We start from the raw sequence: 287,666 nt of genomic DNA, 5'->3' as shown, positions 1-287,666 counted from the left end.
AGGAAGGGAGAGAGAGATAGAAAGCTAGAAACGTCGATGAGAGAGAAACATCAACCAACTGCCTCTGGCACACCCCTTACTGGGGATGTGTCCGCAACCAACGTACATGCCCTTGACCGAAATCGAACCTGGGACCTTTCAGTCCGCAGACCGACGCTCTACCACTGAGCCAAACTGGTTTCAGCATGATAATACAAGTGTCTTGGTCGCTGCCTCCTCGCTATCATGTCAGCTCTTTCTGAACTAGGATTTTTTTCCCTGCATCATTTCTTTCTGTATCCTCATTTCTAGAGTAGTGTCCAGCACGTAGTAAATTCTAAGAAACACATGAATGAATCAATTTTAAAATACAGAAAGCTTAATGTAGGTAATGCAGTTGTCCTCCGAATTTAGAAATAAGTGAAAAATAATAATAAACTTTGCATCTAAAGTCATATGAGGTCTCAGAACCCTGTGCCTACGTTTTCCAAAAGTGATCTTTCCACCTCCAAAGCCTGGCTGTGATTCCTACCCGGAAAGATAACTTGTTATGTAAATGGCAAGAGTACCTTTGTATGTCATTATTACAGCGGCAGCACAGAACTGGGTGCGTTGACCCTCAGGTATTTGCAGACCTGTTTTTTTGGTTCTTTCTGATGGCATCCTGAGTGCCGAGTGCCTGTGTGAGCGCTGTGGCCTTTTTATTCAGCGGGCCCCTTCAGCGCTGTATTTTATGCAGTCACTTTGCGTGTCCCGGTAATTCACCGAGCTGGCAATTTGTTGGTGTGATTAGGGCAGTGCAGCAAATCTCAGATGCATTTAATAGGCAATCTCATGCTTTTTATGTTCACAGAAAAGGTGGTGCTCAAACCTAATGATGTTTCAGTATTTACGACGCTCACCATTAATGGACGCCTGTTTGCTTGCCCGCGAGAGCAATTCGATTCACTGGTAGGTGTGGGGGGGCCCCTCCGAGCAGCGTCTGCAATCAGGAAAGCTTGTCTGCGGCTTCCCTCGGCAGCCATGCTGAACCTAGTTGCTAAAAAAAATCTCGACTGCTACTTGGTTTCTTTCCTTTTCTGCGGCTTAGTGGGTAAGCCCTGGGTGTTCGTTTGAGATGCTCCGAGCTTTAGGTTTTCCTTTGTGGAATAAACCAAGTAGTGCCTCTGTGGGGGCGTAATTCGGCTTTCAGAACTCTGTAGTAATTAACCTCCTTGAAATATCCCCAAGTTAATTATTAATATTAAGATATGAATAGTTAGAACAGGATAAAAGTAATTTTAAAACAATTTTATTCTGATTTATCACGCTTTGGCAAAGCCCTCTCCGGTCTATGAAAATTACTTTTCCCCAAAGTGTCTGTCCTTTTGGGGAAAGGACACACCAGGGGCCAACGGTCTTCCCTACGTCTCTGAGACACTGGTTCCCAGCCACACAGAACTCTCGGTGAATACGGGATTGATTGGTCCGTAAAATAATTGAGGAGCCTACTCTCTTTTATGTAGGTGGTAGGGTACATTTCTATTTATCCTATAAAAATTTATCCTATAAAAATTAGGCACGGAGGCGAGTAGCGATTAAAGTACCTTGTGTGTGTGTGTGTGTGTGTGTGTGCGCTTGTTTGTGTGCATGCAGGGGGTTGGGCGAGGGATGGGGGATATCTTAGAAAGCCTGGTACAGTTCAGAGGATAGAGGACTTGTTTTTCCAACTTCGAACATTCAGGGCTAGGGCTGAACTGCATTGCCTTTTGGAGGAGCATTTAACTACATCACTACATGAATGCCTTCAAGTTTCCAACTAGATATTAGAGGGAAGTCAAGATTTCCCTCCTTGGACTTTTAGAGGTTGTTTTCCTACTCATAATTCTGGCATTCTGGAGAGCCATTTTGCACACTCCAGCACACCTCAGCGGGTTTTGCAGTGTCTTGAATTCACCTGGAGAGGAACTTAGCCACGCAGCCTTAGTCCTCTTGCTGCTTCCTCCTGGGTCATGGCCCACGAGCCCCCTTGCCTGTCCTCCACCACCAGCACTGTAGGATCTGAGTATTTCCCACTGAGGGAGTAGGCAGCAATAATGTAGTAAATGAGTCACGCTGCCCTTGCCTGGAAATGAAAGCCGTCGGAAGCCCGCGCCGTGCCCCGCTGGGGGCGCTGCGGGACGAGTTGGCCACAGGATGCTCAGGCCCCTCCTGCCAGCTGGCTCCCGGCCACAGTGCAGGGGCCGCGGTGTCCAGACGGATCTCGTGGACGCTCTCCAGCTCCCCGTGGGGCAGACGCTAACTTGTAAGCCTCTGTTTATTTGCACATCATCCCACAGCCTTACAAGTTTGTAGTCCTTGCTCGTCTTCCATTTTAAGGCCTGAGCAATTGAAAGGAATTTACTTTGCAACAAGCACCCGGGACGTGAACTTGTTTAACTTTCTCTGCAAGTTACGCCGTCAGGCTAACTGACCGGCCTCACCAAACTGCAGATGTGCAGCTCCTTCTCCGGCTTTCTAGCGATTTCTTTACGGACAGTCCTTCTATACACCGAGGTGTACAGGGGCCCCTCTGCAGTCCTGAATGCCGGCCAAAGCCTGGGCGCTGGGGGCATACACTTGGGGAGTGTCTGTTTAGCGCTCGATGCTGTGCTAGCTCCTGCGTGGCCCTGGACTGGCATTCCCAGGACAGTGCCTGTGACACTAACACAAGCAGCCAAACACAGAGCAAATCCTGGTGCTAAATTGTATTGTCTGGAATTAGTAGTAGAGTGCCAGCGATTTATTCTACCGTGTTTCCCCGAAAATAAGACATCCTCCAAAAATAAGACCTAGCACATGGAAAGATAAGACATCCCCTGAAAATAAGACCTAGCGCAACTTTGGGAGAAAAAAATTAATATAAGACGCTGTCTTATTTTCGGGGAAACAGGGTAGTTGGTTAGGGGAATGGATCCTGGAGCTGTCAATGCTCTTGACGTTTTGTGGAAGCATCGCTATTAGTAAGATCCCACCGTGCTGTGGTTTGGTTCTGCTTGGACCCATTCACTGGCTCCTTCCATGTTTATTTAGTGCCCGCTATGTCACTCCGGGTATTGTAGACGGCTGTGGCTCTGGGAACTCACCGGGGAATGAAGGTCACCAGCGTGGAATGAGAACTTAGTGCAGCCGGTGAGAACCCAGAGTGAGTCATGCACTGTGAGGGAGGCAAGGAGAAAGGGAAGCTGGGATGGCAGCTGACTTTCACCACGTCTTTGTCACTGACAATCAGCACATCCTCTTTATGTCTGCATTTCCTCATTTGGAAAGTGGGAGGGGAACAGTGCTCTCCTCTCCATCTCCACCACCCAGGCCCAACAAAGAAGCCAGCTCTCAGCAAAGAGCAGGGCCGGAGTCTGGGCATGCCGTGCCTCCGGGCAGGCGGTTTCCGGGTCTGTGTGTGCAGCCCGGACCCTGCAGAAGCCCCGCCGAGCCTCCCCTGCGGGAAGTTTCCACAGGGATGTCCACGTGGCAATGGCCCAAGGAGATGCTCTTCTGGGCCCAGGGTCAGCCAGTCCACCCCCCACTTATCCAGAGGAGCCTGTGGCTGCTCACATCGGAGTTTCATGGAGGGGAGGGGTCAGCCTGTCCTTGGCCAAAAAGGGAGGAGGCTTGCTCCGTGAGCCCTGCCCACTGAAAAAAGGCAAAGATTCAACAGGGCTTTCTGTTATTCTCGCCAAAGGGAAGCAGGAATGATAGACCCGTATCCACAAGTAAAAGAACTTTGCCTACTTCTTTATGTTGGCATCTTCCCTGCAGGTATTGTGCCCTCTGTGGGAAGCCCTGAAGCCTCAAGGGCAAGAGACAGGGATGTGGGCCCACTGAGGAGAGCGGACCGTGGTATAGAGTCCATGGGAGGCCAGCTCCACAGAGGAGCAGAGGGGCTGTGGACACAGTTGCAACTGTGAGTGGAAGGGAGAAAGTGCAGGGCCAGTCTGAGCCTGAGAGGCGTCCTCAGACGGAGCCTCTAAAGTAGGGGTGTCGAACTCAATCAGAGAAGGGGCCAAAATCTAAAATCCAGCCTAAATCGCGGGCCGAATGGTTTACTGAACAGTCATAAACTGTCATTGTGATGGAAACGCAGCGGAGTGCAGTGATGACAGCGCGGTGCGGGCCACATTGCAAGGCCTGGCGGGACGGATTTGGCCCGCGGGCCTTGTGTTTGACACATGTGCTCTAAAGCTTCCCCAGCTTTTCTACCTCACAAAGACCTGCCGGAAGCCACCCTCCCTACCTATGCCCATAAGCTAATTGCCTGTCAGCTTCAGGCTGGCTCCCTAAGTTTCAGAACTTCGACATCATTGTCTGTCTTCCCTGCCCTCTGTGCCTGCATAGAGCAAATCAGGAACAACAGTATTCGCCTCTTCCATCCAGGTGCACTGATCACCTGGTCCTGCACCTTTGCATTGCTCCACACATGTAGGAAGGAGACTAATGGGGGACAGAGGGGAGCGGAATAAGGGGCCTCCCCTGTGCCAGGCACCATGCTTATGAGCCACACTTCAGTTACTCCCATCCAGTCCTCTCAGCATGCCTAGGTCCTAGGCTCTGTGACCTCAACTTGCCAGAGCTGGAGCCAACATTCAGGAGGTTAGGGCAGTGGTCAGCAAACTCATTAAGTCAACAGAGCCAAATATCAATAGTATAATGATTGAAATTTCTTTTGAGAGCCAAATTTTTTAAACTTCTTCTAACACCACTTCTTCAAAACAGACTCACCCAGGCTGTGGTATTTTGCGGAAGAGCTGCACTCAAGGGGCCAAAGAGCCGCATGTGGCTCTCAAGCCGCTGTTTGCCAACCACTGGGTTAGGGAATCAGTTCAAGTCTGTAGTGAGAGTGGGGTTTAGGTTTAGAATCTGTTACTCTGTGACGCCGACACTCACCTGGCTTACCACAAAACCCCAGTGCCTCATCCTGTACTCAGAGGCTCCTAAAAGCTGGCCCTGAGCCCCATGCTCCTGCCAAGCAAGACTGATGGCAGCGTCCCCACCTCCGTGCCTCTCTGGCCACCTTTGAGCCATAGCAGACCATCCCGGGTGCTCAGGGGAGTCCTCGCTGTTCTAACCCACCCTACGTTTGTCTGCTTCGTCTTCCAAAGCCCGGCTTCTTTCCCCCAGAACCTCTCCAGCCCATCCTTCATTCCAAATGCCCGTTCACCTCTCCCACCTGTTCATCTGTGTATCCGGGAGTCAGGTGTGTGTCCATGCCTCTGATGCCCCGTACACGTGTAAATGAACAGCAGTTGACCGTTGATGCGCAGAACGGTACTTGCTGGTCAGGGCACAGTCCTCTCTTAGCTGCCAACTTACAAATGCCGGGACCGCCCACATCCTGAATATGTCATTTCTTTAGTGCCCGGAATGCAGTGGGCACTTATAGAGTGTAACGGTTATGGGTGATGATACTAATGATGATGGTACAACCTGAACAGTGCTAGTACTTCCGGTCTAAATACTGAATATCCATGTGTGGCATACATGATATGAAGGAAATGCTTGTTCACTTCCTGTGACTTTCATAACTTTGTACTTATTATACATTATAGAGGGATAGGTGTTAATATTTTATACATGTTTCCAATGTATATGAATCATTTATTTTGCTAAAGAAAGGACTATAAATCACTTCTCAAACAGTAAAATGACCTAAGTAAGTTGGTTGAAAAGTTCTGACTGAGGGACTTCCAGAGAGTAGGGAGTTTGGTTTTCTGGTACTTTGGCCCAAACCCCCAGGCCTGTGTGAGAATCGTCCTTTGCACAGCACCTCGCGGAGAGGGCATGAATCGCAGCACACAGAGCCCCGTCCGCTGTAACCCTAGGTGACGCGCTGTAAGAGATGGAGCTGTGGCAACTCAACCACAGTCACCGGCCGGCCCCGGCCCGGTAGGCAGTAATCAGCCCTGTGGCTACACAGCCGTGCCCATTTCCAACAACTTCATGGGGAGCTAGGAGGGGAAAGCCCCCAGGAACCTCTCACATCTTTACCGGAGAAAAGGCATTGTTTCCAGGGACCTCTCAGGCTCAGGCACACGCTGCTCTGAGTCTGACTTGTGACGTCCACATACATGTCCCAGCCAGTGAAACTGAGCAGAGTGTCAGTGGTGACTGGAGAGAGGGCACTGGAGTGAGTGAGTGTTGGGAGTGAAGGCGCCCTTGCTCTTTGGGTAAAAGCAAAGTTCCAAGATGTTCCCGAAAGCCTCACCCCAGTCCTCTCCCCTCCCGAGAGCAGTCAGCAGTAAGTGCTCGGCTGCTTTGAGATGCTGATATATTTTCGTATGATTATTCATAGACTCCCTTGCCAGAACAGGAAGGCCCAACTGTCGGAACAGTGGGAACTTTTGAACTGATGAGCTCGAAAGATTTAGCATACCAGATGACAGTTTATGATTGGGAACTCTTCAACTGCGTGCATGAGGTAAGCCGCTTGATTGAGAGCGTTAGCAGGTACACAGCCCTTCCCGCGGCCGCTGCTGGCATCGCTCAGCTGCAAATGCTAATGCGGGCTGCAATGTGGAAACCACATGATCGTGTTTTTTTTTTTTTTAATACTCGGTTTATTAATAAAGCCTGTCAGAAAGCCTTTGAGTGTTAAAGAAAGATCTGCATGATTTACAGTAAGCTCTGTGTCCCTGAGTGCATGGAGCCAACAGCACCTAGTTGGTCATTAACATATTTCACAGGCAGAGTCCTGGCCCCTGATTACGTCCACGTTCGCTGACCTGCGCTGATTTGTCTTGACGAAAGAGAGAAGCCTCGCTGGTGTTTTGATTGAAAAGCAAAGAAGTGACATTGTTTTCCTTTCTCTTCTAGCTGGAGCTAATCTACCACACATTTGGAAGGCATAATTTTAAAAAGACCACAGCAAACTTGGATTTGTTTCTGAGGAGATTTAATGAAATTCAGTTTTGGGTTGTCACCGAGATCTGCCTTTGTTCCCAGCCCAGCAAGCGTGTTCAGCTCTTAAAGAAATTTATTAAAATAGCAGCCCAGTAAGTATTGTGAGCGTGGGAAGAGAAAAGTGTTCGAGCCGCATCTTCATGTTGTTCTCTCTCGGTCTAAAAAGAAAAGCAAGATACAGGGTCTCCTTGTGCACCAGGACCAACCACGGGGTCTTACACATAACCGCACTCTTGTAAAAGATGAATTCTACCCTGTTTTTGTCATGTTTGGCATCATTATATAAATTAAGATCTCACAGCACTGATGCCGGGGGGCCGAAATCGTGACCCCTTTTTGCTCTGAACCGCTCAGACTTCGTGCCTCCTTTGGTATCCGCCAAGTTCTGTTGTGGAAAGTTCTGTCTCAGGAGGCCCTTGAAGTCTGTGTCCAACATGACGCATTCTCGCCAGTAGAGGGCAGTAGGCACACACACTTCCAACTCGGCCCGACCCGAATAAAATTGATAAAATGCCTAATGGGGAGTTAGCTAACCTGGTACATGAAAATCATCTCCACACACATCAGAAAAAGTGAGCAGCTTATAATATTCTATATAAGAGCACTTCGTGGGGAACAATTTATTTACTGCGGGGGCCAGTTAGATTTCTCCATGACCTGAATTTAATCTTCTGTTACTTAGACAGGCCTGACAACCTCCTGTTTACGTCCATGTTTTTGGTATCACCACAGTGCTAAAAATAAAATGCTAAATGTGGCCTGTGGCTGGGAGACGTCTTCCCTTTCTGAGTGCAGGGAGCTGGGGGCGCAGGAAGGTGGGGTGCACAGCGATCCCAGCCAGGCAGTTTTCTTGAGCCAAACAGTTTAGATCCCATCCAGAGGCTGATTTCCGGGGCTAAACAAAGAAGTCAGTGCTGCTTGACATTCTGTAGGAATCGGTTTGCCAAATGCTTAGAATTTGTTTTGTTTTGGTCTTTTTTTTTGCCAAAATTTTGAAGGTTCCCCAGGATATCCAAGTCCCCTGGATATTCAAATGCTGATATCTCTTCATTTGGAAAAGCTTCCCTTTTGGAGAAAGATTTGGTAAAAGGTTGCTTTGTGAATGTGTGGTTCAGAGGGTAGCCACTCTCCCTCGGAGCCTGAATAGCCTTGTCGCAAAGGACAAATGCCTTCACATGTTTGGAAGGAGACGATTATGGAAACTGTGACAATGTATGCCTTCCCGGGACAAGGAGCACATTCCTCCCCCCCTCAGCCTGGCGGCGCTGAGGGCGGCCAGGGGACGAGAGAGGCAGTCTGCACACAAACGCGGGAGACCAGGAGATCATGGGGGCCCGGCCCTGTGATTTTTCCAGGGCGACACAGCAGAGTGTCCCAGAGCTCAGGGCTTCTTAAAAAAATATATCGTTGCCTTTCTTTTCTCTCCTCTTTCTGATTATGTAAATGAGTAGTGCATTTGGCCTTGGGTTTTGATTGGTTAATCTTACTTAACCGTTCTGAATCCGTGCTGTCCTGCAATGGCACTGTTCACACAGCCCTGAGGAGAAGATTGCACACATTTATAAACCAAGAGCCATAGGCTGAGGTCTAAGCCCCGTGGCACGGAGAGGTTGTCTGGTATTTTTAGAGAATCTCAGCATATCCTGTTGAAGCTCTTTGACCTGCCCGGAACTGTGGGGACTTGGGAGTCCAAATGTCATCATCCCCTTTGGGAGGTGAAGAGACGGAGGCATACAGAAGTGCCATGGCTTACTTAGGGGGGGCAGTCTCTTGCCAACAGTGACCAGAGCAGCAACCAGAAAAGCAAGTGTGCGTCCTGCCTGCTTTCTTTTAAGACCACATGGACAGGACAAAGGCAAGCGTGTGCACATGACCGTGCTCACTGCCTTCAGCCCTGGCCTGCTCGCTGTTCCACTGATGGGATCAGACACACCGGAGCATCTCCAAAATGTCCTCCCATGTCCACACAGACCGTTGAAGAACCACTCTTTGCCATCTCTGCAGGAACAGGGGCAGCAAGTGCCACAAGTGAACTAGCCTTTTACAAAAGTGTTATCCAAACAGGGTTAGTGATGACGCAGTCCACTTAGATAGCCACGTTGATTTGGGGGGAGGGCTTGCACTTGCTGCAAAATGAGTTCTTCCTTCCCTTTTCAAGGAGCCGGTATGAAGTTGGGCTATTAATCCAAGGACCTGGGCTAAATATTGCCATTCTAATAAGTGTCTTTGGTCTTGCCCCACAAGATTCTTATTCCCAAATACATATTTAGAAAAGGTAATGATGGCATAAGTGTAGATTCCGAATATATATTTTAGAAAAGCTAATGGTGGCATAAATATAGATTCAAAAATGATCAGCTTCATTAACATCAATAAAACACAGAGAAAACAGGTTATTTCTCTTCTGGTCCATTGCTTGGGTGTTTTTTTTTCTCTCAGCTTTAAAACTCCTTGAGTCAATAGGAATCATGGCAGGTACCTTTTTGGATAGATTAGAAGCGTTTGCAGGGCAGCTGGAAGTCTGATGGCTGCAGCACTGCAGCTTCCTTGTTCTCTCTCCAGAGGAGGTGCCCAGCTTCAGGCTACAAGTCCGGACTTCATCAAGGACACATGCTTTCTCTGTTTCCATCTCACGAGATGTTTCCCTCAGGTCTCATGAGGCTTTCAGCAAGTTTTGGGGTATTAATGACCATCCCTAGGGCAGGTGTCTTTAAATTCCTTCTCAACACCTGGACTTAGCCCAGCCGGAATGGCTCAGTGGTTGAACGTCAGCCTATGAACCAGGAGGTCACAGTTGGATTCCCGGTCAGGGCACATGCCCAGGCTGTTTCTCTCTCTCTCTCCCTCCCTCCCTCCCTCCCTCCCTCTCTCTCTCTCTCTCTCTCTCTCTCTCTCTCTCTCTCTCTCTCTCTCTCTCTCTCTCTCTCTCTCTCTCCCTATACCTCTGAAATCAATAAAAGTATATTAAAAACAAAAGCAAGACCTACACTTAGCCCAAACCATCACCTTTCTAAAATTACAGTGAGAAACCAAACAGCAGAGCATGGTCACCCACATGGAACTTACACAGTGCGTTCCGTCTATGGTTGCCCGGTCTCAGAAAGGAGACTTGACGAATATTAATGGCTATCAGCAAATAGAACGCTAACGTTGCTCTCTCCCTCAAAAGTGGCATTCTACTCCAGCATGTGCTTCTTTTGTTTCAGCTGCAAGGAGTACAAAAATCTGAATTCCTTTTTTGCCATCGTCATGGGGCTAAGTAATGTTGCTGTGAGCCGCCTGGCACTCACGTGGGAGGTAAGCTTCAGCTGAGATCCAGCTGTGACTTTTGCCTCAAGAAGAAACACACAGGCTCACCAGTGAGCTTTCTGTATAGAAATATCACTCACGCTCGCGTAACAATGGGGAAGGTGGGACACTTTGAGGGAGGTGACCTGGCTCCTTTTTCTAGTTGCCGCAGAGTGTGAGCTGAAAGAGGTTCCGTCCTTTCGTGTGCGGAGGGGTTCTCAACGTCTCGGTCTGTATCATGTGTAAATAATCATAAGTCTGGTTCCTGGGTGTGTAATGGGAATCAACAACAAAGGTTTTGCTCATAGATTTCATTGTTCTCTGGGGTGTCTGCTTATTACCTTTGCAATAAACCTTATTTATAATTAAAAGAAGACAGAAGATCCTTTTTTTTGTTTGTTTGTTTGTTTTTCCCCTCTAAGTAGTCATTTTGCTTCTGGGAGAATTAGCCAGAAAGCCAACTGTTTGACCCCGTCGAATACCACCTGCCTGGCAGACCTCTCTGTGGATGGAGGAACAGCAGTTGGCTAGTAGTCAGTTTGGGGCAAAAGTTATGCCAGTGTATTATGAACTTTCGTAGCAAATATGATTAGAGGTTTATTGATAGTTGATCATTTATGCTAGAGGACATTAGCTAAGTACTCAAAATGTGCCTCGGAGTGTGAATTGGAAAAGGTATTGTGCACGGAGTAGGTATATAGTCAAAGGAAGACTCAGCTCTAAGAGGACATGCACACAAAAATAGACTCTTACTAAAAATAAAAAGCCTGTGCAAGTGGGACACGGAAAGAGGGCGAGAAGGAGATAACAGAGACTGGTTTGCGTTGGTGCTCCGGGCAGCTGATTGCATCGCTGAGTGTTTCTGTGAGAGGTTTCCGTCCCCACGTCCCTCTTGACAGTGTTTTCTTCAAGGGAAACGTTTGGAGGGCAGGTCCTCACACGTCTTTCTGTCTTGGTTTTCTCTTAAAATTCCAGGCAGATGCAGCACACAGCAGCTCATCCCCTGAATATAGGAATGAGGGCATTGGCTGGGCCCATGTGCCCCGCAGCTGTGTCACCTTCCTCCCAGAAGGACAGACTGAGAGCTGCCAGGGAGCTGAGCGATGAAGCCACTGCGCAGGCTCCCCTGTCCCGAGCCCACAGCTCTGGGACTCTCTGGAGACCTAGGAGTCCCCCTCAGCTTTCCCCAACCTGTTTCCAGCATCTGATCAGCCCTGGTCCTAGAGTCCAAAAGGCCTGGTTGGGATGATCAAAGAAGTATAAAGCCCCCTAGGGGTCCAGAAGGCCCCTTGTAGGCACTGCATGACAGCAGCCAGACATGAAGGCTGGAACATGTGGGAAACACTGACACAGTCCCCTTTCCTCCTAAAGAGAGAAATGGAGGTTCATTGTGTGTATGTGTGTGTGTGTGGGGGGGGGGGGGGGGGAGATGCAGTCAGCAAAGGCAGAGAGCTGTCTGGCCAGTCTTCCTGTCTCATGGGGAACAGGAAAGCATCCCTCATTCTGTGAGCTTCTGTTCTCTTGCACGTTGCTGGAAAGAGAAGATTAACCTTTCATCCTTTATAAGCCTTTATTTTTTTTTTAAGACAAATATAATTATATCACTCAGCAGAAAGATCTTTGATTTCGATTTATCTACCTGGACTTGCCAGGCACTCCCGAGGGCTTTCCTGCAACTGCAGTGAGAACAGGATGGTGCACGAGCAATGTGGGCTCCAGCGCCTGACCACCAACCGCATGAAACTGTCCACGGGCAGACCGGAAAATCAAGTTAAACCGCATGGCAAAGGCAGTGGGTCAGCATGGGAGGGCAAGGCCGATCTGAGATAAAGCACAGGGCAGTGGTAACCCGGAGCAGGTCCTTGGCCCGGCAGTACTGTCATCTGGGGCAGGGTCGCTCTCTGTGTGGGCGGTCCTGTGCATTGTAGGTCACTTTGCAGCACCCCTGGCCTCTGCCTACTGAATACCAACACCTCACCACCTACTGAATACCAACAGCACCTGCCACCTCACCCCACCCCTATGACAACAAAAGATGTCTGCAGACATGATCCAATACCCAATATTCCCTGGGTTATGCAAAAGTGCCCCCCGTTGAGCACCCCTGCTCTGGGGTGTAGATAGATAATGGTATTAAGACCCACAACATTGTTTTATTACCATATACCTTCCTGCTTTTGACACAAAAGCCAGCTAAGTTGAGAAAGAGAACTAGTGTGAGAGGTCTAGCCAAAACGAATTCACTCCTAATTTATAAAATTAATTTATAAATTAATTTATATAATTTATAAAATGATGTTTGTGGAACATCATCTCCTAGTACAGTGATCGGCAAACTGCTGCTTGCGAGCCACATGCGGCTCTTTGGCCCCCTGAGTGTGGCTCTTTCACGAAAATACCACGTGTGAGCATGCACATACAGTGCGATTGAAGCTTCATGGCCGATGTGCAGAAGTCGGTTTTTGGGTCTCAAAAGAAATTTCAGTCATTGTACTGTTGATATTTGGCTCTGTTGACTAATGAGTTTGTCGACCACTGACCTAGTATGAGGATCTGGATACTTCCTGTGGGATGAGATCCTTGTGCCTCTTGATGCCCACCTGCTTTCTTCCCTTTGAACATCCCCTCTAGGCAAGGATATCAAGTTTCCCCGAAGCCTAAGTTGAAAATAGGTGCCAGGAAAATGAATTTGGATTCCTAAAAACAAAATAATATACTTTACAATGACTAATGGGACTCTTTAAACTGACTTGGATATGAGGGGGGATTGGTTGATGACGTCACTGTGGATTGGTTGATGATGTCACTGTGCAGAGCAGAGCTGAGCTGGGAATCTGAGGTCCAGGGCAGTCTGTGCTCCCAGAGCTGTAGGATGGCAAGCAGGTCACACTGCTCTCTTGGGGTGGCCCACTGGGAAGGGAAAAGCCTAGCTTTACTAAAAGCTTGGAACTTAAGCAGAGCCAGACCCATAGATGGAAGATGTTTCAGTATCGACCTACTGCGGTAGATACGCAGGGACAGTCAGTGGTGTCAAATCATGTGCCGGAGTATAAGCATAAGGTATTGCTAAGTTGGTGGAGCTGTCCGTGTTTGTAGGACGGCAGAGCGGGGAGATTTTGTGGGAGAAATGCCTGGGTAGGAAGCGAGGTGTGTACTAGAGAGGGAACAGGAAAGGAAGCAGGTGATGCACGTTCCAGAGGCTGTGACCACAGCCAGCTGTGTGGCGTGGGGCATTTCATTTAAACGGTGGGACTTAATGTCTGTAAAACACAGGTTTAATCTAGCCAAGTACATATTTATGGAGCACCCTCTGTGTTCCTGACACTTGTTGGTACCAAGGATGCAGCAGAAAACAAAGCTGGTGAAAATCTCAGGTACTTCACATCATAAGGGAGAAGGCTTGAAAAGGAACATTTCTACAACTTTTCATCCTAATATCCTCTGTCTGAACTCCTAATTGTATTAATAGGAATCAGAGAGTTCGATTCCAAAGCATCTGTAACCAGCTCTCTTTATGAATAATGCATTCCAGAAAACATTATAAACGCATAAAGGCCAAAACATCCATAGTTACTCTGGGTTCAATGAGGTTAAGACTTTTAAAAGAGGAGCTCTCTGTATTCCAGAAGATTATCCTCAAGGGACGAGACAGGTCTGGGTCTGGCCTGTCCTATAGCTGTCTGGTTAAGAGCCCAAAGAAATACATTTCCCCCCAGAAATGGTAGCACGTGATGCACATCTAGATACCAAACCTGACATGTGAATGCGGCATTTTCATTTCATTAACAGAAGCTGCCAAGCAAGTTCAAGAAGTTCTACACGGAGTTTGAAAGTTTAATGGTAAGTGACAGTGGCTCCTTCATTCTGTTCGCTGTCTGCATTAATCCAACGTCTGATTAGCTGAATTGAAGTTCTCATTTCAGAAATTTTATCTGTCCTTGTATGACTTTAAGAAGTTTATGATCCCGTTTTAGTGCTGCTAAAACAAGCATGTCTGACTAATGAATGGCGCCCTCGGGAACTAACTTAAAGAGGACTTATGTCCCACATAAGGTCAATTTGTGTAACTAAGAAAAGCAGTGTAATAGGATCCTCTCCACCGAGCACAGGTTGGCTCTGGGCTGGAAGTTGCATTTTTCTTGGCTTGCCAAAATTATTTTTCCTCACTGGCTGGGAGGTGTTAACAGACGGGAAAGGAGTGGGACCTGGCAGGAGTGATGGGATGGTTTCACAAAGGGCAAGTCGGGACTGGCTCTGCCAGGCAGAGAGGAGGGCGATTCGAACGCAGGGAAGGAGCAGCGCTTGGGGAGAAGGGATGCTCCTGGTTGGGGTTTGTTTTTCGGGTTTTATATTTGCAATCAAAGGGATCTCTCCCCTCGATTACTCTACGCAAATCTCCCTTCAATCATGAAAGGAAATAAAAAGCAAATTGTTCTCATGCCACATAAAGTTGTTTTAAAACACAGATCAGCCTAAACTGATTTGGCTCAGTGGATAGAGCATCGGCCTGCGGGCTGAAAGGTCCCAGGTTCGATTCCAGTCACGGGCATGTGCATTGGTTGCAGGCACATCCCCCGTATCGGGTGTGCAGGAGGTAGCTGATTGATGTTTCTCTCTCATAGATGTTTCTAGCCTCTTATCCCTCTCCATTCCCCACCCCTTTCTCTCTCTCAAAAAATTTTTTTTTAAAAATCAATAAAATATATTTTAAACAATTAAAATAAAACACAGATGAGTTTGTTTACCTTTCTTTTGTAGCTTCACTTGATCCCAAACTCCCTGATTGTGGGATGACAAGGCGGGTGTGTTGGGAGGTGAAGGGAGTGGTGCATGTGTCATTAATTGCTCATCGGCCTCTCTGTTTCCCCGAAGGATCCTTCCAGAAACCACAGGGCCTACCGGCTGACAGTGGCTAAGCTGGAGCCTCCTCTCATCCCCTTCATGCCTTTGCTCATCAAAGGTAATTCCGAGAGCATGCCCGCCACACCAGCGATGAGTAGAGGGGATAGGAAATGAACGAGAGCCTCATCAGATGGCTCTTTGGGGAAGCATGACCGCATCTTTCCACCTTCTGCCTCTCCTCTCCATCTGGATTTTCCCGAAAGGGCTGGGAAGGTGATTGGAGGAGGAGGAATCCACCATTTGGAAGCCTTGATAGTAAAACAGAGGGTTAGTGGGGAAATTTTACTAACCCCAGGTAAAGTGCTTTTAGAAAGTTAACCACCTAACATAAAAAGGAACTATTGTCAGCTTTTTTTTTTTTTTTTCAACTGCAGTGTTATGCAAATCCTCCGGCATAACCTAATGGTGCTATTGTGGTTTCTGGGTGTGACGAATTTCTGTGAGTGACCAGAATGTGACTTTTCTTTCTTTGCAGATATGACATTTACTCATGAGGGGAACAAGACGTTCATTGACAATCTAGTCAACTTTGAAAAAATGGTACGTGCACGGTGGTTTTGTTTTTTTTCCAAATGAAATTTGCATCCGTTCTAATAACAGAAACAATTTTCCTGTATGCTGCCACATTAAAAGGGGAGTTACACATAAAGGAGTTTTGAAATCCTCGGTTCAAATTGGCTGCTAGTTTACCCTGTCAGTCTCTTTTGTGAGGTTGAATGGTATTTGTACCGCGGCTCTTTGCAGCAGCAGCTTTTACGCCTGTGCTTGGTCCTGGGCTGCCTGCTGCTAAAATGCAGAACGCTCCAGAGTGGCTCCCGCGGTGTTGTTTTGCTGTGAGGGTTGTGGCACTTGCCTGCCCCAGGACGCCTTTGAAATGTTTACCTGCCGAACCTGACTTTAGTGCATGTAGGTAAAAGGCAACTCTATAGCCGATCTTTATTAGGTGACTATTCATCTGAATGTGCTTTGTTTGTTCCAATAAAGTTCACTGAAGTTCAGAGAGGGAACTTGAAAATCTTCATATCCAAACCCAAGATTTTTATAAAGAACACATGTGGGACTGGCACATATTCAGTATTTTTCAATCTTATTCCCCCCCCCGCCCCCCCCCCGCCCCCCCCAGATAGGCTGTGTTTTCTGGCATTAGTTACTTTGCAGTTTGTGTTCTTATCATGAAGCAGGTCATGCCAAAACTCTTGTTTAGCTGCATCGTGCTTATTAATGGAATGCTCCATTGTCTTCTGATCCCTTTGGCTGCAGCCTGGATGGATGAGGTGTCAGTGTGGCATCTGTGGATGAGCATCCGCCTGGGGCCGGGGTTTGCAGTGATGAACGTGGTTCTTGCAGGAGAAGCTAAGGACTTGGAGTTTGGGACACATGAGGTTCAATTCTGAGCCTCATCACTTTGCAAGTACCCCTTCTCTGCTGGTCAGTTTCCCCAGTAGAGAATGGAGATCATGCCTCTTCCATCTATTCCTGGAGAGAGTGGGTGGGTCCAGAGTATATAAGTATTCCTGCAAGCAATACAGTGTGATAGAAATCCTATCAGAAAACTGTTCTTCTATTTGCTTTTTGAAACCCAGCTTGCCCAAAGGTTCCAGGAGAATTGGAAACACCCTGCAGTAATCCTGTAAGGCTCACATCATTTGACTTTGGGAATGAGCTTATTGCAATGCCCAGTTTGAAAAAGAAGTGCAGCAATTGTTGGGCACTAGGTTCCCATGTCTTAAGCTTCTTAAGAAATAGCACATGTGTTCACACTCTTCAAAGATACTCTATCCTAGAGAGCAAATATTTTCTCAGCAGTCATCCCCTTACTCTTCGCTCCAAGGGCAGGGTATGGACATCTCTGTTACTGTGTCTGTTTAATAATTCTTTGGTCAAACTTTAAAAAAAAAATCTTTGCTTACTTATTAGTATGAAGAATTAAGTGTATTTCCCCAAAGAAAACCTGTTTTCCAGCAATGAGAGATTTAGCAAATAGTTAAAGAACCTTCTGGGTGACTTATGCAGAAATGCAGATGGAGCGATGGCTGAGCCAACATTTGACTATAAAATATACATGTGCAAAGAGGCATAGAAGTCAGGGTTTCCTAAAAGAGATGGTTGAACTTTTTAGAACTTTTGATCATTAAAGTTAACTAACAAACAAGAACATCAAAAATATCCATAAGGAGGAGGAAAGTTGTTTCATCTGGGTTTTTAGGTGCACCCATAACCTGCAAAGGCAAGGTCAAGATTGCACTCAGTGGACATTAAGGGAGTTCCCCTTTCTCATTTCTGCACTTCGTGCTCATAGCAGTGGATTACACACACACACACACACACACACACACACACACACACACACACGGGGACCAGTGCAAGAATTCGTGCACCTTGAAAGAAACTATGGGCCACAAGGCTGCAGTGGGCACAGGAGAGAGTCTCAGCCCATTCTCCATGCCCCTGCTCAGCCCCTCCCACCAAGGCCCCTGATCCCCTGTCTGCCAGCAGCCCTGCTCCTGCCACCACCACTCCCACACACTGAAGGCACAGCCTCCCCCTCCCCGCCAGCCACACACACACACTGACTGCACAGAGTGATTAGAGCTGACGCCAGCAGTGGGTCCAAGCAGGTCCAGAGCCATCAGCAGGTGCAAGTGGTGGCTGCTGCCCCGATCACCCCTCAGGAGCAGGAGGAGGTAGAGAAACCTTCAGGGGTGATCAGGGCAGCAGCCACCACTTGCACCCCCTGATGGTGCTGAGCTATTGGGACTGGCACTGAGCACCAGCAGTGGGTGCAAGCAGTGGCTCTGGCGCTGGCAGTGGATGTGAGTGAGGCCATCGCCAGCAGCAGGTGTGAGAGGCAGCTGCCAGCTCCAATTAACCTTCAGGAGCAGGGGAGATGGAGAAGCCCTGATGGGTAATCAGGGCCAGCAGCCACTGCTTGCACCCACTGATGCAGCAGGTGCGAGTGGGGCAGGCAGGTGCAAGTGCCAGACAGGAGCATAGAATTTTCAGTAATCACCAGAAGCTCACCCCAATGACAGCGACCAGCACTCCACCTTGGTCTGGCACCCCTGCTCACCAGCTTCACCATCCTGCCTCAGCCAATGCCCACCATGTTTCATGTGTGCCCCCTGGTGGTCAGCGCACGTCATAGCAATCGGTTGTTTGGTCTATTTGCATGTTAGCCTTTTATTATATAGGATTATTGATTTCAGAGAGGAAGGGAGAGGGAAAGAGAATCATCAATGGTGAGAGAGAATCACTCATCGGCTGCCTCCTGCACACCCCCCACTGGGAATTGAGCCCTATAACCTGGGCATGTGCCCTGACCAAGAATTGATGCTCAACCACTGAGCCATGCCAGTCATGCAGGAAGAGCCCACTTTTGCTTAAAAGCTACTGAATGGCTAAAATAACAGTTCAGCTGCAATAACAGAAACCCAAATTAACAATGGCTTAAGCCAGCTATGTGTATTTCTGTCTTGCATTAAAGTCCATGCCAGTATGGTAGCTCTACGCCAGGAGGTGGCCAAGTTCCAGAATTCTCTTCATTTCACCCTCTACATGGTCCAAGGGGGCAACTGCCAGGACCCCATTCCAGTGGGAGGGAAAGGGAAGGGAAAAGGCAGGTGCACGCTTCTTCCCCGCAAGGCTAAGACCTGGAGTTGTACTCACCACTCAGCTCACATTTTACTGTCAGAAATGTAGTCCTATGCAAGGGAAAGTAGGAAATGTAGCCCTTATTTGGGGGTATCCATGTGCCCCACTAAAAATTAGGGGTTTTTATTACTGTGAGAGCGATGGGGAGGAAGGATACAGAAAGAGTACTGTTGGTTCTCCTGCAACTATAATGTTTATTTCATTTGATACATCATGACTGTTTAATTTTACAGTTGCCTTTCCATGAGTTAGATGTTCCTGGAAAATGAAATAGAATTTGAAAAGGGTTGATTATGGTTTTTAAACCTGGCTTTGACCAGCCTGGCACTTGTCAACTATCCAACTCCTTCTCTCCATACCCTCTCCCCGCTCTCTGCCCGAGCCCCCATGCCACAGCCACAGCCACAGCCACAGCCACATACAACTCCCACGAGTGGCGCTGTTATTCCTGTGTGTCTTAGGGAAGGAGGCAGCTCCTTTTTCCGGTTGGTGTGCATGCTGCTTCCCAGCCAACCACCAGCAAGGCCAAGGTGCCATGCAGAGCTGGCAGCCTTTGTGGGCTGCTCGGCTACGTCCCCAGAAAGAGCCCCTGCCAGGGGTCGAAGTCACCAGGGGAGCCAGGGACACAGATGCCTTCCCGGGGCGGCAGCATGGCAGTCACAGCAAACGGCCGTGCCAACCTTAAGTATTTTTATTTTGAACCTCTTCACCCGTGAGGTACGAAGTGAGGATTAGAGAATTTGTTGCATATTGGTTTTCAGGATTTGTGACTAGGAACAAAAGAGAATTCACACTCTGATCCTTATGCAAAAGTAAAAATAAAGAAAGGCAGACATTCTTTCATTTGGGGGGAACATAAAGGAGTATTCAAAAAAAATGTTTGAATAAAGCCCTTTGTAGCTTTCTGTGGCATGCATGAATATTTATAGCATCGAGGAGGTAGACGAGCAATGGATTAGAGGATAATATGCTGGCCGGCTGCCACTATCCCAGGCTGCAGAAAGCAGGCTGATAGCCACAGTTGCTACTGTATTAGGAGGTTGGTTCTATTTCAGACGTACCCATATTTAGGTGTATTTATTTATGAATGTTATTTTAAGGTAGGCATTTTATTTGGAATGAGAGGCATGAGGCAAACTTCTGTACTTCTGGAAACATGGACAGAGGCTAATTCATGAAGGAAGAGAAATGTTTTGGATCCTTTTATTTTTGTATTGTGGGAGAAGGGAAAATTACCCCTTCCCATCTTGATGCTTATGGCTGGTGGAATAATTAAAAATGACATAAGGCAGAATAGCAAGAGAAAATCAAATTTAATATATATGTATGGGGAATTCATATAAGCATGAAGAATTCCAAAGACAGTAAAGCAAAATGAGGCATATATCATCCTGGACTAAGGAGCAGAAGGTAAGGATCTGGGATTTCAAAGGGAAATAAGCAGTTCACAGGGAGGTGAAAGGAGTTAATGTCTAGTGAACACATGTTTGCTGGGACATCTAGATACAGTGGGACAGAGAGGACTTGGATCAAACAGACCTTGTGAGGTTGCTCCCTGTATATCACACCTCGTTCAGATTCATCTGTACAGTTGATGCTTGAACAACATGCGCTTTATCTGCGCTGATCCACTTATATGTAGATGTTCTGTCCACAAACATACAGTCTGCTCTTCATATCCTCAGGTTTCCATCAACGGATTCAACAAACCATGGGTTAAAAAAATGTTTCTGATCCGCAGTTGGGAGTCTGTGGATGGAGAGGGCCAACTGCATGCTTTGTCATACATCATTTTATATAAGGGGCTTGAGCATCCTCGGATTTTGGTATCAGTGGGGTCTTGGAACCAAACCCTGTGGATACTGCCGGATGACTTTAGTTTTGGGGGAGTCAAAAGTTATACCCATATTTTCAATTGCACGGGAGTCAGCATTGCTAACCCCCATGTGTTCAAGGGTCAACTATTGTTAACTCTGGTCTTAGCTTCTTCCTGGAGCAGGCTTTCCAGTCAGGGGTCTTCCCTGACCACCCTTCTGGTATTCTACCCTCCACACCTTGAACTTTCAGGCAATGACCTTATCTTTGTGGCTGGTTTCACAACTTGAGATTATCTTTACTTACCTCTTCATTACTTGTCTCCCCACTAGAATGTGAATGTCCTAGACCAGGTATCGTATCTTCTTTGTCCACTAATATTTCTCAGCACCCCCAAAAAAGGTGTTTTCACATCATAAGTATGCAACAAATATTTGTTGAGTAAAAGAATAACATAATCATATTCCAATGTTGGATTTAAGACAGTACACTAAAACATTTTTAAAGGATTTATGTCACAAAGATTCAATCCTAAAGTCTTTTCTATTTTATTAGGAAATTTGAGCAGAATGCACCAAGCATTTTTGCATTACTGGTACTTCAGGCAAGAGGATCCCCTTAGCCATCTGTTCCTAACTGGACCTTATTCTGTCTGCCCTTTTCCCTGTGGTGTTAGGGCAGCGGTCAGCAAACTGCGGCTTGTGAGCCACATGCGACTCATGAGCCGCGGTTTGCTGCTCTGTTGACTGAGTTTGCCGACCACTGCTTAGGGGAAAACACTTAAAAAAACATTTTAATAATGTACTAATGTCTTTGGCCTGAAGTCAAAACTTCTGGATCAGGGTAATGACTTTCGCAGTGGTCGGCAAACTCATTAGTCAACAGAGCGGCAAACGGCAGCTCGAAAGCCGCATGTGGCTCGAGAGCTGCAGTTTTCCGACCACTGTGCTAGGACGTCTGTCCTTCAGGGTCCTTCCCTGAGTGCAGACATTCACAGCCCTCTGCATGTGCCTGCACGGCCATGACCCATGGCCATCATATGAACAACACACCATCTGTACACATGTGTATCTGTATGCCACACACCTCTTGGACATTAAAGACCCACAGCTAGGGGACAGGGCGCAGGGCTCTTCCTCAATGATGCGTGTAGTGAAGGCTGGCTCAGCACCAGCCCTCATTATCTTTTATCTCTGGTCCTTATAGGGCACTTCATTCTATTGAGTGGCTATCATGGACACAATCTTTGAAGCTGAGAGACTATATATTTCTAGATCGTGTTGGGGGGGGAGGAATTATTGCCCTCAATATATGAGGGTCCGATTAAAATAATCAGATAGTGTAAGTGTAGAATCATTGACAGAGATTCTATTTTTGATAGGCCTACAGACAGGGGCAAATCAGGAGGGGCAGAAATAAGAAAAGAGGGGATCTGGCAGGCATTAAGAACAAGGATGGTGAAGAACTCAACAGGAAGAAGGAAAGACAAACTGTGGAGGACAGAATGCAGAGAGGTCTGAGGTCCAAGGCAACTCCCTGGGGGACTGGGCAGCTGAGGGCGGCTATGCTGGTGGCCGCCTGGGGGTGGGAGGTGGGGAGAGTCACCATGCAGGTGCCATTGCCTGGAGGGCCTGCCGGTCTGAACTTGAAAAGACTGTGGACTGTTTTCTTGGGGAGAGTCCCCAGGGCAGGGTGATGAGCAGACTCTCGGGTGCTGATTCTAAGCGGGAGGAGGGGACATATCAGAATCGGTTCAGGCGTGGAGAGGCGGTCTCCACGGTCCACCTGCACTGACTCAGAGCCTGCCTGTTCTCCCATTTAGCCCTGAATTACAGATCGCTAGTTCTAATAAGCCAGGTGCTGATGAGAGTGCGTCAGAGAGGAAAGCCAGGCCTGCCTTGGAGTAGTCAGGTACTTTCCCACTGCCCTACAGGAAAGGCACCAGCCTGTTCCCGCAGGACCGGTAAGCCAGGGTCTGACTTTTGGCTCCATCCCTGCTGTGTCATTTGGATAATGAAGCCTCGGTCTCCTCAACTCCAGTTTCTGCCAAGCTGAACCGAGAGCACCAGTGAATTGCTCAAGGCTTCAGTCTGCAGGACAGAAAGACTAACTGCTGGCTTTTACTGGAGGTAAATGCAAGATCCTTCACTTTGGCCCGGGACGTAAACTGCACATCTCCAGAGAAGGAAGCTTGGTCCAAACAGCAGCTCAATGCGCTAGGAGGAGAGATTTGAGTCACTGTTAGTTCAACAGGTGTCAGCAATGAGACTTCTTAAAAATTGTGGACTTCGATGTGTAGCTTCATCTAGACTCGCAGGTGTCCTCAAACTTTTAAAGTGGGGGCCAGATCATGGTCCCTCAGAGAGCTGGAGGGCCGGACTATATGAACTACTAATTCCTACTGTAACACCTTGGCTGCGCTCACTGCCCCAAAAACCTGGCGGGCCGGATCAGACTCCTCTGCGGGCCGCATGTGGCCCGCGGGCCGTAGTTTGAAGACGCCTGGCTAGAGCAAGGGTGGGGAACCTTTTTTCTGGCAAGGGGCATTTGGGCATTTACAACGTCATGTGAGGGTCATACAAAAATTATCAGCTTAAAAATCAGCCCGCTATCTATGATCAAACATTTAATTAACTCACCCCTAATGCCTTGGCAGAGCCAGACCAAATGATTTCAAGGGCTTTCTATGGCATGTGGGCCGGATGTTCCCTGCCTCTGGTCTAGATCAAGGAAGGAAATTATTCTTCTGCACCCTGTGATTTGCTTCGTCTGAGGAGCCACGCTGACACTGTCCAGGAGAGACCGGAAACCTCCTTCTGAGAAGTTGTGGAAGACACTGAGCACGTTTAGTCTAACCAGAAAAGAGGTGGGGGTGAGGAGAGGGCCGTGATAGCCGCCTTCGGGTATTTGAACGAGCATCCTGCTGAAAAGGAGCTACACCTGTTGCTTGTTGTGGCTTCGGAGCTCAGAACCAGGATCAGTGGGTGAAAAGCAAGGGGAGAAAAACTTGGACTCAGAACAGAAGTTTCTAATAGAAATGTGTAAAACGTGAGAGGGACTTTCCTCGGAGGGTAATGAGTTCCTCGTTGCTGATTGCGTTTAAATAGTGGGAAGCCCCTGGTTGTGGGCAAGTTACAAACCTCATTGCAACACCAGATTTAGATTTCCCAACTAAACTGAAGTTACCTTGGAGTGCAATTATAAAGGATATGTCAAAATTAAGACCATTGTTAAAATTAATCAAAGATCTAGGGAGGCAGAATGAACTCCAGAGCTGGAAATTACTGATTTAAACAATTGTTCTCACATTTTAAACTACATAATGAGCTAAAAAAAAAAAAAAATTATGAAGCTTCGGAGTATAGCTATAAAGAGTCGTCTCCAACTAAAGTCAGAATGAGATGTTTTAGCTTTCAGAACGAAAAAGCAGAACAATTACTCCCTACAGTGCGGCATAGGAAGAGGTTTCTGACCCTGGCTAATTGTTTTATTTTTCTTCAGAGGGGCCCCCTGGCAGCATGTCCCAGGGTTTGCAGTAATTACACTCCATTCACTATCTGAAGAATTACAATAATTCTACATGGGATATACTGGTGCCCTTCCGATGCAAAGTCTTTAGAGAAGCGAAAAAACAACTTAAAGTAAATTAGCAGGAAAATTATCCTAGTTCCTGTTTATTTCAGGGCTCCATATATCAGAGGCTAATTATACATTGTATGCTACAGTTTCTTGGAGGTATCTGTCATGCTTTTCTCATGCCGATCAACAGACGTGCCGGTTTTTAGGATCCTTCAGGAAAGCGATGTCTGAACTTGCCCGATCGCCTCTTTCTTCAATGCAGATACATGGCACTGAATGCTCGCCAGTCCTTGAAGCTGGAGTGGTCGGCGAAGTACAATGAGGGCTCACATATGTGTTTCCAAAGCTTTGACTCTGCCCTAGCCAGATCTGCTCAGTGGGTAGAGCAGCAGCCCGTATGTTACTGAGCCCTCTTTACGTTGAGGAACTTGACAAGCTACACCTTCTCCAAATCTGGGACGGTTACAAATTCTACAAATTCAGAGTGGCCTCCAGAAGGTGGGAGGAAGAGTCTCAGGAACCGCAGGTTGGTTTCTGTGTCCCGAGGAGCAGGCACGCGGTGGCGGGGAATCACACCACTGGTGTTCCTCACGTGAAAAAAGTGCCTCGTGCGCATGAGTGTGGGTGCTCTTGCAGGTAAGTGAGCAGGCTCTCCATCCGCCGGCCGCCATGGTCAGCCTCTCAGCACAGGCTGTTTCTCAGGGCCCAGGGTTTGCTGAAATAAATAATGGCTTGTTTTTCTTTCTGGATTAGACACTAAGCTTACTTGCATTTCAGTCTTTTTTTTTTCTTTTCTTTTTTTCTTTTTCTTTTTAGCGCATGATTGCAAATACTGCCCGGACAGTGAGATACTGCAGAAGCCAACCTTTCAGTAAGTTCAATGTTGCAATATGGATCTCTGGTGGTGGAGTCCTTTTTTTTTTTTTTTTTTTTTTTTTTTTTTTCTCGTGAGCTTACAGAGACATCCGAGAAGTCTGGACAATATCTGATTGTCAGAGTCACTTTGGAGCATGAAATCCATGAGATAGGAGCCTGAGTTGAAGGATGTGCTAGTTGTTAAACCAGAAAATAACCCCAGGAATATTATTTTGTGAATGAACTTAAAGAGCATTAACTTGCTCCTTCTAGTGCAGCTAGAGACAAAGAAGGCCTGATTGCCCGTGATTCCTGCCTCACACGAACTCTCCTAATGACTCCCTGCTTGATGGTGAGAAGCTCCCATCAGGTCCTGATGACTCAGTCCTGTCGTTTCGAAGCTGGGAGAGAGAATGTTTGTTCCTTGCGGTGTTGCAAGAATGCATTAATGTGCACAGCACATTCGTAAAAGGTTCCATAGCAGGAATGGATGTTATATTTCCAGCATTCCCAGGGGAACGTAGGGTGCTCTTCTTAAATCTGAAGCCATAGCACAATAACTAGTATAACACAATGCTTTCCTGTGAAGCTATCCGTAACAACAAATAGCCATTTGAAACTGGAGTTAAGTTGCATCATAGCACAGGCTCAGCCTGCCAGACCAGTGCTACTGTTTCCTCTGGGCTGGGGCTTTGGGTGGGTGGGTGGGGGAGGGCTTTGGCTCCCTCAAAATGGGCTGGGAGTGAGAAGGTGGCCCCTGTCAAGGTTTCTGCTTAGCGTCATCTATGAGTCACTTGAAGTCACTTGGCTCATTAAGTCAGCATGATAACTTGACATAAGCATGACTGTGAGGCTACCAGTGCTACCAGTTCCTTCCCCTCCAATTAGCCTATTGCTAAGATCCTAAAAAGTCCTTGTTTCATCCCTCAGCCCTGTCTTTGCTCTTAGCACAAGACTGGCCAAAGGAAGGGTTTGCTAACATGGGATGCCAGAATTGCTAAAAATTGACTTTTCCAATGTACAGCAGAAGTAATCTAGGCAAAATAACCTCAGCTTGGAGAGCAAGTAGGCCTTTAAAAAATCAATTCAAAAGGCGGTGCCTCTCGTCCTTCCTAAGTGAGAATAGCCTTGCACTTCAGCCACTCCTATGTGGGTTCTGCGAGTTCGTGTCCCAGCTCTTCATCTGGTAACTTGCTCTGTGTTTGAAGACATGGCCACAAAGCAGTTACTCAGTGAATATGAGGATACGTAATAAGGGTTTACAATCTAGAATCCGTGGTCCTTCTGGGGTCCAGGAAATCCCTGAAATTGCAAATATTTGTAAAAATTTTGTGTGGCTGAGAAGGTTCATAGCCTTGAGAAAGTTCTCAATGAGGTCTAAGAACCAAAGGACCATGATAAAATATGTTTTGTTCCATAAGCCACTTGGGAAGTAAATCCTCATCTGCCTACATTTTCTCCTAGAGCTCTGCGGGGAAATTACACACACACACACACACACACACACACACACACACACACATCTCTCCAGTGCATTTGTTAAAGTTATCAGTAACTGATGGTAAACAACAGCTGCTCAGCTCTGAAGTCAACAATCTATAGATAAAGTATAGGAATAGATTCATAAACATTATGGGAATATGTACAATGTAATTACAGTATATTGTACGTGTGGCGTACACTGCCAATGAGAAGCGAGAAAGCGAAGCACTGTGGTATTATTTATATGTGATAATTACACTGATGAGTTTCTTTTTAGAGTGCATAGGGGCCTTTATATCTTCTCTCGGCTTTTCTGTGTTCAGACCTGCAGCACTCCCCTGCACCCCTCTGGCAGATGGCCTTCTAACTGTCTTTGGGAGTGGCATGAGCATCTGAGAAGAGGGCATGAGCATCTGAGAAGAGGGCATGAGCATCTGAGAAGAGGGCATGAACTGCTGAAGGCAGATGCTGTGGCAGAGAGTACACTAGTCTGGAGTCCAGACTCTGACTTGGCCACGCCTGGTGTCTCACTACTAGATAGGAGCCCCATACTAGTGATCTATGGGGCAGAGGTAGCCCAAGGACCACAGCATTTTTTTTAACCTTTTATTTTAAAACTAGAGGCCCAGTGCACAAAATTTGTGCACTGGGGCGGGGGTGAGGGGGTCCCACAACCCAGCCTGTGCCCTCTTGCAGTCCAGGACCCCTCACTCCTTACCACCTGCTTGCAGCAGAGTCGGAAAGGCTCCTGTGCTTGCCAGCTGTGATTCCAGCTTCTGACTGAGCGGTGTTCCCCCTGTGGGAGCACACTAACCACCAGGGGGCAGCTCCTGCATTGAGCGTTTTGCCATTCGGTCGATTTGCATATTAGGGTTTTATTTTATAGGATAATGTCACTGTTTAATAAGTGAGAAATTCCCAGGGAAGACATTCAGATGTCTCATGTCTCTAGAAAAATTGGGAGATCTGGCAACTCTGTGCAGAAGCAGAAGACGGGTCTGGAGGGGCCGGTGTCTCTCATTCACCACTGTCCAAGTCAGCCTTCCTCACTCACGTCTATGCCCTGCATGCGGCGGGGAGCATTTGATCCTTCTTTCAGCGGGGTGTAGGGAAACCAGTCAATCACATAGCTCGGTTGCTCACATGTTTGGGGGAGTGAATGAGAATAGAATGGTAAATGAGATTTCAGAAGTTGCATCAGAGGATCAAAGGTCTAGCAGAAGTCATGACTTCACCCATGAGTTGCTTTTTTCTGGCTATGAAGACCTCTAAGAACAGACAACCTGAGTAGTTATGTTGTGTATCGTATGCAAGTAACAAAGGGAGCTGGTGATTGTAATTTCACTTGGCTTGCTTCAGGTCAGCCAGCCCGAGTTCTAAGTGCTTTTCTTAGAAGCTAACAAAAACTGTCCATCATTAGTCGGCATCTGATTCAGAGGGGACAGAGATCAGAGTCTGAAACAAAGGCAGGATGGTTTGGGGCAATAATTTTAATGTATAACCAGGGACTCTCGGGTGTTGCTTTCACTTCTTTTTTTAGTGCCTTTTTTTTTTTTTTTTTTTTTTTTTAACAACATGAGATGCAAAGGAAAATTATCGAAATAGGTGATTCCAGGGGAAAAAAGGGTGAGAGGGAGGAGATGGACCATCCAAGTGGAAACATTTCAATGAATACGGCATTGTTGAAAGGTCTTGATGGAACCCAGCAATGTAAGATGAATATAATAAGTAGCTGGGGAAAATAAAGTGTATTTTACATGCATATGTTGTGCAATTCCAATTCTCTTTCCAACAGATCTTGACGCAGCTCAAGCTAACAAGAACCATCAGGATGTCCAGAGTTACGTACGGCAATTAAATGTGATTGACAACCAGAGAACTTTATCACAGATGTCACACCGGCTAGAGCCTCGTCGGCCATAAACATTTAAAGTGCCCAGAACAATGGTTTGCCTCCGGTCCACAGTCTTTCAAAAATGGCATTGATGCTACCGCTGACTGTATTGTCGCTAGAGAATGCTGCAAAGCAAGCAAAAACACTCCCTGAGACCGCTCAGGGCTGCATTCAGCTTACCAGCCTCATGACAAGAGAAGAAGTTATTTGCATCAAGCTTGCACTCTTTCTAGCATAGGAATCCCCAGTTTGTAGACACCCGGTTTCATTTACAATCATGCCACCTTCTTTGCTGAAGCATAAAATAAGACCTACATGAAGAGTTTGGTAGAAATACCATTGTCAAGAGAAATACCAAGTCTGATCTTTTTTCCTAAGAATAGTTTGCAAGGTAAGATGTGCTACACATGGGATTTATTTGGATACATCAGTGGTCGTATAGTTTCATATTTTCAACTCAACTTCTTGATTTGGAGCATGAGAATTTTGGGAGGTGTTGAGGAATTAATATAAATCCAAATTATAGGTTGTATTCTGCCATCTTTATAGTCTTACCTCTGAAGGAATTGAACTTGACCCTATTTCTGTAAAACATTATGACTCTTTATATAATTTAGGGAGGACCAGTTTGTAATTTCTGAATGATATAGAATAATATTTATGTTTACAATGTAACTTTTTTAAACTTTCAAATCAGGATTACATAATAAAAATTCCACTAAGAAACTCCAAGGTTCTTAAAATTGCCAGTGTTTAGGTTAAAAAATAATAATAATACCATTTCAGAAGAGCACAATATGCACAAAAAATTTTTCAAAATTAAAATATTTTCCTGGGCATTAAAAATCTTTACTATTGGCTAATTATTGTTACTGATTAAAAAAAACATATTTTCTGGACTTAATGTTATTACAAATCCTTAATTTTCCGCAATTGTTTTGCACTTTCAAGTAGATTGTATATAGTTCATTCAATCGATGGAATAGTTATTTATTTGCTACATGATAGATATTGTGCCAAATAATTACTTTTTATTTATTTTATTTAGTATGTAATTTTGGGTACATTTCTTCCTGTTTTCACAATTACGCTACATTTTATGTGTAGGAATTGTATGTATGTATATCTTCTGTAAATAACAGCTAGTAGCTTCATTAAATACAATTGTTGATGAGAAATGGTTCTGTTCTCATTTCCTCTAGTATGAGAGGGGTGATTATTTGGTAGAGTGGGATCCCAAATTTTAAAATTCAAATAAAACTCACATACTATAAAAGTCACTCTTTTAATGGATACTATTTAGTGGGTTTTGGTATATTCACAGGATTGATCAATCATCATCACATCATAACTCCAAACGTTCTCTTCATTCCTGAAAGAAACACAACCCATTAGTGGTCACTCCTCATTCTCTTCTCTTTCCAGTCTCTGGAAACCACTAATTTACTCTTTGTCTATGCAGATGGTCCTATAGTTTCATATTTTTTAACTCAACTTTATTTACCTATTTTGGGTATCTTTTAATAAATGGAATCATAAGTGTAGCCTTTTGTGTCTGATTTCTTTTACTACGCACAATGTTTTCAAGTTCACACATGTTATTGCATATATAAGTACTTTGCTATTTTTTATGGCTGAATAATATTCCATGGTACCAATATACCACATGCTATTTGTCCATTAGTCAGTGGACACTTGGGCTGTTCCCACTTTGGGGATATTAGGAAAGCTGCTGATATTTTCAAAATACCTATTGAGGAGCCTCCTACCATTTCTCAATGGTTTAAGCACTTAGTAAATATTTGATTAAAAAATTTTTCAAAATCCTCTAAACTTCAGATGTCTCTATTTTTTAATATCAACGTTTGCCAGAGTGATGTTCCAAGCTACACTAATTTCCCAAGTTCACATGCTTTTTTAAAATCCAAAAACAGATACACAACTGCAAAACAAAAAAATATAACCAAATAATATCTTCACATCAATCTGGGAACCACTGTGTAATATACCCCATTCTTAAAAATTATTCTTAATATTCATTACCATATTAAAGGCTCTGAGAAGCCCTGCTGTAATCCTTTTGACCATCCCACAGTCAAGCCCACTTTGAAAAATGCTAAAACAGGCAAATGCCTTTCTGTATCAATCACATAGCAGTTCGAGGGAGGTCCTTTGGGGAGGGATGTTGTTGCAGGCAGTGCTATGCCTCTCACCGGAGTAGTACACAATGCTTGGAATTTACTAGAGAGAGAAAAACGAAAGTCACGAGTAAATTTTCTTGAAGTCATTATTGTTCAGCATGCCACTGTCTCACAGGCCTCAAAACCAACTGTAGATATTTTTTTCATTTTTGGGATTATTTTTATAGATGACAAATAATGCCAAAAGCCAATCCCTTGGACATCCTTACTCCTGTATTGTTCTTAGTTACACCTTCCATACTCAAGACTGATATCCAATGTCTGACAACTCCTTTCCTCCAATTCCATGGTGACTGGCCCCTTATGATCTTATTTTAATTCAGTTTCCACATTGTTCAAAATTAACACATATTCTTCCATGTATATTGCCCCTGGGTCTTACAAATGAGAATAACTATTGCTGTACTTAATTTAAAAAAAAAAAAAATAGGAGACTTTTAATTATGTCCCACTTCTTTGAAAATGTACCCAACGCTATTATTCAAGGTAGTGATGGCCAAATAAAAGCACTCACATTCTAAAAAGATGGAGAGCGGTAGCCAAGCAACCCTTCCGGAAGCAGGAGCTGCAGTTAATATTTTCAACCTTGCAAACAAGCCGAAAGAAAATAAGATGCCCGCAGGGTCACAGGAGGATAATGAGGTTTGCAGAAGACGTGAAAAAGAAAGAATGTTTCTACCAAAAGCGCCTGTAGGAAATTATACATTTAAGTGTTTAACACACCTGCTTAGCAAGGTCTCTGTACAGAGCACAGGAGCTAAGCTGTCCCAGGAATGTTTGAATACCGTGCAGGTTAAATAGACGTCGTCTGAAATCAGTGGCATTTCCTCTGAAATGTGAATGCAGATCAATGATGAACAGTGTGAGAAAATTCAAAGGAGTGTCATTCTGGTTTCCAATTGTGCTTATAATTTTCTAAAGTCAGCATAGAATATGCAGTAAGGTAAAAATGAACCCTTTCAATAGCTTCTTATTTTTTTACTATTAATCTAAAAACGTTTTTTTTTTTCTTTTCAGAATAATCTTAATTTTCTCTATTTGTCCTACATGGAGAAGAGTGTAAGGTTAGATGAGCCTGTCACAGCATCTTTTGCCTTACAAAGGAGAAGAACCTTTAACTTAATTATTGTTTGTTATCTTTCTGTTTATTCATTCATTCATTCATTCATTCATTCATTTGCAAATACTGGTTAAGGAGCATACTGACTGCCAGACCTTCTCTGAGTTCATGATTCAAAGGTGAGAAAAACTAGAGAGTCCCTGTTCTTCTGGAGCTTATCATCCTACGGAAGAGACAGAAGATGAGTCAAATAATCAAATGAAAAATAAAAATAAAAACATTTCCAAGGAAGGATATGGTGTTGCAAGGATATGGAGATTTAAGCTGATCTGAGGTGAGGAAATGTCTCCTGTGGAAGTGACATTTGACGTGAACTCTGAAGGATGAAAATGCTAACTCAGCAGAGGGCGGAGGAGAATACCTTCTAAGAGGAAATAACCTTTGCAGTGTGAAGGACAGAAAGTTCACGGAGGCAGAGCAGAGTGAGCTGGGTGAGCATGCTCCTAGCTGTGCTGGAGACCGAAGACTGGCTCAGAGCAGGCAGGCAACATCTCGCAGACCTTTTTAAGGAGCTTCCTCTTTTCCCCTAGACCCGTGCTGAGGGTAGGGTTGCATTCATAATGGTGGCCTTTGGAGGGCAAGGTCATGGCTTTATTTTTGTTTTGTTTTCTGATTTTTTTTTTTTAAATAGGGCATTTAAAAATGTTTGCTTTTCATTATAGTTGCCGTACGATATTGTATTAGTTTCAGGGCTACACCATAGTGATTCAGTACTTTTATATGCCTTACAAAGTGATCATCATCATAAGTCTAGTAGCCCTTCGTCACCGCCCATAGTAACACCATACAACTGAATCTGTTCCCCATGCCGCACCCCCATCCCTACGACGGCCCCTGCTTTATGACACCACCCAGCCGATGACTCATGGTGTCATCCCTAATTCCCTAATTCCTTTATTGTGCAGGCTGGAAGGTGGGACAGAGAAAATTGTGGATAGTGGCAACCATTAAAAAACATATTAGCCGAAACCGGTTTGGCTCATTGGATAGAGTGTTGGCCTGCGGACTGAAAGGTCCCGGGTTCAATTCCGGTCAAGGGCATGTGCCTTGGTTGCAGGCACGTCCCCAGTAGGGGGTGTGCAGGAGGCAGCTGATCGATGATTCTCTCTCATTGATGTTTCTGACTCTCTGTCCCTCTCTCTTCCTCTCTGTAAAAAATCAATAAAATATATTTTTAAAAATATATATTAAAATATTAAAAGTGGTGGATCAAGATTCTCACAAAAAATCAAACACCATCTCTCCTCCTGACTTAGTCCATGCTGTGCCACTTTAAACTTTTGTTATAGTAAAATATGCTTAACTTAATATTGACCATTTTAGCCATTCTTTGAGTGTATAACGCAGTGGCATAAAGTGTAATCACACCGTTGTGCAACCATCACCACTCTCCCTTTCCACAGTTTTTCACCTTTAACTCCCTGTTACACAATGTCTCCCCACTTCCGCTTCCCCCAGCCACTGGGAAGCACAATTCTACTTTCTATCTCTAGGATTTAGAGGTTACTTTATATAAGTGGTATCTTACAATATGTGTCCCTTTGTTTCACTTTGTTTGGTGTGTGTTTTTTAATCCTCACCTGAAGATTATTTTTCTATTGATTTCTAGAGAGAGTGGAAGGGAGGGAGGAAGGGGGGTAGAGAGAGAAACATCAGCATGAGAGAAACACATCACTGGTTGCCTCCTGCACACGCCCTGGCTGGGGCTGAGACACGTTCAGTGGAGACAGGTGCACATGAATGGGAAATGAATCTGTGACCCTTTGGTCCCCAGGCTGATGCTCTGACCACTGAGCACACTGACCAGGGCTATATAATGTTTTTAAGGTTTATCCACATTGTAGCATGTATCAGAATTTTCTTCCCCTTTAAGCTGAAAATACATTGCTTTCATGCATATACCACATATTGTTTATCTGTGCATCCATTACTTAACTTGTTTCTGCCTTTGGCGTTGTGAATGATGGTGCTATGAACATGGGTGTACAGATACCTATTCAAGTACCAGCTTTCAATTCTTTGGATACTGTACCTAGGAGTGGAATTGTCAAGTGTTATGGTAATTCTATGTCTGACTTTTGGAGGAACTGCCATACTGACTTTCCCAGTTGCTGCAGCATTTTATGGGCTACATATGACATAGACCATGCTTACCTGTCTCCCTGGAGACAGGGTGCCAAGGTATGGCATGGCTGCTGGGGAAAGCGGCAAGGAGGGGCCCAGGCTCAGTGTGTAGAAGTTCAAGCACGGAGCAGGAAGTTTCCCTTTGTCACTGTGCCCTCTTACAAGTCACGAGAGCTCACCAGGCAGTCACAGCCCAGAATCTCCGTCTGTCCTCGCTGCGCTGCGGGTATCACAGTACTGCTGCCTGCTGCCGGAGGCGTGCAGCTCCACCATCCCGATGGGAGAACTGGAGGAAATGTTACTAATCCCAGGAGAACAGTGGCGTGGGAATGGGAAAGCGCCTGCCTTACCGTGCTTCTGCTCCTTTGCCTGTGCTTACCCGGCAGTGAGGGAAGGTCAAGGATGATGCAACAGGAAGCCAGGATCTTTTGTTCTTGAGCAATTTAAATTTGGAAAGATTGGGGCCAAAGCTGTGCTATAAAGGGAAGTGAGCGCAGGCTCGTGGCTGCTGACACGGGAGCACAGACAGACCTGAGGAATAAGGAGAGACTGGGGCTAGGATACGTGGTGGGAGCCGCCCAATTCGCAAGAATCTTCCCCGCCCCCCCCACAGCGACACCCCCCTCCCACACACACACCGGGCACCTGCAGGAAGCTTTGGGCTCACACTCTCCCTGGGCAGGGAGAGTCAAAAGGAGTTGGATTCTACAATAGGAGGATCAGCACAAGAGAATAATTGGGGCAAAAGTTGGCATAAAAGTCTTTAAAACGGGTTTTTGCGGCACCTGAGAATAAAAGTGGATTGATTGGAAGATCCTCAGGAGGTGTCCATCCACTTACCTGGAGGCACGTGGCAAGTCTCCGGTGCGATGACAACATGGCCCTGGCAGGGATGGAGGAGAAGTGATGGTTCCAGCGGGAATCCTAAAATTCGAGGGCAGAGGGGCAGATTCTAATGGTTCAGCCTCCCCAGTAAGGAGAAGGGCTCAAGGCAAGTAGACACAGCAGCACTGGGGAGAGACAGGTTCTGCACCTGCCAAGCAGCAGCCGCTTGAGAAGGATGCAGAAAGAGAAGGTTGGATAAACCATACCAGCAAGTGTGTCAGTGGCTGTGCGTGTTAGACAAACAGCCCTATAGAGTGTACACTGAGTGGCCAGATTTTTATGATCTCTGAATGCATAATAATCTGGCCACTCAGTGTATATCCTGTATAATAAAAGGCTACTATGCAAATTGTCCCCTTGACCAGGAGTTCAACCAGCAGGCAGGCCGGCCAACCACCTATGTCTCTTCCCCCTGGCCAGGCTGGCTGGACCCCACCCATGCACGAATTCATTCACCAGACTTCTAATATATATATAAAATTTATAGAGGCTATGTATATGCATTACTTATAGAGGCTAAAAAGCCCCAAATATGCAGCAGAGGCCAGCAGGTTGGAGACACAAAAAAGTGGATGGTGCAGATGAAGTCTAAATACGTGTGCTGGAGAATCCCCTTCTGCTGTAGGAAGTCTGTCTTTTGTTCTATTCATGATCTCAACTGATTTGATGAGGCCCCCCCAATTACATAGGGCAATCTGCTCACTCAAATGTCACCAATTTAAATGTGAATCCCATCCAAAACCACCCTCCCAGGTAGCACAGACAATGATGCTGCCAATCGAGGCCAGCCTTGGTGGGTCAGGGCCGGGCTCAGCCAACAGGAAGAGGGTGGAATGGTTCATCTCTGCTCCACATGCCTTCCATCTCCCAGCAGCTAGCTTGGGCTTCCTCACGTGTGGACTGTGCAGGTTCCACCAGGGAGCGAGCGGATAAACAAGAGCTCACAAGGCCCAGGCTCAGAGCACGTGTGCCCTCGCTCGGCAGCACTTTGTTAGCCAAAGCGGGTCAAGAGGCCAGCCAAGATGCAAAGGCTGGAGCAATCATTCCGTCTTTGGATGTGCAGAGCTTCAGGGTCACATGACCAAGACTATGGATTCAGGGAAAGGAAAAGTACTGCCACATTTGCAAACAGTCTAAGAGTGACAGTAGCACAAAATTTGAGTGCCTGTAAGGTACACTGCTCTTGTTTGGGGGTTCCTGGTGTTTGAAATGCTTCTCCAGGTGAATCGAGGAGCACTTGAGAAAGTAATGTGGATTAGCAGAAAGATAATGAGCTTTAATATCAGACGGATCTAGGTAGGACTTGATCAGGGACACCTCAGTCTATATAGCACCTTCATGTGTGTTAGGAAAAAGAGAACCCTTCTCTCCAGATGGCACTGCCCCTGCTGGAGAGCTTCCACTCAACCAGGCTTCCTTGTGTGTATGCAAAGTGGTACACAGCCTGCACCAATGTGTGTGGTAGCCCTCAGCTGTAAACAGATTACTTCTGGTCAGAGGCCAGTATACTTCACCTCTGAGCTTCACATCTGCTGATGGGAATCACAATACCTCCGTCCCAAAGGCTGTGTGGGGATTCAATGAGTTAAGGTGCCAAGCATACCGAGTGCTTGGTGAGCCAGAGACATCAATATCTTCTAGGAGAGGCCACAGTGAAGAGTACATTGGAACATTCAAGGATGGCTGAGAGTCTCTGGCCAAACCAGTTGTGAAAGGATGGAAAAGGAAAAGAACGAATATGGTGGATGTGAATCACTGAAATGTATTTGGGGTGAAGGAGCAGTTCAAGAGGCCTGTCCTTTGCCCTCATCCTTTCCACCCCACACTTACACCAATTTTGCAAAGTTTTTGCTGCAGTAACTGAAACGGGATACCATTATCTTGTTGAGACCGAATTTAAAAGTTATTTACAGTGAAATAGAAAACATTTCAAATGTTTGAAAGAGAGAAGTAAAGATAGAATAAAAGACTCATGCTTCTTACCAACAAATAAAATGTTCATATATGAAAGAGTAGGTCAGAAGTTAAACCAAAGTGTAGCACAAGTCATACATCCACAGGTCTCACTAGCAGTTAGGTTTTCACTTACCCTGGTGTTCATTTACATGAGCAGTAGGTAGAGCCTAGAAACAAGTAAGCACTGTTATGAGATTCCTCTTCATTGTTAGCTCTAATCTCCTCTCGCCTGTTGCTCACAGGCCATTATAAAATCCATTTATACTTCTGGCTTCAGAAATTAAAACGAAGGTATGAGTCAGAGTTTGTATTAAATTAGGGATTATTGCCTGTGGCACTCTAAGTGAACCAGGTGACGCTGGGCCATTTTAATTAAGAATGCGTTTTCAATAACAGCACAAGCAAATGAATAACACTAAGTCAACAGTGAAACAGTTGCGAGTGGGGGGATTATGGGAATAAGTGAGATATGCAATTGTACTACAGGCTTAATGTGCAGAGTTCACTTATGCATTAGAAAAAAAAATTTTTGAAGCAACTGAATAAAGATGTCAACACAGGGCATGGAAATCTTTTGCGCATAAAGAGAAGAGGACTGCTGGGAGGTGGAAAGAGAAAATGTTGTACTTCTATTTAAACTTGGAAGAAAAGCAAAGTCACTAGGAAATACAGTGTTTTAAATACAAAGTTTTCTGAATGTTGACTTAGGAAGAGAATTTTCTGGGATATTTTGGTTTAATCATCAATGCTTTTCACCTGCCATGTTACCTACCATTTATTGAACACCTACTATGTGCCAATACAAATACACAGTATTTATTCTAAATATCTAATAGATGAATAGTCTCACTATTTGCTGATGAGGAAACAACTAGAGAAATTACGTTGCTCAAGGTCACATGCTTAGATTGTAGCAGAGTTGGTGTTTCAACCTAAATACATCTAATTCTAAAACATGTTGTTAATTATGAGGCTACGCTTATCTGCCTCTCTTTCTGTCCCCAAGAGCACTGATTATTCAAGCTTTTAATGCCACAACTAAACATAACAGAATAAAAGTTCAGGAACCAAAGTTTTAGATTAATTTCACTAAAATACTCTAAGTGACGTTTAGGTAAGAGATTTGGGTGTATTTTCAAAGTTTTGTTTTTAAAATACAAGTGGGGTGTGTGTGTATCCCTTCATAAATATTCTATATATCCTGCATATGCCATGGGAAGTCTTCATTATTACAGGATATAACGTTGTTCTGCATTCATCACAAAGAACCCACTCATATTCAGGAGGGGTTCCCATTGTATTTGAAATGCTTTGTCTCTTGAGTGGTTGCTTTCATATTATTTTTTTTTAATTTCTTTATTGATCAAGGTATTATATATGTGTCCTTATTCACCCATTCCCCTCACCCTCCACTTATGCCCCACCCCCCTGTTGTCTGTGTCCATTCGTTAGGCTTATACGCATGCATATAAGTCCTTTGGTTGATCTCTTCTCCTTACCCCCACCATCCCCTACTTTCCCCTACCTTCCCTGAGGTTTGACGTTCTGATTGATGTTTCTTTGTCTCTGGATCTGTTTTTGTTCATCAGTTTATGTTGTTCATGATATTCCACAAATGAGTGAGATCATGTGATATTTATCTTTCTCTGCCTGTCTTATTTCACTTAGCATAATGCTCTTCATCTCCTTTCATTTAAAATTGACTCCACTAAAATCAGAGAATTATTGAATTATGTAGATGTACTCAACATTTTGTAGACATGATGAATAAGGGGGCTACGCTATGGAACCTCACGCACTCCCTTAGAAAACCCTCATTGGACATACCTTGTCTTCCAAATCTCTCTTCCTTGCTGCCAATCATAAAGTCTCCTCTTTCTATTCCCAATTCTCCCCTTCTCTCCACTTTACAGACCACCCTTGAGGTTTTCTTATTTTCTTGTTTATCCAAATCAGATTAATTTTTCGTAGCTCTACCTCTCAACTTGAAAGTCTCCAGTCTGCCTGTGGCTAAAGATATTGTTTGTCCTGAGCAAACAGAAGACCATCCTGTTACCAGGATCATTCTTTTTAGAAGGGAAATATAAATGACAAAACAAAAGTAAAAATTGTTATGACAGAATGTAGGAAACATAGTCTTATTTGAAACCACATCTGGCTACAGCTCCCTCTGCCTCCTCTGGGTAAGGTGGGTACATAAGTCACATCAGGGAAAGTTAGTCTCTCTCTTGCTTCAGAGACCAGTGAGGAAAGAAAGAAGGGAAGACAGATGCATCAATTCTGCTGTGGCTGAGCACACTTTCACCATGGGGGTGCATTTATGGAAATAGGAGCCTAACCCACTCATCGCCTTTCTATGTGCAGATGAATTCCCAGAACACACACTGCCATCACTCTCCCTTTCTCTTAAATCCCCGAAGTCATAGAAAATTTAGGGGAGAGTTTCCCCTCTGCTATTATTGACAAATTCTCAGAGGCTATAGTGATATTTTTAATGTCCTTCATAATGTCAAAGGACTTCTACCAATTCCTAATTAATTCCTGATCTTCACCTTATTTGATAACTGGTTTCTCAATTTGTAGCAAACTTTACCTATACAGTGGGCTACTCTTCCTGGGCACATTTTGGGTCATCTCCTGCATTATTTCTCATATTTCATTAGCCATCCAAGGTTATAACTTCCAAAAAAGAAAAAGTCCAAAGCATGAGAGTACTAATTCTACTGTGATGGCCAAGTCAACCACAAAACATGTATGTAAGCTAACTGCATCATAGAGCAAACCTGCCAGTCAGCTTACCTCCCCATGTACTCAAGGTTCCCATTGGGTCTTCCTATTCAGGGAAGTGTCCTATGGGAGAAAGATCTACTTCCCAAAGCAGAGAAAGTCCATGCCAGCCAATCAAAACAGTCAGCATAATTTTTCATTCTTAAATCTAAACAATAACTATTGTTCAGCAGAGATATCTGAGAAAATTAGTACCATGAGGAAAATAAGGTGAAAAACTGACTCCAGAAGAAACAGAACTAATTCAGTTAACTAAAGAAAAAGAAGAATAGCCAATATTTAGCATATGAAATGTGACCAATAGTAACAATAATAATATGTAGTATTACTAAACACTAACTCTGAGCCAGGTCCTGAGATATACATTAACTTATTTAATATAAACAAAGATTCTACTATGATCTCCATTTTACAGATGAAGAAACAGGCTCAGAGAAGCTGAGTAAAATACCCAAGGTCACACAGCTCATAAGCACCAAGTCTATCTATGCCCAAAGCTCATGTTCTTAGTCCCTATGCTATATTGCATTGAAAACTTTAATCTTTGAGTTTTAGACATTTTAAACTCCTCATTAACATTTGACCTTAGAGATCCATCAACTTATTAAGTGACTTGCCTACACCTCTGAAAAAGGATGAGAGCTTGAATTGGTTGCCATCTACATACATATGGGGAGACAAGACTGGTAAATCAGTCCTAGAACTTCAAGAATACTTACAGGCTTCATTCTATAACAGGATAGGAACACTAAAACTTGTTGCATCCAGATCTTTCAACACCAGAAAAATCTGGAAGACATCTATTTAGAGAAATATCAAATGCAGCTTCCTCAGAGGTTGGGGATGTTGGTTGTAGATATCAAGCTGTGTAATCTAACCCACTGAAACTTGTTAGAGAGGTTTATGCAATTAACTTGCACGGCAAAATGATCCAGATAAACTGGTTGTCTAGACAGGCCAAGGTTGACTAAATAAGGTCGAATTTTTATTATTCAACTGAAATAATTCAGTAGGATTTTGCAAATCTGACTTACAATTATTTTGAAATATCTACCTTATACATTTGGTAAGGTTTGCTTTATATTAATGAATTGAAACACTAAGACCATTATCTAGCTATTTCAACTCTTTTACTTTTTCCTGATATCTGGTAGTAAAGATAATTTTGATAAAGACATTTAAGTAATTGAGCAAAAATGAGTTTGTATGCTATGTGTTTAGGCAGAGGGGATTATAGTGATGTAAACACGCTAGATGATTGTCTCTATTCTCCTCTTCACTCTGATAGACCGTTTCTTCCTTTAAAGCACTCCTGCATTTGTCAGTTCAGGCTGCCATAGCAAAGTAGTGTAGACCAAGTGGTTTAACAACATAAATGTATTTTCTTACAGTTCTGGAAGTCTGAGAGAAGGACCAGTGCTATAAGAGAAGAACCCCACCCTTATGACCTAATTTGATCTTAATTACCTCCTCAAACCCCTACTTCCACATACAGTCACATTGGCGTATAGAGCCAATGAACTTTAGGGGGCCATGACTCAGTTCATAGCAACTTTCTACCATGTACTATGTGTATATCACTACAATAGTACACTCCTCTCATTGAAATATCGGGTCTAGTAAAAATTAATGTCGTTTTTAAAATTCGTTTAAAATCTTGCTTGGCGTTGACTTATATTGACATAACCTTCAAACACGTGGTATCTACAGAACGTGTGAAGTGCAATTAACAAGTTTTACTTGAAAAAGTTTGTGTTTGGTTTGGTTTTTGTTGCAAAACTAGGGCTAAGAAGATGGCGGATGAAGAGCATATCTGGCACTGCATGCTTTACGAGTTCCAATTAGGAAGAAAAGCAAGTAAGGCTGCAAAAAACATCTGTAGTGCTCTTGGTCAAGATGCAGTTAGCGCCAGAAAATGCCAGCGTTGGTTTGAGAAATTTCGCGAGGGAAATTTTTCGTTAGATGACAAGAGTGGTCGAGGCTGTGTGTCCAATTTTGATCAAGAAGCTCTTCAAGCTCTTTTGGTGCAAAATCCTCAAATTACCCAACAAGAGCTTGCGACAACTTTAAATTGTTCACAAAAAAACAATTTCCAATCAATTGCGTGCACTTGGCAAAGTCCAAAAGTTTGGAAAATGGGTTCCTCATGAGTTGACCGACAACAACCGTAATCAAAGAGTCACAATTTGCAGTTCGCTCCTCTCTCGTCAAAACCGTTTGCCGTTTTTAGAGCAAATTGTTACCGGAGATGAAGAATGGATGCTGTATGTTAATTTGAAAAGGCGGCCTCAATGGTTGGACAAAAATGAGGCTCCACAGCCCACGCCAAAACCTGACTTGCATGCGAAAAAAGTGATGTTGTGTGTTTGGTGGAATTTTAAAGGAATTCTTCATTATGAACTTTTACCATCTAATCAAACCATTACAAGTGCAGTGTATAGTGCCCAATTGGAAAGGTTAGCCCAAGCTTTAAGAGAAAAAGAACCCGCGCTGATTAATCGGAAGGGCGTAATTCTTCACCACGATAACGCACGACCGCATACTGCAAGAATCACTGCTGAAAAACTGCACCAGTTGGAATGGGAAGTTCTCCCTCAACCTGCATATTCTCCTGATATTGCCCCTTCCGATTACCATTTGTTTCGTTCTTTGCAAAACTTTCTTCTTGAAAAAAAATTTAATAATGAAGAATGCCTCAAAAATGTATTTACCGAATTTTTTGCATCAAAATCACAAGAATTTTACAACAGAGGGATTAAAATGCTTCCTGAGCGTTGGGCACAAGTAGTAGAAAACAACGGCAACTATATTGTTGATTAAATTTTGTTGTATTGTTTAAATAAATTCGATTTTAAAAAAAAGGTATTAGAAAACGACATTAATTATTACTAGACCTAATACTTCCTCTCATGCACCTGGGAGTGTTTGATTTTTCAGTCCCCAAGGGGAGAAAAAAAAACCCACTACATCATTTTTAGAAATTAAGACCATTTCTAAAGAACAAGTTCAAAGTAGGGGAATGATATAGAAATGTATCATTAAGCATGGCTGGTAATGAAAAAAAGGAATATGTTAGGAGGTTAAATGAGTGAGAAGAGGAAACAGTAAAGGGTCCTTCTCAAGAATCAGCTCTCATAGAATTTCCAAGGATTTACATAAGATCAGTTGCCCTGGATGAAAAAAGCAAATTAATAAATAACCTAATTGATGTTTTTGGACAAAGTTCAGCTCTTTAAAACTTCAAAAGTAAGAAAAAAAGAATGAAAAAGAGTTTTCCATAAGGAAATGAATATTATTTGTTTGGTGTGGGGTTTTTTCTTATCTTTTTTTAACTCAGAGGTCTACTGTGGTGTTATTTATGAATATAGAATATGAAATTGTTGTTTAGTTAGAGAAATTCTAAGATGCAGATATTTTCAGATCTTAGATATAGCACTCAATTGCATTGAAAGCCAATTCTGAAAGGATACCATATCTTTTGCCATAAAAATGGACATTTACTGAAAGTTCAACATAGAAAAATCTTCTGGAAATACAGATTTTATTTCTCAATGAAAATAATATTCTGTATTTGCCTTTACTATGTTTCAATAAAGACAATACCTGTTGTTTGCTTTTATATTACTTATAAAACACTTTTATACAAATTATCTCACTTGAAGTTGACCACAAACCTCTGAGATGGATAGGTAAGTTATGAGGGACAGTTCACAGATTAGGAAACTGAGATTTAGAAGTTGAATACACTTTTCAATGTGCAAAAGAAAAGGTTACCATGGGCTTATCTTCAGTTAACAATTTAGAGGGGAAAGAAGAGAGAGGTATTATTGGTGAGGGGAAAGAAAATAGTTCCTGGAAATATTATGTAGAAACATGAAGACTCACCTCATGCACAATGATTTAAAATTGCAATATGGGAACATAAGCCCTGATATACGTGGCATGTAGGGAGCCTCATTTCACTAAAACTAAAAACTGGCTCTATAGAGGTCCAATAAGGAGGAGGATGTGTGACATCAAGTGAAGCAAAGGCTTAATGAGCCTCGTTCTCTGACTAGAGGGTGGCATGTACAAGTCTATTATTAAAAACAAAGTCACATCAGATTCTCTAGGAGTCAGGGAGTTCGTGAGCAGATTTATTAGAAAAGAAAATACATACACACCCCTAACATATATGTAATTTATTTAACATAAATATTAAAAAGATCTAGTTCTATTTAAAACATTAAGACCATGCATAGAAAAATAAATTATTTTATTATAAAATAGTTTTTAATGTAGAATATTTTTTATGTCAGTGCAAGAATATCCACTGAGGGGGAAAAAATACTTAATTTCATTTTATAAATAGCTATGGATTAGAATATAACAATAGTTCTAACTCTGCTATTGCTGTGCATTTAAAGCCAAGATGATGACTGTATTGAAAAAGAGGAAAAAGAAAATCAATAGATTATTGCTTCAATGAAGCTCACAACAGTGCTGATTAGAGAACACAAATAAATGGCATGATAGGAAAATAACTATAAACTGGGTATGGATTTAAGCCTATGTTAAGACCATTCTTAACTGCATTGTATCTTTAGAAAACATGCATTGAAATCACAACAGCAAATCTATTCTATCACAAAATTTCATACGTAAGAAATAGTATTTATTAGTGATTTGGAAGAGGGAGTAAATAGCATGTTAATGAAATTTGCAAATGATACTAAATTGGAAGGCGTGACAAACAACAACAAAGACAGGGGCTTAATACAAAAGAAACTAAAAGTTAGGGGAAAGCCAATGGTGGCCAAAAAAACAAAAAAGCGAATAAAAACTTATTAAAATATTCGTTGAAATAAGTTCAACTTGAGAAAAATATAATACAAAAGAAGTATGGCTGTAAAAGTGACTAGAATTTGATCAGGATTATATATATATATATATATATATATATATATATATATATATATGCCTAAGTGACCATTATGACCAGTTGACCGAACTACCAGTTGACCAGTCGCTATGACATGCACTACCTCCAGGGGTAGATGCTCAGTGCAGGAGCTGCCCCCTGGTGGTCAGTGTGCTCCCACAGCCAACCTCCTGTGGCTGGCCAGCCTCCGCGGTCCCTCTCCCCAGCCGGCCAATCTCCTGCAGGGAGGGACGACTGGGCGAGATGGCCCTGATCGGCCTGATGCTGGCCAGGCCAAGGGACACCCTTCCATGAATTCATGCACTGGCCTCTAGTTCTGATTATATAATAACAGACTAGTTAATTCACTCTTGAGAGGGCCTGGGCCCGCTGCTGGGAAGTAGTTATTGCTTTGCTCTGCTCTCCTCTCTCTAGGCAGACCAGAGGAACTAGATTGCTTAGTTGTAGACATTTTGGAGGCAAGCAAAATTAAGAAAACATAGAGACTAGGAATATCAGTTAACAGAACAAAACAAAACAAACAAAAAACCTACACTGAAGCAAAAAGAATGACTAGTGAAGACACAGTATATTTGGTGTTTTCTAATGGAGTGTTTATAACGAAGAGCAGCTACGAGTGTAAAACTCGTAGCTCAGTGCGTGGCATATGAGAAGTTAGTGACATTAGCCATCACAATTACTATTCTTATTATTATCATTATTATTATTGCTACTGCTACTAATATTAGTACAACCGTGAGACAATTCCCTCCTGGCAGTGTCTTTACTCAGATATTGAAGGGATTTATTCCTTGAACTTGGGCCTTTGTACTTGTTGTTCTTGTTATAGTACTTTTCCCTCCTTTTTGTCCAGCAAATTTTCTTCATTCTTCTTGTAGGGAATTAGCAATTCTTTATCTTGGAAGCCTTCTTTGACCCCCCCAAAACGGTCAGGTGCCCTGGTGTGAGGCCCCATCGTTATCTCTTTAAGAGCACGTCACAGCATAATGGCTTGTGTCTTTTCTGGCTTTTCCATTGCACTCTGAAAACTCTGTGATAGTAAGGACCACGCCTGAGTCACTGTTATAATCACAAACTCAGCCAGCATGCCTGCCATTCAATAAATGTCTGTTGAATGAATTTTGCCAATATCTCTTCTTGCTCTACTGCTCCTTTCATGCCCTAGATCATATTCTTGTGCATTCTGGAGTTCTCAGGTTAGATGTGAAAACTAAGCTCAAACAATGGCCTGATCTCCATTTGTGATTTTAAGGAAATGGCTACATATCATAAAAGATGTTTGAGTGTGTGCCTTAATTTCCCAGGGATTCATATAATGCCACACTTTATATGAAGGGTAGTTAATGCTTAGCTATGATGCAGACACAGACTACCCATAATCTAAGATGGAGAACTGAGATGGCTAGGGAGAATGCTCCTGGGTACCAGCTCTCATCACAGCTCTTATCACTGTAAGGGGAGGACAGGCTACACAGGATACTTTCCTTTAAGTTACCTTCCCTTCTTTCCTTAATAGAATTTATGTCTGCACGTTTCTGATCTACTGAGAGCTGGTGGCACTTCCAGAGTTTCTATTTAAGAGGAACTCGTGAATGAGAGGAGGCTAGGAGACTTTTTCTTTAAGCTAAATCTGCAAAGCAAATACACTGTTTTTAGTGTCATTGCATGTTTATTTTGGAGGCTGTTCTTGGGTACAAGTGGGTGCTAAGGACTCCCAATCCACCCCACTCCTGAGAGTACATCTATTTTTAGTATAGAGACTAAAATAAAGGAAAAGGAAGGCTCGAGAAGAGACTATTTTGCGATCCATGTTTATAAACCTATATGGGTGAAAATTAACCATTATGCTTCCAAAAAGATTTGAAAGTGTGAAAAAGTCAGCCACAGGAATGAGCACGAGACTACAGTTACTAGGCCTGGCGCCTAAAGAGATCAGTACAATCATACGGAAACAGGCAACTTGACCAAAGAAGAGTCATACTAGAGGCAATCAGTTTATCACAGTTATCCATATACTTCAGCTATGGACCCAAATAATAAAATATAAGTTATGACCTCACGGTGCTGGCAACGTAATTGGGAATACAAGAGAATGTCTACCAGATGATCATTTAGGGATGTCCGTGAGTCTTCTCTTTAGTGTTCACTGTTCCTGCTGGTTCTTCTCTTAGCCAGTTATAAGGGGGGAAATAGAATGAAGAAAAAGTGAATGGGAAGGAAGGGTCATGTGGCTAAACATATTGACTCCTAAGGCATGTGCTCCAAATTTAAAGGAATAAATTCGTAGTTTTAAAGCTGGAACCTGTAGCTAACACCTAACCGGGCCTTCTTGTTTATAGAGGAGAAAACTGAGGCCTGCCTAACAAGGTGCCCAGCTGGTAAGGGCCAGGATTAAGTCCGGGAGCCAGGTTCTCTGGTCCCCAATCGAATGTCCTCTCCACCACAGGGTAGTTAGTGCCTCTGAAGATCAGGTAAAACGACTGGGCTTGCTTTATGCCTAGGCCTGTGCTAAAGAGCCTTAGTTTTCTCTTAACAGTTTAGATGGTTTTTAGAATTATTTGATTGGGATTTATTTTTTCTTTTTAGAATGACAATTTTCATCAATCCTAATTTCTCACTTAATGAAGTAGAATCCATCCTAGCTAAAAGTTCTCCTCAAAGGGGAAATTCAATGAATCTGCCCGACAGACTAGAAAGCTGTTTTTTGATCTGTATGCACCCATCCCTCCGCTTTCATATCTAACTAAATGAATGATTTACAGTATTTCCCTCCTGACCTCTTTTCTGCACCTCAGCTTCATATTTCAACGGCTGCATCCCTACCTGTCTTTCGTCCCATGGCCTCAGCTCCACAGGAAGCCGGCTTCTCCCCCACACATCCCTATTTCTCTCAGTGACACCATGGTTGTGCCCATCACCCAGGCCTAAAATCTTGGCATCATCTCTGACTCTTTGCTTCCTCTCTTTACATCACCCATTTCTGGGGCCTCTTCCTGAAGCATGTCTCTCAATCCCATTGCTTCTTTTCTAATTCCTCTTTGCACACTCCGACTCAAGTCCTCACAGCCCCATTCCGGGGAGTGACAACTCTGACCACTCATGCTGCTTCCCATTTTGCCCTGACAACTCATCCTACAGTAACCCCGTGGACTGCTCTCTCTCTCCAAATCACCATTAAAATAAAAAGACAAAGACCTATTGGACCCCTTTGACTCTACCTTTCCACATTCCTCAGTGTCCATCGGTGACAAACTCCAAACTCAGCCCCAGGTTCATGTTGCCATTCTTTTGCAACACGGTCTCCGTTTCCCTGCACAGAACCATCCCTCCCAATCCACTGTCACTTTTCCTCCCCGATATCCATTTCCACCTCTCTGACACCTGGCACGAACTCTCCTATCCTCATCTGAACCCAGCTTTGTCCAAGTCACCAGCCCGGGCGGGCCCAGAGCCATGACCCCTCCTCAACATTCGGTCGGGTTATCTACTGAGGGTTCCACTGAGGCAGCCTCCAGCCCTAATGCCACAGAAATACATTTCCAGGCCAGTCCCCTTCCTGACTAGATCGTGAAGACCTGCAGGGATGGAAGCCACCTCCCACCTTTGTACTGTTTGTGGATAGGACCGCCTGGATAGGACAGATGGTGGTTAACTTCTTTGAAAAGATGGGAAGAGGATGCACAGGTCCGGGCGATGGGGCAGGTGGCAGGTGCCCCGCTGAGCGCCCACCCCCCCTCACCGGGTTGCAGGGCGCTGGGCGGGGGCGCCCCTCGGGTGCGGGGATGCGGCGGGAGCCCCACGCCCGGTACCAGCGGAGTCGGAGCTGCCGGCTGGCCGGCTGGCGGCGGGCGGGCGGCCGTTCCGCGCCCGGAGGTAGGTGGTGCTGTTGCGGTGACTGTGGGTCTCATTGGCGCGGGGCGCAGAGGCGGAATGTTCAACTCCTGACTCCGGCGGAAGCGTGGGAGCCGCACGGCCGCCGTCCTCTCCGCCCCCGGTGGCCGCCCTGCCCTCGGCTCGCGGGGCCCGGCGCCCCGGCTGCTGCTCCGTCCGTCCGGAGCCAGGTGAGGACCGCGGGGCCGGGCGGGAGGAGGGAGGGAGGGAGGGATAGGGTGCGAGGGCGGCCCGCGCGCTCGCCAGTCCTCGGGGCGCTCCGGGCCGCGGCCCAGCCGGGTGTGCGGGTCCCCCCTGGGCCTCCCTCCCCGACCCGGAGCCCTCCCGGGCGGGGACCCGGGCTCCCGGGGACTCGGCGCCGGACCTCGGCCGCGGCCCGGGCGGAGCGGCGGGGAAGTTGGGGCCGAAGTTGGCGCGGGGACAGCGGGGCGCAGCCCGGGGCGCCCCCGGCTTCTGGGCCCGGGGCACGGGCATGGGGCGCCTCCGGGCCGTCGGCTCCCGCACCGATCTGATCGGGCGGCGCCGGAGCGCAGGCCTCGCGGGGGAAGGGGGAGGGAGACCCGGGCACCCCTCCTCCCCCGGGAAGCGAAACTCGAGTCTCCCCAAATCAGGGCCGGGCGCCGGCCGCTCCCCCGCAGAGTGGGAGACCGCTGCCCAACCGGGGCTTCTCCGCGGGCGGGGCGCGCGGTCCCCGCTCCGGGCGGCCGCTCCCTGCCCCGCGGGGACTGCGCCCACCGCACCCGCCAGGGCCCCCCTTTTCCTGCCACGGAGCTGAGGGTCACCCTGCGGCTGCCGGGCTCGTGGGCACCAGGCCCCTGGGGAAGGCTGAGGCCGCCACGCCTGGCGCCCCTGACAGCTTCTGCAGAAAAACTTTCATGCAGAACCGGCCAGGGGACACCGACCTGGCCCGAGAAACGTGGGGCAATCCTTGTTAGAGTGCTGGAAACGGGTGTTTCTCATGCGCCTCGAGATCTTGCGTAAGCACTATTTATGGAGAACTTAATTACTATTTTTGTTAGTTCCTTTAATAACGAAAGCAACAGCAATCTAGTGGCGTATTCCCAATGATACTACAAGAAGCAGCTCTCAGCGATAATGGGGTATTCAAGTCAATTTACAGGGTTAATTCGAAGATACTGGAGCTAAGGTGACTGTGAAGTATGTTCTTAGGTTACCCCTAAAGCTTTTTTTTATTTTTATTGTTGAACGTCCAGGATTCAGTAGATCCAAACCTACCAACACATTTAAAGACAAAAATTATAAAGTGATTCAAGACAGTTAACGTCTTCTTTGTAGTAGGACCATCTCCACAGTGAAATTTCATGGTTTTGATTTTCAAAAAAAATATGTGACGGCTGCATTTTGATTATGGTTTTTGGTTATGTGTAGAGCCTTTGTTTTCAGTTCCTACTACAATAGGGAGAGATTTGGGAGATTGTAAATGAATATGAATTTGTTTTGTTTGGAAAGAGGGAATTAAGATATAAGAAAAATAGTCTTTTGAGCAATGTGCACTGTTTATTTTAATCTTAAACAATTTAGTTCTTATGATAACTTGTTTTGAAATTGTTTTGAGAGGTGTTTTCTTTTTTTTTTTTTACTGGAAGATATTATTGTTTAAATCAAAAGTTTTAGTGCTAATAATTCCAGAGTAAATGACCATAATCTGACACTTATCCTTTTAGGGAACACATAAAATAAGAACATATTGGAGAAGAGATGGATAGAGTAAGAGAGGGAGAGACTATGAGAGAGAGAGAGAGAGCGAGAGAGCGAGCGCGCCAAATATTAAACATGATGATTTGGATCTAAAAATGGATGGTCAAAGATCTTGGGAACTGAGGGACCTTCTTGCCAAATAAGGACACTTGGCAGGCTGCACTGTGGGTTTTAAGTTAGCACAAGAGTGAGTACTATTGGCAATATATTGGCTGAGTGCCTATCTGGATTGAGTAGTGAAACTGACTCTGATAGGGCTACATAATTATAAACAGAGTTATGAGGGGTGTGGAGTGAATAATCTAGTCATCAGAGAAAACACTGACCAAATCGCAGTGATGCTCCCTGAAAAGAGGTTAGATGTAGCTGTTAGTGTGGAGTGAAAGAGAGAATATTTTAGAAATATTCTAAATTTAGAGTTGATTTTAGAAATTGTTAGATTTGGAGAAAAGAGAGGAGAAACTCAATAATTAAAAAAAAAAAAAAACAGAAAAAAAGGTGTTTGTGGTAATATAGTACTTCTTAGAATAAGACAGCCTTATGTCTGTATCCAGAGATGTTGGCAATAAAAATCAGTTTGGCCCTAGACGGTTTGGCTCAGTAGACAGAGCATCAGCCTGTGGACTGCAGGGTCTCGGGTTTGATTCTGGTCAAGGACACATACCTGAGTTGCCAGCTTGATCTTCAGGGGGGGAAGGGGGGGGAGGCAGCCAATCAATGATCCTCTTTCATCATTGATGGTTTTTTTTTCTCTTTCTCTCCTTCCCCACCCCCTTCCTTTGAAATCAATAAAAATATCTTTTTAAAAATATATTTTATTGATTTTTTTACAGAGAGGAAGGGAGAGAGAGAGAGTCAGAAACATCGATGAGAGAGAAACATTGATCAGCTGCCTCCTGCACACCCCCTACTGGGGATGTGCCTGCAACCAAGGTACATGCCCTTGACCGGAATCAAACCTGGGACCTTTCAGTCCACAGGCCAACGCTCTATCCACTGAGCCAAACCGGTTTTGGCAATAAAAATATCTTTAAAAAAAATCAGTTTGGATCATGTGTTTTCCATTTTATTTTACCCAGGACAGATTGATAGGGAGGGTGTCGTATGCTACTGCAGGGAAGATTCAGGCTCCATCTTTGGTGGCTGTTAGCCTTGCCCTGCTCCACACAAATAAACAGAGTTCCAGCTGTGAACAGAGGCGTGCACCTGTTAAGGAAGGAGAGCTCTAAGCACTGAGCTTAGATTGGTTTGACTGATACAGTGTGCTTTTGTGTCAGGCCCTCCCACAGACAGCTCAAGCATCGATTATGCCCTAATAGCAGTTAAATAATCCCAGCACAGGAAACAATTCTGTGAGAACAAAGCAGCCACACGTTTGACACCCTAACCCCAGCATCACGATTGCTAATAGGAAATGAAAGCCTCAGATTGAACTGTACGTGGATGGTAAGCAATCCAGTAATTACTGTAATAAGAAAAGGATTTGTTTAAAGTGTGTGTGGGGGGAAAATTAGAAGGAGGAAGAAGAATATAGTGGGGGGAAAATATGGTGTGGTGGGGGAAATGGTATTACTTTGGAGTCAGACTTGAGTTTGAATCCCAGTTGTGTCAGCTTTACGTTAGGTAGTTGGCGGGGCATCTTTCACACCCTTGACCATCAACTTCCCACATGTCGGTTGGGGACAGTGATTCCTCGCTTTATGAGACAGCGCTTGGAAATGCTTGGGCCGGTGCCTGAAACTTCAGCTGCCATAACTGAATAATAGAGAAGGGTGCCTTTTCACATTCTCAAGTTATACACGGAGAAAGCTGCCTGTCTCACCTAGCCCCACCTGAGGCTTGCCTAGGTAGCCTGCCCTGTCCCCACATCACGGTTACTTGTGTCTATGAGACTAGAAGGTTTTCATAGCTACTCTCCTGCCTTTGGTATAAGGATTTCTAAAGCGGCCCTGTGCGCCTCTGTGTTGACTAGTATATACAGTTTTGTAATGCTTTCAGGGGAGAATCTGAAAATTCACACATTTAAATATCTGTAGGAGACATTTGAAGAATTTGGGAGTTGCATGAAGCGGGGAAGGTTATGTATGACCTAGAGACCAGACCCAAAATCATTTCACTGCTGATTTTGAGCACAGTTTATCTCCAGGGACCAACATCCTTCTTTCTGGACCTATCTCTGGACTTTCATATAGGAAAACCAAAGAAAGAAGGCAAGAATTGCTGTCTAGAGATCGTGGAGTAATATTTGCTCATGAAATTCTGCGTCCCTTCAGGATTTTTGCTTCCCAATGGAAGCAAGCACTACTTTAAAATCTTGTACTTAATCATGAAAATGCATGTGACTTTTATATTCTCGTCTGTATTGTTTGACTTTACTGTATAAGACAACACAAACAGAGACTAAGCATGTTTATTTTCCCCCGATCTTAAAGTAAAGTCGATGCTGTCGGGGGTGTGTTTATTCATACCCCGTCTGCACAGTGCTGGGTGCCCACATTTGAAGCGTGCGGGCCTGGCTCTGGTCATCGGTGCTGCGCCATCAGCCCAGTGCATGGGGTAATGCAGATCCATTTTGCTAAAAAGAGACTAGGGGTGGATCATCGTCCGAAGAGTTTTGGGTGACTTTCAAGGGGAAAAGAGCTCTTTGCCTTAAGAGAGAGTGGAGGGGAGCGGGGAGAGGACAGTTGTAGGATAGAAATCTGGCTGGAGGCTTTCACCTTCCCGGCCAGTTGGGAGGAGACATTTAGAGGGTAAGCCAGGTGTCTCCATTGTTTCCGTAGTAACCACGATGCTCTTCGAGTCAGGCTCATGACTGTCCCAGAGAAGAGAAGGGAGACCGTTCATACTTTATCGTAGGTTAATTAGCCATTGCTTACTCAAAGGGCTGGAGTAGGCCTTACAAAACCACTCATTCTCCAAGCTGATGTGGGAGTCTCCTACTATCCATGCCCACCTCCCATTGCACACTGTCAGTGATGGGGAACTCCCTACTAAACGGGGGGTGGGGGGGGAGACATAGTTTCCTCTTAGGCAACTCTAATAACCAGCAATTCTTTCTGTAACTTTTGTCAACAGATAACTTTTCCTCTGGATCAGTGATGCATAATTTAGGGTCTTTCTTTTGTCTTCTCTAATTTTAATGTCCCCATTTTCTTTCATTTTATATCAAGGTCCCTGGGTTTTAACCTCATATTGACCCTTCTCAGGGAACACTCATTCTGGGCAGTTTAGTCCAAAAATTGTAACTGTCTGTTAGCAGTAGCCAGATGCATTCTATCTGACAGAAAACCAGGTTCAAGGACAGAAGCAAAAGCTGAGTGGCAGCGGGATTTAGAGAAGCGTAGGCCTGCTGCCTGTGGAGCAGCTGCTTTCTCTCCCCCCCCCCCCCCCCCCCGCCCCATCCCCAAACACCCAGGGATTCCTCTTCTAGCCAACCCATAGGAAAATGCCCTGCTGGCGCTCCTGCATTTTACTCAGATTCCGAATTTCTGTTCCTCCCGCCTCCAGCCTTGAGCACAGGAAGCCCTGCAGTGCCCGAGTCGTGCATGTGCCCATTTCTCTGTCCTTGCTGGGCCTCTGAGCACAGACACGGTTCCACGCAGCATTTCTGTGGCACAAGTGCACTTATCCCTCACCTTCTTGTCCCTCCTGTGCTCTGCCTCTGGTCAACATTTAAGGAAGTGTGTCATGGAAGCTTGTTTTTTATTCATTGAAACAGTAAAGTGTAAATAAGACTGTTTCTTTTAACTAGCTCATTTTCATTATATCCTTTGCTCTAACTAGATCAGTGGTTCTCAACCTTTCTAATGCTGCGACCCTTTAGTACAGTTCCCCATGTTGTGGTGACCCCCAACCATAAAATTATTTTCGTTGCTACTTCATAACTGAAATTTTGTTACTGTTAATGAATCATAATGTAAATATCTGTTTTCCGATGGTCTTAGGCTCTACAGCAGCGGTTCTCAATCGCAACCCACAGGTTGAGAACCGCTAGCAGGGTCACCTAAGACCATCAGAAAACACAGACATTTGCTTTACGTTACACATATAGTAAAACATAGAAGAAAGAAAAGAAACAATAGCTGTTGTATTTTTAAGATTCTGAACGTGGAATTCCCTGAGATATCTGTGACTGAAGATCCTATTCATTACCTGGCTGGTGCGGCTCAGTGGTTGAGTGTCAGCCTATGAACCAGGAGGTCAGGCTTCGATTTCCAGTCAGGGCACATGCCTGGGGTGCACGCTCAATCCTCAGTGTGGAATGTGCAGGAGGCAGCCCATCAATGATTCTCTCTCATCATTGATGTTTCTAGCTCTATCTTCCTCTCTGACATCAATAAAAATATATTTTTTTAAAAAAGAGATCCTATTCACTGAACCTGACCTTTTTTCTGTAAGATAGTACTGCTTGTCTCCTGTGGCAGCCGGGAAGGAAAGAGTGTCTGTGGTAGGCATAGTCCTAGTTAGTGTTAGTCACATACCTAGTCTCCTCTTGCTAGTAGAGATCTTAACTTTTTCTAGTGACTAAAAAGCAGGAACATCGTGGAACAGCAGTCCTGTTCAGGAACAGGATACCTGCATCTTCACCTGTGGTGTTATGAGCCCCAGACCAGAGCTTTCCCCATTTGTTGGAAGCAAAGACTCGTAGGAAAAAGCAACAAACACTGCAGAACCATTATCCCAGTGGTGGTGTTTTTATACACATGATGATAAAGCACAGTTTTACTAGCTTATTCATTAATCTATGTTTAAGAGGCTGAAATAATTCTAAGTATTAGGGCAGCATAAATGGCAAAAGAATTTGTCGAGGGCTGTTTTCCAAAGCCTTTCTTGTCATATTCAGGATATAATAAAATTAGTTTTTCTATATTGCTTTAAAAATAAACTTGTAACTTTTGTGAAGAAGAGAAAACGGAAAGTATAAAATCAGGGATGGAAGAATACCAAGAATTTGAATTCAGAAACAGGCCCTAACCCTAAAAGATAGAAAATTTCAGGAAAAAAAAGTCCAAAGGCCTATTTTCTAGTAAAGTTAATCCTTTTATGAAGTAGATTTAATTTTTTGACATTAGCTTTGTAGGTGCTTCCTGAAGCTGGTTGCAGTTTCCCGAGTCCCTCTGATACACAGCAGATAAGATCTGAAAGAAAGCAGTGGCCACTACTGAAAGCAGGTGCCTTCTGGATCCCTACCAAAGCCAGTGCTATCATTGAATGAATAGGCACTAGAAACTCTAGTATTATATTTGAAAAAAAAAAAGTATTGACTTTTAATAACTTAAATATTCTCCTTACAAAAAAATTTTTTTAAAGGAAATTATAATTACTTACTAATAAGATAGATGTGGCAAAAATGACCAAAAGTCAGAATGCTACACAATTAGGACTGGGAATTATTGCATGGGGAAAAAATTGCCTTTTGGGTGTAAAAGCAATTATTTTAACTTGGTGGAATAAAAACATTGTAGGACTGGGTATACTGTATAAATGTATATGTTTATATAGATGGCACTTATTAAATTCTGGTGTATTCCCTGGAGAATATGTTGGAAAAATAAGAACACAGTTTGATCAGGTAGAATCTTTCCCAAGATGCTGTAAGTACATTTAATCAGCAGCTCAGATTTTTCATTCTTCTGGTCATAAGTTGATCCTCTTAGAATAATGATTTTAAAATTAAAGGAAAGAAAGTTCAAAGGGAAAAACAAATATATATGATCTGACACTCATAAAGATGGCAGTGGGAATCTCAATTGGACTTTACAGATAAGTCCATGATGCTTTGCCCAGCTCATGGGAGTGAAAACCTGTGCCCGCCCCTCCAGAATTGGTAGTCTCTCTGTTAATCAGATGGGACTTAATTTCGTATGGTCTCAATAAAGCATTCACATAATACATAGCTGGTTTCCAAATGGCAGGATGGATCACAAAGGGAGTAACAGTGATTCCGGGAAGAACATGGTTAATTGCCTCATCTCAGGGGGTAAAGACTGAGGAGATCTGTGCTTCTCAAAGGCCTGCCTTCTCTGACACCCTCAGGCCAGTTTCCAATGTGCCTGATCTAGCACAGTGCATCCATCTCCCCTGGACCTGCTTGCTCTGCACCGGAGGGTTTAGCTTTAATCACACTGCTCTCACCTCTGGTTGAGATCGCTGTTTATTTTATAAAAAGGATTTCCCTTCCTCTTTCCCTCTTTTCTTACTTCTCCTTTGGACTCAGAGACATCGGGTTCTGAAGGTCCCAAACACACACCCTTCAGTTTCCTAAGAGGCCTAGGCAGCTCTTTCCAAATCAGAATTTGCTTCAGAATCCTCCAGGATGGATGGAAGAAGAACTTGTGAGAACGTATAGGTTTTAGATTGTACTTAATCGGTTGGAATCTTTTCAGTTGCAAAAGGCATAATCGAAGAATAGCCAGAAACTGTTTAGTCATGTGTTTGTTCATTCAACAAATATTTTTGAATGGAAAAGTTACAGTGTGCCTGGCTGTGTACTTGGTGCTGAAGATCCAGCAGTAAATAGAAATGGCTTTTGTCTTTAAAGAACTTACAGCCTGGTGGGAACTAAGGGGGAAAGATGAATGGGCAAAGAAAGGAGTTATGACGCAGAAGGAAAATTTAACTTTTTGTGAGGCTCAAAGGAGGTGGTTGTGGACAGGAGTTTGTTTTAGAAAAATAGAGGTTTTTCTAAGCAGAGACACAAGCCTGTGCAAAGGTATGGAGACAGGAGGGAGCAGCCTGATCTGAACTGCTGTGGTTCCCCGTGTGTATGTGGAGAATGAGAAGACAAGCAGTAACAGTGGCTATTGGTGGTAAAGGAAGAACACAAGAAAATGTCCCCAGAGTTAAATTCATGAAGTACAGACAGAGTTCACTCAGCGCCCTATGAATGACTGAAAAAGACTCAGTCCTAAGTGTATGCTATTTAATTTCAGGGTCCCAAGGATGAATACAATATCCTAAAAGCTTTCAGAAAGGAAAAGCTATATAAAAACGATTAGTAATCAGAGCAGCATCAGACTGCACTATATGCTCATTAGAAACTAGACTATGAAGTAATGCTTCCGAAATTATTTCCTACCTAGAATTACATACCCAACTGGGCTCCCAATCAAGACATTTTGAGACACACTGATTCTCAAAAAAATGACGTAGGGCACTCTATTCAGGTAGCTAACGGGAGCTGTGCACTGTCAAAGCGAGAAAGTGAAGCGAGAAAGAGAAGCCAGGAGAAACAAGGACAGGCATTCACAGAGGGAAATGTGAAGGAAATTCTTAGGGTGATGGGACAGGGAAGGGAAGTCCCAGTTCAAGTCAGGCCTCCAGAGCAACCCTTCCAGCCAGACTGAACCAGGGTGAAGGGAGAAGGAGGAATGTCTCCAAAAAAAGGGTAGAATAAAAAAATTACCTGATGTTTTTCTTCATTGAGAGTACTTTTGCAGTTCTTGGGAGAATTTGATGAGGTTAACAAGTATTAGGTGTGTAAGAAGCTAAGCAAACAACAACAAAGCAACTAGGAGAAACAAAAAGTTATCCAAGAAAGGAAAAGTTACTGAATTCTACATAGCACTCCTGGGAATAATATTTACTTTGTCAGTAAACCCTGGATATTGACTAGACTAAATGTTACCGTGAAGTTGGAAGCTGGAAGGATTAGGCAAGTGTGGCCTATTGTGTGCAAAGAGGTAAAGGGTAGTATATGAGGACTAAAGCCTTATCGTCCACTGACAAAAATTAATATCTAAAATTAAACCAGGAAATTGCAATACAAACACATTTTTTAGAAATAGAGATAAATACCAGAAGAAAATGCTACAGGGGTTGAAATTAGTTCCCTGTGGAGAGAGAACCCAGTGAGGAGAGGGGTGGGCACAGGAGTTCTAATTTTACTATAAGCTTTGTAGTTCTATTTTCATTTTTGTACTTTTATAAAAATAAAAAATGATTAATAAAAATATAGGACTTGCCGAAACCGGTTTGGCTTAGTGGTAGAGCATCGGCCTGCAGACTGGGGTCCCAGGTTCGATTCCGGTCAAGGGCATGTACATTGGTTGCGGGCACATCCCCATAGGGGGTGTGCAGGAGGCAGCTGGTCGATGTTTCTCTCTCATCGATGTTTCTAGCTCTCTATCCCTCTCCCTTCCTCTCTGTAAAAAATCAATATTAATATATATAACTAGCGTCCGTAACACTGAGGGGAGTTTTCATCAGTGTTTTACATTCTGTTGAGCAAACTATTTAACTTGCATATTCCGTGTACCTAGCTTTGCCTCATTTCTTAATTTTACCTACATTTTTTTCCTTTTATCTGATTAACTAAAGATGAATTGAAGCTAAAGTTAGTAAGGTAAATTATTGGCTCAAATATGTGTATGCCCCTGGATGCTATGGCATGTTCTGCCTGCATTTTCACATAGATGCTAAGTTATCTTTTCAAAGTTAGAGATTAAAAAAACAGACTCCCCTTTTACCTTCTCCCCAGTGTAGAGCAGAGCTTGCACTCACATAAGAAATCTTCATTCTTCAGTGACCTGCGTTCCTAAAACGGGATTGCTAGTCAGCTGCACAGAAAGATCTCTGAGCCGCCTGCTTCCATCACTCAGCCAGGCTGCACGTGTTGTTTATAAAGAAATGCTGTCAATTTGAATAGATAAAAACTGCCTCCTCCACCTTTTTATTTTGAAAATAATCAACTCCCACAGAAAAATGACCAGAGTAGTAGAATGCCATGAACTTCCTTCTGGATTTGCTAGTTCTTAACATTTTGCCACGTTTGCTTCATCTCTATACCCATTTTATTTTGAGGGAGGAGAGTTGAATAATTTTAAATTAAGCTGTAGATAGCATACTTTACCATGTCTATCAGCATATCTTCCAAGAACAAGGACATCTTCAAACAAAAACAAAATAATGTTATTTGCCATAGATAATTTAATATTATCTAGTATATAGTATATATTCAGATTTTCTTAAAACCCCAGTGATACTTTCCTAGATTTGTTTTGATCCGATATCCTTATTCTAGAAGTTTCCCTGCTTAAAAAAAAAAAAAAAGAAAGCCTTTCGTGACATTGACAGGAGGAGGCCAGCAGGCCAGTTGTTTTATAGAGTGTCCTGCCCATGTGTTGTCTCTTTGCTCCCCATGAGGTTCTGGTTTACAATGTTGGCAAGCATATGTACACAAACTTTCGTATCCACCTGCTTTGTATGCGCGTTCAGAATCACAGCGTTCTGTTTCCTTGTTTGTGTGTTTTTGTTTTGTGTTTCCTGCTGAGCCGTGGTTTGGCCTGGGGTGCGGAGGGCGAACGCTTACCTGGTGTGCGGAGAAACACCTGAGACTGCAGAAAATATCACTCTAATAATCTCGGGGAGGGGACATCCGTTCCTCTGGAAACAAGCATAATATTTTCGTTCGGCATTCTTGGCAGAGGCCGTTGGATGACTTAATATACTGTAATCAGGGCAAGTTTTCTACTCTTTAATTAAGTTTCTCCTGCAGCACACAGGCCAGGGAGCCACTTTGGAAAACACTTGGCCGGCTTTCCCATCGTCCCTAAGCCGAACGGTGTTTGCCTTTGGACCCTAAACGCTGGCTGCATTCGGCTTGCAGCATGTTGGCTCTCCTCGGGCCGGGATGCCCCGCTGCTTAGGTTATGTGTATTTTGCGTGAAGTGAGCACAACGTGGAGCGATGGCATGCCTCGCATGCCAGGAGAGCTATGCAAGCCCGCTGCGGAAGGCACGCTTCCCGGCCGCCCCGGCTTCCCGATAGGAGACCTGGTGACACAGTAGCCTTTCGGCAGAGCTCCTGGGGATGTGCAGGAAGCGCGGCTACAGGTCTTGTCCGGGGGGAAATCTGAGCCATTTCTCCGTGGACAGCTGTGTGGCAGCGTCAGGGCAAGTTGCTGCTGAGTTTTGCACGGGCTGCCAGGGTACGTGGTTTCCTTCTGATTTGTTTATAGTCCTGGTTTTCCTTCTCCTGAGTCATCAGGGCTCTTTCTGGGAGTTTCACAGGACTTTTAATACGTGACCTGAAGTGGGACTCAGGGGGTTCGTTCCAATGTATAATACTTGTAACCCGACTTTTCTCTTTCTCTCCGCAGAGTGTGTGGAAGTATAATCCTTTGTCATTATGCGATGTCGTCTCTCGGTGCCTCCTTTGTGCAAATTAAGTTTGATGACTTGCAGTTTTTCGAGAACTGCGGCGGAGGAAGCTTTGGGAGTGTTTATCGAGCCAAATGGATATCACAGGACAAGGAGGTGGCTGTGAAGAAGCTGCTCAAAATAGAGAAAGAGGTAAGGTCCTTTCCCGCTCTCAGCAGTGGTCGCCCTGGCGCTTACGTAAGTTTTTCAAGCTCCAGTCAGAGGTCACAGGCTGCCAGAAGCCTCGGAAGGCCTTTGGGGCCGATCCGCGAGGCCGTTCGGGGAGCCCCATAAATAGAAATGGTCGCCGCGTGTGCTTTAGGGCGGATTTCTGCCAGGCTCATCGGAACTGAGAGGGCTTCTTTCCATGGCATGAAATAGACCGAATGTTCTCTGAACTCTCCTGGAGAGGAGGTATGATTTCAGACCTTTCCTTTTTCCACATCAGCCAAGAGGGGTCAGTAAAGAGTAACGTGTCAAGTTTTCAATCCCCCTTCCATTTTCTGTCCCTCCGTGAATTTGTGCTCCAGAGTTGTCTTTTAAGAAACAAAAAGCACTTCCTACTGAAGAATAAGCAATGCCAGTTTTTTTGGATTTCACCTCTGCTTGAGGCAAAAGCAATGGACTTTGTCTCATAAAGAATTAACAGGTGCCCGACAGAGCTGCCCTCCTTATAGAACCAGAAACGGCCAAGACCAGTTTGGCTCAGTGGATAGAGCATCGGCCTGTGGACTGAAAGGTCCCAGGTTCGATTCCGGTCAAGGGCATGTACATTGGTTGCGGGCACATCCCAGGTGGGGGCTGTGCAGGAGGCAGTGGTCAATGATTCTCCCTCATCGATGTTTCTGGCTCTCTGTCCTTCTCCCTTCCTCTCTGTAAAAAAATCAATAAAATATATTTTTTTTAAAAAGAAGAAGAAGAAAAAAAGAACCAGAAATGGCTGTCAGAGTCTGGGATACGTCGTCAAAGTTCATGGGCCTGTCATCTTTCTCAGGAATGAAGTGCTGTGCCACCCAAATTCAGCGCGGTGCCTTGAAGAGTAGGGCCGATGTGGAGCTGACCTGCATTGATAATTTTTAATAGCTACCCTCTGGAGCTTGTGTTGGTCATTTCTATTTTCCTATTTATATTTCTACTAGTCCTGTTTTGGCTAGCTATTGTTCTCTTCAGTATCTTTAAAAGTGAACTTTTCCATAAATATCCTTTAATCTCTCTGAATATTGTTGTGTTTTTCTTCATTAATTGCTGTCAGTGAATTGTAGCAACTGGTGAGGGAAGGAGACCCAGAAGGCAGCGCTGGGTGACTGTGGTCCCCAGCAGCGTTTCCAGTGGCTGGGCCAGGCCAGAGGGCTAAGCTCTGCCGTGGGGTGTCTCCCGCTGTGGAAAGCTTACTGGTAGATGTGAAAGCTTTTAGAGCCAAGTGCACTCGAAGCAGGAGGGTACTATGCAGAGTAAGTTTCCTCCTCTTCGTCTCTTGACCAGCACAGTTTTAAATAGTAGCCAGGTAACAAGACCATTCCTTACTCCGGACTGAACCTAGCTTTTCTCTCTGGTGAACTCTTTATAGGAAGCAGTGTCATGCTCCCTTTTTATCATGGGAAATGGAGCTTTGAGAAACGTGTGAGGCCTCCCCAGGGGAACAAGTGAGACCCAGGAGATCAGATCCCCTGTTTTTGTTGTTGTTCTTTTCAACTCTAAAACCTCTAGCTGACCAGGTTAAGGATAGAAAATAAACCAATTCCATCACATTTTAGTCAAAGAAGTATGGAAGTGTGCTAATATTTTTATATGTTAGGTCATGCAACTTTAGTACAATGAACATATTTATGTGATTGTTGGGTGTGAGACTTCATGAGACATGAAACAGATATTGATAGGAAAATAATAATTCCCTCCACACACACACACACACACCCCCACCTATGCTTAATACCTTTTTTGCTACCTTTGAGAGAGCCAGAGAAATGACACAGGAAAGCACAGGGGGTGTAGCAGGAGCTGGAAACTTCCAGGTCCTACTCTGGTATAAGCTTTTAACCTGCATGGGTGTCATTCGGAAATTGAGTTGGTTACAGTGAACTACAGGAGCATCCTATATAATTAAAGGGTAATATGCAAATTGACTGAACTGAGGAACAACCGGTCACTGTGATGCGCACTGACCACCAGGGGGTAGATGTTCAATGCAGGAGCTGCCCCCTGGTGGTCAGTGCACTCTCACAAGAAGCCGGGCTCATGGCTGGCGAGTGCAGCAGCAGTGGCAGGAGCTTTTCCAGCCTCTGAGGCAGTGCTAAGGATGTCCGACTGACAGCTTAGGCCTGCTCCCCGGGGGAAGCGGATCTAAGCTGTCAATCAGACATCCCCCAAGGGCTTCTGTACTATGAGAGGGCACAGGCCAGCTGAGGGACACCCCTCTGATCCCCCCTCTCCCTGCTCCCAGTGCATGAATTTTGTGCACTGGGCTTCTAACTCATACCTTATAAGTAGAGAACACAAATTCTATTTCAGCTTTGGGGCTTGGTTTAGGCAGTAATTATCAATGATAAAGAGATATGGTACATTATTGCAGAGCATTATTGCATCCCACACCTACTGAATCAACAAGAGTATAAGATACAAAACATATTTGCTTAGGGGATGGAAGTTATTGGGAAGGAAATATGCATTTCTTAAGCAAATATTTGTTATACTTTATGAGGTAGGTATTGGCTTGCTGGCTAGGTGTTTTCTAAGAGGTAAGATAAAGGTAATTTGCTCTGGATTTTATTGTACAGATTCAGTTTCATGTCACTTGGTCATTTTTGCCAATGAGTTTTAGAAGCAGTGGAATATTTAATAATATGTACGTGGCTCACACATTTAATTATTTAATTAAATATATGCCATGCACTTAGTAAAAGATAAATAAAATACAGACCCAACTCTTCAATGTTGCTTATGTGAGAGGATAGAGGGAGACTATTGATTGTCACTTTATTTGTAGACTCTAGTTTAGTGAGTTTGTATTGCTCTCCTCTGCTTTAGTGCATACATCTGGATCGCTGTGATCAGAGATAAGCTCCTGTTAGGAATGTAATTTGGTAAACTTTTTAGAGAAAAGTTTAGCAAAATGTATTTTTTTAAAAATCTTAAAATATTTCCTTTGAGACAAAAATTTTACTTCTGGGACTTTATCCTAGGAAATAGGAAATAATCAGCTATCTGCGGAAAGATAGCTATAGCAGGCTGTTGTTCATCCTACATGTAGAATAGTGAGGAAAGTGCATATGATACACTGCTAACTGGTAAAAGCAAGTTATAAAACATTTTAATGAGATCCCAGCTGTCCACTCGGTGTCTGTTTTTATTTTTCTGATACTTTCTTTTGTTTTCCATATTTTTCTATGATGATCTCATATTCCTCCCCTCCCCCAACATTTTATTATGAAAAATTTCAAAAATAAAGAAAAGTTGAAAAAGTTTCATAGTGAACACCTATGTATCTACCATCCAGGGTCTATTATTAACATCAATATTTGCTTTATCTCATATATACCCAGCTATGTATCCTATATCCATCAATCCGCTTTGATGGCATTTCAAAATAAGTTACAGGCATCAATACATTTCCCCTTAAATTCCTTTAAAGCATGCCTATTATTACCTGAGTTCAGTATGTGTTTGCAGTTCTGTTTTCTTTTTTTTGGGGGGGGGGGATTATATACAATGAAATGCATGTATCACTCAGGTTTGACAAATGTGAGCCCATGTGATCCACATATTTACTTTTATAATCAGAAAAACACAATTTTAGAAAAAATGTAGCTCTGCAATCTATGGCACTTTCTAAGGTTGTTCCAGGAAATCGAGTTTTATAAACCTCGTCACAAATTACTAATTTTTCAGTCTCAGTATGCTCCTTTAAAATGCTTCATCTGTACTTTCCCGTAGCCGTGCCATAGGATCCGCAGTGGTGACTTAGCTCATTCATGTTAGTTACTGGTTTACCTACAGTGCTCTATTTCTTTTTGTTTTTAAAAAGTTTACAACAGGAAACAATGATCTGAAGAATATATACCAAAGGTAAGACAGGAAGCCATTATTGTATCTTTTGGGGAGATTTTAGTTGAGCTGACATCAAACCAAATTGCTGAGGCTGAAATTGAAGCAAGGAGCGGAGAGGGCAAAGAAGGCCCTTGTGGACCAAGGTCCCCTCCCAATGGCTGCAGCCCAGAGAACAGCCCCACAAAGTGTTCATCAGCCTCACAGCGGGGGCTTCAGAACGGGCCCATCAGAACAGCTCATTTTACCCTGGCTGTACATTTGATGACATGTAGAACCAGCCCTGTCTGTACATGGTATTTTTTTTTCCCATCTGAGAGATAGAAACCTGCAAGCATTTGCATTAACTTGGAATTTGATATTCAACTGATAGTAGAAAACCAGATTTAAGTATGAGATGTGAAAGAGACACGATTGCTTTTCATTTTCCCAAAAGAATTGAAAGGAAGTTCAATCCTCAAGAGATAAAATATGAGGCTTTTTCTGCATTTGCCTTGCTTTATGCAAGGCATCACTCCCTTTATTTAAAAAAAACATTTTTTCTTCCATATCTGACTCTTGTGGAAAAGTTGAAAGCCATATAAATTTAAATTTCAAAACTGTCCCACATTGTAAATATTTATACAGAGAGCTCAAAAATGTCAGGACTGATAATAAGAATAGGAGCTACCAGTAACTTTTTATATAAAAGGAGAATATCCATGTGAAATGGAAAACACAATCTTAATATTGACACAAAACTAGGAAAGAATGAGAAATAAAAGCTATTGTTATACAAACTCTATCAACATGACAGCATTTAGTGCTTCATAGAAACCTACTTAATGTTGTTACCTTTGTTAGTTCATAAGAGAGAGACCCTTTTTTCCTCCTCTTTGTAGTTCTGTCGCTGGCTTTTTATTAATAAATTATTTGCACTTGCTTTAGTTGTAGAAGTGCTGTTGTAATGTTTTCTTCTGTCCCTGAAAACAATAAAGAGAATTGCACATTTACCTTCTTTGTCGATCCTCATCTGCCTTGCCTGCCTCACAGGAATGTGCTTGTTCCTTGCTGCTTGATATCATGTCACTGTAGACTCTCCTTTCATTCTCAGTCAGGAAATGAAAATTTCATACAGAAAGCTGTCCTGTATTTCAGTACCTACGTTTTCTCCATTTACTCTGTTAAGCCGTGAAAAGGCCAAAACATGACTGTCCTCACTCTATCACTGGCGGTGACTGGCGTGCAGCTGTGTAGTCACAGAGCATCTTGCTTTACCTGATGTTTGATTTTTATAAACCCCCTTGCTTTTGTACCCCTTAGACTGGCATGCCATTTCCACATAAGGGATTTTAAACATTTCCCTGTGCCATGTTTTGACTCTGTGCTATATATATAAACCACCACTTGAACTAGAGAATAAGAAAGCTAATGAGTTATTTTATTTGCAATTAATGTAGTCATCATCCAGAAGTCTATATTGAACAGCTGTCTGTCACTCAGCTCTTTTTTTATGAGATATTTCTGTTCCTGGGAGCTTATAATCTATGACACTCCCATGTGAACGGCTGTACTGTAAGGAGATACAGAAAATTGGTGGTTACACAATAGTCACAGGGATGTAATATATGGCATAGGGTATATAGTCAGTGATATTCTAGTAACTATGCATGGTGCCAGGTGGGTATTGGAATCATCAGGGGAATCACTCTGTAAATTATATAATTGTCCAATCACTATACCTGAAACTAATATAAAGTAATATTGAATGTCAACTGTAATTGAAAAAATATAAAAACAATAATAAAATAAAAAAAAGTAAAGAGCTGAAACCCGTTTGGCTCAGTGGATAGAGTGTTGGTCTCTGGACTGGGGGGTCCCAGGTTCGATTCTGGTCAAGGGCATGTACCTTGGTTGTGGGCACATCCCCAGCAGGGGGTGTGCAGGAGGCAGCTGGTTGATGTTTCTCTCTCATCGACATTTCTAGCTCTCTGTCCCTTTCCTTCCTCTCTGTGAAAAATCAATAATATATATATATATATATATATATATATATATATATATATATATATATATTTTTTTTTTTTAAAAGTAAAGAGACATGGAAAATTGAACACACGTAAATTAAATCGAACAAATATGTAAATTAAATGAGTAAGCATGTGTTACTGATGCTTCTGAAGGTAACACAAACCTTTTGGGAGAGGTCACTTGACAGTGAGGAAAAGCCACAGGAATGGTTTCTTCGGGGCCAAGGAGAGTTCAGAAAACTACCTGAATTGTAACTCAAGTTCTTACCATGTTATGTGGAGTGCAGTTACATTAAGACAGACATCACTCTATGCTATTTTTCAGATTGTTGATATCATCATTAAAAAATGTTCTATTTGCAAGAGAAAGCCCCTGTACTTATTTTTGCTCCTTAGTCACTTAACATTTTTTACATCCTTTCCAAGCTTTGTTAGATTGCTTGTTTACTTGCATGTGGAGGTTATTTTGGGCTTGTCATATGAGGAACTTGATTGCAACTGTTATTTCAGCACTCATTAAAAAAAAGTATTAATCTTGGTTTATTAAGCAATAAACATTTCGATACTTAATATTTGTTCTCCAGCCATACGCTAAATACTGTGCTGAGTTCAAACCCATGCACGTATTTCAGTGTTATATCCTGATGAACCAGTGTCATACAAAGCCAGGCTCTTGCTGCTGCAAGAAAAATAGCATGAAGCACGAGTTGCATTTCTGAGCTACTCAAAGCCTGGACAATTGAAAGAGTGGAGGAGAGGAAGAGCCACCTATGAATACTCCCGATAGTAAAACAGATATGATTTGCTCTCAGTCTTCAGAATAGAATGACCTCACTTGTGTATTAAAAAGGTGCCAAGAATTTTCTTATCTGCTTTCTGGTGTAGACAGGAAATCACTGACATGAAATTACCTAAGATAGAGACCTGCTTATCAACTTGTTCTCATTCACGCCTGAGCCCTTCTCCTGGTTAGGACACCCAGTTTCTGTTTGAACACCGCCATGGATAACACGTGAGGTGCAGGCTGTTCAATTTTGGAGCAGTTTCACTCCAAGGAAGTTCTCTACCATGTAACTGTCAGCCATTGACACTGGTGACCTCTTCAGGACCATCCCAGAACAAACCTTAAGCAATAGTAAACACAGGAATCACCTTAACGTTCCCTTCTTTTGTAAGATTTGCGTAAGGTTTCTGCTCCTGAATTACAGAAAACAGTTTGCCGTTCCTAGGAGAAGCCTTTTCTTCTCCATGTGTGGCTGATTTTTTTTTTTTTTTTTTTTTAGGTCTTAATAAATTAGTTTGTCTTTGAATGAAAGGATCTGTTTCATAGCAGCTGGGAAGGATTTTCCTGGCCATGTTTCTCCATCTGGTTTTTTCAGACCTGTTTCCAAAAAAGGAATCTAAGATGCTTTTCCTTCGCTCTGTGACTGTCAGATGTTCACTGATTCATGACCTGAGAAAAATTAAGGTGCTCTAAATGAAATGAGACTGCCGGAATTTTAATGACTTGACAATATAACTCCTACCCCTGATACTGTTCTTTAGGAAAACAGCGCGCAGTAAAATTAGCTGCATTAGAGCAGCTACGCTGATAAGGATGGAAATGTCTGGGCAGTGTTTATGCGAACTCTGTTGAAGAAGGAGGGGACTATACAGCTGCTCTGCTTTTGAAGAGAGATTATATTAAGCAGTCAACGTGCAGAATCAGTTTAACTCACTGAAGTTTAAAAACAAGCAGAGCAGTACTTTGTCTAGTGGGAAACAATTTGTTATTGGAACTAGGGATGTAGTCTACCGTTGGAGGGGTGGTCAGTCTGGGGAAACAGACATGTGTAAAGCTTTAGACAAGGAAAAAAAGTACTCAGAAGAAATAAAAAAGAAATATGTATACATTTTTAGTTTAATCATGGGGTGGGGGTTTTAAAATACAATGCATCGTTTTCTTAGCACCTTAAACTAACTGCTCCAAAAGGACTTAGCTGCTGAGCAAATTTTTAGAGTTGTGTAAGTGGAGAACATTTTCTCCTTAAAATTTCAGAATAGTTTTTTTAACCACAAAGTTTGTCTTCCTTGGGACAAACTTTATACTCAGAGGTATTAAGTGATTCTAGTAAGAGATCAAGACATTAACATGAACCAAATTTGAGGTATGGAGTGTTAAAATTTTTATATTCTGCCTGGTTTTAAAAGCAATTTCAGATTGTTAATAGGTAGGATGAGCATATTTTTGAGGTTCCCGGTAAAATCCTCTGTACCTCCCCCAAATCTCTGACCTGAATGTAGAGTAAGGATATAAAGGAAATGAACATTTCTTGAGTTCCTGTTATTTATAGCCACTACTCTGAGCACTTTCCATGTATTCTCTATGTAATCCTATCGCTAATGCCTCAGCTTTTAGCACTGTAATTTCAGTCGTTAAGATTGTTTCCCCTAATAAAAACAGCAGCTCCCACTGAGAAAGGTAACTCCGCATGTTAGTACTATCACCGAGTGAATGACATATGTGTCTTTTTCCCTGAGCACGTACTTTCCTAAATGGGGAGCTGTGTAGTTGATGCTGCAGGATTCTATGGCCTACACAGAATACAAGGCAACCTTTTTTCCTGTGTTCTGCCGTCCAACAAATATTGAGTATTTATTCCATGCTCAGCACTATTTTAGATATTGGAGCCATATCAGTAACTAAAATAAACAAATATCCATGTCCTTTTAGAGCTTACCTACAAATGTGAAAAACACAGTATGTGGAAACAGTATAAAAAAGACCCTTACCTCTCTTCACTATGGGCTGAGATTAGAGTACAGAAAAGGAGGAATCAGCAATGTTACCATGGACAAAACTGGTAGCCACCACCTTAACCAGGTGAGCAGGGTGAACATCACAAGTGATCATTTATGTCCATGGCATATACCCCAATACGATGTGATGAGAAAAGTACTTCATCTTGGTGGTCTTCTTCCCCAAACCTATAACCCCAGCGTAGTCATGAGGATGATGTCAGATATCCCAAACCGATGGACATTTTTTACAAAGGACCAGGCCAGTAGCCCCCCGACTATTAAGGTCTTGAGAAATAAAGACTGAGAAACTGTCATAGTCCAGAAGAGTTTAAGGAGGCATGGCAACCAAACACAATGCAGGATCCTGAATTCGATTCTAGAACAGAAATAAAGGACATTGGTGGGAAATGGTGAATCCAAACGAAGTCTGGAGATTAGTTAATAGTAATGTAGCAAATGAGGGTTTCTTAGTTTTGATAAATCTATCCTGGTGGTGCAACATGTTAAGATGAGGGGAAATAGGATGAGAGTAACCATCTGCATGATCTCCTCAGCTTTTCTGTAAATCTAAAGTTATTCCAAAATAAAAGGTTTATATATATAAAAATGTAAGGAAAAACATAGAACAGTATAAAGGAGATAAGGTATGACAGAATGGGGCCGAAGTTGCAAATTTAAATAGGATAGTCAATTATAGAGAAGGTGATATTTGAATAAAAAGTTGAAGGAAGGCTCTAGGCAGTTTGGTTCAGTGGATAGACCATTGGCCTGTAGACCAAAGAGTCTCAGGTTTGATTCGAATCAAGGGCATGTACCTTGGTTGCAGGCTCCTCCCCAGCTCAGGCCCTGGTCAGGGCTCATGCAGGAGGCAACTAATTGATGTTTCTTTCACATCGATGGTTCTCTCTGTCTTTCCTTCTCTCTTCCACTTTCCCTAAAAGTCAATGGAAAAATATAAAAAAGAGATACAAGATAAAGGTGAAGGAAAAAAGAGAGGGAGCCACAAGCATATATCTAAGTAAAGCATTCCAGGCAGAGGCAGGTGCCAGCTGGGAGCATGTCTGATGTGTTGGAGAAACAGCAAGGGAGCCACTGTCTGGAGTGAGTGCCTGAGGGGAGGAGAAACAGAAAATGGGACCAGAGGGTAACAAGACCAAAAGGTAGAGGGCCATGTAGGAAACTGTAGGAGTTTCTGATTTAAATTGGGAGGAAATGGTGAACAGTCACATATGTTGGAGTAGAGAAGTGAAATAATTTGACTTATGTTTTAATATGACCACTCTAGGTACTCTGTTGAGAAAAGACGATGTGGGGCAGAAGTACGGGCAGAAAGCACCAGCTAGGAATATAACCCAGATGAGAGATGTTTGTGGCCGGAGCCAGGAATGCAGAAGGCAGTGATTGAATTTAGGGTGTATTTTAAAGGTAGAGCTAACTAGATTTGCTCACTGATTGGACATGGTTTGTGAAAATAATCAAGGAAGTTTCACAAGGTTTGCCCCAAGGAGATGGAAGGACATTATTTGCCATCATGTGAGATGGAGAGAACATGGGTGGAACAGGTTTTTAAGACCAATCAAGAGTCCACTTTTTTAAAATATAAACAATGAACAATTGGAATTAACCATTTAAAAAATACCATTGACAATGTAACAAAAATATGAAATAGTTGGAAACAACTCAAAAATCCATCAGCAGATGATTGGATAGACAAAAATAAGATATATGCTTATAATGGAATAACATTCATTCCTTTAAAAAGAATGAATTTCTGATACATGCTACAGCATGAACAGATCTTGAAAACAGTATGCTAAGTGACAGAAGCAAAACACAAAAGGATAAACATGGTATGATGTTACCTATATGAGATACCTAGAGTAGGCAAATTCAAATACAGTGGTTGCCAGGGATTAGGGGGAATGGGCAGTCATTGTTTAATAGGCACAGAGTTTCCGTTTGCAATGATGAACAAATCCTAGAAATAGTGGTGATGGTTGCACAACAGTCTGAATGTACTAAACCCATTACTCTTACAATGGTTAAAATGGCACATTTTATATGTACTACAAGCAAAACACAAAGTTTTATTTTAAAAAGAGGAATACTAAGAGTTAAATTTAACAACTGAACTGTGCAAAACCTTCGCACTGGCATTGCTGAGAGAAATTGAAGAGGGCATTAATAACTGGAGGGTTACACTGTGTTCCTGGGTCAGACTACATGCTATTAAGATGCCAGTTCTCCTGAGTTTGATTTGTTTATTCAATTCAATCCCAATCAAAGCGCCAGCCAATTTTGGTGGAGAGATTTACAAGGAGATTTGTAAAAGAGAAGACATGGAGTTACAACAAACCTGGGGCAGCTAAAATAACTTTGAAAAAGAAGAGCGATGTTGGAGGATTTATACTGCTGCTTTATTTCATTACTTACTGTAGAGTTATCAAGATTGTGTGGTATTCATGTACAGATAGATGGGTTGTCCTGAGTACAGTGAAGTAAAAGCAGAACCAAAGAGTTGAGGATGGATGCAAGGCGAGGCTTCTGTTGGTTGCTATGGAATTTAAGCTAGCTGTAGAGGGAAGGGAAGACATCAGAGAAGGGAGTGGCACTGAAAAGATATAGAAACTGTTGATTGTGGGTCGAGGAATTGTTTGAATTAGGTACTAGAAGAAGGGAGCTAGAAACATAGTAATCGGCGGCTAGCAAGTGGGGTACATGGACTGGTATTATTGAGGGGTGCAGTTGTTGGTCATGTAAGGTCTAGGATGTGACCAAAGGAATGTGCAACCAAGGTATGGTGAAGGCTTAGGTCCTTACAGGGGAGTTCAAGGACGTTAGAGGACAGGTGTCAGGCTCATTTATGTGCATGTAAGCATTCCTACACTCTGATATAGGAATAGTAATTGGAGGAAATGACAGCTAGGAGCTGAAATAATAAATGAGGGGAGGGGGACTGTCTGGAATTGGTATATGTTGGCAGTCATGAAGGTTAATGGATGATGCAGTCTAATGGCGTAAGATTTAGGGAGGACCTGGGAAGAGCTCTCTGAAATGACAGTGAGGCCACCGTGCTCCCTTTGTGCCCTGCCCGATTGGAGCAAGTGGGGAAAGAGAGAGGCTGGTTGCCATTGGCATGTGTGCGGAGGAGAGCATGGCTTCTGTCAGAGAAAATGAGCAAAAGTTTAGAGAAGAGGTTCAGGGTGGTGTGGTCCAGCTGATGAGGGAATGTGAGGGCACTGGAAGGGTCTCAGGAGTTGGGGGAAGTGGGAAGCAGGGTCTAACTGGAATATGTACAGTCATATTGGGATCAGTACATGAGGGGTGAGGGAGGGGCAGCCTGGGGCATGGTCTGTCTTGTGGTGATGACATCAGCAGGGACAGTGGGCACAGAGAGGTTGGCTCCGGAGTTCTCCAGGCAGATAGCTGCAGCCAGGCTGTGGGGTGGGAAGGGGTGGGTGTTGGCCCCCCTGGCCTCAGGAGTTGGACAGAAGAGACACGTGGGGAGGAACACATGGACTAGGAAAATCTGTTTAACAAGAGAAGAGATTTTCCTTGACTTCAGGTTGTGTGATTTGTGTGGTCTGGAATTTGTCAGAGACGCAGAGCAGAGAACTGGCTGAGAACAAGGCCATTGTAGAGAAACTAGGAAACCGAAATGAGGAGAACCTTCTTGCCAGCATGTCCTTAAAGGGGAATCAATCTACTGGCAAAGATAGCAGTCAAAATATTTATGATGAATTTCATTTGGCGGTTTTACACAACGTCTTCTGTCTGGTGTTGGAAATGGAGGCGTTCATCCCTAGGAAGCAGCGTGGCTCAGGGTTGGAGAGCTGGCGCTCCATAGTCAGACAGTGCAGGCTGAAGTCCTGGCTCCACGACTCAGCCGCTGTATGGGCCAGTACTTCACCAGGTCTTAGTTTCCTCTTCCATAAAATGGAGATAATAACAGGGCCTGCTTCCTCAGGATGTGTGAGGACCGAACGAGGCTGTCCATGTAAGGGCAGTTAACATGCTTCCTGGCACCTAGTCAGCTGTCAGTATTGGTGACCGTTGTTATTACTGTTATTTCAGCAACTTATAATCAGAACACACCCAATATTTATACTCTCCTCTGTGGCTTGTTAGCACGTATTTCAGCATAGCTTTCTCTTTTTAAGACTTGTAGACTTTGTTTTGTTGAGCTGAACACTTGAAACCTGTATGGTTTTATGAACCAGTGTCACCCCGATACACTCAATAAAAAATAAAAATTTTTAAAGAGGCTTGTAGATAACTAGCTACTTATATACAATAATTCATATAGGATAATGTTTCCCGGTCTTCTAAAACCATGTTTTCTGTGATGTCTTTTTTCTTTTTTAATATTTTTATTTAATATTTTATTTTATTTTAATTTTAATATTTTAATCTTTTATAGAGAGGAAGGAAGATGGGGAGAAAGATAGAAACATCAATGATGAGAGAGAATCATTAACTAGCTTCCTCTTGCACGCCCCACACTGGGGATCGAGCCTGCAACCAGGCCATGTGTCCTACCAGGAATTGAACGATGACCTAGACACTCAACCACTGAACCACGCCGGCCGGGCTGTGATGTTTTCTCATTATATATTTTATTTCCTTACCATCAACAATATTTGGTCATGGATTTACTGTATTTTGTGTTATGAAGAAGAATATTTTAACCTTTCTTTAACTATACATGTTCCTTCCCCTTTCCCTGTCCTCTGGAAATGTTATCTTCTCCTTATTGGAGAATCACTGGCCTGTAGGGTCCTTATGATTGCATACTGGAACAGTATAGAGACATTCCTTCACAGATGAGAGTGGTGGAGTGAAAAGGAGTGGTGTGTTAGTGCTGGTGAGGAGATGGTACCATGGGCTCGCGGTCTTTCGGTATATGCTGGCAACGGAGAAGGATAATGAATAGGGCAATGGTGAAGGATAATGAATAGGGCAACCTAATGACATGTGACTCAGTGGTTGAGGAGGAGCATGAAGAGCTGTGTGGAAGCCGAAATGAGAAACAAGGAGGACAGTGTGCTCACCTCCAGGCCTAGAGGGGCAAGTGCTGAAAAGGATCCACCCATTGCCATTGAGAGGCCTGCGGAGCAGAAGGAAACATCAGGGAAGTTTAGATTTTCATTGAAAGTCTAAGATGGCATAGCCTTCTGGCCTGTAGATTAAAACGAAATGCCATTTGCCTGGCCAGTGTGGGTCAGTGGTTGAGCATCAACCTATGAAACAGGAGGTCACTGTTTGATTTCCTGTCAGGACACATGCCCAGTTGCAGGCTTGATCCCCAGTGTGGGGTGTTCAGGAGGCAGCCGATCAGTGATTCTCTCTCATCATTCATGTTTCTATCTTTCCCTCTCCCTTCCTCTCTGAAATAAATTTAAAAAATATTTAAAAATAATAATAAAATGAAATGCTATTTGACCCATCATCCTCACTTTTTAAGAACTTTTTTTCTAAGAAAATAATTAGAAAAAATGAACATCCATATGTATTAAGAGTGTGTATGGCCATGAAAATTGGAAACAGTGAGCAAGTGCTATCTTTATGATCAGAAAAAAAAAACAAAAAACCTCAAAGCTAACCAAATGCATGGAATCTTACTTATAGCAGGTAGTTGGGAAAAACATCTTTACAGCCTGTCTGTTTTATATACAGAGGCAATTTATCCTCTGTTTTGGTTTGAATCATGCAAAGTTGTTTGAAAGTATATTCATATACTTTTGATATTTTTTGCTTCAACTCTCCCAGAATATCACTGATGGCTTATAATTTTAACCTTATTGATAAAAATCTTATTTCACTCCAATTTCTTTGCTGTCATGAAGCTCTGCATACATGTGGTCTAAGGTAAACACATATTCTACTTAACAGCTTTTCCAGGTCTTAGTTGTTTGCTAAAGAAACATTGCAGGCATTTTAAGTCAAATGTAATTTGCATTTATCTGGGCCTGGGCACCTTCTTTTAGTATTCTTTAGGAATATAAATAACTCATTTGGTTACTAACCAATAAGGCTTTAGAATTTTGCCTTTGTTTCTAGCTTGCTCCAGATCTGGTAATTATAAGGGAGATGAATCTGCATTTGCTCTGTATGTGATAAACCTATAAAGAAACATCTAACCCAGTACTCAGGAGGTAATTGAAATTATGTATTTTCCTTAATTTTCTTCGATTGTTTTTTTCTTTTTGTTTTAGCAAACCCATAAAGGCTCTGGAATGCTTGCCCACAGCCACTTGTCAGGATGAGTTAGGTATTTTCCTTTTAAGATCTGTATATAAACAGAGGAAAACATTTCACACCTGTTTATCTTAGCAGAGCCTGCAGCGGGGGAGGTAGATTCTCCATGAACTCTTCCCTCTAGAGAGGCGTTTAGAAAAGAGCATCTGTGACTGTGTCAGCTCTGGGAAAGAGCGCTCAGAGCAGACGGAGGGCCCACAGTTCAGACAAAATGAAATGCCACTGTCTACACCTCCCATTTCTCCATTTGAGTCCATCTCTGCAGGTCTTCCAGCTCACCCAGCTGAATGGTCTGTGCTCACAGGACACTCCTATGACACATTTTCAGAAACACACTTTAGGGTTTAGAATTTTTTCTTTAATGAAAACTACCTTCAGTTTTGGTTCCCATCTGAGATAGTAAATGTCTCTCTCACCCTAGCATATTGGGAAATCTAGTCAGGGTGGGGCATCATAGATGTGTTTCCAAAAATTTCCAAAGGAATATTTGACGACCTACCTTTTTAAAAAAAAATATATTTTTTTATTGAGCCAAACCAGCTAGGGCTAATGACCTACCTTTAAGATATTATTAAGTCAGATCAGTACTAAGTTAGATGACATGAGTAAAAATAACTTCTAAATCAAAATAAGTGATGTCCCTTTTGGCTGAATCAGCTCCTAAGTTATATAAGAAACGTGGTCTGTTTTTTGTTTGCCACCATCCCTCATCACCGACTTTCTTCCCACTTTACCATGGGCTGCAGCCTCATGTCTTCACCTTCCCGCCTTCCCTGGCTTCAGTACCTGCCTCAGTTGTGGTCGCCAGCCATCCTGAATTTGACCATCATCCTGAGTGAATGTGGTGTCCACATGAAAGACCTCTGAGCTGACTGCAGACTCCAGTCACTGCCGCTTCTAGGACTGTCAGCTCCACTTCCCTTCAGCCCCTTCTGGGTAAAACCTTCAACATCTCATAGCTTAGGGCTGTTCTGCCTTCGGAGGAGCACCCCTCCTCTGCCCACATATCTTCCCCAGTCTTCCAACAGCTCTGTCGTTCTTCAACCAGGGCATCCAGGTTTTATTCTCCAAACTTGGCACTCACATTTGGATTCCCTTGTCTCCAAGCCTAGAGATTTCCCACCATGCACTCATTTCAGGGCTCTCCTCTTAATGTTGTTAAATTCCTTTCTGTCTTAAAAAATTATATCTTTATTGTTGAAAGAATTACCCATGTCCCCGTTTTCCTTCTATTGATGCCTTCTAGCCCTCCTTACCCCCCAAGGCTAAGGTGACCAAAAATTGGGACTTTTTTAAAACGTCGAGGGACGCGGGACAAATTGATAAAAAAAATTGAGACTGTCCCGCCAAAAGCGGAACGTCTGGTCACCTTACCCAAGCCCTTCACCACCCTATTGGCTGTGTCCATGGGTTATGCACATTATATGCATACCAGTTCTTTGGCTGATCACTTCCCACCCACCTTTCCTCCCCCTTTCTTGTCTCCTTGATCTTCTCGTCCTTGAAGACAAAACATCTGTGCATCACCTGGCTCAGGGTTCTTGTCTTCTTAATGGGCAACTGATGTCAGCATATCTATTTATAGGTTTCGTTTTAATAATTTTTCGCAGTGTCAAAAATGGACTCTACCATCAGAGGACAAATGTTGACAGCACAGATGAACCCGACTAATGGAATTACAGGGCCTGCAGTTTTTAACTCTGGGCTACAAACGTCAGAGTCTGCATACAGCAAGTCATCTGAGGAAGTAGAGTCAGCCTGGTGTCGCCCAGTGGGGAGTGGTAGAAGCTGTGGGGAGTGGAGAGGGCAGCCTGCACTGGGCATAGCTGTGTGCCGGCTGCCCTCTCCACTAGACCCAGACTGGCAGCTCATGCATACATCTGTTCTGCAGATATGTTCTTTTTGGCCCACACAGTATCTTGATCTTTAAAAATGTATCATCGACATTTAAAACTTAGATGATTTTGCACGAAAATCCAGACTTCTAGTTTCTGTGAAAAAGAAACACACTGGATCCCTGTTGTTGAGTGGTAACACTGGTGACTTCATTGATGAGGACAAGGCGCACTGGAAATATCAGTTTTAAAAGATTTAGTAAATGCCCGGCCGGCACGGCTCAGTGGTTGAGTCGACCTATGAACGGATGTCATGGCTCGACTCCTCATTAGGGCATGGTTGCTGGCTTGATCCCCAGTGTGGGGTGCACAGGAGGCAGCCAATCAATGATTCTCTGTCATCATCGATGTTTCTGTCTCTCTCTTCCTCTCCCTTCCTCTCTGAAATCTATAAAATATATGTTTTTTAAAAAGAAAAGAAAGTAAATTTAATACATAGTAGAGTGTTTTATTAGCAGACATTTCTATTCCATTGAAAGGCTTCCCCCACACCCACCTCTTTTGGAGGTTTTCCCCAAATTATAGGGAGTATTAAGTGCATTGGCATATTTAATTTATTTTATTTTATTTTTTGTCTATTGAAAACAGAATTTTTTAAAATGACATTTGTAACAATACAAAGATAAGATTTTATATGAGTTATCTCATATAAATCCTCAATGATTTATTCATAAATGAAAATAATAACACGGCTCTTACATACCTCATCTATTTTGCTATTTATTTTCTTACTAAAATTCCACTTTTTAGATTGTAGCCTAAATATCCTTAATTGCACAAGAAGAACTGGATCATAATTTCCAAGATTGCACAACGCAGACTAGAACAAATGTTAAGATTCTGTAGAGGAGTGCTCATCTAGAAAACGCGTCTGAATGAGTCAAAGAGACTCTGTAACTTCTAGCTACAGAAAATTTTGTTACTCTCTTCTGGCACCTAATACCACAGACGCTTTCCTCCTAAGGTGTATTAGAAAAATGCTTAAGTTAGATAAAGGCCTTCTCTGTTCAGTTAGAGCGATGTACCTGCCATTTGTCAAGGTAGGGAGGGTAGGAAGAGGTGGTGGGTACTCCAGGTAATGGTAAGCTGAGAGATGTGACAAGAACAACAGTTTCTAAGTCTCTGGGATGGCAGGAGACTTAGCCCATGGAGTTTTCTGTTCTTTCCACGATTATAACCACAACAATTTGGACCTGAGAACATTTTATCTCAGGTCAGCTATTTTTGCTTCTATTGTTTTTTTTCAAATGGAGCAGTCTAGCCATTTAGAAGACCTTAAGATTTTGTTTCATCTCTTTTTCTATTTGTAATTCCATTTTCCTCCAATCAGAATATTTCTTAGTTTATTGTGTTGTTTACATTGAAGGAGATAAGATAATTCTTTAAATCGGCCTGAAAGAATGAGGTGTGAAGTTAGTAAAATTAATGAGTCTAGTTGCGGGAGCGAGAACTAACCACAGAGTTGTATGGACCTGTTAATTTTTAAAAATTATTCCCACATTCTTATTTCTGTGTTACTGGTTTGTGATGGAGGAGCAATTTAGGAAAGCAGCAGGCAAAAAATGTAGCATGCGACTATTTTATGTGCTTGTTACTTAGATTTACTGGGGAGTCTAGTTTTGATTCTTTTGGACATGAACACTCGGGAGCCACAAGCATACACACATATAGATGACACACCCACACACTACCCCCCTTGGGTTTTCTCTGGACTTCCCCCCCTGGGTTCCTGGAAGCTGGAAGAGTCCTAAACGGCAAGTTTGCCTTAGAAGTGAGTAGTACTTATGTCATTTCACCATTATTTTTTGCATCTGCATCATCATGGTATATTGGACTTGATTTCAAACTGACATTTCATTCAAGGAATCACAACTTTTTCCTATTATTTACTTAAAATACTATCATGATAATGATTTTAGAGGTAGCTGTCACTATGTTTGAAAAGTATACAGTTTGTCCAGATAGTAAATCCTGTCCAGTGGGTAGTTATTCGGGTCATTGTATCAGCCAGGTTCCACTCAGGAGACAGAAACCATGCCAGTAATTTGAAAGGAGAAAATTCAATATAAAATTTATTAACTGGAAAAAGGTCAACTACCATTAGCTAGTAAGCACACCAAAGAATATAGGAATAGTAAATGTGGGGGCAGCTCCCACCTCTAGAGCTTAGGGAGGAACAGACTTGCAACCACCCCACCCGCAGGCGGAAATGTAGACCTCACTGGAGAGCATGTGGCTGCAGCCTTCTGGACGGTGGCTTTGCTGAGGTGTCAGACTGGCCCACAAGAAGCCCACAGGTTCCAGGGGAGATCTCAGGGTTGCCATGGGCTGGGGCTGGTGTGCAGGAAGCCACCTGCTGGGCGATGGCAGACTGAAACTGGCTCACCAGAATCTTCCCATGGAGGTCCCAGTAGAACACATGAGGGTGAGTGACCCTGGGTCTCACTCATGCTCCGGCAGCCAGAGCCACGGGGGAATCACACAGGAAACCGAAAGAGAAGTCTCTTCTCTGCTGGGCCTTGCAATGTCCCTCCCAGGCCCTGTGTTGACATAGCCTAGCGCTGAGCCAGCTGGCAAAGGAAAACTGTTTATAATGTCTAGCTCCAGTTCACAAGGCAGGGCAAACACAATAGATGGGGTGCTAGGAGGCAACAACTTGTTAACGGGCACAGTTCACCCCTCTGGCTCCTCGGCATCGGTATACACCCTCTACAGTCTGAACTTCCATGTAAGAATGAAACAGCTCGGTGCTTTCACCAGTCGACACCAGTGTCCCTTGTACATGTGAAGAAGTTCTCTTCCCCTAAAGTGAGGAGACACACAATCCCAGCAGTCACTGTGTCCATTGCTGGCGTTGGTAATTCCCCTTCACATTCTGTCACAGCCCCATTGAACGTTCCGTTACCTAATGACTAAATTATAATGTTAACGCCTAACAACTTGTATATAAAACATGGGGGAAATAGCCATTTGTTCCCAAAGGAGATATGCAAATGGCCTCATCGTTGGTTTATATTTTGTTTGAGATGTGTATGTTCAATCTGCCTTTAAATGTATCTCTTGTAGAATCTCGTGCACATTACCGCCAGAAAGAAAGCGTGTTCTCAGTGCAATAAATCCTTGTCCATGCAATTCTGGCTTCAGGTCATTAATATGCCTGTGTGTCCTGGGATGGCAGCTAAAGAACATATATTGTTTCATGGCTTTTGTCGTGGTGGGAGCCCTCTCACAGCAAAGCAAGAGGCTCACATTGCCTTTAGAGAAACCTCACTCACTCGTGTTTCTCAGCTTAGAGCCTCTACCTCATAGTTTGGAAAAGAAAAGGTTAAATTTTTGATATGACCATTGAAAACAGAATCTTACGTTATTGAATGTCATAGTAGAATTGCTTTGTCTAAGGCTGCAAAGGTCAATAGACTGGGGAGTGGAAAAGAAGGTGCATTTCATGCCAGAGAGTTTTCTCAAAAAAATGTTTTACCCTTTACTTCCTTTTAATTTCCTAAATCGAGGGATGTATACTTTTCCAATTCTGTTTTCCAGTGATCTGAACATTGTACGTGAACAGAAAATTGTATCACTAGAATTATTAAAAACAAATGCTCTGCAGCAATGTAATTCAATTTCTTTATGAGACTTCAAAAGATTTAATCCAAAGAGTGAGGTATTGTCTCTCTGTGTATATATGGATGGATGGATGGATGGATGGATATCGATATAAATATTTACATATAGACTAGAGTGGGTATAGAACTTGGGGTTCTACTGTGTAGTTGAGGCAGAGAAAAGAATGACCTGCATAGGACAAAGAGATAATGCTACAGTTTTGCAGTGCTGAGACAGGGAGAGGGTGGTGTCTAAAGTAATAAAGCATGCTTCTTTACAGTAAAAGAGAACATTCACTTCTTGTTTTTATTGTCAGTCCATAGAGAAGGGGAGTGAGAGCTGCTCGAATTGCAGAATGCCCTCTCAGACCATCCTGGGCAGTAAGGTTGTCTTAGAAAGGCAGGGTCAGCCTTCAGCTGGGCAGCATCCAGATGTTTAACTGTGAGGCTGGCCACTGCACCCAGTACACTGCGTGTGTTTTCTGGATTATAGGAAATGAAAAGGAGCCTGTGAGTATTGTTACCTGTGTGACAGCCACGTGGTTTTAGAATGGACACTGAGTTTCTCGCCAAACCACAGTCCTGTTGGGGTTGGTTTTGTGGTTTTCTTTGAGCATGCAGCAGGAAGTAGGGGCTAGCATGGGGACTACTCAGTGCACATCAGGATTTTGATTACAAATGAAGAAAACAAGGAAGAAAAAAACCAACATCCTTTTGGTGTACAGTAAGATGCTCCAATCAGCCAGAGCCAATAACCTGTTTTTCCTCCCATTGTCAAAAAAATATTTTATTAGCTTCTTTTATTATAGTTATTGTATCATTACTTCCCGTGTATCTATATGTGTAGGTGTATGTGTCCAAATTTTATAAAAGAAAAAAAAAGGAGCAGTTGCCATTTAGTTTTTCAGCTATTCAAAAGGTGGCACAGTTCACCCAGAAGTTCCTAGTTTGGCTTTGTGGGGAGGGGTGCTTTCTTCATGTCTACACCTCTCTCTTGGTTCTTAGAATCGTTTCAGCAGACCGCAAAGCATTTCCACTGGACACTGGGTGCGTGGGCTTGTCCGGAGCTTGCCTGGAGAGAGGGTCTTTTTTCATCACTTTCTTTATTTTTCTTACTTGCTCTGCCTGTGAGCCCAAGGGCTTTGCATTTCTGTTCCAGGCAGACTATCTGATAAATGAAATGAGATTAGCAGTGAGAGAGAAGGAAAGTCAGGATGGTGGTTTGTTATTGCTACTAGAGTATCATCATGTCTGCATCAAACAAAAACTTTAATTGCACCAGGATTGAAAGTTTGACAGGATTTTAGAACCTACCGAAGTTCTACTGAAACACGTGGCTATGACTAAAGCATGAAGCATTCCAAAACAGATTTCCACCTCTCTAGGAGAACCTTTGATCACAATGTGCATGTGAGTTCTTAGGTATTAAGCTACCTTACATAGCAGTGCCATTTGTTATCCTGTGTGCCATATAGGATATAAGGTAGCTTGTAATACATATACATATAAAGTTACATGTATAGTAATTGACATGAGGTGCTCCATTAAACAATGCAATGCCACAGTGTACCAGTTCTTTAGGATATGTTGCCATGGATACCCAGTGTGATAGAGAAGGGGAAAGAGTTGCTTAGGAACTCAGCAATTACATTGTGAGGTACAGTGGAAAATACCGTGTCCAGAAATAGCTACCATTAAACCAGTCATGTATACAAATAGTTGTTTTCAAAATTGTCAATTAAAAGGAAAACATTTCAAAATGAGTATGAATTAATGAAAGTTAGTTTATATTGTCTGTTGTTTTGTAAGCCAAAAAGCTGGGCAGAATTAATTTTAGCAGGGAAATCATGCTAAATATCATACAAATATCCTAAGAGAAAAATATTTTTATAATTTTTTTAATATATTTTATTGATTTTTTACAGAGAGGAAGAGAGAGGGATAGAGAGTTAGAAACATCGATGAGAGAGAATCATCAATCAGCTGCCTCTTGCACAACCCCTACTGGGGATGTGCCTGCAACCAAGGTACATGCCCTTGACCAGAATCGAACCCGGGACCTTTCAGTCCGCAGACCAACACTCTATCCACTGAGCCAAACCAGTTTTGGTGATTTTTTAAATTTTTATTAAATTATTATCTCTGTACATATACCATTGCCCCCCCCCCCCATACTTGCCCTCTCTCTCCAGAGTTTTGTGTCCATTGCTTGTACTTATATGCATGTATATAAGTCCTTCGGTTGATCTCTTATCTTCCTCAGATCTCCCTAACCTCCCCACTGTAATTTGACAGTCTGCTTGTTGCTTTACTGTCTCTATATCCATCTTTTGGTTCATCAGTTTATAATGTTCTTTATTATCCATAAATGAGTGAGGTCTTGTGGTGTTTCTCTTTCATTGACTGGCTTACTTCACTCAGCATGATGTTCTCCAATTCCATCCAGGTTGCTGCAAATGATGAGAATTCCTTCTTTTTTTATGGCAGCATAATATTTTAATCAAAGATGAGTAAAACGCAACATCAAGTACAGAAATGCAGGAGGATGGCGATAGAACAGTAGGAGGCGAGTTCTCTGGGGTCTGCTCATAGGCCCTCGGAGTTGGGAACACTAAGCAGCCTTTGGATCGATCTCAAGGCAAAGATTTTGGAAAGGAGCGAGTTTTAAGAGATTATAAGATGAGATAGAAGCAATAGTAAGGACGGCAGTTAGTTTGATGTGATTTCACATTTTCCCCTGTGACTAGGAGTAGTTTGCAAACAGGACTAATTCTGATTCTTTGATTTCCTGGAGATATTCCCTGACTTCATCCGCAACTGTCCCCATTGAAATTCTCGTTTCTAATCAAATGGATTCCAAAACGTGGTCCCTGAAATGGAAAGTTAGGACTGCTGAGGAAATGGGTATTCATCGTGCTGGATTCTCATTGGATCAATTTGGTTGGCAGTAGAAAGATGTTTCAGAATTGGTTCTCCCTTATCACCATCTCTGCTTCTTGTCATTCAGGTCATTATTATCTCTCCTTCCAGCACCTGGCTATTTCCCCTTTCTGATCCACCAAATGGACACCAATTGGAAAAGAAAAGAAAAGAAAAGCAGATCAGATCATGTTGTTTCTACACTAGTACTTTTGATGGTTTCCCATTACCATTAGAATGATTTCTAACCTCTAATAATATATTAGACCCTTTAAACAAATTTAGTTCAACAGTGCTTTCAACCGCTTCTCCTGCTACCTTTTCCTCATGAAAGGGCAGAACTTTCTCCAAATGGGCAGTGCACTTCCCTGCCTCCAGCTGGAATGCATCTCTACTAGCTCCCACAGGTCAGAGGGCTGTTGTCCTTAAAATTTCCCTCCTTAGCCCTGGCTGCTATGGCTCAGTTGGTTGGGCATCATCCTGTGCAATGGAAGGTCTTGGGTTCGATTCCAGACAGGGTACCTTCCCAAGTTGCATTCAATTCCCCAGTTGGAATACATACAGCTACCGATCAATGTTTCTCTCTTTCTCTTTCTCTCCCTTCTTCCCTCTCTAATATCAATATTAATTTAATTTAATTTAATTGTAAAATGCCCCTCCTTAAAAGCTCTTCCAGCCCTATGTCCCTCCCCCCTGTCAGAGTTACAGTCTTTCATTCTGTGTTTTCTGCTTATACCTCTACCCAGAGTTTAGGCATCCAGGTTTTGTGTGTTTGGAGTGTGGTGGTTAGAAGTACATACACATACAATGTGTAGTGTGGTGGTTAGAAGTACATGCTCAGCATAGTGTAGCCCAGTGCCTAGCACACTGTAAGCATTAAATTAATGTTAGAAATATATAGAATATATCCTATGATCTCTTCCACTTCCCAGCTCCCAACAGTGCTTTACACATAGTATGTACTCAAAATATATATTGATTAAAAACTGGCTTATTTCCATAGAATCCTCAATAAGTATTTCTCTACTAAAACAGGTAATGGAGGTAAATATCAATAAAATGTAGGGAGAAATATTTTAATACATTTTTATTGGGGGTTTTTTTGTTGTTGTTTGTTTTTTTGTTTTTAGGGAGAGAGAGAGAAAGGAACACAGAGAAACATTAATGAGAAACATCAATCAATCAATCAGCTGCCTCCTGTTTGCCCCCTACTGGGGATCGAGCCCACAACCTGGGTATGTGCCCTGACCAGGAATTGAATTAGAGACCTTTTGGTTCATGGGCTGACATTCAACTCTGAGCCATACCAACAGGGCTAGGGAGGCAATATTTTTAAATGATTTATCTAAAATTTTGTGTATTTTATGAGGGGCAGTATGGTGAATAAACATTTTATATGAAACTCCTGAATTTTAGAAGAAAGTAGCAAAGCAGGGTACACTTGGAAGAGTTCTTTACCCATAGAGCTGATGTTATTGTTTTTAACCATGGTAATAAAAGTGGATGTTATCTGAAAACAGATTGGGTAACATGGAGAGAAATGACGCACAATTTAGAAAGGAATTTCCTGGAAGAAGCTCTTTCACAAGAGCTAACAGAAAGGACATAGGCCAGAGTTTGATGTAGGGAGTGAGAGCCATTCAGGGACTAGAGCATCTATAGTACTTTAGAATTTTAAACACAGACATAAAATGAAGGGACAAGTGAGAACATACTTTCATAAAACTATGGAAACAGAAAGCTGAAAAGGACCCCCTTCACAAGTCTAGTTTTTCTAATTTTTTAAAAATATATATATTTTATTGATTTTTTTACAGAGAGGAGGAGAGAGGGATATAGAGCTAGAAACGTCAATGAGAGAGAAACATCGACCAGCTGCCTCTTGCACACCCCCTACTGGGGATGCGCCCGCAACCAATGTACATGCCCTTGACCGGAATCTAACCTGGGGCCTTTCAGTCCGTAGACCAATGCTCTACCATTGAGCTAAACCGGTTTTGGCTAGTTTTTCTAATTTTGGCTGCATAACTTGGTTTGTTAAAATATGCATAGTTGGCCTTCTAAAGTTTCTAACTTAATAGGTCCAGATAGAGTCTAGCACATGTGTGTGCATGGGCATGTGTGAATATTGTCTTTATAACATCCCTGATATAGCAAATCAGTGGACTGGCATGTAGGTACCCAACCAAGGGTTCTTATATGGGATTATTTCCTATTATGATATAGGATTATCTGGACCCTTTAATACCTCTGGCAATAGGAGCCTTATATTAACACACACACACACACACACACACACACACACATACATCCTACCCCCCCCCCCTTTTTTTTTTTGGATTGCCTTCTTTTAAAGACCTTAATTTGCTTTAGAATTTGCTACTCATTGGTTCTAGAATGGTCCATTGGCACCACATAAATTGGATCTGATACTTCCTCCATCTGGCAGCCTTCAGCTATTTGGAGATAGCTATGATGCCCTCTAAACCTTCTTTTATTTCGGCTGCAGAGTCTTCCCGCCTTATCGTGCTGTCATTTCTTAATCCAGAAGCCATTGATGAAGTACTTACTATGCGCCAGAACTGTGCTGGATGGAACTTGGAGGACACACAGGACCTAAGAGTCCAACTGAGAGAAACAAACGTGCACACACACACCTTCAGTGCAGAGGCAGTGCAACAGGGTGGTGGTGGGCTCAGGCCCGTGTTGGAATCCCTTCCTAGGCCACATGACTAGCTTAGTCTTCAGGCAAGCTCTTTGTGCCCTCACTTCCTCATTTCTGAGGTAAGGATATTGATACGTCCTGCCTTATATTTGTCTTACTGTGCGTTAAAATATGATCCCCTGCCAGAAAAGCTAATGTGAAATCCAAATGTGATAAGAGAAACTGAGGGTCCTGGATGAGCGAGCTCCTGTCCTCTTCACCTGTTTAAAGTTCTCAGTCTGCTCCTACTTTGCTTGTTACTCAGTGGGCTGTTAGACAAACAGTTAACCTCTCTGGAACTTGGTTTCTTCCCCTATGAGATGGAGATAATTCCTGCCTTGCTTTGTTTCCCTTTGGAAATGTAAAGAGCAAATGTAATGAATGCAAATGATATTGTCACTTTAGAAAATTCTGTCATATTTTATGCATGTGGTTCAAAACCCTTTTTCCTTGATATGACTGACATTACTAGTTTTTAAGTATACAGAATTTTAATGAACTAAAATTTAAATGTACTAAAATCTTAGAGGCTGAAGCATATTCATTATTCTTTCGCTTGCCTTATATTCAGAAAAACGTGGCCATCAAAGTGGTTGGCAAATGGTAAAAGACTTTTGTTTGCACATTCATTTTCGGTTTTCATATATTCACTGACAAGTCTGTGGTGCTAAACTGACCAAGGTATTTTAGAAAAAGTTTTACTGAATACCCTAACAGCATCAGTGCTAGACTAGCAGTAACAGAAGCAGCATGGACCACCTCCTTCAGTGAGCCTGCTCCCACTTTTAGGGGGAAGAGATGCTCCAGGAATACAGCGAAGGAACAGAGTGGTAGTTTTTTGGACACCATAAGCTGTGGCCTGTGCTTTTCTGGGAGAAGGGAGAAGTCTTTTCCCAGGCCTGTTTGTCTCTGTCTGTCTCTTGTGTATTCAACTGTTCAAATATTCAATAACAAACATGCTAACGTGGAGATCAACATCCTGCCGATTACAGTTCTTTCTAAATATGTTTTAAGCCCAAACATGAAAATTAGAATCCTTTCCACACAGTATGACAGTTTTCTGTCACCCTTGAATTGGCATTTTGGATTGTCTTCTCTGTAGTCACCGAAGAGGCTCCATAGAGAAGGAAAGAGACAGAGGGCGAGAAAGAAAGGGAGATTCTAAGACAGTCTCTGATATGGTGTAAGTTCAATCCCTAAAACAAAAAGCGAAATCGCTTTTTCCCCTAAATAATGTGCTCTCCAGCCTCACCTCTCATCCTGAGAAACATGAAAGGGAAAGTAAAAGAGGTGACCCAAATCACAGAGTGCCTTTGATAGGAGAAATTCAGCTGTTTTGAACACTTACAATCAAAGGAAGTGGTTTCCCTAATTACATGAACTATGTGAAATCTCTCAGAATAGCTCTTCCACCCCAGGATTCCTTGCACTTTAGAAGTTTGCATAAAAGCTCACACGGAGAATCAGATGCAAAGTGTTTGATTCAGATTGTGTTAGGCGGAAGAGTGCCCACATCCATCCTGCAGTCTGCCAGTTGCTTAGGCTAGGACCACCGTACCTGGTTTTGATGTGGGTATCTTACAGACCTGCAACATTAAGATCTTTGTTCTATCCCTTTCTTGCAGCGGCTGTGAAAATATTCAGATTAGTCTCCCCGGTTTCCCTCTCAATCAAAAAGGATCCCTGGCTGTGTTTGTGGACTTTGCAAGGAAAAACACGACTTCCTGTGTTTGTGTTAGATTTTTATTTATTAAGCTTTTCATTATATATTTTTTATATTTTATTTTATTTTATTAATATATTTTATTGATTTTGTACAGAGAGGAAGAGAGAGGGATAGAGAGTTAGAAACATCGATGAGAGTCATCGATCAGCTGCCTCTTGCGCACCCCCTACTGGGGATATGCCCGCAACCAAGGTATATGCCCTTGACCGGAATCAAACCCGGGACCCTTCAGTCCCTAAGCTGACGCTCTATCCATTGAGCCAAACGGGTTTTGGCTATTTTTTAATATTTTAAATATAATAATGATTTACCATAAAATTGACTTAGGGAGCTCCCCATTTACTATCAGAATCTAGATTGGGAATCTGCCAAAACACTTGGCTTAAAGAATAATAGTGATTATGGCTGCATTAAGTCTTTTGTGCTTTGATAGTCATCTTGTTGCTGAGGCATATAGTGCAGTGCAGGTGTGTGTAAAGAGAATTATAAATACTTAAGTTCTCTGGGGAGACAGGCGTCAGGATGAAGGCACAAGAGAAGCCGGAGCATCAATTTTAATTAAAATGTCATCTTGAAAAGATTTTTTCAGGACAAGTAATTGTACGTGTAAGAAGAGTTGTCTAGTAATCATATATAACAGTAAAAAAGAAAGTGTCTGTGTGTGTGTGTGTGTGTGTTTGTTTGTTTGTTTTGTTTTTGTCTCTTCTCCCCCTTTTTTTCAGTGTGTAAGTATCTTGTTACTAATTTATATGCTGTAGAGCAGCGGTCACCACCAATGTCTGCAGACCACCCGTGGTCCATGAGATCTGAAAGGTTGGCAACCGCTGCTATAGAGGCCCGGTGCATGGATTTGTGCACCGGTGAGGTCCCTTGACATAGCCTACAGGAATCGGGTCAAAACAAGCACTCTGACACCACTTGCCACTTCTGCCTGTGGCTCCTGTTCTTCCCAGCCCAGCTGCACCTGCTGCTGTAGCTCAGTAGGCTTGCTGCCGCTCCACTGTGGTCTCCTGACTGCAGCGGCCAGCCGTGAGCCCTGCATTTGGCACTTGTCGGTCAGCTGAGCAGCACTCACGCTGTGGGAGCACACTGACCACCAGGGGGAAGCTCCTGTGTTGAGTGTCTGCCCCCTCATGGTCTGTGAGTGTCATAGTGACCAGTTGATTGGTCATTCAGTGGCTCGCTCGCTTAGACTTTTATACATATAGGTAGAAAATTTGGGGTCCTAAGAAAGAAATGGGAATCCAGGAGCAGAAGGAGATTTTAATTTGTCTAGTGTTTATAAAGTACTGACCTAAATTGTAACCCACATAAAATGTCCTAATACCAGGTCTGTTGGCTTTTCGACAGGTAGATTTAAGAAAAAGAAAATAATAGTGCTTTTCCACCAACCAACCTACAAAAATCTATTTAAACAATTATGTAGCCATTTTTTTTATACTTTAGCAATCCTTATTTATTCTTGATAAATAGTTTATTGGAAAAGATAGTTTAATAAATACATGTGCCCTGGCCAGTGTGGCTGAGTTGGTTGGAGCACCATCCTGTACCCCAAAAGGTTGAGGCTTTGATCCCCAGTCGAGGTGCATATCAGAGGCAACAGATCAATGTTCCTTTCTCTTCCTCTCACTTCCTCTCTCTCTCTCTCTAAAAATCAATAATAATATATCTTAGCATGAAAATTTTTAAAAAATACTCGTAATTTTAGAAAGAACATTTAAAATATGTAAGTGTTCATGGTTATGAACTATGAGACCATGTTGTGAACTTCTAATTATCTATGGGTCAGGATTTGGTTATTTTATACTTAGTCAAATCAGTATAATAAGATAAAGGAGCTTTGAAAGGTGATAAAGAATTGATACTGTGGCAGGTGATTTGCTTAATGGATAGGTTTGCACATAATTATAAAAGGTCTGTTATCTTGGAAATCTCATACGATACTCAAACTGCAATTTTAATAGCTATTTTAATCTAATAATTCTACCCCCATCCCATTAATAAAAATCAGTAATTTGAAATTCAGACCAGCTATATTGGGTAACAATAAACTGCAGTGCATGGCCCAGATATTTGGTTCACCAGTCTCGAGTTCTTGTCAGGAGCACACTGTTAAGATCCTACTGTGTATGTTATTTTTAAATAACATTCACTGCCTACCCTATGCTTGTTTCAAGAGAGAAGGTTTAATATGCTCGAATGATGGGCATCTGGTAACATTACAATAAACGGTCCTTTTGCTTTTCTTCTTCATAGCATTTCTAGCAACTAGTGAATAAAGTATCACATAATTCACTATTCAGCTTCTTGATCTAGATCAACATCATATCTGAATCATCACTGAGAATTACTTATTTCTGGTCCAGATTCCACAACCTCTTAGAAAAACAGTCACTCTAATCCTTACCATTCAGAACTCTGCTTTATAAATAAATAGGCTTACATAAATCCTGTTAAGGTTTTAACCCGGTATCCTTTGCATTATCCTCAAATTACAATAAATAATATTCAGATAATGTATTTACCACTTATAAAGTACTGTTACTTGCATTATCTTCTTTACAAATGAAACAAGTTCAGTATGATTCACAGAATAGAATCCTCAAGGAGCAGAGCTTCATCATAGGTTTTCTGGCTCTGGATCCAGTGCTTTTTACCCTTAATAAGCTCAGCTCTGGAAAAGACTCCAAGGGACCACATTTGTGCTGCCTGAATCTTCTTTGTATCATTCCTGCCACAAAAGGGCAGTTAACTTTTGTTCAAATTCTGATTATGATTGATGTCTGTTGAAGCACAAACATTTTTAATTTTGATACCACTCAATTTATCTATTTTTCTTCCATTACCTATACTTTTTGTGTCATATCTGAGAAGGCTTTGCTATCCTGAGGTCTATAAAATTTACTTCTATATTTTCTTCTCAGAGTTTTATAGTTTCAGCTCATTGATGCCCGACCCATTTTCAGTTCGTTTTTGTGTATGGTGTGAGGAAGGGGTCAAACATGAGTGTGTGTTATTTTTTTGTATGTGGATAATAACTTCTTTTATCTTAATAGCCAGAATTGCATCATATGGCCACAAGTTAGCACAAGAGGGGTAGAAAATGGAAGTTTGGTTGGGGTCAGTGCTACCCTAAACAACTGCCAGAACACATACAGTTTTTGCTTTTGACTCAAAACAGTGTATCATAGAACTTCATGAAGAATTATACTAACTGCTTGGAACTATGAATTTGATCAAGAAGCATTCTATAACTGGCTTCAAAAGAAAATTTATAAATTTTTATTTGTTAGTATGGTTTTTCTAAAGATAATGCTAAAAGTTGAAAGGGCTTGCCATTTATTACAATTAAAGAAATTATTTCATTCTTTCTTATGCCTTCACTAAGCTATTTGCTCCTCATCTCTCTCTCTCTCTCTCTCTCTCTCTCTCTCTCTCTCTCTCACACACACACACACACACACACACACACACACACACTCTGTACTTTTTATCAGCTAATGTTACACTATATTTAATGGGTTTGAAAACCATACCCTTAAGTGGACATGTTGGCTTCTCTCTGAAAAAACAACTCAGTATTCTCCCTGGTTCTTGGGCCATAAAACCTTGTGAACATGTAGTAAATTATTATGCTATTATCAGCACAATGTTTAGTGACTTTCAGAACAGGTTCAGCTCCAGAACATTTCCTCCATTTTTTTTCTTCTAAAGCAACTTGGAATGTATGCACTATTTCCTGCCTCTGTAGGATGCGTTGTGTGAGTATACGGATCCTGGTTGAGCTTTCTCCAGGGCAAGTTAACAAGCTCAGTGACCTGAGAGATAAAGAAAAGCATCACTTTGCTGCCTGCCCTCACCATAAGCTGTGTGAAGATCACTTAACAGGAAATGTGTAGATACTGGTTACTTTCTGATGTCTATGGAATATTCCCTCTTGAATGTCATGGCATCTTTGTCTGTGTAGCTCTGAGACACATTGTTTGATGATGAAGTGAAACGTTGGTGGCTTCTGAGGTTCCATTAACGCCTTTATCTTCTTGTCTTTCTTGCTCTCCTAGATAGAGCTGCTTTGCTAACTCAGTTGGTTAAAGCAAGGTGTTTTTTCAAGATTTTTCAAGATAAAGGGCTATCCTATATAATAAAGAGGTAATATGAAAATTGACCATCACTCCAACACACAAGATGCCCTCCCCCCCCATGTTCAAAGATGGCCTCTCCTATGTGGACACAAGTAGGCTGCCACAAAATGGCCAAAAGGGGAGGGCAGTTGTGACCGATCAGGCCTGCAAGGGAGGACAGTTATGGGGAATCCAGGCCTGCAGGGGAGGGCAGTTGAGGGGACCAGACCTACAGGAGAGGGTAGTTGGAGGGGATCAGGCCTGCAGGAGAGGGCAGTTGGGGGTGACCAGGCCTTCAGGGGAGGGCAGTTAGGGGCGATCAGGCTGGCAAGGGAGGGCAGTTAGGAGCAATTGGGCCAGCAGGGAAGCAGTTAGAGGTCAATCAAGCTGGCAGGGGAGTGGTTGGGGGTGATCATGCTGGCAGGCAGAAGTGGTTAGGGGTAAGCAGGCAGGCAGGCAAGTGGTTGGGAGCCAGCAGTCCTGGGTTGTGAGAGGATATCTGCCTGCCCTCAAGGGTTCCCATATTGGAGAAGGAGAAGGTGCAGGCTGGGCTGAGCGACACCCCCACCCCCCAGTGCACGATTTTCATGCACCAGGCCTCTAGTAACTCTTTAAAGCTAACTACAGAGAAAATAAAGTCCATAGTCATATAAAGGAATTCTGAACCCCAAGCAACAGTTGAAGACTCAGGATTAGTCAGAATGTAGGATAGTTATAAGTACTTATAATGATAATGTGAATAACCAACATTTGAGTTTAATGCATTCCAGGCAGTTTTGGGGGTGCTTTACATGCATGGACTCCTTTAATGAATAACAGTAGTACATTATATTGTAATATTCCTATTTATTTTATAAAAGTGTTTTCACATTTATTTGATTCTTATCAAAATCCTAAGGCCAAAGACACTCGGGAAGCATGACAACTAAATGCGATGTGGTATTTGGAGTAGATGTTAGAACACAAAGAGGACATTACGAAGAAATTAGTGAAAGGTGCAAACAGTCTGGCATTAGTGAATAGTGATGCACTATAGAAGCATAATAAACTGTTAACTGGGTGAGGGCTAAAAGGACTATTATCTTTTACTTTGAATCTAAATGTAGTCTAAAACACAAGTTTTCTCAGAGTCTAAAAATTACTCCAAAATAAACATTTTACTTTTTAAGTTTATTTAATAGTTTTTATTGCTCCAAATTCCACCAGTTTTTAAAAAATATATTTTTATTGATTTCAGAGAGGAAGGCAAAGGGAGAGAGAAATAGAAACATCAATGATGAGAGAAAATCATTGATAGATTGCCTCCTGCATGCCCCCCACTGGTGGTCAAGCCCACAACCCGGGCATGTGCCCTTGACTGGCATCAAACCTGGGACCCTCCAGTCCACAGCTTAACACTCCATCTATTGAGCCAGACCAGCTAGGACCCACCAGTTTTTAAGTTCTTGGCAGGCTAAGAACTTGCTGCATGGCCTACAGGAGAGCTGGTGAAAACCCACAACCAAAACCCTAGTCTTTGCTCCTAGTTCAGTGCTGCTTACTAAGCATGCATTGCTCTCTGCACCATCCTCCAATAGCCTTTTGAGATTTGGGAGAAAATAGCCTTCATCCATTTTACAGATAATAGATCATTGTGTTTCATGTTCACTACTAAAAAATATTTTCCCCTTGACTTTGGATCTGTTATCTTTTTGTATTTGAATCAGCTCATACTTGGAGGCTCATTTGATGTAACCAATACAACAATACAGCAGAAACTTCATTATGATAAATGACAGCCAAAGCCAAAGAGAGTTGTTTTGAAAATCAGTGATAGTGTAGTATGGTCTTCTGTGACCTCTGACACAAAAATAGAAGAATGGGTAGAAAATAGAAACACAAATTCAGATTCCCCATCCAGGGCAGTAATGGTGATGCCAGCTTCCTTACCCTGTAAGTGGAAAAGCCAAGTGAGGGTCACTTTTTTTTCAGCGTGGCATTTGATTTTTAAAATACTGAGACACCTAATAGGGGTGTCGAACTCAGTCAGAGAAGGGACCAAAATCTAAAATCCAGCCTAAATCGCGGGCCGAATGGTTTACTGAACAGTCATAAACTGTCATTGTGATGGAAACGCAGCGGAGTGCAGTGATGACAGCGCGGTGCGGGCCACATTGCAAGGCCTGGCGGGACGGATTTGGCCCGCGGGCCTTGTGTTTGACACATGTGCCTTAAGAGGTTCATTGAGAAGCTGAAGAATCGAGCTTAACAACTTGTGGTCATCTTGGTATACTTTGGTCTTTGAATTTAAGGATTTCCCCCTGCCTGTACCCCTATTTATTTTATAAAAGTGAGTATGCAGGATGGCATGATGCCTCGCTCTGGTCTGCGGTCAGTGTCCTGTCCAGACTTGTGTTTTGGCCTCTTCTCATCTTTTTGAGTTTCCCTGAGCTCTTGCTATCAGCCTGTGGATACGTTTTCCAGCGATTCATAGTTCTAGCTCATGTTCTATAATATTTATCTGAGTTCAGTTCTTTGTATTTTTTAAAAAACATTTTCTGTGCTCACTCTAGGTACAACTACTAGCAGCTAACATTTATTGAGGAAAACCCTGTGCCTAGCATGTACTTTCCATGTAAACCTGGTCTTGACAGCTGTTTTAAATAGATACTGGTTTTCTTATTTTGTATCGATACTATAGATGAAGAGTAAGCAAGCTCAAGGACATTGATACTTGCAAGGGCCACCCGGCTCATACATGATAGAGTCCAAACAGCCCCAGGGTTTTATGACTGCAGAGTAAGTAGGCTACAGTGTAGCTTGCCAATCGTCACCCTAGGCCAGTGAAGCTGAATCCTGGCTGCACATTATATTCACCTGGAAGCTTCTAAGATGTACCCATGCCTGGGCCCCACCCCAAACCGATTAAATCAGATTTAAGTCAGAATGTTAGGATTGAAGAGACTTTTTAGATCATCCATTCTTTCTCTTTTACCTACACATTTTGAAATTTTATCACTACGTAAGCTGAGGCCCCAAATCACATAGCCATCCACTGTTAGAACCAAGACTAGAATGTAGATCTCTTGATTGTGATTCTAGAGTTCTTTGCATACTGAGATCAAATAAGTGTTAGAATATTTACTGTGTATAAAGTCTTAGGCATCTGTATAGTCATATGTGAGTTTATCTGTATGGAGTATGTAGAAATGTGTGTGCATGTACATCTGTGTATATGTATAGACATGTATGCCTATGTGATTTTAAAAATAGATACTCATTTGTGAGGCAGTATTGCGTCATGATTGAAATCATAGGCTTTTAGGCCAGATTTCCTTGTTTGAATCTTCTCTACCTTTTAGTTGTCTGATCATGGGCAAGTTACTTCATCTTTCTGTTCTTTAGTTTCTTAGAGATAAATTGGGGGTGATAATAATAGTGCTGACTTCATGGATTAAATGAGTGAATATGTGTAGTGATGAGACAGTGTTGATACACAGGAAGTTCTCATGAGTGAGGTTATACTCAGCTCAAAAGGTCTGAAACTCAAAAGAATGATAATAGTGATATTTTATGATCTGGTTCATCTGTATCAAATCCCTTTTTCCCAGCCTTAAAGAAATGTGTTTGCCTTTCTGTAGGCCCTTAATAGGGTCTATATGCTTAGGCTTCATAGCCCACAATTTATCCTTCTCCTCAAAAACACGCTGATGTCCTAATTTACTTTCTTCTTTATCTCTGAGCTCACTATTGGACCTCATTATTTAGCGAGAACCTTATTTCTGGGCTCACTGTTACCGTTCAACATTATTCAGCAATGACTTTCTGTGTGCTTTGTTAATAAATGTGTAGGATGTCAGAAGTGTTACTGTGACACAGGTTGGTAGGTGGCATCAGTCACTGCCAGGTTTGTGTGTGTGTGTGTGTGTATGTGTGTATATATATATATATATATATATATAGAGAGAGAGAGAGAGAGAGAGAGAGAGAGAGAGAGAGAGAGAGAGAGAGAGAGAGGCCCAGTACACAAAATTCGTGCATGGGTAGGGGTCCCTAAACCTGGCTGATGATCAGGGCTCATCAGGTTCCCTGACTCCTCCTTCCTTCACTCCCTCAGTGCCCCACTACTGCAACTGGTCACCCACCATGTTCTGTGTTACCCCCTGGTGGTCAGTGCACATCATAGCAAGCAATCAACCTCCTGGTCTCCTGGTGGAACTCCCAAGAAGACACTTTGCATATTAGCCTTTTATATATATAGGTATATTTTACATGCAAAATGATTCTTGTCTGTTGGGGGTCCTAGGGAATTGATAAAAGCAGTATTATAGAGAAAACCTAGAATCATTTTCTCTGGGACTTTTAGTAAGGATGAGAGTTTGTTGTGTGAGAAGAGTTCCATCTAGAAAACTCAAAATAGAAACTGAATTCCATCTCTGATCTCTCCAGGGTTCTAAGCATTGTTTCATGACATAGAAGAAATCTGCCACACAAACACTAATCCAGTCACCAGCCAGGAAGAACGGGGCTAATAACAGTATTGTTAAGTACCATTTATCAAGTGCCTTTAAAGGAGCTTTTTAAAAAATTCTTTCTGTTTATAAGTATTAAGGTATTAAGAAGAGTTACAGTCAAATTAAGGACACCCCCTGACCTTCAAGCAAAGAGAAAAATCAGAATTTGGGGTAAGACAGTTTGTGGAAACGAAATAAAAAATCTGAGCTGAACTGGATAGAGCCAGAAGAGGAATCAGGATCACAGGACATTACATAGGCCACCTCTGTAACTTGAGACAGTGGAATAAGATGTCTTGAAAAATAGTTTGCCACCGTAGGAGACCTAAGACTCCCAAGGATATAGTGAAGCCACCTCCTAGGAAAAGCTACTGGCTGCTCGAATAGGTCCCTGGTATGGTAGCCTCTGCTTTCTATGTTCAGAAGTTTTATCTTTAGAAAAAAAAATTATATATATTTATAATTTTATATAAATAAAATTATAAAAATATAAAAATAAAAAAATATATATATATTGATTTATTTATTTATTTTTATATATTTTTTCTTTTACAGAGAGGAAGGGAGAGGGATAGAGAGTTAGAAACATTGATGGGAGAGAAACATCAATCAGTTGCCTCTTGCACACTTCCTACTGGGGATGTGCCCGCAACTAAGGTACATGCCCTTGACCGGAATCGAACTTGGGACTTTTCAGTCTGCAGGCCGGCATTCTATCCACTGAGCCAAACCAATTAAGGCTAGAAGTTTTATCTTAAGAGCTCAGAGTTGAGTGAACTCAGGATGCTACGTCATACTAGCATATTTGACTTGAGACTGAAGAATAAAATCAATTTGCTAGTTATTAAATTTTCGATTTGTAGGTGAGTTATGTGGAAAAGAAACTTAGAGATTGCTTCATCAGTGTGGATTCAGAACAAACGGTGTTAGTGATGGGATTTTAATATGTTCTTGTACTATATTCTGCTGACAATCTGGTTAATCTACCCTTCACCAGGAGGACCTCACTGGGAGTTTATGACGCCTTACAACACCCACCCCACCTCTTCTCCCTGTCAGTCCTTATCATCTTCTTAATTTTTATTCTTGGCCATTATGCCTGACCATCCCTAACTGCCACTAAACATACACATGCATGTGCACAAATATACACACTCAAAGCTTTATTAAATATGTTCATACTTTTGATCAAGTTATCTCCCATCCCCCAGTTTATTCTTACTGTGTATTTGTTAAGATTTGCTTCTTCTTTTTAAGTAAATAGTCTGGCAGGTGTCACACACATGCCTTTGTCGTTAGTTGTTGTCTGAGTATGCTGGCAGAACCCAGAAATAGTAAAATCATTAATTCAGCTGAAGAATCCAGGTATTCAAGATACTGTCTAATTGGAGTCTAGAAGATGTTAGAGGACTTCTCAGACTATTTGGAAATTAAATTTGCCTGAATTCTTCTAAATGAATTTACAGATTTCCATAATCAATGTGGCAAACATTTCTCTTTTGGGATGTAAATAATCAAACTCTGTTGCACTGTAGAGTAATATTATAAAGCACTTAGCTAATCAGATTGTGAGAGTCGCTCTAAATTTCTAACCATGTAATTTTTGCATAGAGAGAGGGTGCCTCATGCTGTGCAATTACCTGGTTTTATTAGCTATAAATTTGGTTGCTGCAAGCTGGCCTGATGGCCCAGCGCCTACGGAGAGTGAGATGATGGTGCTTAACGTGATCCTGTGCAGTTGAGTGCTCGGAAGGCATGGCAACCTCACCCGAACCACGGAGCCAGTGCTGGGGCCCTACGAGGGAGCTGATGAGGAACTGTTTCTGATGCTTCTGTGACTGACTAAAGAGAGCTCGGAATTTCCTAGGCATGCTGTAATTTTAGGATGTTCTACAAACTAGCCTTCCATTTTGTATTCAAATTAGGTTTGTAAAGGAGAGTGGGGTGGTTTAGTGATGATAAGCAGGGCTTAGAAATCACATACGTGTGCTGAAATCCTGACTTTGCCATTTACTATGCTCTTGGGCAGGTTTTTAAGTTTCTCTGTGCCTAGGTAATAGTAGGCCCAAGTTCGTGAGGGTTTGCTGTGAGGGTTTAAAGGTTTAATCTTCACAAAAGTTCTTGGCCTACCTCATAGTAGGCACTCAGTAAATATCAGGTGTTATTATAGAGGAGTCTGTGAATTGGGATCTCTTTGAGAAAGGGCAGCTTTTACTTAAAAAAATGCAGACGAAAGGACTTATATTTTTATTGGACTTTTCCTTTAAAGAGAGAGGGGAGAATATATATAAAAAGAATCAGAGGTAGGAAACTTAGATACATATTTTATTACTGACATTTACTAAGCTCCTGGAAAGTGAGCTTGAACAAATCCAATCAAAGGCCTAGCTTTTTAAAATATTAAATATGATAAAAATAACTTCTTTATGAGAGTCAACTAAGATAAGTGCTTTGGCATGCTGAAGTGATGTATTGAGGGTAAAAACATGGGTAAACACGGAAGGTTGAATATAACAACTACACAAAGCTAATGAAAATGAAGGTGGAATCCACTGTTGGGAGAGATCTGGATCTGCCCATAAGCTTGACCTCGCTGGAAATGATATGCTGACTCTAAAGGAAGCGTCAGCTGGCAGAGAAAGGGATTAGCATGAGTGGAGCACCTGGCATTTGCTGGACACTGGGCTAGGGTTGCTGTCCCCATTTTACAAATGAAGAGCCGGAGGCCCTGAGAGGTTCAGTAACTTCCTCAAAGTCCGCTCGCTTGTGTAATGACAGAGCCAGCCTCACGTTCCAGCCTGTTTGACTCCAGAGAATGTCCTGATACATCATGATTAATTACCTCAGTTCAGCTTACCAAATATTTATTGGGTACCCACTCTGTGAAAAGAACTGTTAATAATACTTTTTAGTTTATTTTACAGAAATGCATAGAAATTTAAAAGCATAAAAGAGTCTCGAAAATAATTTGTCCAACCAAGTCATTTACCTGGAAAACAAGGTCCAGGTGACCAGGTGGCTTCAGGGCCATCTATTTTGGAACGAGAATTTAAATTTCCACTCATGTAGTCAGTATTTAATGAAATTATATTGTTATTCAGTTTTTCAGAAGCTTATTCCTTCATTAGTTCATACTGTGGGACTGATTTATAGGCTCCCTTTAGGGGGATTTTTCCATGTAATTTTGGCACCTAGTTACTTCTTTAACCAAATGACCTAAGTTGTTTAGTGGAAATCTGGAGTTTGGTATATGCTTCTGTCACCCAAAACTAAATACAAGTTGTTTACAACCTATTTGACTTTTTCCTACAATCACAGTGACATTTCGTTGTGGGCTGTAAAATCTCTTAGTCTTTTGATGAATTGGAAATAGCTCTCCAATCCCTGTTCTGAAATCTTTGCTATTTGTTTCATTTCCGTTTGAGCCACCCTCCCATCCTGCCAGGTTAGCCTGCCCTGAATTGGGTGTGCACTTAACTAGGCAGGAGCCCGGTTCCTGGGGGGGGAGCCCAGGCTGCCCTCCGAGTGGCCACATGCGGCGAGTCTGCGGCAGCCCGCCAGGAAAACCACTGAGCAATAGGCCTCCCAGCAGTGGGGATGTTCCTAATAAATCCCACAGGGCTCCGCTCAGCTGGTCCCCGGGAGTGCACAGAATGACGGGCTTATATTTTTCTCGGTATTTCTAGCCATTTTCCTTCCAGAGGAAAGTTTTCGTGACATGAAACATCATTAGGAATATAGGCTGTTTCAAATTATAGAACCTGAATTCGCTTCATTTGTCCTTCTTTATTTCCCTGAATACCTACAGGGCAGCTTTTGAAAGAGAACCTACAGAACTGTGAGGTTTGCTGCTTGTCATGTGACTGTGTGAGTGAATGGGTCTCATTAAGCCTAAAGCGCCTCAAAGAGCATGACCTGTGCATGACACTCTGATGATTAAATACAGGATTGAAAGTCAAGCCTACTTTTTAAGTTGTGCCTGGATGCTGCATTTTTAGGAGAGGGCCTGGTTTTCCATCTTGCCATGCGTATAAGAATCAAGTTTTTCTTTTAGGAAAATGCCCTTTCCATGATACGCTTGGGGTGAAAATGCAATTAATTAAACAGCATTGTGTTGTTGTTTTTTATCCTGATGCATATAAATATTTTAATTCCTCAGACTGAGCATTCAGCCTCAGTTATCTTTATAATCAGAGCCTAAAACAGAAAGGAGGGGAAGTTCTACCCGCGTCCTGCCTGTAAGAAGAGCTAGGTGTTTTGGTCTTATAGACTTGAAACACTGTTTTAGGAGTCCTTAAATCAAGAAGTTCCCTTGTCCCTGATATCCCGCTATGTGCAATAGCTCTGGGCTCTGTGGTGACGAAGATAAGGGGTATGCTGTCCTGAGAAGTACAGTGGCATTGTCTTTTTAACCCGTTCTGTTCATGAGAGGCCTAGTTCAGTAGCTGTGGACTTTTATGCCAGCCTCATCCTCTGAAGAAGACTGTCTTAGTTCATTTGGACTACTCTAACAGAAGACTGAAGACGGAGGCATATAGACAACAAACATTACTCCCCACAGTTCTGGAGGCTGGGAAGTCTGAGATCAAGGCATTAGCAGATTTGGTTTCTGATTAGAACCTGCTTCCTGGTCCAGAGATAGCTGTCTCCTTGCTGTTTCCTCGTGTGGTGGAAGGGGTGAGAGAACAATCCTAGGGTTTTTTTATAAGGGCACTAATCCATTCATAGGGGCTCCACCCACATGACGCTCACCTCCCAAAGACCTGATCACATTGGGGTTAGGTTTCAACATACCAATTTCAGAGGAACACATTCACTCTGCAGCAGGGAACCTGCTTGAAATGTAGCCCCGCTCCTGAGAATTAGGGCTCCCTTCTCAGTGCGTGGTAGAGGAGCAATTGCCACTGTGGGTGGGAAACTGTGTACTTGGCAAAAGGCTGGCTTACCTGCAGAGGTGGTTTTGGAAATAAATGTGCAAATGTATTGGGTAGAAAACTGGAAATGGAAGGATTAAGCCTGAGCAATCCTCTGTATTCCGACTCTGAAAAAGCACAATGTTAAGGCAAGGGCATGCTTGGAGTATAACCAAAACAGGGAAAGGCTGTCAAGAAACTGCTCATTTAATTGCCATGGGCTGCAGACCCTGCAACAGGCAAGGTCTTCATTCTGAAAGTTTAAATCAGCAGTGAGCTGGTAAATGCAAATTTCAAATGTAGCTTCTACTGTGGTTATCTAATTGATCGACTGTCATACTTATGAGATCATAGCCTTAGTAATAGAAGAACAGAATAAATGCTGGCGCAGATCTATGCCCACCAGCATTTCATTCTTCTCACTGTACTGTTCAGAGTAAACATTTGCTCATATGGGTGCCTTATAGCAATTATTTAAACACACTAAATATCATTATCATCAAATATGATTTGTTCATTTATCCTTAAATAGTATTGTATGTTTTGGGTAAAGAAATCCCCTGACCTTTCTCTCTCTTGTGGTATTACACTAGACATTCTGCAAGATCAGCAAAGTAAGAAATGCTTCCATAAAGGGAACAGGCATAGAAGCAAATGTAAGGAGGGAGAGGAACATTATTTACTAAAACACTGATCCAGACACTGAGCAAGCTGAGCTTAATCCAGAGTATACTCAGTTTCCAGCGCCTGCATCTTTGATCTCAGGCCCCCTGAGAACTTTCCCGAGAATAACCCAGCTCTTGTTTCAGAGCCATGTCAGGAGAAACTCACAGCTCAGAGACTCACTAAACTAGTTTTTATATGCCTAGAAGAGTCCTGTGAATGTAAGGCAAGAGTTTCTATTCTTCCTAATTCTCTCCTAGGAAAATCAGAATTTCCTTGCAAATAAATATTTTTATATTTATACTAGAGGCCTGATGCACAAAATTGGTGCATGAGTAGGGTGTGTAGGCCTGGCCGGAGATCAGGGCCTTCTGGCTGTTAGCTGAGGCCTTCCTTCTGGTTGCTAGCTGGGGCCTTAGTTTGTTCCGTGCCGCCCCCTTGTGGTCATCACACATCATAGCAAGTGATTGAACTCCTGGTCTCCCTGTTGAACTTCCAAGGGGACAACTTGCTTGTTAGCCTTTTATATATATTGATGTTCTAGTCATACATAGTACCTATAACAATCATGTGTTACTTGTTCTAATAATTTTAAAATTATTTAGGCTTATTATAAAGAATTTGAAAATATACAAACCTTTAAAATCACTTAGGATCTTTCTGCTACCTAGTGATATCCACAATTAATATTTTGTTTAATTTCTTCCCGGTCTCTCTTCCATATGTATAATTTTTATTTTTGCAAAATATGGGATCATATTGACATTTTAGAGACCTTGCTGTCTTTGGAGAGAGCTTTTGATCTTGAATACAGTGCAGTATTCAGAGGCTGCTTCCTCTGAATGACTGGATGAGCCGCTTTTCTGTCTTTTGCTCTCATATTCTCATGGAAGCATTGAACCTTGGTGTCAGTGAGGACATCAGAGATCAGGGAATGGTGTTTTAAGTACCACACACACCAGATATAAATGTACTATCTCTTTTTTTTTTCACTTCAGAAATTAAGCTTAATAAATGTAATTTATTTTTTACCACATCATTCCACAGTAGTTTTCTAGTATTTAATACATTTTAAAGTGTAAAGTATGGCTTCCCTATCAAGTAAGAGCTATAAGTCAATAATCCACCTTTCTAGCCTTTATAGTGCCTTTTGCATACAGTAGGAGAGAAACAATATTTTTAAGACTTTTTATTGATTTTAGCGAGAATGGAAGGGACATACACACACACACATCAATTTGTTGTTCCACTTGTTTTTATGCATTCATTGGTTGATGCAAACCCGCAACCTTGGCATATGAAGACAACTCTCTATCCAACTGAGCTACCCAACCAGGGCCAGAAATAAGACTTTTAATGAATGATTAGATAAATAATATAAATAGATATTACTTGTATCTGTTCCATTAATAGTTAAAAACCTCTACCTTAATGTTATCATGGCCTCTCATACAACTGGTAGAAGTTCAATCTTGCTGCAGCCTCTGAGAAGAGACATTATGCAGAAGAGATATATTTAACTATTAGAAAGAGGACTTCCAAGTTCAAATAAATATGGTACCTCCCTCTTTGGTCATCCTCCTTCACAGTCAGTTATGCTGGCTTGCGAGTTGGCTTCTCTTTTGTTGCCACTTCAACCCCATTTCAGCTTTAAATTTTCATAAAGTTTCAATAGAAATTCTTAAACTTTCAAGAATGCTGCTAACAGCAAGAGTTTTATCAGCAATATTCACTTATTGAGTATATATATATATATATATATATATATATATATATATATATAAACTTGTTAATGTATGTAAAAGAAAATTAAATAGGGAACCTATTTCCTTAGACTTTTGTAAATGTGAAATTTTATTTTTTATTTTTATACAGGCAGAAATACTCAGTGTCCTCAGTCACAGAAACATCATCCAGTTTTATGGAGTAGTTCTTGAACCTCCCAACTATGGAATCGTCACAGGTAGGAACTCATTATTTGATTTTCCTTCCCCAATTATCTAGCTTTAGATACCTTAATATGCTAAAATGTTTAATATTAGGTTCAGTCATGAATTGTGTGCTACTATCAGATGTCACCTTTGTTGCTATAAAGCATTAATAAAACTGATTATATCAATATAATTAAGAATGGTGTTTCCACTTCTACCCATGTTTAATTGTGCTAATTATATCTGTGTAAATGCTATTTAAATGCACTTGCAGCTGCAATACCAATATTTAAAGGTGCCGTTTAACTAAAATTTCATTTAATTAGTTGAAATGAGCGATGTTTTTTGTAACTGTGACCTTTTACAAATTAAGATTTCTTGAGCTATTCATGTTATAATTCCTTGCAAGACGTTTTAATCCCATTAGAGCATTCTTTCTTCAAGGTCTCTGACATGAGAACAATATTTTTCAGGTTTGGTCATCTGGGTTGGTAATGACCTTGATCTAAATTATCACATAATTTGGAACAGCAGTTTATAACTGATGGAAATGTCCTTTCCAAAAAGGAGCACACAGAAAATTTTGCCATAAAAAAACACACAGACATATGTTTTAGATACTTTATATTCATGCTTGTACAATCCAGTCAGCAGCTTTAGGTATATAATAAGTATAATGTTCGATTTTACAGTAAATAACTTTGATCAGGCAGTTCATCATGGCAGTCCTTTGCCTTGAAAGATTAGCTCTATCTTCTTCTACTCTATTGATAAGAACTTGGATTGTCTTTATAGAAAATAACAACTAATCACACTCAATAGAATGGATTGGAATAGGTACGTTCTTATACATTATTTCATCTGATACTTAAAATAACCTTATGAGATGGGTAAAATAATTTTGTTTTTCAAATAAGAGCCTAAAATTCTAACTTTAGTAACTTTCCCAAGGTCACCATTAGTGGTAGAATCAGAGTAGTAGAAATTTCTCAGATTGATCTTGTACAGGAATTCCTCTTCTTGTGAGCAAGCTGTGGTTACACTGGTTCTTAAACTGCTGTTATTTCCATCTTTGATAGCAGGCATTTTAACATGCTTTTACTCTGATAAGTGGTATTTTTACCTGAAATAGTGGGTATTTTTTCCCCAATTAGGTATCTTTAGATCTGTGCCTAAAATGAGGTATGTGGCAGTTTTTATCTTGAGTTTATTTTTTTTCCTATTAACTTGAATACCCAATAAAGGGTTATACTGATAGTGTCTTAGCCATGTTTAACCTTGTAGATCAGACTTCTAATTTAAAACTAAACCCTGTGTCTGACCCAGTTCTCATATTGCTCTTTGTTTCCTAGTCTATTGTATTTACTTTTTACAGGTTATGTTTACCTTGTAAATCTGAACCCAGTTTTCTAATCCTCAGATGTAGCTTAAATTATTCTTATCTAATAGATGATAGTATGATACTCCAAAGAGGTTAGAAACTCTGCTTTTGTCTTGTGCCCCATGCTTAGTGCTTTTAAGGATAAGATTTTTAACTCAGTGGACTACTCAGGAAGTTTTATAGTTTCTTTTGAGATGAGGATGAAAAGTAGAAAGGGAAAAAAGACTTGGGTCATGATGTGAATTTATACCTATTCCTACCCAAAATCTTTGGTTATCAGTGACTAGTTCTTTTTAGATCTATACTTGTTTACCTGTAAGGCTAGTAAGTAACATTAAATATTAACATTAATCATTTCTTTAAAACAACACAAGTTTCAAAATTGTGAGGTAATTGTAAGTTGTGTGTTTATAGCTCTTTTATTGACCTATAAGGTTGATTATTAAAGATACCTCTTAGCCAAATTTTGATGTATTTAAATGTACTAATTTATCTTTGTTTTTAAAGATGCTAATTTAAATTGTTTGTTCACAAGTATCTACCAAAACAATATGTGAACTTTTCAACCAACCTTCTGCAGCATTAGGATCTAGCCATACTGAGTGCATGGGTAGAAGTTAACTGAGCCAAGTTTGAGAAAATAGATGGGTTGGGAGATGATAGCACCAACCTTGCCTCTTTAAATTAACACATTGAATTCAACATACAAAAATGTCAAAGCATCAATTTTCAGAGATCTAGAAGAGACTTTAAAGAATTAAAGGAAAGTGTGAAAACAATGAACCACCCAATAGGGAATCTCATCAAATAGATAGAAATGTTTTTAAAAGGACCCAGTGAAAATTTTGGAGTTTAAAAAGACAATAATTGAAATTTAAAATTCTCTAGAATTGACTTAGCATAATCGAGATAGGAGAAAAAAATCAGCGAACTTTAAACTACGTCAATGGAAATTATTTAATCTGAAAAATAAAAATTTTGAAGACAAACTAACAGAACCTTAAAGACCTATGGGACAACATCAGGTATACCAATTAATGTATAAAGCAAAGAAAGAAGAGAAGAATGGTATAAAAGTAAAAAAACAGATGACTACTTGATGAAATAATGGCCAAAAAAAATCCCGAATTTGATAAAATGCATTCCTCTACATACTTGAATGAACTCTAAGTAGGATAAAGGCAAAAGAACATCATAGTCAAACTGTTGATAGAATCCAAGTGAAAATTCTTGAAAGCAGCAAGAAAAAATGTCTCATGTACAAGGGAATGACAATATGATTAATGACTAACTTCTCATCTACAACAATAGAGGCAAAAAAGCAGAAAACATTTAAAGTGCTAAAAGAAAAAACTATCCATAAAAATTATGTTTTAAACATGAAATAAAAATAAATACATTCTTGGATAAAGAAAGAATGAAAGAATCTGTTGCTAGCAATCCTGCCTTACAAGAAAAGTTAAACTTACTATATGACCCAGAATTCCATTCCTAGGAATCTACCCAAGAGAAATGAAAATATATTTCCACACAAAGACATTTATGAAAATTTTCTTAGCAGCATTATTCATAATAGCCAAAAGCTGGGAACAGTACAAATACCTATTGAGTAAACCAAATGTAAATCCATACAATGGAATATTACTCAGCAATAAAAAAGAATGAAGTGCTGATACGTGCTACAGTATGAATGAACCTTATGAACATTATGTGTTTATAATGTTTATAAACACAGAGAAAGACACAAAGCCCTTATATTGTAGACTCCATTATATGAAATATCTAGAAAAAGGCACAGAGAAAGCAGATAATGAGAGTGGTAAATACTATAAATGGGCACAGGGAACTGTTTAGGATGATGGAAAGGTTATAAAAATTGGATGTAGTTGTGATTGTTCAACTATATAAATTTACTGAAAATTATCAAATTGTACACTTAGAGGGAGTGAACTTTATGGTATGTAATTTATACCTCAGAGGCATTTTTAAAGGTGTCTCACTTTCTTGGCCATTTGTGCTAAATTTTAAGGGCTGGTCTAAATTCTGGCACAGCAAGGTTGATTTATTTACATTGTCATATAAACTCTGACTTGTGTTTAGTCTTATCTATCTTATAAGAATAGCCATTTTAAAAGAAATACCTATTTACATGTCTGCCTTTGCTTCCAGTACATCCTTTCAATATACTTTTGTGTTTCTGAGTTCTATTTAAATGACTTGATTTTATCCTTGGCTGATGACTGACTATTTATTCTGCTAGTGCTTGTCTTGGACAGTTTTCTTTCCAGGATAAGACTAACTTTTAGAAACCACTTTTAGAAAAGTATATTTTTATACTTTTAGAAAACACTTTTAGAAAAGTATATTTTTATGTACTTTTGATATCTTTTGTTAACTTCTTTAATACATCTTCCCAATGAAAATATAAATGTTTATGATATGCCCCTTATTTTTACTTACATACTTATCTTTCCATTAAAAACAGAATATGCTTCTCTGGGATCACTGTATGATTACATTAACAGTAACAGAAGTGAAGAGATGGACATGGAACATATTATGACCTGGGCCACTGATGTAGCCAAAGGTAATCCTAATCCTTCATGAATTCTTGCAGACCAAAGTAGCAAGAATTCTGCAACTTACTGTATAGGTAATATTTTAGGTCATTGCCTTTTCACTCATGCATTCCTTTTCTCTCTTTTCACTTTTTACTTTACTTCTTTCCCTAAAACCAAGTCCCCACAAAATCAGTGTCTCCAGAACAGCCATTTTTACCACAGTTTTTACCAATGTAATCGATGAGCTTGCTTGACAAATTAAGTGGAAAGATCATAATCCTGTTATTGTTCTGCAAGTCTCTACTTAGATTCAGTATGCAGAAAACATGATTTATTGTAGGATTAGTTCTACTCATTTTGTATACATAGTAATATACTAAAAATAGTAACCACTTTCAAAAAATTGTGATTTGTGCTGCCATGTACAAGCAATTCAGATTTTATTTCATATTTAATGTAAACTTGGAAATCACCCTTGGAAATTATATATTTTTAATGCACAAGATCCCTAAACAAGGTGCCCAGTTCTTTTTCCCTCATAAATTCTTACATAGACTAATGCTTTCTGAAGCAATTTAAATTCCATTTATTTTTATCTTTTTTTTCCATTTTCCCAACTGAACAGTTCTGAGTTTTATTTATAACTGTCAAAGTTGCTTTGGAAACAACATAATCTAAATAATGAACACTGATAGTTATATTTGTATTCTAACAACCTCTAGAAAACCTATTACTGGGACAATTAACTCCTTTGAGTTTTGCTACTCCAGATTCTATAAGCTCGGAAGTCCTACAGTGACTTCCAAAAGTAACAATAGCCTTTCCTTTGGGGAATTATCTTGTTTGTTTTAAGTTTCATCACCACCTGCCAAATTCTTCAAATTAAGAAAGTGGGGGGGAAATTTTTTTTTAAGTGTCATGCTAAATGCTGCTGCTAAATGATATTTCATTAAGTTATAAAAACAATAAGCTTTATGTTTAGGATTGTGTACTTAAGGCTTTGACTGTGTTAATTAATTTAATTGTGTATTCATGCATCAGGCACCTCAGATCAGCCTTAAAATTTCACATTCTTCAAGACATTTTCACGTAGCATCACAGTCACTTCTCTGCATGTCAGTAGTATCCAGGGACCACCTGTTTATAAGCAGGGTTATTATTACTGGGAATTGCCTGAAGCACTGTGAGAATACACTGACATGAATGTAAGTACATATATAGGCAGTCCTTGACTTAAAGCACTTCACCTTACAGACATTTGTATTTAGGGGTAAGCTCAGCCTATATCATTACTAACTAGAGGCCCAGTGCACAAAATCGTGCATGGGTAGAGTCTCTAGGCCTCACCTGCAATCAGGGCCATCTTCTGCCTGCTCACCAGTTCCCAGTCCTGCCCCCGCTGCCTCCACACACTTCGTTCCTATTGGCCTGGCAATTGATCAGAGCCTGGGGGCCAGTGCGGGGGGGACCAAGAGGTTGGTGTTCTGCCCACTTGACAGTCCCCAGTCCCACCCTACCACCACCTACTCAGGTTCCCCATGGTTCCTGTTGGCCATCCAGCGATCAGAGCCTGTGGGCTGGGGGAGAGGGACCGAGAGGTGGTCAATGCATCTCATAGCGACTGGTTAATCCATCATTCTGGTCGTTATGCTGTTACTGTCGCTGGCCTTTTATTATATAGGATGGCACTTAGAGTGGACAGACAGCCTATAAGCTAGCTGACATCAGTCACTCTGGTTCCTGCTGTGCACACTCTACTTAAGCTTGGTTGGCTCCCATCCTGTAAACCTCGTCTCTCCTGACCCCTTCCCCTGCATAGTCCCTGTCTGAGGGGTAGTCCCTTGGCTCCAGATCACCTGTCATTCCTGGGTTTTCTCAGGACTCCTGGCACTCTATATCAGGGGACAAAGAGGAGAAGAAACAGGACTTAGTAGCAAATTGGAACTAGAGCAAAGAAAAGGGATGGAGAGAATTGGAGTGGATCATGAGACAGTGTCCAAAACTACAAAGTAATAAGATCACGTTTTCGTGGCTGGTGAATCCTGAGTTCTAATGTGCTTGGCCAACGCTCAGTAGAATGAGGCAGAGAAGACAGTTGTTTGTTTACAGTTACAAGTCATACTTCCTATTTAAGATGGTCTATAAAAGGAAGAAGAAGTCAGTGCTATTGGAATGACTTCAGATCTCTCCGATAAAGCTATATGTAGAAGTTGGAGATTAAATAGGAAGGCTTGATTTGCACTTATTCCATTACAAATTCAGCTATGTACCTTTCAGTCTGACCAAGATTGAAGGCACTATAGTAACAAGATGCTGAAAAATCAAAGAATGAATAATTCATTTTAAGCAAGAGTTGATTCATGCATTTTAACATAGGCACCATACCATTACTGCAGAGAGAATGCCTCCAAAACCAAAAAGGTTCTCTTCTTTTGGGGTGGAGAGAGGAATGGAGGAGGGCAAGCCAGCAAGTATATCTGAAATTTTTGCAATTCAATGAGCATTGTGTAAGAGGAACAATTAAAGCAGATAAATCTGCATCCAGTTTCAAAATGGTCATCATTGATTCCAAATCTCTTCCAAATGACACCAGTCACATCTTTTTTAGGAAACCCTGAGTCTTAAACAGATGAAGGTATTTTCAGCCTTCTTAATTGTTTACAATAAAAATAAGGCAGAATTACAGATGGCACTATAAAAACAAATTAAATAGAATTTTTTATATGATTATGATTACTACCATGTTTGTGAACACTAAATGTTCTGTGTGTGCGAGTATTATACACAATAATTTATACAACTTCTTTTCATAGTATCTGCCATGAGGAGAAAAGTGCCAATATTTAAAGCTTTTGTACTTGAGTGCTGTTGTTTTTGAAATCCTTACTTGTCACAAGTGTAGGAACTGTCTACTTGTACCTCTAATAATACTTAAACCAGTTCTACCTGAAAACAGAAATTCAGGAATTTGATTCTTAAAGCAAGAGAGAGAGAAAACTATGAAATACAGTCATAAAAATTGTTAAAAGTTACCCAAGTTGTAGCTATTGAATTTTCATAGTTTGTAGTATGCAGAACTTCATGTTAGATTTCCTTTATTCCAATTACATTGTGTTTAGGATCATTTAAATCAGTAATACTTTTTTGTTAAGTTGACTCTTTTCAGGAATATCTTTATATGGCAGGAATTTAAATTCTCTTATATTCTTTGTTCTTTCATGATTCTTCAATATGTAATAATCAGATTAGTAGAAACATGATAGATTATTTTTACAATTAACATTTATAAAATTGAACTTCTCTGTGTATTTAAAAAAGAACCAAAGCCTATTATGTTTAATGGATAATTTATTTCAAAAAGGAGCCTGTCTGGTTTGGAAAGGGGAGGAGCTATTACTTCTATTACTTAGAAAAGACAAAGTGAGAAATAAAAGGAGGGGAAATTTTCCATAGAAAATGTTCTTTATCTTTATTCTAATGGGGTAGACAATACATAAATACAAAAAAAGAAAAGAAAAGAAAAAGAGTCGAACACTACTAAAGGGGTGAGTGTGAAATATGTGTCTTTCAAAGTATAATTTTTTATTCAAAATAATAAAACTTTAATTTCTGTGGATCCAATTTACTAAAGTAATGTGATTTATATTCTAAACATGTTGAAGAATTTGGAGTGCCTATAAATATAGATTATCTCAAAGATTTATTCTTGTAAGAAGGATAAAATATTTTGTAGCTACTATATATTTTTTTCTATCTGAGGATCATAAAATCATTCAGCAACCAGAGCTGCGGAATCTAGCCAGTTCCCCCACCCCTACTACCACCCTCACCCCCACCCCACACACAGCCACACCTCCACTCCCAGGGTCTCACTGGAATGAGCACTGGGAAAATAAGCCAAGGTGCAACTAACTGGGTGACCGGAGACATCCAAACGAAAACAGAACACCTCGGTCAGAACTTACCGATTTAGAAGGCAGTGGAATACCTTAGTCATTGGAACAATTCTTCCAGTTGTAACTGTGCTATTTTCGTGCAGACTCCAGAAAATAAGGTGCCCTTATTAGGTATTGTAAGAAGCTAACTTTACCCACAATCAAATTCCAACTTCCAAGAGATCAAAGACATATGTCTTCCTTCCGTAGACACATCTTGTCTCTATTTTATCAGGCCTAATGTAGATTTGTCTTCCCTCTATTTTATTGAATCCTTTGCAAAATGTGAATGTTACTGCTGATGTTTAAAATAGAAAGATAATATTGATACAGTTGTTGAAAAACAGTATTAATGAACCTTTCTTCCCTCTGTATAAAAAGGAATGCACTATTTACATATGGAAGCTCCTGTCAAGGTGATTCACAGAGATCTCAAATCAAGAAACGGTAAATGTTTTTATTTTACCTATTGTATTTCAAAATACATGCACCTGTGTATAGAAATAAGAATCATACTTTTCATATCTTTTGCAACCTGCTGTTTTGACTAACCACTGATACCATGAAAATCTTTCCATTCTTAATAAATATCAAACTTCTCCATATTATTTGAAGAGGTTACATATTTCACTGTATGAATAGTGCATGGTGGATATGTGGGTTGTTTACATTTTTTTCTGTGACAAAAAACATGTTGAGCTTAATACTTTTCAGCAAAATTTTTCAACACATCCTTAATTATTTTTTTAGAATCGTGTTCTGAAAAGAGCTATTGCTGGATCAAAGCACCAAGACGTGTATTTCTAGTCTCCTATTTTTAGATGGTTCTCTGTACTAGTGGTTCTGAGTTTTGTCCTTGTTATATTCTGAATTATTTGGTGTAAATCTTATATGGCAGTCATGTTACCTGGAGTAGTGCCCAAAAGTGATCAGCACATGTAGGAGTTTAGAAATTAAAGCCTTACTCTTTCTTTCTTCTCTCCTTCAGAACTTTCTAAAGTTTATTTATGATCCAGTAATATGGAGAGAGAGTGTTTTAAAATGACTTGCAGGGTCAGGCGTAAGTTACCTTCAAGTAGGAGTGGAACAGAATGGTTCTTCCATCACGTCACTTGAAAGTTAATGGAAAAAGGCAGCGGGATTATATCGCGAGCCAGCACTAGCTGAAGTAGACATCAGCGTTTGCTACTTGCAGAAAGCACCTTGCTATCCATTCAATTACATGTTTTAGTTGAGTTTTTTTTTTTTTACATGCTTTCTACATGATTCTTCTAAGTAAGCGGGAAGAGAACTCTTTATTTTTAGGAACACTTTAGATCACTGCCATTAAAATGGGTGTATACTAATAGTGCCATCCTTAGAATGGGCAGTTATGGTAAGTGGAGGGAGAGGAACAGGGAATTGAACTTCTACCCTTGCTCCTACCCCAGCCTGGGAGGTTTCCGGGGGTGGAGAAAGGGGTGTTGTTGGCAGCTGCCACTCATCCGGCTGGACCACCAGGTTGGCCCTGCCAGTGGGCTGTGGCTCATGGTCCTGTGCTTCTTCTAGGTTATCACTTATCCTCTGGCTCTCCTGAGACCTCAAGTTCAGGCGCAAAACACTTTTGACATATATAGCCGGCTAGCAGGAAGTCATTAAAAATAATCTAGAATCTTGTAGGAACTACGAGAGTTTTATGGCTTTAAAATTTTTAGTTCTACTCAGAATTTCTCTCTAAGCAAGTTATTTGATTTCTCTCCTTTCAATCAGCTTTGTCTCTATATCATGAACATCTCATGAGAAGAGAATGATTAAATTATGAGTGTGTTTTTTTCATGCTGTCACCATGAAAACTAAATAACAATGGAGAATGTCCCTATTTCTTAAAACTACAATTTGTAGTTATTTGATGGGAAAACACATACACATTGAAACAATATAGACCTATTTTAACTTCTTTTTTCCTGAAAGAGGGAATAACAAAACTTTTATATTCTGTATTATAAGTTTTTATAATCTTATTATAGATATTTAAAAATGAGTACTTTCAATATTATAATAAGAAAAAAGTAATAGAGAGATTTTAAAATAACTGAATATAGTATTATCAATATTTACATTTTTATCTGAAGTAGTTTATACCCTTAGCCTATTTATATATATTAGATCATGCAAAGATTACCCCAACCTACCCCCCAGTTATCAAGGTCATTAGGAACAGCCAATAAGTACTGATCATCTACCATGTTCAAGACACTGCATGGCTTACAAAAAAAAAAAAAAATGCCAAAAACATTTCATTCTTCAGGGTCCTTGTCCTCTCCCTCTTTAAAAAAATTTTTTTTTTTTTTATTGATTTCAGAGAAGAAGGGAGAAAGAGAGATAGCAACATCAATGATGGGAGAAAATTGATTGACTCTCTCCTGCTTGACTGGGGATTGAGCCCACAACCTGGGCATGTGCCCTAACTGGGAATTGAACTATGACCTCCTGGTTGATGCTCAAACACTGAGCCACACTAGCCAGACTCCTCTCCCTCTTTATGTTTTTACACTCTCTCTCTCTCTCTCTCTCTCTCTTTCTCTCTCTCTCTTATAAAAGCCCCATATGCATATTAACATTCCCAAACAGATCCCAACTTCAAAACTATATATCTCTCTGCTTATTGGATGTGACCATGATTGATGTGACCCTAAAATGTATTTGGTCCACAGTATAGATCTTTTCATCTTCTCTCTATCCCATAAAAAATTATTCCTGCCTTCCCTTTCTCAGGAAGTGGCAATGCCAGCTGCCTAAACCAGGAATTAGATGAAAAGGAATTACAGCTTGATTCCAGCGCTCCTGTTCAACCGTTATGCTCTATTGCCTCCTTATTTGATTGCTTCCTTGAGTCCTTCTCCCCCATATCCAGTTGTGCAGGCCCAGTTGGTTCTGCCTCCTCCATGTTTGTGGACTTTGGTCCACATAGCCCTGTCCCCCAGCCGCCTACAGGCATCCTCATCCCTCTCTTGGACTAGATGGACCTGGCTCACACAGGTCTCACTGCCTCCAGTTCCGTTTTTCTCCAGCATACTCTCCCCTCTGCACATCTGACCACTCATTCCTCCGCTAAAAGTCATTCACTGGCTTTCCATGATTCTCAGAGGGTCTTCTGGAACTGGCCCTTGTCTTCCAAAACCGCATGCCTATTTCCCTGCTGCCCTTTTTTGTAAGGTTCTTTCTTTTGCCTAGAAAACGACTTTTTCTCCCCCAGCTCTCTAGTCTCTGGTTAATCCCAATTTGTCCTTTTAATCTTAGTCTAAGCACCATTTCTTCCAGGATGCTTCCTCTGACCTGCTTACAGTTAGCTGCCCCCGCTTGTTAGTGACATGGCACTCTCTCCTCTCAGCGCGGAATTTCTCCCACTTTATCGTAGATGCGTCTTTTCTCGGCTCGCCCATTAGGATGTAAGCTCCATAGAGTAGAGACAAGGATAGTGTTGTTTACCTTTGTCTTCCAGAATGGAGCATGTGGCTTTGCTCAGCAAACATTTGTTAAGTAAATGAATGTATGAATAACTGAATGAATGAATGAATGAATGAATATTGTCCTTGCCTTCAAGAAAATTACTCTTCACTTGTAAGGAAAAAAACATATGTACTATGAAGTAAAATACTACTGACTTCCTCAGTACCTTGTTGATGGCCTAGCGGCAGAACTCAAGTAAAATTTTGGTTATCTTTACTACTGACCTATGTTTCTTTGCCGGGCAGTACTACATTTGGTTTAACTTAATGTCTTAGAAGCCTTCTTAAGTACCTCATGGAATTCTTGTTTTGATTCTGTTTTCATGTCAGCTCCTTCTTTCAGAATCTTTCAAAGTACAGTCACTGCTTTAATTTTACCCATCATGATGCTATATGGACGATAAAAGTAGAACTTTATGATATTTCAGTATAAGATAAACAAAGTAGATGATTCTCATAATTTATCTTTTTTCTTTCTTCTAGTTGTTATTGCTGCTGATGGGGTATTGAAGGTAAGACTATTTTTTTTTTAATTTTAAAAAATTGTGAATTTCAGAGGTAGGTGTTTATGACGGTGTTTTTTATTAGTCATGAAATAGAAAGTCGATACTTATTTCTCTTTTCTCAGATCTGCGATTTTGGTGCCTCTCGGTTCCATAACCATACAACACACATGTCCTTGGTCGGAACTTTCCCGTGGATGGCTCCAGAAGTTATCCAAAGTCTTCCTGTGTCTGAAACATGTGACACCTATTCCTATGGTGTGGTGAGTTCATTTCTCACTTCTTGTTGCTAAAGGAAGTACAAAAGGCAAACAAACCACAGAAGTGGGATGCAACAATTTAGCACAGTTTTAAGACAGTGATGTTTCTTGTGGAATGCCGGGCACAGTGTAATTACTAGAATGTTTACTTTGACCACTTTTATGCATCTGAGCTATTTTGTCCTTTGATGAGGGGAAGCCAGTGCCGCTTCTAAGAGGCAACCTAAGCTGGCGCTGGGCCTGAGGCACCTTGTGGCGAGAGCTTTCCTGGGCCGACATGACTGTAGAGTATCTAAGTCAGTGGTAAAGCGGATTATTTGGAACAGGACTTCATTGTAGGGGAGCAGGAGCCAGCAAACATTGTCTATAAAAGACAAGATAGTAAATAGTTTAGACTTCGAGGGCCATTCATAGTCTTTATTGCATTTTGCATGTGTGTTGGGTGTTTGTATTTTTGTTTTTGTTTGTTTGTTTGTTTGTTTTAAAAAACTCTTTAAAATGTTAGCGCTGGTCTGCGTTCCTCAGCAGGCCACCCTTTGCAGACCCCTCTGTGGAACAACAGGGATGGAAAATGAGCAACACGGCTGCAGAACAGTTCAGCGTGACTCAGAAAAGACCACACTTCTCACTGCTTTCACTTGCCCATGCACATAAATATACACCAGCATAGTTGGGGGATTATAGTTTTTAAATGATTTTGCACATTTACATGCATTAAGACTTGAGGCTCATTTTAGCGCCCTACAGTCTTCATACAGGACTTTCATTTTTACAATGCTCCTCACCTCGTGCAATTTCCTGACCTCAGAAGTTTTACGCCTGAAAGACACGACTATGAGTTATGCATAGGGTGAGCTTTTGGTTTTAGTATTATTTCATTTACGAAGGCAAACTGCACCCATTGCCTTCTTCTAACTGCTTACCGTGGCAGGGACGTTAGTGTGAAATGGGCCCGCCTGCTTTCCTTCAGCTGAAGGAGAATCTTAGTTGCCGCAGCCAAGAACACAAATCCCTCTTCACACGTAAACCATAAAGGATGCTGAGCGGTGACTCCTGTTTGCAGAGCTCGGGATTTCTTCCTGTTCCACTTAAAACCTCTGTCACTCTCACCCATAGACCCCCTCATGCAAAACAGTCTGCACCACCTTTGTGGAGCCGCAGACGCTCAGTCTGGCTTATTTTAGAGCTTTCCTTCCAGTGACTGAGCAGTGCCTTCAGATCGTCAGGCCTGGGCATTTCTCTTTGGGAATTAGGTTTCCTGCTTGGTTACTGCCCCTGCCTTGGTTTTGTTTTGAGGGATTTAACAAATTTTAATAAATGGTTCTGTCAAGTAATGTAACTAATTTCAGCACCTGCTTCTGAATATCAGTTTTATATTCATGGCAGGGCGAAAATAGAAATGCCTTTTCAGTGAGTCTGTTTTAAAACAGCTTCTGTTTTACTGTATTGAAGAGAGTTCTCAATAGAGCTTACTTCGTAGCTCTATAGGCTGAATTCCTTTCAGAAAAGTGCGTATATCCTAATTTAATAATAAATGGAAATTGGCCTTTTATTTAATTGTGACCCCTTCCCACATTCTGTTCTAGATAAACTACCATTGCTGAAAGAAAAAGTACCAGGCCTGCTTTCCAGAGCCTTTGTTTGTTTGTTTTTTAAATATACTTTATTGATTTTTTTACAGAAAGGAAGGGAGAGGAATAGAGAGTTAGAAACATCAATGAGAGAAACATCTATCAGCTGCCTCCTGCACACCTCCTACTGGGGATGTGCCCGCAACCAAGGTACATGCCCTTGTTTGGAATCAAACCTGGGACCCTCCAGTCCACAGGCCGATGCTCTATCCACTGAGCCAAACTGGTTAGGGCCAGAGCCTTTGTGTTTAAACAATCAATAATAATAATAAATAAATAACCCAAGAAGGTATTCTATGTTCAATGTAGGTGTTGCCCAAAAGCAGGAGAGGACAGTGGTTAGGGAGGGGCCAGGTTGGTTTCAGAAGTTGGCAATGTATAAATTTTGAGAAGGATACCAAGCTAGGGAAGCAATGTGGTTATTTGGAATTTTTGATGTCCTTTCAAAACTAGGTGAGTAGCCAGGACTCATTTCTCAGAAGGAGCATCTCTTTGCATCTCAGTGTAAATGGCAGGGTGCCATAATGTATTAAAACTCCGTTCTGTTCTTTGAGCTACTCCCTCCCACCCCACCCCCCCACACACACATACACATACACATACACACAACAGTCACAGATAGATGAATAAGATCATTTTAAAAAGTTGTGCTTTTTGGAAACCTTCCTCCAAATTTCCAATATATTTCTTCTTTTTCTTTTTTTTTCTTTTTTAGACTTGCTGTAGGAATGTAGCTGCTAATATTATCAAAGTCCCTAACCCTCCCCAGCTTGCTAATCCTGTTGCTTCTGAACACATGGCAAGACTAGCCGGCCCTAAAATAAATGGGCTGCGCATGCCAGGAATGGGTCTTGTGATCCTTCCTTCCAAGCTGGTACACTCTGCTAGGCCGGCGGTTGTTTCTCTCTCCCTTTTAGAAGAGGTTTTTCTACCCCTTTCCAACCACGGCTCTCGAAGGGCCAAACCAGGAGTAGTCAGTAGGTTACCCACACACTCAAGGAAAGCAATCATCACTGCAGAAGCAGCCTCTGAACACAGGCCAGGCGCTCTCTGAAAACAAAGCTTCCCTGATGACAGCGCAGGAAGCATTACCTTTTGAGAAGCTGCTCAGCCAAACCGGGTTCGAGGATAAGAGAGAGGCTGAGAGCGCACGTGTCTCCGCCGGTCTGGCCTGTGAGCCCCGCTCCAGAGCGGGCAGCCCAGGTAACGGCTCCCCGTTATTAGTAAAAGCCACGGCGGGAACAGCGCACCGCCTGGTCCAAGGTCTCTCTTCTGTAAACTGAAAATAGAACATTTCCTTGTGAGCAGTGTAAACGGGAGGGCGCCTCCATATAAAACAAGCTGGAAAATAGGCTCAGGGTGAAAGGTCACAGGGTTTGGCCTGCATCCCCATCACTGATATTTTCGGGCAGCGTCGGGTATATTTTTAGACCTCCAGATGACTTCCTCAACAAAGTTGCCTTTTTGTGTGCCAAATGTCACGGCGTTTAGTGGAGGAAAAGCTCTTGTCCTGTCTCGGACCTCCGTCTCTCTGATGCATTCCAGGATCCGGTGAGTTAATTATAGGAAGTCAGGGGATGTGCTGATCCTGGAATCAGACTGCGGACCCCCTTTGGGCTTCAGAGCTGAGTGGTTCATGACGCCATCCCCGACAGGTTTACCTCCACCGAGTGGCTCCCTCAGCTGGAGTAGCTCTTTAGAGACACGGAGGGGGGGGGGGGGGGGGGGGGGAGTGAAATACTTATTTTCCCAGAGTTAGAACTCTCAGAGAAGCATTCACTACGATCTTACTAGATGTTGGACATTTTCCAGCTGCATACTTTGGAATCAAGAAAGACATAAATCTCCTTCTGCTGCTATTCCCCAAGCTCTTGGCTTTGCATTTTCCCTCACAAAACGCGGCCCGTCTTCCTGTCTGGACGTGCACAGTATATTGTGCATGCGGGCCGGCCTCCGACAGGGGGCCGCGAGGCTGCTCATCTGAGCGTTTGGACCTGGTGCATTTGATTTATCTGAGCCCGATTCCCATTCTCCTCGGGAATGTCAAGTCCATTAATTTGCTTGCACTTCATATCCTTCCCCTCCCCAAGCCCAACATCAAGGGAGCGGTAAATACAACGAAGTGAGGAGCTTCATTTCCTGCTCAGCCCTCTCCAAGCCGCTGCCCCTGCCCCTGCCCTGTGCCTGCCGATCGTCAGGTGTGATTGCATACCTGCCTCGTCCTTCCTTTACTTACAGTCTTCCCTAGAATCATCTCCTCTGGGATGCCCCTTACCTTTTCCTAATCTCTTCTGTTCCTCAAATAGAATTATTCAGTAGCTCCTCCAGAGAAGTACCTCACACATTTGATTAAAAGCCCAAAGAGGCTTCAGCGAATATTTTTTTCTCCTGTGTGAGCAGCATCTGCCAATTTCCCTGATTTTCCTGCTAATTATCTGCATATCAGCCAGAATTCATTGAAAATGTTATGGCTCGAATAACATGTATGGCTCACATAGCATCGAGCTAGGAAATGGAGGATATAGAGCGAAAGGCTTATAGGAGTTGCTGGAGTACAGCATATATCTTCAGTCTATATTCTTACTTAGACATTTTGTTTGTTTTTGGAACCAGATAAATTTAAATCAGAACTGCTCAGTTTGTTTCTGCCATGGCCCCACCCCTGAAATATGGCGTGTCCCCTCCCTGTGCTTCGGCTTTTCCTGTGTGGGTTACACTGGGCTGAGAGTTTGACGTTCAGGGTGAGACAGCAGGTTCCTGTTCGAGCTCTGCCACCTGATAACTGAGTGTCCGGGGCAAGTCTGTTTAACTTCTTTAAGCCTCAGTTTCCTCATCTGTAAAATGAGGATTCTCTCCCTCCAGTGGGTCAGTATTAATCTTGATAACATATCTAAAAGGTTTAACAGTGCCTGGAACATGATCAGTCGATCAGTGATAGTGGTTGTTAGGATTATTATTGATAAAATCATAATTATGTTTCTTTTTGCATTTCACAAAGTATTGGTAAACTCAAATTTTGATGCTCAAGTGTATAAATAGAGAAAATAACTGGGTGTGAAAATCTTCAATACTTAATGTTTAAAATAAAATCAAAATTATTGGCTGATCTCAGCCTTCCCAGAATCAATTTGCTTTCTTTGGGCATGCCAGTGCCAATTTATTAATCATGCTGATCTCAAGATGGACACACACATTGATTTTCTCTTTCTTTCTCTCTCTCTCTCTCTCTCTCTCTCACTCACACACACACACACACTCTCAGTCTATAATGTACATAAAGTATTTATTATATTTTAGAATATAGTATTAACAAATTATGGATAAAAATTAATCCCTTAGACTAACACATTTTGAGATTTTCTTCAAAACACAAAATCTAAATGTTACATTTTTGCAAGTACCTATTATGGAATAAGTGGTTTAGCCAATGATTTAGATTTTTTTATGATGAGACCATATTGGACCTTTAAAAATGTTTTAATTCCTAATTATTATTTATTTTATAGAGAAACATATCAGAGATTAAAGATGGGAAGAGTTTTAACTAACAAGATATAAAATCCAATTTATGGGTATTTGTGAGAATTCTAATAACTTACAAGATAAAGTTACATCACTTAAGTCCATTGTTCTCATAAAAATTGAAGTCTGGCTCTAGATGTTCTAATTTCTAAACCTGAATTTTTTATTTAAAAAAATGTATATAATATATGGAAGGAGTCCTATCCATAAATATATACATTTTGCCAAAGTTCCTATAGATGGGATTGGTTGTGTCTGGTAATTGGATACAGTTAAGTGTTACATAAAGTTTCAGTAATATGCCAAAATATAAAGTACAAGAATAAAAATTCCATTTTCTTTTTGTTCCAGGTTCTCTGGGAGATGCTAACAAGGGAGGTCCCCTTTAAAGGTTTGGAAGGATTACAAGTAGCTTGGCTTGTAGTGGAAAAAAACGAGGTAAGACTACGATTCTCCATTCAGGTACATAGATCAGAAAACAGTATTGGGGTTTTGCAAAAGACTTTTTCATCTTCTTCAAATTGAAAGTAAGTTCACGCTTATGGAAAGATTAGCAGTAGGAGCTAACACAAAGGGTCAAAGTGATGTTATTCCTCATGAATGGACCCTTTACATCTAATTGTTGCAGCTTCACGTCGTGATGCTGTAGATCAAAAATTGTACAAGTACTGTACTAGTTTCTCAGTCTCAATTGTAAAACCTAGGGGTTTGTTCTTAGTGATGAAAGAAGCCATTGCGTCCAAGGTAGGGGAACAGTTTAACTCCATCTCCTGCGTTTAGGACATCTTTTTTACTGGCTGGGAGTTGATATATCTGTAAGAGACCTTCAGCTACTTCAACTTACCTCTCCCAGCAGGAGTCACTATAGTACAAGAAACCGTCGCTTAGATGAGAATTTCAAAAATAAAAGAAGAAAAAATAGTTTCAAAAAAGGGGAAAATTACAGTTTTGCCACCTACGTTGAGCACTACATTGAAGATGAGCTCCTCGCTGGAATTGCCGAGGCAGTGGCATAACTGTGCGCCTCTTCATGCAGAGCCTTTCCATTTCAAAAGGACTTCAGTGGCGTAAACACCGTTTGTGCTGTGTCCCCAGCCTCGCTTTTCTTCTTCCCACAAATTGAGGCTTTCAGTTAGTTGGACCTATGAGCCTACATCAGAGGACATGGTACATTCATATCAAAGAGAGCAACTCCGTTTTGAAAGGTTTAAAATTGTGACTGAAACGCACAGCCATGGAAATTTTCAGCATACGGATGAAGCATCCAGTTACCAGGGCATTAGGAGAACTTAGATCAGGTCATGGAAGCACGCGGTGGCCTTTGCAATGCAAAACCACTTCATTGCACAGAACTTGTTCATTTCCAGGCCTGGTGTGTGCCCCCTACAAAGGGTACGAGGGTAACCTGAGGATAAAATAATTTGCAAAAAGATGAATATCTATAGAGAGAGAGAGTCCCTTGTTAATGCTTTAAAGGAATTAGATAGATCTACTCCCCCTGTGAGTGCAGGAACTAACCAGATTAATCAAACAGCTGCTATTGACGAAGAGAAAGCAGGTTTCCGTATTTTAGATCACATAACCCAGAGTGATTAATTTGTCCTCCTGAGCCATTGGGAATGGATGAAATGTTCGTGATAACTGAACTTGATAGGATTGTGTTGCCAATTTAAGAAAAATTAAAAGGAGTTACGTTCAAGAATGTGTCTTACGCATTGTTTCACGGGAACTGCTCTGTTTTAATTAAATGTGGGAGTAATTCCTGTTGTGTTATGAAATCAGGCCTCACATACAAGAGAACTGATATTTTCATGATATGAAAACCCACTTGTTCTATTCTGTGTCTTTTTCCAGCAAGATGATTAGATATTTGGTTCTGGGTTTACAAATGAGAGTGAAGAAAATTATTGACCTTCTGTTGACTTTGGAGCAGAGCACTCAATATCATTTTTTCCTCTCTACCTTGTTTAAAGCTAAACTGGACCCTCCAAATATGTATAGAATACTTAATCATTTAAGTAACATTTCATCTAAAGGAAGGCAGAATAGGTATAAATCTGAAGCATTTTCAAAACATTGGAGTGTCTATCAAGGAATTTTAATGCTGGAGAGAAAAATGAATTTAGAAGGTGCCTTTGAATAGTTGACTGGGAATCATCCATAACCTTCAGAACTTCCTCAACATGTATACAAGGAGGCCATCTCCCTCTTACCTTCAGAGACCCCCTAAATAGACTACTGTTTTAGCCATGGTGTGATCTTATGATCAGCTAATAACTGATGGAGACTGCTCAAATACTTCCCACATTGTAGTTATCACATATACTAGTAAGTTGAAAAAACCCATAAGGTGAAATAAGTTTTCTCAATTTTCTAATGAACTTCAGGAAAACTGGTCATAACAAATATATTTATTTATTTGTCCTTACTATGCACAATATTTGTCACAAATATAAAAATTAAGCATAAATGTAGTTTCCATTGCCATGGAAGAAGGTGTCTTGGGTTATTGAGTTGAAAAGACAAAGCTGTGTTTGTTTTTTGTTTGTTTTTAAAGAAGCCTCATTAAACAAAGGATGGTATATTTAAATTTCCAGGGAAATATTTAAAATGGGAACTAGTCACCCTACAGTATACCAACATCTAAATATTAGGGTTATCTTTTATTATTAACATGTTATTCTAAAGAAATGACAGAGTCACAGGAAGTTGAAAAATATCAAGAATTTCTGTGTATTCTCCCCCAACTTCCCCCACCAGTGACACATAGGCATAGTATAGCAAAATCTGGAAATGGACATTGAAACATCACTCTTAATAAGACTGTAGACCTTATTTGGTTTCACCATTTAAGGTTACTTTTTGCATCTATAGGAAGATCAGTACTGTCTAAAAATTATATCTGAAGGTCTTTTCTAAACGCTACATAATGAAATAAAATCTTTAAACAATAGTTTTTCCTAATATTAAATCCTATTAGTGCCAGATACACAAAGCATTGTTAAACTTTACAAAGCAAACAATGAATCCTTATAGAAGGCATGTAATTAAGATAGCATTAATAATAAATATCTTAAATGTGACAGATATGGCCTAGCCAGCTTGGCTCAGTGGTTGAGTGTTGACCTTTGAACCAGGAGGTCATCATTCAATTCATAGTCAGGGCACATGCCCAGGCTCAGTCCCCAGTAGGGGGCGTGCAGTAGGCAGCCCATCAATGATCCTCTCTCATTGATGTTTCTATCTTGCTTCCTCTCTCTTCTTCTCTGAAATAAATAAAAACATATATTTTTTAAAAGCCTGAGTCTAAATTCAACTGACCTTGTCAGATCATTTAACATAATTATGTCTCCTTGTACAATGTCCCAGATAGGGTATCTAAAAAGTTTGTCAGTAAGAAAAGACAATAGAAATGATCAGTATCCATATTCATTCTGTTCACATTTAAGTTCTTAAGGGAAAAAAAAGTTGAGGTAAAGTTGTATGCAAATGTTATTCTTTGTGAAAAATTATTTTTCATTACACATGAGGCACATTCAGTTGCATAATTGCAATTACTGTCTGTTTTATTTGTTGCCACCCAAACCATCTTATTTTTAAGAAAAGTAAACACCTGATTTTTTTTTTTTTTTGACCTTCATCAAAAGGTCCCAGTTCACATTACAGTTTATTACCAGTACCTTGTATTCTATTCTATGAAACCACTGGCTGGAAGTTAAAAGATGTTTAGCATAGCCTCCAACCTGGAGAGAGTTTTTAATTTAATTTATTTTATTTTATTTGGATTTTAAGGTTATCTATAATTCCAAATATAGATTGTCTGTTTTCTTGCCAAGGCAACAATTTTTCTACTTTTACACATAGCAACCCCCAATCCAACCAACTCAGTTCAGTTTTGTTTTCTTTGTCAAACAATACTGTGGAATAAATGTTTCCAGTACTTCTTAGTACAGCAGTTCTCAACTCCAGCACCCCCAGTGCTTCTTATAACCATGTGTTAATGCCCATCTCTATTTCCATGAAGTGAAATTCAGAGGTAATACAACCTACCTGCACACGTTAGATTTTAAGGCAATATAGTGCCCTAGTGGAATATAAAGAAGAAATGAATGGAATGTGTATTGCACTTGCAGTGTGTGAATGTGCAGGTATGACCACGGTGAGGTCATGGAGCAGCTTTAGGCGCTGGCACTGTGGATAAATAGACTTCAACAGCTACACACGCAGATAGAGTTGGGTTAATGACTCCAGTACCATGTGTGAGCAACACTGTTGTCTGTGACGTTTTCCAAAACGTTATTTAATGCAAAACTCAGCCCTTGACTTATTTCATTTGGTAAGTGTGTTCTTAGAACATTCAGTGCACTTAAAAGCTATTCAAAAACATGCTTTGTGTTTGTTTGTAAGTCAGTGTTAGATTCTGGGCTCAGATAATTGTAAACCTCATTGTTCCCTTGTTTTACTGACATGAATGCACCTGGGGCACTTGAAGTTCGATGGGATATAAGCAAGTTATTAATCAAGTAGGACTTCCCTGCATATTGAAGGATGGCTTGCATTCTTGACCTGCTCCAGGGGCAACCCAGCAGTTTTTAAAACAAACGGAAATGCTCCCAACAGCCTCCAGGGGCATTGTGTGTTCTGTGAGAACCACTGCTGTGGAGCGTCAGGACAGCACCGACCCTCACACCGTCATCTTTGTTGTACCGGGTCCTTACCGTTTATGAGTTTGACGAAAACGAAGCCATAATGAACCATGCCTTCAGAACGTCCTATTTCCCAATGGCAGAGTGTGCACTTCATTAAAACTGTCTCTGTGGCTGTCTGCAGGGAAGATGTTTTCACAGGGGTCCATGTACTGCCAAAACCGAACTGGTTTCCGAGTTGCCCGGCCTGTTTGCGTATTTCATGGTTGCTTATAAAAGTACAGTCATAGATTTGTGGTTTTAGATTTTGGATGTAAGTTCAGACTTGCCCCTCTCCTTCTGTAGTTTCTTTTAGACTTGATTTTTTTTTGTTTGTTTGTTAAGCATTTGTTGTGCTGAACCTGATTCTCTATCCACTGTGATTATGTTTTCGGAAAAGTACAAGTGTCTTCAGGGATTAGAGATTATGACTCTAACCATAAACTCTCACTTGTCCTATATTAATCAGTGGAAGATTTAAATGCAATGCCTAGTTCATGCTCTTAATTCTTTTATGACCCTCCAATTAGTACTTTCTTTCCTTAATGAGCGAAGCCTTATGTTTTATTTTGCTTTTCCTCTCTATGGTAGAGATTAACCATTCCAAGCAGCTGCCCCAGAAGTTTTGCTGAATTGTTACATCAGTGTTGGGAAGCTGATGCCAAGGTACGTCTATGTGTGTTTGTTGCTGTTCCGAACTCTGGAATTTCACTTGTTTGGCTTTGAATTTGGGGCTGGGGGGAGGGGTTATAAAATCTATTACAAAGCAAAGCTGGGCTGCTGTTCCCCAGATTGACTGTGAAGGCTTTTTGTTCACATCTGCTTATCTTGACCCCTGGAAACTCAATAAAATTGGTCTTTTTTTACAGCATTCTTGACTCAATAAAGAGAAATTTGTTCCTTTCTTTTTCATCTTTAATGGTAACTATTGCACCTTCATGTTTTAAAGATGGCTAGCACACAGTGCTTATTATACGTCAGGCATCGTTCCAAATACTTTATGTGTATGAACTCATTCCTCACAATAGCTCCATGAAATAGGTACCTTTATTATCCTCATTTTACAGATGGAGAATCAGGGCACACGGAGGTAGAGGAATGAGCTCGAGGCCACACTGCTAAGACGTGGTGAGGCTGGACATGAACCCAGGCAGTCAGTCTGATGGGAGTCCTGCTCTTAACCACTATGCTCCATTGCCCTGGTAACCAAAGACCAGAAGTAGCCCTGGGAGAGAACCTTGATACCTACTTCCTGTCCAGTTTCAGTGATGTTTTTTAGACAATCACAATGGAGTTGGAGAAATTCCAAACTTCGGCTTTCATGTGGTTATCACATTTAAGCATGAATGGCCCATTTCCTTTCCCTACAAAGATCATTTTAAAAGACTCTCACATACATACGGAAATATTTATAGATAAAATGATAGGCTAGTCTTGGATTTGCTTCAAAATAAATGGAAAGGAAATGGTTGATGGTATAAATGAAATAAGATTAGCTATAATTTTTGAAGCTGAGTGATAGGTATATGGAGGTTCATTATATTATTCTATCATTGTGTATGTTTGGAATTTTCCATAATACGTTAAAAATAAAGAGTCTCACAGATTAAACATTGCCTATAGTAAGAGAGTTATACTCAAAGAAAGGAACTAAAATTTTATCGTTTCAATTTGTCCAGTTTTTCATGGAAATATATCTAATGCATCCTGACCTTTTAAATAGAGATCTATTTAAGTAAAAACATAAGGATGAAATTTCTTCCTTAATTTAAACCCAATTCCAGTCTGGCCCTCTAGAGGAATGAATGCTAACATATAGTACATGTTTCTCTAGTGGAAATAACGCGTAAATAGTTGGTGAGTGTGGGAACTGTGCGAGTATAACTCAGAGTTCCCGATGAGTCATACGTATGTTTCCCGGCACTTTGTTCCACATCACCAGGTGAGAACAGCTGAGCACCAGGTACTGCAGTGCGGCCAGCAGCACAGCCCCTGCCACCTGCCGGCCCTGCTGCCGCTGCCAGCTTTGTCTTAGGAGGGCTTGCTGAGGTTCTCCCCCTTCCCCACCGCCCCTCCCCGCCACCTTGAGCATTTGCCTATCCTCTCATTACCAACAGCCTCCTCCTTTGCTTTTACTCCTGTCCATCAAGCTGCCTTTGTCTTTTAACAAGTAGAGTGCTGGTATTTCTATTTAGGATAGCTGTTGTTTTTAGTAGTATTCCGTGACCAAGTTACATAGGTGTTGAGTGGTCAGCCCTATTCCTGTTTCAGCCCTATTCTTTTAGAGTGAGATTTTCCAGAATATGGGGATTGTTAAGCATTAAGATAAAGGCCTGCACTTTGTAACTAATCCAGTAGAAACTATAAGTGGCTCCTTGCAAGCTTGCTGTAGAAGTTATTTTGTACTGTTCGAATACTACCCTTTCCATACTCTTCCTAACAGTTATATACCCATTGTGGCATATACAGTAATTCCGTCAGTATTTTCTCCTCTGACATTTAAATAGAAATTTCATCTGAAATTATTTGCACTGAATTAGATTAATACAACTAGATCCTTATAATTGTAATTATATTTCAGTATGCAAAGCAGGTTGCGAATTTCTTAATCAGAAACTCTGTACTACCTTAATTAAAATTCTGAGAATGTACTTTTATGGTGCATTAATGAAATGGTAGTATAAACACCCATCAGCACAGAACATTAGGCCCCATGTTGGTCCCGTGAAGTTGGCATGTCTTTAACGTGTGCTAAGCTGAACTTCCTTGGGACCAAAGGAATCTTGTGTTCCAGCCATGTGAAGTATAAAAATAAAGTTTGATTGGTTTTTATTTCCTAAATTCATGACATTTTATTTTGATAAAACTAATACATGGCGCCATTCTTGATCCTATTATACGCCCAGCCACAGCCCACCCTCCCAGCTCCATTGCTCAGCTCCTCAGACCTGCCTCCCACCTTCATCCCCAAGCGTGCTCTCCCTTCTTTTCCTTTCTCCCCTCATCACTTCATCATCACACTTCCCTGGTTACTCTGTTTACTCTGGCCTACAATTAGTGTTCCTTTTCCTAACCCACAATCTGGGCTAGTGCCTTACCTTGTACTGTTGTAGTTTTAAAAATATCTTTTCCTCCTAAATTGATTGCAGGATATATAAGGGAATAGAGCTAGTGTTAGTATGTGTTTCTCTGTAGCACCTTACATAAGGTGAGTAATAGATGCCCAATTTGTGGTGGACTGAAGTAGCCAGCCCAGGCTTGTTTTAGTTCTCTGGCCGGAAGTACTCAGCATTTCAACCAGAAGTTGGGGCCAGACCTGTGCACATATAACAATTGGTTAAAATATTTTTTTCCCCAGCCCTTGAGTTTTAGAATATTAACACATAGATTAAAATATTCAGCGATAAAAATGTGTTCTTTTGCAATGAGGAGGAGGAAATGTGTACAAGAGCAGGCTGGTTTTAGGTTAATGTCCCCGGGGCTCAAACTATTTCATTGAAGAAGGGAAGGAAGTGAAGGTAGGTATTGGTTCAAGTTCTAAAGAGGCAGTTCTAAATAAGAAAAAGGTAATAGTTAGAGCCCTGAGTCTGAAAGGAAGTACTATTTTACCCTCATGTGATAAAGCCTTCTGAAGGGTTACGTATGTGGTCCCTGGCTCTGTGGCCTGCTTCCTCTGTGTGGCTGAGCAGTTGCTACTTCTCTGAGACTGATTTTCCTTATCTATGAAGTGAAGATAACTAAAGAAACACTGTGTATGGATGCTTAATAAAGGCCCTAGTTGTGATTTTTACGTAAGGAATGCCTCATAATTTCTGAAAGGAAATTAAGTTCCTTCAAAGGAACTTACATAAGACCTTAGCCCAAATCTTGTCTTCTGAAGTCAGAATATTCATAAACTATCATTACCACAAAAGTCTGCCTTGGTGTTGCTTTATTATATGTTCACTTTGGTAATTTCTTTCTGAGAGCGTATTCTATTGATAAAATTAAGATTTTTTTTCTAGGGGTACTTGTCATCCAGTTACAAAAGAATTTCACCTTATTATAAGAATGATTATATAGGAATATATTATTTAAAACTTCATTATTTCTTTTGCCTTTTTAATGCAAAATGAAAATCCTATACTTACTATATAATGTGTTTCTATACAAATAATTAAAACTTTGTAGCCTTACACATAGTGTAGAAATTAAAATGGGGACAAAGTCAAAAGAAGACAATATTTTTCAAATTTTCTATTTACAGCATTTTTTCATTTTTGCTTATTAGAAGGCTATATATGTGTGTGTGTGTGTGTGTGTGTGTGTATATATATATATATATATATATATATATATATATATACTGTATATTGCCCTATCTTAATCACACACACACACACAACTCTCTCTCTTAAAAGAACTCAGAAAAAATAAAGAACTCAGGATAAATACCTTCATTTTATATTCCTGAGAAATGGGAAAATTGCCTTTCTTAGGCACTCAAGACCTGAGAGCAAGCACCTCAACATTGTTCCTTCTTGTTTTTGTGCTGTTAAATTAAAATGCAAGTTTTAATTGCTGCAACTGTAATTTATTCAGAAATGCTATAATTATGAGGCATGATGAAGAGAAAATATGCATCATATTTTTATTATCTTTCTCAATTTCTGGTTTAACCTTTTCTCTCAACCTTGACTCCAGACTAAAGAGATAGACCACTATAGTTACTGCAAGCTAAAGAAGTACACATAACCATTCCTTTTCAATTTCTGCTCACCAGTATCCTAGCATTTTCCAGCACCAAAGTTAGTTACAATGTGGAATGAATATTGAGAACAATGAAGTTAGGATGGCTTTTTAATTGGGAAAATTTTCTGAGCAAGTGGTTTAGGAAATTTTGTTAGTTTTGGTAAATTTATAAGTAGGTTTTCCCCAAAACATTTTATTATACACATTTTCAAACATCCGGGAAAGTTGAAGGAATTTTACAGCAAATTGGTATACCTATCACCTAGATTCTGCCATTAACGTTTGCCTGCTTGCTTTATCACATAGAGTTTTTAAAGGACTTAACTTTTGCCTTCTAGGAGTCCTTAATCATACCCCAAAGAGAGAATGAGTACTTTTCTTACCTGACGAAAAACTGCAATTATTCCAAATGTAGGCCACAGATAGAAAACAGGCCCGAGTCTATCCTTATGAAAAATTGGTTGAAACTAAGGAATACAGTTTCCTACACCTGAGTGGCCTGGCGGTTGTAAACTAACTACATCGGGACTTTATATCCTATTTTATTTTGTCATGATATGTTGAGCTTCTTACTATTGCTTATAGATTTTCTCTTGAAGATCTATCTGAATGTCTAACAAGTGGCTATTTTCTCTTCTTCAGAAACGGCCGTCTTTCAAGCAAATCATTTCGATTCTGGAGTCCATGTCCAATGACACTAACCTTCCTGACCAGTGTAACTCATTCCTGCACAACAAGGCGGAGTGGAGGTAGGCAGCCTGCTCAGCAGGCACCTCCCCTGGCTTCAAGGACCGGGCCTCACTGAAGTGAAGGAGAGAACCGGGAAACTAGATGACAATCCTGATTTCTAAGGATAGCTTAGGAATTGTGGCTTTTTATTTTGTTTTTAATATTTTCATTGATTCCAGAGAGGAAGGGAGAGAGAGGGAGAGATAGAAACCTCAATGACGAGAGAAAATCATTGATCTGTTGCCTGTTGCACACCCCCAAACTGGAGATCAAGCCCACAACCTGAGCAGGTGCCCTGCCTGGGAATCGAACCGTGACCTCCTGGTTCATAGGTTGATGCTCAATCACTTGAGCCACGCCAGCCGGGCTTGATTTGTTTTTGTGTTAAAAATCTCTGGAGCTCTAATAAGTCTTCTATTTCATGCGTAAGCAAAAACCAGCGTTCCCTCTGAGCGTGTTGTATGAGTATCCGGAAACAATATTGAAATCAGATCTTCTGAGACAGAGGACAGTTAGTTACCATTTCTCTGTGTACAGGCTGTGTTAGGAAACTTTGGCCTCTGTCCAGTGAGAAATAAAAATACTGTTTGCCTGGAAGTTTGCAGAGAGCACTGTATGTTGATGGAGAAGGTAGGGAGACGATAAAAACACTTCTGAAAGAAAACTTTAGCTGTTATAAATCCTATTAAATTGTGTCCAGTGTAAAACAAGTTCAGTAAGGAGAAGATGGTATTGTGTGAGTGGAAGAAGTAAGCCTGGGATGAGACATTTGAGCCAGGTCACATGACGCTCGAATATAAATAGCATGTTTGGGAGCTGACATTATTCCTCCCTGACTCAGCAGAGACTTAAGTAACTGCAGCTCTGCTCCTGAGAGCCCAGGCGGAAATGAGACGCCTTGCGCCACCTGCTGATGCCAAATGAATACTGCATGTGCTTTGAAAACTATGAACTTGTTTTCTCCTGTCCTTAGACATGTTTTGGGGCTGTTTGTTTGGTGTTTTGCAATAACTTTCTTTATTTTTATTCTTTTGAAATCTTTATCAAAGGCCAGCAAGTTAAGTGAATTTTTATTTAGGGACACAAAAGTAATACTGTCCGCTCTAGTCTAGGCACAGAGGATTTGGTTCTGGGCTGAAATAATTAACAACATATATAAAATTAATATTTTTTTCCTACAATAAAAGTTCAGCACAAATATACAAGGTAGTAAATCCATATGAAGGGGTGCCCAGTACTCTAGGACAGAAGCCAAAGCACTTAATAAGACTCATGAGACTCGCTTTACTTTGGTCCCAGGGCCTCATCTTAAGAGCATAGTTTGTCCCTTATTTCTGGCTTTCAGTCCCTCAGAAGGTGCATAGTTCTTCCTCCCTCAGAGTTCTTGAAAAAATATAGTTTGTTTTGTTTGTTTAAAATTCATCCCTGTTTAGAACATGCACAGTATATCAAGAAGATAATATTTGACCTATCAAACCGGTGAAGGTTAAAAAAGCACTGATACTCCTCCAAGTACATGGTCTGAGAGGCAGGCACACTCACACATTGCTGGCAGGATAGTAAACTGATACGCCTTCCCAGAAATCAATTCGAATCAGGTACCTTTAAATTTTTCATATCATTTGTCAGAGAAATTCTATCTCCAAGAACCTATTCTAAGGAAGCAGAGATGTGGACAAAAACATATGCCCAAAGGGTTTTATGGTTAAAAATAAAACGCATCTTCAAGTCTCACTGGTGTGGCCCAGTGGCGGGGCGTGGACACATGAGCCAGGAGGTCACTGTTTGATTCCGGACAAGAGCATATTCCCAGAGTTGTGGGCTCGACGAGGGGGCGGCAACCTAGTCTAGTTGGTCAATGATTTTCTCTCATCATTGATGTTTCTCTCTCCCTTCCTCTCTGAAATCAATGAAAATATTTTTTAATTTTAACTTAAAAATATAAAAATAAATAAAGCTCACCCTGTTTAAAACATCAACTCTAATGACAGAGAGCAGCTAAAATAACATGACTTTTAGGAAGTATTTCCTGGCCCCAGACTACATGACGTTCCACTTTATATGCTTGGAGAACATCTCTGTTGTAGCCCATGACTGCTATTGGAATGAATAAGTAAGTTACAGTTTATTTAATGTGTGTGTCACTGGCTAAAATGCATCAGGTTCATCATTGTACTTACAACATCTAAAACGTGCCTTCATCATAGCAGTTGCTCAATAACTATTTGGGAAAGAGAATGCAATGGTGTTAATAATATTTTTTAAAAAACAGTATGATATTGCACAAAAGAATATAAATATGCAAGTTAATTAGTTTGCCCGACAAATATGTTCTTACATGCATTCGTTCAATATTTGTTGGACTTTGGCTGGGGCAAGGTGACCTTCTAGATATTGGGTTTGGTGATGAACAGATCAGTCCCAATGCACCTGGAATGCCAGTGTTGAACTATCTATGCTAATAACAGAGGAATATGCAAATTGGCCTGGACGCCATCACATAATGGCCAATCAGGACAGTGGCAGAGAGCTCTCAGCATGCCTGTGCCGGGGGTCTTGAAGGGTGTGGAGAAGAAGGGAGAGCAGATAGGCACCTGGGGAGATCAGGCCAGGAAGGGAGTGCATATAGGAAGTTAGGGCAATCAGGCCGGCAGGGGAGGGCAGTTGGGGGGATCAGGCCAGCAAGGGGGGAGCAGTTAGGCAGTTAGGGCAATCAGGCCAGAATGGGAGAACAGTTAGGGGCATCAGGCAGGCAGGTAAGTGGTTAGGAGCCAGTGGTTCCAGATTGGGAAAGGGATCCTGGATTGGAAGAGGGTACAGGCTGGGCTAAGGGACCCCCCCACCTACGTGCACAAATTCCGTGCACCAGGCCTCTAGTGAAGTATAAGTATACAAATAATTATTACTATTTTGAGAAGTATTATGTCAGTGGAGTACTGGACATCTGAGAACACATAACCATGAAACCTAAATTAGGCTGAGAATAAAATGAAAGGATCCCCTGAGGAAATGCTGTTTCATCTGTTATCCAAAACAGCGGTCACAAACCTTTCAGACCTCCCGGGCCACCAGTGATCTGTGGGCCACCGGTTGGCAACCGCTGATCCAAAGGATTCGTAAGGTTTTAATCCTACTATTAATACCCTCCTATTAAAGTATATCAACAAAATTAGGAAAGAAGGGAAACGTTAGTAAGTTTTCTATATAGAAATGTAAAACCTCCAAATGTCCTAAAGCAGCAGCATGCTTCATAAATATAATTCTAAAACAAAGGCCACCCTGTAACAGCATTTTGTCCTGTGTGATAGATCAACAGTTCTAAAAGTTTGTGGTCTCAGGACTCCATTACACTCTGAAAAGTTATTGAGGACACCAAAGAGCTTTTGTTTCAATGTTGCATCTGCCAATAGTTATCACATTCAAAATTAGAACGGAGGAAAATGTAAATATGAATTTATTGATTCCTTTAAAAAGTAATAAACACTGCTTCCGCATTCAGCCTGTGGCACTATCACACGTCACAAAGCCTCTGGAAGAGTCTGCACACTAGTGGGAGAAGGAGAGTAGCAAAAGCAAATCATCGATTTGCTTAATGTTCCTCGGAAAACCAGTTGAACCTCTCAAATTCTTTGAAAAGCTTTCATGGTCCCCAGACTGTACTTTGAAAACCACTGTGATAGACAGAGTTACTGTTTAAAAGAACATTTTAATTAAACTGTCACACTAAAGGACATGAAAAGGCACTTCACAAAAGAAGAAACCTGGCCAAGAAACATCGGAAATATACTCAACCTCATTTAGCAATCAAGTAAATAAATATAAGGGAACACAATTCATTTCTCAGATTAGTGAAAATTTATATCATGAAAATACCCAGTGTTATGAATTTTCTCATGCCTTGCTGGTGACAAAAAATACTACCTTTTTGAAGAAGGTATTCCTAAAAACAGTGAATGAGAAGATGATGCAAGAATGTAGGACACCTCTCTCCTCAGATTCATAAAACTGGAAATGGCATGAAGTGCAACAAAAAGGAGATTCGCTTTGTTTTTATTGTTTATTTGTGGTTTTTAAAAGTTACGATATCTCCATTCACAGAGTAGTATGGAGCAATTCATGATATCAGAGATCTGATAAAAATTATTTTAAAATAGAGGCTATCAAAAATAAATAAAATAAAATAGAGGCTATCTGTTTATGTGCATATTTGTGTGTACGAAGAAAAAAAATATCAAAAGGTCATTGTTATCATTGGGTAATAAGATTATGGAAGATTGTTTTCTATTTGTATATCTTTAGTTTTTTTCTACAAGAAACTTGGATTAGCTGAATAATAAACTTAATGTTTTAAAGGCTTCCAAATGAAAAGATAAGGAAATAAAATTAGTGAAACATTCTATTTTAGTAAAAAGTGAATCGTTGCCTAGAGGGCCGCCTCACTGTCTGTCTTTCAGGAACCAGTTAATCCTGAGAACTGAGAGAGTGTAGATCTTTACCTGGGCCACTAAACCACTGTTTGAGACACAGTGGAGCTGTTTTATCTGAACTTGGCATTGGTTAAAAGCATGGAGAGTAATATATTAATTAGAATAACAATGATAAGCACAGCTGTCATGTATTGTTCTTACTAGATAGTTATACTTTATTCAGATTATCTGTTTTAATCTACATAGCAACCCTGACATCACAGATGCAAAAGCCGAGGCCCGGACAGGTTGGGTAACCTGCCCAAATCATGTCCTATAAGATGGAGCCAGGAGAGGAATCCAGGCGGTCTGAGCCCACGCCTGCAGGAGCACACACGTGCGCAGTACTGTTCCGGGACCGTGGCCAGTGCCACACCATCGACTTATTAGCGTGCAGTGTTCACTTGACCAGGCTCCTTTTTAGCGAAGAGAAATATGACAGGGCATGATTGTTTTAGGTTATGGATAAGGTAAAACAGCTATTTTACCAAGTGGTGGAAAGAATTGAATGTTTTGTCATCATCTGGGTATTTCAAAAGACAACACATCAGACCACTCCTCTCTCTCCCCTCCCCCCACCCCACTTCCTCTGGTGTCTGAAACCGTGTGGCTGTTGTCCAAAGCGTGTATTGAAAATTAGTCACAGTGAAGTCAAATTCCAGTCCTTCTCTGGTGTTTCTGGAAAATGCTTGTTTTCTAGTTGAGCTTCCACTACGCAAAGACCAGATGGAACATCTATCCAGTTTTAGAAAGATAAATGATTATTCTGGAAATTTTTTTAAAACTAGGTTATTAAAAACCACCTTAACTACAATATGTTCTCTCCTTTGACCTAATGAATGATAGGAAAGAAATCTCTACGTTTCTTGCTCATCACACCTTCAGCTTGTTTCTTCTCCACTGGCTTACTAGCCATGACGGCAGTGGGCATTAAGCTCAGAAAATATGTCCTCCTGTTTCAGTTCTCATTGCCCCGTGGGTCTTCCGCGGCCTGTGGGAACCTGTGCTCCGTGAGCTGGGTGGAGTGTGAAGGAGCACTCAGATCTCTGTCTCGGCAAAGCACTGTGGGTTGTGGTCTGACTTGTGATCAAAAACTCTCCCTGGGGCATGGCTTCTTAAAAACAAAGATCAAAAATATTTCATCTTTGCTATTTGGATATTAGCACAACTCATTTAAGACATAAGAATAAATATAATCCACACATTATGTACTTATGTAATATATATATATAATAGAGCTGTTTTTTACTAATTGACCTTTTATCTCAAAGGAAGTTTCTGTCTAATGAAAGAAGATAAGTAGAGTTCATCGCCTGTTGTTAGCATATGGAAAATTCATAGTAGTGGCGGTCAACCTTCCTTAGGTTTTATTTAAGAGTAAAGCTGTAATTTTCATCAGTTAAAACATTTAAAACGTATTTTGTATAGCAGGAAAGTTATATAAGTGCATTAAGAGATGCATTTGGTTGCAAAACAACACATCAACCAAAGGAAGGACAGCAAGGGGCACAGGCTGTTTTACTCTTTCCCTCTCATTGACTGAAGATGGCTTTTTCTTTGTTATGGAAGTTGAGCCTCAGGTTTTCCACATTGATTTTCCTCCTCAGTCCTCTATTTGAAAAATAAAAAACAAACTTATTTATGAATGGGTATAACATTCATGTCTGATATCATACATAGGGACTATAGTGTGACTTTACTATATTGTTTTTTAATTTTCAAATTGCAACAAGGAAGTAAAATGTCAGACCTAAATCTAGACCCACCTCAATAGCTGTTCCCTTAGTTGGAATTTGCCAATAATTTTCTTGTCTGCATTTGTTTAGTTCTCATCTACAAGGACATTGGAATAAGCTGTCCACTTATTCTGATTTTCCCTGGAAATAAAAAGGGCATATTTTGGTCACACAAATTCATTAACGTAGATCTGGGGGCTTGTGCTTTCCATAGACAAGGTCTCAGCCCGAATTTCTGAGTCTGCCATGCAGGTTTGTCTTCATGGCACCTGGAAATAGCTGTTGGCAGCGCTCAACAGCTGTCTACGTAGCACCTCTTTCCAGCCTTTTCCTGCTCTGTGTGCCTTCTCCAGCCTTTCTTCGCTAGGGTTCTCTCCCCCCCCCCAGCCCTCCCCTCTTTCCTTCCCTCCCTCCCTCCCCTCCCCCTCCCCTCCCCCTTCCCCTCCCCCTCCCCCCTCCCCTCCCCCTCCCCTCCCCCTTCCCCTCCCCTTTCCTCTCCCCCTTCCCCTCCCCCTTCCCCTCCCCCCCCCTCTCTCTCTCCTTCTTTCTCTATTGTTTTTTTCTTTCATTACTGTTACTTTCCTCATGGGCTCTTCAGAAACTCAAGGGAAAGAACATACAACTCTCAGAGGATAAGTTTAGACTTAAACATGGTGGTCCTGAAAGAGGAAAAAAATGCATCAAGCCATCTTACCAGTTCCAATTTCTATGAAGTGGTGAGGTTAGTAGGCCTATACAGACTCAGGAGGGGGCTTTCTTTTAAAATTAGTAGAGTTAAAAAGGACCTTGGAGTACATATGGCCCAGAATTTCCTACACATGCCTGATGGTAAAATCTATCTAGATCTTTTATTAAATAATATAAATTCCTGGCCTCCACCCAATCCTACTGAATCATGAGCTCTAAGGAAGCATCCTAGGAATCTGAGTTTTGTTGTATGGGTTTGTTTGTTTATTTTAACCAGCTGTGCAGATAATTATTAGGATCAGGCAAATTAGGAATCCCTGATGTAAGATAACCACCACTCCTTAACAACTCAGGTAACAGAGTCAGCTTAATCAATTGATTACTTGTCTTAGCCAGTGAATAGGCTAACGTGAATTTACTAATGGTGTGATATTGTTCACCTAACTTGAGTATCATTTTCCCATCTCTCTCTCTCTGAGATTAGCACCTGTTTCTTGGGACTGTTATGAGAATAAGATGAGATGATATAAATTGTCCTTTGTTAATTGTAAATAGCCAGAGGAATGTAAGCATTTATTAAATGGCTAAACTAGAACATCAGCTCCATGGCTTCGGCTCTTTAATGCTTTGTTAAAGTGTTTGAGCTTATTTTTTCCAAACTAGAAACTGCCCATTGATTTTGAAGGCTGTGAAAGATGTGTTATTCTCTGAGAGTTTGCTGTTAGGTTTAAAAGTATGAGTTTTAGCTTTTTACCTTGATTAAGCATTCCGCTGGACCCATTTAATCACTATTGAGCAGAGTTGAGACTGAAACCAGTTATCCCTGTGCAGATGTGAAATTGAAGAAACTCTGGAGAGGCTGAAGAAACTAGAACGTGACCTCAGCTTCAAAGAGCAGGAGCTCAAAGAACGAGAAAGACGTCTGAAGATGTGGGAGCAAAAACTAACGGAGCAGTCCAACACTCCGGTGAGTGTTCCCCACAGGGTTAACCTAACCCTCCCCTCTCCCACCCCCTCACATAGAAGATGTGGCTGAGCATGGTGCATGGCAACTCTTCCTGCCCTCCCTCCCTCCCACTACCACCTCCTCACTTCCTGCCTAACACCTGTATATTATAAAGCCCACACTTACACTCAACCTAGAGCTCATATCTCATTTCAGTTACAAAATGCCAAAAATGTAGAAAAGCTTACTCTATTTCTGGCTCTTTGCCTAAAGCTTATTATTCTGTCAGGGTGTTCATATATTAGAATTACAAAAATAAAATCCAGTGTTGTATTTTCACACCATCCGCTAGCTTCCCAGAACATGTGCCTCAATGCTGCTTAACTCTTTAAAGTTCATCAGATAATAAATGAGACGCCAAGGCAGCCAGTTGTCTAAGAAAGTCTTTGATGTGTCAGAACCTCACCAAGTTTTTCTTCTAAAAGAGAGATAATTTAATGACTTATAAATGACAAGCATTAATGTTCCTGACTCAATTTAGCATTATGATCATGGGCAGTAGAAGATTTCCAATATTTATTACACCTAGGAAATATCTCTGTTTACTCCAAGCCTTATAATTCAAGGACGATAAAAATTCTTTTTACGGATTTTTCTATTTACACACTTACCTTGAGCTTATATAGTGATATGTTATATTAAAGTCAAATCAGCCCTAACTGGTTTGACTCAGTGGATAGAGCTTCGACCTGTGGACTGAAGGGTCCTAGGTTCGATTCCGGTCTAGGGCATGTATCTTAGTTGTGGGCACATATCCAGTAGGGAGTGTGCAGGAGGCAGATGATTGATGTTTTCAACTCTATCCCTCTTCCATCATCTCTGTAAAAAAAAAAAATCAATAAAATATATTTAATAAATAAAATCTAATCAAATTTCAGCATTCTTTTCTATTTTAAATGATTTATCATTTTGAAATGAAGTATAAATTTATCATTGGTTTTTTTTAGGTTTTTAATGGGTCATATTTGTCTACTTTAAAATCACAAGTAAGGGTAAGATTCAAAGTACATTTGTTATATATTTTATATTCTTGATAGTTGCTATGACAATTATACCAAAAAAATACATAAATGCCCGTCACTTTATGATCTTCAAAAAGCTTTCCTATTTTTAAAAGTCTTAATCTCCCTTAAGCAGTCAATGCCCAATTGCAAAGTATTTCCCAACGTCTAAAGAATAAAATAGTTTGCCTCCTTTTCCCATTTACGTGGAAAAGCAACCTGATATCCAAAAAGAGGAAAAATACAGTGAAGGTAAATGTTCCTTATCAGATTTCACTTTTTCAGAAAAGTAAAATTGAGGGAATCCCAAAGTAAAACCTGGATTGCTATACATTCAGACTATCGTGGATATTAAAAAGGTACCGTATTTTATAAGTTCAGTGACGTTCACCGGGCTCCCAAGAAATCAGTCGGGGGAAGTTTCCTGTTCTGGTTTGAGTTGATGCCAACGGGCAGATCAGACAGCCCTGTAAGGGGCTCTGCTTCTCTGAGAGCGGGTTAGAGGCAGAGATCCGCCATCTCCTTGAGCTGTTTGTTTTTTTCCAGTACATTGACATCTTCTGCTATAAAGCATTGCATGGCTTGACTGTAAATGTAGCGTTGTGAGAGCAAGCTTTAAACCACCTCTTAGAGTATGCTTTGGAACCTTTCTTTGGTTTGTTGGCATTCGTTTTGCTAAGAAATTATGGGCTGCCTTGCACACGTTCTTGCTATTAGTAACATGGTTGTGTAATAAAGAATGAAACACCGTGAGTGCTCAGTAGGTTCTGTGCTGCATTTTAACTGCAGAAAACTTTCTGTAAAGGAGCTGCTCTGAGGGCTACCGCCTAATAATGGCCAGCATGAAGCACCATCGCAGTGAGATTTCCTTCCCTTTTCTCACTTGTGAGCGCTAAGTTTTCTTTATTTACATACCTACCTTTAATGTCTCTCCTGCTTAGAGCTGGTGTCTCTGATGGAAAGAAAGTTTGTGCTCAGGTACTTTATGAGTAGGAATTTTCTTTAATCCTCACACCAGTTTCTAGATGACCGTAAATGAGGTTTCTGAGAGAAGGAATAAAAAAATAAAGCTTTTAAAAAGCAAGTGGCCAGAGTTTTAAGTTTCCTATAGGTAGCCTCATCTTAATTATAGAAGTTTAAAATTGACATATGTCCTTTAAAATTGTATATTGGATTTATTTTGAGGAAGGACACTATTTTCTTCCCTGAAATTAAAATACTACTTAAAGATATTTGGGAAGATGAATTCTCTGTACATATATATGAACAGTGTTTATTTTATAATTATTATTGTAGCTTGATATAAAAAAAACGTTATTTCTTTCAAGAGGAGAAGTTTATTTGAGAGACATTTATTAAGATCTTAACATAATGTGAGGAAGGATCCATGAGATAATGAAATAAACAAGCAACAAAGAATTTCCCCGAGAGCATCTAACAATTGCAAACAAATTTGCAAAGCTGGGAAATTTGACTACAAAGAAAACAATACCCTGTTTTCAGTGTTAAAGGATCTAAAGGCATTGTTTTCTCTAGAAGAATTCAATGAAATTCTTTTTGAACTAACAATCTCAGAAGTATTTTTTAAATAGAGTAGGATATTTTAAAAACTCAGCTCCAACTTTAATTTAAAAATTAGGAAATTGGCCCTCAAAAGTATATTTACACCCAGAAGATAAAGGTCATCCCACAATGATATATTTGTACATTATCATAAATTTACCCATAATTAAACATCACCAAAAATATAAGCCTTAATTTGCTTATTTCTCAAGAAAAGAACCAGTAACACTTTTCTGAGCCAAACAGTTTTATTCCCAAAATGAATCTGACCAACATTTATGGAAATAGGTTGGCTGTTCAACTTAATTACATAAGGTAGAAAAATAAATATCTGTATCCACTATGAAAAGGAGAATTCCTAAAAATAAAATCATGCTAAAGAAGAAAACTTGCATAGTAGAGAATAAAGGAAAAAAAAGTAACTATCTAAATTAGCAATAATTTCCTTTCCTCCCAATTTTCACATGTATTTATGTACTTGTTTAAAACATAGCTATTAGAAACAGAATCTAAAATATATTTAAAAGTAAATTGTTTCATAAATCGGATAACTAGTATATCTTATCTGGCTGTAATAAATAATAAGTGGAAACAAGTGAATTCTGGCCTCATTTTTGGTTTAGAGTCAGATCCTAATTTAGCTAAAAGGGCAATTATTGGCCCACATTTTTTTTTAGAATTATATTGACTGCTGAGCTGTTTCCATGCTTCTTCTAAACTTTTCTTCTTTAGTTCAAGGTTTCTTAATTTTTTTTTCTTGAGATTTCATCTCCATGTAATTTCTTTTTTTAATATACTATGTTAACTAATGTTTCTCTGATGAATGTGAAATTGGGAAAACTTAAGAGAAATCCTAAAAACTATTTTGTTTTAAGCAAAATGAAGGCTTAAAATGTGCAGCTTCTTCCCCATTTGAAATTTGGCTTACGACAGTGCTTTGCAAACTTTGGGTTGTGATTGATTCTGTCATTTATAAATTATGGCAGATCTCCTGGAGCCAAACGTGCCAATAAATAAATCCTCCCAGAATTCCCTAGATTGATTTATTTCCCTAATCATGTACCTTCTGTGCAGTGCCTGCTAATTTTGTGGTTTCTTTTTTCCTTTGTTTACATTGATCCTAATTTCTCTTTTTACTTCTGTCCTTTCTCCCCTTGTGATAGCTTCTCTTGCCTCTTGCTGCAAGAATGTCTGAGGAGTCTTACTTTGAATCTAAGACAGAGGAGTCAAACAGTGCAGAGATGTCATGTCAGATCACAGCCACAAGTAACGGGGAGGGCCATGGCATGAACCAAAGCCTGCAGGCCATGATGCTGATGGGCTTTGGGGATATCTTCTCCATGAACAAAGCAGGAGCTGTGCTGCATTCTGGGATGCAGATAAACATGCAAGCCAAGCAGAATTCTTCTAAAACCACCTCTAAGAGAAAGGGGAAGAAGGTCAACATGGCCCTGGGGTTCAGTGACCTTGACTTGTCAGAAGGTGACGATGATGATGACGGTGATGAGGAGGATAATGACATGGATAATAATAGCGAATGAAAGCAGAAAGCAAAGTAATAAAATGGAAAATGTTTGGAAAAAAAGAAAAATAAACTTGTTATCTCAGTCTGTACAAAAGCCAGGAAGGAGGTAGAAAACCAAGTGTTTGTAGGCCAATTGCATTTCTATAACAGTCATTTCTTTATTGATTTTACTTTTGATTTGTTTTTGCTTATAGAAAAATGGGGATGGGGGAAATCAAGCCAAAAAGGCATATGAATCAGCAAATGTGGTGCCTGATTATAGAAACTTGTGATTCCAAATACAATATAGTATTTTTAACTAATGACATTCTGGCTTTTTTTTAATTTAATGAATGCTTTATAGCTTGCATTTTTTTTTTATTTCGTTTATTCAGTTGCCTAGGGAAGCTGATGTGTTGGACAAGCACTCTTAACTCTTAATCTTCTTTGACACTTGATTTTCTTGTAACATACTACTTTTATTTTCTTAAGGCGATACACTGTCCTGTCAGAAATGATTGACAGTGACTAAAAAATCCAACAATAAAAAAAATTGAGATGAAAGAAGGTTTAACAATTACTTCCTCAGAAATACCTAACTTCTGAGAACTTTCAATACTTAATAGCACAACTGGTCAAAGTGAGACCTGAGAGATGTTCTCCATAGTACATTTGAAGGAGAAATGCTGTCTTCTGAAAACAGCAGCAGATGTCACAGGCTTTCAAACCAGCGCTAGCCCTGGAAGCTTCTGAACAGCATCTGTCATCGTAGGCTCCCCTTCTCTTGTGTACAGACAAGGATATGGGCTTAGGGGGGCCCTTGTGGGCAGTGTATTGGCACAGGTCTGCCCTGCACTTCCGGTAAGGGCATATATGTTTGTTTCCCACAGGGGCCTGATAATCTTGGATTCTAAGTATATGTATAGATTTTTTAAAGAAGGAAATAAATATTATAAAAGGTTTGGCAAAGATAAGTCCTCATTACTTAGGCAAAAGTGCAAGAGGAAGCGTTCTTCTTATATCCGATGGAGCCTTCCAGGGCGGTCTGTTTTGAACCCTAAGTGATGCTGGAGTTAAAGAGAAATAGATACAGGCGCGGCTCTAAACACCTGGAGATCGTCTCTGACTGTTACCACCTATTTGTTAAAGCTTGTTTAAACTATAAAACACTCTTTGTAAAAATCCTACAGAACACTTATAGTTACATTATTTTTAAAAGGCAAAAGACTTTTTTTCCAGCCTAAATCAGAGAGCAGTGCTGTTCATTTGACTATTAAATCAAAGTACTTTTTATGGAAGACTTAAGAAAGGATATCATCATAGATACTATCTAATCCTATTTCCAAGTATATTTGATCATAAAAAGCCTCTTGGAATTTGAAGTGTGGTGTGCTTCTAAACCCCATTAAAAGCTGAAAAACACCACAAAATTATCAGTACCCTGTTCCAGCTTTGTGTGGAGAAAAATAATGAATAGAATGTTCTGGATGGGAGATGTAGAACCACCTATATGAGTGATAACGAGAGGAATATGAAGTCAGGTCATGATTCAAAGCCCTGCGTCCACTTGCTATACAATCTTGGGCAAATTATTTAGCCTCTGTGTGTCTGTTTGCTCATCTCTAACATGGGAATGATAATAGAATCTATGTCAAAGAATTGTTATGAGGGTTGTTATTATTATCCTCGTTGTTATTAATATTATTATTATTATTAAATAATATATGTAAAGCACTTAGGTAACCAGGCCCATGGTAAACAGTCAGTTAATATTAGCTGCTGTAATTATTCCAGTGAAAAGACGACAAAAAAGAAATGGTTTCAGTAACCTTCTGGAAAACTATCGACTTTAAGTGATATTTATTTAGTATGAAATATTGATTGCTTTCCGGAAAGAGTGTGACCTACAGATTAATCCTGATGCTCTTTGAAGCTACCACCCACAGACTAGGTAAATACAGAAAGAGTAGGTAAGCCTTTTACCTGGAAATTGGGTTCTCAGCTACCCCATCTGATACACGCACCACAGCAAGAGTGCTGGTGACTAACAGGCACACACTTAGACAAGCATCCTGTCTGCTCCCTGGCTCGAGCCAAGCCACGCAAGCAGAAAGTCTTGGAGTAGAGCAGAAGGGACGGTTTTCAACTCTTGACTTCCCAGCATGCCCTCAGACACTATGGCTTAGCAGCCTGAAGGAGAGAGCCAAAGAGGGTAGTTTAAAAGCCTCTTGCACATTTTACCAGGCAAAGATAGTCATGCATGCACAGATACTCACCGAGCCCTTTCTCTGGGCTAGCTGCTGTTCTAGGGAGCAGCTGGGGAAAAACAATCTTTGCACGTGTGGTGCTTACGTGCTAGAGAGCAGAGAGCAGCAATAAACAACACTAATATATTGTATGGAAGGGAAATATTTGGCAAGTGCATGCTGTAAAATGAACAGGAAAGGAGGATACGGCCCATGGGGAGTGCTGAGGTTTTTTAATGTCTGGTTAGGAAAGGCAGCACTGATAAGGGAATGTCTATGGGCTAGTTTGGGGATCTGTGCACTTTATGGAAGAATGTAAACCTTGCCCCTCATTTAGGAATAATCAGCAATAAATTTAGAACAGATGAACTTAATGGAACTGACTTTTTTTTTTTTTTGCTTTACATATAAATCTATTATGATTACACACAAAATTTTGCTGCATGAATAAAAATAGCCAAGTGAGGCCAAAGAGAAGGTAATAGGACCCCGATTTACCATTAAGTAGGTAATATTCGTTACTCTTTCAACTGCTGCTATTTCCCACTAATATTCCAAAGATGGTTATAGCTCAGTACTCTACCATCGAGTAACAGCAAGGACTCAGGATCCATCAGGTTGATAACCTCAGGACTAAGCTTAAAACTGTTCTCCACCGAGAATTAGGCTGCAGGTAGTTACCATATGGCACTGGCTGTTTTACATTCTGTTCAAAAGCTGTATCTTCCTACGGTTTTCAACATTCCTGAAACCCAAATCATATAAATGGAATTTTAAAGCAGGCTCACTCTGCAAAGATTAGAAGACTTTAGACTCTGTTATTAGTTTTATTAATTTTATAAAGAAACAGCTATTAGCCATATGGAGAAAATCTGCTGTTCATTGTGCAGTTTCTAATTAATATACTTTTCAGATCCGTTTTTTTGAAATAGCAACTTATTGGTGTTTGCTTCATTTCCAATTATTTGACTTAGAAAAATGTACATTTGTAAGAGAAAGAAACGTGAATTTGAAGATTCAAAATGAGAATTGAAACTCTGAATTGTAGTAATAATTGTTGGAGCCATACAACTGAAAACATAATTACTCTTTCATCTTCTTCCCTTTACTCATAGAGTTGATCCTGTAGAATTTGATGGCACCTACTAGTGGCTCACTAGTGCTGTCACCTAAGGATGATGGGGAGTGCTGGGTGTCATGGTGACTGGGGTGTATCTAGTGCCCAGTGCCAAAAATGGTAACATCCCGAATGCCAGGGACAGGTGCACCCAGTGGAGAATTCCATTGCCCCTTCCTCCACGAAGAAACTTGGCTAAACCTGGCAGTTTTAGAGTTCCATGTCTAATTGTTTTCCCCCCAAACAAAATCACCCAAATCAAAAAGATGCATTTGTCAGAATCTCAGCTACACAATCTGAACGTTGTAGGTTTGTGGCATTTATCTTGAATCTCGACTTGTGGGAATGGCTTCTTTCCCTGTAAGAACTCTGGTGGAAACTTGACGAAGCTTAAGTTTACCCTCCTGTTACCCCAACGCCACAATAACCAAAGGAAGACATCACTGAGGTAGCTACAATTCTGCAAAGTGGCCAGCTTCCCTTACAAGGGCCCTTTTCGTACCAATCCCAATGCAGTACTTTCCATAAGTAACCAATGGCAAGAGGTTGCAGGCACGGAGCCCTCACATTTTTGATGCTGTAGGACTGCTGGAGGCTGGGTTTGGCCAGTGATTTTTAACATGCAGCAGATTAGTTAGACTTTAGCATCAGCTGAAGCATGCCATCTTGAACCCCATTAAAATCAAGGAAATGCAGATGGGAGAAGGTTTGGGAGCCAACCAGAAGGACTTCTGTAACTTCATTTTCTGAGTTTTTATTGGAGTGGTAGGAATTTTGTGAAAGGTCATTCATTCTGAGTTAAATATTGATACTTCCAATTGTGATACACTAACCTTGTTGCAGCCTTTTGAAATTAGCAGTCTCACCAAACCACGTATGTAACAGAGCATACGTGTTTCTATAATCAGGTGCCTTTTACTGATTTTGAGTAAGACTGGTTTCCTGTTGAGATATTAAGTATTGCCAGAGGGAAGGATGTTCAGTGCTTTGACTGGGGCGTAGCCTGGCAGCTCTAGATGCAGCGTTTCTGTGATGAAAATGAGTGTCTACCGGGAAATCTGAGGACTAGCCACATTTCCTCTGGTTCCAACTTATTTGCATTCTATGGCCTGTGAGGCGCTTTCTGGCATGTGATTATTTACTGCAAAGTAGAGTTGCAAGCACCTACATTAATTATTTTACATCGTGTGCAGAATAATATATCTTTTCGTGTTAGATACAAGACACTGCACATATTGCTTTTTACACCATTTTAAAATTTTGTACTAAATAATAAAAAATATTTATACTCTTTGAGTGTGAGCTTTGAATAGATGGCATTATCACTTTACTGTGTTTTTTGGTTTTGTTTTTGTTTTTGTTTCTTAACAAAATTTTTCCTCAATTATTCTACTGCAATGTTATTCTGAGGAAGTCATATGCCAAAATCTCGTGCAATGTTTGTATGGAAGATTAAATTTTACTATTGTGTGGTAAGACTACTCAATGGTCGACTTCATCGTTGGAATTTGATATTCCGGCACAAGTCCACAATGTATTCAGAAGTCCAAGCTGGTGTCATAAACTTCATTTTGATGTGAATTCTGCTTTCCTTTGTTTTAAGACTCCATTTTACAATAAACATTTTGACAGTAAATCCCTTTGTGATGTGTTGCTGTGTCCTAGTATATCACATTTTAGACTAGACTCTCGACACTCTTTGAGGTCGTGTGCATGCACATGAGTGCGAGCTTTCCTCTCCTGCAAACGGGTGGAGTGTATGAATTTATAAAGAGACGGGGTTCAGTCACAGGTGGATTTTTTTCTTATCCACCAAGAGAGACAGGAAGACTTGGAACTCTTCCTCCAGCACATGCCCTGACATGTTAACAAGGTACAGGAGACATAAAGGAGACAGCTGGAGGTCATTAACGCTCCTCCCCTGTCCTGCGAAGCCCAAGCCGTCTTCCCCTCCTGCTCTTTGCCAGCCTCTGCAGGAGCCTCCAGAGCAAGCCCCACGCTGAGCCCAGGGCCTTTCCTGGCATCATCTGCAGGAGCCGTCCTCAGAGCACCAGATCGCTCTTCTCTCCTTTTGACATGAGAACCCAAGGTGTTGGTTTTGATAAGTCATTTCATTTACAGCCTTCACCCCAATCAAGAAACACTTATCTATCCATGTTGTTTAGCACAACATTTGGGAATGGTATAAAAATCAACACACCGCACACCCCTCTCCTCCCTCGAAAAGCCAGCCCTGAGGTAGGAAAGTATTCTTGTAACTTAGTCTGTTGTTTCTTGAACTAATCAGGAAAGTTCCCTGCTTCACATTTGTTTCCGTGCTGGGGAAAGGAAATGACATGTTTCTGCAGCTGGACGCAGCTGCCCTGCAAAGAAATAAAACTTGTCATGTGTTCTCTTTGATGAAGCTCCGTTTAGGTCCTCTTCCTCCCATCCTTTTCCTTCCCTCATTATTACAGCAGGTGAGTGCATGTGGCCGCTGATTCCTACACACACCGGGTGTTTCAGAGGAGGGAAGAGAATGCGAGGGGGCTGCGGAGTGTACAGAGAGCATAGGGAGGTATGTCCTTGCAACTGATCTATAACACTCAGACCCTACCCACCCATAGTCACTGTAACCAGTGGGGCTTGTTAAATGCTGCCTGGCCCCAGAGCCAGCCTTGTTTCTCAGACATACACTGCCTCTGGTGCCCTGATTGGGCAAATGTGCCTGCCCATCCCTCCTCTCCCCACCCCACCCCACCCCGCTGCCGGTGTTCTGCCCTGTTGCTTCTCCTCGCCTGCTCTTCTCCCTGCCCTGCCGTGCCCAGCTCAAGCCACTATGCCTTCCAGCTCCCCATCTTAGCCTATGAAAGCCTTCCTCTTCCCTGGCATACCCACAGGCACTGAGCCCTCCACCGTAGAGCTTAGCATTTCAGTAAACACATCCTTTGGTGTTCTTCCTTCAACAGACTGTTCAACAAAAATGTACCAGGTATTGTATGCCAGACACCGGCCTAGGCACTGAGTAAGCCAAGAGGAGGGTGTCCTTTATCCTCCCTGTGGAATTCATACTTATTTTACCCCCCCCCCCTCTTCTTCCCCCCATTTCAATGAAAGGCTCCTGGTCGTCAGAGCCATGCCTTCCGGAGCAGGGTCTGAACCTGCGAGTTCAAAATCCCTGCAGGTTAAACTATTAACTCACCCACCCTCTGACTTTGACCCTGATATCAAAAATAACCAAACTCAGCTTTTTTTTTTTTTTTTTCCCGACTCACCCACACAAAATATTTGTAACAGATTAAAAAGCACTTGGCTACAGTTCTCTCATGAGCAGTTCGACCATCTTGAGAAGTTAAGTTAGTAAAAGCTGACGGCTATAACAAGCCCTAATTCAAGTCACAGGAAACCCAGGTGTTGTTCACATTTTGTAAGGAATTCTTATTTACTCTATGGCCACGGGGCACTTCCTAAAGTGAGGAGCCTTTTGGCTCTGAACATGGGGCCAGCTGAGGTCCTCTTGCAAAGTGAGCTCTCCTGTTTGCACACCGGACAGGAGCGCGCTTGGTTGGTTTCAGTTGGAGCCGCTCTGCAGCCTGGGCCGCTTAGAGCAGTTCCAGTCTCGCTCATCCTTCTTCATCCCTGTCTCCTAATATCTCTTTGTTTGTTTTTTTTAAATATAATGCAAGCAAGACATTGAGTTAAACACTTAGACATTCTCCTGTAAGAATAAGCCCGAGTCGTCTGGTTACCAAACGGTCCCTTTGGAATTTTCATTAATAATCAAGCGATCCTCATGTTGACTGAGAATTCCGAAGAACGCTCTGGCATCTGACAAGTGCCAGGCATTCCTTGACCACCAAGCCCCATTGTGGGATATGAAAGGACTCTTGGTGTGCCAAGTGCGAAAAGAGAAAAATCTCAAGATGTGCCGAGTCCGGCCCCGGCAGCTCACAGAAAGCAGTGGGTTGTTACTGAGCGGAGGATGCACATGGTTGGCTTCTGTGGGCAAAACCTGTGGAGCCCTGAGAACTCCTCTTAGGTCAGGACACTTGTTTCCCGTCCAACCTCGCCCGCAGGAGGAACCAGCCAGAGCAGCAGCCAAGAGCTGGAACAGACCAGAGGGTAACCCAAAAGGACACTGACGATATGCTTGTTCTATTTCATCCCTGTTTCCCCCGCAGCTGCTGCCTTCCTTTGAGATCAGCACGTGGACGGAAGATGACGTGGTAAGCCGCTGCTGCTAGGCCTGGGCGGGTGTTTAATCAGGGTCCACAAGTTACAAACGCCTCAGGAGCTAGAAGCCGACAGGTTCCATGCTTTTCTGTTTTTGAATGCAGTAATGTTTATAATAAGGCCTCAAGAGCAGAGCAAGTATGGCTTCACATCTTATAAGAGCGTTCCACCTCCCTATTCGCTCTGAAAGGTGTCCCAGAATAATATAGGGAATCCCAAGGACTACAGAAAAGGACTGGTCTGGGATACCAAATGAACACACTTAAAAAAAAAAAAAAAAAAAAAAAAAAAAGATCCTAAATTTTCCTAAAATTACCAAGGATGGACTTGAACCACGGTGGAGAAAGATCTGGTAACAGCAGCCCTGGACTGCGATTCCTCTGAATGGGTTTCCTTCCCGCTTTAGGCCAGTTCAAAAGGGACAGGTCCAACTTTGCCATCTTTACTCTGACCTTCCCAAGGAAGAATGGACAGGAGCTCTCAGACATTCTCTGCAGCTGGAGCCAGAGGAGCCCCAGGTTTTTGAGAGAAGTGGGCAGACTCGGTCAAAAGGAAGTCCTGCACCCCACCCTCAGGGAGAGGCCCCGAGGGAAAGTCCTACTTAGCTCTTTGTATCTGTTTCCTTAGTGAAAAAACGGGCTGGGAATTCTGCATCAGAGACCTCAGGGCCTTGGGCTCAAGGTCTCATTAAACCTTGGTTGAAGAGAAAACAGGCCTTAGCGGGCCCGGCCCCTGGAAGTGGACCAGGCGCCACAGGTACAAACTCACCACCAGAAACTCTGGGGAAGGTCTGTTTACCTAGCTCACCTGGTTTCTGGGCTAAGGCATTTCCCGCCCACCTTTGTATTTGGCGAAGTAAACGTGCTTTCAGCATCAGCTGGCCTCTAGCTTCTACAGGGAAAGGAAACTTGGTACCAGTTGCATCTATTTCCTCCCTGAGCCCTGGTGATCTGAGGTTCCTGCTTAACAGGGAAAGAGGACACAGGATCTCCTTTGTTCGGGGCATGGACAGAAAATCCCTTTATCCCCAGTTGCAGCGTTGGTGCAGCAAATTTGAGAAGTTTTTTTTAAGGCTATTTTTAATCTTTGTCCTTGGGGTTCAGTGGTTTTCAAACCATTTAAATAAAATTCCTGGATCAAGCCGCCCCTCCCCCTCCTGAGATTTGGTGGGACTGGATCTGGCCTCCCTTCTGTCTCCCTTGACCAGGGTCATGTGAGACGCTACCAGTAAGCAGGTGCCAAGTGAAATTCAAGGACTCGGTCCAGCCTCATCCTATAAAAGAAGCTCCATGCTTTAGCTTGTCTTGGGCCACATACCTACTTCATGATGAGGCCCAGAACAGAGGACAAATTCTGCCCATTTCTCTGTCCACTGCTGTGTGATCCCTGTTACTCATACAACTTCTGGCTAAACCAGTGCCCCTCAACAACCCCGGAGACACAAATAGAAAACTATTATGAGAACCTTTTTGAAAGGATTTTAAAGTATTTTTCCTTCCAGATAAGGAGGAAAACCAATATCCACCAAGTGTCCAAGACCCCCAAAGAGAGAGAAAGAGCTCCAATGTGAAAGCTTGACGTTTTTAAAATCATAAAAATAAAATTTTCTATTCTACCTTTATGGGTGAGCCAAAATTCATGGTACTTGAGAACTATGGATTTTTACTGCTAAGTCTGGCTGTGGATCATGTATGAATCTTGAAAACTCTATATGTCCTCTCTTTCACAGTATTTTTGGGTTCAGCAGCTCGTCAGAAAAGGCAAGTGGAATAATTTACCTTCTTCATTCATGGAGTTAACTTTGCTGTGGACATGATTTCATCTAACTTTATTCTGCCCTCTAATCCCTCCCTTCAGGTGATGCTTCCGCAGAGATGAGCGTGTACGCCAGCTTGTTTAAGGAAAACAACATTACAGGAAAGCGCCTGCTTCTCCTGGAGGAAGAAGACTTGAAGGACATGGGCATTGTCTCCAAGGGGCACATCATTCACTTAAAGGTACCTCAGACAGGGGGAGCAGGCAACAAATCTTCACTGAGCATGTAGTCTGTGGGCGGCGGAGGACAGATACACAGCTGCGCTGGTTGTACGGAACCGTGTCCACACCAGCTGAATATTAGCTGCTGCCCCTGTGGGACCCTACTTCCTCCTCATAAGCCAACAACAAAAGGGTTAATACCTGACCCAGCAGAGGTCACCTGGATACTCCTGATGATCTCAGGAAGTCTCTAAGAGGAGAAGATAGGTATTAATCATGCAACATCGGTAACATGACACATGTAAGAAATGCCACAAAGAAGAGGTGAGGTTGGGATGAGGAGGGGCTTCTGTGAAGAAGTTGTGAAGGAGGTAAGAGCTGAAGAACAAGAAGGTGTTCCCCAGGTGAAGGGGTAGGAAGAGGTGTTCTGGGGGGAGAGTATGCCTGTGCAAGGCCGGGGAGGGAAGAAGCTTGGTGTGCCAGAGGAGCCAGAAACAAGGCGGTGGGTGCCTGCAGAACTGGCGTCCCACCCAGAATAGCAGGATGCAACCTCGTTTAGGCCAGAGAGGCTAGGTATCCATTAGGAATCCCTGAGGATGACGGAACTTGCCCATGAACTGGGAAGAACCTGAGCCACTGAAGTACCTCAGAAGATAGGAATGTGTGTGTGTTCAATTTGCAATCTTCATAATTTTGATCTGTAATAGACACCATACATGTACTTTAAACTTTCATTTTCTCAGGAAATTCTCACATTGACCCCATTAGTCCTGAACAGTTCCAAAGCTAAGCCTCTATTTTTATTGTATTGTATTTTATAAAACAAACACACCAACAGATCTGGTAGTAACCAGATCTGTGGGTGTGTTTGTTTTATTTTAAAAAAAAAAAAAAAAAATATATATATATATATATATATATATATATATATAGTATATTTTATTGATTTTTCACAGAGAGGAAGAGAGAGGGATAGAGAGTTAGAAACATCAATGAGAGAGAATCATCGATCAGCTGCCTCTTGCACACCCCCTACCGAGGATGTGCCCACAACCAATGTACATGCCCTTGACTGGAATCAAACCAGCGACCTTTTAGTCCGCAGGCTGATGCTCTATCCAAATCGGTTTTGGCTTATTTTTTAAATATATTTTATTGATTTTTCACAGAGAGGAAGGGAGAGGGATAGAGAGTTAGAAACATCGATGAGAGAGAAACATCAATCAGCTGCCTCATCCACACCCCCTACTGGGGATGTGCCCGCAACCAAGGTACATGCCCTTGACCAGAATCAAACCTGGGACCTTTCAGTCCCCAGGCCGACGCTCTATCCACTGAGCCAAACCAGCATGTGTTTGTTTGTTTTAGTTACTGAAACCAAATAAGAATTTCTGGCATCTTTGCAGCATTGCTATTAATCAGAGGTCAATTTTGAGCAAGATCTTAGGACAAAATCAAGTTTACTCCCCAAACTTCCTCAGCCCCAGGGTGGGGTGGATGGAGGGGTGGGCACAGGTTAGAAAGGAGAGAAATGGAATAAGGAAGGGAATGTAGAAAAGCAGCTTCCATCCAAATCCACATCTTCGCAAAGCCTCAACCAACATGCCACCTATTTTCCTCTTTGCCTCAATTAGAGACCCTGACACTAGCCTTTCTAGGGAAACCCCCTGTGGCCCAAAGAGAACCATCTATAATACTTGCATGTTTTGTGGGCTCTGGATCCATGGAAGGGACCTCCTTACAGCCCTCAGCAGCCCTAAGTGATGGCTTAGCCTCAGCCTTAATGCCTTTTCCCTCTCAATAGATGGGCAGGAAACCTCATGCATACGCATACACCTCAAAGGCTGGCACATATTCATTCAATCTCGACCTCTGGGTGTGGGCAAGTCCATCCCCAAAAGTTATGCTGGCTTAGCTGGCCTATAGCAGGAAAAAAATATTTTTCTAGTACAGAGAAGTGTCGGGGTTCCAAGAGAGAAATCTGGTAAAGTTTACGTTATTTGACAACTGCCCAATAAGATACTCCCACCTCCCCTTCCCCTCTGCTAGCTCTGAAAAGGGGGCACACTCCTTAAGGAGCAGTCAGGAAGAAATTGGGGGACAAGCTGTGACACCTCACCAAAGCCCATGGTGATGGAAATATTCCCAGACTTGGCCTAGGACAGTCAGAGTGCCCTGTGCATGCCAAGTCGGTATCATGAAGGCAAGCAGTGTCCAAACCTATTGGCTATTGTTCAACAAATTCAGCGAATGCCTACTCATTGCAAGACTGGGCCTGAAAAAACCCACAAAGGCGAATTCTTCCCAAAGGAATGTGTGTCCCGGAGAAGAAATAAAGCATGCTCATACAACTTCTCATAATACAGGGTCTTGGCAATTTGGAGGGAAGTTACTACCACATTACCTCCTCTTGAGTAGGGCAGTGGGGGGCGGGGGAGATAGAGAGGGAAAACATCAGGGAGTGGGTGCCCTTGAGCTGGATCTTGAAGGAAAGACAAAATTTGGAAGGTAGATGTAAGTGGGAAAGGACAAAACATCAGTCAAGACAGAGAGAAGAAGGAGTTAGAGGGAAAAAGAGCAGCAGAAGAGAATCCAAATGAACAGTGTGTGTCTCCGTCCGAAGGAAGGCCAGGTGCAGGGAACTCAGCATACCCAAAGCAGGGTATGGACAGCGTATGACTTCAGGCCTGGGAGCTGAGGTCTGGGGGGACTATTGGAAATTTTGAGAATTGACATGTTTAGAACTTTGCTTCTGGAAGTTATCAAGTGGGTTAGAAAGGAAAGGCTGGATTTTGAAAGACCAGTTCAGAGGCTGTGGTATAGAGAATAATAAGGCCTCTCCAGGGTAAGAACATGTGAATGGAGAGAAGGAAGGGCAGCCCAGCTAAGAGAGCTGTAGGAAGTAGCACAGGGAGCAGAGAACAGTGTCACAGAAGCCAGAAGTTGTAAAGCTTTATGGAAATGCTCCATGCTACGGAGAAGCCCAGGAACACACTCGCAGAGAAAACACCACTGTGGGAAGCTGCCGGGAGTGGGGGTGCGGCAGTGCAGTGTCCTTTGCTACAAAAGGGAGTGTGGCACCCTCAAGATCCTCTCAAGCTCCCAGGTGAGTCTGCATGTGGTTCTCAGAGTGGTGGACCCTCCACCTGAACGCCAGAGCCAGCCTGTCTTAGAGGAACATGTAGTGGGCTCAGCCATCAGGCAGCACTCTGTTAAATTCAGCTACATGGCAGGTAATTCTGACAAATAAGCCTATATAGGAGAGAAGAAAATTAAGGGAAAAGAGTCATGGAAATTTGCTCCAGGAGGGAACTGCATATACTTGGGGTACTGAGGATACACAATGCTTCAAGCTGGGCCTTTTGGGATGGGGTACTGAATGAGTACCTCCAGACTAGAGCAGTCCTGGTGGTACTTGTCAGAATTGTTACACACACACACCCACACACACACTGGTGGGGAGAATGGGCCCTTCATTCTCTGTTCTTTCACTAATGCAGGCACAGGCATTGTTGTTTACATTCTCTAAGAGTCTATGCCCTTCAACAGGAGGTCATTGAAGTGGTCTCCGACCCTTCTGCTGCTCAGTGGTCCCTTTGAGCCTGTCTTGGCTCCCTCATGTGGAGGGGCCGCATATAAGGGACAGGGCTGAACATCCAATAAGTGTTCACTACATTGTCAAATGTCAACAGCTTTCATTTCACTTTATAAGATGCACTTAATTTTTCTCACATTGGCACTTTTTACTCTCTACATGATATGTTCAGTTCACAGAAAAGCCAGATTACACCTGATGAGTATTAAAAAAAGAATCATAATTTAAATTGTCCTCCTGTCCTTTAAGAGTTCTTTGTGCTTCGTTGGGGGAGGGGGTGTTGGATGCATACCCATAGAAAAGCCCCTACAAAGCAGCAAACCCTTCGGTGAGATTTCAGCCTTAATGAAGGTCTCTGGTGACATATTCATGTGCTTTGTTGTTTTTCCCAGTTACTCGGGGTGACAACTGCACTCTTTACACCAGAACACCAATTTGTCACTATTGTACCTGTGATTGAAGAATGGTTTTATTTATTATTTCGTCTGAGATTTAAATTCTTAAATATCTTCCTGTTCCATTAAATAATTACAAACAGTATATAATACTGTGAACAGTCAGGGTTATTCTCCATAGATATTGGATATTAACACCCCCAAGATATTTTATGAACCACATAAAGAATGCCTTTGTATGTGCACAATAATTGTAATCCTCTCGGCATTATCAGACCATTAATAAAGCCATGTGATTTTTTTTTTTTACAGTCAGCCATTGAGAAATTAACTCATGATTATCTAAACTTGTTTCACTTCCCACCGCTAATTAAGGTAAGCAAGGTTCTTTTCTTACTGAGAATATGCTTTTATCGACATATGCACCTGCCACCTCCACACCTAAGTTTGCCAATGTCGGGAACTGTTGTTTGAAGTGAAATTTAATCATAGCTGTCCAACAACAGGCCCTTTGAGTGAAGCTCAGGATGTGTTTAAATTGAACACCCTTCTTCCCCGATAGTTGAAACATTAACAATGCATTCATGATAAGAACCACACATGTCACCTTAGTGGCTACCAGCCTCTGGCCTCCCGCCTGTTTCTGGAGACCTTTGCCTGACCCTTAAGCCACTGAAGGAATTCACATGCCTGAGCTCAGGATGCTCACTTGCATTTTGGGGTGGGAGGCCTATTGTTTGGGCAGCATATTTGTATATGTGACATATTCTTTTGAATATAGTCTAAAGGTATATGATATACTTTGTTATTAAATAAGTTGATACTTGCTCTCTTTTTTAGATTTTTAAATTTTTTTATTTTAAGAAAATACAGAGCTGGGATAATTTTACTTCTACTGTGGTCGATATAATAGATCTTTGAAAACCTAAGTAAGCTTACTGACTGCCAAACCTTTCTCGTTATTTAACTGTGCTTAATTTCCACACTACCAGTTGTTTTTATGGCTTATATTCTCACTGAACCAGTTTTTGACATCCTTTAAAATGACTGAAAGACAAAGGTCTCCAATATCTATGAAATAAGTAAATGCATATTAATAAGAATTAGAACACTTACTCCCTTCAGGGAAAAACAAACAAACAAACAAACAAACAAACAAAAAACATTAGTGGCTTGTTCCTGAATTGTCTATGTGTCACTTAAGAAAATTCACTTGGGAATTTTTGTTTCCATTTTGATAGCAAATATCATACTTCTGAGAAGCCATTCACCAGTCTTAAGCCCTAAACTCACATCCCATATCTTAATCTCCAGACACTTGCTCTTAATACACAGAAGTCTTCTCATTCATTAGCAAGTATGGTTTTCCATCTCTAAGCCCTAGAAGGCTCATTTGTTCCTCTGTTTGGTCCTCCATCCGCTTATGCTCTCAGAACCGCTAATTCCTCTTTGGAAAGAGTTTGTAAATATTTTGAGTGCTGTGAAACGCTCAAGGTAAAGTCTCTCAGTGCGTCTCCAGGTGCTCGGTGCATTTCTGGGGTAAAATTACACAATGAAAGAAGCACCGTGAAAAATGTAAGCCGGTGACCTTCAACCTGGAGCGTGTCAGATAAATCATTCGGGAAAGTTCTCAAAAGCTTAAGATGTCATTCTATTGCTTTACATAACTGTAATTTGAAGTTTATTCCAAAAAATAACCAAAAGTTTAAAAATATGTTAGAATGGAACAACTGGTGCTGAGAAATCATCTCTTTTACCTGAGAAGGAAAAGTGAGAATTCTATCTGGAATAAATGGCGTTTGGTTTTCTGTTTTAGGACTCAATTGGTGAACCTGAAGAAAATGAGGAAAAAATAGTGAACCTTGAACTTGTTTTTGGTTTTCACTTGAAGCCAGAAACAGGCCCAAAGGTAAATTGCATTTTAAGTTGTTTGGATAAATTTAAACCTCATGTATTTTCTTCTCTCCTGGTATTCTGGGGTTTTATATACCCACTCCTTCCAGAGGGTGACTTGACTCTAAATAAATTTATAGACTATAAAATAGACTTCAGTTGAAACTCTGCCAGGTGCCTCTGTAATCCCATCTAGGAACCTGACTCTCTCGCCACCCAAACCTTCAAGGAAACAGTAAAGCGTGGACAGGGAGGGGTGAATACGGACTGAGTGCTTATGCCTCTTTGCATCACTGCTGCTTGTTTCCTGTCTCCTAAGGGGAAGCAATTTTTAATATTAAGAGTAAAACAACGCTGAGAATGGAACAGTAGGCAACATGGAAACTCAAATTATCAGCTCTAAGTAGGGTAGCAGGACATTTGACCAAGATTCATTCAGGCAGGCTTTCACCCACGCAGCATATGAATTGGAATCATAACAGGATTGTGTTACATTGGATTCCCACAGATAACTAGCAATAATGATACCTTCTAATTGAGCACATAGGACGTTCCAGGTATGCAGCCCTGAGTGTCGATGTTGTTTTCACCCATTTACAAATGGGGAAACTGAGGCTCTGGAAGATAAAATAACTTGTCCAAGGGTTACATGGCTAGCAATTAGCAGAATAAGGATGTGAATGCAGGCCTCTCAGACGCCAGAACCAAGCTTTTAACTACTGCACGATTTGTACCTTTCCTTGGAGGTGGCCTGAGATCTTGTACATAAATGCAGCTCCTCTAAGCATGTCAAACTCAGGACTGGCAGGCCACAAGGGATGCATACGGCCCAGCCGGGAGTTTGACATGCTTGCTAGCCAGTTCTGGTAGGGCTGGTGTCAGCCCACTGGCTCTTCACTAATTAAAGGAAGCTGACCCAGGCCATACCTGGAACTAGTGCTTGGGAATGAATCAAAATTGTTGCAAAGGGTTGAAATTTCACCAGGGACTTCCAAAGATGCTCTTTCTAGACACCTGACAGTGTCTTTCCTGCGCTGCTGCAGCTGTATTGATGCGTTTGCTGAAGGGAAATATTTACTTCCCTAATTGAGCCACATAACTTGGTGGAGTGAGAGCCGCTCTCTCTCCAGGTGTCCTGTCTTTGAATATTTTTCTTTTTCCCTCTGCAAATGGGCCATTGTCTACTTATGCCTGTTGTTAGAAACAGCCACAGAAAGGGGGAAGGACAGGAAGTTCCTCTCTCTCCAACAGCAAGCACAGCACCTTCTAACCCTGAGACTCTGTAGCGGTGAGCACCTTTGAGCCATCTCATGTTAAACAAGTTGCACATTTTAATTTGCCTTGTTTAGTATCCTCGGCCTCGTGGCACTTAATTGATGGGTATTCGGTGTTTAAATGTTTTTATGGCTTGTAGGTGATAAAAGAAGAGGAAAGAACTTTCTTGAAACAGACTTAGTCAAAGATGGTCTCAACCAAGAAAATAATTTTCAACTAACAAAGAAATGATTTGTTAATGTGGAAAACTAGAAAATGATTGCTTAGTAAATATTAGAAACTATAAATGACATTTGATACCAAATGCAGCGGTCTGTTTTTGACCATAATTGTGTAGACTTCTTGAGCCATTGGTTACTCACAAAGCCTAAACTCACCACAACCTTTGATATTCTGCTGGTCCTTGGTCACCCGCGTGGAGGAATTTCCCCTATTCATTCAGCACACATTTACTGAGGACTTCCATTGTGCCTAGCTCTAGGCTAAATACTCAGGGCCCTTACATCATACAAAGTCAAAAAAACAGTTACGGCTTGCAAGGAGCCAATAGCTTATCAAGCTGTGGCGGTGCAGTGCCTTGGGTTCAAGGACACTCTGAGACGGGCTTGAAAAGTCTTGGTCACCAGCTGGAGATGGGTGCCTGGAAGGGAGGAGCCGGGATGGTACCAAAGATCTAGTGTGGCAGCAGGACAGGTGATGTCATAGTGTAATAGGTCAAAAGGTGAAAGTCAATGTGGATGTAATGCCAAGGTGCTAATAGTATAAAGAAACAACTGAAATGGGTGAGTGTAACCAGGAAAAGCTTTTTTGGAAGGGATGAATTTTGAAACAGGCCTGAAGGGGTTGTTTGCAAATAACTCCCTGAATATACTGTTTTAAAGCTTATGCTTAGAGAGTACTTCTTTCTAAAGAGCGAAGGTTATTCCATAAATGTCATCTCATTTATCCCCCTGGCATTTCTGTGAGAAATACTGGGGGAACTGAGGAAGGGAGAGGTCAAGTTTTTCATCCAGAGTCCCACCTAGTAAAGGGCAGAACCATATTGTCATACTGTCTCTTTTTGGAAGTATCATCACCCCCCTAGTATATTAGTAATAAAAAAGCAAGAATTGTTGGTTAGTTAATACTAAATTGCCACTTCGTTTTGTATAGAAAGTGCCTTGCGTTTTGTAATCTAAGGCCTTTTAAAAAAAATAAAAATGTGTTTTTATTGATTTCAGAGAGAGGGAAAGAGAGAGAGAAATATCAGTGTTGAGGGAGAATCATTGATTGGCTGCATCCTGCACATCCCCACTGGAGATCAAGCCCAAAACCCAGGCATTTGCCCTGACCGGGAATCAAACCTTGACCTGTTCATGAGTGGACACTCAACCACTGGGCCACACAGTCTGGGTATTATCTAAGGCCTTTGATTTGGCACAAAGGAAAGGAGCTCCCAGAGTCCCAGGCAGCTTCATGCACTCCTCAGGGTGGCAACCATCCTTTTTCACTGAAATATTCTGCTGCATAGAGTGTATTATTATATCTGTAAGAAACTCACCAGTCAGGAATATTGATTCTCAAATTGCCAAGGAATAAACTATCAAATCACCCAGCAGTTTTCTCACTAGGATCTTTCTGAGACTTCATGCCATAAAAATTCAAAAGCAGAGTTACGAAGGACTAGCGATTCATTCCTTGTTGGCAGTCACACACTCGGTCCCTTCCTATCCTGATGTCCTCCTTTTCCCAGGGAGGTGAGGAACCCTGACTGCGGCTGGGCTCCTGTGGGTAGATGTTGACTGCCTGCCATTCGAGAAGAGACTGGGGTTGGAAAAGCTTCACAAACAGCAACGTCTCTCCCAACACCCGGCTTCAGAGGCCCTTACACAGAGATAGGCTTCCGCACCCCAATCTGTCTCACCAGATGACCATCTCTTCTGGTTTCTTTTATATATATTTGTTTATTTATTTTTTACAGAGAGGAAGGGAAAAGGATAGAGATTTAGAAACATCGATGAGAGAGAAACATCCATCAGCTGCCTTCTGCACAGCCCCACTGGGGATGTGCCCGCAATCAAGGTTCATGCCCCCAACCGGAATCGAACCCTTCAGTCCGCAGGCCAGTGCTCTATCCACTGAGCCAAACCGGTTAGGGCTCTTCTGGTTTCTTTTGAGCCGTATTTTGAAGGGGCCTGTTTAGAAGAAAGGGGAGCAGCACTAAGTGCCCATCAGAGCGAAGGCTTTCCCTGTCCTCTCCCATGTCCTCTTTCCTCGCCGTAATTGTCCCCTTCTCCCACTCCACTCTCCGGTTCTTTCATCTATAGGTTAAAAAGCTGCTTTTTACCAATACTTCCCACTCACTATTGTGCTTTTAGGTCTTTATTAGATTGCTTTATAAAATGTTGCATTTAATAAACTTAATTGAATCTCCAGGCCCTTTCTCACAGCACTATGAATATCAAAAACGGTCAAATAAGGCTTTTTTCTCCCATTGTGTAATTTTTGTAAATGGATAAACATGAATAAAATAACAGGGCACAAAGAAAAGGATTTTGTAAGGAAGTAAAAAGCCAACACCTTTTGTAAATTTCAGAACAGCTAAAACTAGCACCTTCTTTACTTTTATAGATCTTGCATTTATTAAAAATTCAGTGTAGGGAAATTCACTTCCCATGTTCATTTATTTTGAGGGGTAAATATATGTACACACATGTTTGTGTGACCAAGTACATAAGCTTGCAGTGATATGGTTCTATCGGAAACCACATTTTAATTGACAGCGAAGGAACAAATTCAGTTCGGAATTTGACTACACGACATGCTGCTGATTTCTAATTAGAGCGTGGAGATAGACTTCACATGGCTTGAGCAGTGGCCTGTACAACTAAGCGGACCTGGGAGAGGTGCTCAGTTCATACTTGCCAGTGATGAGTGGAAATAGCATGCCAGAAAATGTCTAACAACTGGAAAAAGCAGCCCTCGTCGTGTTTGCAGATTTCCATGGTTTAAATAAATACTCCCACCACGGCCAAGTTCAAGTTACCAGACATCACTGAACTTGGAGCCAGAGAGAGATGTGAGCCCTCATGCCATGAGAGCTGGCTCCAGCACACCATTGCATCCCTCTTGGTCTTCTTAGTCAAGATTCTGAATTCCTTTTAAAATAGCTAATAGCAAGGATCTCGTGAAAAGACTTTGGTCTGAACAGATTAAAAATACATCGTCACTGGTTTCCAGCTGTAATTGTATGCAGAGTTAGTTCAAAGGGAGTTCGAGCCTCTCAATGACTCCATTGTTAGTTAGCTTAGGTCACCTCGAGTCGCACTGGCTCATACAGATGCACTAATCATATTGTATGAACCAAAGATTAGGATTTGAGTTTGTATTCATGGAAATACATATGGAAATAAACAAAATTTTAATTTGTGATTGTTTTTAAGATGTTGGAACAGTTGTAGTTGTTGACTCCAGGATGTTGATAATAGTAGAGGAGATGTCTGCTTTTAAACGTGGGTTTCCCAAAGCTTCTGGGGCTCATTGAAAGTTCGGCAGAGAGAAGACTTCAGTAACTCACAGTGACCTGTGTTTTCTGAACCAACAATTAATCGTCAGCTATAAGAGAGAGAGATGGTTTGAAATGAAATTAACTGCAGCATATTGTAAAAGCAAAGATGTATGACGACTGTGTCAACCGTGGACATTAGGATTTGGACTGAGAATAGCTCAACTGGTAAACTATTAAGTAGGCTAGTGGTTCTTTAAAATTACATTTCTTGGCCTAGCCAGTTTGGCTTAGTGGCCTGCAGACTGAAGGGTCGCAGGTTCTATTCTGGTCAAGGGCACATGTCTGGGTTGTGGGCTCAATCTCTGGTAGGGGGTGTGCAGGAGGCAGCTGGTCAATGATTCTCTCCTCATCATTGATGCTTTTATCTCTCTCTCCCTCTCCCTTTCTCTCTGAAATCAATAAAAATATATTAGGGAAAAAATCGTATTAGGAAAAAAAACCATAGAAGGTGAGAGGAGAATTTAATATGTAAAAGAGCTGTTTTTATATTTTAAGGATTCTGGGTAAAAGTTATTTTGCAGCCAATTTCTCAGTATTAAAAAAAAAAAAATTAAGCAGTAATTAGGTAAGCCCGACCACCTTCTACTGGTATATTTATTAAGAAATTCAGTCTGAAATAGAATAGAGTCTTAATTATTCAAAAATCAATACCAAGATTTACTATTCCTTTTCTCTAAGATGAATACCTAGTACCTTTCAATTTCAAATACAGTTTTTAAAGAATAAAAAAAAAGCCTTTTTCAAACATGTCAATAACATCCACACCATTTCAGGTAGTCAAGTGTCTAATACATCATATGAAAGTATGTCTCACTTAATTTCACTTTATTTTACCATCATCCCCAAAGCCCCCTTTTCACCCATAACTCACATAACAACCCCCCAAAATGCAATGTAACAACCTTATCTCCACTGGTGTCTGGTTGGCCCCAATCTGCCCTGACCTTAGACACAAGCCATTGTTAAGGGTGTAACACATTTACATATTTTGCAATAAAACATCAGTTATTTGCATTACTGTGTCAAGTTTTATTTGATTCTTTCACCTAAAAATGACTCATTTTTCTTTCTTGTATTTTAAAAACCAACTACTCTAAGCTTGTTTGAGAATAATCAAAAATTGCCCATTTAGCTAGAAGTCATTTTCTTTTCAAAAGGCAAATGTTATTTAATCTTTCAGCTGTGCATTGTGCCATCATAAATACTTTCTTTTCAGCACAGTTGTGGGGACTGAAATGAGCCCACTAATTGCCTCCCATTTCAACTGACATGTGGTGGTTTAGTGGAAAGAGAACACAGCAGGGAGAAGGAAATAGGAGGCTGAGAAAATGAGAGCTAATTATTTTCACTGCCTCATGTCAGGCTCTGTGTCAGCCTTGTTTTTACAAACTGGAAGGTTTAGCACTAAATAAAACAAACTGGCGTCATGTTTTTATATACTGGCAGTGTCATGGAAGCAGCTGCACATCTCAAAGACAATATAATGCCTGCGTTCGCATGGACACCATCTGACAGACACTGTGAGCCACAGCTAATGAGGACATCACAGTGGTGCCAAGTGAAAGGTGCTGAATTATGTATGATTCTTCATCAGTACAGCAATAGTCCTGTACATCATTATGAGACATTGTTTTGCTGAAGAGATTAAAACATTCTCAGTTCCAGACCCTGCAACCTATGCGCGCTGAAAAGAGGTTATTAATGGAATTTTTAGGGAGAGTTTCTTGCGCGTTTCTTTTCGGTGGAAAAAAAAAACAAATCTCGTGGGACAAAGCCGTGGTGGGTCACGACACCGGACAGATAAAGAAGAGGAGCGAATTAACCACACTTGCATTATCTCCCTTGTAAAGGCGGCACCACAAAATCGAGTGTAGCGGGGTGATACATAATGATAAATAACCCAGGTGCTAGCGCGGGAAGCTCCCCTCTCCTGCCTTTAAAACAGCAGGTCCCGGCAGCTGAGCTAGATAATAGCAGCGCATGCAAAGACGCCTTCAGAGACCTAAGCCATCAACATCTTACTACTTTTAATACCAGCATGACCAGCATCGCTATATTTTTATTTCATCTTGCGTTCCTTCTTACGTTTCGCAACAGTCAGTCGCCTGCTATGAGATTATTTCCCTTTCTTCCCCCTTCTTGAATCTTAAGAAGTTTATTTCGGCCTCTGTGTTTTATGTATTTTAAAATGTTTCCTCGGTACAGGCCTTTGTAAGGTGGAGGGGCATCTTTGCTAGAATTCTGAGCGTTCTCTGATGGTTTTGCTTTTCCTCTGTTCATGGGGGACAGATGGGGGACTGAAGGGACTTAAACAGCAGTGTGTCTGCCATTAGACGGGGCGTGCCCAGCTCTTAAACTCCAATTCTAGCGCAGCTGAGGGAATTTTCTGCAAATCTACGTTTTTCTGAGCCTCAGTCTGCTCGTCTATAAAATGGCATCTATGAGGGGAAATCTGTGAAGATTAAGGAGCATGGCTTAACTTCAAAAACCCTTGTGGAAACAGCTGGAGTTATATACAGTGCATTCTGTACATTCCAGCTCTGGGAAGTTCCAAGCAGGCAGAATTAACCGATGGTGATAGAAATTGGAACAGTGGCACACGATGCCTCTGGTTGCTGGGGAAGGATCGGCTGGGAAAGGACATGAGGGCACTTTCTAAGGAAGTGAAAATGACTTGCTTGTTTGTGTAGTTACACTGGTGTATACATCAGTCAACATTTATTAAACAATGCACTTAAGATATTGCACTTGATTTGTGCAAGTCATACCTCAATAAAAAAATACATTAAAAAAATGTTGTCTGTAACTTTCAAGTAAAGGTGATCTGTAGAAGCCTGGAAGCCTGATTTGGGGTCTGTTTCCTTCTGCAATGTCCTGAAAAGTCTTGGCCTTAAGATGTTTAAAGATTAATCTGTAGTGTTCATATTTGCAATTAAGTGTTGGTAGGAAAAAATTAGAGAGATTTTTATTTCCTGAGTTGCCCAGAATTTAATATTTAAAGTTTCACTTTCGTACTTCCTTCAATTCCTTTTCCCATTTGGGAAATTTATTGCTATCTTGATTTGTGTTTGTATAGGGGAGGGAAGGGGGCGGGAGCAAGAATATCTATGTTTGGCATTGCTTATACTCCAAAGAATTTTAAACAGCTTGTAGAGGACATAATAATGATTTCTCAGCAAGACATACTTTAGCATTAACTGAGTGTTGTTTAGAATTTTGTCTTTACAGGGTTAATAGTTTCTGTTTTACTTGGCCAGTTATCTTAATCAGAAAAAAAAAAAATTCATAAAGTTGGCAAAGCTGAAGCAGTTCAAAGGGAATGAATGCTTGCTTGTCCTCCATCAACCAGGCACTTGCTCTTAAAATTATCCAGGTACTTCAGCAGCTGCCCACATATCCTGGGCACCCAACAGAATTGTCACCTTTTCATCAGTTTCAAATGCAGAAATTTCCCTCTCCTCAACAAAATTCCATGTTTCTTGTAGATTTGCACTGGGAGGCAGATTATCTCGCTGGTAGAAAGTTGTAGATAACTGTTTGGGTTTTTTTGTTTGTTTATTTGTTGTTATTTTTTTGCTATTCAACAAAGAGTTTCCCAGTGCCCAGCTTTGCTGCGGTCATCAGTGTCTTTTCCCTACTGAACAGTCATCAGCATCCCCTGGAAATGTGCCTCAGGGTGCAGATATGAGCAGTGGGCATGTCCTCTCAGGTGGGAATCTAGTTATGAGATTAAAATCCATGGTAGCCAGGACCTGTCCCATGATCTGTTTGTGTAACTCCACAGGCTTGGGTTGTTGCTGGTTTGGGAAGTGGAAGTCATACTTAGCCACAAAGCCCTTTATGCCAGGGCCGGACGGAAGTGTTTGTGATTCCAGACTTGGGCCAGATCAGTCAAGGAGGCGCCTACAGACAGTGGGATGGCACATGGGCACTTTTAACAATGATCTTTTTCAACAATGGAGGGGGGAATTGGCCATGTTGGACTTGTTAGGGACTCAGTATTTCAATCTCTGCCATGGAGCCCTGTAAAGGAATTAATTAAGATAATTTGGACTATTTGTTGACTTTGGAAGATAAAAGTCCTCTGTAGTGTAATTCTTACTTTTGTTAACCCATAGCACAGATTGTTCAGGACTCAGAAAAGACTGAGAGGAAACCTGCTCTCATATAGTAGATCACCTTGGTTCAGTTCTGAACTCTGCAACTTGCTATCTTGGTCAAATACCTCATCTCTCCATATTTTAGCTTCCTCATCTGAGGTCCTCTCTGGCTGTCAATCACTTTTCATAGCCATTGTACCTCTAGATGATGTTCCTATTGGTAGGGCCTCATCAGGGTTTATTGATGCAGGAAAGGGAAGAACTGGTGGTGTTACTTCATCCATCTATGTAAGAAGATACAAGTTTCCTCCTTCCTTTATTTCTTTCATAAAATCAGTCATTGTTATATTGCCACCTGGCTGCATCTTCTTCTTTTTTTCCAACCTTGGTCATTCCTTGGCATTAGAGTTATTTAGCGTCTTCTGGATCCCCAAATTCATGCCCAAATAAGATGCTCTGACCCAGCCTGCCTGCTCTGGCCAGATCCCAAGTCTAAGCACTCCTTATTACCTTCAGGCCCATTCTCTTTGATTGCTGCTAGATGACGGGTCAGCAAATCCAATAACAAAATGGAGCTTTGGGGTAAAGAAAGGGGACACCTATATTGGTAACAATAATAATTGCTCCTCTTTGAGCTCCTATTTTGGCTCTGGCACTGTGCTGGAACTTAATTTACGTTACCTCATTTAAACCTCAGACAGCACAACCAGTCATTAGTAAATAAAGAACACTAAGGCTCCGATAGAATATATAACTTTGCTAAGGTTGGGAGAGAAAAAAGTTTGGGGGGATTCAAACTCATGTAGTTGGATGTTAGACTTGTGGTCTTTTATCTCCCCCTTCTGCTGTTCCCCTAGTAAATGGCTTAATGTATCATTCTTTCCTGTATTGTTTCCGTTTTAACAGAAATCCTCAAAATCTTCACCCAAATGGGTGAATAACAGGGTTACTTCAGACCACCATGGGTAAAATGTTTTTGGAAAGGGAGTTCTTTGAGGCCCCACAGGCTCTCTCAAAAATATAGAATTACCTGCTTTTGATTTCTGCTTGTCAGAATTGAGAGTCATTCTCAATGACTCTAGGATGTTTCCAATTCAAAAATCAATACCCACCTTTCTGTCACATCAAGGCAAAATCAATAGTTCACCCTGGTTAAACTGAATGGTTTTTAAAACTGAGCCCTCATTCCCATGACCTGGTCCCTATCACTACAAGGAACTGAAAAGGTAGTGATTGTGCATGTAAAAATCGATATTGGGCTTGTAAATATGTGGAATTGTTACTTGTAGTGATATTACTGATGATTCAATTCATCTTATTTGTATGAAAACCTTTTCAGTGATCAATTGGGTAAGAACTCGTTCATGATATTCCATCTGGAGTTGAGTTCTGTGGAATCCAATAATTTTTTTAAATCCTAAGAGTGTGGAGAATGCTCATTGACACTGTATGACTCACTGGGTAACAAAAATACCAGGAATGCCTTTGGGTAATTTGAAATTGAGCAAAAGTTAAAGAATTTCATTACTTTGTGGATTACTTTTCTTAAGCAGACAACAGTTGAAATCATAAAGGCCCTGAAAATACCTAAGAGTAATAGCAGGGCATTGACAGATTGAGTTAACCATTCAAATAAACAATGCATATCCTCTTTTCTTCTCACCCAGCTTTGTAACAAGAAGTACCTGCTTTTTAATGAATGGAGAATGCCACCCTTGTCTTCTACTTGATTATACTTTTATTGCTTCTGCGGCTATTTCCCTTTATGGTTCAGGTGAAAGGCTTTCTTTCAGATAAGTGAAAGGGAGAATTTAGAAAGTAGAAGGTCTGCAAGGCTATTATGTAGATCTTTGTTTCTCCAACTTGGACTTTCAGAAACAAAGAAGCAGTTGCCCCAGCACAGGACCGATGGCCACTTGACTTTTTGGTTGATAATCAGAATATTCTCTGGTCCTTCTCCCTCCTGCCTGTTGTCAATAGCTGGTTGCATTGTGTAGCTCCCCACACCACCCAGTGAGTCCACCCTGCCACCCTTCCCGACTGTCCTTCCCCATGGCATCTCCTCCAACTTGGGAACCAGGCTGCCTTGTGCTGTTATCATCCTACCCTCACCACTCATGGGCTGGGAAACTCTTGGAAAACACCTTACTCTGACTGAGGCCCATTTTCCTCTCTTACCTATTATTAAGGATATCAACTAAGCAAGTTGACATCAACTGCATAAGTACCCAGCAACATGCCATGAGCATAGTAAGCATTCCACAGTTGCGAGTCCCTTCCTGTCAGCCCCTTCTCACCGTAGAGTTTCTCTGAGCATGTGCACTTTGGGGAATGAGGTCATAGAGGAGTACTTGGGTTGTGAGAGGGAATCGGACATTTGCGCACAGTTCCAGGTCTTTTGACTGTGCTTAGACTAACTTAATTCCAAAACTTGACAGGTAACAGAAACAGAACTAAATAAACTCAGCTTGTTGAAGGCTTTTTATCCCAACCACTGCCTTGAGTCTGTTTCAGAGAAGACCAATCAAGATGCCGAAGAGTCATTATCCTGCCCAGTTATCTCTGGGCCCATGTTGTCACGGTAGCAGTGTCTCCAAAACAACAACAACAACAAAAATACTGAAAGATTTGTCAATTCTGAGTGACTAATTTGACTCATATTTGCCAAGAGCTAGGTTTCCACATTTTTTAATAGACCTTTTCCATCACTGTCTCTCCTTCTTGTGCCTGTGGCTGGGGAAAGAGGGCGACTCCCCTCAGGCCTGGGCTCCTCTTGGTTCTGCAATTCTTCTGCAAGTTTTCCTAAGACATCAGGCTCCCCCAGCTTCCTTGTGAAGCCAACAGGTTCTCAGCAGCCTTTCTGTCAGTGCGCTTTCATAACCACTTTGTCTGGGCTTGCTGAGGAAGCATTCCAGGGCTAGTGCTATGAGAGCATTTTCTAGTTTCAGCATGTAAGGTGCTCAGTACATTATTCTTAGTCTCTCAGAATCCTTCAAAGAATATAAGAAAGAAGGTGAATTTATAATCCAGGGGTCAAATCTGATGCAAAGACATTTATTTTTCCTCTTACTTGTACACACAGTATTTGTCCTACAACATATTATATTGTTTATACAGCAAAGTTGAAAAAATTTTATAGTGAACCCTCATTTCTCACCTCCACACTTCAACCATTAACATTTTACTCTACTTGCTTTATCGCATATCTATCTACCTATCAGTCCTTATTTTTATGCATTCCAAAGTAATTTACAGACTTCAGTACACTTTCTCCTAAACATTTCAGTATGCTAGAGTTCAATGAGAAATGTACACATCTGCGATTTGCATTTGCTTACTTAATGCATACACCAATAAAACCCAAACCCCCATCAGTAGAACATTATCATTCCCAGAAAGTTCCTCACTCCCCTTCCCATTCAGTCCCATCTGCAGAAGCAACCACGCTTGTGAATTTTTTCCACAAGATTGGTTTGGTCTATTCCAGAAAGTCATATACATGGAATTCTTAGTATGTTCTTTTTGTATAAGACTTTCACTCACTGTAATGTTTGTGTGATAGAGCCTTGTCATTACATGCATCCATAATGGTTCCTGAGTAATATTGCTGAGTAATATTACATCCTATGAATATACTACAGTTTATCCTTCTGTTGATGAACACTTGGCCTGCTTCCCGCTCTGTGGCTCTCATGAGAACAATGCTGTGCACGTCTGGGGTAAATGCCTAGGAAGAGACTTTGTGAGTCATAGAATAGGTGTATGTTTAGTTTTATTTAAAAAATTGCCAAAACTTGTTTCCAAAATAATTATACCGTATACACTCCTACTGGTAATCCAGTAGCTCAAAATCTTGGCCACCATTAGGTGTTATCAGTCTTAGCCATCTGGTAGGTGTATAGTGGTATCGAATTGTGGTTTTAATTTAGAGTCCCCTGGTGACTGGTAAAGCACTGTATCATTACATGGTTCTTTTCCTGAAAATGTTAACATGCCATCATTTTAAAAACCAAGTGTTTTCACACAAGAATCCAGATACCCAGTTTTTCATGAAACATTAAAGAACTTAGCAACACTGGCTTGTATTCCCATGTGGAGACAATCAACAGAAGCTGAGTGGTGGCTGTTGTTCCTTTAGGACAGTTGCCCTTTTGTTCCCCAGAGTCCCTTGCCCTTCCCATAACTCCCCAATACTTAGTTAGGCCAATTGTCATACATCATCACATTTGTGGTATTGTCTTCCTTCATGTTAAAAGAAAGTGAGTTCTTCCTTGAACCCATGATATTATCAATACTGGAAAAGTGAAAGGTAGATTAAGAGGGCCTTATATTTTTTAAAAAAATGCATAGAATACATCTCTGTGTCAATGAAAAAAAATATTTCTACAATGCTTAATAAGTAAATTAAATGGGCCGATTTTGAAAGATTACAATTGGAGGCTTCATAATGAAACTTCCCGGCTTTATTCATTTTTATTATCTGCCTGGCCCCTTTAGGATTTGGAGTTTGCAACCCCTATAATAGAATACTTACATTGATAAATTATGTCTCAAGATTGCCTTCACATGGGGTTATTTAACTATGTAGAAAGATCTAATTTCATATCCTTTTATTGAAATGGGGGGGAGGGGAGAGACACTCCAATAATACTTTATTTAAAACTAGAGGCCCAGCCGAAACTGGTTTGGCTCAGTGATAGAGTGTTGGACTGAAAGGTTCCAGGTTCAATTCCGGTCAAGGGCATGTACATTGGTTGCGGGCACATCCCCGGTAGGAGGTATGCAAGAGGTAGCTGGTCGACATTTCTCTCTCATCAACGTTTCTAGCTCTCTATTCCTCTCTCCTCCTCTCTGTAAAAAATCAATGAAATATATTTTAGAAATAAAATAAAATAAAATAAAATAAAATAAAATAAAATAAAATAAAATAAAACTAGAGGCCCAGTGCATGAATGTCATGCACTGGGGGAGGGAGGGTCTCTCAGCTGGGCCTTCACCCTCTTCCAGTCGAGGACTCCTGATGGGACCCCACTGCCACTGCACTTGCCAGCCATGAACCTGGCTTCTGGCTGAGCAGTTCTTCTCCTGTGGGAGCACACTGACCACCAAGGGGCAGCTCCTTCATTGAGCGTCTGCCTCCTGGTGGTCAGTGCACATCATAGCCACTGGTTGTTCCATAGTTCAGTCGATTTACATATTAGGGTTTTATTAGGATAATTCATGTGTTATAAAACATTGAGACTAAAAAAAATTTTTTTTCACTTTCTCTAATTCTGTAATTTTGCCTTTAATTCCAGGACTGTAAGTGGAAAATGTATATGGAGATAGATGGGGATGAAATTGCAATAACCTACATCAAAGACGTGACATTCAACACCAACCTACCTGATGCAGAGATTTTAAAGATGACAAAGGTAGGATTCTATTTACGGCTTAAAAGCTTTTTATGAATTCACATATATCAAACAAAGACATTAAAATACCCCAGCAGTGTGCTTTTGTGCTGTTGATGCTCTCACATCAGCTGAGCCTCAAGCTGACTGCTGAAAGGCACATTTTATTTAGCAGATTGAGATCATAATAGTTTTTTGTTAAAATTTCACTTATGCTGTGTGAGCTAAAAAGTATTACAGAAGGTGTCATTTAAATTTTTTCCTACATTTCTTTATGCTCATTCTGTCATTTACCAAAGGAAAGAAAATGCTAAAGATGAAAATATTTACCTCAAATTTTGGCTCATTTTAAACTTTGGAAAAGTTGCGAGGAGGAAGGTGTTCTTGGTTGTGCTCAGTTTCTTGAAGGGCAGCAACGAGCTTAGTCACGAGGCATGTGCTGAAGTCTTCACAGCTCCTTGAAGTTCACACCTATGAATCCCTGGAGAGGCCAGAGAGCATGTTCCTGCTTTAGGGTCAGTGGTAGCAGCCTGCCCATTGAAACACTTAAAAAAGACTTAAAGAAATGCTTAGCTTCTCATAAAATAAAATAAAATAAAATAAAATAAAACAAAATACTGTCAAATCTCAGAGGGAAGAAAGGGTGGGTGGATGGGAAGAGATTAACCAAAGAACTTGCATGCATATATGCATAATCCATGGACACAGACAATAGAATGGTAAAGGCCTGGGGTGGCGGAGGGGAGGCCATGCTAGAAGGGGTTAATGGGAGGAAAAAGGGACAACTGTAATACTTTCAACAATAAAGGTTTTTTTTAAAGACTCAATAAATAAAGAAGTTGGGGGGGAAATATTCAACTCTATCCCAATCACACTAAAAAAATATATATATGAGGCTTAAATTGTAGAAGGTCAACAACAGTCATGGTATCCATAAGACTGTCACCCTGAACTTCACATGTGCCATTAATCCTCATACACTCTTGCCAGTAAGTGTGTGTTTGGTGTTAGTGGAGGAAATGGGGTTGGTAGCAAAGAAAAACGTGGGAAGTGAAAAGTCTTCAAAACCACATCATTAGACTTGCAAATATGTTCCCTTCCCAGGCATCACATTGCTAAACTCCCATATCCTTTTAATTTAAAATTGCTACCCTCACGAGATCATCCAGTAGGTTGATTTGCTATTCATTGTTGGATTTCCCTGAGTAGTAGAGTTGTTTCAATGGTGTTATTTACCTGTAAAGGTTATGATCTGGTTGCAAGTTTATTTTGTTGGGCCATATTGCTGTGACAGCTTGAAGACTGGACAGGTACTTCTTTTCTTCCTACCTGTGCACTCTGGTTGCAGCAGTTGTTCACTGCTTCAGTGTCACTTAGGATCCAAGCCATTGCCACTAAGGGAAGGAAGGTGTTCAGGGCAGAGAGACCAGTGTGGAGGTGTTAAATCAAATACAAGTGTTTCTGCTATAATGCCACATATGCATTCCTGATGAACCACATTGTCTGCAAAAATCACATGCCAGCATTAATAGGGCTTTTAGGGAAAGTAGAATTGGGGCAGAACACTCAAAATATGTAAAATTTTTTAACACAATCAGAAACAACAAAAATTCTAATCAAAACAACAACAAGAAGAACAAACAAAAAACCCACTAGCCCAGTTAAATCTCAGCTGCATTTGCTTTGCACCCAGGTCACAGACCCCTGGGATGAAGGGAGGTTAAGGGGAGGAGAAGAAAGAGATTAATTTCTAATAATAACCATTTTCATCAAAATTAAAATAGGATCCAAGGCGTACACTTCTTCATTGATCCTTTGTTTTAATACAGTGGGAAATGTCTCCACCATCTCATTTGCATGCACAGCTTTGCCAATAGCCTAATATAGGGGAGAGCAGAGAGGTTGTTGCAGCCACTGAACTGGCCACTGCTGAAGGAAGGTACTGCCCAGTCTTATATTATTAAGGATTTCTCTTCATTGTGAGAAAGTTTTCTGCTGATGCTTCAAAATATTAGCATGAATGAATGACCTAATGATAGGATTGAGTGATATATCAGAAAAGAGAAGATTGTGGGAGATCAGAACTGGATGTTTGTAAACATATGAAAGGATGTCTTATAAAAACCAAACCCCATACACTAGCGTGCTATGAGTAATCACATATGAAACAGTGCAACTTCCATGCTAACCTCACATTATGCCCCCTTTTGCCAATTGTGTCTCAAGGGAAAATGCTGTAGCAGAACAGGCTGTACCATTGCCCTACTCTGGCCTAACTTTTGTTTTTCAGCCCCCCTTTGTAATGGAGAAGTGGGTTGTAGGAATAACAGAAAATCAGACTGTAGAATGTACCGTCACATATGAGGTAAGCGTGGGACGGGGATGGGGTGAGGTGGAGGGGTCGAGGAGCTGTAATCTCAATAGGAATCTCAATAGGAATTTATTTGCTCCCTCGGAGTGCTTAACGTTTATTGGATGAGAAACTATTGAACTAATGTAAATATGGGAAGATCAATATAATTACTCCAACAAAGTGTTGGGGAGGAAAGAGAATAGGATACACTTTCCTAGATAGAGACTGAGGTAGTCATTTATTCATTCATTCATTCATTCATTCATCAGTTAATGTGTGAGCACCTCCTACATGCCACATAATGTGTTATGTACTGGGGATGCCAGTGAATAAAACAGAGTGCTTAGAGTTTAGGGGTAAGAGTAGATCCGTAATTCTTCACAAGGATAGACTCAACTTCAACTATCTTCCAGAAGTGGGGGGGAGGAGGAGGTTATTATCAAAAGCATATTCCATAGATTTTATATACAGAAAATTACAATAACTTACACTAAAAAATATACCATTGAAGTTGAAATTCATATATTTAACAAATGCCTACTGACAAGTATTGTTCTGTGATTAGGATAAACTAACTCTGTAGTCTGTTGAGTTTTATATTCCAGTGGGGGAGGGCGGAGATGGAGGATAAATAAGTAGCAAATAAACAAGTGATGTCAGGGAGTGATAAGTGCTAACCAGAACATAGTGAGACTCAGACATGAGATTGTGTGACCAGGGAAGGCCGCTTCTCTGAGGAGGAGGAAGAAGCAAGAAACACCAGAGGAAAGACAAGCGTAAGTTCCTGAGGCACAGAGGGCAATGACAAAGCTAGAGAGGTAGGCGGGCTGGAGCATGCAGTCTCATGGCCAAAGGGAAGAGTTGGATTTACTCTCAGCACAGTGGGGAAGCCAAGTGCTTAAGATAATCTAATTATGTTTTGAAAATTAGCAACAAGTCATGGCTGATGGGACGTACAAAGTAGAGAAACCCTGGGGGACTAGAGCCGAGGGGACCAGTTATAGCCCCAAGTCTTGACACACATGGAGATATTGGTACGCATCTTCCATCAGTATGTTGTGCATTTCATGCATTCATTCAAGAGCATTCAGTAAGGATTTACTATATGACCTACGCACTGGAAGAGGAGTTGACACATTTTAGCTCATCGATCTTGTGTAAAAACTGAAAGACAGGTAGCATTGTCTTCACTTAGCGGCTAAGGAAGATAGACTGGGAGAGATGGAAGGTAGTCCCAGGTTTGAAGTTGTCCGTGTCTTTGTGTGTGGAGTCCCACCAGGTCCTCTGACTATAAACACAGTGTCCACTCGTCCTCAGCTGTCCCTTCTGTTCCCTTCCCAGCAGTAAGACGTAGGAGTTAGCCTCCACGTGCTCTCCATGCCCTAACCCAGTGGTCGGCAAACTCATTAGTCAACAGAGCCAAATATCAACAGTACAACGATTGAAATTTCTTTTGAGAGCCAAATTTTTTAAACTTGAACTTCTTTTAATGCCACTTCCTCAAAATAGACTCGCCCAGGCCATGGTATTTTGTGGAAGAGCCACACTCAAGGGGCCAAAGAGCCGTATGTGGTTCGAGAGCCGCAGTTTGCTAACCACGGCACTAGCACATTAGGATGGTCTTCTGAACCATCTAGGTCTGGCTTTTCAACATTAGAATCCAAACCCTAGCCAGTTCCCTGCCCCAGTGCTGGAAGCCAATAGACTTACAGCAGCTATGTGTCCTCACCAGCCAGGGTGCATAGAGTCCCAGGGATGAGGCGCTTGAGAAATAGCATTAATTGTCAAAGTGTCGCTTGCAGGACACAAAACCTAAGAACAAAGGTTGATTGGTCTTGAGGAACTTGGAATCTAGACTATTCTGGAGCCTGTTGACCAGTCCCCACCCCACCAATGAGGAAAACCCTCTTTTTACTCTCTAGACCAGTGTTTTCCAAACTTTTGAAATATGTGTACCCCTTCTATAATTTTCGTAATGCTGAGTATCCCTCGTACTCATGAGAATGTAGAATTAGGCGCAGCTAAGCACGTGCATATCCCCACCAAACTCCGGTGCAACACATACCCCCACCAAACTCTTCCTGTACTCCTGGGGGTATGTGTACCACACTTTGGGAAACACTGACAGTAATACTATCGATAGCTAGACTTCTCTGCCTTTCTTAGTCAGTAAGGAGACACACTACACCAGATTCTTCTCCTTCTGTCCTCTTTCTCCTTCCTCTCAGACCCCATGCTGAAAAGCCACTGGCATTTGTAACAGTCACTTAGGGGCTCTTTAAACACCTTTTTGTAACCTTATTGAATCCTGAGAGGCTCCTGAATCCTGCTTCATGACACCTGGTGAGTAGGGAAGTTTTGGAACAAGAAAGTGCTGTGTCTTGATCTGGTGTCTTCTTCTTTTCCAAATTCTTGGTATGGACTCTATCCTCTCTCCCTTTTGTATCTGTTACCCTGCACCTTCCATAGAGTAATTAGTCCCACCAAACTACCCACACTCACCCAGTTACCCTGCTGATCAGAGGCAGGCAAGCAAAATGGTGGTCAGATTTTTATTTATTCAGCAAAATGTCAGCAAAATGTCAGCTTTCAAGAACTATAAAGACAAGAAATTGTTGTTTTCATTTCTTATTTAAAAAGAAGTAAGTTGAGATTGGCCAAATATAATAAATTCTGAGAGAAGACAGCCACATTTTTAATGACTATACTCCACTAAGGAATAAAGTGCTATCATCTGGAATAAAGTGGTTAAAATGTGTCTTTTAATCAAATTATCACATTTAAGCAAACTATAAATATTTCACCTAATGCATTTATTATAGTGTTCTAAGAAGTTAAACTGAAGTGATATGATAACCTGATTTTCTTTCCTTCCTATTTTATTAACGTGTATATTTGGTTATGGGTTTCATTTTTTTTTTTTTTTTTTTTTTTTACAGAGTGATGTTAGAACTCCCAAAAGCACCAAGCATATTCATCCCATCCAGTGGAATAGAACGAAGCCTCAGGATGAAGTGAAAGCCGTCCAACTTGCCATTCAGACACTATTCCCCAACTCAGAGGGCAATCCTGGAAGCAGGTCTAATTCAAGTAAGTTAGGCGTGCACTAGACCAGACTCCAAACCCTTAGGTACCAAGTCCTCAGGACAGGGACAGGTGCCACTCTGTGAATAGATAATAGCTCTCTAATATAATATTTCCTTCTATTTTTTAAAATATATTTTTATTAATTTCAGAGATGAAGGGAGAGAGAGAGAGAAAGATAGAAACATCAATGATGAGCGAGAATCATTGATTGGCTGCCTCCTGCACAACCTCCACTGGGGACCAAGCCCACAACTCAGGCATATGCCCTTGACTGGAATCAAACCTGGGACCTTTCAGTCCACAGGGCGACACTCTATCCACTGAGCCAAACCAGCTAAGGCCCTTCTTCTATTTTTTGAATATTTGTTTTGAATAGTATTTATAGACTTACAGATATGAGCATATTATAATAAACTTCAATATTTCGATAACTATGATAAAACATGAAAATTAATGACAATGTTATATTGCTAAAAAAAGTAAGTATATCTATTTCTACACACATATATTTTGTTTTCAAAATTGTAGATAAAGATATGAATCTTCTATGTCCAACAAACATTCTTATGAAGCTACTGCTATCACTGGGGCAACTTCCTGAGTCCTGAATAGCATACATACATCAAAGCATAGGAATGACACGAGGAAGGAGGGAAAGAGAGCTGGAGGGAGGAAGGGACAGAGGAAAGGAAGGAGCAGGAAAACAAAGGCAAGAGAGGATAGAGGAAAAGAAAACATGATATGCATATAATGGACAGTGATGATGGTAATTATAGATGATATAAAGAAACAATTTAGAAATAACCTGGAGGAAGGCCCAGATAGTAAATTAGTAAATTAGTCATCAATCAGAGGTTCTGACTGTCACCTTGGTGGGTCCAGAAACTCAAATACAGCCCAGAGCTATGTTCCATAGGACTGTGACAAGCTAAAAAGCAAATGGGGGGGTGGATGCATAAACCCATGCAATTCGGTTTTTATCGTGAGAAATATACCTGCAAACAAACCAGAAATGCATGTTTTCTGATCAGTGCATTCTTCCTTAGTAAGAAAATCTACCTGAAAAGCCATATCAGAAGGTGTTTTGTTGGTATGAAGACAAAGGACCCTGAGGGCTAGTGTCACAGAGTTATGAGGGCCTGGCTACATGTCTTCTACTATAAGGACTGGCTTGTCAACCAGCCCCGATATTTTTACAGATGCACCAACCAGAAGGCCCAGAATCCTGGACAGTAAGCCAAACTCCCCAACAAATACTTGGATAGCATGCTGGACCTGCCTTCCTCTGTCAACACAGTTGATTGGGTTATTTTCTTTCACAATTGATCACAAGAAGATATTCTGATCATCGGGATGGGGGAGCTTGAGTTTTTACCTGCCTTCTTAGCCAGAAATGCATCTTCAAACATCTCCTAGGGCATGCTGTCTCTACATGACTAACCTCACATTGTAAGTGTTGACCCTCACTAGCTTCTCTACAGAAGGAATTCTACGTTCTTTCATTTGCTAATTCAACAATCTTGTGTTGCATGCAAATACTATCAAGCCTTTAAGGACTTCTTACTATAACAATTTTCCCCTTCCAAACAATATTTTAAGGCACATTTTACTTCTGTAGGACTGTCATAGTCATGATCCCACTTGATGCATGCAACACCTTTGATCCATACAACACCCCACCCTTGAAATCTGTAGGGATCTTCTCTCTCCACATCTGCTGTAGTTTTCTCTTTTCTTTTCTTAATATATTTTTTACTGATTTCAGAGAGAAAGGAAGAGGGATAGAGAGACAGAACCATCAATGATGAGAGAGAATCATTGATCGCTGGCTCCTGCACGCCCCCTACTGGGGATGGCGTCCACAGCCTGGGCATGTGCTCTTGGTGGGAATTGAACCTAGGACCCTTCAAAGGGAAGCTACTTGCTGGCACAGAGAAGTGAGCATCCTCTGTTTTTGTCAGAAGCTCCACCAGGAGCTCAGGGAGGGCCACCAGGGAACTCAAGAATGTGGGCAACGTAGTGCGGGCCCCTGGAGAAGACAGGAGAGATCCCAGGTGTGAGAAACTTGCTTATTTACTAAAATATAGCCTACAAAATGGTTCTTGTTAATTGACCATTTTCTTTTACCTTAACCTTTCCTATTTGCTTCATTTCCATGCAATAAATAAATAAATAAATAAATAAATAAATAAATAAATAATTTTCTTATTCCTGAACTTCAGGAATCTCTCCTCTGGAGATAAGAACTGTCTTTCTTCCAAACAATCTCTAGCTGTCTCCTATTGGAATCCAATTTCTTTTTACCTGCAGAATTCTTGAGGACTTAAAAGTGCTCGCTGAGAAAAAGCTTTTTGTTTTCTAAATATGCCCCTGCCATCCAAACATACTCACACAGTGTTTTCAGAAGTGAGAACAAGGCTAAGTGGGAAGAAGATGGGATTTAGATGCAGAAGGGCCACGAATTAGTAGCTGAGTGGCTTTGGGCTAGTTATTTATTTCCCAAACTTGCCCTTCCTTTATGGAATAAGATTATTAGTATTTATTTGCCTGAAAAGAATAGTGAGATGATTAAATGAAATAAAATAAATAAAGCATATGGAACAATGACAAGCATATAGCATATAAGTGTAAAAATATAGTGTAAAGTAAGGCCTTTAATTTTTTTAAAAAAACATATCCTATATAATAAAAGCCTAATATGCTAAGTGACCAGTCAGCCAGTCAGCTGTTCAACCAATCAAAGCATAATATGCTAATGATGTGCTACAGCTACTCAATGCTTGCTATGACATGCACTGACCACCAGGGAGCAGACAGTCAACTGGTTGACCAGTCACTATGACATGCACTGACCACCAGGAGGTAGATGCAACTGGGAGATTAGTTTGCTGTTGGGGTCTGGTGGATCCGGACTGAGGGAGAAAGGCTGGACATGCCCCGGAGTTCTCCTGTGGTGCCTCCCCAGCTCTGATTGTGCACCAGTGGGGTCCTTCTGCCTGGCCCGCACCTTCTCACAATCCAGGACCCCTGGGGGGTGGGGGGATGTCAGAGAGCCGGTTTTGGCCTGATCCTGCAGACTAGGCCAAATTCGTGCACCAGGCCTCTAGTTTATAATAATAAAGGAAATGTCCTTATACCCAGCCTAGAATGTCTATGAATGGTAAAGCTTAGAGAGCATCCCAGGCTTGCATCATCCAGAGACAGGCCGAGGAGTTAGGCAGTGCAGCGTTGCTGTGGCTTAAGAGATGCTCACTTCCCTTTCTCTCCCAGATGCCGACTGCCAGTGGTTAGACATCCTGCGCATGCGGCAGATCGCCTCCAACACCGGTTTACAGCGCTCCCAGAGCAACCCCATCCTGGGGTCGCCCTTCTTCCCCTACTTCAACGACCAGGATTCCTACGCTGCTGCCGTGAGGCGGACCCAGGTGCCCATTAAGTACCAACAGATTACCCCCATAAACCAGTCCAGGAGCTCCTCCCCGACCCAGTACGGGCTCTCCAGGAACTTCTCTTCTCTGCACCTCAACTCCAGGGACAGCGGCTTTGCCAGCCTGGCCCGCGACAGCTCTTTGGAGCGGGGCCCCTCCTCCTTGGGCAGAAGCCGGAACAAGTACGAGCAGCGCGGGAGCGCGTCGCTCAGCTCCTCCCCCAGGGGGCGCTACGGCGGGAAGGGCGCGCGCTCCACGCCGTCCAGGGAGCGCAGCGCCGGCAAGTTCTACCGCGTCCACCGGTCCGCGCTCAGCGCGCATCAGTCCCCTGACTTCAGGCGAAGCCCCAACGACCGCCCCCAGCGCCGGACCATCCCAGGGATGCCTCTGCACCCCGAGCCGGACTCGGGAGGCGCCGGCGAAGAGGAGAGCAAGGGCGGCGAGGGCGGGTGGACCAAGGTGGAATATCGAAAGAAGCCCCACAGGCCGTCCCCTGCCAAGACCAGCAGAGAGAGAGCCCGAGGAAGCTACCGCGGGAGGAGAACCTTCTGATGAGTGGATGAGTTTTCTTCCCCAAGCAAGCTTTAAAAAAAAATAAAATTAAATTAATGGATTTTCATAATATGATGCCTTCAGATAGAACTGACAAGAAGACCACTTTTCCATTTTGGGGGGGATTTGGGAAAAACGTTCTTATTGAAACTACTGCCAAACCAGACCCTAAACTATGGATGTTGGTAGACCAAGGATAGTCACTAGACTCAATCACAATGTACTTATTTTTTCCAAAAAAAATTAACATTTTCAGAGAAGGGGATATTACTGCCATCGTATTACCCTAACCCTTGCTGGCCTGGTTAGCAAGGACCTGCACTGGCATGAGGTTAACTGGGGCACTCGTCTTGGGTGCAGAATTTAAGGGAGCACCACCCCAAAGCTCAACAATCAAGAGAAATAAGGTGTTCATGCAATACTTAAATAAATGAAAATTAATGCAAAAAATATGCAATAAAAAAAAATCAAAATCCTAGATAAAGACAGAATCAATATTAATGATTTTTCTTTTTTGTCTAAGGCTCCAATATGGCTTGACAAGGTGCTGCTACTGATCTTGTCTTTATTTAAAATTTTGATTTTTTTTCAACATGATTTTTTTGGCATTAATTTTCTTTTCTTTTTATTTTATTTTTTTAATATAATGTATCTTGATTATTGAGCTGTTCGGTTTTGAGGGGGTTTTTGTTGTTGTTTAACGACCCCTTAAATTTTGTGCCTAAGGCAAGTGCCTCACTTGCTTCATCCTAGTCTCAACACTACTGGTTAGTATTTATTTTAGTGAGATATTTGGGTTTTTATTATGGTTAGAGCTGAACTGATTTAGGCTGTCATTTTTAGGCAATAAAAGAATGTTATTGAGCTTAATGTTGATTACGATGCATATCTCATTCATTAAGACTCATCAGAAACCAAAGATCTAGGAGATTTGTGGTTCTTTTCCTAAGCAACTGGAGGCTTTTGAATATTTTTCCCCCCAACATTTTATCAAAGGAGGAGCCAAAGAGGGAAACTTGGCATGTCAGAAACCTAAAATCTGTAAGGAAACCGACACAGAGCAGGATAATAATGTCACAAGCTAAGAGCCAGAGAAACTTAAAATTACCAACATCCTTGTTCCAGCAACACTATCTTTGCAGCAAGAAAGTGCTAAGCAGCTGGGGTCAAAGAGGTAACACTGTGCCGGTGTGAGAAAACTGCCTGCCATTTAGGATGGGAATTGTTGATCCAACTTGTGAAATTTTACAAACCAAAAAGGCTGGGGCTGGGGGGTGGGGGAGGGAGGAGAGGGCTGGGGTGCGCAAAAAATTTATTATGTGTCAAATAAATTAATGTCACTCAATATATTCTGAGATTCTGTTCAACATTCACTCACCCTAAATATCAAGTGTCCCTGGCCATGCACAGGATTTGCCATGCCCTGCAGAAATCCTGATGACACCCTGGTAATGACGAGGGGTTCAGTCCTCTTTGAAGAGAAATGAGTCATCGAGTACATGCGTACATTATTCCCAGAGTGGCTGCCCTGCTCTAATCCAGTGCTCAGACCCGGTGGGGAAAACTGTATTTGGGTAGTATTCAAGTCAAGGTTGTAGGAAATGGCCTTTATTTATGAGGGAAAGCTGTGATCTAAACATTGCTTCAACAACTTGATTTTATAAGTCATATTGTTTGCCATCTGCATTTACAAGCAAAAGCAATGGGAAATGGTGAAGTCAAATAGCGAGGCACTCTTTTCCATCTTGGATGTCTTCACTAAGGCTTAAAGCTCCCTTTGGATCCTTCCTCACTAAGCTTATCTCAACCACAGTTTTTAGTTACGTTTCCCATTGTTCCTGTTTAAATGTAAAGAAAAGTGGACTAATACAAAGTATGCTATCTTAACGGTATGCTACAAGGATTACTTCAGATATAATATAAATTGAAAATTGTTTTCAACCAAGTCATGAATTTCGTTCAAATGCAATAAAATATTTTCTTTGACTAGAATTTTTGGTAAGTAGCTGAGCACAGGGTCTTAACTGAGTCACTCTGAAAGGAACACAAAACACGGTTTTAACTACTAAACAAAAATGTGAATTCTGGGGAATTATTTAAAACTAGTTTAAAAGGCACTGTAAGTGATTGCTGGTTTTCCTTCTTGCCTTTCTTCAGCCATGGGTTAGAGAGTCCCACCTGGTAGTAAAATTACTTAGTGACCTCGGCCCTGTTTAGTGTAGCAGCCAGTCACAAAGAGGTTATTCCAACAATCCACACAACTGGACACTTTGTAATATCTCATGGGAAAATTCTTGTCAGCATCAATGCTCTCCGCCAAAACCAAAATAAGAACATCTAGAGTCTGCTTATTGGTTGTAAAAATAATAATAAGATTAGTTGTAAAAATAACATAAGATTTGGATGTTCTGCCATGGCCCAAGTTGCTCAATGGTTAGGGTGTTAGCCCAGTCAAAAGCACATACCTGGGTTGCAAGTTCAACCCCAGCTCCAGTTGATGTGTCTCTCACATGGATGTTTCTCTCTCTTTCTCAATTTCTCTCTCTCTCTCCCTCTACCCTCTCTCTCTCTCTCAAGCTCAATAAATAATAAACAAGAACTAACCCAAACAATTACATAATCCTAAATATGTAAAGGAAAACATTTTATCGAGTGTTATTTATCAAGGATTACTTCAGATATAATATAAATTGAAAATTGTTTTCAACCAAGTCATGAATTTCGTTCATAAAGTAATAAAAGTAAGCTGCAATGTTTTAAATTGTGCACAGTAAAATTTAGAAGAGGAAAATCTGACCTGGGAATAATCAGAATAAAAACAATGGGCACACACAAAACCTCTTAGTGGCACAATGATAATTGGTCTGAACAAAAGAAAATTTGATATATGAAAATCTTCATTGTAAAATTTAAATTGAAAAGAACTGACTTCACAGGAAGAAAATTAGTACAATAAAAATGTAATATGAAAAAGAGAAACTATTATGTTGGGTAGAGAATCAGGAAATTAAATTGACGTAATGGCATTCACTCCATGAAATTCTTTCTTGACAAAAATAGTTATATAGTTCTGCTTAAAAAAATTTTTCCCATGGATATAGGTCAAAACAGCAAGATCAGAACATCCAGTGGTTTAAAATAATGACAGGGTCAGAACATTTTGGCCACAGCTCAGGGCATCCTGACTTAACTGCAACTGTTTCTGTTTAGAATTACCAAATATTGCATGTCTTCTAATTGCCTTCTTTGTAACTTTCTATTTCACCTCAACAAGTTGGTACAGCTATGGCATGCATCTGACACACTGGCTCTCAGAAACTACTCAGTTATAAGATGCCATGACTTATGTTGTGCCAACTTGTTCATTGAAATTTTGAATTGTAGACACTGTATTCAGGAGGCTTATAAAAAATCTCTTGCCATTGTTGGATTTGAGAAGCTACAATTAAGCCAAGATGCCTTGAGGAATTCAGAGCATAAGACCTGGAGCCTGTTCTATCTTCTATTACTGGAATTGGTTTATGAGACTGCAGACATAGAATAAGTGCCAAGTTCATGGTCAAAATTGTCAAGGCGTTAGTGTTGCAGGTACCAGTGACTTCTTACTCAATTACCCTTTCCCTTTGAGTAATCAGCTGGTCAAATACTACGTGGCCAAAGCAAGAGAGTTAAAAAATGAAAGCAACTTATGACCTCATAGTTCATTCAAAACTAAAATCAGAATGTACTCTTCTTAACGGATGTTCCATTTACTCAGCTGTCACAAAGAGTTTCCTTCCCTATAATCCTAGATGAATCTCACTCAGCTCTCAGGATGCAGCTGACATCTGCTTCCCTGAAGGCCTCCCTTAGTTCCAGCCACTTTCTCCACTGTCCTCCTCTTGGGAACCTTTTGCCACACGCTCCCTTGCACCATTACTCAACTCTTGCCATCCCCCTCCTCTGCAAGTTGTGAGAACAGAGCAGTGATGTCCACAAAATTGACAATAGGAAAAGAAGACTAAGTCCCAAGAATTCATGGATGGACTGGCCACAACTCTGCAATACCTCTCAGGCCTGAGAAACATTTGTAAGTCAGATGGGGGAGCTATGAAACAATCCAAAGAGAGCCTGGGTCTTTTAGAGGCAGTGCCAGGGTTGCAGGTGGGTTTGGGGAACAGCCAGGAGTGTCAGCCTTGGAAGCCCAGAATAAGGTTATCCACAAAGGAAAAGGTTAGCTGCACTATCCACACCAGATCTTCATGGACGGGATAGTCATGAAGGTTTATGCACAGTCTTGTCCAGCAGAGCTCCTCCCAAACTGACTTGAGAATCTACCCAGTCGCAGAGAGGTAAACCTATTGTGGAGATTGTCACGTCATCCAGCTCCTGTTACCTTTTCTGCATCTCCATTTGCCTCTCCTCATAGCAATCAAACATCACACTACAGCCCCACTAAATTCGCTACCGTGCCTTCTCTTGTCTCCAAAACTTTTATTCCCTCCATCAAGCTTCCCCTACATCGTCTGACTAAGTCATCCCTCAGCTCTCTGCTAAGATATCCTGACCTCCAGGAAACCTTCCCTGTTCCCCACCCAGCTCTGGGGCAGGCCCTTCCTGATGTGTTCAAATAGAACCTTCTGTTTCAATCATATGTCTCCCCCTTTGTTATCATGGTCACAAAATTTGCTTGTCTGTATTCCTCACCTGATTGCCAGATCCATGAAGGCAGGCACTATGCCTATCTTGATCACCAGTGTATCTCACACACATATTTGGTACTCAATCTATTTGTTGAATGAATGCATTGATTGATTAGCTCATTAACCAGCCTAACAAACCATCAAACCATCTAAGTTCTTGTTTTAATCTCATGCTCATTAAGTGACCTCAACAACCATCTCTGGTCAACTTTAGAGTTGTATTTCTCGTGTTCCAATAATTGCCACTTTTATACATCAGCCTTTTGTGAGCTTTGCCAATGGGAGCTGGCCATGAAGCACAGCTCTGAAACAGAGATTATTGCGGAGAGCAGATTCTGGGTATACCAAAGGCCCCCAACAGAAAGGTCTGTCTGTTTCTTCCCTAGAAGCAGCCGCTGACATCATAGTGAACTCATTTCCATTTTGAACTCTACCTAGAGTAGTCCTATCAAAGCAGGCTTTCAAATAAACACTTGTTGCAGGAATAAAAGACAATAAAAACTCTATGTATGCTCAAGAAATTCACACACAGACGCTGTCTTTTTTAGATATTTATAGAATTCCATTATATCACTTTTCACTTCAAGAGCCCAAAGTTCTGTTTTTGTTGTTGTTGTTGTTGTTTTAATTAATATGGGAAGGAAAAACAGTTTTCCCTCTATACTTCTAGGATCTTGGCTGAAACCCTCTCCACCCCATTAATAAAAGATAGATTAAAAGGAGAAAAAGAAACATAAATGTGATAAAAATGTCTAACTTCTGTATACAAGGGAGAGATTCCCAGGAAAAAGGAGTAACTCCTCCAAATGGCCCAACCCATCACCTTAATACTACCTCAATCTAAAGACAAAAGCAGATGTTGGTGAGTAGGGGTAGGGAGCCAGGTACAGGGGTGACCAGGAAAAGCACAGTAAACAGAGTAAGGATGCTATGCAGGTGGAAGTCATTGCCTTGCTCATGGATGCAAGTTTCTAGAGATTTGGTCATCCTTCTCTTTCCTTACAAATGAAGGTACCCCTTCTATCTTTTACAAACAGGTAACTTTCCTTGCTTCCAGAGCTTCTGAGCCTTAAAAATAATCAGCCTAAAATAATCCTTATGACAAAGAAGCATATTCTAGGGCAACAAATTCTGGTGCCCTTCTGATATCAATTGTTCCTAATCCTAGTGGGTTCTACCATCCTGCTGGGGCTGCTTCTACAGCTTCACTGAAAAGCTGGCCTGTCTGTTGCCCCTTTTTGTACCCAGAACACCAGGCAACACACACTCCTGATACCAGATGAGGCCTGTTCTGGCTGAGGCTGCGGGAGACTTCGTGTTGGTTCAGGGACAATTCAAGATTTGTCAGCTGTCTGTGACTGATTATCAAGATGTCCAAACTGCCTCCTTTGCTATGTGTAAGCAATTTAATTTTGTGCCTAATTTTAATCTGCAGTGTACTGTATGTTTGCATCTGCTGTGTTAAAGCATTCATTAGCATTTAAAGGGGAGCTGATGGTATTGATCACTCTTATTAAAACTAAAAACAATCATGCGGCATTCTCTTCAACCACTGAAGCCACAGCCAAAGTTTTTACACTCAAAACACCAACAGGAAGAGGAGATGCGATATGAAAGCAGGGTTTTTAAAGTGGCATCTGTTACAAGCATTTATGGTTTGGCACCACTCTCCGCACCCCCAGCTTCTCAGATTTTGAGCTTCTTGAAGATAGGAAGCTTATTTTTTCCCCCTGAATCTCTACTACCTGGCACAGTGTCTGGCACGAATAAGTTTTCAATAAATTTTCTGATAAGTGAATAAATTAAGGAGTGAAGATGAAACAACCAGTGCATGTTGTAAAAACATTTATTTATTTATTTTTAATAGACATTCTGTGTAAAAAAAACTCAGTGGATTAAAATAAGCATAAACATCTGTTATCTCGCACAGTGTCTGTGGCTCAGGAATGCGGGGTTGGTTGGGTGACTGATCCTGGCTTGGGTTTCTGATGAAGTCAGTCCAGGTGTTCACTGGAGGTACATTCATCTGAAGGCTTAACTGGTGCCGGAGGGTCTGCTTCCAAGACAGTTCCCTCCATGGTTCTTGGCAGGAGTCTTTAACCCCTTCTCATGTGGACCTTTCTACATGCTCAAGTGTCCCCAGGACATAGTAGCCAGATGCCCCCAGATTGATCTAAGAGGATAAGGTGAAAGCCACCATGTCTTTTATGACCTAGCCTCAGAAGTCACACTCAGTCACTTCTGTAAATCCCACTGTTTATGCTGGTCAGCCCTCTTCAATATGGGAGGGGATCACACAAAGGTATGAAGACAGGAGGCATGAATCACTGGAGGGTCATCTACCGCAGACACTGTTAAAAATTCCTGTTACCCGCCCCTGCATTGTAATTTGCCATCTTCTTTCCTGAACTTCACATTTTCTGCTTGTTTTACATTTCCCACAATCTAAATTTTGAACTTGAGCATATTTTAATTTAGTGTTTGAGCCAGAAGGCATCTTAAAGACCTTCTCCAGAAGATTAATGTCTTCTTTTTATAGCTGAAAAAAAAAAAAATCTGTAGGGGTGAAGCATCTGTCTGGTCACCCAGTGGATTATGGGCAAAGGCAGAGCTCAAGGCCAGCCAGCTCCTCCTATACTGTTCTCCTGGAAGCCCAGTGCTTTGTGAAATGTGTAGTCACGTGAGAAATTGAAGTTCATGAGGTCTGGCAGCTCTAAATTAGCACTTACCTTATGTTGGTATAGTTGAGCCTTCTTGAGTCACCATGGAGATTAGGAAAGTCATGGTGGACTGGTAGGTGTGACTAAATGCTTCTAAAAACAAAACATTAAGGCAATTGCATCTCCTCTTTCTTTCACCAGGCTGATGTTGATTTTCTCTGGATTCTGTGGTGCTTTCAAGAGACTATTTGTCTTATGAAATAAGTATTTCTAACAAAGTTGTCTGAAAGATACATTTTCTTGTTCAGTTCAGGTAAGCAAACATTTGCTGAGCTCCTTCCGTGTGTTAGGCACTGGCCCTGCGTTCCCTCTGGTTTCCATTGTTAATTCAGAAACAAGTCTCAGAGGTAGGGGGAAATTATCGTCCTAGATACTAAATTAAAAATTTGGAAAGAAAGAGGTAGAAAAAGTCATTTATTTTATGGGACAGAAATAACTTATTCCTTACTCTTTGGCCAGTTCTTTGGCTCCTTCTGCATACCATCCTCCTCCATTCCTTTCCTCTAACTGTATGCATTACATTCTTGCCTGGGGGACCTGTGGCTCTGAAAGTCTCAAAATTTCAGAACTTTAACTTATCCAATTACTCTTTCTCTTTGTCTAAGAAAAAAAGACAAAATCTCATTAGTCCCTGTATTTAATATAACACACTCAATAAGGATCTTTGCTTAAATTTGAACCATTATAGCAAATCATTGTCTTAATTTATCAGAGGTCAAAACGAATTCATTAAAAGTGAGAGATCCAATTCTATATGACCGCTTCTCCAAAAGCCCATACTTCTCACCAGCACGGATGAAGTGCCAAGAAGGTGCAAAAGGAAAATTACAACACCTACTTGTTTAACGGAAGTTTCACTATAAGAAGCAGAGTCCCATTGTAGCTAGTTCAAACACAGTTAAATTGATTGTGTTCACTTAAAACAAAAACAAAAAAAACAAAAAAAAAACAAAAAACAAACAAACAAACAAAAAAAACAATGATACCGGTAAAGAATTTTTATGAGTTTATTTGAGCCAAACTGTCCACATATGCCGGGCAGCAGAACTTTAATGAATTGAGAAAATGCTCTGGAGAATGGCTGGTTACATCTGTATTTATACATTGCCATAAAGGAAAGTCCGGGGCGTAGGTGGATTACATGAAATCCATTAGTGATAGGTTAAGGAGGTGGGATAAAGCAAAGAGAGGAAACCTCTGGGATAGGATAAAAAGTGAAAAGATGGACATATGCTCCTTTTACATGGATGGATAGAGGATAGTGTAACATAATTAACAGTTGATAACAATAACAATGAAGGAAGGTCCTGGTGCCCTGAAGGGTCCGGAGAAAAGGGAAGTTACACGTTACCCGTTACCCGTACATTTCGCAGATATGTTATCTTAGAGGCAAAAAGACAAATGAACTCAGTAAAGATCGAAGTTGGTCTTTGTCAGGGAAAAGACTGGCGAGGACAGTGGTCGGCAAACTGCGGCTCTGGAGCCACATGTGGCTCTTTGGCCCTTTGAGTGTTCTAATGCCACTTCTTCAAAATAGACTCGCCCAGGCAGAAAACCAACTTCTGCACATGGGCCACGGAGTTTCCATCGCACTGTGCTGTATGTGCGTGCCCACGCAAAGTATTTTGTGGAAGAGCCACACTCAAGGGGCGAAAGAGCTGCAGTTTGCCGACCACGGATCTAACTACTGATAAACACTGGCCAGCGTCTCTCTCCTAGTCTTAGTAGCAGAAATAAATGTAACAACAATTTAACTACAGCTTACTACGTGACCAGTGCTTTATCGACAATATCTTATTTAATGTTGAGTTGTCCAGTTTGTTGTTCCCCAGGTCTTTGTCTTGTTGAAGACGTTTCTTTAGTGCGGCAGCTTTTCAAGATGAATGGCTCCTGAGTGGTCCTGAAGGGTGTCCCTTTCAACCTGAACCAGGCTATCACATCTATTTGCTGGGATGAGGGATTAATGATACTTGTCCAGTCATTATCTTGAGAGCTTTTTGTTGTCCCTAAAGAGAGACAGTTCACGGACTGTGGTTTGGTTCTCAATAAAAGACCGTTTACATGCGAGTGGAAACCTTTGTGCTTTTGAGTGCTCTGCTGTGAGCAACTTTCCTTAGCCAAGTTCCTTGAAAGAAAACACCCTTCCTCTTCTCTCAATGGATCATTTTTATGTAGACCAGTTTCTCAAGCACAGACAGGAAAAGTGTCAGAGCTAACAATGCTCTTTTTTTATTCGGTGCTTAACAACCACGCCACAAATGCCCCAGCCCATACACAGGCCCATAAACCCCTTGTCACTGCAAGAACGCCCTTATCTCTATTTTGCAAGGTGAAAAGATGTCCCTGGCGGCATTAGAAACATGTAGAGTGCTGTCCAAGTTGGAATGCAGAAGAACTTAAATTTAGCCCTTAATTCTGATCATTGTGGCCCCCATACACAATATTGGCATTGCAAGACTGATTCCAATCATAGCAGCAGAGAAAAACATCATTGTAGTGGGTGGAAAAGTTTTCCTTGACCCTCTTAGTTTGCCTGGCTGGGTCTGAAAATTAAACTGACAAAGACAGATCAATAGGAGGAAAGCATACATGTACAATAATGGGAAAATGTCCCTCTTTAATTTTATGCAGATCTTAAACAAGAATTTCTCAGAAGAAATTCCTGTTGCCAATTGCTTCTATTAAATGGGATAGGTATCTCAAATTTTGTTATTTTACTAAAGAAATGTCTGGGAATATCTAAAAGATATATTTATTCTGCAGCTCCCTAGCACAGATGTTATATCAAGACTGAAAAAAGAGCCCTAGCTGGTTTGGCTCATTGCATAGAGTGTTGGCCTGCAGACTGAAAGATCCCTGGTTGATTCCAGTCAAGGGCACCTGCCAGGGTTGTGGGCTCAATCCCAGTCTGGGGGCGTGTAGGAGGCAACCAATCAATGATTCTCTTTCATCATTGATGTTTCTCTCTCTCTATCCCTCTCCCTTCCTCTCTGAAATCAATCTTAATAATAGACAAACATGTAAATTGACTGTACCTTTGCTACACCCATAGCCAATCAGAGTGAGTATGCAAATTAACCCAAACAAGATGGCGGTTAGTTTGCATACATAGGTGCCCAGGAACATCCTGGCACCCAGGTCATTATGAGGTAAGGCCTGGGCAGAGTGAACCCCCTGTGATTGATCATAGGGAGCTGGGGGTCCGCTCCTGCCCCAGGCCAAAAGCCCCCAGCTCATCCCTGGTAGAAAGCCAGAGGCTTTTGGCCTGGAGCAGGAGTGGACCTCCCTGCGATGGATCACAGGGAGCTGGGGCTCTGCTCCTGCTCAAGTCCTTGAGCGAACCCCCTGGGAGTGATTGCCTGGGCAGGAGTGGACCCCCTGCAATCAATTGCAGAGAGCTGTGGCTCCCTCCTGCCCAAGAGGCTTTCAGCCTGGGCAGACTTGGGCAGGGGTAGAGATGGTGATCAGAGGGAGCTGGACCCCTGCCCAGGCCTAAGCTGTTAGTAGGACATCCCCTGAGGGCTCCCAGTATGTGAGAGGGGGCAGGTTGGATTGAGGGACAACATTGATTCTAGTTTAAAACAAATAAGAACACAGCTGAAGCCGGTTTGGCTCCTTGGATAGAGCGTCGGTCTGCAGACTGAAAGGTCCCCAGTTCGATTCTGGTCAAGGGCATGTACGTAGGTTGCAGGCACATCCCTGGTAGGGGGTGTGCAAGAGGCAGCTGGTCGATGTTTCTCTTTCATGGACGTTTCTAGCTCCCTATCTCTCTCCCTCTCTGTAAAAAATCAATAAAATATAAAAACAAACAAACAAAAAAACCAAATAACACAAAAACATAAAAACAAACAAACAAACAAAAACCAAATAAGAACACAAAAACATAAATATAAAGCAATGGTCATTAACACACTGTCCCATTCAAATCCTCATTCCTGAGTCTGCTGATTCCAGCATTTGAAAACCAAACATTAAAACGTTACTACTAACAAGCAAGGCAAGGCAAAGAAATCCCATCACTGCAACCCTCCGGGTTCACTCTGTAACTTTGCCAAAGGCGAGCTGGGCTGGAGCGCCCGCTTAGCACAGCCGCTTGTTGGGCCCGCCTTAGAAAGTTCTTGCCCATTTACCAAAGTAAACAGAACTGAGAACTAAAACCAAACAAAATAAAGATGTTTAATTTTTTAAAGGTCATTTTGGGGATAGTTTTCTGTCTCCTAACAGAAAGGTAACTGAATGTGCCGCCCCCAAATACACCTCTATGGTATGGATTATTTTGAGCTACTTTTTTTTTTTTTTTTAAGAAACTGTAGATGCAGAAGCTCTGGGAACAATAAAAATCACTCTTTTGTAAGGGAAATCTACATTTAGAAAAGAAATTTACATTAGAAAGAGGGCCTACACTGGGAAGTGAGCAGTTCCCAGGCAATTGTTTCACCTGAGGGGCTTCCCTGCCACCTTTGTTTACCAAGCATTCCTCTTCTCACCTGCCTCCGAATTGCTTCCCGCTGTGAAGTCCCAGCTCCTATCCTGGTCCTTAGCTCAGAAGGGTATATAAATCTCAATCCTCTGGCCACCTTTGGGGTCTCATTTTTTTTTGTGGGGTACGATGTAATTAACATGGTTTTATTTTTCTCCTGTTCATCTGCGATTACTCCAAAAAATAAAAGTGAGACATATGTAAACTACTCAGTGTAGCCCTGGCTCCTGCCATAGGATCAATAAATTATAACTTTTCTCATTGTTGCTATGAGTATGTTATTAGATCAAACTCACATGGCCAGGCCTGAGACAGGGATGGTAAAGCTCTCCTCCGCTTTTGACCAGGTAAGCACTTGCTAGTATACATTTATTTCGGTCTTTCTGTTCATCTTTTTAATCTAAATCATTTTCCTCAGCCTTTTTTTTTTTTTTTTTTTTTTTTTTTTTGGTTTAGTTTTGTTTTTATGTTGCTTTAAGGATTCGGTGTTAGTAGTGGATCGATTTTTAAAGTCCTTAAAATTTCATCAACTAGTCATCTTACCCCTTCCTCCCACCCCAAATATACCTTATTATTAGGGACTTAGTTGTGTAAGTTTGTATTTTCCTAAACACTAAATACAATAGTGAAACAGAATTTTTGGACTGGAACCCAGATTTGTTTTCCACTGGAATCCAAGAATGAATCCACGAACAGAAAGTGGTATAGCAAAGGTGGAGATTTACTGAAGAACAAGTACAGACTCCCAAGTGGGGAGAGCGAAAGAGTCCCACAGAATGGACTTCATGTAGGGAGGGGGAAGGGTCCCACTGAGTTCCTTTTCCCAAAGGCTTATAAAGGCTGCAGGTACTGGTGCCCCGTAGCCCCTTTGATTGGTCACTATTCCCTGAGACTGGTTACTATAGTAACTCCTGGGCTCGAAGGTTGAACCTCACATGGGACATGCAAGGTTCTCCCTCTCCCCGTCCCTCCCACCCCCTTATTTTCCTATTCCCTTTGGGTTTTCTTCTCCTTCTGGATGAAGGGCTTCCTTCTCTTTATTTTGTAACTATAAACCTTTTGCTATTCCCAGCTCCCCCATTCTATGGAAATGTACCTGTTGCAGATTTTGGAAATACACCTTCTGTTGCTCTGCAGCCCTGTGCTTCCTCCATGGTCCCCTTAATTTCCAAAATTTCCTAGAACCTGTCTTTTTCACCCCCCAAAAATTCCTGTTTCAATAGTGGCTTGGTAAATTGAATAAAATTCTGGACATTTTTAATGGATCCTCAAGATTCCAATCTAATATTCTGATATTATTACATGAAAAAGTAAAAACAAAACAAAAACAAAAAAACCACCGTGTGTGTGTGTGTGTGTGTGTGTGTGTGTGTGTGTGTGTTGAAAATAAAGTCTGGAAAGATATGCAGTAAAATATTATCTTTGTTTATCTCTGGGTGGTGGGATAGCAGGTGCTTTGTATTTTCTCCTGGTTCTGCTTTTTTGTTTTTATACTTCAAAAACAAAGGTGGGTTATTTGTATCTTTTTTTCAGTTAGCTTAAAATGTAAAACGCAGCAGGCATAGACAGAAATATTATAATCTAAAATCTTCAGATAAACCCACCAGAGAGTTTTCTATCTCCTCAGCCCAGTGAATTCATTTTGTATTTCATTAGGGCCTGAAGAAACACCCCAGTTATTCATGATGTACCCCATTTGCTGCCTGCACCCTTAATCCAGCCAGGCATTTCGAGGGGTAACCGACAAACCTTAGCACGGAGAGGTACCACTGCCATTGTGCTCTCATCAGATGTGAACCGGCAATTTCATCTTTGGGACTGAGACAGCCCTACTAGGAAATGTCAGTCCTTCACTGAGGGTATGGCTAGACACACATCGCCCGCCTGAATGTGGGTACAAGGATGCCAGCTTCCCAGGAGAGTTGTCAGTATGAGGGATGAGTGTACCACTCCAAGAACCAGCATTCAAGGAGTGGAAGCCATTCTTGGTGTTCCTCTCTGTAAGTAAAGAACCTTTCCATAAGTGTGAACACCTTTGAAAGGAAGGGCCTCCTCACCCAGCCTTGCCAGTGACCCGGAACCAGTTGCACTTCTTCGGTGTTGCAATGATGAAGGTGCATTACTCTTCAGATAATACTATTTTATATTTTTATAGACAGGTAGATAATATAGCCATCTAAAGTCTGTATTTCGTTCAGCCGCTTTAGCAGCTGATAAAATGACTTCTAAATCAGAAATGTTACTTATTGCTAATCCCTGAAAAATCTAGTGTTTGTCCTGCTTACCCATCCAACACCTGTTTTCTTAAAGGGCTTCTCCCTCTCTAAATAATTAAGTTTATGAAATACTTCTTTAGCAGTGTTCATTTCAGATTTCTCAAGACCTCTGAATCTTTTTCTTTTTTCTTTTTTTAAATAATGATCTTCTAAGTCTTTATCTCTGAAACTCTTAGGTTTCAGCCAGAGGCCTCTCCAAGCAGACTGCCTCAGCTCAGATCCAGCGTACTATATCAAACTGTGTGACACGTTACTTAACCCCACTGTTTCTGTTTCCTCAACAGCATAGCATCTATCATATCTAATAGGTAAAGTGCTTAGAATGGTAGGAGCCTGGCATAGAGTAAGTAGCTGTTATTATGTGTGAAATAGACTTCACGAACATTTTGCAGCTCCATCCATCCATCAGAATGGCAAACTGCCTACATCTGTGATTGTGTTTCAAAAGGTAACCATTGTCAGAAAAACATTAATGTGCACACAATTGTCATAGTAAAGAAAACGCAGCAGACACAGACAGTCTCAAGCACTTTCGATGTGACGGATGTTCCTGGAAGCTGAGTGACAGAACGTGAATCTCTCTCGTGGAGAAACTTGGTTTGGGGGTTTCCAGAAAACTACAGTCATGACTAGTTGCCTTTTGCCTCCAATCAAGTTCAGTCATCTTGCATGTGTATGACACATTAAACAAGAACAGAGAGCTATGAAGAAGGAATGAATAATATCTTCTCATCTCTCTGAGGATATTAATGCCATTTCTTTTCATGTTTGTTTTCCCACCCCCTGTAGAATCTGTTTTCACCAAGTTGCTTTTTCTCTATTTCTTTTTTCTATCTCTCTCACATCAGTGTTTCTCTCCATCTGTCTCTCTTCCTCCCTTCTACTCTCTCTAAAAAAAGAAAGAAAATTCAAAGGCTTAAGACCTTCAGTCCACTGCCATTGTTAGAATCACGTTTTATAGCTTGAATGTAAAAGTTGTTGAGAATACAACTTTTGAGAATTCTAAGAGGCTCTATCTTTGGTTCCCTGAGATGTTTTTATCCTTATAGGTTGTCAAATTTTGTAAAAAGTCAATATAACATGTTCAATTCCACTTCTGATTTATGTGTTTTATTTGATTTTTGCTTTCTATTTCCAACCATTGTGAAGGTAGCTTTAAAACACCTCTATAAATTCATTTGTTTGAATGTCTCTGATGAAACTCCAATTTCAGAAATACCTATATAAAAGAATACCTTTCTTTTTTCCTGCATTGATCTTGATCCTGAGGAGAGTTATAAATTTTTCTTTTAACTCATCTGACTCTAGTCCTGGATCAGGTCAATATGACCTGAACAGTAACACTTTTGTTATCCAAAGAATATAAAGAAAATATACCCCTAGGGAGACAGCCTTGACTAGAGATTAGAAGAAGGGGCTGTCAGGATAATAATCCAATTAATCACCTATCCTTTTTCTAAACTCTCTACCAGTCCTTTCTTCCCTGGCTTTTCAAGGGTTGGTATGACAATGTGGTGCAAATACTTATTTATATAATGAAGGCAAAATTGTGTTTTCTTAAATAACTTGGTTTCCATCAGTCCACTGTGGTGAACTGGTTATTTGATCTATTTTAAAGGATGGGACTGAAGAAAAAAATTCCTGATAATTCTGTTAAAAGCCTGGTTTTATGAACATGTGTCCTTACTGTCTTTTTTGGCTGGTGGTATGCTAACATTGAATTACACTAAAACTTCTTTTGAAGAGAAGTCAATGGCCATTTGTATTGTATTCTTCTGTATAATATATGCTTTAAAATTGTTTGTTTTTTTTTCCTGTTCATCTTTGCTCTTCAGAAAATTTACCAAGGATATCACAGATGTAGGTGTTATTGTTTTTTTGTTTTGTTTTTTCACATTTATCCTATTGGGGTTTCCTGAGTTTCTTGAATCCATTACTTTGGGAAATTTTCTCCCTACTTTACTCTAGAACTCCAATTACCTAAAGGTTGGGATTTTATATATTTTTTTATATTGCCCCATAGGTCAGTAAACCCCTGTTCTAATCTTTTCCTTTCTTCTTCCCAATCTTTTTCCTCTCTATTCTTCTGAAAGGATAAATTCTAATCATCTATCTTTATGTTCACTATTCGTATATCATCTATAGCCTGCTGCTCAGCCCAGCCATTGGATATTATATTTAGGTTACTTTACTTTTTAGCTCTAGAATTTCCATTTATTTTTGTTTTTTTATATACTTTTGATGTCTCTATGATTTCTTATTTGTTTGTTAATTTTAAGATATTATCCTTGATGTCTGTGAGCATAGTTATAATAGCTGTTTTGAAATCTTTGTTTGCTAACTTCAACATTTGGGGGATTTTGATGTCAGTCTGCATTGATTGCCCATGAGCCATGTTTTCTTTTGTTCCCCTATGTCTAGTGATTTTAGATTTTATTCAAGACAGTATAAATAATCATTGTAGAGATTCTGGATTCTATTCTATTCTTCCAAAGAGCCTTGATTGTTTATTTTAGCAGAAAGTTAACTAGGCATGCTTCAAACTTTAAATTCAGACTCCCCTGCTGTTGGCAGCAGCTGAAATCTCTGCTTAGTTTTTATAGCCATGAAAGAACTTCTTGGATCTGTCCTGTAGCAGCTTTATTTTTTAATTAAGTTATTTATTTTTGAGACAAATGTAGATTTACATGCAGTTATAAAAAAAAAAAAATAAGAGACCCCATGTACCCTTTAACAAGTTTCTCCCAAAAGTAACTTCTTACAAAGCTATAGTACAATATCTCAACCAGATACTGACATTGATACAGTGAAGATACAGAACATTTCCTCCCGTCCAGGGTGGCTCAGATGGCCAGTGTCATCCTGAGCACTGAAAGATGCTGGGTTCGATTCTCAGTCAGGACACCTACTCAGGTTGTGGGTTCAACCCCTGGTCAAGGTGTATGCAGGAGGCAAATGATCAATGTTTCTCACATTAATCTTTCTCTTTCCCTCTCCCTCCTTCTCTCTCTAAAAACAAACAAACAAACAAACAAAAAAACAAACCACAACTCAATAAAAAATAATTTTTAAAATACACATAAAAAGATACAGAATATTTCCATCACCATAATGAATCCTTATAGCCACATATACTTCCCTTCTTCCCTCATCTCCTCCTTAACCCGTGGCCACCACTATTCTGTTCTCCATTTATATAATTTTGTTATTTCAAAAATAAATGGACTTACATAGCATGTAATCTTTTGGGATTGGCTTTTTTCACTCAGTACTGGGGGGTTGGGCCTAAGCTGGCAGGCAGACATCCCCTGAGAGCTCCCAGACTGTAAGAGGGTGCAGGCCGGGCTGAGGGACATCTCCCCCCTACCCCCAGTGCACAAATTTCATGCACCGGGCCTCTAGTGGCACATCATCTCTACAGCCACAAACATACTCACTTCATGGGTCATCAGAAACTAATAAAAAGAAATTTATCCCCCATCTGGCACAAGCGGACACAGATCCATCCTTGGAAAATCTGGCATTGCTGTCCCTTGGTAAGTGTCACCCAGTGTGAAAGCAAATGAGTCTAAAGGATGCTCAGGCTGGGATAGGTATCTCCTAGAACACTTGTGAAGTTTGGGCCCAAAGGGATGTTTTGCAGTGGAGCACAATGAGTCCACTCAAATGGTCTCCAATGGACCTGGTGAAACTTGTCTCTCCTGAGTTGTCACTCAGCATAGGCTATACTCCCTTTGTGATTTAATGACACAATTGTAAAGATGGGGATGGAGCCCTAACCGGTTTGGCTCAGTGGATAGAGCGTTGGCCTGCAGACTGAAGGTTCGATTCAGGTCAAGGGCATGTACCTTGGTTGCGGGCACATCCCCAGTAGGGGGTGTGCAAGAGGCAGCTGATCGATGATTCTCTCTCATCAGTGTTTCTAATTCTCTATCCCTCTCTCTTCCTCTCTGTAAAAAATCAATAAAATATATATATATATATATATATATATATATATATATATATATATATATATATATTTTTTTTTAAAAAAGATGAGGGTGGGGGAGAGGCTTTTCCTGCCTCAGCAAGACCAGCATCTGCAGCTACAGTGCCACCAAACATCTGCATTGGTGACTGAGGAGATGATGAGGTGTTGTGAGCCGGAATGGCAAGATGATTTGCTGACTAGGACCACAGAGTAGGGGAGCAGCAACGCCATGTGCAACAGGAATGATGTGATGGAAACAAAGGAGATCACGTGAGCTTCTTCGGCTAGAATTTGAAAGGCCTAAGGAGGCTGAGTTGTATCCTAAAGGCGATAGATAGGGTTTTGAGCAAAGGAACATTATAAAATTTGCATTTTAGAAACATTATTCTGGCAGCAGCTGAAGATCGTGCAGGAAGAGAGCAAGAAAGCTGAATCTGGGAAAAGAGTTTGGAAGCTATTCCAGTTGAGAAATGATGAGGGTCTAAATTAATGTCATTCAGGTAAGATATTTAGGAAGTCAAAGGGAGCAAGCACAAAACCAGTGGGAGAGGAGCTTAAAATGATAGGATTGAAAAAGAGACTTCGAGTGCAGTCATTACAAGGCAGAATCTCATTGGTTTCCTCAAAAAAAAGCCAAAGAGCTCCATTCATAATGCTGTAAAAGTTTGGCTATACACCATATATGTGTATGACATGATAGTGGAAAGTACTGTTATTTTGGTTTATTAAGTTGTAATTATTAAATACTATTATAGAAAAAAGAAGCTGTGAATTATGACGACTTCATGGCTATTAATTCTATCACATTTCCAACTAAAAACCATAACCCCAATAATCAAAAGAAGCTAGAAATAAAAGTACAGCATTAGTCTCCAGTTGAAATTATATTATTATTAGGGGAATAACAATGTATAACAAAGACCTCACATTAATGTACTTGCTCTGTCTGTAGATATTCACTATGTGCCCAGTGCTATGCCAACATATATGAACCGAAGGCAGGAAAAGGGGGATCTGGTTTTCTTGGAGCAAGGCTCATAGTAGGTTGAGCTCATCTTACAATTAATTTGATCCTCAGAAATTTACTTTAAATTGTTTCATTTAATAGGCACATATACTTAATATACACAAATATTTTAATTCTTTCATATATTTTAATATGTGTAGTAATAAATATTTTTAAAGTACTATATCAGCAATGTTGATGGAGGTTAAAAGTACCACTTATTCTATAGGTTATAGAATGGCAAAAAAAAAAAAAAAAAGGTTGTAGCAGAACTATAGATGGGATGGATAGGAGGTTGTGAACTCTAAGACTGAGAAGCACCTTGAATATTGACCCACCATATCATCTCTTTATACAGTAGCCAGATATAATTTTAGGAGCTTTTAAAAAATGTGTAATTGGGAATAGGAATGTGAGCTTATGGTCAGAAAAGTGATATTGGAATCCTGTTAGTCTAGGGTCTTTTTGGAGCAGCAGAATGGGAAACGTTATGTGCTTATCAGGCTCAATAACAGCTTAATCTTGTAAAAAAACATCAGTTGATTTTGATAGGTTAAGTATGATGATGTAATACCTAGAGCAAACACTAATAAAAATATACAAAGAGATACACTAAAAATATTATAAGTAACTCAAAATTGAATTTAGAAATGTTTAAGTAACCCACAGGAAGGCAGAAAAATAAAAGAAACAAAAAAACTAAAAGAAAAAAAATTAAATGGCATAAGTGGTAGATTAAAGCCCTAATAATAGCTCAGATGTATTGAGCACTTACTCAATGCCAGATGTACTCATTTAATCCTCACACCATCCCAGACTTGGATTGTTATCTCCATTATACAGATAAGAAAATAAAACTGAGGTAGAGAGAAGTTAATATGCCTGATGTCATAAAACACGTGATGGGTGGCCAAGATACTATTAGAACTTGGGTAGAACCGAAACTCTCTACCATCATACCCAGGCCCAGCTGTTTAAGTGCCACATTTGATGCCATCTGATAATGTTCCCCTGCTCCCAACCACCACAGATGGGACACCTGACATAGGGTCTGCCGATCCACAATACCTTAGGGACCCCATGAACGCATACCCAAGGTGAACTTACGCCAATCATTTTCTTTCTCTTGGCTTAGCCTACTTAACACCAAGAGATAATGCTGGTCAATGGTAAGATTGAAAGTGAAAGGATGCTCTGAATCCATGACACATCAAGAGAAGAGACCAAATGACTAGTAAGAAAGCTTAGTTTGGGGTGCTTTGAAAAGTTAGGTAGAATTACCCAAAAGTTGGGAAAATTAGAAACTGTCAAGACTGGCTGTTCAGTTTTTACAGTCACAGCAGCTGCTCAGGCTGCTATAAGAAATATGCCATAGACAGGGTGGCTTAAACAATTAACCTTCATTTCTCATAGTCCTGGAGGATGGGACATGAACAATCGAGGTGCCAGTAGATCCGGTATCTGGTGAGAGCCTGCTTCCTGGTTTGCAGATGGCTGTCCTTTCCTTGTACCCGCACATGTGGAGAGCAGAGAGAGGGGAAGCAAGCTCTCTCAGGTCTCTTATGATAAGGGCACTAATCCCATTCATGAGGGCTCTCACTTTCATAGCCTTATCACCTCCAAAGGCTCCACTTCCAAACACCATCTCATTGGGGTTTAGACACTGACATGTGAATTTGGGGGGCACACAAACATTCAGTCCATTGCACTGGCTCCGTAAGTCATGAATACTAGTTGGAAATTGGTAAAGCCTAGTTATTCCAGTTCTTTTCTTTCGGAGTAAAGGTCTGAAAGAGGTAGCCTGTCACTAGAGCTGTAATGGCAATCCTATTGCTAGGCAAGAGCCTGATTGAGCTGGTTCTGTCTGGATTCCTCTTTTTCATACTGGAGACTGGAAGCCTATGGCATGTTAGTGTCCTGTGGCTGCCGTAAAAAATTACCACGCATTTGGTGGCTTAAAAGAATAGAAACGTATTCTCTCACAGTTCTGGTGAGCATATGTCTGAAGTCAAGTTATTGGCAGGACTGTGCTCCCTGCAGAAGCTCAAGGTCAGATTGTCTTGCTGGCCTCTTCCAGCTTCGGGTGGCTGTCTGCATTCCTCGGCTTGTGGCTGCTCACTCCAATCTCTGCCTTCATCTTCACACGCACTTCTCTGTGTCTCTTATAAGAACACTTGTCACTGGTATTGGTCTCCTTGAGGAATGCATGATGGTCTCATCTCAAAGCCCTTAATTATATCTGCAATGACCTTTTTTCCAAATAAGGTAGCGTTATTGGTGGGGTAACCTCTGTGTCCCCATCTGTTACCGGTGGTGGAAGTGGAGTTCTTATAATATTGCAAAAAAAGGAATTTCCAGAAACTCACACAGGAGGATAAATTAAACCCACGAGTTTCCAGGGTCCCATTTCCCTCCGCCCTGCCATGGAAAAAGTCCAATCTTGTCTTCAGTAGGACAAGAATTAAGGCCATTGCCCAAAGTTTCTCTTCCATATTAAAGTTCAATTCAGGCCCTGGCTGGTTTGGCTTGGTGGATGGAGGGTTCTGGGTTCGATTGAAGGGTCCTAGGTTCGATTCCAATCGGGGGCACATGCCTGGGTTGTGGGCTCGATCCCCAGTGGAGGGTGTGCAGGGGGGAAGCCAACCAATAATTGTCTCTCATCATTGATGTTTCTCCCTCTCACTTCCTCTCTGAAATCAATAATAATAATTAAAAAAATGTTCAGTCCAGCAACTGGCTAGCTTAGCTTGTGTTCTCAGCTGCAACCCATTGCACGTGTGGTCCCCATGGCCATGAGCTATGCAGCTGTTAAGGACGCATAGCAGACTAGCACATGACAAGTACGGGTCACAGAACAAGAGGCAGCTACAGCAAACAAGAGCAACAGAACTCTTTGTTTGGAGATTATGACCAAGAGCTTAACCAATTAACCCTTTAAGATTTCACACACTTGCAGTGGCTTCACCCTCTTAGCCAATTATCTTTTTCCCAGGTTAGACCAATAGGCAAGTATCTCCCCTATGTCACCCAGACTTCACTGTGAATGCACGAATCTCTCCCTTCACAGTGATCTGCAGGCAATGGACTGGTGGTTTCCTGGGGAGCATGAAGCTGTAGCTTCAAGTGAAGCTACTCAGATGATCATGCTGACAATGTCCAACTCCCCTTTGCTCTCTTCCTAAGATTAATAGTTTTTAAAATATAGTTTTATTGATTTCAGTCAGGAAGGGAGAAGGAGAGAGACAGAAATATCAACGATGAGAGAGAATCATAGATTGGTTGCCTCCTGCTCGCCCACACTGTGGGTCGATCCCACAACCCCAGCATGTGCCCTGACCAGGGATCAAACTTCGACCTCCTGGTTTATAGGTCGATGCTCAGCCACTGAGCCACTCTTGCTGGGTTTCCTATAATTAATATGAATAAACTAGCTAATTGTGACAATAGCAGCATTTATAGAGTTTGGGAATTAGAACAAGGACATATATTTTGGGGGACCACCATTCAACCCACTATGGGTGTGATACCATCTGTTTTTCTGAAAGCCTAAGGAAAGGTGGAGTAGAGTAATAAGCTTTTCAGTTTTGTCAGTGTTTCTTTTCTTTAATGAATTCTGTGGGTTGGAATTCATGGAATTTCAGAATGACTGGTAGAACAGCCTGTATAACTGAGAAGCACTTCACAGCTGGTTTGGCCCCCCATTGCTCCCCCCAACAGGCCCCCACTTCCCCTCTGGCTCCCTCATCCATGTGCTCCCCCTAAACCTTCATCCTCTGCAAGTCACCCTAACTTGCTTCTGTGTCTCTCCCTTTGCATTGTTTGTGTTTGTATTTTTTAAGGACAGGAAGCTACTCTTTTGTACTTTCTTACTGGGTTTCAAAATCATTTGTGCTCATTCTAAAGAAATTGGAAAGAACAGAAAGGGAAAACAAACAAACAAACAAATCACCTATAGCTCCTCTCATCATAGAAGAAACCTCTGCGAATATTTTGTCATATATATTTATCTTTCTGGTCGTTTTTTTCCTCCTTTTGTCGTGTGTGTGTGTGTGTGTGTGTGTGTGTGTATGTGTGTGTGTGTATGTATATGTGTGTGTGTGTGTGTGTGTGTGTGTGTGTATTCTGAGGATATTTTTCCCATTGCTTTTTAGAGAGAGTGAAGAGTGGAAGGGAAAGTGGGAGGGGGACAGAGAGAGAAACATCAATGTGAGAGACACATGGACTGGTTGCTTTCCACAGGTGTCCTGATGGGGATGGGGGTGAGGTGGGGAGCAATTCACAACCCAGATACATGCCCTTGTAAGGGAATTAAATCTAGACTCTTCAGTGTGCAGGCCAACATTCTAACCATTGAAGAACACTTTTAAAAAGTTATCGCTACATGGCCATCATCAAAAAGGCAAGAGATAACAAATGTTGGTGAGACTGGAAAAAAGGAACCCTTGTACACTGCTGGTGGGAATATAAATTGGTGCAACTTCTATAAAAATATATGAAAGTTTCTAAAAAAAAAAATTAAAAATAGAACTACGATATGATCCAGCAATCCCACATCTGGGTATTTATCCAAAGGAAATGAAATGACTATCTCGAAGAGATATTTGCACCCCAATAAAAAAAAATCTTGTCAGGTGCAAATTAAAACAAACATGGTATGGAAGGAAAAGAAGTTAGAGGGGAATTTTGTATGGTAAAATGTAGGTAGAGTTAAGTTATAATTATGATTTAGCTTCCATACTGTTATAACTGACTGATTCAATAATCAAAACTCGACTTTATCTCATCCGTGTTCATAATGCTTTAGTACTAACAGTTAAATATTTATTTCACAACTAGAGGCCCGATGCCTGGAATTCGTGCAAGGGGCTCACTCTCACAGTCCCGGCTGGCCCTCTCAGCCCCGGCTGCATCAGGAAGGTCATCCAGACAGTCATCCAGAATGTCGTCTGGACAGTCGTTCTGCTGTTCGGACTAATTAGCATATTAGCTCTTTATTATAGAGGATGAATATTGCTGATCCAGGAAAATAAACCCAAATATTTCTTCTTGTTCAAAATGGCCACATTGGCATTCATGTTTCCATACTTCTTTCCCTAACCAAGTATCAGATGCCAACAGACTGAGCTACATGAAAGAGTGTTGACATACCGTCAGAAGCACACATGCCGATGCAGTTTGGAGAGGCTGGTTTCTGCACTTGCCCTAGACGGGACCAGGGTGGTGGGGCTGGGCTCTCCCGCAGAGCGGCTAGGTAACACTAGGCCTTTTGGGTTTCATGCCTTTGTGCATCCTAAAAGCCAGCACTGGGGAGGTAAATCCATAATTAGGGGTTATTTAAAACAGAGATTTGTGACCTGACAGACTGCAACCTGTCTGTATCCATAAACAGTGAAAACTCTTCCTAGCCCTTTGTCTGGGGGTGTGCATGGTCTATTGAAGGTTTCAGAGCTGCTTGGGCTCATGTTACAGTGTCTGAGAGAAGGAAGGGTGTGTGGACTTAATCTCCTGGATATTGAAATGGCATCTAAAAATGATACATCTTATTAGTTTTTTCATTATTTATGCTAAAAGTAATCATCTTGAATTAGGTTTGACTTCAGCTCCCCTCTTTATACAAGTGCTGAGTGCTCAGAACCTTAGGGTCAAGCTTCAAACTGAATAAGAGGGAACAGAATTTTTTGTGCAAGATGAATAAAAACTACAGGACAATACACAATAATCCTTAACATTCATAACTGTGGGAGGATTTCAAAGCTCCTGAACAGGAGATTGGTATTTTAAAATGTTTTACAGATTTAAAATTCCATCTCAATCATTCTAATTGGTAAGTATTTACCGAGTACTGCTGTATTCAGAGCCCTCATATAAAATACTGCCTGTATATGGCAGGTACGTGCCTATGAAATGTCATTCCTTACGAGCTATCGCTGTATCCTGGGCCCCCATCTCTGTGTGCACATCGCACTTCCATTCATTTTGTGTTTTTCCTTTAAAATGATTATATTTACTAGCCTATGATTAACAAAGTGACATAAAATGTTTATGAGGTACCTAAAGTGTAAAGGCAACTTGTATTCCCATTTATAGAATCCTATAAAGAGATTATATGTATATTCAAACCCTAGAAATATACATGATGTCCCCAAAATGTATATATATTTTGAATAATCATAAAGGCAATGTTTACTAAAATACATTTCATCTTCAACGTGTAGTGAGTCAGCTGTTAAACTGTGTATACTTTTTTTTTTAAGGACACCCTGTATATATCTTGAATGACAGAATAGAATTTAAAAAGGTTTCAATATAACAGCTATGTTTTACTATGCTACAGATATAAGAAAAAACAAACACGGAGAGTAAAAATATAAAAACACTCATATACCCCACCACTCTCATTTACCACTTTACCATATTGCTTCGTACCATTTATTTGTTTAAAAAAGCATTACGAATAGAGTTTAAAACCTTACCCTCCCCTCTTTCCTCCATCTTTCCTTCCTCAGCTTACCTCTACTCCACTGTGCTTGGCCGTATTTTTATAATTTCACAACTTATGTATGTTTTGTGTTTTTAAAATTTGCATAAGGGAAATACCTTTTACAGAAACCTTTTCAATTTGCTCTTTCATTCAACCTCATTAAGATTTAGCGACACACTCTTTCTCTCCTCGGCAGCTTCCAGATCGGCTACCATCCTGAGGGCACAGTAACTATCCAGACCAGGAAGTTCATGACCAACACAGGACTTTGGCAGAAATAAGTGGTCCTTGACGTCCCTCACCCTGGGAAGGCAACAGTCCCGAAGACAGAAATTTGGGGGAAACGAGTCAACATGTACAAGATGTCATCTTTGTATTTGGATTCAGAACCCATTGTGGTGGTGGCAAGATGATGGGCTTTGGCATGATTTAGGATTCCTTGGATTACACAAACAAAAATAGACCCAAACAAATTCTCATGACATGGCCTGTGTGAGAAGGCGACATCAAGAAAACAGTGAAAGGAACACAAGAACAGAATGAAGGAGGTCAGGGACTGTCAAGGCCAACGCTGGGCTGGTAAAAAGAAGTCAAAGCTCTTCAGTGTCTTTATCTGTGGTGATTGTGAGGCTTTTTCATGAGGGTTAATAGACTAAGAACTTGAAAAAAAAAGAGATTTAGCTACACTGAATCAAGTAAGCTATGCCATCCATTCGAGTTAGTGTTCAAGTCCCATTGCATAAATATAGAGCTCTGTTCATGTATCATTTCCCTTCTGAGGGGCACTTAGATTATTTGCAGGACTTTACTGATATACAGTGCTACTATGAATGAACCATCCATCCCTTGGTCTGATTATGTCTACCTTCAAAATAATATATCTTAAACTGACCACATTAACTTCTTCCACAGGTACCCCAGTCCAAGCCATCACTTTCTCCTCCAGGCTCCTAAGTCTCTCTGGCTCCCACTTTTGCTCCCCTCCAGTTTATATATAGTTCACACGGCTCATGGAGTCAGATTGGATCTTTCCTTCAACAAAATCCTTCCCATTCTACTTGGGATAAAATCTAAAATGCTTTGCATGGCCAGGAAGACCCCAGGTCATCTGGCCCGTCTTCCTCCCTTTCCCTTGTTCTCGACAGTCCAGCATACTGGGTTTCTGGTCACTGCTGGAATCAAACCTGAGATCCTTCCGTCTGCAGGCCAACCTTCTGACCACTGAGCAAACTGACCAGGGCTTATTTTTTTAATTTTATTTCAAAAACAAAGATAGAAGAAAATATGCTAGGTGCAACAACTAAGTTGAACCTGCAGTGTGAAAAAACTTTGTTTCAGGGTATTTATCTGCAAGTGGTTTTGTTGGGATTTACTAATCACTCTTGAATTGCTCTCTCCTCACATCATTGCAGGAATTTCCTCATATCCTTAGCCAACACCTGGTCTTATCAGGCTTTTAAATTTTTTTCCAGTCTGAGTGAAACTGAATCTCCTTGTTTTAATTTGCATTTGCCTGATTACTAAAAAGACTGTCAGAGATCTGATCTTTTAAAATGTATGTAAACCAAATTATTTTCTAGTGCCTTCGGAAGGCTACGAGAATTTTCCTTTCAGAACCTTTTATAGGCAAAGTGGCTTAATCTTCTACCTTATGCATGTCACAATTTCAAATTCTCATATATTTAATTTTAGTGGCACATGATTGCATGGCCAAGGACACAGCACTAACAATTTTAGTTCATTCACCGTTCATATACGTAGTTGCTTTTTTGCTCAACAAATATTTATTGAGGGCCCCCTGCTACCGCAGGAATTTCTCCAGGCGCCTACCTTGTGACAGTGAGTTCTTTGTCCCTTGCCCTGTGGCACTGTGGCCCTGGGTAGGCGTTTTTTAGAAAGGTTGGCAGACCTGGCGACCAAGTTCCTCCCAATTCTTCCAACCCATTGTTCCTGTGCATTTTTACTAGCACACAGTTTTGTATTAATTGCATCGGAAGAGGAACGCCATGTGTTCACGCATGCTCTCTTACTAAAAGGAATTATTCCAGAGAGAAAAAAAAGTTTTGAAGGGGGGAAATGGAGTGTTTATTCCAAGCACTTGTTTTAAATGTAAGATTATAATTAGGGTCTTTTAAAAACAACCCGGATTATTTTGATTTTTCTTCTAAAAAGCAATTCCCCCTCGCTCTTTACAAAAATATGTCTCTTCGTTTTGTCGTAGTGTCAGATTTGAGTAAAAGCAATTCTGATTTAGGTGATTCTAATTAGGTGACCAGTGAAAAGATCTCCTAACCATGTTACTACCGTGCTTAGCTTCTATATCCACTCTAGTAGATAAAGTCTTGGCATCGCCCTTTTCCTAATTTAAAAACCTCAACTCTTAAGTAAGACAACTTGGTTTCTTCTGCTGGTAAGAAAGATCCGGATTTAACACATTTTGTAGCTTTAGAATAGATAATGGCGTGGCTACCAGATAAGAAGTGCAAACAAGGAGTGGAGTTGGTGCGTGGTTCTTTGATTTTTATTTTTTTAATAATGCAAACTGCAGGCCGCTATGGAAGGGCTCAGGGCAGAGACCCACAGGACCCTTGCGGGTTCCCCAGAGCCCTCATCCTCCTGTCTTCTCCCTGCCCCAAATTCATGCTAATCGTCCTGCTACCCCCACCCTCACCCTCATCCCCTCTCCAGCAACACCAACCACTTTCGCGCCGTTCGCTCAGGACCGTGCAGCCACATAAAGAGAGGAGTCCTGGAGCCCTAAAAAAACCACTTTTTCAAGGCGGATTTTAGGGGATTCCCAAGGCATGCACTTGGGTGCATCATATCTGGTGAGCCTCTTTTATTTCTGGGCTGAGCGGGCCGGGCGCTCGGGCGGGCCGGCACCACAACTTGCAGGACCTGCGTGCGCTCCGCCGCGGGAAAGCCGGCCCGAGCCCCGCCCTCCGGGCCCGGTTCTGAGCGCCGCCGCCCGCCCGCCCGCCCGGCGGCTGCTCGCTGGGACCGCGGCGCACGGCCATCGGCTCTCTCCTCTCCAGACGCGGGCCCGGGCCCCGGCCGGCTGCCACCATGGATGCTCGCCGCGTGCTGGTGAGGGCTGGGTGGGCAGATCCGCAGGGCGGGCGCGGTGGGTGCGGGCCGACCCCCTCCAACCAACTCCCAAGGATGGAGTGCTGCTCCTCCGCGGGCGGGCCGTCCCGGGCGGCGCCCCTTTGGGAGAGCCCCCCCCATTTTGTGTAGTTGGGGTGACTGGGGTCTGGGGCAGTCCCTGCCGGGCGTGCGCAAGTGGTGCGCGGCTGTTCCGAGATTTGAGTCATTTGCGCGATTTGCAGGAGGACGGCTGGCCGCGGTGGGGGCTCCGAGGCCACGTGGAGTCGAGGCGCACGTGCGGGACAGCGCCCGGGGGCTGGCCAGTCTCCCCATGGTGTTCGCGGGGGCCCCCCACTGTGTCCGCGGGCCCGATCCTGGCCGGTGGGATGCGCTCCTGGTGACTGGACCCTGCAGCGCCCCGGCCCTCGCCAGCTCCCCGCCCGCCCGGGCCGCTGCTCGCCGCTCAGGGCCCGTGGGTTTGCAGTTTAAAGGTCTTGCAAACACTTTGGTGGCGCACACGGGTCCCATGCGGTGATTAAGTACAACTGAATCTCTTGGAGCTCCAAACTTTTGCAGCCTTTCACTCTTTCCCCATTCCTTCCCCCAGCCCCCGGCCTTCCTCTCACGCTGCAGGATGTTGGCCCAGGGGAACGTTAGTTAACTCCTTGCTCTTAACGGAAACCGGAACGTGGGGTCTGCCCCAGGGGAGCGGAGGGGAGGAGGTGGGGGCAGGGTGAAAAGGAAGAATGTGACATGCTTAAAATAAATATCCACAAGTGGGGAGGCTGGCGGGTGGGGGGAGCGGGCTGGGCACCTGGGCTCAGAGACATCGTTGGTTTTCAGGGTGAAGAGAGCCATGTGTGTAGCTGAGCTTGGAATCGGACGTGCCTCTGTGCAAAGTCAGGCAATCGCTCGCCTTGAATAATCCCTTTCACCTCTCTGAAGCTCAGCTTCCCGTTTGTTAAGTGGGAATAGTTGCAAAGAATGAATTATAGAATGTGAAAGCATACTTAGTACCTGGCACCGAAAACACCTGCGAAGTGCTATTCGTTATTGCCAAAGAAGTTTATCTCAGTCATAACTATGTGCGTGTTTCTTCTTCTAGTCGTTTCCTGCAAACATTTGCCTAGTAACAACTTTTGGCATGTGCTGACTTGTTAAAAGCCCAGCATGTATTTCCCTGACTGCTTCCAATGGAATGTTTTCCTCGAAACTGTCCTGAGCCTTTGCTTGCAGATAGATTGATGTGTAAATGATGATAATTCCTGCAGTAATGCAAGAATACTGCTGTTTTTAGGAGATTGTAGGCTGAGTCCTCCTTCCAGCCCTATGATCTTGGACAATAAATGTCATCTCCCCTGAGCCTCTGATGCCCTTGTCTGAAAAATGGGATTCTGACATCTTTTTAATGTGTAGTGGCTCTACCTTTTATTATATTCTCTTGTCTTTCTAAAAGGATAAAAACTTCCTAAGATGATTGAATGGAGTCTACTTTGGAGCATAGGATGGTTGGGTACCATCATCATGAAAATAATTTTATTTGCAAGAGACTACTTCTCTTGAAATTATCGTGTTTTCTTTGATTATAAAATCAATTAATTATTGACCGGTTAATAATGCAAGTTAACTGTCAACTGGTTAATAATGAGGGTTTTGTAATCCAAAGAAAATATAATAATTCCAAGAGAAGCATCAAAAGTGCTTTATTCAAAGTAATGTCCATCTCTAGCTACTTCCCCCATCTTTAGGTAATTTGTGGATCCGTCCAATAGAACTTTTCTTGTTTTGAGGCAAACCAATTCAGAGACCCGATTTTCCATTTCTTCATACGTTTTGAAGTGCTGCTCAGAAAGTGTATGTGCCATGGATCGGAACAAGTGGTAATCTGAAGGAGCAAGGCCTGGTGAACACGGCGGGTGGGTTCATACTTCCCAGGCAAGATCTTTTAACGTGTCCTTAACTGGTTTTGAAGTGTGTGATGGTGCGACATCATGAAGCAAAATTACTTTGCCATGTCTTCTGGCACATTCTGATCAAAGACTGGTTCAAATTGATTATTTGTTGTCGGTAGTGATCACTATTAATGGTTTCACCTGGTTTTAGAAGCTCATAATACTCCACACAAAACACAAAGCCTTATCTTTCTGAAGCGATTTGGCCTTGCTGTCGATGTTGATGGTTGACCTGGATCAACCTATGATTTTGTGCATTTGGTATTCTCAAAATAAATCCACTTTTCATCACCAGTTACAATTTGATGCAAAAAAGATTCTTTTGTGCCCTTGAAGCAACATTTTACTGATGACTTTGTGGTTTTCCATTTGTCTTTCGTTCAGTTGATGTGGCACCCCTTTTCCTTCCTTTAAAATCTTTCCTATTGATTGTAAACAATTGGAAATTGTTTGCTGAGCAACGTTCAGTCTTTCTGCAAGTTGAAAGATTGAACACATCTTCATCCAATAATGCTTTAATTGTTGGTCTTCAAACTTTTTCGGTTGACCTGGACATTATTTGTCTTTCACATTGAAATCATCACTTTTAAAGCGTTTAAGCCATCTTTCACAATTATCTCGAGATGGAGCATGTTCACCATAAGCTTCCTGAAGTATATGAATTAAAGTAATGAATTAAAACTTCCCACAAATGCTCTTTTTGGGGCACGAAATTCGACAATTTTAAGAGTAAAAATATCTATGATGTTAACACCTTCAGAAAATTTGACATATGAAGTTTTGAAGCTTGTTGTCAATACAACAAAATAGCATACATATCAAGTCGCATAAATATCAACCTAAGTGTAACTCCATCCATTGAAAAGAAATCCGCATTATTAACCGGTACACCTAGTATGAATGAAAGAAGCATTTTTATATCTACAAGTAACTTGTGCCTTATGAAAGGACTTCTTAAAACTTAAAGACTCGTAGAGCAAGTGTTAAGAGCTTGAAAGTCGGGCCAGGCTGGTAGAGTGCTGGGGTGGAATCGGTATACTCCTGGGTTTGGAGTTCTGTTTGACCTTTAACTTGGCTCCTTGGACATTTGTTCTCTGTGTTGATATATCCTATTTGTAAGGGCTTGTGCTGAAATCACTGTCCCCTCCCTGATGGGAACAAGGCCTGTTGGAAAGCCTGCCATCTTGAAATAGAAGTCCTATCCAGTTGTGTAGTGTGGGGACTTGGTGTCATAGTTTATAGCCCTAGGCTTGCAGCAGAAAACCCGATTAGCCTGATTTTAGCTGAAGGAGAGAAATCACCCCAACATTTTTCACTTTTGAAGGACCCTTAAGGGCAGATTTTGGGAGTTTGGCATTGAACTCGTTGGGAGCTCAGTATAATGCTGAGAGCTTGGGGGCTCTTTAGGTGGGTAGTGAGGTAGCTCTATAGATATATATTTAAGGTGATAAATATTACAGTTTTCCTTCAGAGGGGATCCCTTTTTAGGATTTTAGTTAGTTTTGAAAATTTTTTATAGCAATTGCAAATACACCTTTTCCTATACAGCGTTTAAAAAATGGATATATCTGTGCTGTTGGAAGCTACTAAAAAAAAAAAAAAAAAGATGTTTTAGTTAGCCACTGTGGTGAGCATCCCACTTAATGGTACTGCCATTTCCATTTGCAGCAAAAGGATCGCAGAGTAAAGACGAACTTCAAGAAATTCAGCTATGTGAAGTTGATTTCCATGGAAACCTCGTCATCCTCTGATGACAGTTGTGACAGCTTTGCTTCTGATAATTTTGCAAACACAGTAAGTGCTGCCTGAGAATAAACAGAATTGAGTCTGCAGAGCTCAAAATGCCCCAAATGCTTTGTGCGTGATTAAAACTGCTTGCTTTTTGCCTGCATTTCTATACAGCGGTTATGAAAATACAGTGTGCACTGTAATTTCATTTCACTTTTTGCTGTGGTTCTAGGTAGTAATTGTTGGAGGTAGATTAGCTACTTATTCTCTCCTTTTGAAATGTCGCCTAACCTAACATGCTTGATGATTTGCCATAACAACTCAGAAATCATTTGTAAACCTCTGAACCGTTTTTCTTTGTAACAAAAGCTATTCTCTTGTAGTGCACTTGTGAATGTGATTTGCTCTCTGCACGGTTTATGGGAAATTGGTTCTTGAAAAAGGGGGGAAAGATGCACAACCACATTTATTTATTTATTTTACAGAAACCTAAATTCAGGTCAGATATCAGTGAAGAACTGGCAAATGTTTTTTATGAGGACTCTGATAATGAATCTTTCTGCGGCTTCTCAGAAAGTGAGGTGCAAGATGTGTTAGACCATTGTGGATTTTTGCAGAAGCCAAGGCCAGATGTCACTAACAAACTGGCCAGTATTTTTCACGCCGACTCTGACGATGAATCATTTTGCGGTTTCTCAGAGAGTGAGATACAAGATGGAATGGTGAGTTTGAGAATTTCACCAATATCAAAGAAATACGGTACATTTTGAGGCGTGATGTACTTGCTTTTAAAGAGTTTTTTTTTCTTTCTTTTCTTTTAATTTTCATTTGAATCGTGCCAGAGATTCTGTGTTATAACATGTGAGAGTCTTTAGGCCTTAAAGCAGTTTATAAAGTAGTCCTGTGTGTAAAGCCTGAACGTTTTGTAGGCTCTGAAAATCTTGGAAACTGCTAAGATAAACCTGGCCAACCTCCAGATTTCCATTGCCACAGAAACCCGGCCTAATTGGAGGAAGCACATGTGTGTCCTCAAGATTAGTGACATTCGCATTTAGGTTCAGTTGCCCAGTCCAGGGCCTGGCATGGACCAGGCCTTTGGTGAATGTTCCCTTAGTAGGTGCATGTGTTTGGGAAGCCAATGCTAATGCGTGTGCTGGGCCCGAGTGCAGATTATGACCGTTAGGGCCCTTTCTGCTTCCACTTCTGCTCCTTGGACCTGCTTTTCCTGCACACACTGCCTCTCACCTTTTTAACCTCTCCTGCTCACACTGCCGCTCACACTGTCACTCGCACTGCTGCTGTTGCACCTGGGTGTCACTCTCCCTGAGCACACCGTTCAGTTCTGCAGGTGGTTTCTTGTAGCAGGACTTTCTTGACGAAGGAAGCCGTGTGCTGATTTGCAGGCAGGTGCATGCTCTGCAGCTCCGTGTGGCCTGGCTGCCTGGAGCCACACTTGAGTGAGGCTGACATAGTGAGAGAGCCTGACCAGGGAATGTTTTCATGGCTCTCATCACTTGACAGTGGTGCAGCATTTCCTGTAATAAGTAATACTGGTCTCCATCAGTGCATGTTGGAGATGTTGGAGTTAGCGCCAGGGCAGCTCTGAGAATCTGGATGTGACCCACACATAGTCTGCAGCCCGAATCGCTTCTGAGTATTGTTTCAATTCTTTGTAGGTCCTGAGTGTTGTAACCAATAAAATGCCAATCAATTAAAAGTCTTCAGAACTCATGAAAGTCCATGTCCCCCCCCCCCCCCCCCCCCCCCCCGTCATTTTATAGTTTCAATTTGTGCACACTAAAAGTACATGAAGAGTAGTAGAAGCTGTGGGGGTTTTTAGAAATTTTTGAATTTTGAAAATGGGTTTTCAAGTTGTGAAGGGGGATATTTTTCTTGTTTCTTTTTCTCAACCATCACAACCATCTATTTTAGGATAATTTTATTACTCCAGAAGAAACCCGGCACCCATCTGCGGTCACTTTGCATCCTTTCCCAACACCCTCACCGCTGGCAGCCACCAGTCTGTTTTCTGGCATTCTGGGTTTGCCTGTTCTGGACTTTTCACAGAAGAGGCACCATACAATATGTGGTCCTTTGGGGCTGGCTTGTTTCACTTGAGTGCCTCCAGGTTGTGACATAAGCCAATACTTAGTAGCTTTTTATTGCTGAGTCGCATTCCATTGTGTGAACGTACTGCGTTTTCCTTATCCCTTCATCAGTTGATAGATATTTGGGCTGTTTGTACCTTTTGGCTATTATGGATAATACCGCTACGAACATTGATGTACAAGCTTTTGTGTGGACAAGCACTTTTGAGTATCTCCCTAGGAGTGTAGTTGCTGGGCTGTAGCGCAAGTCTGTTTAACCTTTTGAGGATCTGACAGACTGTTCTCCAAAGTGGCTGCACCCTTTACATTCCCCCCGGCAGTGTGTGTGGGTGTGAAGTGGTATTTTGTGATCCTGATGTGCATTTCCCCAATGGCTGGCTAATCGTTATTAACACATATTTAATGATGGAAACCTAGATTACGTTAGAATAAGGACTTTCTTATTTTAGCCTTATGGTAAGGGGATTAGAGAAGTAACTAGAGTATCAATTCATAGAGACAGGAAGCAGCATGGTGGTTGCCGGGGGCTACGGGGAGGGGATGGGAGCTGTTGGAAGGGCACAGAGCTCCAGTCGGAGATGATGAGAAGGTTCTGGAGATGATGGTGGTGATGGTTGCATACCAATCTGAATGCATTTGATAACAGTGAACTGTACACTTAAAAATGGTCAAAATGGGTAATTTTATGTTAAATATATTTTACCACAATTTTTTAAAAGTAGATTAAAGCTTAAGCCATCTTCAGTATAGTTTAATATTGCCATTAGCATTGAAATCATGTTTATGGGAGAATACATATTTGTTCCTGTAGGGATTCTTTTGAAATACATAAAGATCTATTTTTAAATTAAAAAGAGAGTTGGGATTTTCACATAAAAAAAAAAAAAATGGCCCAGAACCACTGGCTTAGGGACTGTGAAAACGGCGTATAACAACGTGTCCCGGATAGGCTCCCAGAGTTACACTACACTCAGATTGTTGTGTGTATTTATAATTCCTGGCTTTGTTAGCCAGAGCTGCCAATTAAAGTGGACAGTTAAAGTGGCCATTTAAAATGATGTGATGCAAGCATCTTTTGTTAAGAGGCGATGTAGCCATGCTGGTGCAACCGGGTCAGCAGACAAATCACTGATAACTCGATTGTTCTGATTAAGCAGCGATTACAGCCAGACCATGCAGGCTGCAGGACCCGCAGTCAGAGCAGGCGGGCCGGGCCGCTCCGGGTGGCCATGAAGTTTCCGGCCCGAAATACCCGGGGCGCGGCCAGCAAAAGGGCAGCAGCTCCAGCAGCCGCAGAGAAGTCTGTGACCGATCCCAACTCTGATTCAGAAGATGAAAACGGCATGAATTTTCTGGAGAAAAGGGCTTTAAATATAAAGCAAAACAAAGCCATGGTAGGTATCTCACTCGGAATGTGTTAGAATGAACTCTTCCAGCTTTTCTCCAAGCCACTTGTTGCTTATCTGTGTCAAGAATTGTTCTCAGCGCAGCTATGAAGTCGTTATTTGTACAGTGTGTGCTTTAAAATGTGTTTCTTTCCCTGAGCTCACTTTTCCTTTTTAAAAATCTATTAGTCTTGGTAAATGTGTAGGAGAAATCAGGAACTCTGAGATATACGACAGTAATTTCCATAACTTGCTCATCTTCAGCAGCTACGCTAAACCAGTAATTTCTGCTTCGTTTCCTTCCTTTTCAGCTTGCAAAGCTTATGGCGGAATTAGACAGTTTCCCTGGCTCCTTCCCTGGACGGCATTCCCTCCCGGGCCCCAGATCAGTAAGTGCGCCTCCTTGTCTGTTCAGTAGTGTCTTGGGCAGGTCTGAGGTAGGTTTGTTAGGATGTTTGAAAGCCCAGTCTCCTTATTCTGTGTGATCTTACAGACAAAGAGGAAACCTTCTCATAGCTCGGTGTGGGTGTGTGTGAGAGGGATTTTATAGACAAAGGGAACAGAGGGAACCTTCTCATACGTCTCTGAATTAGACTCTTCCTTAGATCCCGGGAAGGGGAGGCCTCCCTGTGCCAAGCTTGCGCAGTGCTCAAACCCCTTTTGGTTGGTTATTTCTCTTCTTTCTAACTAGACTAAACCCCTCAAGGGCACGGACTAAAGATAGGAAAGTATTTTTCCTGTATTCCCAGCATTTGCACATTTCTCTTTTCATGGTAGATACATAGTAACCGATGTTTTTAAAATCTGAGAAGGAAACAAAATGTTTTCGTAACCAAGTCATGGCCTAATATATGTGAGTATATTCTGAGGACTTGCCCAGGTTGTGGGCTCCATCCCGTGCCTGAGTGTGCAGGAGGCAGCCAATCAATGATTCTTTCTCTCTTCTCATTGATGTTTCTATCTCTCTCTTCTTTCCTCTCTAAAATCAATTAAAATATATATTTAAAAAAAAAAAGATGTAGAAAAGGTTGCTTTGGAAAACGGGATTTATTCTTACATCGTGATTAAGTAGATGAATAAGTAAATTATTTCTCAGTTGGAGGTAAACTGGACTTGGTGTTACAAAAGCAAAATGATGACGGCTGTTTTGTTTTTTGGCTCATTGTCCATGCGTTATCGAAAGGACAGAAAGTCAGAAAACGGAGCTCTCCCTTTACACACGCACCTAGGAGAAGGTGCCACTTCTCTTCATTCTGGAACAAATGGGTTCTGTCCTGTGTCTTGTTTAGCAATCGAAGGCACCCCGAAGGCGCACATTCCCTGGCGTCACCTCCAGGAGGAACCCCGACCGGAGAGCACGGCCGCTCACCCGGTCTCGGTCCCGGATCCTCGGGTCCCGCGGCGCGCTGCCCGCGGAGCAGGAGGAGGAGGAAGAGGAGGAGGACAAGTACGTGCTGGTGAGAAAGAGGAAGACCATGGACGGCTACATGAACGTGAGTTCTCCACATCTGTGCTCGCTCTTCTGTTTTCCATCTTCTGTAGGCCCGATACCAAAAGATTTACATCAAATGTTCTTCTCAAACCACTCAGAATTGTTAATGTCATACCAAGTTATTTGGTGATTTTTTTTGAAGTTATCGATAACAGGGTAGCCTTTTCAAGAAACTTCAAATAACATTTTATAAACTGAAGATAATTAGACCTTTCCACAGATTTTCTTGCTCCATTGACATACAGTATCCTCATGAGTTTTATGTAATTTTAATCCTCACCTGAGGATATTTTTTTTCCATTGCTTCTCAGAGGGTGGGAGGGAGGGAGGGGAGAGAGAAACATTGATGTGAGAGAGACACATTGATTGGTTGCCTCCCACACTTGCCAGGGAGTGAACCTGCAATGCAGGTACATGCCCTTGACCAGTAATTGAATCTGAGACCCTTTGGTGTCCAGGCTAATGCTCTAGCCATTGACCCACACTGGCGAGGGCAATTTTAACTTTTCATTCTCTTGGAATTTAACATCTGACATGGATTTCTTTTGTTCATTGAAAGAATTGACTAAACTTACATCTTCACTACATTTGTAATGTCTGTGTCCTGTAGGAATTCTGTGGTGTATCCAAGCCATTGTTAAAGGTCTTGAGATATTTGTATGGTTTCCATCTTCTATGAATTTTGTCATGAACACAAAGTTGTGCATTTTTTATAAAGCTGGTTACACTCAATACCTTTGTAAGGTTTCTCCCTAGTAAAGAATTCTGTTATGTCCCAGGAGGCTTAAACTTTGGATAAGCCTTGCCATACATTTGTTTGGTTTCTCTCAAAAATTTAGAGTGGTGGGCAAAAGTAGGTTTACAGTTGTTTGTATGGAAAAATATATAATACAAGAATAAATTCTGTGTTTCCTATACTCCTGACCACACTTGTATATTCTGTTATCAAGTGAGGTGTGAGTCCTGGTTACAGGCTTTTCCACATTCATGAGTTTTTATATGTTTTCTCTCCACAATGGAGTCTGACATTGAGTAAGTCTTGAACACTTAACCTAAGTTTTATCTCGGTTATATGTGTAAGGTTCCTTTCTACTTGAATTCTTTGATGACCCCCAAAGCTTGAGCTTGGAATAAAAGCATTGCTACATAAATTAGGTTTATAATGTTTCTGTTTAGTGTTTTCTGATGCTCAGGAGGGCTTGCAAATGGGGTAAAAGCTTTGACACATAACACTACCTGTGTAAGGTTTCTCTCTACTGTGGATATACTTATGTTGAGGAAGATTTGAACTTGGTCTGTCGAAAGGTATTATCCCACTGACTACATTTTTAAGTTTTCTCTCCTATATATGGATACTCTTATGACTCCCGAGTTGTGAATGTCTGGAATATTTGATGATGTTTGTTAGCAGGTGAAGGAGTCCAAGTTTTCTTTGTCAGCTTTTCTTAGTTTTAGGAATCATTTCCTAAACTTAGGACCTGTCTCCTCCCCATAAGCCTTAAGAAAGATTTCCCAAGTTGAACTCTCTGAAGGAATGATGAGTCGGGTATCTGAGACCGGGTCTGGGAGAGCTGGTCAGGTCACTGTCCGTGCTTGCTGTTCGCAGGATGATGACGTGCCCCGAGGCCGACGTCCGGGATCCATGACGCTCCCGCACGTCATCCGCCCAGTGGAGGAAATCACAGAGGACGAGCTGGAGAACATCTGCAACAATTCTCGAGAGAAGATATATAGCCGTTCCTTGGTAAAGGCCCCTGTTGACTTTATGAATGAAAATGTCCACGTCTATGAGAGGAAGGATAGCCTCTATATAGAGTTTTGCTGATGTTCTAAACGTCCTAGCATATGGGATGTGTGCCTGAGTCTTTCTTTCATCGGAGGAAAGAGAGTTTTGTTGCATCCTTGGGATCAGGCCCTCTTAAGTCTTCAGTAGCATTAAATCTTTTGTGCTAATTTAGAAATTGGTTCACCCAGCATATATTTCCTGTGTGTCTATTATGTGTGCCTACATAGATGGGTGCTGGGGATGTGGTGGTGTGCTAAAGATTAAAAAGGGTTCTGGGCAAGCTTTTTTGCATGTTAAGACCTTTACTTGAAGGAAAGACATGCAGATAATATTGAATCTGCCAGCTGCATGAAATCACCATGCTTGAGATACTTTCCATGTCCTAGCATATCCACGTGTATATAAGATAGGAAATAAGATTCAAAATGCCAGACTGCCTGTAAGGGAGGACACTCTAAATAAGTCGGTCTTCTCTACAGAAAGCAGTGTTGTCGTCGTCGTTGTTGTAATTTGCTTTTTATTCGAAGGGGTCTACTTGCCATCAGTGCCGCCAGAAAACCATCGATACCAAAACAAACTGCAGAAACCCAGAGTGCTGGGGCGTTCGGGGCCAGTTCTGCGGGCCCTGCCTTCGGAACCGTTACGGCGAAGAGGTCAAGGACGCCCTGCTGGACCCGGTAGGTGACTGGGGGACTTTGAAGGGCAGGCTCCAGCTGCTTGGCCAGAGAGATGGCATCGGTGAAAGGGTTGAGCCTCCTGCTGTGGGGCTTTCATTTCGGGGAAGGCAGGTGAATTCGTAGTGCTCGTGCTGGGTGGGTGTGAGCCCTTCCTCAGGCCCGGGACCTGCATGCTCAGGGGAATCTGATTCTTCGTTCCTGTTCACCCCTGGTAACTGCCTTGTGGCTTTCTATGCCGGAACTCCTAAGGGAACATTAGGCATGACTAGTGGATATTAACCATGTTAAGATTTTTTTCTTTTAATAAAAGAAAAGATGTAAAAGCGATTGATGATACCAACCTTAGAGGTTTAAATAGGGGTAGATAAGTAAGGGGAAGAGAGGAGTAGGTTTAATTGTGCCTTTTTCCAATTCTGCAGAACTGGCACTGCCCGCCTTGTCGAGGAATCTGCAATTGCAGTTTCTGTCGCCAGCGAGATGGGCGGTGTGCAACGGGGGTCCTTGTGTACCTGGCCAAATACCACGGCTTCGGGAATGTGCATGCTTACTTGAAAAGGTAATGATTGCTTTTTCTCTCTTCCACACCCAAATCTTACATTCACTTATGTGTCTTTAATAAAAGGATGGTAGAAGCCAGAGGAGTGGTTACCTCAGGGGTTAGAGAGATGCAGGTATTGACCGGAAAGGGGCAGGCACATTGAGAGTCTTTTGGAATGTTTAAAACATCTGCTGTCACCTGGGTCGTGGAGCTGTGTGTGTGTGTGTGTGTGTGTGTGTGTGTGTGTGTAAATTCGAGATGTACACAACATATGTTAAAGCATGTATGTTATAACTCAATAAAAACATTTCTAAAAGAGTGAATTAGGCTTTCAAGAGAGAATTCTTAGTTTGAAAACAATGCCTTGACATGTTTCCTTTTCTTTTTTTTCAGTCTGAAGCAGGAGTTTGAGATGCAAGCATAGTATTTGGAAGATCCACTACCTGCCTTCCACTGTGCCTGTCTTCTTTGTTAAAGTTTTCAATGTTGTCATGCGGTTGAAACCCGAGTTAAGAATCCTGATGATCAGTTTGCTTTGTAGGAAACTCAAATCAAGTTAGTCTCATCGGACGTGTTTCCCAGCATCACGGAGGCATGTTTCCCGCTGTGCTCTGCCCTCCTGCCATTTCTTTGCTTTCTCCTGCCCCTTCCCTCACACCATCCCCCACTGTTTACAGTGGGTCTCTCTCACCCTCTAGTTTCTGAATTCTTTTAAAATGACAGTTTTATGAAAGCATGTTTGATTTAATCGATGTTGAACTAGCCCTGAAATCCACCTATGAAACCAAGCACTTAGAAACGCGGTAGCGGTGTTAACTAATTACATATCTTGAGATCAGCCCTCTAACTTGTTTACACAAAAACAATGGGCATAATTGTCACACTAGTTGATACTTCTTACAGAATCAAGGCCCAAAAGTCTTAAAACCATGTGGAGGAATGAGGTAGCTGTTGGAAAGTGGGGTGGACATGTTACTTTGGATGCCTCTAATGAGACTATTTCATTGTGGTACTTATTATACAAGTAGTCACCGCTGGGATTTAGTTGCTGATTTTTTTTTCCACCATGAGGTTGGATGGTACATCGGGCTCAAACTGTCACAATCCAAAGACTTGTGGATAGTGCTATATTTGCAGTCATTATAGAAAAGACATCCTAAGAAATTAGTATGAAATAGGGTGGTTTGAATTCATGATATAACCTTCAGTACAATGATAGCTTGCCAAGTTTTTTTCATTTCTTGATCATTTTGCATGGAAAATTGATACTAATATTAGCATACAATTTGCAGTTTTTGTTTTCTTGAAGAAATTTTTTGTTTTCAGACATAAGGTAGAGGCTTTTACACAAGGAAAGCTAGCCATGAGGTTCGAATTGAGGTTGCAAGCACTTTTAGAGCAATGAGAAGTGCCTCTTTGGAGATGGGTGACTTTCCAGGTTGTTGACTTGACATCTCTGCCAGTTTAGTTTCTGGGCAGATTTCATGTGTCTCCTCCGTCTTCCTCTCCCCGTTTTTTTTTTTTTTTTTTTTTTTTTCATTAATCACTCGGTAGAGCTGGAGTCTGAGAGTTGTCCATTTCCCTTTGCATGTGCAGCCTGTTGCTGTGTCCTTCCAGTGATGCATACGTGGAGCTTGAATCAATAAATGTAAATAGGCTTTTGATCTGTAATGCTTTTATATAAAGTTTCTATTTTGATAATAAAACATTTTGTTCTAGCTTGTCTGCTTTTTAAAGTCTATAATGCTCAATCTTACTGCACTAAATTTTAATTTTTTCCTCTTATTTAAACATCAGACTATTTCTTCCTTTTCCAATGTCCCTTTTGCATTAAGTTTCTGAATGCCAAAGGCTGGCTCCTTTGAGCAGCACCTAACTTGGTGATAGGACTGATCGCTGGGATCAGAAAATCTACCAAGACAGACAGCTAGATGGCCAGATAGAAAATAGCATGTGCCCATGAAATTTTGCAATGTTTCCTTTACCATTTGCCAATGCAGGTACAAACAGCAATTTCACAATACTTAGCTTGCTTTTATCAACCATTCAAATATTTACTTAAAGACACACTGTGCCTTGAAACTTGTTCCAGGACTGAGAATCCAGACAAAAAAGGCATGGTCTGAAAGCTCCTAATAACCCAGTTCTTTAGACCAGGGCTGGCACACTGCAGCCCAAGCGCCATATCCTACCACAGCCTTATGTTCATATGGCACAGAAACTAAGTTTCTATTTTATTTTTTTTATTTTTTACGTTTTTGGAGGGTTGTGAAAAATATGACACAATATGGCCTTTTTGGGTTGAAGTTTTATAACATGTAGAACCAAAGGAAATAGGTATCTTCATAAATTGGAATCTTAAGAACCCAAATTATAATCTAAAGTTTTTAGATAATATGATTAGGAAGCTTAAATTTGTAGAGTTATTTGAATTGGTGGTGGTTTGGAACACTGTGGTGCCATATTTTTACTACTATGAACCGATAGTTGTTTTCATTAGAAATATTGACTAAGCCGTTGACTCCCAAGGCCTTACCTCAAAGGATTTACAATGTAGTGGAGAAACTAGGACACAAACCTGTAACCTGATTAGGAATGAAGAAAGGAAAATTGGTGGTTTTCTCCTTACCAAGCATTTCGTACCATTCTGGGGCTCATGACTCCATCTGACAAGGAAACCTTAGGTCAGCTGCTCAATCCCAGCCTTGGTTGTGAGAGCCCCATGCTTCCACACTCCACTGAAAGCTCCACACACCATCCTTAGAGTTGAGAGAACTCAAAAGTTTTGATGATTAGATGTAGAGAAGTAGCGTTATGACAGTCATGCCCCAAATGAGCAAGAATTGTCTGTATATTTGTCTTTCCAACCTGATTATCCAAGGTTGACGTGGTATCTACCTTTACCGCCATTTACTAGGGTTGAGAATTAAATCTAAACTGTGAAGGACTAAAGGAACCTCATAATGAAGCGGGCAAAGGCAGGAGTGCTTTATTATTAGTGATGGCTCAAGGTCAGGTAGAATATTGAGTTATTTGCAAACCAGAGGAATGCGGTTAAGAGTTCAGTGCTTTGCCGAAACCGGTTTGGCTCAGTGGTAGAGCGTTGGTCTGCGGACTGAAAGGTCCCAGGTTCGATTCCGGTCAAGGGCATGTACATTGGTTGCGGGCACATCCCCAGTAGGGGGTGAGCAGGAAGCAGCTGGTCGATGTTTCTCTCTCATCGACGTTTCTAGCTCTCTATCTCCCTTCCTCCTCTCTGTAAAATATCAATAAAATATATTAAAAAAAAAAAAAAAAAAGAGTTCAGTGCTTTGGAGCCATGCTGGAGGAGATTCCACTTTGACAGGAGAGTCACAGCAAATCCTGAGGGAAATGAAAGGTAAGCAAATGTTACTTCATGTTAATGTTTACCACACGTTTATGGGGTAATACCTCAAAGATGAGGAAGTAAGTCCAGAGAAGGTGACAAAACTGTCCTATGTCACATAGTGGCAGAGATAAGACTGGTGTGTTACGGTTTTGTTATGTTTGTTTTAAAACTACCCTGAGCTTGCCTGCCTTAGGACTCAGAAAAGCAGAGGGGGTTAATCAGGTTCTGTCAGTGAGAATATATGTATCTTGGGAGTGGAAGTCTAGCTGAATGGCTTCTGCAGAAACCCTGTCAGCAGGGAGATGGGCAAGGCTGGATGGGGTTCCAGGGGTGTGTGGTCAGGAGGGGCTGGGAGTGGGATAGTAGGGAACCAGGGTATTGGATCATTCAGCATAGATATTTGAAATCATTCAGCCTTTTTTTAACTGGAGGCCATTAAAGTCATATAGGTAGAAGATTCCTTAGATTAACTATAAGATTGGGGAACAGGAGGGCAAGAACCTCAAAAGTGTTTCTATGAGCCAGTGGAGGATGGACTAAAACTTAGGCAGTGGGCAGCTGGGGATCTTTGCTTGGGAATATGTAAGGAATGGATTGGTCGCAGAGAAATTGACATGTTCCAGGTAGACAACCTTTTCCAAGATGATATTCCAGATGATGCAAAACTTGTTCGAAGCAAAGAGCAAGAAACAAAGGAAACAGTTAAGGTTAAAAGTTACTAACATTTGAGTTTTGCCAGTCTGCATTTTGTTTTATGAGATTGCATTTATGTTTTATATACAACTTCTTTAGCATGAAGAATGTCAAAATACTTCAAATGACTACACAATATTTGTTTATATGAATGATCCATAGTTTACTTAATTTCCAGTCTTGGGATATCTGGATTATTACCAATCACTTGCTATTATTCAATATGTGTAATGCTGTAATTAGTATTGTGCCTGAGTCTTGGGTTAAAATAAATTTCTAGAAAGTGTAATAACTCAATTACTGGGATGAAGGAAGGTAGGAGATGGGGATTTTGTAGAGTGTGGGGCTGGTCTGTAGACCTAAGCTGCTCAGGTGACCCTGGGTGCAATCCAAGGATGGAGGGAGAGGAGATGAGCTGCTTTAACTAGAATCCAAAATGGAGGCATGGCTCTCTACAGGTGGGCTCGGCTCAACCTGTAAGATTGCAAATATGCATAGCTGGACAAATAAACATTTTTTATGTAATTCCCTGACTTGAATTTGTTGGAAGTGTTCATTGTCAGATGAAAGTACCTGCTGATAATGCATGATTGCAGCCATGCTCAATCCAACATTATGAATATTTGCCAATGGAGGGAAATAAGGGTCAGCTGGGCACCTCCTAGGAACCAGGCTCAGTGCTCAGTACAGTATGTTCTTCATAGAAGGTCATTTAAAGATGAGGTGACTCGACAAGGTTAAGTAACTTCTGAAGACTCAAGAGCCCATGCATGCTCTCCTAGCCCAAGAAGAGAGAGATTAGAACCAAACACTCTTCTGTAGATTCCTTTTAGATGTGGCTACATACCTAGATCGTTACATATAATACCCCACCCATAGTTCATTTATTTCCCTCAGTAGACCATCTTTGATCCAAATACCCTTATCATGCAGTAGACACTCAACAAATATTTATTAAATATTTATCAAAAGATAAGTTGAGTGTCCTGGATAGGAAAATTTCTGAAATTTTGGTAGAGAGAACTAACATGATGGAATCTCGACATTGGAAGCATTAATTCCTGAGCTATAACCTTTCTTTGATACATTGTTAGGTTCATTGTTTTATTTTGCATTTGATTTCAAAGGCTGCTTTTTAAAAAATTAGAATTTAATTTTGTTTTATATTGATGTAAAACAGTTAACATATTTCCAAAGATAAGCTTACAAATAAGATGATTTTAGAGAAGTCTAGATGATATCTCCATCCTTCCACCCTGATCCTTCCCCCCGCTCTATAGGTAAACATTTAAAAGGTTTAATGACTTACTAGATGCCAGGTGCATGACATTCATGCACTGGGGGGGTTGGGAAGAGTTGGGGGGGGGGGTGTTTTCTCAGCCTGGCCTGTGCCCTTTCTCAGTCCTGGAGCCATTGGGGGATGTCCAACTGACAGCTTAGGCCACAGTCAGACATCCTTAGAGCTGCTGCTGTGGAGGCAGTCTGCTGCACTCACCAGTCACCAGTCATCAGTCTGGCTTGTGGTTGAGCAGCACTCCTCCTGTGGGATTGCATTAACCACCAGAGGGCAGCTCCTGCATTAAGTATCTGCCCCTGGTGGTCAGTGCGCATCATAGCAACCAGTCCTTCTGCTGTTCAGTTGATTTGCATATTATCTTTTATATATAGGATACTCTGATTTTTAAAACTATAAGCAAATAGGAATATTTATTTGTACCCGCCTCTTGCCTTCTCAAATAAATGGCAGCATCGCTACATATTGCATACTTCTCTCTATTATGCCTTCCCCCCACCCCCAACTTAATTATATGCAGTATATGGGAGAGATAAACATAGTCAAATGATCATACCAAGAATGATGAAATATACTCACATATATGAACATGGAACTAAGCTGTAACATTTCAGAGGAAAAGATATTGTGGAGAGTGATTTTCTCTCCTCAAAATACCCAAGGACAGACTGTTCTGTGAGCTTGTGCTAAGGAAGTCAGAATCTCATATCAGCGGGAACCAATATTTCAGTTTTCTCTTATTTTTATTTGATTACACGTTTTTTTATAGGCTGATCCTCAAGTTTGTCTTCTAAATTAAATAGCTGTAAATGTTTCTCACTTCTTGGAGACCATCCAATATGGCTTTTTAAAAAGCAATCATTACCACTGGAGCTAGCCTGCATTTCTAAGACATGACCATTTTCAGTATCTATAGAGCTTAAGGAGGAAAAAATATGTAAATAAAATTCCTTTATGCACATGCTTCCTGCAACTCTTGTTGCCAGCCAAATTCTTGTAAATCATCATAAACAGATGCTACTGAAATAAATGATTAAGGAAAATTATGGAGCTAGTTTCTATCTTATTTTTTCAGCATTGGGGAGAGAGTAAAGGATATTAACTAAATTTTATCTGTCTGCATGATGATTAGGGTCGTCACCAAGACCTCTATTAATTGATGTCAGTAAGGCAAGATGTGGGACTTGAGAACCAGAGAGCTGCTCCTGGCAATCTTCTTTGCTTTACCAAAGAACTGGGTTTTGAAAATAACCCAAGGTCATGCTTTCTGGGTCTTTGCCTACTGTTTAGCTTTTTGTTACTTTGTTTAACCTAAAAAAAAATTGAAGTAAAATTCATATAACATAAAATTTACTATATGACCGAAACTGGTTTGGCTCAGTGGATAGAGCATCGGCCTGCAGACTGAAAGGTCCCAGGTTCGATTCCAGTCAAGGACATGTACCTTGGTTGCGGGAACATCCCCAGTAGGGGGTATGGAAGAGGCAGCTATCGATGATTCTCTCTCATCCATGTTTCTAACTCTCTATCACTCTCTCTTCCTCTCTGTAAAAAAAATGAATAAAATATATTTAAAAAAAATTTACCATACGTACAATTCTGTGATTTCCAGTACATTCCAAAGTTGTGTAACCATTGCCATTATGTGGCTCCAGGACATTTTGAGCATCCCCAAAAGAAACTGGGTACTCCACACTTTCTCCTCCTCAGCCCCGGGAAACTCATCTGCTTTCTGTTTCTATGGACTTGCCTATTCTGGACATTTGGGAACAGACAATATGTGGCTTTTTGTGTCTGGTTTCTTTCAACTTAGCATGTTTGCAAGGCTCATCCTTGTACTAGGTATCAATACTGCATTTCTTTTTATGGCCAAATAATATTTGTTTATGGATATACCACTATTTACCTATCACCAGTTGATGGATATTTTGGTTGTTTTCACCTTGGCTGTTATGAATAATGCTGCTATGAACATTTGTTTACAAGTATTTGTTTGAATATCTGGTTTTAATTCTGTTACCGTATTTTCCGGCATATAAGACGACCCCCTAATTTTTACAGTTAAAATATGGTTTAGGCCTATATTGGCTGTATAAGACTACCCCTCACTTCAAAGAAAACTTACTTTGCCGTCAAGATCTGCAGGTAATTTTTGTGCAATTTTGGTCTTTTGCCCCCGATTTTCGGTTGACTTTTTTTCGTTTCAAAAGTCGTCTTATATGCCAGAAAATACGGTATATTATACCAAGGAGTGGAATTGCTGGGTCATGTAGTAACTTTTTCATTGTTTGGGTAACTGCCAGACGGTCTTTTCACTTGCTTGATTGTCTTCTTTGATACACAAAAGTTTATTTTAATAGAGACTAATTCATCTATCTTGTTGTTGTTGTTGTTGCTTTTGGTGTTGTATCCAAGAATCCATGAGGTTTATGCCTGTTTTTCTTCTAGGATTATTATAGTTTTAACTATTACAGTTAGGTCAGTGGTTCATTTTTAGTTATTTCTTATATATGGTGTAAGGGTAAGGATTCAGCCTCATTCATGTGTATATGAATATCCAATTGTCTCAGCAGCATTTGTTAAAAAGACTTTTTTCCCATTGAATGATCTCAGCAACCTTATTGAAAATCAGTTAACCATAACTTATGGGTGTATTTGTGGACTCCCAATTCTGTCCCATTGATCTTTATATCTGTCCTTATGACAATACCTCACTGTTTTGATTACTATACTGTTTTATAATAAATTGTGAAATTGGGAAGTGTGATCCCTCCAAATTTCTTCTTTTTCAAGATTATTTTGACCATTTAGCACCCTTTGAAATTCCATATGAATCTTAAGATCAGTGTATCCATTTCTGCAAAAATGGAAGTTGGAATTTTGATAAGAATTGCAATGAATATGTACTACAATTTGGAAAGTATTGACATATTAACAATATTGTCTTTTAATCCATAAATACAGATGTCTTTCCATTTACTTAGGTTTTTAATCTCTTTTTAAAATGTTTTATAGTTTTTAGTTTACAAGTCTTACATCTCCCTGGTTATATTTATCCTTTCCAAATTACTTTTTAAACATATTTTTATTATTTCAGAGAGAAAGAGAGGAGAGAGATAGAAACATCAATAATGAGAGAGAACTATTGATCAGCTGCTTCCTACATGTCCCCTACTAGAGATCAAGCCTACAACCTGGGCATATGCTCTGGCATGGAATTGAACCATGACCTCCTGGTTCATAGGTTGATGCTCAACTACTGAGCTATAATGGCTGGGCATTCCCCGCCCATCCAAATTAGCTTTTATAATCTTGTAACGAAAATGATTTTCTTAATTTATTTTCAGATTGCTTGTTGCTTATGTATGGAAATACAATTTATTTTTGTAAAGTTACCATTATTTTTAAGGAAACTGTTTTCCTATCAGTGAATCCTTGAGAACTATTTCTAATTCTTTGGGGTTAACAGTCACTTTGAGATCCCCAGTCTTTCCAAATGATAATGGATATTACCAACCTCAAGCGTCTCACCCTAAGCATTTCAACACTTCCTTATTAAGAAGTTCCTACTCCTAAATTAAACATAGATAATAATTCATCTGAAAATGCTGGCTTACTTTAATTTAAAACATGAAAAGAAATAAAGAAAATGCTGACTGAAATGTTGGGGAGGAAACTGAAGAGAGATGGGAAATAAGCTTACATTAATTATTTTAAAATGTATTCTTATGTATTTTATTTATTTTTGTTTGATATATTTTGATGGTTATATCTTTTGATTTCTTATTAGATAAAAGTGCAATTTCATAATTAAAATCACTCATAATCCTTCTTCTCTTAGGTAACCACAGTTAAGAACTGGGTTACTCATTAGTGCTAAACATGAGTAGTGTTAATATTGCTAAGACCATACTTTTCTTATAACTTTAATCTTTCCTTGTTTTAATATCTAAATTATAATGATTGTTAGAAAAACATCAATTTAAATACACTACAAAAATAAGAAATAATAGTAATTTCTTTACATTTATTTGGGACAGCCACCGTTGGCATGTCTTTTTTTATTTTTAATGTTTTTATTGATTTTAAAGAGAGAGGAAGAGAGGAGAAAGAGAAACATCAATGTGATGTTTTTTTCTTTCTTTCTAGTTATAGAACTTTTTCTTTCCTTCTAGTTGTAGAACTTCCACTCAGCCAGCTTTCCCGTGGTTCTGGATGATATTTCTTTTGTCTTTTAGTTGTGGTTTTGATGTGGTTATGAGAGGCAGCAAGTACAGATATTTACCTATGACACCATTTTGGTTCTTTCTCTGGAACAGCTTCTTATAGTGGCTTCTTGCCCTCAGAATCCAACCCTATCTTGTGAGGAAGCCCAGTCTCCATGAAGACGCCACATGTAAATTTTCTGGCTAATAGTGCCAACTTAGGTCCCACACAATTGCTGGTATCCATCACTAGACATGTGAAAACAAGCCATCAGGTGATTCTAGAGTCCAGCTGTAGAGTCAGTCATTCCTCCAGTCTCCCAGATGAGGCCCCAGACACTTTAGAACAGAGACAAATTGCCTCCATTATGCCTTGGCCAAGTTCCTGCCCACAGAATCCATGAATGTAATAGAGTTGTTTTATGCCCCTAAATTTTAAGGTAATTTGATACACAGTGGTAGATCACCAGAACATCAAAGCATATACAGGGCAGGATTGGTTTCTTCCGAGGCCTCTGACTTTGGCTTGTAGATGGCTGTCTTCTCACCATGTCTTCTCACATGGTCTTCCCTTTGGGCCTCTCTCTGTTTCTCTCTTTTGTGTTAATCCTGAGGGTATTTTCTCCATTGCTTTTTAGGGAGAGTGGAAAGAAGGGAGGGAGGGAGGTAGAGAGGTGGAGGAGGAAGAGGAGGAGAACGAGGACGAGGAGAAGTGAGATGAGACACATCCACTGGTTTGCCTCCCAAACACTCCCTAATCAGGGGTGAGGAGCGAACCTGAAACCCAAGTAGATGTCCTTATCGGGAATTCGGTGTGTACGTAGGTTGATGCTCTACCACTGAGCCACATTGGCCAGGGCCATAATCTCTTCTAATAAGAATACCAATCATATTGAATTAGAGCCTAGTCATGTGACCTCATTTTATCTTAATTATTTCTTGAAAGGACCTATTTCCAAATACAGTCATATTCTGAGGTACTGAGGTTGGGACTTAAACATGAATTTTCAGAGGACAGTTCAGCCCATAGCAACTATCCGTAGGGCATTCTGGTGGTCTTGGGCCTGGAGCTCTGGCTCCTATTTCACTCACCTCTCTCCTGACTCCATTCACTGACCTCCAGGGCAGTGGGCTTAAACCTTGGCTGCACGTTAGAATCGTTTGGGAGTTCAAAAAAGAATAGTGATAGCTGAACCCAGATCAACTTATCCAGAATCTGTGGGGTGGGGCCAAGGCACCGGGAAGCATGTTTTCCACGTTCCTGGGCGGTTCTGACATGCATCCAGGGCTGAGGATGACGGCTCTGAGGCGGAAGAGAAGTCTGAGGAGATCTGAGCCAGGAGACGTGAGGGTCACCAGGGGCAGCAAATTAGAGGAAGAAGAAGAAGAAAAAAAAAAATCACAGAGCAACCCTGCATGTTTCACGTAGCTTAGGCATGAGGAGGATGGAGTGCGTGGAATAAAAAACAGAAGACACAGAGAAATATCCATCCTACTAGTTAAGGGGTGAAAGTCCATGACTCAACGATCAAAATCCCCAAAACAAGGAAAAGCAGGGAAGCACAAACCATTGAGTGGAAGTGAAGAAACACACGTGAATAAGTCGGGTTTGGGAGTCACAGTCTAATTTTCGTCTTTTACTGCGGGAATTGGTAACGGAGCCAAAGTTAGCGACTCCCTTTTGCAAAATGCAAACAAAATCCGCTTCCGACATCGTTGTTCTGCCTGGGAGTCCCCACCCACAGGCCTGGAGGCGCAGGTCCCACCTCCACTCACCATGGGGAGTCTGAACAGCACCAACCCGTGCCTTCTGCCTCCCTCTGTCACAAACACTCAGACCTTTATTCTGGACAGGGTTTTCCTTTCCTTCTGACTCCCAGCCTTCCCTGCCCCTTTGGCTGTTTCTGGAGCTGTTTGCGAATTGCGAGGGGGGGGGGGGGAGATATTGTCTATTCCTGAAGCCAGTCAGATGGGTATTACTACAGCAAATTCTTTACGAAATAGAAATCGATAGTCACCAACATCCTGAGTAGTGAGGAAAATAATTGTTTATGGCACTCAGCTTAAGCTGTTCTGGTAATCACGTTGAAAAATACAATATTTATTCATTAGATCAAATTTAATGAGGCCTCCTGGCAGTAATTATAAAAATTACTGTAGCAGTAAATTACTAATGAGTTGTGATGTGCTTCCTACCTGTGAAGGATTGGGGGCTGGAGAAGCCTGCTCCCCAGATGAGGACGGAGGGAGGGAGGGAGCCCCACAGGCTTTCAGCCAGGCAGGGAGGGATCAGAGCGCGCAGACCGCAAACCAAACCGGAGGAAAGACCAAGGACAGGCCGCCAGGGGGGGATTCTGGCAGCCATCGGAGCAGGATCAAGATGAAAGTGTTCTTTTCCCCCAAAGGTGAGCATCATCCTATCGGGGGCGTGCGGGGGTCACCGGGGAGCACGGATCCGATGCCTGGGAAGGACAGAGCTTCTTGTCAAGGCCGGGAAATGATTCCAGACACGCGCCGCCCTGCGAGTCTGAGGGTTCGCCTCTGCCCAGGAGGCGCAGGCTGGGCTGGCGCTTTGAAACCAGCCTCGGGGCTCAGTGCCTGCTCTCGGGCGCCTGGGGGCTTCCCCCTCCATGGAAGGCACAGGACCCGCTAGAATTTTTGCTTTTCTATGGATAGCATGGAGCTAAGTTATTATTATTATTTTTTTTAAGGATGCAGGTAATTAATTTTGATTGAGAACCCATGTGTAAAAGAGTCAGAAACTATACTGACCTGAGGGCAGGCAGAGTTTTTTTTAAAAAAACAAAACACATCCATAGCGTGCAATGGTAACATTGCACCTTGACACGCTGTGACCTTACACGGCTGTAGGCCGCAGGTTTCTGGATTCATGTTATTGATGGTGGATTTGAGCCTAACCCCGTCACAGGGCCACGGGGGCCGTTCCCCAGGCAGCCTTTGTTCCCCTGAGGGAACCGGGGCCTGCCCGTGAGAGGCCAGCCAGGCCAGGTGAGGGCTGCCCACCCACCAGCACTGGGAGCTGGTCCCTGCCCTCCCCCCAACAAACACACACACACACACACAAGCAAGGCTCATCTGAGTAGCAGGCGGGCTGTCGTCTGGAGTGACAGCTATCAATTCAGGTAGTGGCTGCTATTGTCTTCTCCCTTGTAACACCAGGAGGATTTCTGTTTCACTCTAAGAATTCTGACAGCGTCTCAGAATGTCGTATTCCCAGTAGGTTGGACCCCTCCTCTCACGGGGAGGGCCCGGCGCCATTACAGTATACATTTCCCCCCTTTAGGTTGGAAATGCCTTAAAATGAGATTGTCGGGTTTGTGAGCTTGTCAGGCTGAAGTATCAAGATTGTCACAGTGTGTTCTATCACTATAATCTGATCATGGTACACGGAGCTAATGAGTAACATTGTGCTTTGTGGTGGCACGGAGGCACACGAGCGTTATACACGGGGAGCAGCCGTGCCTTGTAGCCGGAGAACCTAGGGGAGGTGGCTGCCCTGCGGGGAGAGGGGGAAGGGGGGGCAGGACTTCCATCAGCCGGGGAAGTGCAAGAGGCCTCTTGGAGAGGCAGGTGCTGGGGTGGCCAGCGAGGGCCGTGCTGGGGAGCCCAGAGCAGAGGCGGGCAGGGCTCCTCGGGGAGGCTGATTGAAGCACCAATACCTGCTCAGAAAAATGGTTTTTGAAGGAAGGAGCAAATGATAATTGAGATTTTTTTTTTTTCTCTACACTGAGAATCACATGTGGCTAAACTATAATAGAAGCAATCTGAAGAGGATACAATGAAGCTCAGTGTTATTTTCAGCATCTGTCCTGCTTAAGCCTTCCTTGGCCAGTCACTCATTTCTTCATTCCTTCGTTCAATCATTATATGTTAATACTAGTGGCCCGGTGCACAAAATTTGTGCACATTGAAAGGGGATTAATTAGAAGAAATATTTTGATATTGCTATTTGCCTTTTCTCTATAATAGAAGTCTCAGAGGTGAAATAAAATTAGTAAAATGTATATGAAACTCTTCCTCCTGTCAGAGTCTGGGGCACACTGTGGGTCCCAGAGTCAAGTCCCTGTCCACCCACATGTGCCTCAAAATTGCACAAGACCCAGACCCAGCTGGCCCCACCCCCACTAGGTGAGATCTAGACCCAGCCAGCTCCACCCCTGTCAATCTCCACTGGGAGGAGGTTGGAGCCCCGGGCCCCCCCCAACCCCGGTCAAGCCCCATCAGGTGTGGGGCGGGGGGGTGGCCTGAGGTTCCCCCAGCCCAGGTCAGGGCAGAGGGTGGTCCTTGAGGTCCCCCATCAAGCTCCTCTAGGAGGGGGGTACAGCCTCAGGTCCCCTGTCAAGCCCTGCTGGGTGGGGGGCCCAGCCTCAGGGCCCCTGTCAAGTCCAGCCTGGTGGTGGTGGGGCACACAGCCTCAGGTACCCCATCAAGTCCAGCCTGATGAGGGGGGTGAAGCCTGAGGTCCCCCAGCCCAACACTGGGGCTGGGGGTGCACCTTGAGGTCCTCCATCAAGCCCTGCCAGGCGGGGGGCAGTGCCTCAGGTTCCCTGGCCTGGTGCTGGGGCAGGGGGTGCAGCCTCAGGTCCCCTGGCCTGGGGTGGGGGGCATGGCCTGAGGTCCCCCAGCCCAGAGAGGAGGGAGCAGCCTGAGGTCCCCCCAGCCAAGCACCAGGGTGAGGAGCGCAGCTTGAGGTCCCCCATCCTGATGCCAGGTGTGGGGTGTGGTCTGAGCTCCCCAGTTAAGCCCCACCAAGCAGAGGTTACAGGCTCAGGTCCCTGCTGATTGCTCGTTAAGGCAGACCTGGGTTTGCATGCAGCAGTGACCAAAAGAGCAAGGGCTTGCACTGACTGAAAATAACACTATCCCAGAGCAAACATTCATCTTGGTTCGCATCAAGCCACACACAACACCTCCAGGTATGGTAGATCAGCGTGCACTTTACAGTTTGTTCAAACGGCACAACCATCCTCAGAAGCCTTGAGTCCCACGCACCAGGCGTTGAATGCCGACAAAGTGTAAATGTCAAGTCTGTACTTTCTCGACTACCCCTGTGTCTACTAGGACAGAGAATCTGCTTCCTAAAACGGATAGGATTTATAGGGCCCGCCCACGTTTTCTAAAAGATGCAGGTGCATTTCCCTCACTAATGGCATGGCAAACTCCACGCATATTTGAGGAAGGACATTTCTCCACATGAACTGCAAGAGAAGTTTACAAAATTTGCACCCAGAGCCCTCCCAAAAGTCAAAGATAGAGACGTTTAGAGTATGTGGGGCTGGCTATTCTCCACCCAAAGCTCAGGAGCAGCGTGTAGTGAGACTGCGAAAGAGCGTCCTCCCCCTCCTGCCCTGCAGCACGGGGAAGGCTGGCTGGGGTTCATCCACGTGGGTGGGTTGTGATAAAAGATAAACCTGGGCCTGGTATTCCAGGAAAATGATTTGGTTTAAATACATATTTTATTTCATTCGCCTTTTTCATCAATATTTTCCCTTAGTTATTCTTTTTTTAAAAAGATATATTTTTTATTAATTTCAGAGAGGAAAGGAGAGAGAGATAGAAACATCATGAGAAAGAATCATGGATTGGCTGCCTCTTGCAGGCCCCACACTGGTGATCAAGCCCACAACCTGGGCGTGTGCTTTGACTGGGAATCGAACCGTGACCTCCTGGTTCATAGGTCGATGCTCAACCACTGAGCCACACCGGCCAGGCCCCCTAGTTGTTCTTGGTATTTAGTCACTGTCACTGAGAGCATCGTGTACATCATTCCTATTCCTGCTTGGCCAGAGGCAGCTCTTTCCAACCTTTCCTTCCAGAAGGCTGTAAAGGTCTTAGTTTTCTGAGAATGTGTGTCTGGAGGAAAAGCACTCACTGATGGGTCGGCTGAGCTTTGTAGCCCAAATGGCTGCACAAATGAGGTGTGGGGATTCTAAAGCTGGTTTATCACTTAAAAATGCACGAGGGCGGGGAGGACTGGGAAGAAGCAGGAGGAGAGCAGAGGCAGGCTGGAGGCCCTCCAGTCCCGCCAGGCATGGCTTTGTTGGGCGAGGCCTGTCCGCGGTCCCCGAGGGCACACGCACATCCTCACGCAGCTCCGCTCTCCCTCGCCTGCAAGCCTGCTGCCCGGAGCCTTTGGAGCGTGCCAGGCCCGAGTGCGGCTGAAAGAGTCATCCGCGGAGCGGCGGCGGGCACATGGTCAGCTCTTTGTGGAAGCTGCTTATGGGGGTGCGTTAGAACTCAGCCTCTTTGTCCCGCAAACAGCACATTTCTGTTGGCTTTTTTCCCCCCCTAAATTGAACCACTCCTGTCCCTAATTGTGTCACTCCTGCTGTCACCTCCTAGCCATCAGAGCCCGTGGCATGGTTCTGATTGTGTTGCAATGTGTCCTTGAAGCATTCTTTTTTGTTGTGTTCAATGGCTCTCCTTCAGCTCACAACACAGTGGTCGCAATGGTCTCCTAGGGTCACCCATTCTCCACTAAGGACCAGCCCAGAAAAGCTCAGTCGTAATGAACGGGGCTTCAGACGGACAGACACACACGCAAGCTTGAGAGCCCTCCTGGCTCCGGCCACTCTAACAAGATTTTGTCATTTGTGGCTTTTGCAGGTGGGAAGAACTTTCATCTCCGGGTTTCTATGGGCTATAAATACTTGGTAGGTTAAAAAGGAATCATTCAGGACATGAAATAAACATAACCGGGCACGTACACAGCAACACACCTCCACAGAGCCCTTCAACTCGTGGGCCCGAGCTGTGGGGAGCGGAGACGCACTGCCTTCATCTCCTCTCTCATTCACTTCCCTCCCAGGCTGGACACGGCTCTGGGGGCTGGCCCCTTTGGGTTGGATATTTTCCTAACGAGGCAGGAGGATTAGGTCTCCATGTTACTCACACCTTTCAACCAGGAAGTGAAAAGTTGATTTAGTTGGGATTGAGGGCAATTTGTACAATGTGTGGGAAACATGATTTGGATAATGTATGTCCACCAAAAATCAAGGCATAGGGACACTCTGTCCTGATTCTGAAAAATCACTACAGTCCTGGTCTTTATGGCTTTATTTGTTTTCTAAAGAACTGCTTTATGGTGTGTTGTTTTCAGATCGCAAAATAATTATGTGATTGCTATCTAAAATTTAATAAAGAGACGAAGCAAAATACGAATCAATCGTATTTTCCAAAGATAGCATCATTAATATCTTGGTTCTATGCTTGTCTTTTTATTTTACGTTGAAGTATAAAATACATATAGAACAATGCAAAGATCCTAAGTGCACATCTAAACATTAAATTTTTTTTTAAAATAGTGTATATCCATGTCCCCCCCACCTAGATCAAAACATCTCTGTATCACAATAACTGTTGTGCCCTCTCCTAGTCAATACCCTCCCAGAGGTCTCTCCCCAGCATATATACTACACATAGCACAGTTTTATACTTTGTTCTCTCTATATTACACCTTTGACACATTGTTTCTTTGTATATCAGACATTTTTTAAAAAATGGATTGAACTCTTTATAGAATATAGCGTCTAACCTCACCTTATCTATAATAATAAATGCATAATATGCTAATTGGACTGGACATCCTTCTGGACAACCTTCTGGATGAATCTGGGGCTGTGAGGGCAGCCTGAGTCCTGGGTGCTGGAGAGAAGCCAATGCTGGCAGCTGGGGGAAAGAAGGCTTACTATTGCACGAATTTTTTGCATCGGGCCTCTAGTATAATAAAATAAACTGCAGCTGAAACCGGTTTGGCTCAATGGATAGAGCATTGGCCTGAGGACTGAAAGGTCTCAGGTTCGATTCCGGTCAAGGGCATGTACATTGGTTGCGGGCACATCCCTGGTGGTGGGTGTGCAGGAGGCAGCTGATCCATGTTTCTCTCTCATTGATGTTTCTAGCTCTCTGTTCCTCTCCCCCCCTCTCTGTAAAAATATCAATAAAATATATTTTAAAAAATAAAAATAATAAAATGCAAATTTTATTATTTAATATTTATGTGACAAATATTTATATAATACTTGATATAACATCAACAAAATCTCACATTTATGTTTGACACAAATATGTAATTATGTAGTTATCACTTTATATAGTATCTTTCTATGTCAATAAATATAAAGCTATACCAACATTTGTAATGGCTGCATTCTGTTTTTATGTGTAGCATAATTTGTAAACTATTTTCCTCTGATGGATATTTAGATCATTCCCTCGTGATCATATTTAAGAATTGCCATTAGGGTAACATCTCTGAGCAAATTTATTCCTTTTGTAATCATAATTTAACTGTCATTATTAAGTATGAATATTCTTAAATGCGCCTACATTTTTATATTTTCCATCTCTTTTCCTCTCCACATTTGTTCCTTTACTAGCAGGTACCCATCTTTCAGCACATGCTGAAGGACAGGGTGCATGTGTGTGCGTGCGTGTGCATGCGCATATGTGTGTGTGTGTGCATGTGTGTTCTATGTCATTGTTATTCTAGTAGTCCTAATCCAGCCCGGTTTTGGAGCAGGAGACAGAAAATATGTTTGGGTTCTCACACCCCATCATGTGGTTTCAAAGTCATTCAGAAATGTTCATCAGATTTCATTTAGTTTCTTCACAGATCATTCTATTCTTTCAATTCACGGGGCAAAACAAACAAACAAACAAACAAACAAACACCCTGCGTCTGAGTCCAGTGCTTGGATGCAGGGATGCAGGCACGCTGTTGTGATGCCACCCCTTCCACTTGGCCGGAAAGCCTCCAGGCATGTGCGCAGTGCCTTTCTGTCGGCTCTAATCCGTGAATGCCACTGCCCTTGCTGCCAGCCCCAAACCCCGGGCTTTCCGTGCGAGGTGCCGTGGTTTTCATTAGGGGTGAGAAGCTCTTGTGGGAAACTCCAAGGCTGTGGGCTGGCACGTTTGCTGAATTTTCAAATCCGGGGTTCATTTTCCAGGTCAGTTATTTAATTTCTTTTTTTCTTTTTAAAGGTATCTTATTTTCAGTAAAAGCGACATGTAGAAATAATCTTTAGAGATATGTGTTTAAAGTCAAAGGGGTTTTTATTGGGATATTTGTTTACAAGTCTATAGAATTCTTTTTGTCTGGAAACCACAGGTTTATTATTTCTTTGTCAGGGAATCCCTAGATCTTTGTGGGAGGCCCAGCAGAACCCATTCCTCTTCCACTTAAACAAATTCGACTCAATTCACCTGCTTTGGCAGAGCACGCCCAGATCTTAATTTTCTCAGCAAAGAGAGCTAAGTCTGCATGAGAGTTTTTTAAGTATAGACTTTTTTATTATCCTTTTCTTTTTTTTTATGTGTGTTCAGAAAAAACACACAACACCTTCTCCAAAGCAATGAAGGCACATGCAGTTTCTTTCCTAAACCCTCCTGGCCAGGAAATGGTGTGAGTGAAGAAAGAAAATATTTCCTATTGGCACAGAAAATAAGCAAGCAAATAAATTCTGTTTGTTTTTTTTTGTGTTTGTTTGTGTGTGTGTTTTTTTTTTAAATAAAACAAGCATCTAAAAAGTAAAAACTGAAATTTTGCCTCTCCTGTCTCATTACCTCAGGGTTAATCATTGTTGATAGTTGGTGTTGTCTATGAGAGTATAACTGGACAACCAATGGGTCCATGCAGCCTGTCACTACTTGAGCCAGTTAAGCAGAGACAGGGTTGAATCATAGATGAGTGTTTATTCCAATATCGCCGGCAGTCTGGGAGAGCAACTCATCACCCACAAAAATCTGCTCTGCCCCCCACAGTAAGCCAGCTGCTTATATTGGGTAGAAGGACAAAGATGACATGGGAAGTAGGCAAAAGGTATGCCAATGGGCAGTCTGAAGATACGCAAAGGCCTATGGGTATGCAAAGGCTGGGGATCTTCAAAGGTTTGGCGATCCCGGTTTCTGCAACCAGGTTGTTAATCTTTCCATGAAAATAGGCAGCTCGCTGACGGGAGGATGGGCTGCATGTCCGGGTGAGCTCCCCTGTCCAGAGTATAACTGCCAGCAAGGTTAGAATGTGCCGCCTTCCTCTTCTTCTTCTTCTTCTCCTTCTTCTTCTTCTTCTTTTCCTCCTCCTCCTCCTCCTCCTCCTCCTCCTCCTCCTCCTCCTCCTCCTCCTCTTCTTCTTCTTCTTCTTCTTCTTCTTCTTCTCCCCCTCCTCCTCCTCCTCCTCCTCCTCCTCCTCCTCCTCCTCCTCCTCCTCCTCCTCCCCTCCTCCTCCTCCTCCTCCTCCTCCTCCTCCTCCTCCTCCTCCTCCTCCTCCTCCTGTTCTTCTTCTTCTTCTTTTTCTTCTTCTTCTTCTTCTTCTTCTTCTTCTTCTTCTTCTTCTTCTTCTTTTAATTTAATATATTTTATTGATTTTTTACAGAGAGGAAGAGAGAGGGATAGAGAGTCAGAAACATCGATGGGAGAGAAACATCGACCAGCTGCCTCCTGTACAACCCCTACCAGGGATGTGCCCGCAACCAATGTACATGCCCTTGACCGGAATCAAACCCCGGAACTTTCAGTCCGCAGGACGACGCTCTATCCACTGAGCCAAACCGGTTTTGGCAGAATGTGCCTTCTTTCATCAGGACAAAACAATCACTATTAACAGAGCAGGATTAATATTTCTTGCAATTATAACTGGTCCCCAAGATTTTATTTCTGCTCCTATCCAGAGGACTTCCAGTAGCTGGGAGGTTAGGATTAGTGATGCAGCTTCTTAGCAATTTCACACCGAACCCAGAATTCCTAATCCTAACGGTGCTCTTGAGTCAAAAGCATGGCATCTTGGTTCTTCACGTGTGTGCCCCCCTCCATCGGCATAAAGAACAACAGAGTGTATCAATAAGCTGAAACCGCACAAAGGCACAGCTTTCGGGCTTGTATGTCAAAAGGCAGAGTTCCATGTGCTGTGTTTGTACTGTCAGCCCATAACAAACAGACAAGATTCAGGAAAAAGGGAAGGCTATTTACCAGAGCAAAATACACGACAGCTCACATTACATATGTTTCTGATGGACTCCGAGTGACATCCATACTGATTGGCTGTCCACGCGCCTCTCCGCTGAGCCGGGCTCTCTGACGGATCAGGCAAGTGCCGGGAAGATTATCAAAAGGACGAGCTGTCTGTAGTTGTTCCCTTTCTGAAGAGATTGACAACTCACCCTAACAAAAGGATACATTAGTGTGCTATTTGCGTCTCTCTCTGAAGGGACTGTGATAAGATGACGTGATAAACGGTGGGGTGGGGGTGGGAGGTGGCCGTAAAACACACAAGGTGGCTAAATGGCCAAGTGCAAAGAAAACCTCAGCGGGCACAAATGGTTTATTTTAAGAAGGCAAGCTGCTTGGAGCCACCAAAGTGCCTGCAGACCTCTCAGATGACAGCGTCAGTTCCTGGCCTAACCCATGTGAACAGCTTCAAGAAAGATCTGAAAGATTCCATGCCTCCCTACTCTTTGGTTCCTTTTCCCTCGTTGCTTTACTATGACCACCAATAACTTGCCCAAGAAGAGACAGCGTACAATGGAGTGAAAAAGAATTAGGAAAAATCTACTCCCCCCGGAGTGGGCCCTGGGTCTGGCAGGAACATCTTGGTACGTTGGACTCACAGAGGGCGTTTATTATGATTCTGAAACAAATCGGATGAACTTGAGTGCATCCAAACAGGAAATTGTCCCCCAGAGAGGCTTTACCCACGCTGCAGCCACTGTTCCCCCTCGTTAATTGTGGGGAGGCACCAGTTCCGTGTTTTCAGGTCATCATCGTGGGCATTCTTCCAGCGCTAATGTTGTAGGCGCCGGGAACAGCCGCAGGTGTCTGACCGGTGGGATCAGCCCAAACCTGGGCTCAGTAATCGCGGTGTTTGGGTTCTGGCTAGGAAATAATCCAAAGTCCAGATCCAAGCTGTAGGAAACATTTATTGGGTAAATTACAGAGGCAGAAAAAGTAACTTCTAGAAGAAACGGGCTTAGGAAACCAGTTCTAGAGGTAAAGACAGGGCCCTTGGAGCTTGGGAGTGAGGAAACTAATGGTACGTGCCTGGGGAAGCCAAGAGGGAAGAGAAAGGAAAATGGAGAGAGAAGGAAAGGGGAGGGGAGGGGAGGGAAGAAGATGGTAAAAAATGATCTAATAATAAAAGGCTAATATCCAAATTGACCGGGTTAGGGGAGGAAAGGAGAGGGGAGGGAGAGCACACTGGGTCTTCCACCCTAAGGGTCTTAAGGGAGCCCCAGGGGAAGGCCTCAGTAGACTATGCAGCAGTTTTCCAGTCGTGTCCATTCAGGGCTGTGGTCTCCGCTGACTGACTGGCCAGCACCAGGGCAGGGGGTGGGCTCATTATCCAGTGCAGCTGGTCCTGGTGTCAGCCAGGCAGCCAGAGGCTGATGTTGTTACTTACCTGGGCCTGGAGCTAAAGTAAAACCATGTTATCTCTAGGAACTGACAGGGCAGGGAGTCCAAACCAGTGCTATGCTAGAAAAGGAAAGGTCACCCTGAGGGCGAGTCCCACCCTACAATTGATTGTCCTTTGTTAGGCACCTGGGGCTTCCCATCCTGGTGACCTCTGCGCTGCTCATGTCTTTCTCACTGTCTACAGCACTAATATGTGGGAGTCGAGCGGTGAACAGGTTGCGTTTGGAAATGAAAATGCTATGCAGGCAGCTAACATCCGAATGGCACCTGTAGGGAGTCTCCATTTTCCTCGTTGCTGGCCCTGTATCGTCACAGTGTGTGTCTTTTGCTGGTCGGCCCCTCAGAGTACCCCTGGAGGGTCCGCTGCCCATGGCAAACTGGACGACGCCTAGCAGGTGGGAAGGCCCCTCCGGCCTGGGCAGAGGCGGTTCTGGACTTCCAGGGCCTGCGGCCGTGACTGAGCCAGGGCCAGGCTGTCTACTCTGGCTGTCCTCCAGTCAGGGCCTGCCATGGGTCCTCAGCAGAACCCTGCTGGACTTGGGTGAGCCAGAGGCGCTGAGGGCCCGGAGAGTTTTGTTCAGTGTGCATCTCAAGCTTAGGATTCTCACTGGGCCTGGGTCTCTGCGCTCTGAGCCCCAGTCCAGCCAGGATCTCTGCCACCGCTTCCCACTCACACAAGCCATCCCTTGGCTTTCGGAGGCTACAAAGTCAATCAACCAGGTTCTTTTCTTTTTTTTTAAATTTATTTTTAAAATATATTTTATTGATTTTTAAAGAGAGGAACAGAGTTAGAAACATGGATGAGAGAGAAACATAGATCAGCTACCTCCTGCACTGGGGATATGCCTGCAACCAAGGTATATGCCCTTGACCAGAATCGAACCTGGGACCCTTGAGTCCGCAGGCCGATGCTCTATCCACTGAGCCAAACCAGTTAGGGGTCAACCAGGTTCTTAATGTGCAGCTAAGAGGCCAAGTTCTAGCAGGAGTGGAGAAGAGAGCTTTGTGCACGGCAGCCATGCAAGCACCGAGTAGGAGGGAAATACCATTCTGTTGGTAGAAAACACGGTCCCTATAAAAGAACACGTGATGACTACAGGGGAGAAGGGCTCTCTGGTTTCTTCAAAAGTGTTTCTTCCTGCTCTGTGGGTGCTGGCCTCTACTATTACATCCGATCTGATGACCTACTTCACTATGTAGTTAAAATGCCACACTTTCTCCGGAGACTTAAAGCAGCGGACTTGGTGCGATTAACCTTTAATCCCTGTGTGGTTTCCATTTCATGTAAAGCTGTAATGCTAAGGCTGACTGATGGGAGGCCGCCATGACCCTTTCACTCACCGTGGTGGGTGGGGCCACCGTGAGCAATAAGACAAACTGCATTAGTGTGTCTTTGCTGGTCAGTGGGAGTGACATGATGGGTTGTGTAGCCACTAATCGGGGGCCTGGGGAAGCCTTCGCCGGCCCACTGAGGAGGGCAGATACAGGTCTGGGTCTCGCCACATTTAGGTGGCTTCTGGGATAAAACCTGACTCCCTCACCCGGGGGCCAATCTTAAGCTAGGGGCCATGTCTGAGCCCCTAGAGAACCGCACCACAACAGTATCTTCTTGTCTTCTCTGGATCTTCTTCCTCTTCAAGACCACAGACAGCCACATTCTCCAACTAAAATCCAACTCTGCCTTTCCTACCACAGGCAGCGTCCTGATGCCGGTACAGGATGTGGGACCTTCTAGCCTGGGAGGAGGGAGGCAAACCTGTACGTTTTCAGGAGGGCCTTTGTCTAATGTGATTTAGATGTAGGCAGTTGAAGAAAATGGTGAGTGAACAGAAAGTCCGAGAAGAAAAAAAATCTCTTACAAGGATGAGGAGAAGAGGGAAGCAAGAAAGTAATATAGGAAAAGAGAAACTGCAGGTATGTTACAGAGAGAGAATGGAGGGAGGGAGAGCAAGAGCAAGAGCGAGAGAGCGAGAGAGAGCGAGAGCGCGAGAGAGCGAGAGAGCGAGAGCGAGAGCGAGAGCGAGAACAAGGCCAAGGAAAGGAATAAAATTAAGAGTGGAAAAGAAAAAAAAAATGGCAACAACCAAAACCCAGAACATCAAATTTTGTAAGGTCAGCAGCACTCCAGGTGCTGACAGTGAGAGCAGGTGGCTGCTGAGACCACACAGATGAGTTAGCTTAAGTTATTTATTTTATCCTAAAGAGCTTTGCTTCATAAACCAGCCCTTAAATCGAGACAGAATTATAAGAAACCTAGCGATCAGATCATCCAACTTCCTGATTTTATCCCTGAGGAGTCTGAGTCCTCAAAATTTCAAAACTGAACAACAACCAAACAAAAAACAATCAAAAGCACAGACACAGCACATCATTTTAACCAACTCTATGGGTTCAACTTTTGTTGTTATTAACCTTTTAAAAAATCTACTCTTTGGTCAATAATGGACAATTAATATAAAAACACAAATTATGATGGTTTGGGCATTATATTTGATCAATTCAGTTGCACGCAGGAGATTACCATATAACGTCAATCATGAGGAAATGTCATCACAAACACCTAAACAGTACCTTCTGACTTAAAACAGATCATTAAAGAGAAATTTGACTAGTATTGCTTTACTTGTATATCCAGGAACATTACAGAGAGCCATCTGCTATGCTAGGGGTGAGAGCAGTAATAGGCCATGTGCTTTGGGCAGTTTTTATTGCATGGGACATCACTCAGCTAACTGATCCACACCAGCCAGGGCTAGCTCTTTTAGCTTTGGGCAGTTTTTAAAGGAATACTATGCAGTAGAACCATGGAATGCAAGAGAAAACAGGAATTCTGAATATTTGTGTTGTTTTATATAGTAAGTTTGAAAGCACAGGTCTATTTGGCCTTTATGTCTGAATATGGTTTCATCTAAATTATACATCAGATGAAGCATTTGGATTTTTTTTTTTTTTAAAGCTGTAGTCAGTGTTATAATGTGAATCAGCAAATATTGGGCATATGGAATGTTACCCTGAACCTTTATAAGGCAATAGAGTCAAAATATTTTATAAGGAGGAAAATGAAAAAGTAAAAGTATTCAAGTGTATTTATAACTGATATAGCATATTAAAATCTGGTTCTCTAACAAAATTCGTTGCATGGTTAAGTCTCAAAATTATTGAAAATAAATGTAAAAATCTTTACGACATCAAGAAGTGGTTTATATAATTTGATTTGTACTATTGGTTACTTTTTTTAAATTATGAAACTATTTCCTCCTTTGCTTTGGTCACATTAAAGGGGAAAAAATCAAATAAGAAAATGGCTATGTTAAGTGAAATCAATGACCATCATCCATGAACACACAAGCATTGCCACTTTTGTGGACAATTTTCCACCTCTGCATGTTTGTACACCTTTCTCGTTGAGCATCTCAGAGTGTTTACTAACTCACCAATGATGGGCGCCCAGGCCAGGCTGTAAGGCAGGCTACCCAATGCCACTGCCAGGAAGTCAATCTCTGCCTGAGGGTACGGGGCGTGCAGGGGAAGGTCCTCTGGGGTCATCTTTCATCCGTGCAACCTGGTCAGTTACGGAAATCACGACACAAAACAGGGTGAGCAGGGCAAGAACCCACTGCCTGTCCAGCTCGCTTAGCAAAACCCCAGTTATTTTCCTCATTGCTCGCAGTAGGTGCCTCGATCAGAATCACAAGCCAGTGATTCTGTTGCAGCAATCACCCTGATAATGACCTGGCATTTATAAGGCACCCGTGCACGGCTAAACGAGCCCACAGCATTGAAACAACGTGCGCAGAACGCAATGACGGATTCCTCATCAACAAACCTTCCACTGGGCTGCTGCTGGCTGTCCGGACCGTCTTTCAGCAGAATTGTTATTAAATACACGGCCTTTTTTTTTTTTTTTTTTTTTTTTTTTAGAACATGTGTTCCCTTTCTAATCTTTGAAGCACTGTCTCCTGGCAAAACATTATATTTTTCCATTTGTCTCAAAACACACAATTTAATATTTTAGAAAAAACACTTTTCCTTATTTAAATGATAGCAAGTAATGTAGTTTGCAAAATAAAAGGCAGGTTTTCATCTTTTAGACAAAAAACAAACATTACCATTAAAAGAGAGAAAGAAAGACATGTTTTGTCTATTTAACAATCAAAACACTCCCATAAAATAAAATAAAATTGTGGTATCATAATAATAATGAGTTCTCTTTCAGTGGTTTGCTCGGCACCAAATTGTGTTCTTTATGTAGTAGAGCGACAAATGGTTTAATTCAGCAGCAAATATTCATGAGCTGCAAATGTGCTGCATCACCAGAACCCACAGCCTCACACACGGCAGCGTGGACAGGGAGGGCAGCGAGCGAAGTGGAGGGCTGCATGGTTTCCCCCTATTGTGGCCCTGAGCCAGAGAGAGAGAGAGAGAGAGAGAGAGAGAGAGAGAGAGAGAGAGAGAGAGAGAGAGAGAGAGAGAGAGAACAGCCCTTTCCTAACAATCCTGAAGGGGAGAAAGCCACCTGGATATGGAGTCTCCTGGCTTCTTCTCAGACCAGAGGCTAAACGCTGATCAGGGGTGAGACCACCATGTGCGGGAAGCCCAGGGTAGGATTTCTTTATTAGAAAAGACAGCATGTGAACTGAATATCTTTTTTTTTTCCTTCAAGGTTAGAATCGCTAATTTAAAAATAAAGTGGATTCTGACCACGCAGGGAGCTAGATGAGAGATCACCCTGCATATCACCAGCCTGGCCGTGCGGTTTGCCCTGTGGAAATAATGGAAACGGCAACCAGGAAAACCAGCTCTATTCTGCAGGCTCCGAGAGACTTTTTAGACCACCCTGGAACAAATTGATTAATTCAGAATAATAGATTTCTCCTTTGAGCCTCAGCCAAACGACCTCAACACCACACAGGTCTCTCTCTCTCTCTCTCTCTCTGACAGGGTTTTGTCTCACACCGATGGGGGGACCGTGGGCCACAGGGAGGGGGGAGTGTATCCCAGGCCAGTGTGCAGAGCCCCGTGCCTCCCAGGGGCCAGGGGCCACCTAGACCTCGGAAGTTCGGAAAAGGCTGGGCCGCTGCTGGGGGAGTCCTATTCCTGTCCGAGGAGCAGTCGGTACAGTTGCTGGAGAAATCTCCGAGAACGCCACAAAACTGAAATCAGCGCTCCCAAATGGCATGAAGAGTTCCCCTCACCGTCTCCCCTTCGCTAAGCTCATTTGTTTTCCCTCCCGAGAGAAGAGCTCTTGCATCTAATCACACCTAATCTTTCTGCAAAGATGTTTTCCTAAAAAACCATGTAAATCAAGTTTTTGTAAATCTAATCATATGTTTTATGCATCAGGGGAACTTGGAAATGTAAAGGAATCCCATGGTGCAGCCTTCTGTAAAATGAAGATTTGCTCCCTTATTATTCATTTCTGTAAATCTGAATAATTATTCATTGAGTTGAAGGAGTTGAAGGAGGTATGCTTTATTTAGGCGTTTGCTTTTGGTGTCTTTCCATTTCTTATTTTCAATGAGCCCCCACCTCCCCCCCCAATGGGCACACATTCCACCTTTAGAGGAAGGAACCACAGCGGACACGCTCTCTGATTCCAGGGCTGTCATGCCTCCAAATGCGGTGCCAACAATGAGTCATCGTCTGATAGAAAAACAACACACACACACACACACACACACCCCAAAACACAGCAGCAAACCACTCTCCTATCCCCACCGCAAACCCAGATAGGCGCCTCAGACTTCCCCTTCCTCTTCCCCCTTCCTTTCCCCCTTTTGGAAAATAAAAAAGCAGCACCAAGTGTTAAATAGGATGGTGTCTATTAAAGCTCCATCTAGCAGGAATTCCCCGAATCGAGAAACACAAAATTACTCAGCCACCAGGGAGCCTGGAGGGTCTGGTCTCTGCAGATGAGGTTGGAAATGAGGGAAGGCTTACTGTTTATTGCTGGGCAGAAACCACAGGATCCTATAGCAAGGAAAGGCTTAGCAATCAGGGCCGAGTGAAATCAGACTCCCAGCGTCTGTGCTGTAGAAGGCATGCCAAAGGGAAACTTTCTGGAGGTATTTTTCCACCCTCCCTCCCCTGGGTCCCAATTAAGAGAAACTTTTTTTTTTTTTTTTGACAGTCTTTTTCCCATGATAAAAAAACAGGACTTCCTTCCTTCCTTCCTTCCTTCCTTCCTTCCTTCCTTCCTTCCTTCCTTCCTTCCTTCCTTCTTCCTTCTCTCTTCCATTTAGATAGGCAATTCAGAGGCTCTGATGTTTGAGAAATGCCATTTTTATCTCTGAGAAACTTGTTCTAGAAGGACGTCCATGTTTTAATTTGGGAAAATTGCCCAAACCTAAATTCCCCGGCCAGGAGGAGTCCAGTCCCATGGGGGCTGGGAACACGGGAGTATCTTTCGATAAAGGGGAAATAGCCCAAGGACAGTAATAATAGCAAATGGCTGAACACTTATGTCAGCTCAAGTGCTTGGAAAAAGCCAGTGCAGGAGACTAAAGTGGTTGGCTGAAAAAAAAAAAGGCCCAGTCACTCAGGGCTTCGCACGCTCTTGCAGGGATGAAACAGTCCCCGGCAGGGTTACGCAGCGCTCTGGCCGCCAGCAGGGGGAGCTCTAGCTCTGGAAACCCGTCCGTGGTCACCGAAAGCTGGTTCCCGTTCTAGACCTTTCCAATGGTCTCAGAGGTGGGTACCGACTCGCACAGGTGATGTGGCTGAGCCAGACTCAGAGGTCTGCCCTGGCCCGGGCCCTGGACGAGGAGAGCAGTAACCCCTTTTAGAAACAGGCCCTTGGCTGTATAAAATGCATTTTAGGAGTGAGTGTGACCAGTTTTCCAAACACAGGAAAAACAAAACAGCCCGTCTTCCCTTCCTCCTCTTTTCTCTTCCTCCGCCCCGAGGCCCAGCTCCATTTCCCCATCAGGGACTGCCATCCGATAGGAAACTGCGAAGACACTGGGCCGGGGAGCCAGCCCCGCTGTACAGGATGCCTATGGTCGGGAGCAGTGGTCGGCAAACTCATTCGTCAACAGAGCCAAATATCAACAGGACAACAATTGAAATTTCTTTTGAGAGCTGAAAACCAACTTCTGCGCATGGGCCACGAAGTTTCAATCACACTGTACCTGTGTGCCCGCACGTGGTATTTTGTGGAAGAGCCACACTCAAGGGGCCAAAGAGCCGCATGTGGCTCGAGCACAGCAGTTTGCCGACCACTGATTGGGAGGAACCAGATTTCCTGATGTCCCCGCTGCTCTCACTTTGGAATCCCAGGAAGGAGAAACCGAAAATCCTTAAGCAGCAACTATAGCAGGGGCCAAGGCACTCTACGTCCCGTCTGCTGTGCTTGGTGCGGAAGGGAGGAAGGGGGACCACAAAACGCAGACATGTCCTAGAATAACCGTCCAGCCCGTGAGATACCTCAGAAGCAGCGCGGCTCAGAGCAATATGTTCCAGGCTGTGTCCTATGTAGCGCTGCTGTCCTCAGGGAACTCCCAGGTCTCGCAGGGGCAAGAAGTTCCGTGGTCACACAGTTTGAAAGAGTGTACATGTTAGCCATGCATTCCTCCTCCCGCACCTTTTCTTTGGTACGAAGGCTTGTTACAAGTCTCAGGAGTTCTGCAGTTCAAATGAACAAATGAAAAACAAAAACAAAAGCACCCACTTAATTTTTCTTGACCTGCATTTCCAAACTTTATCTGGCCAGGACGTATTTTTCCTTCACCAGAGGGCGCCTGCTCCCGGGCACCTGTGTTCTTTGGAGCACACCTTGGGAAATGCTGAGTGCAAACAGAAAAGCCAAGTCCGGGGGGTGGAAAAATGTGCGCGTTTCTGCCGATTGGCTTTGCCTCTAAAGGCTGCTATGATTTTTGATGAGCCACTCAGTCTCTCTGGGCCTCAGTTTCCTCTTCTGTAAAGTGAAGATTCCTCCAGTTCTACACACATCCCCACTGGAACATCAGATGTTCGGATACACGGAGTTCCTATAACCCACGCTTCTGAAAATGGAATTGGATTGCACATTCATGTGCAAAGTGAGGTGTAGACGTCTTGTCTACAAGCAGACAAAATGGACAAACACCACACGATAAGAGGGGGCAATGTTCCTCTCTTCTTGCCTTTGGTGTATAAACACCACTGTCGTCCGGTGGTGACTTCTCTGTCTTCATCTGACCCCGTTGCTTCATCTGTGGGATAGTTGCATGTGTGCTTCTCTTTGCCACTCATGCACAAGGCTCCAAGGGTTTTGTTTTAAGTCATGACATACATGAACTTTGATTGCTGAGGACATTCACCCAAAACACCAACAGGGGTCCCACAGCTTGTAAGGACTGACAGGCTCCTCTGAAAAACAGCGTGAACAGGGCGCCTGCTCGTGGTAGTGAGGGACAACGTTACGGGACGGGTGCAATTGGAAAGCGCACACCTGAAGGTGATTTTCTAAGTAGCAGCGCAAAGGCACGGTGGTTGGACTGATCAGGTCTAGATCGTGTTAGAAGGGACTTTCTGCTTCTTCCCCTAATCCTGCCTCTGCTTCGGTTGCGAATGGGAATGGAATTACCTTGACTGCCTTTGCCTGGGGATGCTGACTGGGTGTACCGGGGGAAGATAAGGAGGTGGGGGAGTGGGTTTTGCAGAATGACTTCACCGGGCATCCATCTTACTCATGGCCATCCGCATGCCCTTGCTCAAAAATATCAAAAAAGTATCGCAAAAATGAGCTGAGCTCCTGGAACTATACACATGCCAGGCACCTGTTCTCATCATCTGGAAAGTCTTCTCTTCCAAACTCTGGCTCCGGTTCTGACTCCTCTCTGATATTTCCAGGCTTCACTGATACCTGCTGAATGCTAAGCTCTTAGCGTTGGGGGGGTCACACAGGTTAGCACTCATTCTGTCCTGCAGGAGTTCCTGTGAGTCCCCAACCAGGATGTACTCTTCACGAAAGCAGGGGTTACATCTGAACACTCTTTTCCTTGCATGCGGTGCCTCGATAATCATAATTCACCAAATCTCAGTAAATCGCAGCAGAATAGGGGATCCTTCAGACAGCAGGTCTCTGACCTCCGAGTTGCAGGATGTGTTTTCAAGCCACAACTTACTATGTGCTTACAACTTTCTGTCATGTCTGCTCTGTCTCAGTGTGGCGTTTCTGTTAGATTCAGAATTAGAGTCTGATTTGGGGTCGACTTCACACTATTTGCTATTGATAATGTCGTGCACTAAGATTTGTTGAACTCCGCAGAATTAAGTGCCTTCCTGGGTGGTCTGAATTCATTTCCAAAGGCAACTTCCACTGATGTGGTCTTTTTCCTGGCTCTCTCTATTACTGGCTTGTGGCTAATTAGGAGGGTTTCAGTCAGCTCCATGTAGCCACAGATGGCACCAGCACCCCAGGTGGCCTGGGGAGGGTTTGTGGGACTGTGTGGCCTGGGCCTCTCTGCAGGGAAGTGAGTGCTGTGGTCGTGGACATGCGTCTTTGCCCCCTCACACCTCTCCTGGCACCCTCACCCTCCTCGGGGGCCTCTCACTCCGGCTATCCTGGAGTCTTTAGGGGTTCCCTCCTACCAGGTGATTGCCTGAGCATGGTAGGGCCTGATAGGGGCTACAGTGGGATCCCTTTTCATGCATGAAAAACGTATATCCAAAAGCCCTTCACAAAGCCTAACTGGGCTGGCCCTTCCCAGTTCCCTCAAACCTTTGCACTGCATTTTGACACACTAGCATATGCAATGCTGTCATGCACAGTGTTACCTGAGCCAGAATACAACCAGGAGAAGTGGGGGAGGGTGGGAAAGTAGGGGGCAGGTGACTGGTACAAACAGCATGTGCAGAAGTGGTGGCTCTTCTGACCCCCTTGCTCTGTGTCCCTCATCTCCTAGCCTGTAATATGGTGTAGTGGGCAAGTATTCAGTCTGTACCCCTGGGACTGAAACTAGGTTTGCCCCTTATAAGCAGTGGTGATAATGGTGGCAATAGCATCCATGTATTCAGTACTTGCTATGTATGAGGAATTGTACACGTTTTATCTCAGCATCTTAGTCCACTCAGGCTCCAATAACAAACTACCACAGCCTGGGGGGCTTATAAATGACAGAAACCTGCCTCTCACCGTTCTGGAGGCTGGGAAGCCCCAGATCAAGGCACCGGCAGATTCCTTGCCTGGTGACAGCCTGCTTTCTGATTTATCGACAGACAGCTACCTTCTCAGCTGTGTCCTCAGAAGGTGTAAAGGGCAAGGGACCTCTCTAGGTCTCTTCTGTAAGGGCACTAATCCCATTCATGAGGGCCCCACCCTCATGACCTAATCACCCCCAAAGGTCCCACCTCCAAAGACCATCAATTTGGGGATTAAGTTTCAACCTATGAATGTTGTGGGACAAACTCATCCAGGTTAAAGCAACAATTTAATACTCACAGCAACTCCAGAGGCATCTGTTATGATCCCACTTTGCAATTGAGCTTAGAGAAAGGTCTCACAATCATTCACTGATGCTGCTTGGGGCGGAAGCCATGTTCTGTCTGTTTTAGCCCATGATTGTTCGCAGTTTCTGCAGGGATCGTGAGAGGTTTAAATAAGAAAACATAAAGCAGTATCTTGTTGGGTGCCAGAGGACCCATGGTAAGCTCACAATAAACGCCAGGTCTTTCTCTCCCTTCCCTGAGACCGGGGACCTAATCATGACCCCCCACCCCCACCTGCCAGTTATTACCAATAGCGCAAGTGGGTCTTCAATAATTGTTCACCGAGTTAAACGGAAATGGAAGCGGAGAGTGGGGAAATCCGTTTGCTTTCCTAAGCAGGTGGAGGAGGGAGCATACCATATGGTGGAGGCTGCTGGCCTCTAGGCTGGAGCACGAGGAGACCGGAGTGCGCCCTGGGCCCACGGCTGCCGCCTCCTGGCTCTCTGCCCACCTCTCTTCTCCGGCTGCCCAGCCCCTTCTCCTGTGCAGGCTCCTCTGTCTCTCCCTTCATGTCCCTGTGCCCAAGGGTTCTGTCTACCCTGCACCCTCACAGATCCCGTTCACAGCGCTGACTCCCTCCCACAGGCCATTGACAGTCCCAACACCACCTCAGTGTGGAGCCCCCCTCCTCCTCGTATGCAGCACGTCCTGTGCTGAGTGTGTGATCCCCTCACCCCGCTTCGCTGCTTTTCCTTTTAAGCTCATGTGAACCACTTTCAGTAATGATGGCATTATTGTAAGGATACATATATAATCCAACTTGTTAAAGCTGGAAACATACACACACACACACACCCCAAAACCAAAGCTAGGCCTCAGGAGAAGAGAAACCATAGCGCTCAGGAGGAGTGGACCCCAGAGCAGCTCGTAGCCATTAACAACAGGCGCTGGTGTGCTTTTCGCCAGTTGCCATCACTAACTTCCCTCAGTGACCCTCTGGGGTGTGCCCTACTTTTTTTTTTTTTTTTTTTTTAACTGATTTGGTTTTTGAACAAATCACTTCTTTTTTAAAAAATATATATATATTTTTTATTGATTTTTAACAGAGAGGAAGGGAGACAGATAGAGAGCTGGAAACATCGATGAAAGAGAAACATCGACCAGTTGCCTCCTGCACACCCCCCACTGGGGATGTGCCTGCAACTAAGGTACATGCCCTTGACCGGAATCGAACCTGGGACCCTTCAGTCTGCAGACTGACGCTCTATCCCACATGTGTCAAACACAAGGCCCGCGGGCCAAATCCATCCCGCCAGGCCTTGTAATGTGGCCCGCACCCCGCTGTCATCACTGTACTCTGCTGCGTTTCCATCACAATGACAGTTTATGACTGTTCAGTAAACCATTCGGCCCGCGATTTAGGCTGGATTTTAGATTTTGGCCCCTTCTCTGATTGAGTTTGACACCCCTACTCTATCCACTGAGCCAAACCAGTTTCAGCTGTGCCCTACTTTTCTTGCTACTGAGCTGCCACAGGAGGAGTGAAGATATGCAGACGCCTTAACTCAAACCCTGGAATTCACTCTGACCCCCCTCCTCTTCCACTCCAGTGGTTACTGCCCTCCCTGACTCCAGTTGTCAGTGTAGCAGTGGAGCTGCAGTGTGAGTCAGGCACCCCTCCTCTGGGCTCCAAAAGCAGCTCTGACGCGAGCCAGGCACGTTTATTAATCCACATTGTAATCGGTGCCCTGCTAGCAAGTCTCTGGGGGCCTTTCTCCTCCACCCCTGACATGCTGCCTGACGCTGTAGGCTCCTAAGAAGGTTTCTTGCAGGGAAGGGATGGAAGGAGAGGACGGATGGGAGGAAAAGACCAGTGACAGTCTCTCCCTGTAGCTCCTGCATGGCTACTGCCTGCTCGTAAAAATCCCACCAATGACTGCAGTATGCAGGCCGATGGAGAGAGCAAACCAGGGAAGGTTTGGTCAGCACAGCTCTGTGTTTGTCCACGGAAGAATCCCACACCAGGCCCTGTGGGTAACATTGAACCTTTTGCTGTCGTAGCAGACACGGGGGCAGCCTTCCAGGGACAGTTTCTGGTTACTGTGGTTCGAGATGAGTGTCTGATGTGCCCTGTGATGCGAGGTGCTTCTGAGGGTAAGAGCAGACCCTGGGCTTAGCCACACAGTGTTGTTTCCAGTCCCCTCCCCTTGGTGCCACGCCCCTTGGGCTGAGGGTTTGGGGCAGGGTGGGGAGGCGGGAGGGTGGAGGAGAGGAAGGGAGAGGAATGGCCTTCTTCGAGAACAACGATTGATTTGAAAATATAAAACATCTTATTGATACAAGCAAAGTCTAGGCAGGAGGAAGCAGTCTGATAGAGCACACTAGTTGACAAAAATCACACACATCTGCTTAGCACAATATACAACATAATGAAAGCAATCTTCCTTGTTTGTATCTATTCATCTGATTATACAGAGCAACAATTCTTTTAGTTACACATTTATTTACCCAGGGATTTTTCTTTTTTAATGGATAATAAGTTAGTAAATCAGATAGCATGTGTTCTGGATAATACTTTCATAAACTGTCTACCACACAAGACAGTTGCAATTCGCGTTTTATAGAATACCCAGTGTTCCGTTAATGCCATAGCACAATGCCAGGCTAGGAGCAGCTCTTCAAGAGGGACAAAGCAGATTTTAATGATTATTTAATACTGTTTGATCTAGACATATATTATGTTGAAAAGCTACAGATTGCAGTCCTGCAATGCACCACAGATGTAACGAGAAGTGTGCACTTATTTGAAATAGAACCCAGTGGCCTCCTTTTGATGCAGTTGCCATGGCTGTTGGTGCTCAAGTTTCCTGTTTCCTGTCTTTTGACCCAAGGATATGGTACGAGCCTTTTTCTAACTGGTGAAAATCCAGACTTGAACTCCAAAGTGTGTATATCATTTCATGGCAAAATAATGAATATTAAGGAAGACAGGGTAGTATTTAACTGAAGCCATTGAACTATGATGATGAACATGTAAAGAATTCTCTCTTCCTGAAGTGAACACAGAAGTCAACAAAATGTTTGAACTTTTCCAGAATCCAGGAAATCTTACTGTGTAAGACTTGAATAGGAGGTGGAAAAAGAGTACTGCTGAGGCGAAGGGATGGTCACTTCTGCCCTCCGCACACACCCCTCCTCCGGCTGCCAGGAGCCCACAACATGTGAGGACAACCTCTGGCTTCTCCAGCCACGCCCACCTGCAACCCTTCACTTCCTTGCAAAGCTCAAGAGTTTCTCAAGGTCATTAAGGTGAGATCCTTTGTGGATCTCTTTAAGACCACATTATATACCTTATTTTAAAGAAAACTTCTTGGGTCAGATTCCTATTGCGCAACACATGTTAGCAAAAATTAGATTTGTTTCAGAGCATTAAAAAATTTGAAAGCATACAGGGAAGGAACCTTGCTTTAATGAGTATCTACTATTTAACAAGCATTTATTGCATTTTTAAAAATCTAATAGTTACAATGGCTTTCCTAAGGAGGTATTATTTCCTTTTTCAGACAAGGAAAGTGGATTTGTTTATATTTTATTATTTATCTATTTTATTGAAGTACTAGAGGCCTGGTGTACAAAATTCGTTCACGGGGGAGGGAGTGTCCCTCAGCCCAGCCTGCACGCTCATAATCTAGGACCACTGGCCTCTAACTGCTCACCTTCCTGTCTGCCCCCCATGCTGGCCTAGTCACCCCCAACTACCTCTCCCCTGCTACTAGTCTGATCACCCCTAACTGCCCCCCCCCTCCCACTAGCCTGTTGCCCCCAACTGCCACCCCACTGGCCTGGTCACCCCTTACTGCCCCACATGCTGGCCTGGTCACCCTCAGCTGCCCCACCCCCACCCTGCCAGCCTGGCCACCCATCACTGCCCCCCTCCGCTGACCTGGTCACCCCCAATTCCCCCCTCTGTGGGCCTGGTTACCTCACACAGCCTGCTGCTTGGTTGTTTGGTCACCCCTCAATAATCCCTGTGCTGGCCGAGTAGCCCCACACAGCCTGTTCAGTCGTTTGTTCAGTTGTGATGGTCGCTTAGACTTTTATATATGTAGATAGTTAACATGCATATTATATTAATTTCAGGTCTACAACACAATGATTTGATGTTTATATTATTTTAAAAATATATTTTATTGATTTTTTTTTACAGAGAAGAAGGGTGAGGGATAGAAAGTTATAAACATCAATGAGAGAGAAACACTGACCAGCTGCTTCCTGCACACCCCCTATTGGGGATGTGCCTGCAACCAAGGCACATGTTCTTGACCAGAATCAAACCTGGGACCCTTCAGTCCACAGGCTGATGCTCTATCCACTGAGCAAAACTGATTAGGGCTAATGTTTACATTCTTCAGGTTGTGATCACCACAATAAGTCTAGTAACCATCTGTTACCATACAAAGTTATTATGATAATAATGTCTATTTGTATCTCTTAATCTCCTTCACCTTTTTCACCATCCACCCACCTCATCCCTCCCCCCACCCCCCGATTTGGTTATCCCTCACTAAACCCCCTGCTGGCCTGGTTGCCCCATGCAGCCTGCTGTTTGGTCATTACTGTTACTGTGATGAAATCCTAGACAATTTGCATATACCTCTATTATTAGTATAAATAATTATTTTTAAGTATATTTTAAAAATGACTTTGTTATGCCCAGATTTCGTGATCCCCAAAGACCACCAGGGAGCCAAGTCTGATGCAATAGCAAAAAGCCTGTATTCAGACTAGTCCAAGCTCTGACCCACTTATACCAACAGCGGCAGCATGGCAGAAGAGAGCAAGCTTCAACTGACAAAAGGGTTTTATAGGGGTAGTGATGTCACTGCTTTGGCTGACCCCGATTGGTTGGGTGAGGGCTAGGGTCCAGTTACAAAATGGAGGATTAGGAGTTAGCCCTGCCCTGCCCATTCAACTTCAGAGAGGAAGGAAGAGGGAGAGAGAGAGAGAGAGAGAGAGAGAAACATCAATGATGAGAGAATCATTGACCAGCTGCCTCCTGCATGCCCTTTCCTGGGGATGAAGCCCACAACCTAAGCATGTGCCATTGACTAGAATTGAACCTGGGACCCTTCATTTAAACCAGCTAGGGCTGGGGACTATTTATCAGGCAGAAAAATTTTCAACTCCCCCCAAAACAACAACAACCCACTTGTAACCTAAGAGCTAAATGACATAGCAATGTGGTTTTGGTTAGAACTATTGATACTTTTTGGAGGAAATACTTCAAAATGCTAACAATGGCAATCCTTGGTGATTAGAGGTACACATAAGAATATCCAAACTGAACCCAAAAACTTATTTTAAGTTTTTAAACACTGTTTATATCTGTGTTCCTATTTATTTTCTAACACAATGGCTCTGTGTCATTTTTAGGAGTCTCTCTCTCTCTCTCTCTCTCTCTCTCTCTCTCTCTCTCTCTCTCTCTTTAACTTTTTAACATTTGCATCTTAGTTCAATGACTTGATCTAATAAAAGCCTTTTATTTTAAACATATGGGAGTAGAGATTAAAAACACTATCATTTTTGGTAAAAATCTTTAAAAATGAACAAATATGCTTTCAGAACTTTCTAAACTTGAATGTATATGTGTGTGTGTGTGTGTATTTATGTATTTTTTTTAACCTGATTCTGATTATAGATTTCACTAAAGAAATACAAGCTGAAGTATTATGTGTGGTTTTAAAAGGAAGAAGATAAGTGAAAAGAAGGGGGTTAAATCCAGGAAAAAGCTTTCAGAATCACCCAGTGCCAGGATTCCAGAATGACCCGAGGCTGACGCTGGTCATGTGACAGACTGGTCATTTCACTTCAATTTCTCCATCTGCAAAATGGAACCAATATTTGTTAACTTCCTGATACAGCTCTGTGAAGGCTAAAAAGGTTAATATGCGTAAAGCGCTTAGGACACCCCCTGGCACGTGGGCCACATTTGAATGCTCAGCGTGTAATAGCTGCTGTTATTATTGCTGATGTTATTGGTGGAAGAGATACTTGGATCAATAGCAAAATTGTAAAATTGTGCCACGTCTAAGTGGATAGCCTATGTTTTGAAAGGTATTTCCTCTCTTTTTATGGAGTTTTTCTAAGTAAGAAAGGAGCTGTAGGGAGAGGGGGTGGGGAGCAGAGAGGGGCTATTTCCTGTCCTTGCTGGAAGCTGCTCTGGGAATGTCAACACAGACAGAAGACACTTTCAGAATTATGTCCTGGCGGCCGGTTCTCTCTCTGGCCAGGACCATAACCCAGGATCTTAGCGAGAAACCATACTGGAGGCTGGACTTAGAAAATAGAAACATTTTTACATCAGGGAGCAGAAGGGTTGCAGTACATTATATTATCTCCCTTCCTTCTTCCTCCTACCTCCCCTTCCCCCTTCCTCTACATTCCCACTTTTATTTTCCATACTCTTCTTTTCCTTTCTTTTTTCTCATTCTCTTCCTTTTAAAAATTATCAATTTAAAAAAAGAAATACCTTTATATAAACTTACATGTTTGCCAACTGATCAGTGAATAAGAAGAGAGCAAGTTACTAGAAAGTTATGTTGCTATTGTAGTAAACAGCACATACTACTTGCTCAGAATTGGTGTTCTGCTACCTGATACTCATTCTATGGTGGGCCTCCCTGTAAGACATACCCCCAAGTTTCCTCCTCCTCCTCCTAGTCCTCAGGGAGCAATCCTTCAGCAAGCTGCAGTGTGTGTGTGTGTGTGTATGTGTGTGTGTGTGTGTGTGAAAGAGAGAGAGAGAGGGAGAGAGAGAGAGGGAGAGAGGGAGAGGGAGAGAGAGAGAGATTGTTGCTGGCTCTTTCTTCCTTTTAGGATTCTTCCCCCCGCACCCCACACCTTCCTACCTCAGCTCAGAGATCTCAGAGGCCCTAGCCTTTGAAGGAATGCATTTCTTACATCTCTATCAGCTTTTCCGTAACTACTGCATTAAATGACAACACTCCTTCTAGCACAATGAAATAGTAGAATAAAAATTATTTAAAAAAATACTTCTCATGTCTTCTCTTCTAACTTGGACCACATTTCCAGTGTGTGCAGTTAACTACAAGGCATTCCTTTGTTGGATGCAAGTTCAGATGTCTTGTCTTCATTATAGAATACCCCCATGCAAGCCCAAATTGCTCATATTTCACTTTTATGTCTTTTGATTCACTTAGTATATCATTCTTAAATCATTTATTCAAATTCTCAACTAAGATTCCTTAAATTTTGCCTCTATACCTTGGTACCTCCTCTGTCCTAAAACTAATACTCATTTTCTTCTTAAAGAAATGCAATAGGCCTAAATGATTCACTTCTGCTTATATTCCCACATATTGGATTGTTTCTTTAATGACTTCCAGTCCTGGGCTTGCCACCCACCACAGGCTAGAGAAACTTACATGCTATTGCCCACGTTGATAAGTCACAATTAAATCATCATACCAGGAACCAAGAAAAAGAGCTTTAAAATGTTGAAGTCTTCTTTTATTAGAATACACATTTTGTGGGTCTGGATGTATCTCAGAAATAAATTAGGTTTGTCTAGACATTTTCTAGATGAAGAAACCAGAGGGTTACTTTTCTTGGTCAAGAGCCATAGGATCAAACTGCAACCTGAGCATATGCCCTAGACTAGAATCAAACCCAGGACCCTTCAGCCTGCAGGCTGACATTCTATTCACTGAGACAAAAGGGCTAGGACCTTCCTTCCTTCCTTCCTTCCTTCCTTCCTTCCTTCCTTCCTTCCTTCCTTCCTCCCTTTCTCCCTTTCTCCCTTCCTTCTTCCTCCCTTCCTTCTTCCTCCCTCCCTGCCTTCCTTCCTCTCTCTCTTCCTTCCTTCCTTCCTTCCTTCCTTCCTTCTTTCCTTCTTTTCTTTCTTCCTTCCTTCTTTTCTTTCTTCCTTCCTTCCTTCTTTCTCCCTCCCTCCCTTCCTCCCTCTCTTCCTTCCTTTCTTCCTTCCTTCCTTCCTTCCTTCCTTCCTTCCTTCCTTCCTTCCTTCCTCTTTCCCTTCCTTTCTTCCTTCCTTTTCCCTCCTTCTTACGATATTTATTCGTGCCTACTATGTACTTGTTTAATAACAAACCGGGGACCAATAGAGTTTTATTTTCAGAATGAAAAACCTGGGCAACATATGGTCTGACAAGTAGGAGAGCACTAAATAGACACACAGATACAGAATGTTTGAAATAGGAGCTACCCTGACAAAAGTGATTTGCATGGTTATTGTCACTACAGCATAGCTCTCCATGTGACACATGCCACACCACTCCTGTTTGGACACTACAGAATCCTCATCCAAGACAAGGCGGAAGAACCACAGGACAATGGGAGAGCACCCGTGCCCTTCAAACCCACACACAGTGATGGAGCTGCCGCAGATGTAATTCCCCAGACAATTGGGACACTGACATTTTGGCAAGATTTCCAGGCATTTCCATCACCCCCCCTCTTTAGATTCATCTCCCTTCCAGCTCAGCAAGACAGTCACATTTTTCCAGGCTTCAGACAAACAATAGTGTCCAAATGCTATGTAAGACCCCCCACCCCACCCCCACTGCACCCCCAACGGAGGCTCGGCTGGGCCGGGAGAAAGGAAGGTCACCATATGGCCCGTGCGCTTTGTGTGTGACCTTGCCGCTGGCTTAGAGCTGCCTGCGCCTCTTTATTTGACTTTGGGAGACAAGAGCTTGACTCAAACGCACAAAGGAGATTTAGGATTAAGCCTCATCTTCTCTCTCTCCAACCTGTAACATCTCTCCTGCTAACAAAGGTGGGAGGAGCTGAAGAGAAAGACAGAGCCAGCCCCAGGAGGTGGGGAGGGAAGCAGGCAGACAGTGGGAGGGAGGGGAGAGGGCGATCTCTCTTACACTTGCTGTCTCTCTCACCCTCGGGTTTTTTTTTTGTTTTTTTTTCTTCCTTCATCATACAGAAGCACCATCTGTTCACAGACTTGGCGCGTTTGCATTTGTTTTCCATTCAGTAACAGCTTATGTAAGGAACAGCTTATGAAGTGAGCAAATATGTCAGCGACTGGACTTGGTGCGTACTCCTTCACACTCGACAGAAGCGAGCTCTCTGCGGGTCCTGACCAGGCCCCGACTCCGCCCGGCCTTGATGGGCACCACTGACTTGGACAAGCCCTTTTGCCAAAGCCTCTCAGGGTTCATGCACTTCCTTTATACTAGATTTTAAAGTACCCTTAAATGATGTGTTTTTAAACCTTACTGATTGGAGAAGGGGAGAGAGAGAGAGAGAGAGAGAGAGAGAGAGAGAGAGAGAGAGAGAGAGAGAGAGAGAGAGAGAGAGAGAGAGAGAGGAAGAAGAAGAGGAGGAGGAGGAGGAGGAGGAGGAGGAGGAGGAGGAGGAAGAGGAAGAAGAAGAAGAAGAACAACAACAACAACAACAACAACAACAACAGCAACAACAACAACAACAACAACAATAGCCAAAACCGGTTTGGCTCAGCAGTAGACAGTAGAGCATCGGTCTGCGGACTGAAAGGTCCCAGGTTCGATTCCGGTCAAGGGCATGTACATTGGTTGCGGGCACATCCCTGGTGGGGGATGTGCAGGAAGCAGCTGGTCGATGTTTCTCTCTCATCAACGTATCTGGCTCTCTATTTCTCTCCCTTCCTCTCAGTAAAAATTCAATAAAATATATTAAACAAAACAAAACAAAACACCAAAAAAACAACAACATTGATTTGTTGCTACACTTATTTATGCATTCTTCCTGGATGTGCCCTGACGGAGGATCCATCCCTAACCATTGGTGTATGAGGACAATGTTCTAACCAAATGAACTACCCAGCCAAGGCCTAAATGGTGTTTTCAACAAATTTTTTCCTAGTGTGCTAGCCTAATGAGATTGTAAGGGTTGTGGGTTAGATCCCTGGCTGGGGCACATGCAGAGTGCAACCAATCAATATCCTCTTTCACATTGATGTTTTTCTTTCTTCTTTCCCCTCTTTCTAAAATCAATACACACATCGTTGGATGAGGATTGGGGGGGGGGGGGAAAGTCAGGTAAAGTAGAAAAACTCACAGAAAGTCTTACAGGCACACCATGGAATCAACGTAGTTGGTCATTATCTCTTTAAGTACTATTTTGAAATGCTACTTAGGGAGATAGGTGACACATTCTAGGTTAAAAATTGTTATGGGTCTTGGGCTTCACACATAATGCCCTAGTGCATGGTAAGTTTTTGAAATAGGAGACACCATTGCTGTTCGTGTAGGTCCCTTGCTGGTAAGCCTGAGGCAGCCAATGCAACAGAAGCTGATCACACCGTGCCTCCCTGGGAGCTCCGGGAGCACAGGCGAGCCTTGGACTCCAAGTTCTGATGGCTCGTTGACTCACAGCCCCACTTATCTCCACTTGAGGTTAAAATACAAATGCCCACAATTCCATTTTCCCTAATTTTCTATTTTTTTCCTACTTGCATTTACCCTGTTCTTTTCTTTGACATCCTACAAGTTTGACATTAAAAAAAAAAAAAAAGGTGTTTTAGCTCCAACTTTAAACAAATTGGTCCACAGAACTCCCTACTGAGTAGCAAATTCTGAGTTAATATTCACAGTGTCCTGAATGTTAACACCACAGTGAAAGCAGTTTGGTTCTGCTTTGGCATCGGCTAATTTTAAATTGTATTTACAGAGTTGCTTGCTTTTTTTGCTTTATTTTTCTTTAATGAGTCAGAATATCCATTTCAGCTTGGTCAGCTATTTCAATACTATTCTTTACACTATTCTAACATTACATTGTAATGTTAATTTTAAAGTCTAAAAATCCACAGTAAGTTTGTGTTTGGATAAGAGAATGATTTTCTACCAGAAAAGAGGATCTTCTGGGCCTTATGTTCTAGAATGTCTTCTTTAGTAACAAAAGAGCAAATTCATCTTTGGAATTATTGGAGAGTGTCCTTCATTTTCATTTTTAAGCTTGCTGATATAATGCCCTATCAATGAAAAGGCAGAGAGGACTGCCAATAGAAGTTGCAAGGATTGATCACCAAGTGTACAGCACACTATTGACTTTAAAGTGATTCTGAAAAATAAGGCCATGACACCTTATCAACACTGGGGGGAGTAGATTTTTCCTAATTCTTTTTCACTCCAATGTACACTGTCTCTTCTTGGGCAAGTTATTGGTGGTCATAGTAAAGCAACGAGGGAAAAGGAACCAAAGAGTAGGGAGGCATGGAATCTTTCAGATCTTTCTTGAAGCTGTTCACATGGGTTAGGCCAGGAACTGACGGTGTCATCTGAGATGTCTGCAGGCACTTTGGTGGCTCCAAGCAGCTTGCCTTCTTAAAATAAACCATTTGTGCCCGCTGAGGTTTTCTTTGCACTTGGCCATTTAGCCACCTTAAGTTGAGACCATAGTCTAACTTTGGAGGGTTTGGGAGTATGGGAAGTCAGTTAAATCTAAGAGGCCAGGATGCAGACAGGATTGCTATCAACATCAATCACCCCACCCATGGGGATACCCTCCTGGGCATCTTTTTTTCTATACTCTGTCAGCAACCATGTTGCAGGACCTATTATCTTTCTTAATATACCATGTTTATGCTTCATTCATTGGAGTTCAGACCTCATCTTTTACAGATTGAGGAAAAGGTTCTTCCGTTAACTAGATTTACCTTCTCTGTCTTTGCATAAGAATTGTTCTCTTCCCAAGGTTATGGTTACTTGAGTACATTTATTTCTCAAGGTCATCTCTGTGACCTTGCTCTTCAACATATAAAGGATTTGAGAATTCAATGGTCTGATGTCATATCCCCGAAGTTTGGGTTAGTGGCTCAGATTAGGGGCTTTTGCAGAGGGGTCAAGGTTGAGCTCCGGTGAGTCCAGTCTTGAGGACACTTCCTAGAGCCTACCCCAGTCCCAGTTGCCTAAATCCATATTTAGTAAGGATACATTTTTCCAAAAGGAAAACTAATCTGTAGAAGCATAGGTCCCATTAAAAGCCATGAACATTATTGAAAAAGACAGAGCTTCTCAATCAGAATCATTTCCCAAGAATAGCAAGAGTACTTGCCTTAGACGGGCACATCTCTGAGTGATGGTCTGGAAGCATGTGGAGGCAGTACTAGGAAAGAGAACTTATTGCCCATCACTCTATAGCACATGTGTCAAACACAAGGCCCGCGGGCCAAATCCGTCCCGCCAGGCCTTGCAATGTGGCCCGCACCGCGCTGTCATCACTGCACTCCACTGCGTTTCCATCACAATGACAGTTTATGACTGTTCAGTAAACCATTCGGCCCGCGATTTAGGCTGGATTTTAGATTTTGGCCCCTTCTCTGATTGAGTTCGACACACCTACTCTATAGCAATGTTTCCCCAAAGGCAAACAGAAAAGGTCCTGTGAATCAAATATGTGATTTCAAGTCAGGTATGTCTCAAGACTTTTAATTTGTTCTGTCCCTTATGCAGCTCCCAGGGATGGTATAATGTGTTTCTCAAACTTTTTGACCATTACTTCCCTTCTTCCCCCCCACCCATAGTTACTTTTTTTTTAGAATTCTAGTCAAGATTGGGTGGACAAGTGTAAGACCCTTTGCCTTCCTCATTTAAGGACACACAGTTTACATCCCAATATTAGGATATGGTTAGAATTAAGTTTCCAGCCTGCCACAGGGAATAGAGAGAAATCCCAGGAATCCCGTGGCAGTGTTAACAGCCTGAAATAATCTGTTCCACTCCCGATGGCTTTTGTCCAATGAGTCCATATAGGATAGCAGACCCAAGCATCCAGGATCTCTGGTTTCCTACCTTGCTTCCTTTCTTTTCTCATCCTGAAAAGTTTAGGCACATCCACTAAAAAATTTCCCCTTCTTACCTATCACTTCGGAACCCTTCTTGATGGCTCACTGCATTTAAAAAAAAGTGTATTTCAGACTGAGAAGATTTGAATTTTTTTGGTGAGACACAGATTATATAATGTCTGTTTCCTGGTAACAATCACACACAGTAATTTATTGGTAGTCCATGATTTATTCATGCAAAATATTAAAATATAAGCATTGTCATGCCTTAAATGTTAATATATAAAAGCTGTTTCAGGATTTCCTTAGCCATCTTTCATGTTTAGAAGATGAATCTTGTGTAGTGACCATAAACTCTTTCTGGTTGAAAGGTAAACATTTTATCACACAGGTCAAGAAGACATAGTACTCAAAGTGCTATTTCTAATCACAGATGCTTTACTTTAACCTTGTGTAGACCCGTTGAATGACCTATTCTCAAGAAATATGAATAAAGGAATAATGTGAGAGAACCTATCTATGCTAATAAAAAAAGTTGGGATGTCGCTTCCCAGTGTACTCTAATAAATATGATCCAAATATGCACTCACATTCATCACAACTATTTTAATTAAAGCTGTGGGAAAACAAGACACCTACTGAGTAAAATATATTTGTCTCAGTAGACCACAATGCACAAAGATTCAAGTCAAATGAATTATTCATCCATCAGGTTATTGATTTTCTCTATGACAATGTTGAAGTGTCCCATCTACAGTCTTGTTTGGTAGTGGGATTAAAGAAGAAGAGCTGTGGTAGGGAAGAAAGAGAGAGAAAAGTTATAGGAAATGGCCTTCTTTGTCTCTTGTTGTAGCCTTTGTTTTGAAGTCTATTTAGTCTGATATGTGCATTGCCACCCCTTAAGGGTATACTAAATAAATGAAGACTTCCTAGAAGAGGGGGTATTACAGCAGGCCTTTGGGGATACATGGATTCCACAGAGCATAGAAGGCTGGAAGGTGGGAGGGTGGTGGTGAGCTGGGAGTAAGTTGCTGTGATCATGGCGTGCTCAGGTCCTTATTTCCCTGTGGAATTCAGCCTTGTGCCTAGGTCTGTATGCTAACTACTCATACGGTTGATTCAAGGAGTGTGATGCAGATAGTAGTGGGTGAAGGGGAGGGCTGATTCTACTTTGGAGCCTCCTCTATCAAGAAAAGCTTCTTCTGTTGCAGTTGTAACCTCTTTAACTTTTCTCTTGTCCTGCCAAGCAAAGAGACAGGACAGTTAAAGTTCTCCATTTAGAGCAGAAAGATCAAACCTTGGAAAGAATCAGAAGCAGGGGGGCGAGGGGGCACCATTCCCTGCATTGTTCCCGATACACTTCTAACCTGTGGCCTTCACTTGATGGCATGACAAGGCACAGAAGAAACGCAGTCTGTTCACACAAAGAGCTTTCCTGTTGCAAGCTCCAGTGCTCTCCACTCTATTCACAAGGGGGCTGCAGAATAGGAAGGGGCCCAGCGTCTGTTTGCATTTCAGGAAAGTCCAAACAGTGCCAGACAAGAAAGTCTTCCAAATTCCCCCAAATGCTTATCCACAAAAGACCTAGTTGGTCTTCTTTACAAGCCTAATCCTCCTGTCAATAGTGGTTAGGGGTCTGAGTACACATTGCTTCAGAAGCCCTGGGTTGTATCAGCCTTTTATTTTTTTAGTTAGTTGATAAGCAGCTACACAGCCAGTCCTTGAGAAAGCAGGGAGTATGACATCTGACCTTAGAGAAACCAAGTGACATAATCCAACTGTACAAGACTCTATTTGGGGTTTGATTAATGAAAATTCCCTATAGAGGGAGAAGACCTTTAGTTTTAGGATATCTGAGAACATAGGAAGCGATTAACTCTGAGAGTTTTGCTTTGACCTAAAGATGTTATAGCTTAAAACTATTTGTAATGCTTTAAAAAGCAGATTAAATGTGATTTTTGGAGGACTGTTATAAGTTGAAGTAAATATTGAATGCTGTATCTGGTAAGATGATCCCACATGCTTTATCTTGGCCGAAAAGAAGGAACACCAAGTTCACCAGTATGGTCCTCAGCATCAGAGGTTATAGATGCCTGGCAATCTGGTGGAGACTAGAGAATCTACAGCTCCAACTCTTCCTTCCACTACGTGCCTGCACAAGGCCGTGATACACCCCGGTGCACCCAGTCACTGAGAAATTCAGCTGGTAAGGAGGCAGGAAGAAGACTGAGTAAACTGAGAGTCTGAGAATATTTCTTTTTCAAGAGAGTGAACAATATTTAAAAGATTTTAAAGTGGTAGGATAAGACTAAGTTTTGAATGGCATAAAACAAAATGTTATTTCCCCCACCAACCAGAAAGTGAGAAGTCAAATGAATACCAGCAAGAAACAAAAGGATAGCCAAGACCTGTTTGGCTCAATGGATAGAGCGTCGGCTTGGGGACTAAAGGGTCCCGGGTTCGATTCCGGTCAAGGGCATGTACCTTGGTTGCGGGCATATCCCCAGTAGGGGGTGTGCGGGAGGCAGCTGATCGATGACTCTCTCTCATCGATGTTTCTAACTCTTTATCTCTCTCCCTTCCTCTCTGTACAAAATCAATAAAAATATTAAAAAAAAAGAAACAAAAGGATAAAACTATCCTCTCTGTACAAGTGAATTATCGCATGAGTTACATTTATAAACAATTTCCCATTTTAACATTTTACATTAGTATGGTACATTTGTCATAACTAATGAGCTGATATAGATATGTTGTTGTTGTTGTTATTATTATTATTTTTTTTATTAATCCTCACCCAAGGATATTTTTCCATTGATTTCTAGGGGGAGGGGAAGTAACGGGGAGAGACAGAGAAAGAAACATTGATGTGAGAGAGACACATCAATTAGTTGCATCTTACATGAGCCCTGACCAGGGTTTCAAGCCTGCAACTGAGGCATATGCTCTGGACCATAATCAAACCTGGGACCCTTCATTCCAAGGGCCGATGCTCTATCCACTGAGCCAAACTGGGTAGGGTTAGAATGTGGAACCAAGGGTGTAAAAGGTGAAATGATTTGACCCAAGTCTTACAGCTGGGTCTTGGAAAATTGAGAACCAAGCATTGGTTTATTATTACTGGGATGCTGTTATCTGTTTTACCAACTTGGTGTATCTTTGACAGATGTTCGTGAGTGATGCTGGCCCAATTCTGAAATTTAAAAAAAATTTCTAAAAACTAAGTTATTTCATAAATCTTGGCAGGAAAACATGGCATGACCTGATATGAGGCTCTTGATAGTTTTTATTTGTCCCAGGAAGTATTAACATTATACATTTAGCTGCAGAAATGTGGATTTGTTTAATTATGCAGTAGTGCCTAGCCTCCAGTAGCAATCTATACTAATAAAAGGTTAATATGCAAATTGGGCAGGATGTATGGGGCTACCGGGCTGGCAGGGGCGTTAGTGAGAGATGACCAAATGACTGAACATTAGGCAGCATGGGGCAATCAGGCCATCAGGGGGTTAGTGAGGGGCAACCAAGCCAGCAGTAAGGGGAGGGCAGTGAGGGGTGACCAGATTGGCTAGGGGGACCAGTTAGGGGCAATCAGGCCAGCTGGGGGGGCCAGTTGGGGGTGACTAGGCCAGCAGGGGGGGGCAGTTAGGGGCAATCAGGCAGGCAGGCAGGTGAGCAGTTAGGAGTCAGTGGTACTGGATTTTGAGAGAGATGTACGACTGCTGGTTTAGGCCTGATACCCAGGATTGTGCTTAAACCAGCAGTCAGACATCCCCCAAGAGGTCCAGGATTGGAGAGGGTGCAGGCTGGGTTGAGGGACCACCCCTCTCCCACCCCAGTGCACAAGTTTTGTGCACTGGGCCTCTAGTATTATATAATATCTTGACATGTATACTCAATTGCAGTTCTAAATTCCTGACATTTCTGAATTCTGAAACACATGTGATGCAAAGGGGTTCAGATAAGAGATTATTCTCATTATTATTTCCTTGCCATTAAGTAACAGTTCTTTCATCTTCCCAAACCACAGTGACTTGCTTTCTTTTCTTATATTGTAGAGAGTCACAACCAACTCCCTTACTCATGTTTTCACTTGTGGTATAGTCTCAAAATTCTTCAATGTGAAAGCTAAAAGGCATAAGGGAAATGTTGTTTTAGATAACCAGATGGGTGCTTTCCCACTAAGGGTGAAGTAGGGCCCAAAGCATGGACAAGAAGGTCACGCAGCAACAGAGAGGCGCCCAAATAGGTCAAAAGCCACCTGACCTACACTCCCTCATCCTCCCTCTCAGAGTGCCCAGCCTCCACACATGGCTGGTAATTTATTCTCTATGATTAAATCCATTTGATGGTGCATTTTAAATCAGCTTTAATTGAACACTTACTATATTTTTAAAAATATTATCCTTCCTTATTATGCATGTTTTTTTCACCCCATCACTTTTTTTTTTTTTTTAAAGCAGAAGAGTGTGTGTGTGTGTGTGTGTGTGTGTGTGTGTGTGTGAAAACAGTATGTGAGTAAGCTTTTGGCTGGTCCATTATTATCTGGAGGCAAATGTTCTTTTCCAGTTGTTTGGTTAACATCACCTGTTGACAATCTAAGGAGCACTGTAAATGCTTTAAAACCCTATGTAAAGGGCTACCTTAATTAAGCGCAATGCATCCCTTAGAACTTACATGAGTGATTAAATCAGCTCCTCCCCTTCAAAGGCCCGATAGCTAATTTCACATGATATGCTAGCAACAGGCAGCCATAAAGCTGAAAACAGAACAGAGTCGTAGAAGCAGATAGAGAAAAAGTTTTATGCTTCCTCTTTTTAAAACTTTCCATCTTAACTCTTAATTTCATATGGCAAACCAGGTATGATTTGACCTTTGAATGTACTTCTCTTGTTTTGTATTTCAGGTGGCTCTGGATACCAATAACAGAAGCATGAAAGAGACGGCCCTGATTAATAATTGGTGCTTTCTAGTGAACATCTACATCAAAATGTGGGTGGAAATTTAAAGGCCACAGTAGACCTATTAGCGCTATGTGTTCGCAGGAGGAGGATTGATTGGAACTAACTCTGTGAATTATGTGTAGAACATTATCCTTGAGTGGAGTTACATGTGGGTCCTAAATATTATACTTTGTTACAGTTTATTGGCCCCGATCTTACTTGAGAGAGCAGAGTAAATTGCTCTTTTTAAAGGAGGCATTAACTATCTCAGTCTGCCCTGATGAATCATAAGGCAAGGAAATAAACAGCACTGTATTTTTCTGGATTTTTTCATACACATTAGTACCCACTGCTTGAGTCTCTAGGGGATTTTATATATTCAGAAATTCTCAAATGACAAGGTAAACTCACACACAGACGAGAGTCGCCCATCGGTTCCAGACAATTCTCCAATCAACCCCATCCAGCTGGAAACACAATTCCTTCCCAATCAAGTATTTCCAGGTACAGTTTGAGGCTGGAGGAGAATCTTGCATTCCAACTTGGATGCCTCATCCCTCATATTTTGCAAGATCACTCCAATTTTTAACAGATCTAAAAATGTTTTTTTGACAAACTTAGGTATTCTTGCCAGAGATGGTTTGGAAAACATAATGTGTTGTCTGTCATCAAAAAAATGATGCTGGTGACCCTCTCTCAGGGTGATGGTGGGGTTAGGAGGGTGGGGGTTGGGTGGGTGTGATGTGTCCACATATTTTCTTTCCATTGTCCTTGGTCCTCAGGGGATCCTAGTGAAACCTGGGGGACACAAAATGACACTGTGACTTCTTAGAAAGGTTTCTGGGGTGGAGACTTGGGTGCCTTTTGAGAAATGACAGAATATTCCAGAAAGAAGAATTCAGAAGAAACTGTGGTTAGTAAGAAACTGCCAAATCATATTTAAAATCTTCAACTTCTTTCCTCATCCAGTAATGAAAATTATGGTACATGTTAAACCTACCCTCTGCCTTGATTAAATTAGGAGTTTTCTTTTTTGTCACTATGAAGAGTCCCCTCTGCATTTTGCTAAAGGCACCCCTCCCCCCCCCCATTTTACTTCATACAGTTGTTACTCTTTTACACTGAGAAGTGGGGAGGGGGTGAGGAGTCATGAGTTGAGTCAGGAACTAGAGAAACCTGAGATGCCAACATGAGCACCATATGCTTTCTGTCTCTGAGCCCCTCGCTCTCCCCTGTAGGTTTGCACTTAGGAGAATGTTAGGTGCAAACCTACAAGCAGAACAAGATTGCAAGTTAATTTGTGCCCATCTTTGAATCTGGTATGAAAACCACCCATAAATCTGATTTTAATGATGAAGGAAAAGTTACACCGCTGCCTGTACCTTCTAAAGAATGTTCTTCCTTCTGAAATACAGAAGCTATATTTAAAATATGTGTGGGCTCCCTGTGGTTAAAATGGAGTAGAACTTGCATACACTTGGATATATTTGCTTAGGCTGTGTACTAAGACTTAAGCAGGTTTAACTCCATGTTTATAGAATATAATTAAACATTAATATTGTGGGTAACTATAATACAGGCAAACTTCAATATCGGGAAAAAAAATATAAAACACACGGCACACTTTTAAATAAATTTTCCAGCATATAAGACGACTTTGAAACGAAAAAAAGTCAACCGAAAATCAGGGGGCAAAAGACCAAAATTGCACAAAAATTACCTGCAGATCTTGACGGCAAAGTAAGTCTTTTCTTTGAAGTGGGGGGTAGTCTTATACAGCAAAAATAGGCCTAAACCTATGTTTTAACTGTAAAATTAGGGGGTGGTCTTATACGCCGGAAAATACGGTAATTTAATCATATCACCACAAAAGACCTTCACACAGAAAGAAAACTAAACCTGGCTAATTTTATAATAGTAATTAAAACTGGTGAGTTGAGTTGCTAAAAGTACTACAGATATCCCCCAAATGAGTAAGAAAAGTGTTCAAAAGCTATAATTAGGTAACTGTGACCACCATATAGTTTAAAAGTAGAGTTAGGATATTTGCTTTTTTTATATATTTTACTAGAGGCCCAGTAAAGGCACAAAATTCGTGAATGGTGGGAGGGTCTCCTCAGCCCAGCCTGTACCCTCTCCAATCAGGAACACAAACACACACACACACACACACACACACACACACACACACACACGTGCATGGATTACTTTATCTGCTCCAGGTACATACTATTCCCATCCACTTTCAGCAGAAGAGGATGTCAGATCCTGAGCATGAGGCAGCTGTTTGGCTCAGTCACCACAGAGAAATGCTGGTGGCAAAGAACATCCCAAGGACTAATTTCTGGGCTTTGCCGAGGTCAGTTTGAGCAGCAGCTCCCATAGATCTCTGGTTTGTTCCTAGTGCAAAGGCCTCATGCAGCCCTGCTCATTCTTTCCATTTCAAACCTCCAGTAATTTTGATAATATAGTGGGTTTAAGGGCAATGAGACAATGATGATGACCTTCTCCCCATCCCCCCAAAGGGCATTCAATTTAAAGCAAGGAAGTAAGAATCACTGTCTTCATTGTATTCATTTCCTATGATTATTGTAATTAAGTGCCACAAATTGGGTGGCTTACAATGACAGAACTTTATTGTGTCACAGTTTTGGAGGCCAAAAGTCACAAATCAAGGTGTCAGGGGGGCCTCTGAAGATGCTCAAGGAAGGTCTGGTTCAGGCCTCATTCCTGGCCTCTGGTAGCTCCTTAGTTGTGAAGCTATACCTGTCAATCTTCACATGGCCTTCTTTTTAGGTGTGGGTCCCTGTGTCCTACATTCCCCTTTCTATAGGGGCACTGGTCTTATTGGATTCAGGGCCCACCCTGTTCAAGTATGAGCTCATCTTAATTTATCGAACTACATCTGCAATGACCCTGTTCCCAAGAAAGGCCACATTCTGAGGTGCTGGGTTTAGGACATTAGCAGGTGGATTTCAGGGGAACACAGTTCAACATAGTTCAACACAATACTCATCGAGTAGATTTCCTGTGTATTTAACTTCTATTCTTTCCCTTGCTGCTGGTAGGGTCGCCTCCAATGGGAAAGTTTCCCCAAGAAAATTACCCTGCGCAGAGGGAAGGCAGGCGAGGAACTCATGGTCTGGCTGAATTTCAACTGAGTTTGAAATAATTTTCCTTCTTGGTGAGTGCAGAAACAGCGTTAAAGACTATTCACACATATAATGCCAGTGCTGTCAATGGAGGAACACACCTTACTGCCCTTTCAAATTGATCATGTCATGGCTTTCACTGTGATTTCGTGGCTCTATATTCCCAGTTGACGATGGAAAGAAAATGTTATTTTGCCTTCTTGTTGTCATGACTAGGAGACTAGAAAAATAACCATTCGCAGAGGGAGTATTCAGAATGAGTGAGCAAGGATGAATACCTATCAGGGAACTGAGATGAACGCAACACACACAGAGGGCAGAGAAGGGTCGTGGGTGGTGGATGGTCCCGTGGCAGCTTCCACCCAAGGGTGGCAATTTCTTCACTCTGGTGACATCATCTAAGTTCAAAGTTCAGACCAACCCCTTCTCTTCAAGGCTTTCAAAATTCATTCCCCTCTACTGAAAGCTTAGCTTTTCTTTTTCTGGTAACTGGCAGAAATCACTTAAAGATGACTAAAATCTGGAACCAGACTTCAAATTTTCATTGAGGATTTGAAAGCTGATAGGCAAAAACCACTTAAAGTTTCAGGTAAAGTTTATATTTTATTTTCTACCCCTGTGAAACTGACCAAAACTAAAAAAAGAAAGTGGAAAAAAATGGATATGCAAAAAACCAAAACAAAAAGTAACTAAATTAGAGAGATCATATTAGAAAAATTAGGAAAAAAAAAAACCCCTACAAAACTGAGTAGAAGTAAGGGTGTTAACAGTAGGAGTTAAGTATTGGGAAACAGAAGCTTGTTACTGAATAAGGGGCTAGTCCATTTCAAAACTGAAACTGTAGTGGACAAAAGGGGTCATTTGCCTGCATGAATCAAAGCCCAGTAAGACACAAACAGGAGTGTGCAGCAAAGAAAGTGAGGGTTCATTAGTTCAGAAAGTGGCCATGTCCATAGTCACAGGTGAGCTAATGCTCCAAAACCTGGCTCCTCGGGGATGGGTTACATAGGGGGAAATTATTAATCCTGGTGACTAAGAGAGTAAGGTTCTCGGCCAGGGCATGGCCTCTAGTGATTGCTGGGCACGAGGGTAGGGGCTAGTTGATCAGAGCATCCGGTCCTGATGTCAGCCGTGGCATCTGCTTTCAGCCACTGGACCTGGAGCTGATCACAACTGAGGCCCAGATGCTATTTTTAGTTTGACTGATGCTCTGTCTCTCTGGTCAGTAGGCTTTGTTTTCTAAGATTATTTGATGCTGATCAGAACCCCATTGTCCTGAGAGCATAATAATTAAGGGAATGGTCCTGGCAGGCAGAAGGAGGCAAGTGAGTGCTGAATGAGGCCAGTCTGAGTCTAACGGAAAGGAGAAAAGGTTAATTAAAGAAATAATACTTCTTTTTTAAAAAAATACTTTATTGATTTTTTTACAGAGAGGAAGGAAGATGGATAGAGAGTTAGAAACATCACTGAGAGAGAAACATTGATCAGCTGCCTCCTACACACCCCCTCCTGGGTATGTGCCCACAACCAAGTACATGCCCTTGGCTGGAACCGAACCTGAAACTTTTCAATCTGCAGGTGGATGCTCTATCCACTGAGCCAAACCAGCCAGGGCAGAAATGACACTTCTATGCAGTTACATAATCAAAGCATAAAAAGTAGTAGTTGTTTCCCAAAGTTTTACTCACCTGAGGTCAAATCCTCATGTAATCAAATCCTCAAGAAATAGAAAGAGAGAACGGCAGTCTCAGCTCATCAAAAAGCAAATATGTAGACTAATCTGGAAGGTGAGTCCACCGTCCAGGCCCCCTGGTCTGGTTGGTGGTGAGGGAGCCACTCCAAAGCGACAACCACATTGCTGCACAATGAACCAGGTGATGGCTCAGAATTCCAAGGACTCTGTCGTCCCTCCAAGAGCTTGTAAATCTGTGTCTTTATTCCTTCAGAAGAGAGGTGACCAGTGAGATCCAACCCACCTGCTTTCTCTCTTCTCATTTGGAGACTCTGGGGACAAACACGCTTCCAGCCTCATTCAGTTGTTGGCAGAATTCAGTTCCTGTGGCTGTGGAACAGGGTTCGTGTTTCCTTTCTGGCTGTCTTCCTGGAGCTGCTCTCAGCCCTGGAGACTGCCCGTCTTCCTTCCGCTTGGCCCCCTTCACCTGCAAAGCCAGCAACGGGCCACTTCCACATTGAAGCTCGCTGAGCTTCTGATCTCTGACCTCTTCCTTTTCTGCAATCAGCCAGAAAAAATCTATCACTTTTATTTTATTTTAAAAAATATATATTTTATTGCTTTTCTACAGAGAGGAAGGGAGAGGGATAGAGAACTAGTAATACCGATGAGAGAGAAACATCAACCAGCTGCCTCCTGCACCCGCCCCCTCCACCGGGGATGTGCCCACAACCAAGGCACATGCCCTTGACCGGAATCTAACCCTGGACCCTTGAGTCCACAGGTTGACGCTCTATCCACTGAGCCAAACCAGTCTTGGCAAAATCTACTACTTTTAAAAGCACTACTATAATTAGGTCAGGCCCATGGGCATTATCTCCCGTCATAAGATCATCTGGTTTGGGACCTTAACTGCATCTACAAAATCTTCTCACTGCAGGGCTTGACGGAATAACCTGAGGAGGAGTGTGCACATCTTAGGGTATCTTAGAATTTGCCCACATCCTTGCATTACTGGTACTTCTGCTGACCAGTAACAAGCCACTTTGCTATAGGTATCCACACATATGTCTGAATAGCAGAAGGCTGCAATAAAATTGCATAACACATTGTTAGATTGCTCTAGTATTTTTAAAAATCATTTTACTATTCACAAAAATAGCTCTTAACACCTTTGCATCAACACAGCAACTTTAAAACCGGAGTCACAGTGACTCTCCAGGGCTGGGGGTGGGCTGGGGGTGGGGGGGAAAGGGGGTGCTGATGGTGGTCACTCTGAGGAAGCCACTTCTCAGAAGCAATTGTGGAACTTTGTGTGGTCCACTAGCAGGCCAGCTCCATCCAATCTGCTGATGGAATAGGCACCAGATATGATCATTTTGGTTTTGGATCTGAACTTTGTAGCAAGAACACAAACTTGTGTGGAGGTTTAGCTTTTGCTAGCATAATAATGAATCTTAGCATTGGAAATAAATGAATAAAAGCTCCTGACAAAATATTTTGGAAAATACTGTGAATCACCAAGACCAAGATAAAAAAGACCTATAACCACACCACCCAGAATCAACCAACCACTGTGACGTTGTTGGCTTTTTATCTCAGTCTTTATTTCTCTCTTCCTATATGTAAACATATGTGCTCATCAGGGCCCAATCAGGAGACAGAAACCACACAGTAATTTGAAGAGGGGACATTTATTCTAAAGAACTGTTAACTATACTGCAGGCCTAATGAGGAAGGTGAAAAAAAAACTCTAAAGAACACCTGACGTCTGAGAAAGAAAGAGCGCCCAAGAAAGGAGCAACTTCAGAGGGGAGCCCCTTCCCCAAGACGGATGCAGACCCTGAAGGACGGGATGTGTCTGCAGCCCCACTGGTCCTGCCATTCTCTGGGTTGCCTCACCCAGAAGAAGGTCCACATATGCTGGGCGAGCAGAGACCATGCTTCTGCAATGCAGGTGCTCAGAGGCAGGCAGAACACCAAGAATCAGCTGCTAGCGAGCGGGACAGGCAGAGGCCTAGGGGATGGTGTCCTTGTTGGGAGGGCTGCTACCAGGTGGCCAAGGGCTGGGCTGGGGCCGAGTGCATGCTGAGGGACTGCATCTTCTGGGTATTGGCTGGGGCAGAGGCCTCACCATGGTGTAGGAGCAAAGAGGAAACCAAAAGGTAAGCCCTGGGGCCAAGAACGGGAGCTTTTTCCCTCCTGCATTGTCTCTTTTGCGCCCTCTACTGACAAACCTAATATTGTGCTTCCTGCAAAGGAAAAAGGGGTAAAGGGCCCAGCCCTTTAAGGCAGAAGAGGTCAAGAATGGGAGCCGAGAGATAATATAATGCCAGACTGAGATCACAGCATTTATTTTGTTTAGTAACTTGCATTGTTTACTCCAAAAGATACTAAGAGCATTTTTTCCATTTGATAAAAATATTGTTTTGCAATATAGAATATAGGTCATTCTATATTATGGATGACCTATAACTTATTGAGTTAATACCAAATTTGGGGACATTGAAGTGATTTCTAACTTGTAGCTATTATAAACAGTGCTGCAAAAAATATCCTAGTAGTGAATTCTTGCCATATTCTTATTTCCTTAGGATAAAGTCCTAGCAATGGGATTTCTGAATTAAAGTATATACACTCAATATTTTTTATGAATGCTCTAAAGTTTTCTTCCAGAAATATAGCAGTATTTTTAAAAGCAACAAGTATTAATAATTTTCTGCATTTCATTTTTAATGTGTTCTACGTTTTAAAATATGCTAATTAAATAAATTTTATAATGCTAATGAAACAGTCTTGGAGGAAACAATTCTCATAACAACATTTAATGAGTAGTACCAAAGAATTATTTTAAATGATAATGAAGTGGCTATTAGTACAGTACCAAAGAGAGAGAAATGCTCAGAACTTATAAATGAAGATCCTGATTACTCTAAACATAAATTTTAAACTGTAAACACACTTATTGTAATACACCATCTTTGTATTTTACAAAGAAAGAGACAAAAATTCAATAGTTTGCTCCAAAAGGGCTGCCTTTAAAAATATCATTGATAAATAAATAGATTTCTACTCTTCACCCAGAAAAATACAGAGAGAAATATTCCTTGAAAGAAAAAACATACATGAAATGAAGAAGGAACAAAGGAGAAAAGGAAGAAAGGAAGAGAGAAAGAGGAAAAAGAAAAGAAAAAACAAGAAGTTAAGAAGATTTACAAAGAGGGAAAGAGGGTGAGGGAGAAGGAGAGGGGGAGAGAGAGAGATAGCATATGGAAAACAGTATGAAGATTCTGAAAAAATTATCAAGAGAACTACTATATGATGCAGCAATCCTACTTTTGGGTGTATAGCCAACGGAATTGAAAACAGGATATCAAAGAAATATCTGCACTCCCATGTTCATTGTAGCATTAGTCACAATAGTCAAGACATAGAAATAACCTAAATATTCATCAGCAGATAAATGGGTAAAGAAGATGTGAGATTATATATAATGAAAAATTATTCAGATGTGAGAAAAATAAATAAATCCTGCCATTTTGACAACATGGACAAAACTTGAGGCATTGTGCTAAGTGAAATAAGCAAGATAGAGAAAGATAAGTACTTCATGGTATCACTTATATGTAAAATCTAAAATTTTAAAAAAGCAAAAACCAAACAAAACCCTCAACCATAGAAACAGATGAGAAAAGTGTTTCTAGGAGCACAGGGTTGGGGAAGAGAGAGAGGCTGGTAGAAAGGCCAACTGTCAGGTGAGTCAGGTCTGAGGATATAAAGTATACCATGGTGAGTATAGTTGATAACACTGTATTGTATAATTAAAACTTGCTGAGAGAGTAGAACTTACATGCTCTCACCAAGAAAAATAAGAATAAAAATGTAAGGTGAGCCGAAACTGGTTTGGCTCAGTAAATAGAGCGTCGGCCTACGGACTGAAGGGTCCCAGGTTCGATTCTGGTCAAGGGCATGTACCTTGGTTGCGGGCACATTCCCGATGAGGGGTGTGCAGGAGGTAGCTGATCGATGCTCCTAACTCTCTATCCCTCTTCCTTCCTCTCTGTAAAAAATCAATAAAATATATATTTTTTAAAAAAATGTGAGGTGATGGATGTGTTACTTAATTCAGTGAGGGAATCTCTCACAATGTATATGAATCACCATGTTTGCACTTAAATACATTACAATTTTATTTGTTAATTACATCTCAATAAAGCTGAAATAAGAATAAAGACATAGAAGGAGATAGTAATGAAGAAAAGAAAAAGTAAGAGAGAAAAATTATCACAGGATACAAAAGTAGAACATAGGCAAAAAGAAAAAAATGAGAAGAGAAAGGTTTTTAAGCCAACTCTATTTCTGGGATGGTACTATTTAATGGGCTAAATATCAAAACATGTTTAAGTCCTCGGACTGCACAGCTTACGGCAGAGGCTTGCGGGAAAGAAGCCTTAATCACCCAATTGGCCAGAGGAGCAGAGACGGCAGCGCTGGGTGGCACAGAAGTGATTGGGCTCTGCCCTATGGAAGTAAGAACAGAAGGGCATGCCATTCTGCATGGCGACACATCTCCAGTGCTTCCATTTGCTACAAAATGCCTCAAAATAAGTGGCCCAAGCATTCCCACAAAGAAGAGGTGGAGCAGACACATGAGAATGTCCCCCAGGGAGTAGGAGGATTCACTTGCTGATGGGTTAGTTATGGTGACTCAGTTTCTCAACAGGCCACATGGGAGTCTGGCTTGCAAAGGAGCCACCATTCAAAGTCCAAACAGCTGAGAGAGGCAGGTCTTCTCGCAGGTGCCCTGCATTCACAGCCCTGGTCGCATGTTCTCCGGAGGCCAGATTCACTGGGCCAGAGAGGATAGCGCAGAAGACACGGACAACGTTGGAGGAGATGCAGCACTCTCTGAGCTTCGAACGGGGTTACTGCCTAGAGCGTGCCTGACAGGTATCTTTTTGCACAAAGAGCTCCATCAAACGGAGTGAAACGAAGCCAGTCAGGCTGAGGCCTGGACACTCTTTCAGAGGACGGGGTGCCCATGGCTCTGGGAAAAATGAAATCCATTGCTACTCCTCTATTATTTCTCCTGGTCTACTTGGGAGCTGGCAAATTGATTTGATAAAACAGTGATACATTTGTCAGATTAAGGCAGTCATTTTACTTCCATTAATTTGGGAGACATCAGTGTCTCACAGTGAGAAGAAATATGGCTGTGTTGGTGGGATACATTTCACATTCACTAGATTTTCCGGCTTTCCTCTAAGACACTGGGCCCTTTCCTTCTCAGCTAATAAAGCTTTTCAGTTCTAGCTCCAAATGGTGCTAAACAAGCACTCATCAATTTATGTTTTAAATTCTCCTAACAATATCCAGTTGGGTAAATCTGTCTAATTAGCATGGGTTGATGCTTTCTTGGCCCACTGTGAGTCCAGTTCCCAGAATAAAAGAAAGGCGGGGGGAGCCGCTGGGTGGAAAAACATGCCTCTTACAATGGCTGGGAACAAGAAGAGACATTCTCCCAACAAATGTTAAACCAGGGGGGAAGAAATTTAAATATATACAAAAGATTAAATTAACAACAGATGAATGGCAAGCGAGAAAGCTGCCAGTGACCAGACTTTCTCAGGAGCCAACCTTTAACAATATGGATTATTTCGGATAATTCATGGTTTGCCACTCTTTATTCTTTGTCTCCTCTGTCATAGCTGGGGCCCATCTTACACAGATAATTAGAGCATTATAATATTCCTTAACTTAAGTCGGACAAATTGCATCGGGCATCAGGGTATACCAACCTAGGGCGCTATCATTAGCATTGTCTAATTGTTCCAAATGAAGTCTTTGCCTCTTTTATGGCACCAACTTTGTCAATACTTGGGAAAGAACCGACTATTCCCTTTCCCGTCGGGCTCGGTGACTGTGCCAGTCACTAGGTAATCTTACAGTTAATACGGGCCGCAGCATGGGAAAATGTAAGAAAATGTAAAGGTCAAAAACATGTTTCTATTATGGAAAAAATGAATGATAATGACATAATTTTTTCAGCTCATCAGGCACTTTGCTAAGTGCTGCTGTTATTGCCAGATCAGTAGTGTATAACAAAGAGGTGCTTTCTGCGGCCTGCCTCATTAGTCTGCCCTGTAGGACCTCACCTCCAGACCTTTCGCTAATCTGTTGGCCAGCTCAATAGTCTTGTTAGTTCTATTCACTTCTCCCTGACAGCGGATTTTCTCAGCTGCAGCCCTCGCCGAGGCCGCGGCGAAGGCAGCCAGGTTTGTGCCTAGTTCCTTTAAATAAAAACAGCGAGAGACAACTTTGGACATTGTCGAAACAAGTAAAAAAAAATCGCCGCCGCCGACTGGCTTCATATTGCCGAGAGTTAAATTATACAGTGTGCCCCGAAGGTAAACACAACCGCGCTGGCTCAGGGGACCGTGCCAATTCGCACAATGAGAAGGTGCACCAGGGGAAAATGGAAGCAAAGGACATTCAGCCGTTTATGTAATTTTTGTTGTTTGTTCAAAATAGCACCAAGGAAAAGGCGCACCTACACACAAATTCAAAATCCCAGGGGGAGATGGAGAATGTCATTCCCCCCAGACGAATTACCCGAAGTCATGAAGGTTTAATACAATTGATGTGTGTGTGCTATCGGTGCCAATAACACCCTGAATACAAAGCCTCCCAAAACATTTTTGCGTGGAGAGCTGACCTCAAGAGAAAGCCCAGGGTGATACTTCTAAGGTGAGATTTGAAGAGAGTTGATGAATCTACAGCTCAGAGGGAGGGAGCAGGGGTCCTGGGAGCTGGGAGGGGCCCACGAGAGTGGAACTTCCAGCTGGGACTGTAATGGAGATGGGGGGGGGGGTGGTGTCCCGCTGAGCAAGCTATGGAGAACACCCAGAATAAGTGGGAAGAATGGGCAGGAAAATGGAGATTGTGCGTGTATGTGTGTTTAAGAGACGTGAGTATTTGTTGGGAGGGAGGGGGCAGGTGAGAAGAGGAAGATTTGGACAAGATAAGACAACACTCAAGAATCACTGTTTAAGTAGCAAAGAACTACTTGTGTGTGAGCTTTTCTGACTTGCTGTTTTCTCTCAATACATCATCTGCTCATTTAATGTTTATAAAGAACTTTCAGGGAGGCAGGAGAGCCATCCATGCTCTCCCAGTGTAGTGGGAAGGCATTTGTAAATGTGGGATAGTGCAGAATTTTGCCCATGACATTTTTATGAAAAAATATTAACACTGGAACTAATTTGTAAGAACCAGGAAAACTCTCCTCAGCTGTGTGACTTAGTTGAGAATCTCAGAGCTCCTTTGGTACGACTATCTGCTACCCAGGGACTGCTGAGTTATCAGTCTGCTTTCAACGTAGGGAAACTGAAGCTAAGAACCTGAGAGAAAACAGAGAAGATTGTTTATAGAGCCTCAGAAAAGAGCCACAGTCAGTTTTTCTTGGGTCGGTCAAATTATTTCTTAGACCAGTTCTGATCTGTTCACCACTTAAAATTCCTCAAGTCAGTTAAGCAACCCCCCTCCAACCTTCTGAGTTTTCCATGTCCCTCTGTTCTTTTCCAAAATCTCACTCATGGTTGTATTCTGGAAAAACCAAGGTTGACTTTAAATTAGGAGGAAAGACCAGATATTGCAATACTGCACTGATGACAACACAGATGGTGAAGTGGGTGATCTTCCCTCAAGAAAAAACATTATCTCTTCTTCTATAACACTCAGGTTAATACTTTATTAGACAAACTAGAGGCTCAGTGCATGAAATTTGTGCATGGGTGGGTGGGGGGAGTGTGTCCCTCAGCCCAGCCTGCACCCTTTCCAATCTGGGACCCCTTGAGGGATGTACAATTGCCCATTTAGGTCTGATGGGATTGGGCCTAAACGAGCAACTGGACATCCCTCTCACAATCCACGACTGCTGGCTTCCAACCCTCACCTGTTTGCCTGCCTGATTGCCCCTAAAAGCTTCTGCCTGTCAGCCTAATCAACCCCTAACCACTCCCCTGCCAGCCTGATTGATGCCTAACTGCCCCCCTGCCAGCCCAATTGCCCCTAACTGCCCTCCCCTGCAGGCCTGGTCACCCCTACCTGCCCTCCCCTGCAGACCTGAATCCTCCCCGCAACTGTCCTTCCCTGAAGGCCTGGTCCCCCCCACAACTGTCCTCCCCTGCCAGCCATCTTGTGGTGGCCATCATGTGTCCACATGGGGGCAGCCATCTTTGAACACATGGGGGCGGCCATCTTGTGTGTTGGAGTGACAGTCATTCGCATATTACTCTTTTATTAGATAAGATGGCTACTGTATAAGTTTGCTAGGCTGTTGTAACAAAAGTCCAAAAACTTGGTGGCTTAAGCAACAGGTATTTATTGTCTCCCTATAGTTTCAAGAGCTACATGCTGGCAGGATTGGTTCCTTCTAGGTGAGGGCTATGAAGGGAATTGGTCCATGCATCTCTCCTGGCATCTGGTGGTTTGCCATCAGTCTTTGTGATGTTCCTTGGCTTATAGCTGCATCACCCTGATCTCTGCCTTTATTCTCACATGACATTCTTCCTGTGTAAATGTCTTCACATTTCCTGCATTTATAAGGATACCAGTCATATTTGAGGTAGGGCCCACTCCAATGACCTCATTTTAACTCGATTAACTCTGTGATGACCCTGTCTCTAAAATTAGCCGCATTCTGAGATACGAGGGATTAGTACTGCAACATATGAATTTTGGGGGCACACATGTAACCATAACAGCTACCAGGCACCAGATACTGTGCTAGGAACTTGAAGGGGAGGATGGTACAAAGATGAATAAGGTATGGGCCCTGGCCTCACATGCTCACAGTTTAGACAGGAGGGTTAATATACAAATGAGGGCAAATAAAGGGAGGGAATTTATAGCCAATTGTGACTATACTGATCCTAAGGAATTGAGAAGCCCCTTGTTTCTGGGGAGAGGTGGGAGGAGTGCAGTGGCCAGGCTTTTACTTGAATTCCCCCTTTATTAATGGTCCTGAGGGGGTGCAGTCCCCATTCTCCTGGAAGTTATGGCCCTGGGTGCTCTGCCAGAGGGTGGCTCTGGGAGGGACACAATGCTCACAGCCGCACTGTCAGGTGGTGGGGCATCCTCTGGTTTTGTGACTGAGGTGGGTCAGAGGGCAGAGCACTTGATGTTTTGGGTCAGGAGGGAGAGTCCTGAGGGCAGGCACCTACAGGGCCGGGGTTCTCTCTTCAGCCCAAGGTGCCTTAGGAACCCGTGGGGACCCAGTGCTGCGTGGGGGTCTGCAGTCTTCATAGCTCCAGGCTCAGGTGTCTCTTCAAACGTCTTAGAATTCTCTAACCTAATTCTTCCTGCTGGAGGCCCTCCCCTGCTGCCTCCCCAGAATGGAGAAGCGCAGTGAAAATCCTATGGGTCCCGCAGCACTGTCTGGAGACTTGTACCCTTTATGGACTGTTATCAAATGTCAAACATTTATGGTTCAAAAATTATTTGGTGGGGAAAACAAGGGGTGGGGGGCAGAGGGCGGGGAGTGGAAAGATAGAAAGAAAGAAGACTGGAATTCTGGATGCCCCAAGGAAAGAGGGGA

General features: G+C 42.1%; 3 protein-coding genes and 1 long non-coding RNA gene across 24 annotated transcripts in view; all 4 read left to right on the top strand.

Annotated features, from left to right (window-relative positions):
• RAPGEF4 (Rap guanine nucleotide exchange factor 4) overlaps positions 1-29,531 on the top strand; it is a 249,197-nt gene extending 219,666 nt beyond the window's left edge. For all 9 annotated transcript variants that reach the window (XM_036421380.2, XM_036421379.2, XM_036421384.2 and 6 more), the window contains 9 exons: positions 833-930; positions 6,287-6,412; positions 6,808-6,986; positions 10,101-10,191; positions 13,972-14,022; positions 15,055-15,142; positions 15,560-15,624; positions 24,946-25,000; positions 28,262-29,531. In XM_036421380.2, the coding sequence (XP_036277273.1) occupies positions 833-930; positions 6,287-6,412; positions 6,808-6,986; positions 10,101-10,191; positions 13,972-14,022; positions 15,055-15,142; positions 15,560-15,624; positions 24,946-25,000; positions 28,262-28,389 (881 nt within the window). In that variant the 3' untranslated portion in view covers positions 28,390-29,531. The remainder of the gene's footprint in view (positions 1-832; positions 931-6,286; positions 6,413-6,807; positions 6,987-10,100; positions 10,192-13,971; positions 14,023-15,054; positions 15,143-15,559; positions 15,625-24,945; positions 25,001-28,261) is intronic.
• Positions 29,532-46,755: 17,224 nt separating this feature from the next.
• Positions 46,756-183,588, top strand: MAP3K20 (mitogen-activated protein kinase kinase kinase 20). Of its 9 annotated transcripts, none has more exons than XM_036422324.1 (20): positions 46,756-46,762; positions 60,064-60,256; positions 104,104-104,191; positions 108,026-108,127; positions 112,418-112,483; positions 116,008-116,036; positions 116,153-116,290; positions 121,792-121,878; positions 126,717-126,791; positions 131,499-131,605; positions 139,306-139,441; positions 151,072-151,116; positions 152,853-152,883; positions 152,981-153,120; positions 157,403-157,465; positions 158,907-158,999; positions 173,203-173,319; positions 175,589-175,663; positions 178,591-178,741; positions 182,009-183,588. In XM_036422324.1, exons 2-20 carry the CDS (start codon positions 60,098-60,100, stop codon positions 182,716-182,718), a joined length of 2,412 nt encoding a protein of 803 aa, XP_036278217.1. In that variant the 5' UTR covers positions 46,756-46,762; positions 60,064-60,097; the 3' UTR covers positions 182,719-183,588. The 9 variants fall into 9 exon arrangements, with proteins under 9 accessions (XP_036278217.1, XP_036278215.1, XP_036278219.1 ...); XM_036422322.2 differs by lacking the exon at positions 46,756-46,762 and adding an exon at positions 48,207-48,415; XM_036422325.2 differs by lacking the exon at positions 46,756-46,762 and adding an exon at positions 49,092-49,222.
• On the top strand, positions 131,915-133,843 carry LOC118709953. The gene is made up of 2 exons (XR_004985213.2): positions 131,915-133,256; positions 133,673-133,843. It is a non-coding gene; the product is annotated as an uncharacterized LOC118709953 (long non-coding RNA).
• A 27,675-nt stretch (positions 183,589-211,263) lies between the features above and the next one.
• Positions 211,264-224,807, top strand: CDCA7 (cell division cycle associated 7). 5 transcript variants are annotated; one of them, XM_036421847.2, is made up of 10 exons: positions 211,264-211,423; positions 215,044-215,169; positions 215,589-215,825; positions 218,378-218,605; positions 218,908-218,985; positions 219,886-220,089; positions 221,695-221,832; positions 222,402-222,551; positions 222,971-223,107; positions 223,483-224,807. In XM_036421847.2, the coding sequence occupies exons 1-10, from the start codon at positions 211,403-211,405 to the stop codon at positions 223,511-223,513; spliced, it is 1,350 nt and encodes a 449-aa protein (XP_036277740.1). In that variant the 5' UTR covers positions 211,264-211,402; the 3' UTR covers positions 223,514-224,807. The 5 variants fall into 5 exon arrangements, with proteins under 5 accessions (XP_036277740.1, XP_036277739.1, XP_036277742.1 ...); XM_036421846.2 differs by having other exon boundaries at positions 218,369-218,605; XM_045575417.1 differs by having other exon boundaries at positions 211,317-211,423; positions 214,924-215,169; positions 218,369-218,605.
• Positions 224,808-287,666: the final 62,859 nt, after the last annotated feature.

This window comes from Pipistrellus kuhlii, unplaced genomic scaffold, assembly GCF_014108245.1.
Source record: "Pipistrellus kuhlii isolate mPipKuh1 unplaced genomic scaffold, mPipKuh1.p scaffold_m20_p_7, whole genome shotgun sequence".
Taxonomy (NCBI): domain Eukaryota; kingdom Metazoa; phylum Chordata; class Mammalia; order Chiroptera; family Vespertilionidae; genus Pipistrellus; species Pipistrellus kuhlii.
Note: the sequence above shows the minus strand (reverse complement) of the source record. Positions and strands in the feature narration are given on the sequence as shown.

What these genes read in the sequence shown, in the direction of transcription:
- MAP3K20 (XM_036422324.1), top strand. Translation starts at nt 60,098, where the DNA reads ATGTCGTCTCTCGGTGCCTCCTTTGTGCAAATTAAGTTTGATGACTTG. An exon ending in TGCTCAAAATAGAGAAAGAG is followed by an intron (nt 60,257 to 104,103) that starts GTAAGGTCCTTT and finishes ATTTTTATACAG; the next exon opens with GCAGAAATACTCAGTGTCCT. An exon ending in AGCCAGAAACAGGCCCAAAG is followed by an intron (nt 159,000 to 173,202) that starts GTAAATTGCATT and finishes CTTTAATTCCAG; the next exon opens with GACTGTAAGTGGAAAATGTA.
- CDCA7 (XM_036421846.2), top strand. Translation starts at nt 211,403, where the DNA reads ATGGATGCTCGCCGCGTGCTG. An exon ending in TAAAGCAAAACAAAGCCATG is followed by an intron (nt 218,606 to 218,907) that starts GTAGGTATCTCA and finishes CTTCCTTTTCAG; the next exon opens with CTTGCAAAGCTTATGGCGGA. An exon ending in GTGCATGCTTACTTGAAAAG is followed by an intron (nt 223,108 to 223,482) that starts GTAATGATTGCT and finishes CTTTTTTTTCAG; the next exon opens with TCTGAAGCAGGAGTTTGAGA.